Genomic DNA, 288358 nt, shown 5'->3' with positions numbered 1-288358 from the left:
TAACCCCTTTACCTTCATCTTCCTATTTTATTTTACAGGGTGAGAATGTAATCTTACATAAATGCATTGTACTTGATTTAATTTTCAAAATTTCAAGATACTTTCCCTCCTATCTTGTCTTCTCACGCCCTTTCTTTCCTTTGTCTCCCCTGCCCCTCTTTTTCTGTCCTCCCTTTGTGATGCTCACTTGCCCTCTCTGGACCTTGTTCTCCTACTTGTTCACTCTGTCTTCTGTACTAAGATGACACAGAGGATGGGAGATAGGCCATGACAAATGTGGTATCAAGGGAGTGGCGGATTTCTGTTTTCACGATGCTGCCTTTTTCAAGAGGAGGCACAAGCTTGTGTACGTGAAGCGAGGGCAGCAGGCTTGAGGAGTGTGGGCAAACACTGCGCACCCGACACACAGAGGAAAGGGCTGGGGTGAGGAGCCAGGCGTAGTCCAGTTCGTCAGCCTTTCCCATTCCCCATTGTAACTTCTAGAGCCACACAATTTCCTGGACTAACTCCCATCCCATCAAGAGTCTTCTTTGCATTTTCTGTGGTGGTAATGAGCTAATATGATGGACCAATCTGAACGCTCACAGCTGCTCAACTTTCCTGAAGGATGGTTAGCTCCTTCGCTTTCCTTCACTTCCCAGGAAACACCCACAAACATGCACACACACAGGTATTAACAATGAGCCTCTGGAAACAGCCCCACCTTTGTGGACTAGTGACTAGACCTCTAATGCTGGGAATTTGAAGTGAAAGAATGAAACAAAGGCAGTGTGTGGGCAGGACTGAGGAGAGCCCTGCCCCTTGGCTTCAGCGTAGTTTACATCTGGCCCCAAGGCCACAGTGTATTTCTCTCTCCCGGGCCTGGGGCCAGTCTAGCCAGTTTACTCTTCCTTCCCTTTATGTGACCAAAATGGCAGTCACTTCTAAAAGAGGATCTAAAAGGCGACCATGACATGGAACTCAAAAATTACATCGGTCTTTTATAACAGCTTTATTGAGATATAATTCACATACTGTGCAATTCACCTACTTAAAGTGTATAATTCAATGGTTTTAGTATTGAATTGTTTAGTATTCACAGTTGTGCCACCATCACCATGAGTTTAGAACCTTTTCATTACTCCCAAAAGAAACCCCATACCCATTAGCAGCTCCCCTCTCCCCTCAGCCCTAAACGACCACTTTCTATCTCTGGACCTTTCATAAAAATGGAATTCTACAATATGCGGTCTTTTATGACTGGCTTCTTTCCCCTAGAATGATGTTTTCAAGGTCCATCGTGTTGAAGCATGTGTCAGTCCTTCATTCCTTCTCATGGCCGAGTAATATTCCGTTGTGTGGGTGTGCCAGCTTTTATTTATCCACTCATTGGTTGATGGGCATTTGGCTTTTTCCTACTTTTGGGCAATTATAAGTAATGCTGTTATGAATATTATATACACATTGTTGCATGGGAATTAAACTGACTTTAGAATGAAATTTCACTTTAAAATAAGCCAGGACTCCCTCTCATCCTAGGCCCAAAGTTGTAGAGGGGAAAACTGCCCTTGGCTTCCTCCTTGAGTTTTCCCAAGCAGTGGTGAAGAGGACCCTGTCCCTCCCTGGGGACTGGTGGCTGGCATGCTGCCCATGAGCAGCAGAGCCCGGAGGCCCACCTGCTCTTCCCCTTCCTCATTCCCATCATTGCCCTCTGTACCTCGGAATCAGCATTCATAGTCACGTCTGGGAAACACCAGCTCGCAGGCAAGTGAATCAGAATTTTGAAAAACTTCCAGGGAAAACAGACTATTCAGAAGTGGAACTAAACAAATGGGAGTGACAAAAAGGCCAAAGGACTGACCTCATTTGAGTACAACTGCAACCACCAATTCTAGCATTTTTTGCCATGAAATGGGTATATATTTATGTTCTCCAAAGGCACATAAAAAAATGTCTATAGAAACTTTCTTCATAATATTGAGAAACTGGAAACCACCCAACTATCCAGTGACAATAGAATGAAGAAAAGAAACTATGACACAGTTGTGCAATGGAACATTTAACATCAATAACCATTTTTATTATTTTGATAGGCAAAATATGGATGACTCCCATAAATATAATATTGAGTGAAAAAAAGCCAGATACATTCTCTATGATTCCAATGGTATGAAGATAAAAATGGGAAAATTAATCCATAGTGAACAGAGGTCAGAAAAAGCAGTTACTTTCATGATGAGGGAGGGGATGAGGGCAGTGCAGAAGGAAGCCACCTGGGGTGATGGCCAAGTTCTGTATTTTTACCTGGATTGTGGTCACATGGGTGTACACATATGTAAAAATTAAGCTGTACACCTAATATTTTAATACTTTGCTCTGTGTAAGTTATACAATTAAAACAGGAAAGGACAGGAGATGAGAAGGGAAGGAAGAGAGGAAGAAAGAGGGGAGAAGAGAGGAAGGAAAGATCAGATCTGCTATATCATGCCACTACTTTAGACACTGTGATTTAATAAGGAGGCACCAAAGAACATGGGGTAATTTCTAGAATAGTTCCTGCTTTGTTACCAAGTCCCTAAAACCCATCATTTCCAAAGAGTAAAAGAATTGTTCTTTGATAGGTCCAATCAGAAGAGTTTTCTTTATAGGTCCACCTTACAAATGATTTACCTGAATGCTATCGGTACTTGAACAATAACAAACTTCATGGATAAAATTAATAAAACTGTTTACCTAGATTTGGGAATTATTTTTAATTAAAATCAACTCACAGAAATAAGAACGTAATTTCTTCAAAGATTTACTTAAAAATATATAGTCTGCAAAAAGAGTGAGCACCTAAATTATTTTCATAGCTATTATGAAATAGTCAATTTTACTATTAATAACAAGTTATGGCAGCTGAAAGAAAAGCTAAAATATCACAGTACAACAGAAACCTACCCCTCCTTATAGAAGTCAGTTAGACAAGAAAATTATGTAAAAATATAAAAAGCGATAAAACTATGCTTTAACATTTTGTGTGTGCGTGTATTCCTAAAAGTAAATACCAAAAAGATGCAACAACCTCTCTTTCACAAAAATAATCCAGCTAACATATGTTGCATTAGTTATTTCAAATTCCTGTCCAAGAAAGAAAACTAACACTTCAATTCTGAAGAAGAGGTAATTAATAGTTTTTTTTTTTTCCCCCCTGCAATTTTCCCATAAAAAAAACCCCTTTTTCCTTGGGGTTTTTTCCCCGGTTGACAGAAGTTTTCTTAAACATGAGTTAAGAAGATAAATGAAAAAAAATATGAGATAACTGCTTTATCAGAATGCCAAGAATTTGGAAGTAACTGATTTATTTTATACTATAGTTTTGAAAGAATAAATTAATTTTGACAAAATTTGAAACATTACTATAATTGGTAAAAACAACAACAACAACGCTAAGTTGGAGATACAGAATTTAATCTTGTAAAAGAAAGGTAGTTACACTCATCATCTCAAGAAAAAGCGTATCTATCACACTGGCTGGTGTGGCTCAAACTCTTGGTCCCGGGCTGGGATGGAGGGCAAGTACAACATGGAAAAGGGGATCAAGTCTCCCCCTCCTTTCTCACACTTAAATGGTGGCAAAAACACTCAGAGTTCTTGCATTAGCCCCAACATAGTTTAGGACCCTGGAATATTTGGAGGCGCAAAGATAGAGTGAGAATATCTATCATGTGATTTTCAGACTTCTGGGGAAGTTTTTCAGTGAACACAGAGAAAAACATATTTGATTTACTGCTCTGCCAATATAGCAGCAGGCGCTTGAGCTTCACTTAGAAACAGTAGTCATGGTGAATGGTCAGGTTCACGGTAGAAAGATCTTACAACTTATCATCCAAATGAGGATATTTTCAGAGTGAAAACAGTGCTAGCAATAATTATGCTGGGACAACAGGCATAAACCAGGGCACACGGCTGTCCCACTAATGCCCAGTCCGTGCCTGGCACACCGAGACCCCAATAAACATCTCCAGGGGTTCAGAGCAGGGAAGATGCCTGTAGGGTCGGCTGCGAGTATAGACGGAGGTATGGTCGCCTTAAGCGCCAGGCCCCGTAAGGGAAGTGAAGCGCTTTCATCTCTCTTGCACTTGCAAGGCAGGTTTATCCTCCTCTTTTCCCTTCTTCTCTTTCTATATTTATATCAAAATGTTTCTTTCTATTTAGAGTTCAAAGTATTTTGCAATTCTAATAATAATTAATCTCACTGTGAAATTTTGGTAACTCCACACATTCTGTTAAATCCCTGCAACTTCATATTGCCATTTTATTAATTTGCACATCAATTCTTAGATTGTTTTGTACTGGCCTCCTGCAGAATTGACTTAGCTGAATTATGCTCCAAGTCAATATTAGGGGCCATCAGATACATCCTCAAGAAAACTATTGTTAAATCTATTTTAAGAAATTGTTAATAACATTATTCCTGAGCTCACAGAATTCTCTTTGTAAGGATGCCCCAGAGAGAATTCTGATCTTAACAGAAAGAAGTGTTGTAATTCTCTTGATGAGTCTGTTTATCTTCAGGACAGAACTGTGTAACTTGGACCATTTGTCGTGTTCCTGAGAGTGCTAGAAAATTTAGTGCTATGTCTGAGACCCTGTCACAGTAGTGGCTAGGTCATTATGATCAGCAAGGTTAGTCTTATTTCTTATTAACTTGGGTCCCACCTTTGTTTTTTCTTTGTGGTTTTACTGTATTTGTGAATCATGCTACTTTGTAATATTTTACGTTCCCTGGTGAGCACCCTGAAATCCTTACTAGATTAAGATACAGTCATGAGAATAAGAAGGAAAGGGAAGCAGGAAGAAAACAAGTAGAGCTATTGTCTCCAAATTCTATTGTTACTTTAATCAATGTTGATATCAACCTTCTTTCAAAATCTGCCCTGTCTCAACTCCATCTCCTCTAAAGAAGAGGAGAGGGCCCAGGTGTCCTGGGAGAGTCTGCTGGAGTGGGTCACATAGGAACCTCTGAAGTCTTGTTTTGGGTCAGAGTTTAAGCTCATGCTATTTCCCATCCTGAACAAAGGTGACACTAACCACCCACCATCAGCTGGAAGGACCCTGCAAGTTGTTTCCTCCCAGAGGGGATGTGCTGAGCTGAGCTATGCACTTGCGCTCACCTGGCACAGGCATGGCGAACACTGCACACCTTTAGCAAGACTCACCTTGTTAGAAATGCAGTTTATGAATGAGGAAGCATTTTTTCTCTCTGTGCAAGGCTGACTGACCACATACAGGAATGAGAACCACAATTACAGCTTCCCCAACCCCATGTACTAATCACAAAAACTCACCAGCCCAGCAGTCATCAACTGTCGAGCTCTAGGCAGTGGTTGGAACACGTAGGAGACTGACTATGAAAAACTGCAGGAGGAAGTTTTCTGTGGCAAACTTGCCAAATACGAATAATAGATGTGGAAATGGCGAAGGTATCCAAGGAAAAATATGTGGGACAAACTACATAATACATTCATGTCTGAGCCTTGGCAGAAATCTATTCATTCCAGAACTTCTCATTTGTTGTGTTTTGTGGGGGGTTTTTAGGATATAAAGCCCAGCCTTTCAAAACTGTTATTATTATCCTAGTCTGCATACACTTTTTAAAAAGATTTTATTTATTTATTTTTAGAGGGAGGGGAAGGATAGGAGAAAGAGAGGGAGAGAAACATCTACCTGTGGTTGCCTCTTGCGCGCCCCCTACTGGGGACCTGGCCTGCAACTGAGGCATGTGCCCTGACTGGAATCAAACTGGCGACCCTTTGGTTCGAAGGCTTGCACTCAATCCACTGAGCCACACCAGCCAGGGCAGTCTGCATACATTTTATTTACATACTGATATATATAAAAGGATCAAGACTTTACACATCTGATTCTGTAGTAAATTATTACTTATCACTACTTATGCAAAGAATAAGTTTGGGGTATGGGTTTAAATATTTATGAAAATTATAAACAATGTAAAAAATAAAGACCTTTAAACTCAAAAGACCTGGGTTTGACCCCAGCTCTTCCACCAGGCAATGGGGTGCCCTTGGTAAGACCCTCTTGAAATTTCTGTATTCTACTTTCCATTGGATTAGATCTGTGGTTTTCAAATTTTAATGACTTTAATAAGAGGCTGGTTAAAGTGTGGACTCTTCGGCCCTACTCCAAACCTACCAGATTTGAATTTCTAGGAGTAGGGACAGAAATCAGCTTTCTTTTCCAGGTGATTTTGATTTGGATATTTAAACAATACATTTTGAGAATCACTAGACTAACAGGCCTATTCACATACCTTTTAAAAATCCATAAAATTCTGGTTCCATGGTTAAGTCAAGTTGAATTTTCAACATCCTTTCCCAAAAAGCTACCTAGATAATCCAACTGTCCTCTTGATTTCTTATCTGCCTTGCATGGACATGGAGATATAAGAAAATAAATGCAGGATTTCCCATTAGCCCTATTTTGATATCAATAATTTAAGCAGGTTACTTAATAGCAATATAGTCATGGTGACTTAATTATAATTTTCTTTTGCAATGTGGCTAACTCAAGGACAATGATTCACCAGGTCATATTATTGTTAATAACACCTTTTTAAAAAAAATAACTACAAGTACATGGATTACCAAAGCTCTTCAGCTAGCTTCTGCATACCACTAGTACAGAAACCATTTCTAAACACCTAACTTTTAATTCTGGCCTACATATTAAAAGTAAAATCTAAATTATTATCAAAATATGAAATATAAAGTTATACTTCTAATACATACTTTTCCATTGTATAAATAGCAATACATAGAAAGTCTGATTTTTAAAAGACAAATTACCTAGAGAGCAATAGAGTCTTTACAATACTTTGGGTGATGCTGAAGGAACAAAAAATTAATGCTCATGCTAAACATTCTATTTCATATCCCATGTATTTCAAAACCAATCAATGACAGCTGGCTTGATTCTCCACAGAAATTGATAGAAAATTTTGCATCTCCTAACATGCTTCAATAGGACATCAGAGAATTTGCTTTCTCCATCAAATGAAGGGTTTCACCCTTTGCATCACAAAGTCCTGAAGGATGCTGCTCCCTTTAGAGTACCTGTCCTAGGTGTGGCCCGCAATTAGACCTTGCAACTTTGACAACACTGACTGCACGGGTACTGTCAGCATGTCCTTGTGCAACGTCCCTGATCTACTTCCTAGGTCTAAGGCTAATAGGCACTCAGGAGCCTGCCCCTCCCTGGCTGCTACAAGTCATTGTGTTTAGAGATAGACAGGAAATTGCTACAGCCCAGGAGAACTGCTCGTTGCTTCCTGATGGACAGCTTTGGTGTCCTTAGCGGTGTTTCCTTCTAAAAGCAAATGCGTATTTCCCTTCAGTTGTGCCCTACAGTGCAGTAGTTTGGATGCACTGCTCTGGTTGGACCTCTAACAAGGTTAAGTCAGGCACCAGAACTGTCCATACCCCTCAGGATATTGTAGTCTGGGACCAGTGGACTTCCAACCACCCGGGGGCTTTCTGCCCAGCAGGAGTCCACACTGCCCCCAGAGAAACAGTGCCCTGCAGGAGCAGCCCTCACCCAGTGACTGGCAGAACTCGGAGTTCTCAGGCCCCAATATCTCTCCCTCAGGGATGCCATAGCTCTGACTCTTACACTGACATTCGGAATTTCCCAGGGGATTAACTTCCGTTTACCAACAGTGGAAACAAGCATGATAATTCCCCCCTTGTTGGCTGATTTCCCTTTCTGTCTCGCCCCATCACTCCTGATGTGTATTTCCTGAATTCCGTCTGTATTTGAATCCTTGTCATGGGGGCTGCTTCTGTGAGAACCCACCTAAGACACCATCTTCTCGAGAACCTCCCTTCAGTAACATTGTCTTTCACTGTATATGGTTTTCAACAGTTAGAATGGGCTGGCATGTAAATGTAGGGGTTGACGTTTGTCTTAGTCGGTTAACATTTTTCAACCTTCTCAATAGCAAGCTGAAATCTCTAGATGAATGGAATACAACATCTGGAAAGAGATTACAAAGATAACTTTATCTTTCCACTGGTTCTTTTTCCTACTTAAGGAAACTGAGCTGACTAGAGGTGACGTGATTTACCTAAGAAGGTAACACAGCCAGCCAACGGCTGAACCAGGAGCACACTTAAACAGTTTGGCCACAAGCTCAAGACTAAGGACACTATGCTTCAAACCTATAGAGAAAGCAATAGCAACATGCTATTTTATTAAATCAAAAGATACAGTATGACTACATAGAAACCAGAGAGAAAATTTGTCTTTATTTTTTTTTCCAAATAGTTATCGTTAGTAAGGTCTTCTAGGCTACAAATAGGAGTGTCTTCAAATACCTCACTTTAAAGTTTATGATTCTATGCTGAATTAACAAAATGATGACCAAACATAAAGACACAGATGTATACATCTTAAGAGAATCCTCAAAATAGCATTCATACGATTCACCCTTCATGCTGTATCTAAACTAAATGAGTAACTCTTGCCATTTTCCTTTTTCCCTAATGCAATTGTTCCAGGTGTACAACGTTTTTACTCAGAGGGGTTTAGAAACTCTATCCCTGCCAACCCACCTCATGATTTTGATGGCTCTCTGCTTTTCAACAAGGGACTTACACGCCCCCTGAAAAGGGTGGACATAATTACTCATTAGACCCAATTCAGTTTCCATATGTATTAGACATTGTTGTTTATTGTATTTACACCTTGACCAACTTTTGTGAAAAAACATTTTGAACTCAAATAGGTGATTCAGATGATTTAGCCAAGACGACCAAACCTTATGAAGGAAGACCAGCTTCACTCCTCCTACTACAAATGAGAAATCTAACTAAACTCCAGAAAAGTCAAGTGGTTTTACTGAAAAACATAGCTAATAAGTAGAGAGAGGTCCAAGTCTTCAGATTTCTTGTTTAGTTCTCTCCCTAAATTGTGATTATTCTCCTTCTTTTCCAAGTTCATCTACATTATTGGTAGAAACATCCAAAGGCTGTGATGGAACCAGCCACATCGCCTGAGCAGTCTCCTCCATGCTAATCAATCCTCAGACCAAGTAAGTGACAGTCCATTAGCCCTCTGACCCACCATCAAGCTTTGATGCCTCCCTGTAGCCACCCTGTTTCCTGACCCAGCCCAAGCGCTGGCTTTGGGGCTCCAGAATCTCTTGAGATTTCATTCATAGATCTCTTCAAATCACATGTTCCCAAATGGAATTACTCTAAGGATATTTTAAGTTGTTCAATACTTGAATTTCCTAAATACATTGTGTTTAATGCTATTCAAATTTCCACTTAAGAAAAAAACTGAAGGCGCGTGTTAGGACCTGAACAGGAGGAGCTCTGTGTGGTGCGGTAACGACTTCTGGGGATTTGCTCCACTGAAGTCGTGCAAGTCAGAACGGTGCCTTTGGTTATCAAACTCCAAACAGTGAAATGCCCTAGAGACAACTGTCTTTCAAAACAATGTAAAGTAGGTTAAGAGATAAAATTCAGGATTCAATAGACAACCATTTGTTACTATCAAAATTACGTTCTTTCCTTTTTTTTTTAAAGTATATTTTATTGATCATGCTGTTACAGTCATCCCATTTTTTCTTCCCTTTATTCCCCTCTGCCTTGCACCTCCCTCCCTCCAGTACTCCCCGCCGCCCCAACTTAGTTCATGTCCATGGGATGTACATATAAGTTGTTTGGCTTCTCTATTTCCTGTGCTATTCTTAACCACTTCCCCCTGCCCTGTCGGTTATGTGCACACCAATTATGCTTTTTATTCCCTGTACCTTTTCCCCCCATTCTCTCCCTCCCCCTCCCCACTGATAGCCCTCCATGTGATCTCTACTTCTGTGATTCTGTTTCTGTTCTAGTTGTTTGTTTAGTTTTAGTTTTTGTTTTTTAGGTTCAGTTGTTGATAGTTGTGAGTTTGTTGTCATTTTACTGTTCTTAGTTTTTATCTGCTTCTTTTTCTTAGATAAGTCCCTTTAACATTTCATCTAATAAGGGCTTGGTGATGATGAACTCCTTTAACTTGACCTTATCTGGGAAGCACTCTATCTGCCCTTCCATTCTAAATGATAGCTTTGCTGGAGAGAGTAACCTCAGATGTAGGGCCTTGTCTTTCCATCACTTTGAACACTTCTTTCCAGTCCCTTCTTGCCTGTAAGGTTTCTTTTGAGAAATCAGCTGATAGTCTTATGGGAACTCCTTTGTAGGTAACTGTCTCCTTTTCTCTTGCTGCTCTTAAGATCCTCTCCTTATCTTTAATCTTGTGTAACTTAATTATGATGTGCCTTGGTGTGTTTCTTCTTGGGTCCAAATTCTTTGGGACTCTCTGAGCTTCCTGGATGTGCATGTCTAGTTCTTTCACCAAATTGGGGAAATTTCCCTTCGTTATTTGCTCAGATAAGTTTTCAATTTCTTGATTTTCCTCTTCTCCTTCTGGCACTGCTATGATTTGAATATTGGAACGTTTAAAGTTGTCCAAGAGGTTCCCTAGCCTCTCTTCATTTTTTTGAATTCTTGTTTCTTCATACCATTCTGGTTGGATGTTTATTTTTTCCTTTTGTTCCAAATTGTTGATTTGAGTCCCAGTTTCCTTCCCTTCACTGTTGGTTCCCTGTATATGTATTTTCCTTTATTTTACTTTGCATAGCCTTCATTTCTTCCTTTATTTTCCAACCATAATCAATTATTTTGTGAGCATCCTGATTACCAGTGTTTTGAACTCTGCATCTGATAGGTTGGTTATCTCTTTGTTCCTTAGTTTTTTTCTGGATTTTTTATCTGTTCTTTCATTTGGGCCATATTTCTTTGTCTTGGTGCACCTGATAGGTTGTAAGGGACAGAGCCTCAGGTATTCATTCACCAGGGCAGGGCAACCCACTTTGCTGGGTTGTGGCGCTGTCTGTGGGGGAGGGGTCAGAGAGGGAACAATGCTGCTTGCTCAGGTCTCACCCCACTTTCAGTCACTTCCCTTCCTTCCCACAACAGATTGTGCCCTTTCATGTGCTGATTCCCAGGTGCGTGGGCTTCTGTATTTTGTAGGATCCTGTGACTCTCTCCAACGGGGACTGTCCTGTGAGACTGGGAGTTTGACAGGTTTTTACACTGCAAGCCCCACAGGTTTTTCCAGCCAGAGGTTTTGAGGCTTTCTTTTCCCGCGCTGGAACCCTTGGTTGCACAGTTTGTCTCATCCTCCCTCCCCCATTGTTCCTCCCCAGTTATCCAAGCACAAATGTGGGATAGTCCAGTCTGCCAGCCGCTACCTCATCCCATTATTTTCTACATGTAGAATTTTCCTAGAAATGTTTCATTAAAAAGTTAATATTGGTTAATAAATATCAGTGTGATTTTTAACTAGAATGTAAAGTATGTTAACTAATCGAATAAATATTTTTCAGTTTTCTCATCTACTTCAATATCATTTTGCTCCATGAACTTTACCTATGTTAAATTTTTTTAAAAAAAGGAAACAAGAAAGGACATTGCAATAAACCAGTAAAGCTACGAAATGGTTTTTTTTCCCCTCTGTTTACTCTGCTGGGATATTTGTGGTGCTAGAGTGGAGAGAGCATTAGCTAAATTCCAGAGTCCAGGGATATAATTCTAACTCCCATTAAATAACTTCATGCCCCAATTGCTGAATCTTCATAATGGAGAAGACCAAACCTAACTACCTCTCTGAATTATTTGGGAAGGCCATATGAGCTTCCTCTGTGTAATACATTGTTTATAAGAGAAAGGCAACCTGGTAGTAGCAGTTGAGAAGGAAATATGGGCACGTCTGTCCAGCTGCAACAATTCCCACAGGCATCTAGGTAGCGAAAGACTGAGATGAGTGGGGAAGAACACTGAGAAGGCTGGGGCCACGCACGGTAGCAGCAACAGGATCCACAGAGCCCTCCATTTATACCCGGTCCCCTGGCAGAGGGACATGGAGGGGAGTGCCCCACACCAGCTTCTGCACAGAATTCCAGAGATGGGGAGAAACAGAGAAGAGACTAGGACGGACTAAAGATGGGGAAAAGGAAATACTACCGTATGGCCACCCATTTCTGAAAAGATGACAGGGCAAGAGAGGAGAACTTACAAGGCTCCCAGAAAAGAAGTGGTGAGAACCAGGGGATGAGTCATGGAGAGACGGTGCTTCCTCTGCCTAAGGCATCGTGGTTTTCATGGTTCTCATGGCACTTTCGCACACTGTTTCAAAAGAGTCTCTCAACTGCCTGGTTAGGGGCCAGGCAGATTGGCATCATCCTCATTTTATTGATGAGTAAATTCCCTGAGGAACAAAGACTTTGGGTGATTTTCCTGAAGTTACCTAATTCACAACTGAGACGTCTAGGCTTAAAACCCAAGCCCTCTCATTTCTATTTCAGTGGGTTTTTGTTTTTTGTTTCTTCTTTTCTGTCATCATGGGTCTTCGGTAAATGGTAAAAAGTTTATATATTGGATTTTAAGTGCATTGTCTTTATTTTATACCTATGGTAAAATAAACCCATAGTAATTAAAAATCTGAGTATTAGATCAACAAAGACACATCCTAAAATAGATAAATATTTAAAAGAAAAAAGAAAACAAGGACCACGATGCTTTAGCAACACAGTGAGTCCTTGGATAAGTCTCAGTACTCTCTGTCAGCCATGGATCCTGGGGGTGATGGCCCAGTAGCCATGGAGTACATTATCATGTGATTTAAAAGATCCGAGAAGTATTTACAGTGCCTGGTAAGTTTGCTGACTGCTTTGGCATTTATTCTGAAAATGTATATAAACTCTGGGATTTAGAACTGAAGCAAAAGCAGATGAGGTTAACTGTTTGCTATATGTGTTGTTTTTCATTTAAAAACTAAAAAAGCACTCATATATCGAGGAATGCCAAAAACATGGTATCCATTTAGCTCACAAAATCCTGAGTGTGCTTTCTATAAGGCTGAGGTCATGAGCACACATGTGGATGAAGAAGGAATATATAAGTGGATTTCAGAGCACTGTATATATGAATATGCAAATTGCCAAAAATAGGAGAAAAGATAAAAATGGTGAATCATGAAAATCCCAGAACGCAAAGAGAAATGAAATAATTGAGCCAATAATATCCAAATGAAAAAAGAGAACTAGAAACACTTAAGGTATCCTCCCTATCTTTTAAGTAGAGGTGTCAAACACAGTACATGGAAGAATTTATTGCTTCCTTTTCTCTGTTCCAATAGCAATTTACTTATATCTCTATGAAGAGTACTTTAATTTAATCTTTCTTTATTTTCCATTAATACCAGCTCAGACCCAACCTAATTTAACTCCTCTACACAATTCTGCAGTACTCAAACATAAAATATAACGAAAAGGGCATCCCACTTAGATTTAGTTGATGTCAGTCAGAATCCCAGCAGGAAACATGGCACACACAAAAGGGATGATTGAAAAGTGTTTAAAGAACTGACTACTATTTACAAGATGTGAGCAGGTGAGGGGAAGTTGATAAGGAATGGTAGAATAGCCCAGGGCTCTTAATAGCAAGAAGACACAGAGACAAGGGGAGGGAGTATTGGAATGAGCAAAGATTGAGCTGCAGAAGATGTTCACCTATCAGAGGTTGCAGCGTTCAAGGGAGTAACAAAACCACTGCCACATTTCAGCATGATCTGCCACTCCTGTCCTCTCCTCTAATATCTCCCATTGGGTGAACCTAACTAGAAACTAGAGGGCGGAGAGCTTGGTCCATGCAGTCTGTAAATACAGCTCCTAGAGTATAGAGGAAGGTGGGGAGTGGATCTGGAAGGGCAAGGAGAGAATATCCAGAAACTGAGGATTCACACAGAGATGTTCACTGCAGCATTATTTATAATAATGAAAAATTAGAAAGAACCTAAATGTCTAGCACAAAGAAAATTATTTTATATATTTTAATGAAGTGAGAAAATGTTTGTGATATAATGTTAAGTGAAACAGGATATAAAAGGCTCTAAATTGCTGCCTTTGTAATTTCATCTTTGGTGCTAAGATATATGAAAGTATACACAGAATGTTACTAGTGCTATTCCTAGATATTGAGATTATATATTATTATAACTTTATGGCAAATCTGCCAAGGTAGCTAAGGCAAGTGTAAACTACATCAATAAATAAAGTTAGATCCTCATGCATAAAAAAAAACAGTCCCCTGCAAAGTTCACTGCCCTGATCACTTCCATAGAACTGGACAGTACATTTAAAAAGTGGCATCAACCAATTAAGCTTCTTCAAAGGTAAAGTGACACTTTCAAGCCTGGAGTCCCACTTATGTGAAGAACATAAAAACAAATTGGACATATTTCTCTTCTCCATAGTTCTCCTTTCCACAGTTCACATCACTCTGTCTCATTTTCCCCCAGCAGCTCTTTAAAGAAGGTTTATGTAAAGGTCTGTGTTATGACCCTTCTAACCACTCAAAAGACTATGCCTCTCCCATCCTAATAGATCATTAAAAATAAAAACAATTCTAAACCCTAAAACAAAGTCTTAATATATTGAAATAACATAAAATTCCAAGTATATTCTGGATTTTTTTTCTCCCTCATTCCTGCTTTGCTGATATTGTAAATGCATGTTTAATTTACCAATAAGTGATTTAGCACTGAGTACATAGGCAAATAAAGTACCTAGTCCTGGAATGTATGTGTTTGTGTATACATACATACAAACAAGACATAACTTTAGATACAGATATAAATATGACCATCAATTTAGAGACTTTATACACATATAACTGGATTGCATGTATATACACATACACAAATATCATTGAGTGTTCTTCGGAATTCCTCATCAGTAACAGTGTTGAAAGCTCTCAAGGCTTACCAACCCTCAAAAAATAAAATAAAATAACAAAAAGCCAAAAAAAATCAATAAAAATAAATGAATTATCAATCCTCCATCCCCTGTACCTCTCAGCCTCTGTCTTGTACAAGCTTGAATATTTTCTCTTCTCCCTGATTAGAAGAGTAAGTATGGAAACTTTTCAATATTTTAATAGTGAATATCGGGCTTTTCCAGAAGACAGGATAGTGAGACACAGTTTCCCAATGATTGCACAGGAGCTGGTTTGCCAGCCCACAGCTCAGGGGCTCACAGACAGCGGATGTCCATAAAGTTTGTTTAATAAATGCCTTACGCTAGAGCCCTTGCTTACCTTCCTGAGTGTGACCAACACAGTCACGGGAGACCACAGATCAAGACCACTTTTGAGAGAGGTAACGTTTGTGCAGCCACTGGAGTCGCAAACGAAAGAGGCAAACCTGATGCTTCAATTACCATCATCACTCAATAGTTGTTTTTAAAATTAGAGGATGCCAACAAATAAAAATAAATAAATAAAAGTAGAGAAAGTCAATAATAAGCAGAATTGAGCAGAAAGTGTGGTTTGAGATAAAGTAGCAAAATTTTAGTTGTACTCTGAGTGGCACTAATGACTATAATGTATGCTTTAAAGTAATACATTAAATCTAAACACAAGAGCATGTACATTTGTAGGCTAGTATAATGGAAAAAGGCATTTACTCTCTTCTATGACCTGCTGTGAGTTAGTTCTGTGCATATAATACTCATAGAAATTTATGAGTATTCTGAAGCGTACTTTATTGAATCCCTTATGTAAAAGTGAAAATAAAATTCAGTTCTGAGAGAAATGGGCACTAAAAACATTTACTAGCTCCTATAAAGATAAAATTATTTAAAAGCGTTTTCATAATTCTTTTACATCCAACTCTCTAGATCCACGCCTTTCAAGCCAGCAGTACCTCCTATAAACTTGAAATGCTGATCACCAGCATTTTCTTTCCTCGATTAGGGCTGCGATTAATCTTTATGCAGAGTGAAAACCCTCATATTTTTCACCTTAGGCTCCTTTGTATACTCTGTGAATCATCCCACCAGCAGGTAATAAGACTTTGTGAGTTTGAGAGTAGATTGGAAATCAGGTGTAACAAGGTTAGTTGACACTTCACAGACTGAGTCACTGATTCTCAGCAGAATGACCTCAAGTCAAAGATTCCCCTGGAAAGCAAGGTGTCCCATGGACTTCCCAATGCACACACATTCTTCGTTCCTGCATATTCTCTTTCTCTGCAGTGGACCAAGATAGGGTGCAGATAATCTTTCCCTCTGGGTTTTTGAGAGGGTGATTGTTCTGAGAGTAAATGGATGACTACATTTCTATTGGGTGTGTCCAATCTTTAGCAGGTTACCTCCTTGAACATACACCCTCTACCACTAGCTCATTCAATGACCTTCAGTTTTTCATGGTGCAGTGAAAATATGAACTTTGGGGTCAAAAAGACATGGGTTCAAATACTCTTCTGTCATCTATTTGTTAAACTAGCTTGGACAAGGTACTTTCAGGTTGTGTTTTCTCAAATGTAAATATGGGGACAGCAGAGCTCTATGCAGATTAGCTCTAGCAAAGCTATTGTGAAGAATAGATGAAACACACTGAATATGAAAGCAACTGTCACATACTAGATAGTGCATAATTGTTCATTCCCTTTATCCTATTTATTCTCAATAAAAATTTCTTATGTTAACTTATAGGAGAGGTTGGGGATTGTTTCCCTGAAAAGATCCCTCCTCCTCCATTCCCCTGTGCCACACCCATTTTCCTCAGAAAATGTGCTCAAACCCAACTAACTGGCTGTCACTTTTGCTGACTGATCAGTTATCAAGTGCCATAAAAATAAAAATTGGTGCTGTTCTTTGTTTAACATCACTGGCTTTGTAAATGTGTGTAATTGTAACACATACAGACAAGCAGCCAGGAATCCAGTAGCGAGCAAGGAAGTTGATGTATTAACTCCTGAGGAGTTTCTCTGCAGAAAGAAGGTACCTGATGATGAAGGAGACAAAGTCTCCCTGCATCTTCAACAATTATCACCTAGACCCAAGACTGTTGTCCCCTTATGAGCATGAAAAATAACTTTTAATAAAAGTGGAATCACAGGGAAGGGTACAATTAAATGCCAACAATGCACTAGCTACTAACACTTCTAGGTCAGAGTATTTGAAACTTCTTACAGGGTGAGATTAGACAATCACAAAATGCAAATTGGAAAAAGTCAAAACTTTGAACAAATGCCAGACATTCAGTCGTACCTTGCTTTTTCTCTTGAAACAAATCCAAAATCTAGTTATAGATTAGCTTGTTTAAACATGTTTACTGACTCATCAGGGAATACCAAGGCTCTTGTTTCTGTCTAAAATATGCTCCAATGAAGAATTTCTGATTGATAACTGAGTCTACTCCAGAAAAAATTGTTTGGGGTAGACTAAGAACTAAAAGAGAATAGTTTTGTAATCCTACCTTGGAGCAACTATATTTCCTTATTTTGCAAATAATAACAATCACTTAGCCCATGGGAACCAACCAGCGGAGAAACAAGCAGATGTTTGCCAGGCAGTAGAGCCAAGAATGGCTGGCAAGGCCTGGGGGAGCCTCCCCTGTGCGGGCTTGGAAAGGGTTTGCACATGGCATTCACGATAAGGGAGACACTGAATTTCAACCTGAATTTCAAGAGTTTGCTTCAACTGTTGCATCTTCTTCAAACAGCAGATGCAAACATAGTCAAGCTGTGCTTTCAGAGGATACTTATGAATCCATCAGTATTATCAAAACATTTAAATCATAGATAAAATACATTACATGTCATAGCACCAGCAATACTTGAAGCCCCATTAAGAGAGTTTTTACATGTGTACAACATGGATATATGCTACAATTATAAATGACGTTTTGTTGTTACGAAATAGGGCATGTGCAAGCTTTAAATTTTTTGAAAACATGAATTAAGTTAGTTTAAGGTTTTTTGTTTGTTTGTTTGCTTGTTTTTAGTTAGTATGTGAACTACTAATTAAGCAGGAACCCTGAAAGTATTCACTATGTCGTAACCAGAGTACAGTGTATTCACCGGCTGAATAACTAGTAACTCAATAGAGGGATCAGACAGTTTCATAGTTGTTGGTTTATGAAACTAGAGGGAGATTTCCAAAGGAATAGTCATGAGGAAGCTGGATGAGTCAACTGGGCTTCTGTCAAATGTTGGTATAGACCAGGAATGCAGAGATACAGTCTACAATGCAAGAGAACCCAATAGAACAGCTGACCAGAAACCAGAAAACCTGAGTTTTGTTCCTGCTTCCTCCATCTTCAGTGCCTTCTTGAACTTCAGTTTCCTTATCTACAAAATGAGGGTGTGGGCTGACTGCACAGAGCTTGCGGAGTCTCAGGTGGGATAAAATATCAGCAATGGTTTATAATCCTTGAAGTGTAAAATCAACATAAGGTGAAACTTCTATTCATCTCCAGGGAATTGTCAATGATAAATCAGGAGGTAAAACCAAAAGATTCATGCAGCGAGAGCTCTAGAGACTTGAAGTTAAAGCTTCTCCTAGCCCGCGCAGAAGCTGTGACTTTTCAGGACCATCTGTCGGGCCACTTCTCTCTGACCTTGCATTCTGCTGCGGATGCCAAGGCTGCGGGAGAGGACGGAAGCGGTGCGAACCAGGACCGCCTGTTGTTATGCTCTTTCCCGACAAAGCTCAAGCGGAAGCCCCAAACTTGAGATTTAGACACAATACTTTTTCTGTATATAACATACACTTTAGAATTTCTGCTTTACAATTGCTTTTTTCTTCTCAGATTTTGATGTTCTTATATTTCTATGGAGTTACATATTTTCTCTTTACTACTTAACATAGAAATTGTCCAGTACCAAAAATTAACTTGATTTTCTTCTTATGTCATAATTTCTGCTTGTCAAATCTAGACCCTAAATATACTTAATGTGGGAATATAAAGAAGGCAGATTAACCACAGTGATGTCAATTTGCAGTGATTAACTGCGGGACTCAAGACCAAGGCGGGGCGGGGGAAGCGCGTGCAGAGGCGGGCGGGGGAACCCAGCCCCAGCCCTTAATGAGCTTTATGGTCAAATTACCGTACCTCTCTGTGTCTCATTTCCCTCAAAACTAGGATAACAATAGTATTTATTTCTCAGGGATGTTATGAATTAACTATAGTGAATTAATATTTGTAAAGCACTCAGAACAGTGTCTGATACATACAGTGTATGCTAAATAAAACAGCATCTTTCAATCAAATCTTGATGGAAAACAATGTTTTCATAGACATGGTTTGAAGTTCTTATTATAAGCTAAGTTGCGTCCTGTATTTTCTTATTCATAGCACATATTATTTTGTCTCTTGGTACCAATTATAAGATAAAGCACTATCCAACTAGAAAATACACCCCGCCAAATATAGGAGCTCATACTACTGCATGTTAACTACTTTGAAAAAATAAAGAAGTAAATTATGTGTGGTATCTTTATGTAACTGTTGGCCAAATCTTTTATTTGAGCTGTTGAGATTACCTTCAGGATGCCATAACCCTACCTTCAAATAAACGAGACTCAGATAGTGTCACTGGCTTGAAAAGGCACACGGCAAGGATAAATACAGCCAGCAGCCAACTCTTTTCACCGCAGAATATAAAGCCAAGCCTAACAGCAACTTACTTTTACTCATTTCATTGCCATCTATGGGAAGGTTAAAAACAAAAAGCACTTGTTCATTCTGTTTCATTTTTCTGTGTTAGCTACAGGTTCAACCTGCACTCGCTCTGTAATTGTTGATGAGAGAAGCTGAGGACATGGTGAGTGAACATTAAATTCTCTGCACCACCTGTATATCCCTGGGGCCTCTTGGCACTCTGTCAAAAGGATCTCCTGTTTTGACGGGTCTCTGTCCTTGGTTCACTTCCACTGAACAGGCATCACTAAGCAAGTGCTCGTTCTCTAAAATAAAGACTTCTCTTAAGTCTGAATCCATAGAATTATTTTGATGAGGAATCTGGGTTAGCCCAATGGAGCTGTGTTTTAAGGGAGTTATAAATGACCTAATGAGACTTCTAAACAATTGACTGGCTTTTCTGGCCAAACTCCCCACAAGAGTCAGACATTCATACATACCTTATCATGAAAACCCACCTCAGGGAAAGATACCGAATTCACATTCAGAATTCATTTTTCTAAAGTGAATATATGAGAAGACACCTGTTGGATGTGCCATGCAACTTGGTATAATGGCAATATGTTGTTTTAAAGAAAGTCTTGCTTTGAGATCATAGGCAATGCTGGACTCTCCTTGGCACAGACTCCAAACCCATTTTGACAAATAATGATTATACACCAAACTAGCCACACACACAAAAGTCCTCTTTGGACCTTTACATCTATCTAAAGAATGTCAAGAATCCCTCTTTTTCTGTTTATAATTTTAGAGTGTCAGATCATGTTTACCTATAATTTCAGCCAAGGTTTTCAAACCAGTATGTCACATTCCAAGCAGTCTCTATTCCTAGGTGCCAAAATATGACAAAAGAATTAAAGTAATACAATCTCAAGCTTTAGATTTTAAGATCTGGAGAAAATGATTTATGCATAATCCTGAGTAAATGACTCTTTTTAATCTGTTTTAAACACCATTGTGAAAATAAAAGTTTTCATGACTTTCCTTTTGTTCCAGCATTGGATATAGTCTAAGATGATCAAAACCTCAAGAGATCTGGAACTTTGATGATCTCCATATCAGAGAATAAAATTTCTCATTAATTTTTCAACATGCATGAAACTTCTTCATGAGAGAAAACATTTTCTGCTTCTTCAGGATAATCCTTCTAATCTCAGTGTATTTGATTAAATCTTCTATTTCTGCACTTAATGCACCCTATGCTACTTCATTCACTGTGCCCTATCCTCCCCTGGACTGCAAGCTTCCTAGGGATTACCTCGGATTTCTTTGTTCTATTTCTTAGTGTCTGACACAGAATAAGTGCTCCGTAAGTGTTTGTCAAACATAAAAAACTTCTCTTATAAATTTGATGGATAATCATTTCAATAAGACACAAAGAGAAATTTGTGCCATAGAATGATCTATCATGAATTCTAAGAAAGCTTTTCTACAGGTGAGATTGTATTGCTTTTCATGAACAGGAACTCTAAACCTTCTAAATAGTAAGTATAACATGAAATATAGGTTAAGCAATTATTTGATAAACTGTTTCAAAGTAGGCAGAAATGCACACTTCAAATAATGTTCTCATCAGGCACATTTTTTTAAAATTAAATAATCACTCTTTTCTACATGGTTATTCCCGAAACACAACTGATCCCTTAAACTCAAATTTTAAGACACATATATGTGTGTATACATATATATGTATATATATATATTTACTTTTTTGAGAGAGAGAGAGAGGAAGCAGGGGATGGGGCAGAGAGAGAGTGAAAGAGGGAAACATCAATTTGTTGTTCCACTTATTTATGCATTCATTGGTTGATCCTTCTATGTGCCCTGACCCAGGATCAAACCTACAACCTTGGTGTATCATCAGGACAACACTCTAACCAACTGAGCTACCCAGCCAGGGGACATATATGTGTTTTTAATGCTCATAGTAAATGGATATTTTGAATGAATATTAGGAGTTAGAAAATGAATTTCAGCAGTCAATATCTTTGCTACATTGCATTAATCATTGATGAATAGTAAAGCAGTGATCACTGTCACCTTTTGAAATAAGATTTATAATTAAAAGATAAAGAAGGAAAAAGTGAACCCAAGCTTAGAAGTTCCAGTTAAGGTCTCTGAAAGCATTTACATCATTTGCATGTAGACTACATGGATAATGACTAAGAACATGAAACAGAGGGTGGATAAGTGATACGATGACAGAGATAAGAGGCAAAGAATTATCTTACTCTAAACTTAGACTTCAAAATCACTTCAGGAGAAACTTTTCTAACTTGAAGTATGAAGTTTTTCTTTGGCTTCCTAAGTCAGATATATTAAGATTTTTAAGTCCTTCAATGCATATGGGGCCACGCTTTATAGACTAACATGCACATCCAGATACTCAAAGGTACTTCAAGGTTGGACAGTCCTGATGACAACAACTACAATTACGGCTATCACTGCCACTATCACTCTGTTTCCACCTGCTTTGGGCTGGGCCCTGTGCCAGGTGTTTTACATATATAACATCAAATCCTCATAGAGCCCTGTAAGAAAAAAAGCGATTATTTCCATTATTACAGGTGAGAAAGCTAAGCTAAAGGCTGAGGCTTAACAAAGCTCATCCAAATGGCAGAGGCAGATCTGGAACTGAGTTTGTCCGACACCGCAGTGTACGCGTTTTTCACTGCAACATGCTCTCAGAGCTACTATTTACTGAGCATCTGTTATCTTCCAGCCACTGTGCTAGTCATTTTAAACACATATTTATAACCCTCAAAAACAATGCAACGAGGTAGATCAACAGATCATGAAACTGAGGTTAGAGCTGTAAAGAAACTTCCTGGGAGAGGAAAGCTAGTAAGTGGCAGAGCTAAAATTTAAATTCCTGATGTATCAGTGGTGAAACAAAATAAACCTTAAATTTCAAATTCTTGCCTTTGGCATAGAATTTGCCAAATAAGAGAAATTCTCTAAATAAGAGAAATAACCCAGTATTAACCTGTTTAGATGTAACATTAAATAAAACAAATAAAGACTTAACAACTCTGTCCTTTATGTTAGAAATAATTAAGCCTGTTAAGAGTATAAATGATGCTCTTTTTCTGAGGATAAAACAGCAGTTAATCTCATAACACTGTAGTGCAGCAATCTTCAACTTTTTTCATTTCATGGCGCACAGAAACTAATGACTAAATTTCTGTGGCACACCAAAAAACAGATTGCATTTTTTGCCCATCTGACCAAAAAGCAGTTATAACTTTAATTCATTCATACCATATGACTATTGTTACATTGGCTGATGTCATTATGTATTTGACAATCTAAGGGAAAAGAGGCCAGTGCCCCTGAATAAAGTCATGTTTTAAAAATTCTTGAGGCACAACAGCTGAAAATTGCTGCTCTAGTGATGTAAACAGGTAATAAGGTGTTTTCCCTTTATAAAAGGGAAAGGTCCAGTTCAAATACAGAAAAACTAAGGGAGGGATTACAATCCTGACCTTTGAGCCTGCACCTCCTGACTTGGAAGTAGGTCTCTGGATGCCAAACGAGGATGCTCTGCCCTCTGGTACTAGCAGCATTTTTTCTCCAAATGAAACTTGGTGTGCTGATTTTCAGAGGACTGTCAGGCTCACCCACCACTTGAATTTGGCTTTCCTACAGAATGCATTAGTGCTCACTTCGGGGTTCAATTCCGTTCCAGGGCAATCATGTTTAGTTTATTGCATTGACCTTTGGCTAAGTGCCCATTTCTAATCAAAACAACACGAGGTGCCCTAATTAGGGAAGGTGAAAAGAAAGTACTGTTTTCATCAGATAGCAGAAAATATACACAAAATTACTGCTCAAAAGGAGTTTTGGCTAGATACTAACAGGGAAAAGGAGAAACAATTCCCGTTTATTGAGTGCTTACAATATGCCAGTCATGGTTTTGAGCATTTGACATGCATTAACATGTTTATTTTCTTTTTTTAGGTATATTTCATTGATTATGTTATTACAGTTGTCCCAATTTTTCCCCCTTTACCCTCCTCTGCCTGGTATGTCCCTTCCCTCCAGCAATCCTCCCCTTAGTTCATGTCCTTGGGTCGTGCATGTAACTTCTTTGGCTTCTCTATTTCCGATACTATTCTTAACCATTCCCCCCTACCGTGTCTATTTTGTATCTACCAATTATGTTTTTTAACACCTGCACCTTTTCCCTCTTCCTCCCCCTTCTCTCTCTCAGCTGATAATCCTCCAGATGACCTCTATTTCTATTATTCTGTTCCTGTTCTGGTTTTTTGTTTGTTTTAGATTCAGTTGTTGATAGTTGTGAATTTGTTGCCATTTTAATGTTCATAGCATTGATCTTCTTTTTTGTAAATAACTCCTTTTAACATTTCATGTAACAAGGGCTTGGTGATGATAAATCCTTTACCTTTATCTTGTCTGGGAATTACTTTATCTGTCCTTCCAAATGATGTTCTAAATGATAGCTTTGCTGGATAAGAATAATCTAGGTTGTAGAGCCTTGTTTTTCATCACTTCGAATACTTCTTGCCAGTCCGTTCTTGCCTGCAAAGTTTCTTTTCAGAAATCAGCTAATAGTTTTATGGGTACTCCTTTGTAGGTAACTCTCTACTTCTCTCTTGACGCTTTTAAGATTCTCTCTTTATCTTTTACCTTTGGCATATTAATTATGATGTGTCTTGGTATGGTTGTCTTTGGGTCCAACTTGTTTGGGATTCTCTGGGCTTTCTGGACTTGTATGTCTATTTCCTTCACCAAATTAAGGAAGTTTTCTTTCATTATATTTTCAAATAAGTTTTCAGTTTCATGCTCTTCCTTTTCTCCCTCTGGCATCCCTATGATTGGGATGTCGGCACATGTGGAGATATCCCAGAGTCTTCTTATACTATCCTCACTGTTTTGAATTCCTGTTTCTTCTTTCTGTTCTGGTTGAATGTTTATTTCTTCCTTATGCTCCAAATCATTGATTTGAATCCCAGCTTACCTCCTTTCACTGTTGGTTTCCTGTGTATTTTTCTTTATTTCACTTAATATAAACTTCATTTCTTTCTTTATGTTGTTGTGATACTCAGTGAGTTCTCTGAGCATCCGGATCACCAGTGTTTTGAACTCTGCATCTGATAGGTTGGCTATCTCCATATTATTTAGTTCTTTTTCTGGAGGTTTGTTCTGTTCTTTCATTTGGGCCATATTTCTTTGTCTCCTCAATTTGGCAGCCTCCCTGTATTTGCTTCTGTGTATTAGGTGGAGCTGCTTTGACTCCCTGTAAAAGGTACCTGTCTGGATCAATGTGGCTTCTTTAAATCTTTGGTCATAGGACCTCATACAGTTCAATTTTCTGACAGTTATGGGCAGTTATGGGTGTTATTTGTTTTGAGATTTAGTTGTAATTCCTTTTGGTGGGTGTGTAAAGAGGTGAAGTGTGTCTGCCTACGCCTCCATCTTGACTGGAAGTCAACCTGTTTATTTTCACAACCACCTCTTATTATGCCCCTTTTGTGGATAAGAAAACTAAGGCACAGAAAGGTTAATAACTTGCTCAGGATAACACAGCTTTGTGTCACAGTAGATAGAAGACCAGAGACTTAAACCCAGATAGAGAACCCGTGCTCTGAATAACTGTTTACAAAATAAAGCATAATTCAAAACCCAGTAAATGATAGTACTATTAATGGTTGCTAAGGAAAGTCTGGCCAGAGCTCACCATGCCCTCTCCACACACACCGCTGGGCCCTCTGACGTCAGGAGACCAAGACAAGATGTGGGGGCGACCCAGGAGGCCAATGGTTCGATTCCCATGAAAAACAACATTAACACATTTGCCAAAACCAAGCTGAAGGAAACCTTTAAGGGTATATTTTAGGAAGAGAGGGAGCCATGTTCAAATTATTTTATGCAAAGAAAGCAAGCGACCACCATTGATTTTTAGAACATCTACACTAAAAGCCATAAATATTTGCAGACAACAAAAATCTGTCATCAATAAACCTTGAACTATCATTGGAGTGGTAAGTTCTTTAGGAAGAAAAGCATTTCCCACCCAACTAACCCTATTTTTCCATTTCTTCCATTAGATCTTTGCATTTATAGTATTGACAATGATGGTGGTTTTACATTTACTGAGTTTCTGCTTTGTGCCCAGAACTGTGGCAAAAGTTTTACATTCAATGCCATAAACACTCATTTGATATTCACTACAGCCCTACAGAGTCAGTATTACTATTTTTTCCTTTTTCCAAATGCAAAAACTCAGAAAGATGAAGATACTTGCCCAAGGTAATACAACCAGTTCATTTTTGTTTGCTCCAAAGGCCCATAATATTAATTGTATATGTTCAGAAAATATGAGTGGCCACCTGACCGTCCCGTCCTTACATAGAGACAAAGACCCTAGTAAGCTCTGCACCTTCTAGCCAAGCTCCACTACCTCCAAGTCCTGGGAAGAAATGAATGGAACCACAATGGCCAATGACTGGCCAAAAACCTCAGTGCACTTTGGCTACTCTCTTTGGACTTGAAATAGGTACACTCTCAGAAATAAATAAAATATTTATAAATATGATCTAACTAGAAAAACATCCTCCAAAATCAGACCAGTATGTTTAGTTCTCAGAACATTTCTTAGTACACAGTCCATCGTAGTTCCAAAGGAAAGAATAGAATGTTTCAACACAGAACTAAAATACAAGCAGCTCAAGGACAGGAGCAAAAGCTCCTAATTTGTTTTATTCTAATATGCACTTGTATTTGAACAAATTGTCCATAGCTGTGAATGACTACATTTTGATAGCCAGGAAATAATGAGACTAGGTGAGATAAGAACAACCACTATGGAAATCTTTAAAACATTTACCGAAGTTGTAGGAAAAATACGTCAATGTTGAGTACATCATTATTAAGTAACATATTTTGTTAGAAATTGCGGTTCATAATTAAACACAGTAAGTCTTCAAATAAATAAAAATATGATAAAATATTAGAAAAAATAAAATGCCTTCTCTCTGAGCACTCCTCTGCCTACCCTCTCACACATAGACCTTCCTGAACCACTTGTGCTTCTCAGTAAGTGCCATGCTATTCCAAGGCTTAGTGATGCTCGCAGTGCGATCTCTGCCTGGAACTCCTTGCTTCCCCCCTTTTCCCATCTGACTAAGCCACTTCAGCCATCCTCCTCCAGGAAGCCTCCCTGGGTCCCCTCCTCTGTGCTAATATCTATCAAAGCATTTGTCCCACTCTTTAGTTTTTGGCCTTCACAAGAGACCAAGAATTCTTTGATGACAGAGACCATTCTTACTGTTTGTTTGTTTGTTTGTTTTTTTATATCTCAGCGCTTAGTTAAGGCACTCCATAAAATTTATACTAAATGAATAAAATTGTATTGCAAAATTAAGACTTTTTTAGAAATAAAAGGAAATTTGCCTAAAATGCAGGTCTTGCACAATTTTATTCTGGTCCTCATTGTTCATAACTCTGTGTCTTTAAAACACCCACAGAAGGATTTACTTAACTGTCCTTCATTTAAAATATTTTATACTTCCAAACCACACATAGATATACTGTTGCTTCAAACTGATTTTTGTTTAATAATGTATCAGTTCAGATAGTATAACTGAATAATCACACATAGAATAAAGCCACCCCAATACAAGATAATAATAAACATTTAAAAAGCTCAATGGCAATCACATTTTGAATAATTAGATGCTTAGTTCTGCCACTGATTCCAATAGGGACAAACCCTTTGGTCTCAGGTTCTCTACCCATAAAATGGGAGTAGCCATCCCTGCCACTTCCCTATTCAAATCTTGTAAGCACAGTGTAGATACATCTTAAGAGGGGTGGTCTTCACAATGAAGGCACCATGATGGAACACCTTACATAATCCCAAGGTAGAGTACCTACCATCATTATGATAGCAACCCTTCAACTATCCTTCTGCTCTTGTTAGCAGGTTGATAGTGTAGCCTTTTGCATAATTTCGTTGACAGTTAAAATAAAGGCCACGTCGGTGGGGACAAGTTTCCCTCGCTGGTCCTTGGTATGAGCCAGAAACCGCGAGGGACCCACCCGCAGGGGCCAGACTGCGCCCCTCTGCACCCTGTTACACTCATGCCAGGTGAAAGAGATCCCGGGCTTTTGCCCTCCTCCAAGTGGGGTCGAGTGAGGTTGACGGTGGAGAAGACTCAGGGTCAGCGCAGCCAGAGAAGAGAGGAGGAAGCGGAGGTGAGGCTGCAGAGCTTGGGAGGGAAACTTACCTGGCCTCGCCGAGAGGAGCCGGGGGCGGGTGCGGAATGAACACCCCACAATCAGACGGCAGAGGCTGCTGCTTCTTCTTGGAGCGCCAGATATGGAAAGGGGTGTGCTTCTTGGAGGTCCTGGACCGGCTGGGCTCTCCGGGGTCGCCCTGAGGCGGCAGCGAGAGTGGCATCTTCTCCTCTGCCTCCTCCACCCGCTGGTCTGACGCTGCTCGCTCCGCCGCCCGGCCCTTGTGGAAGAACATACCTGGCCTCCAGCTCGCCTGTCTATCCCAGCGCGCCGTCCGTCCCCGCCCCCTGGGCAGGGAGTTGCAGGACGCAGACAGAGTTGAGCAGGAGCAGCAGAACAGCGTGTGCCCTCCGAGAGGAGGCGACGGCCCGGACCCTGCACAGCGCCTCTGCGTGGCGAAGGCAGCACAAGGCGCCAGCCCAGGTGAGGCGCGAGCTTCGGGAGCCCCAGGTAAGGCAGACACAGTCCTCGGCCACCCCGCGTGCGGCAAATGCTGGGTAGCGTCATCTACTGGGATCCTTGAGAACTGCGTCTCCTGGTACCGCATCCCCTTCTCTGGGTTGAGAACCAGAACTGGGTCTGATTTCGACAACGCCACCGTTGCATCTGCCGTCGGTCGCCTGCGGAGTCGTTGGCCGCTCGCGACCTGTACAGGCTGGCAGGATAAGTGGCTTAACCAAGAGCCCCACCTGAAAAAGGATGGGAGAGGCGCATCCCATGGTCGGGCCACCCGGCAATTAGGACTATTCCACTCAGGCCTTTGGGTGGCTTGGGCAATATCATATGCTGGGTGGCTTCCGTTTCTGTTTGTAAACAAGGGTGCCAACTTCTCATCTCTCCCTTCAAGTCTAAATAATGAATTTGTATTTGCATCTCATAAAGCACAAAAGGATAAAAACCAGAAGGTAATTAGGCATATTCCCTGGTTCCCAAAAGACTTAATAGGTCCCTCACAGTGAATTAAATGCCAGTCCCACAAGGTTCTCTTCGTCTGCTTTACTGTTAATGATTTTCTTTATTAACTTCACAATTGTGATTAAGTAGCAAAAGCAACTAGTATTTAAGCAAAGGAAGTACATGAACAATTATTTTGGGCATTATGAAAGTATAAAGAGATCAAGAACAAACTTAAAAATTCAGTGCAAAACAGAGTCCCTCTTACCCTATTATACCTTCTTTATTTTCTCTTGAAAGACACAGTTCATTGGTTCATTGACTCATTCATTCAAGGAACGTTTACTTGTTTGTTTGTTTATTTTTATCCTCAGCCGAGAATATGTGTTTATTGATAGGAGAGAGGGAGGGAGAGAGAAAGAAACATCAATGTGAAAAACATCGATGGGTTGCCTCCCAAACACCCTTCACCAGGGATGGAACCTGCAACCTAGGTACAAAACCCACAGCCTTTCTGCGTGCAGGATGACACTCCAGCCAAATGAGCCAGGGCAAGGAACATTTATATGTATTAATTATTTTTACATTTACACTTTTATCAAGGTATAACCTACATACAGTAAAAAATGCACAGATCATCAGTATAAAACTGAAATTTTTACATATTTATGTGGTTGTGGTGTAAAATAATTTTAATGAAGGGTAGTTGACATGTCCCAGAAAATCCTTCGTATGTGGCTTTTAAATATACCATTTTAAAAATAAAGAGTATTTCCAAACTTCAGAAGTCTCTCTCCTGTCCCAGTTTAGTGCCCCCACCCCACACACCCATGCTGTAAAAGTTAACTGTTATTTCAGCCTCTATCACCAATACCTAATTTTGCCTCTTCCGGAAGTTCATTTAAGTGTAATCACAATATGTAACTTTTTGCCTTTGGTTTCTTTTGTTCAGTGTTAGCCTATGAGAATCATCCATATTGTTACAAGTAGTAGCTATTCATTTTTAAGAAAAACTATTGTGCATTATTCCACGATATAAATATATCGCAATTCATCCATCCATTTTACTGTGGGTGGACATTTTAGGTTGTTTCCATTTGGGGGCTGTTATAAATAAAGTTGTTACAATTAACCTCCTTAGACATAGCATTCATTTCTTTTAGATATATACCCAGGAGTTCAGTCTCTGGGTATTAGAATGTGCATATGTTTAGCTTTAGTAAATTTTGCCAAACAGTTTTCTAAAATGGTTGTATCAGCCCTGGCCAGGAAACTCAGATGGTTAAAGTGTTGTCTTGATATGCCAAGTGTGGGTTTGATCCCCAGTCAGGGCACACACAAAAATCAACCAATGAAGCATAAATAAGTAGAACGACAAATTAATATTTCTCTTTCTCTCTTCTCTCTCTCACTGTCTATCCCTATCCCTTCCTTTCTCTCTCTAAAAATCAATAAAAAAATAAATAAAATGGTTGTATCAATTTATGCTCCTTTCAACGATGTTTGAAATTTCCAGTTTTCTACATCTTCATCAACATTGGATGTTATCAATCCTTAATCATTTTACTCATTCTGATGGGAGTCTAGTGGTATCTCATTGCAATTTTAATTTATTGTTCCCTCTAGAAATAGTTATTGAAAAAAAGCACAAAAAGAAAAAACGGTAAAAACAAAAAGGACCAAAAAAGTAAAAATACAAGAGAAACGAGGCGTATTTATTGAGTGCTGCTTATTTGCCAGGTCCTGACTTGAGGGAGGAGGATGATTGTCAGGTATATAGGTGATATACATCAAGGGGAAAGAGAATTCATAGAGGTATGTACACGGCATTATGGGAGTTTGGAAACATTACTAACAGAGCCTGGGAATTTGGGGAGGAAGAGGTGGAGTGGTCAATAAGGGTTTATTAAAAAACTGGCCCTCAATTTGAACCTTAAAGGGCAAGGGAACAGCAAGAAAAGGAGAAGAGAAGGGATGAGGGAAGAAGAGAAAACAGAAGCAAAGCGGGCACAGGGAAGAGGGGAAAAAAGGAAATCTTATATACGCTTGCTCAAATATTTACAAGTTCAGTAATTTAGTCTTCCATTCCTGATTCCTCCAAGCAGAAATCTTCATGACACCCCTTATTATGCAACCAGTGAATCAGGAACATATTTCAGTTATCACTCTGTTCCCATTGCATGGACATTATTTATTTACATATATGTATCTCTTATTAGCCTGAGAGAAACTTAAGGACAGTTTTCATTTATTTTTATATTTTCAGGGCATGAATGTCCATCACGAGAAATAATTGATCAAGTGAACTGGTAGACTAATTTAATTGAATACCTAGAATGTTTCAGGCACAGAGATCTTTTACACTGTACAGCAAAGATTGCATGTGTCTTTTTCACTACTATATCCCAATGAGTAATGATGCATGGCACTCAATACGTATTTTATATAAATTATGTAAAAAATTAGAATTAAGCAGATTACAGTGCTTGTGATTAATCTAGTGAGCAAAACAGACACCCCAATATAATAGAACTTGATACAATAAAATACAACTTGTATGATAAAACTTGTAAGTGTTCTAACCAAGTGTTTGTTTTCTTTTGTCCCAGTCATTGCAGAAACAGATCCACTCAGGCTTGTTTAAGCAATAAATTAACTTATCACAACATATTAGGTGTCTCATAGAATATCCCAAGAGCCGGAGAGGCAGATTTGAAGCCCAAACATGTCCAGCCACCCCAGGGAGCTGACCTAGCAAACACCACTCTCACTGCCTCTCTGCACTAGAAGCTACACACCAGCAGCTCTGATGTGTAGCATCACCCCAATGGGCCACCCCAAGGACCAAAGGCCTATTCCAGAAAGTTCCATGCAGGTACATCTTATTGGGGGAGCCTGGATTATTTAACAGCTTCCTAGCTGCAAGGGAAATTTAAGTTTTCTGGGTTCTATCTTAGAGAGATAAAATAAATGTAGCAAAAAATTTGCCACACAACACGGGTCTAGGTAGCCAAAGAATGAAAGGTGGTCACTGCTAAAGGAAGAACAAAAGGCTATAGGAACACAGAAGTGATTAACTCTGGATGGCTCAGGGATGTCATCAGCAGGGAGGTGACAGGTTCATGAGCTGTGCTTATGAATAAGCATATACCAGATGGAAACAAGAGGACCGGCAATCCAGGAAGAGTAAACAACATGGCCCAACCTCAGTGAGGCTGGGGGAAAAGGGGATGGGGTGAGGCAGAGTGGCAGGAGATGACGTTGGTAAAATCAGGTGGGGCCAGATTGCTAAATACTTAGTAAGCCATGCTTTTAAGGACCTGGGACTAAGCTTTGTAGGCAATAGAGGTGGGCCTCAGTTTACATTTTTAAGTAGAGGAGTGACATGAACACAACTTGGATTTTATAAAGTGTACCCTGAATGGAGTGGAGTCAGGAAAAACTAATAAGGTGAAACTGTCTGAGTAAGGCTGCTCAAGAGGCTGCTACAAGAAGTCAGGTGAGAGGCGATGGGAGCCCACACCAAGGCAGTGGGGTAGGAATGGAGAGGAGAGTAGGGATACAAAATACACGTAGGAAGTGGAGTCACCAGGAATTGAAGTGAATGAGGAGAAGCAGTCTAGGATAACTGAGGTTAGGTTTCCAGCTTAGGTAAATAGTTGGAGGTGAAAACATTAACTGAAAATGGGAAAACAAAAAAAAGATCTGGGTCTCTGGGCATGGAAATAAATTTGGTTTTGAACATATTGTATCTGAAGTGCTTGGAGGTTACATAGGCAGAGATGTTTAATTCATTGAAAAATATGGTTCTACAGGTCTCAGGTCATGGCTACCTATGTACATTAGGACATTTTCACTGGATGAGATCGCCCAGGGGAAATGTGTAGAATGAGGATAAAAGAGGAGGAAGGACAAAACTCTGAGTAACACTAACATTCACACATTTTGCTGGTAAGGGAGAGCCTACATAAAACAGAGTTGAGACATAGCAGCTGAATACATAAGAGGAAATCTAGGGCAGAGTGTAGCCCTTGGGCAATGGCATGTAATTTCTATCTTTGAGATTTTGATAGATAGAGGTGGGGTCCTCTATCCTATAATGCACTTTGCACTCCCCACTTTCTGTCCAGCAATTTGAGGTCCATTTCAAATCCCTACTCACCCTCCAGGAGGCCAGTTCCCTTCAACCTACACTGATTTTTTTGCTCTTCCTGGTCTTCCATTACACTTTCTGTTTGAATTTAAGTTGACATTGTGGTAGACTGTAAAAATGCACAAATTCTCCCCTCTTCCCATAAAGAAGCAGAGTCTATTTTCTCACAGAGTAAGACCACCTTGGCAAATGAAACATTAGCACATGTGATATGAGCTGTACTTGAAAAGAACTTGTACAGTGGGCTTATCTCCTTGCTTTTCTTGAAATTTTGTTGTTCTATGAACATGCCTAAACTAGCCTTCTGAATGACAGAGATTCATGGCCAAGCCATCCACATCACTCCCAACAACAGGTAGCCAACTGTCACAAATTTGAATGAGACCATCTGGGACCAGCCAGTCCTCAGTTAAACCACCAACTTGTCCCTGACACATTTTGAAAGAGGTCATAGAGATCAACTGGGCCTGTTCCAAAATCATGAGCCAACTAAATAGTGCTGTTTTAAGCCCCTAGTTTGTTTGTTAGTTTTTTGTCTAAAAATGTTTATTTTTTAAAAAGCAGTAAGCTGGTATAAGGTCAATAAATAGAGAACTCCATTTGTATCTGAACTTCAGAGATGTTTAATAAATGGAGGCAATGGAAAACCCTGAACTACCACATAAAGATTTAATTACACTCAAACTACTTAATGAGAAATTGCGTCTTAGCCAAAATCAGTTGCAAAGTGTTTACTTGGATTAAATAAATTAAAATGCACTCTAAAATAATTTTAATAGATGAAACAGGGATCCTTGAGCTGGTCTTAATATCATAACCATTTTTATAGTACACTTGTACTATATTAGAATGATAAAATTCAATTAAGCCACTAAATTTTGGTGTGGTTTATTATGCAGCAAAGGACAATAGAAACTGAGATAGGTAATGGAGGATTAAAGTCTGCCCTCTTCAACTATGGTTACACTCAACTCTTATTCTTGAATCCCCAAAGTACAAATTAGTTGTATTTTTTAAGTCAATTGTTTGGAATTTGAAATACACTGCCTCATAGAAACGGACTTATTTAGAGGTCCCTTTATAGACTAGCCCAGAAGATATAATGGAGCTCAAATACTTTATTTTCAATGAGAGCCATAGAACAAAATTCTCTTATTAACACTGCTGACTTTGTGGCCTTGCCTGAGGGCCTGCCACCACCATTTGTAAAACTCTTTCTATGAGATAATATATCAAGTGGTAAGAAAAAGAATGCAGTAAGGCAGGACTCAATTCTGCTACCCTCTTCCCATCATGCAGGATCAGAAGGACCGAGGTGACCGTGGAAATTGGGATCCTGAAGGGCCTGAGTTTACATTTAGTCCCCTTTTCCTTGAACCTAGGGTCTCTTCTGCAGCACAAAATCTTCAAACATGGGGACCAAACAAACTCCAAGATCGCCAGGCTTAGAATTTCAGCTGTATGGATCCTCTATCCTTGGCTGCATACTTTATCCCCCAAAATATTTTATTTTGAAAAATATCCAACATACAGAAGAGTTCTTTTTTTAAATTATATTTTATTTATTATGCTATTACAGTCATCCCAATTTTTCCCCCCTTGCTCACCTCCACCCAGCACCCCTCACTCCCTCAGGCAACCCCCACACCATTGTTCATGTCCATGGGTCATGCATATAAGTCCTTTGGTTACTCCCTTTGCTGTACTTTACATCCCCATGGCTTTCTGTAACTACCAATTTGTACTTCTTAATCCCTTCACCTTTTTATCCATTTCCCCAGACCCCTTCTTCTCTGGAAACCATCCAAACATCATCCTTATCGATGCTTCTGTTTCTGTCCCACTTGTTTGCTTAGTGCGTTTTTTAGATTCCATTGTTGATAGATATGCATTTATTGCCATTTTATTGTTCATAGCTTTGATCTTCTTCTTTTTCTTAAATAAGGCCCTTTAACATTTCACATAATAATGGTTTGGTGATGATGAACTCCTTTAGCTTTTTCTTGTCCGGGAAGCTCTTTATCTGCCCTTCAATTCAATATGATAGCTTTGCTGGATAGAGTCATCTTGGCTGTAGGTCCTTGCTTTTCATCACTTTGAATACTTCTTGCCAATCCCTTCTAGCCTGTAAAATTTCTTTTGAGAAATCAGCTGGCAATCTTATGGTAACTCCCTTGTAAGCAACTAACTGCTTTTCTCTTGCTGCTTTTAAGATTCTTTCTTTGTCTTTAGACTTTGGCATTTTAAAAATGATGTGTCTTGGTATGGGCCTCTTTGCATCTATCTTGTTTGGGACTTTCTGTGCTTCCTGGACTTGTATGTCTATTTTATTTGCCAAATTAAGGGAGTTTTCTTTTGTTATATTTTTCAAATTAGTTTCCAATTTATTGCTCTTTCTCTTCTCCTTCTGGCACCCCATATGACACAATTGTTGGTACACTTGAATTTGTCCCAGAGGCTCTTTACACTATCTTTGTGGGGTTTTTTTGTTGAGGGAGGATTTTTTTCTTCTTCTTGCTGTTCTGATTGGTTGTTTTTTGCTTCCTTATGTTCCACACCATTAATTTGATCCTCAGCTTCTTCCACTCTACTGTTGATTCCCTGTAAATTGATCTTTTTTTCAATTAGTGTATCCTTCATTTCTGACTGGATCTTTTTATGCTTTTGACATCCTCATTAACTACCTTGAGCATCCTTATAACTGATGTTTTGAATTCTACATCTGATAGGTTGCTTATCTCCATTTTGTTTAGCTCTTTTTCTGGAGTTTTGACCTGTTCTTTCATTTGGGCCACGTTTCTTTGTCTCCTCATTTCAGCAGCCTCTTTGTGTTTGTTTTTACATATTAGGTAGAGCTGCTATGACTCCTTGTCTTGGCAGCATGGCATAATATAGTATGTGTCCTGTAGGGTCCAGTATCATGGCCTCCCCTATCACCCAAGCTGGGTATTTGAGGTGTGCCCTCTGTGTGGGCTGAGTACACCCTTCTCTTGTAGTTGAGCCTTGATTGCTGTTGGTGGGTCAATGGATTTACCCAGGCCAGGATTACAAGGACTGGCTGTGACCACTGACCACCAACCTCTGCCCTCTGTGGAAGATTAGCTGTGTCAGGGCCTACTCCACAGAGCAGAACTTACTTCAGCAGGGTTCTGGTGTCCCCTGAGTCCACCCCTTGAGTGTGTTGCTTGTGAAGGTGGTTGGGTGGTGGTGTTCCGACGTGGTCTGTAGGTATCCACTGGTTGTGCAGGCTCTGGGGTTTCCCAGGAGGTGCAGCCAAGGTCAGCCACTACCTGTGTTTTATCTGGGGCCACTTAGCATAAGCTATAAAGCAGCCTGCAGCTAGGCTCTACTTTTGCTGGGCTTGGAGGTACCCAAGCCTGGCCGTGCTGTGTACCAAGGCCAGCTGCTGCTAGTTCTGGGCCTGGGGTCACTTAGCAAGAGATACAGGGGCTCACTGAGGCAAGCTGCTGCTTGTTTGAGACAATATAGGAAGATCTGAAGCAAATGCCAAGACGAGCTGTTCGGATGGATAAGACACTGTTAACAGCTGGGTGGGCCCATAAGTTGGGTAGGGTAGAGCATAAGAGAATAACCAGGGAGGGGTAAATAGTGTTAGCCAGGTTAATGAAGTTCTCAGATATGGCACCTGCCTTCTGGCTCTGTGGCTCTCTGGAGTTGGAGGGCGTTGTCAGAAAAGGAACAATGGCCTCTGCCTGCAGTTCTTTCGTGGAGGAAGCTGTCCCCCAGCTCTCACCTTGATGCCAGACACTTCAGTGTCTCCACGTATGCCACTGGTGCCTTTCAAGCTCCTGTCCTCTTGCTGGAGCTCAGAGGGGGTGAGTCTGAGTAAGTCCATGATTGGGCCCTTTAAAAAGAACTGCTTGGGAATTCAGCAGTTTCTTGACCAGCTCAACCCCCACTGTTGTTTTCTGCCAGAAGTTATGGGGACTTATTTTCCTGGTACAAGCACCCTGGGATGGAGGGCTTGGTATGGGGCTGAGACCCCTCACTCCTGAGATAACCTTCCCCGTTTTTATTCACGACAATGGGTGTGAGACTAGCCCATTCCATGTCTCTCCACCTCCTACCAGTCTGGATGGATGTGGTTTCTTCTTTAATTCTGTAGTTGGCACCCACATGGTCTCCAACATTTTTGGCACCATGGACCCATTTCATTGAAGACAGTGGTGCAGGGGAAACAGGAGGCGGTGCTCAGGCAAGCTTTTCTTGCGACCTGGTTCCTAACAGGCCACAGACCAGTACTGGTCCATGGCTCAGGGGTTGGGCACCCTGGTTGTAGGATTCCCATTCAGCTTGATTTCAGACAGTTCTGAGTTATGGATGTTACATAAGTTAGTTGTAATTTTGATGTGGTTGTGTGAGATGGTAAAGCATGTTTACCTAGGCCACCATCGTGGATGATCTCAATAAAGAGAGTTTCAAGAATAGAACAATGGAGGAAAGTCTGCTTCTGGCCATAATGAAGTAATTGGAATGGGATTGACCCTTCATGATAAACAACTAACAACTAGAACAAAAATAAATGGAAAACTAACTATTTACAGATATTGGAGTGATGGGTAGTGCAGGACTATGAGTCAGGAAGAATAGAAAACAAACGTGGTAAGCACTGCCGTTGCACTTGCTTTTTGCCTTGAGATACTTTCTGGAAGGCATCAGAATGTGGGTGATCCTAAGAGGAACTAAGCAGCCTTGCTTAGCTGAGGGGACAGAAATTGGATTTTGAGGAGGCTGAAATGGGTTGATATCTAGGGCAGGGAAGTTGCTGCACAGAAAAAAAATAATTGTGTGTGTATACACACACACACACATGCACACACATATGTGTCTGTGTCTCTGTGTGTGAATATATGCATGGGAGGGTCCCTTGAGTATGTTGGTGAATACAAATCTATGCATGTGTGAGGTGAAATTCCCTAAGAAAGAACCAATATCAAATAGCAACCAGTTAGCTAAATAATTTCCATAGCTCACACACATCTGAGAGATGTTGAGATTCTGACCAGCCAGAATGATGAGCCCTCATTAAATACTCAGACATTCATTAGAGATCGAAGAAAGGCCACATCTTAATACATGGGCTAAACTAATCCAGAGCAAAGTGTACTGAAAATCCACTCTAAAAAAGAGAAGCTAATAAGTAAGTTTAAAAGCATTACACTGGTCCTCAAGTAATTTACCAAGACAAAGTCCAATACTCCTTGTGGAAATACTAACCTATAAGTGACTGTATTACAACCCCAAAAAACAATCTAAAACTTTTTGGAGGAAGAAAACAAAATTCGTCGCTCAACAAACTACAATTTATAATGCCTCACATCCAATAAAAATTACTACACAGATTAAAAAAGCAGAAAAATAAGACCCATAAGCAGGGGGAAATCAGTCAATAGAAAATGCATCCAGAGATGACAGAGACAATGGGAATAACAGACAAGGACTTGAAACAATTGTTATAAATATACCCAATGACTTAAAGGAAAACATAAACAAAGTGAGAAAGAGAATCAAATAAAATGTCTAAGGGTGAAAAATATAATAACTAAAGTGAAAAAAATTTACAGAACGGAATTAACAGTAGATCATTCACTCAGAAGAAATAATCAATGAGCCTGAAAAGACAGCAATAGAAATTCTCCAGATAGTTTCTGAATAAAAGAAAAATAAAAGAAGGAAGGAAGTATGGGAGGGAGTGAGAAGAGGGAGGGAGGAAGGTAGGGAGGAGAGAAGGTGTAATTGTAGTCCCAGAAGGAGAAAGAGAGAGAGAGAGAGATTTAGGAAAAACATTTGAAGAAACAATGGCAAAATTTTTCCTAATTTAATAAATACTATAAATTCACAGATCCAGGAAGCTCAGTGAATCCCAAGCAGAATAAACACAAACAAAACTACATCATAATGAAGTTTCCAAAAACCAGCAATAAACAGGAAATTTTCAAAGCGGTCAGAAAAATAAAAACACCCCACAACACTTTGTACGTGGGGAATAGAGACTGAGTAACACTTAGTGTTGAAATGCTATGCTAAATACTTCACATGCATTTAAAATTTTATTGTTTTATTTTTTAAAGTCAGATTTATTGAGGTATACTTGAGATTCTATAAAATTCATACTTTGTGTGTACAATTCTATGAATTATGACAAATGCACAGTCATCTAATTACGATCATAATCATGATGTGGAATATTTTCATTGCCCCCTCCAATCTTCTTATGTTCCTTTGCATACACTATTCAATCCTTTGGACTATTTTAGTAGGTATTCACATTTATCAATATTATTCCAATATTTTTTGGAGAAGAAAAATTGAGGGTAAGAGCAGTTGAGTAATTTGCTCAGGTTTCCATAGTAAGCTGCAGAACTTGGACTCTAGCCAAGGTCTATCAGACTCTAAATCCCACGATTTACGTATTCCACCATACCATTATTACTTCGTTTTATTTCATTTTTTTCCTTACTTTGTGACACAATGACATGGTCATAGAGCTCTCAAAATGAGAGACATAAAAATGAATTCTTCAAAAACACTAGGAATAGGATAAATCAATTACAAGTAAATTCATGTCAAATTATGAGTATACACTTCTTTTAATGCACAAGATTAAAAACCAGTAATTTCTTAGTTCATTGACATGGTAGTAAATACTTAAGTAATTGTGAGTTTTAACTTTACTTCATAATTGAGGAATTGATTAGTCCTTGAATCTAGAAATATCCTAGGATAAAATTAGGGAGTTGGTGGCTGCCAGACATGTTAGGCCCAGATGGTTCCTACTCTCAAGTAGTTTACCTTTGAGTGTCCAGATAAAATCATTGTCTGCATTATGGTTTTATTTAGAGTTCTGATGTGATGGCAGCCATAGCTGGACATTGGTTCTGCGCTGGTCTCCCTGATTTCCAAAACCTCTCTACCAACTGTTGGAGAACTGAAAAAGGTGCAAAAGCCAGGGAGTCAGCCGTATAGAGCCACTTTTATCACACTCTTGCATGAAGTCGGCCTCGAGCTGTAGAAAATTAGTTATTTAACAGCTAAAACTTGGTCTGTTTTAGAGATATGTGTTATAACCCTTAAAACATGTATTTTATCAAGGAATCTTTTAACACTAGGAGTGGACAAACATTACCATTGCATAGTCTGAAGCCAAATACACTGCTTTGAGCTAATTACATATTCATATTCAACATATATCTTTGTACCTAGATATTTACTTATAGTCACAAAATTTAGTTGTTCTCCTATGTACATTCAATCAAACTTCTATGGCACTTGATGATGCTGTTACTACAAAAAATTGTTATTAACCAACTTTGAGTCCTAGGAGACACCTGCTAAAAATGATCTGCTTTGTTGGTGCAAGAACGCCTAGGGAGAAAAGCAAATGAGGAAAAAAAAAAAGAGAGAATGTCTAGAATGTCTTTAAGGGTTAATTATTGATTATCCTCACTACATAAAGCCTGTGCACACAGTTTTGGATTTCTTCATGGGGAGATTTAATGTATTAGAATGATCCTATGTCATGTTTATTTCAGTACATTTAATTGATGAAAATTTCTTTTTCAAGGAGAATTTTTTTAACACAGCCAAGAGTTATCTAAAGCCAAATATGGTGAGTAAAGTATATGGTCCAAATTAGGTGTATTTTTCAGGAGGGGAAATATAAAAATTAGCTTTATTTATAAAATAATGTGAATTGTTTTTCTTGTGTTTCTTTAACTGGATTCAAGTTTGTTGACGCTTTGATTAACTGCATTGCTGTTCAATGAGTGTGTAGCCTTCTAGCAGTTCAAGAAGGACAACATATTTTTTATTGCATTGTTTGTTTTAAAAAGTCACCCACTTTATAGTTATACCTTTATGCTGCTGGCCTTAATTCAAGTAATTCTTCTTAGCTATAAAGAAAATTTACTGGCGATTGGGAGTTAACACTGGAATTTTTCATAAATGCATTCTTCAGTCAATCAGTAAGCATGGCTCTGAACACTGCTAGGTGTGACATAAGACTGAAGCATTCTTTAGTTTTACGTCAGTTTAACACATATGACTAACAAATACTAGATGATTAGAGGACATAATAAAGAATTTGCTGCTTTACAGTATTTTAATCATTATTTTATCATTATGTTACTAATCTAATATATAAAAATTAATACATTTTATTTTTATCTTTATCTTTGGCTGCACTTTAGATCACTATTACTTCTCCACTCTTCCTTGCTTGTCCTAAATAACAATTAGGACAACACCCATACTTGATCTGCTGAAACATTCAAATTGCTTGGATGAGGTCCCATCTTGCAACTAAGACATGAGAAATTTACATACCACCCAGGCAAAGCATTGCCCTTTCATAGTCAATTGAGAGAACATTATATAATTATTTTAGATGAGTGAGGACTCTGCAAGAGATGACATGATTATAATATGAATAAATAGAAATAACAATATTTTCTCTAATTTTCAATGCTTAAGTTGTATAAATTATTGAATTTTTTATTCATACTTGCCTCTTTCTGAAAAAGGATTTAAAGCAGGTGAATAAAATATAAATTGTATATAAGCAATGAGATGTGTAGGTTGATTTTCCTACTCAAAGCAAAGGATATAATTTCATACACTGTAGTAATAGCATAAAAAAGTAGCTTAAATGTTTAAGTAACCAGATTGAAACACTGCTTAACTTGCTAGATATGGATCATTTGTACATGGGAAAATCTAGCGTATTAGTTACTATGTTTGATATCCGGAGCAATCCATGCCAATGTGGACTAATTGCTCTGACTAAATGGATCAATGTAAAGCAAGAGTTAGTATAACTGCTTTTCATCCCACTGAATTAACAATGACTATTATATATTCCATTACCTAAGTTATTATATTCTAGATTCAAGCTCATAGTATCAGATCTTAAACAGAGTGCCATATTAAAAAGGAGAATTAAGTGAGATGTCCGTGTAACAGACATGGCTAGCTGTCCACCCAAATATCTATTTCCCCTTCAAAACATTACCCTGATTATATTTGAGGTGAGGAATGTACCCAAATAAAAATACTTGATATCCCAGTCTGTCTACCAGCTGGGGGTGGCCCTAGGACACTGTTTCGTCCATTGAGATACAGGGGGATGTCCCTGGGGAAGGTTTGCCTTCTTAATTAAAATAGTAAACCTTTTAAAGAAAAAAAAGCCTTGACTTCCATCCTTCCCATCTTCTTTCCTCCTGGGACATAGATGTTATGCCAGAGCAGCCAAATCCATCTTGTGGCCAAAGGATGGTGGGGCAGGAAGATAGAAGCATCCTGGGATAATAACGCCATCACGGAGTCACTACCCCAGCCCTGATACATAGAAAATACTTTAGGAAAGTCTTACTTAATTAATAAATTAACATGCAAATAGGTGAGGGAATCCAATCACAAGGGAACAAAAGCAAGGATAATAATTATATTGTTGAACACCCCGCAGAGGGTGTTAAAAGCCACACTTGCTCTTTCAGGCCAGGATTTCCAAATCTGCACCAAGGATCTCAAGGGCTTGGGGTCTGCCGGGAGAGGCAAAATGAAGGTCAAGCGGGCAAGGCTCTCCTGACCCTCTTTGACCCAGGCAGCAGTGGCACAATACTGGCATTCTCATAAGTGTGTTCTCGGGGGGGAGTGTGGCAGATGGATTAGGGAAGGGGCAGTAGGCAGATGCTCCAAACTAGGGGAGTGGAAGTAAGAGAGTAAGAGGAGAGAGGGGGGAAGAATTTAGAGTCAGGAGAAAGAAAAGACAGCACTGGTGATTGAATTCTTGAACAAGTCCTCATATTTTATACTTGCTCTGTATTCTGTTCCCTTTACCTAGAACAGGGGTTCTTGATTTTATTTATTTATTCCTTTTTTAGCATTGGACCCATTAGTTTGGTCATGTCTACAGAGGCTTTCTCAGAATAAAGGACTCAAATGCATAAACAGACATAATCTGACAAAGAGATCCAATTATATTTATATGTAATTATAAAAATATTAGGGAAAAAGTTTGAGTTATAGCATGTTATGTTTTCTATTGATGCAATGAATAATAAGGTCTCACAGTGGGTCTAATACCTAATTTCAAAGTAATGATGAGTATAAATGATATTTTAAGAATCTCCATCAACTGCAATGTGAATTGAATATATATGTGTTTCCATTGGAGACAAGGTACAAGTATTGCTAATACTACTCCAGTTTTGGACCTATGTTTATAATTTAAAAAATGCTAAATTTCACTAACTGAATGTTAGTGGAGATAAAGATGTAATTGTTTTCCTATTTAAATTCTTTAAACCCTTGAATTTGATCCATGTACCCCTTGATAAAGACCCCTTGGCTTAACAGCCCTTTCCTTCCTTGTCTATTTATTGTATCCTATTTATCCTTTAAGATCTCTTTTAAACATTGTTACTAGTTGCTCTATTTTTTTAAATTTTTAATTACAGTTGTATTCAATATAATATTAATTTCAGGTGTACAGCATAGTGGTTAGACATCTATATAACCTAAAAAGTGTTCACCCCATTAAGTCTAGCACCACCTGGCACCATACATAATTATTATGGTATTATTGACTGTATTCCCTATGCTGTACTTTACATCCTTGTGACTATTTTGTGCAATAACTACCAATTTGTACTTTGTAATCCCTTCACCTTTTTCACCCAGGCCTCAACCCCCTTTCCATCTGGCAACAATCAAAATGTTCTCTCCGCTAGTTGTTCTTGAAGCTAGGTTCCCCTGACAGCTGTATGTGGCTCTATGACAGCCTGCAAGGGATTGTGCAGTGATTTGTTTACTTATCAGTCCTCTGCCACACTGGAATGTGAGTTCCTTGAAGGAAGGAATAATCTCTGATGCATCTTGGTATCTTGAGTACCTTGCACAGCCTTGCACATAAAAGCCTATTAAGGAAATGAGCACGCTGTTCTCTGAGAACACTGATCATTTTATGGATTGCTGGGAAAGGGAAGAAAGAGAGGAGAAAATGATACTTCATTGTATCTGTCTTTCAAGAATACAGAAATGTCATATTATGGCTAGTAGATAAAAAGACTATTAGACAGTCTGCCAAGAAAAGGCAGTAAATAAAATAAGGGCGCATAAATGGTAAATAGTAATGCATGGCTGGCAAAACATGAAATCTTCCTACTTAATTATGCCCTTTGCTCTAATGGCAATACAACTGAGATGAACTGTTTTCCATGGAGAAGATTAGATCTTGGGCCAGAAGCAGTCTTGGAACCTGAGGCAGGTGAAGAGTCAGGCTGCCTGAAGGTTACTTCTTGATTTCAGTCTCTCAATGGTTAGAAACAGAGGTGAGTTTACTGTGAAGGTAGACTTTCAAGGCCTGTCACTAGTATGGGACCTCTCTAAGATCACCTAATTTTTCTATTTGTACGTTATCTGTGAGTATGTGCACTTTCTAAAGAAGACCTCCCAAATTGTATGAGCATGGAGACTCCGGTTAGGATGTTAGAAAAATGTTACAGAATTACACCCAGGACACAGTATGCTGTGCATGTGTTAACTATGTAAATAAATTGTGTGCACGTGGTGAACATAGTAACTTCCTGACACACAGTATCTGAATAAAATCCACATCACAACATGAACATGTGTTTCGTCCTTGCTTTTGATTATTGTTTATTCCTTTCCTAAAATGTCTGTAACTTTCCTTTCTCCCTCAGCCTCTTACATCATGCTAGGCCTTCAAAGCCCAAGATAATGAATGTACTTAGAAACACAGTTTACAGTTTCACTTGTAGTGTTTAGAAAAACAGGAAGAATAAACAATGTCATGTTTGTAGCAGTGATAACATTAAAGGAGAGAGATATGGGCTCACTGTGCCATCAGATTGGGAGGTGAGTGTGAAAAGCTAAGGATCATAAAATAGGCTTTTCGAAAATTCAGCAGTTATTCTATGACAGATTTTTTTTTATTAGATAAACTGAATACCTTAATTTAAAAAAGTTCAGGTATTTTTAAACCCTTTGCTTGTTCCTAAAATTCTGAGGGCTCTTAGGAACGTACCATCCCTGGGATAGCAATTCTGACAATTAATATATGTAGGCAAATTACCCACAGAAAGTTCCCCAACACAGAGTTGTTGATAAAAGTCTGTATGAAATTTCAATTAGTATATTGCTTAGTAAAAAACAGAGAGAGAAATAATGTAAACATTTAGCTCTGTGTAATTAAATGTTTCATGTAAAATTTTAAAATTTTATTTAAAAATACATTGCACCCTGAGAGACGTAACAGAAACTTAAATGCGTGTTTCTAGGTGAAAGAAGCCACTCTGCAAAGGCTACATACTTTATGATTTCAATTGTATGATTCTGGAAAAGACAAAATTATGAAGACATAAAAGGATCAGTGGTTGCCAAGGCTTTGGAGGCAGAAAGGGATGAATAGGCAGTGCCCAGAGGATTTTTCAGGATGGTAAGTACTCTGTGTGATTCTGTAGTAGTGGATACATGTCATTACATATTTGGCTGAACCCATGGAATGTGAATCCTAATGTAAACTATGGACTTTAGGTGATTATGATGTGTCATTGTAGGTTCACTGATTGTAACAAATGTACCGATGCAGTTCAGGATATGATAGTGAAGAAACTGTGTGTGGAAGACAGGCTGTATGGGAACTCTCTGGAATTTTGTTGTAAACCTAAAACTGCTCTGAAAAATAAAATTAATTAAAAATATACATTGCCCCTCTTTTAAGTTTAGCATTTAATAACTTAAAAGTATGAATTTCATTTTTGAAAAAGAATCCATGGAGCTATGGGGTTTTGGTACATGCATGGTCTATGCATAATATAGTAACCATTAATAAACTATGAAATGAAATGTCCTACAAAAGTGCCCTTTCAGTCATGACTTCTACTTCTTGATCACTCTTTTTGTCCTGTCTTGCATGGTTGCTCAATCTTTGTGTAAATTCTGTTTCCCAGTCTAGATTGTAAGCAAGTCTAAGGCAGAACTGTGACTATGATTCCTGTGTTTTCCCTACAGCCCTGGGGAAGAGCACATTTCCAACAGAAGGAACAAGGTAAGCAGAAGTACAGGATATGGGAGAGGTCAGACAGAGACCAGGGAGCCAGGCAGGTGAAGGGCGATGAAGCTGGTAAACTAGGTTAGGATTAGACCAATAAATTTGGATAATTTTCTGGAGGCAGTGAGGATTGGATCTTGTAAAACCAGGGCAGAGGCATATTTAGAACTGTGCTGAAGAAGATTGCTCTGGCATAAATACAACAGCTCCCATTTACTGAGAGCTCACTGTGTGCTAAGCACTGTGATAAATGCTTTATGAGCATTATCCCAATTAATCTTCACAAGAAGTCTATAAAGCAGGTGCTATCATTATCCTCATTTTACCTCAAGAAAAATGGAGACTTGGAGAAGTTACATAACAGTCAGGTTCTTGGACAAGTGACCTGTTCAGCTGCACAATGCTTGATATAACACTGTGCTGTCGCCACCTTGAAATTCTTTTTCTTAACAAAGGGCCCTCATTTTTGTTTTGCACTGGCCATGGTGAATTGCATAGCCAATCCTGGTTGAATAATTTTGCCTGTGGCCACACAGGTAATAGATGTCTGATAAGGAATTTAAGAGCCCATGCCCTCAGCTATGCTATGCTGTACTATCTTATGATTCAAGAACAGAGTATGAAGGGGAAGAAAATGAATTTGAAAGAGATTTTATCAGTATTGAAAAGGTTTAGAAAGTGGGTTTTATTTTCCAAACGAAATAGTTTTGTTTTGATATTTCTTCAGGCTCTCTTGAGGTAACCAGAGTTTTCCTATTGGGAAACATTGTTACTTCATTGAGGGTGCTGGTAACTGGCCTTATTGGCTGGGAGAGCTAAGCTTTGCATCAGGTCTTTTGTGACATCTGGTGACAACAACATGTTATTGCAAGGATTTATTTTGGTGTTTCAAGATTCATGCTGTTGGGTTTTGTGGGATTTTTTTTAAAGACTTCGGGGGACTTCAGTCAAGATGGAGGCATTGTTAGCTGATTTCTCAAAATAAACTTTTCAGGCTAGAAGGGACTGGCAAGAAGTATTCAAAGTGATGAAAAGCAAGGACCTACAGCCAAGATGACTCTATCCAGGAAAGCTATCATTTAGAATGGAGGGGCAGAGACAGTGCTTCCCAAAGGAAAGCTAAAGGAGTTCATCATCACCAAAACATTATTATGTGAAATGTTAAAGGGATTTATTTAAGAAAAAAAATCAAAACTATGAATATTAAAATGACAATAAATTCACAACTATCAACAACTGAATCTAAAAACAAACTAAGCAAATAACCAGAACAGGAACAGAATCATAGATATGGAAATCATTTGAGGGGGGGAGGTTATCAGCTGGGAGGAGGAAAGGGAAAAATGGGGGGAAAGGTGTAGGGATTAAGAAGCATAAATTAGTAGGTACAAGATAGATGGGGGAGGTTAAGAATAGTATAGGAAATGGAGAAGCCAAAGAAGTTATATGCAGGACCCATGGACATGAACTGAGGCGGGGAGGGGGTTGCTGGAGAGGATGGGGGTGCTGGGTGCGGGGGGAAAGGGAGAAAAATTGGGACAATGGTAATAGCATAATCAATAAAATATATTTAAAATAAAATAAAAAGACTTTGTCTTAATTTTTATGCTTCCCAGACTATTTTTCTTCCTGACTGATTTGTCCCAGTTTTTAATAAGAGCTCTTTGTACAAAAATATTCATATGGGAAGAGTAAAATCATCAAATTCAAAAAATTTTAGAATTATATTTATGGAATCAAAAATTGAAACACAGAGGCATAAGAGTTATGAATATATATATTTCCAAAGGATATTTGGTATATTGTTTTAATCCGCTCTGAGAGAATCCATCTGTGTAGACAAGAAGATAAAAAGTTCTGAGTAACTGAACACAATTTTTCAATAGAAACACACATTTTATTGGTAGCAGTGATAGAATTACATAAAGTACAATGCATGATTGTCGTAGGGAAAGTGTTTCAAATTGTGATTTTAAAATACTTATTTAAGCCCTGGCCGGGTAGCTCAGTCAGTTAGAATGTCCTCCCGATACACCAAATTTACATCCCTGGACAGGGCACTTGCAAGAGTCAACCAAAAATGCATAAATAAATAAATGGGACAAGAAATCTCTCTCTCTCCTACACACACACAAATCAATAAATAAAAAAAAGGAATTACTGTTATGAAAAATAAAACGTCTATTTAAATTTTGGGGTTTCTTTCCTGTTGTATAAGAGCTATTTTCACTTTATGATAGACATAATATTTGAACTCAAGAAATAATTAAATGAATGAATAACAAAGTGAATAAAAGGCTAACATTGAAGCTAAAAGAATCTATCTACCCAGCTTCTGGATTGACTTTAGAATGCCAATTAAATAGATACAAATGGAATTCTTATGACTGTTAAGCATGGAAAGTCTCAATATAATATTTGGATCCTCTAAATGTTCTATTACTTCAAGGAGAAAACACTAATGATGATACCATATATAATGATACTTTCTCAACTTTCAAGCATGTGTTCTTAGACTTCCTTAAAAGTAAAATCTTAGGACCATAAATATATCATAATCACAATCAAATGTGCATTAAACTCCTCAGAATAATGCCCTCTGGACTGGTTGTTTTGATCTTTTGTTCACCATTAATATCTATGTGCAAAGAACATAGGCAGTACATTAGAAATATGAAGAGCTATACAGGAGTGTTAAGCTCCAATACCTCTTGTGTCCAGGTAGGTAATTTTATGTCCAAATAAGTGATACTGTGGGGACAGTAGTAAACTGTAGAGGGCATGCCGAGCCTAAAAGGGGGCAGCTGCTTCTCTACTCCACACGGCACATAGTTGCTGTGTGGTCATGTGGGCCCAGGATTGTCAGATTCCAAGGGAAGCCAGAAATCTGAATTTTGTGAAATGTTACCATTTAAATTTTTTTAGAATTTTAATTTGCATCTCTCTGATGGTTAGTGATGCCTAAAAATCCTAAAACACCATTTCAAAAGGACCTATGCACTTCAGTGTTCATAGCAACACAATTTACAACAGCCAAGTGTTAGAAGCAACCTAAATGCCCATCAGTAAAGGAGTGGATCAAAAACTATAGCACATTGGTACATCTACGGAATGGAATACTACGCAACAGAAAGGAAGAAAGAAAGGACTCCTAACCTTTGTGAAAGCACGGATGGAACTGGAGAGCATTATGCTAAATGAAATAAGCCAGGGGTGAAAGTCAAATACCATATGATCTCACCCATAAGTGGAATCTAATCAACAAAACAAACAAGCAAGCAACATATAACCAGAGACATTGAAATAAAGAACAAACTGACAGTAACCGGAGGGGAGCGGGGAGGAGGATAATGGGGGAAAGAAGGGGAAGGGTCGTCAAGGAACATGTATAAAGGACCCATGGACAAAGCCAAAGCGGGGTAGGATTGAGGGGGGGAGGTGGGGATGGGTGGGGCAGAAAAAAGTGGTGGGGTGGGGAAATGGAGACAACTGTACTCGAACAACAATTAAAACACTTTTTTTTTAGAATTTTAAAAATATTTTAAGGGGCAAAGAGAATACAACTTTGAACAATACAACTTTGAACTGTGGTAGGTCCACTTGTACAAGGATTTTTTTCAATAAATATGGTAAGTGTATTTTCTCTTTGTTATGATTTTCTTAACATTTTCTTTTCTCGAGCTTACTTTATTGTAAGAATACAGCATATTATATATGTAACATACAAAACATGTGTTAGTGAATTATTTGTCTTATCTGTAAAGCTTCCAGTAAATGGTAGGCAATTAGTAGTTAATATTTTTTGGGGTGGGGGAGTCAAAAGTTTTATGCAGGTTTTAGACTGCCCAGGGGTTGGCACCCCTAACCCTTCTGTTGTTCAAGGATCAACTGTTTATCTGCCAATTTTGCTAACTGACCAAGACTAATTTCATCATGTATAACTCTCAATTCTTTTCAATAGATTACCACAGCCGCAAAGAAATTGAGGTGAAGATTAGTTACTTCTCCGTAATCGGGATATGAGATTATAATGGAAGCCAATCTTAAACCAAATTCTGATACACATAGATATTTATCAAACAAAACAGTTCATACAACATTGTCTATAAGCTTAATGAGAACCCCCCCACCCCCAACTCTGCCATTTAAGGTGCTTTCACTGTCTCCGTGAAAGAAAGGTTCTTTTAAGGCAGAAGAAACATCATTCCTGAGGCTGAATTCTGTAACATCTCTAAAGGACAAGAAAATTCAGGGATTGAGCTGCAGGCTTCATAAATTCCTCTACTCTATCGTCAAGGGTGGCAAGAATCTCTAAAATATTATAGTCAATCCACACATCTTAAATACTTCTAATTTAGTAAATGAAATCCCATTTCTAACATTTATCATACTTTTGAGCAAGCCAAAATTAAAACCCTATCTCTGACATTCACTATGCTAATCAGCAAACCGTGAGATAGGGATCAAGGTAGTGGTATCAGAGGACCTTGTGATAGCTGCTTCTGGAGTGTGGTCTTTCTGATGTTTATCACCTCTGGAGCATGGAATTCTCAGTTAGGGTAACTAGAATTGAAGCTGAAATTAGTATGTGCATAATATCACAACGCGTATGCCACAGGAGGTCTGAGTGTATTACAGTGTCATACCAGTAGCCTAGTTCTGGCCTGTAGAGCTCCAATCTGCAGCCTTTTATATCTAGAAATTCATGCCTGATTTTTAGGAATTTCCATTCTAGCATCATTTGAGAGGAGTCATTTGAGTAAGGATAAAAGAATAGAACAGGAATGTGATTTTGTCCTGGGAATATAATGTGGAGTGTACGGGCAGTTGGAAACAATGCCTTCCTCACCCAGAGCACAGTACTGGCTTCGAGACAGAACGCAGTAGTGTTGGAGGCTCTTGACTGCCGGGCGACTGCAGGACTCCCACCTGGTTAATAGCGATGTACCTCAATCACGTTCAACTTTCCTTGGTGATAATTTTGAAACTGACGAAATAGGAAAGGAAACCACTATTTTCTGCTTAAACTCTAAGCTCTGAGGAAGAATTTGATCCCTAAGGTTAAAGTTATAGGAATCATGGAAGAAAGCTCATGTTCAGCTTAGTTTATTTCAACATTTACTGCATGCTGGCGTGGAGGATTCAAAAAATGTTTGGGGAAACTATGAAGAGAACCTAACTCAAATGGCGTGGGTGGATCAGGGAAACTGTTCCAACATCTGAACTGAGTCATGAGGAATGAGTGGTGTATACAAAATGAGGAAGAAGGATGTATCGATAGCTTAAAAAAACACACTTTAAAAACAAACATTTTATTAAAATTATTCTGCAAAGGCAGGAGAGGGATGCTGCAATAAGCTCCAGTGCAGCAGTGTCTGAGTATTTTTAAAACTATCTGCTTTTATAAAACCGTTACATTACCCTCCTCAAACACCGATGACTACGCGAAAGACACCAGAATTTCTTAAAAGGTGTTGTGAACTTGCCAAGTGTTGGATCCCACACTCAAAAGAGGCGGCTCCGCTCGTCTGCGCATGCTCAAGAGTGGCTCCGGCCTCCTCGCGAGGTTGGATCGTTCTCGGAAGGTGGAGTACAGACCACGTGGGGTCCCCTGACGTCATCTCCGGGCGCCGAGGGTGACTGGACTTGGGGTGGGCTTCCAGGGTTCCGCGGCGGCGCTCCGGGTTGTATTTGCTGGATACCGGCGGGCGGAAGTGCAGCAGGGTTTGGCTCCCACCACCGCGCCGGTACGGTCTGCGGCTGCGCGGGCTTTGGAGACTTCTGGCTCACGCGTCTCTGCGGGACAGTGTGTCAAGCCCTGCGCCGCTGTCCGTCTAGAGCCGGGGACTCGATCCTCTTCAACAGTCTGGGAAGCCGAAGGAGGAGCCGGTGTTTCTGGTAGGGTATTCGTGTGTGTGTGTTCCCAACGGAGTGAGGAAATGAACGAAGGAGGAGGGTTGGGGAGGTGCCAGGCAGGTGTGGTAAGAAGGAGGGGCGAGTGTTGGGCTGGAAGAGCGCTCCCCCGGGCGGTGGTGGCAGGTGAAGGTGGTTCTCTGGGGGAGGTGGGGCTGGCTAGACGTCGCCCCCGGATCCCGTGGGCTGGCCGGAGGGTGTAGTCTGTGCGGTTTCTTTCGGGGAATATGTCTGTTCATAACTAAGAAAGGAAGCCCAGGCTCTAGAGTATAGTTCAGAACGTGCGTTTTTTTGTGGAACATTTATTTAAATCATTTTTTTCTCAGGCTGTTCAATTCTATCTGAATTTGGTGGATATGTTCTCCAGTTTGTCTTCTCAACGGTATTCATTCAGTATCATTTTAATAACATTTAGTGTTATTTTTACGTACTTTAATTATACTTTGGGTTATTTTCAAATCATACGTGAAATTGAGGAACCTAGGAAAACTGGATTGGTTCTAGATTTTTCTGAAGAGTGGGGAGGCACAGCAGGTCTTCAGCAAGAATCAGAGTCCAGCGATTATAGTATAGCAAGAAACTTAAAGGCCTTTCAGAAGTCACTTGGAAAATCACAAAGTTTTGGGGACTGGGGGTACTTTGATCTGAACTGAATTATTTGTGATTTTTATAGAAGGGGTTATTGGTTGAATTTTGAATTTGACAGTAAAGATGTTGGGCTGAGGGTAGTAGTTGAGGAGTATTTTAGAATTTTGCACTAGATTTCAGCATGTGCATTGATCCTTAAAGTTATACTGGTTAAAATTGGGGAAAATGAACAGAATGGTATTTATTACATGGATATAAGTTTTTAGAATAACATAGAAAACATATACAATTAAAATGTTGGTTAGCTTTATTAAGTTAACAAATACCGTGTGCCTGTTATGTACCAGGCACTGAGCAAAAAATAAACAAAACAACAATGAACAGAACAATAAAAACCCCTGCCATCATGAAGTTCACCTTGGGGGTAGGGGAAGAAGATAGTAGGTGGTGAGAAGTGCTAGAGAGAAAAAAATACAGCAATGAAGGGCATGGTAGTGGAGTGTATAGGAAAATGCAGTAGTAGCCTTAGAAGAGATGATATTTGAGCAAAGACCTAAAAGTGGTAAAGAAGGGTGCAAAATGGATGTAGTGGAAAGAGCCATTAAAGCAACCACAAAGTCCCTGAGGTAGGAGTATACCAGTTAGTTTGGCTGGAACTGAGTGAGCCAGGGGGGAGAGAAATGAGTACCCTGGTACCTTGGTACTTAATCCTTAGTTCCAGGTATCAAAAACAAGTACTAAACTCTGAAGTATTTTCTCTTGTGGGGTATTATGTCTTGTGGGGCAGTGTGGTGACTCATACAAGTTCTGGCAACTTGTGACGAGTCCGAGCAAGTGCTGAGTGCTGAACATTTTTTTGTCATCAAAATGTGACGAATAAAGGGTTTGACAAGTTCTGAACCTCACGAGTACTGAAATATGACTGACTGTCATCAGGTCAGAAGGGGGCCAAGTCATTTATGGCCTTGTAGGACTCTGCAAGAACTTTTCACTTTGAATGAGAATAAACTGATCTGATTTTTGTTTTAAAGGATCTTTCTGATTGCTATGTTGTCTGTCTGCAGCAAGGGCAGAAATCACACCTATTAGTAGGCTTTTGCATTTATCCAGGTTAAAGGTCATGGTGACTTGGATTGGTTCTAACAGTGGAGGTTGTGAGAAATGGCAGATGTTTTTGACTTGTGTCTAGCTTAGAGCCATCAGATGTGAACAGGGTGTCAACGATGACTCCAAAGATCAGAGCCTGATCCACCAAAGAAACAGAATTAGCACTTAGTGATTTGAAGAAGACCACAGAGTAATAGAGGAGAAAGGCCATCTGAAATTTTTCAGTTTTGCAACATGCTAAATTTTTTAATGAAATGTCAATACACAGTAGTATATATGAAACTGTAATTCAGAAGAGAAGTCTGAGCTGAAGAAATAAATGTGGAAATTGTTAATGGGTAAGTGATATTTAAAGCCATGGCGTGGTTCCAAAGGCGTGGTTCAAGGGCTGAGCCCTGGGACCTTCAACATTTGGCTGTAGGTGAAATTTTTTTGAACTATGTATTCCCCAGGGTAGGGTGGAGCTGTTCAGTAAAATCCTGTTGAGAACCACTGACTTGTAGTGATAAGGTAGAAGAAAACAGGCCCAGTCCTTAGCTAGGAGAGAGTGAGGAAGGAGATGTGAAAATTTGAGGAGAGAAGATATGTAGCGGTGATCTAGGACAGTGGGAGAATAAATGGACTAGGGAAATGTAGGAACCCTGGCAGTACTCAGGGCCCCCTTTTAAAAAAAAAAAGATTTTATGTATTTACTTTGAGAGAGAAGGGAAGGGAGGGAGAAGGAGGAACATCGATCAGTTGCCTCCTGCATGCACCCCAATTGGGAACTGGGCCACAGCCCAGGCATGTGCCCTGACAGGGAATCGAACTGCTTGTGGGACGATGCTAAACCAAATGAGAACCACACTGGTCAGGGCGAGGTCCCACTTTTGAGGTTAGTACTCATGAATTTAAAGGGAGATTAGCCAGCATACATTACTATTTTTAGATGTTTATAGGTTTACTACTAGTAGGCATTTGATATTTTAAGTAATTTCTAGGTAGTTAGGGATTTTGTCAGCAAAATAGCTTCGGGCAATAGTTGGTTAGCCTTTCTTGGTTTGTAGTGTGAAATGGGCTGTTAATTGTGCATTCTATTTTTATCATATTCTCTATGCTATTTGTTGTTGGGTGAGCACCTGCTCTGTTTCATGCCCTGAATTAGATGTAGAGAATACAGCAATCAAGAAGTAGCCCCTGGAGAGCCTTACTTGTAGTAGACTGCGTCATGGATTGGGATTTCTGTGCTTCTAGAACATTGCCTTCAAATTGGATTCATGATGATGACAGTGTAGTGTATGTATAAGAGGGGAAAGTGTTTTTCCAAAATTAGGAAATAAGGTGAATTTAAAGTGTGATTAGGTAGAAAAGTTTCTTAAGTAGCTAGTATAACTTGGATTTGTGGATTTATATATATTTTCCAGTTCAACAAAAATACCAGGGCCTGCTGTGTGCCAATTATGCTAATTGCCACAGAGCTGGGAATACAAAGGTATCTAGTTTCTGCTGTCAAGGAACTCTCACTCCAGTGTGGGGAGAGGCAAGAGACAGATAAGATAAACATAACTGCAATGCATGGTTATAACATGCTATTAAAGAAGTAATTAGATTGGCGGTTGCTTAGTGGAAAGCTTCTCAGGGAGCTGATGTTAAGCTGACTCTTAAAAGAGGATTAAGAGTTTGGCAAAAGAAGAGGGAAAGGATGTTCAAGCAGACGGTCCATGGAAGTACAAAGAAATGATATATTAAATACATATACCATTTATTGAGTGGTAACCAGGTTCTAAACCCCCCAAAGCCCTCTGAAATTAAAATTATCTTCAGTTTACAGATATGAGGTTCAGATATGTCAGATTTGTTGTCCAAGGGCACACCGCTTATAGGACGAAGTCAGAGTTTAACGCATGTCAATCTGATCTCAAAGCCCCTTAACTACCTACCTTGCTCTGTTGCCTGCTGTCAGCATTGAAATCTTCCCTGTCCTGTTCTTGGTCCCGCAGCCAGTTTTCACCATCTTCTATTCATTCTTGCCTGGAAAGACCTCTTATCTGTCTCTCATTCCACTGCAACCAGTGTAGGTCAGGCACTCATTGTTATATGCCTTAGTTGCTGAAATTGCTTCCTGGCTATATTATGTATGACTTGGGATCTCCTTTTGTGCACTGCTACCAGTTGCTTTTACTTCATTATAAAACTTCATAGGCTCTCAGACTTATTGGATGAAGTTGAGAACCCACAATACTCCATTTAGTATGTTTCATGATCTAGTCTCAGTTTACATTTACACATTTGACATTAAAAGAATAGTTTCTCTTATTTCTTATCACTTAGTATGTGTCCAGTACCACATCAAACACCTTTTTACATCTTTTTTCCCCAGAATAGCTTGGTGAATTTTACAGATAAGGAAATTGAGGCTTAGTGAAATGATTTACCTAGGATCTCCGTGTGATATTAAGACTTTTCACAATGTCGGCTCTTTCATTGTCTACTTCTCCCAACTCAGAACTTCCTAAAATGTCTGCACACATATTGCTTCTGCTCATTTCCTGTCTTTGTCAATGTTAGTTTGCCCTGAGTGGAATATTTGTCATCTTCTCTTTTTGCCTGTCTGTATTCTACCCATTCTTCCGTTTCCATATCTTTTAAAATACTTCCCTGAACACTATAGGATATATTAATATTTTACTTCTTCCCATCTCTCCTTTCCTTATGAAAGCATTCTAAAAGTAACATTTCATTATAACCATGGACATTTTGGGGTTGGAAAGTATGTTGACTATTATTATGGTATGATGGAGAGAATATGACATTGGAAATCAGATGAAAAATCTTTACTGTAAGATTACAAGTGCTATAGTAGAGGAAAGTAAAGGTGCAGTGAGGAAACAGATCCTGCTTGAGTCATGCATTGAAGAAAGGGTATTTGTGCTGGTCTTGAAGTATGTCTAAGTTTGAAAGATACAGTGGAAAAGGCTACTTTAGGGTAAAGAACCTCCAGTATGAGCATAGCTATGGAAAGGACATGAGCATGCATGGTTTGTTTAGTAGAGTTAGATATATTGCCTTCTGAGCAACGTTTAAGCTTTTTAAAAAGTTGTTATCACCATTATTATCATCGTATGTGCCCTCAGCATCTGCCACAGAGTTGGGCATATCAAATGATCAAATATTTATTAACTTTATGTTGATTATTTATGCAGTGTTCCGTTAAGAAAAGTAAAAGTAATTTTCCGTTACTTTCCTTTACTTTTATAATTCCTGCTTACATTATACAATGCTTTTGATTATTTTCAGTTCTCGAAGTCTTCATGAATTTTAAACATTTTTTGAGACATACTCTTCCTGTTCTGTAAATTTTGTGATCGATATGCTTTATAGTACTATATTATAGAAATTGCTCTAAGTACTTTACATGTATTAATTTTATATGTTTTATGTGGTAAGTGCTGTTATTCTCCTTTTACAGATGAGAAAACTGAGATAAGTTAAGTGACTTATTTGAGGTGACATAGTAAATGGTGGAGCTAGGTTTTGAGTCCCAGTGATCCGTATTCATATTCTACATTTTGAACCCCCACATCATAGCGCCTCTCCTGAGTTCAGTTTTGTTTATGGATATATTTTAAAGAAGTTGAAACACTGGTGTGCTGGAAAGAGCACTGGACTCAGTTCAAGTGACCAGAGCTCTTATCATGGTTTGACTTAATTAGTGCTCTTCTTGGGCAGATTTTTTCACCTCTTTCCATTTATTTACCTATAGATGACATTGTATCCAGTTGACCTCAGAGGTGCATTTAAGTATAGTGGTGCAAATTTAGAACTTGAGTTTTTCTCTCTTGGGTTAATTAACTTATGGCAGGTTTGATGTATTTGGTGTTGGTCACTGGAAGAGAAAAGCTCCTTGAATAATTCAGTGTTCATAGTTCATATTTGGCTAAACTAATGTGATTATTTAAATTGTTTCTACAGGATATGGTATGATAAATTATGAATTAATTAGCCTATGAAAGATAGGAAATATACACACACACACAAATACATGTGTGTAGAAGGCTATTGAATCCCAGTACTCGGAACCAGCAATATTTATTTCAGCATTTACTCATACAGTATATTGTGGTATTATCTAGTTATAGAATATTGGTACTGAAAGTCACTTGGATATTACAGAGGTCAAAAGCCATGTCCTTCTACCATATCCAGAATACTTCAGTTGGCAGATTTAGTGCTATTTTTGTGGTATAGGGAATATTCTGCATTCACAGTATGACTTTTACTATTTCAGTTGGGTCAGAGGATTGTGAGCGAGGTTTGCAGTCTAGGTAGGATTTGAACAGATGAGAGAAAAGCATACTAGTCATGAGAGGGTGGTAGGACAGAACAAGGCTTTAAGGGGCCAGTTTTACTACAGGGTTTCAAAAGAAATGTAGTAAACAAGATTGGAAATATTGGTGGAATCAAATCATGGGCACAATAAAATTTAGAATGAGAATAGGTTCGCACAAAGATTCCACCCTCCCTGCCCCCATAAGGTGTATGTGTGTGTTTTCCTGGAAAAGAGTCTGAACTATTTGAACTAGTAGAGTGTATACTCTGGGGCAGGGATAATTGTGGGGATGATTACTTTGTAGTTGGACTTTAAGGGACCATAGGGCATAAATGAAAAATTCACTTTAGAGAAGGCTTGAGAGAATGATGCATCTCCAGTTTCACTTTGGCTGTGGTTCATTATTTAGCATGCATAATTTTGAATTGGTTACTTCTATGATCCCTTCAAATAAATAATAGCCCTGCATTTAGAATTTGTTGTACTGATTTTGGCATTTTTTAAATATAATCTTTGTTGTGGAGCAGGTGAATTCCTCATTGCAAGGATTTGATTAATGCTCTTCATTTTATTTTCAGTTTGGCTTTGGTTGAAAAAAGAATTTAGCCTATATGTACTGCTTTAACCACTGGAAGAATGACAGATGACAAAGATGTGCTTCGAGATGTGTGGTTTGGACGAATTCCGACTTGCTTCACCCTGTATCAGGATGAGATAACTGAACGGGAGGCAGAACCATATTATGTAAGTGTGTTGATGGTGGCAAATGGGATATCTAACTTTGTTCCTTTTTGTAAATAAAGCTCTAAGAACTTAGAGGCTGTTATCCCACATTTTATATGCAATTAGTACATGCTTATTATGGAAAATTAGAAAACGCAGATCATCAAAAAAAAATGAAATTAAAATACCTATATTCTTATCACCCAGAGGGAAAAAGCACTTTTGACAGATTGAGACTTCCTTGGTCATTCTTGATATTCTTTTTCTTAGGCACATAAATATATATTTTTAAAAATCCCCCTATATATATATATGATAGAATCATAAGTTATGTTCTGTTTTTTAACAGGAAGCTATTTTAAAAATAATAAGTTCAGATTTGATTCTTTTGTCTTTAGGTGCTTCCAAGCAACTATTTGACAAATTCTTTATTGTAGCTCAGTGAACATATGAACATATATATGTTTTCATATGTCAGTAAGCTAATATGTATTATATAAAATATATTATTTAATAACAAATTGCTGTATATAGACTCATAGGTTTGAGTTAGTATATTACCATTTCTAAAAAAGAATACCAAATACCTTCTCAATTTAGTTTCTTTTTTTCTTTATTCTTTTTCTGAGTGCACATACAATCCAAACTTAAGCATCTGTCAGAAATAATAGTATCCTGCCTGTTTATTGAACAGCCCCTAATAGACAAAGGCATTCTTGTTTGTCATTGGAGTTTTTTTGATGTGTGTGTGTCTCAGGTATACATAATACCATTTACCCATGATAATCTGGAAAAGTGGGAAATGTATTTGTGCTGCTGGACTCTTTCTTGCTTCACCTCAATAAAGCTTGCCCTTTGCGTTCTCCCTTGCCTCTTTGGGAGCAGCAAGGCTCTTGAACCTGCGTGAGCTGTGGGAAGTCAGGTTTCTAGAAATCTCAACAGTTTTCTTTCTTGCTTTTAGAAAAACTTCTGTAGTTGAAAACAAAATGTGGCCATAGTTTATTTTTAGAAGAATTTTATTTGTTAAATGTATTTTTTTCTCTACTTCTCTAGGAGGGGTTTCAGGATATCATTTATATTTTGTTTCCATGCTAGGCTTTTCTATTTTAATTAAAACTTTTAACCTTGGGTAGCTTTCTAATAGTATCTAAACAAAGAAATGTATGTTTCTAATTGGTCAAAGTGGCAAAAACTGAGAAATGTATAATTTAAGTGTGTTTACTTTTGAATCAGAATATGGTGTTTGACACACTTCCTGCAGTTAAAAATTCAAGTAAAGAATACAATATTTTTTTCTTTATATATAAATATGTTTAAGTATGAAAAGACTTGTGAGAACTAGAATGTAAGTTGCTTTCTAGCTGTTTCTAGCTATTTCTGATTGAATTGAAAGTTGCAGAAGGTAGGAGGGAGAGGGCTGTTTTATCTAATAAGTAGTTGTTTTTTACTTGAATTCTTCCTAACTTTTCACCCAAAAGAAACTTAAAGTGATTATGATTAAGTTTTTGAAGAACATGGGATAATGGGCATTCAGTAAATATTAAACAAAAACTAGGGTTTAACATCATGTAGCATACTCCAGATTTTGCTGAATGCACATACACTACACTTGGTGTAAGTTAATATGTACAGGAGGAAAATATACAAAAACATTAGCTTTGGTTAGTCTTAGAATTATAGGTGATCATTTTAATGTCCATGTGGTTTTAGTTCACATATGTCTTGGTTGTAAAGCTTGAAAACATATCTAATTGCTTGGTTTATAGTAATGTTTTAAAGATTCTGGATGAAATGAGGTATAAATGTCATGGCCTGAGAGCCAGTATACCTCTTCCCCAGACATTCTCAAAGCTCAGGGTTGTCACTGTGGTGTGAAAAGTTTGTTTGTGTTGAGGTGCAATAAGGGTAGGTGAGTGGGGATGTAGTTTACTTTTATAATGCTTGTAGCTTATTTCTTAGGAACTAGATTTTAAAGTGTCTACTCATATAAAACTTATACATTTAGTAATTATTCATAGAGTCTTCTGGAATTTTGTTTCCATTTTTTTAAATCCTCACGTGAGTGTGATTTTTAGAGAAGTGGGAGGGGGTGAGGAAGGAGGGAGGTGGGAGGGGGAGAGAGAGAGAGAGAAAGAAACATCGCTGTGAGAAACATAGATCAGTTGCCTTCTGTATGCACCCTGACCTCCCTGACCAGGGATTGAAACCACAACCTAGGCATGTGCCCTGATGGGGTATCAAACCCACAATCTTTTGGTCTATGGGATGATGCTCCAATCAACTGAGCCACCTGGCTAGGGCTGTAAAAGCCTATTAATGTTAATTTTGTTTATTTCTGCATTTTAATTTATTGTCTTGGCATAAATCTTTCAGCCTACATCCTTTCATTAAGTATTATATCCTGTTGGGCAGGGAATGTTAGGAAGGAAATTTGTTAGAAACTAGGCAGCTTTTCAGTTTTTGGTCTGTTGTATTCATTTAAACTGTTGCTTTTCATTTAGATTATCCAATGTAAAAACATACTTACTCATTTAGAGACTTGTTACCAGAGGAAATCACACAATCAGACACAGGGCTATCAATCCGAGTGGACCCTGAACATTACCCAGCAGTCCTTTTATGTTTCCTTAGTCAGGTGTCTCTGTTCTTCTTTATATCTATTCTTTGAGCCCTGATACCATCTTTCAGTCTTAACAGGTGACCTCACTCCCTGCTTCACAAAGAAAATAGAAAGCCTATGATAGGACCTCCCTTAATTTTCTGCCACCAAGTCTGCAAATCCTGTTTGCACTCACATGTTTTCTTCTCCTCTCCTGTTTTAGCGGCAAAGGTATCCTCCCTCCTAGGCAAGGCCCAGTCTTCCATCTGTGTTCTGGATCCCCTCTCTTGCCTTCTCAGGAAGTTGGTGGTGCTGATGGTCTCACATTCCCACTGCGGCCTTCTCTGCTTATTTTACTCTCAACTTCTAACTAAAAGCTGACTGCTGTTTTTCAGCATTTATATTGTTTTAAATCTTTCCTATTCTAAAACACCCCCCTGTTGACCCATCTCTTTCAACTTCTTGCTTTCCCTTCACAGCCAGACTTCTTAAAGGTAGTCTGTATTCATTGTCTCATCCTCGCCTCCCACAGCTTACTTCGCTGTGATTACATTTTGACTACTGCAACAGAATGTTCCTGCCATAGTCACTAATGACATCTTTTTTGCCAAACCAAGAGTCTCTTTTTGAATTTTCATTTGCTTGAATGAATTATTGACAGTATTATCCATTTTGTGGTTCTGTTCTCTCTTGATCCACAGTGTCTAATATTCTGGTTTTGCTTCTGCCTTTATGGACTGTTTGTGTGTATGTGTGGTCCTCTTTGCCATGTTCCCTTCCTTTGCTTGTTCTTCAGTGTTGGCATTCTTCAGAGCTTTGCCTTTATTATTTTTCATTTCACTTTTTCCCCATAGACCTCTCACCCACTTTTATGTCTTGAGAGTTTTTGTCTTGACAGATCCCAAGATTTTACTTCTAGCTCTAGCTCTATGTGTCTGTCTGGTGGATACCCTCACTTAGGTGTCTTCAAGGAATTGGAGCTGAGCGTGTTTGATACTGGTCTCGTCATTTTTACTCCCAGACAACCCAGTCATCTTCTCTTATTTCCTTCCTGTTTTAGCAAGTAGACCTATCATCTGGCTAATTAATTACTCCTACTAGTAATTAATGTGGGACTCGCCCTTTGATGCTTCCTTTTCCCATATCCCTGTTATTTGATCATTGACTTAGTCCATCTGATTTTTTTTTTTTATCTGAAATATCTCTCAAACTTACCCAATTCCTTTCATTCCCACTGCTACCAGCCTGCCTCAAACCACCATTTAAAAACTGATGGGTGGCATAAGTACTGACTAATTTTCCTGGTTTCAGTCTGTCTTCTTTCCATTTTCTAGCCTGCAGTTGGTATATACTTTCAAAACACATGTCTTATCATGTCACCTGCCTGCTTGAAACTGTTAGTGGCTTTTCATCATCTTTAGGATCCTTAATGTAGTTTACAAGGTTCTTCCTAATTTGGTCTTTTGCTTCTTTAATACTCTTCTGTCCCAGCCCTTTACACTCCTGTCCTATTCAACTTCGTAGGGTTCCTCAAATGTGCTTGTCTTTTTATATTCACTCCATGCCTTTTTGCAGTTTTCTCTGTCTGGAATGAGTGAGTAGCAGTATTTCTCACTCTGCTTATTCCCAGACACCCATACTGCCCATGTTTGGTTTACCCTTGGTTGCCTTTTTGACCGTTGCCTCAAAATAGACTTCCTATCAAGGCCTTTCCTGAGGCCATAGGTTAGGTTAAGTTCCTTTGCTACTTGTTCTTATAACATTCTTTACTTCCTCCTTGAATTCATCACATTTTTAATTTTGCTTTACTATCTTCCTTCCAGCCTATAACCTCCATGAGAGGAAGAACTTTCTGTTTCATTCAGTGCTCTATCCTTAATGCTTGGTGTGATGCCTCACACATTGAAACGAAACAGAATTCTAGTATATTTTAATTCCATTTTTGTTCTAAATAACTAAATCTCCAATTTTATAATTGAAAATTGTTAAAAATAATATTTAGTATGAACAAATAATATTGCAGGCATCTTTTTCAGAAACATAAGTAACTTATACAACTATGTAAAACTTATATTCTCTTTACAAGCTCTATAGAAGAAAATGAGTCACTTATGCCATACTGAGTATTTGTCAAGTGCTAAGTGAGGAATAAGAGAACTCTAGATTCCATATAATTGACAGTATCCCCAGAGGGGGTTAATCCTTTTTATAGGAAAAGAACTTAAAGAACCTTGAAGACTTTTGTAGAAATGAAATAAGCCAGGAACAAAAGGACAGATACTTTACGATCCATTTATATGAGCTACCTGGGATCGTCTAAGTCAAGTAGAAAAGTGATGACTAAGGGCCAGGGGGAAGATAAAAATGGGGGAATTATTGTTTAATATGTACAGAATTTGAGTTTGAGATGATGAAAAGTTCTGGAGATGGATAGTGGTAATGGTTGCACAACAGAGTGAATGTATTTGATGCCACTGAACTGTACACTTAAAAATGGTTAAAATGGTAAATTTTGTGCTAGGTATACCAGGATTAAAAATAAGAACTTAAAGTAAACCAATGAGCTACAACTAAGAAAAACAAGTGGTACAATCTGGATGTATAAGGCAGGATGGTGCCTTTTTGCTGTTATTTTCTTTTCATTTTTACCTGTTTAAATATTTACTAGATACTTTATTTAAAATTTACTAAATTGTACCTAACATTCTTAATTCTTGGAGTTATTTCTTAGAGCTACTATAGGTATTTATATCAGTTACAGACTAATCCGACAGGCTAATTTGGAACAGAAAGTTTCAACCACAGAATATTAAGGAGGGGCATTCTTTATTAATTATTTTTAGCCTTTTGTTGCAGTTTCTTTGGCATCTCTCATGCATTCAGCAAATATTTATTATATGTGTATTATAATTTGAGGGGCACTGGGAAAGCAGCAGTGAACAAAACAAATGTTTCTGTCTTAATGGAGTATTCATTCTAATATTCCTCATTTCCTTATTATAAAGAAGTTTTTGTTTCATGAAAATCATTTGTAAATTTTTCAGCAACTTTGATGAAACCCTGGACATGTAGTACAACACCCTCCGAAATCAGGAGCTGATGTTCATACTTCTTAGTCCTAATGTGTCTTCCTTCTGTAATCTCTGTAGGTTAATATCATTCTCTACAGATTATTGTTATTAAATGTCCAACAGACGCTTTTAAGTTCTAGACTTACAGAACTTAACTCAGCTGGTAGAATGATTGTATGTATGTATGTATGTATTTTTTTAATGGCCAATTTACCATGCTGTTTTAATTTCGTAGAGACTGTCCATGTTACATCTGTATCTGATGCTGTTGTTTTCTGACTCTAATGAATCTTTTCTTTGCCATTTATGTAATAGAATATGATCTTGGAAAGTTATTTAAACTGTATATAAAATAGTGATGATAATACTTCCTGTAAAACAGCTAGTGCTTTTTCTTATACTAGTGTTAGTTCCCTTTTTCTTTTCTTTCTAATCATGTTCTGGTTGTTTTTAAAAGGGAACTTCTGTTTTGTTGAATCCATAATACTACCCAACAGCTTGTTTGTAGTTTTAGTCTCATCTGTTCCATACTGAAGCACGCCTCCTACACCCTTATCTTCTCTAGTCCTTTGGGTCAGTCCTGTTCTCTTACCTACTTGAGGCCTGTTATCTTGAGCTTTAGTGATTATATAACGCTTCTTTTAACCGGAATATTTCTCTTTGTATATATTCCCCAGGCCAGTAGTTGTCCTTGATTTATTGATCAAAAGACATAACCTTGAATAAGCAGCATGAAAAATGAGGCAAAGTTAGATTCACAAAAGCACCTGAAAAAGAGTGTCAGGACAATTTTACCAGCAAAAGAAAACAGAAGCTTAGAAATGGCCTCAGTGACTATTGCCAAGGAGGAAAATTCATGAATTCTTGCCAGATTTCTCCTTTTATCTCCTAACCAACTTTCAAAAATGCTCTCCTGTGTTTTCTTTCTAAGTACCTTTCCTGGGGGAGAAAAACAGTGACAGTCTTTACAGTAATCCGATTGAGGCTTTACCTAGCCCAGCGTTCCCTCTCAGACTTTTTTCTCCAAATTCCAAGGCCCGACCTCCGTGAGGACAGGATTGAGGAGCTAATTGACAGTGGCAGGATCACCAGGCTACCAGCATTATACCTTGAGCTTTTACTTTATTGCGCTTTAAAGATTTACATGTGTAGCTCAAAAGTCAATTTAAACATCTTTTATTTCTTCATTAATGATCATGAAAATCTATTCTGATTTCCTAACCTTCCCCACTTTTCCATCTCCTCATGTAATATTTTCTTAACAGATATATTGTCTATAATTTTCATTCAGTCTTTTATGTAAAACTGCTAGAATATTCTTCAAATGCTGTTTTTTAACATGCCATTCTTTTATTCATGGTATCATCATGGGCCCCTGTTGTTCATCAAATGAAAATTTCTATTTGACTTTTAAAGAATTTTTGCTTCCATTAATATTTTTGTAAGAACTTAAACAATACTTTTTTTTTTAACCTCTGTTTTACCTCTATATAGGGAAGGGCAAATTATGTCTTTAAATTGCTATTCTTTATTGCAACTAATGTAATACATGGTAGATTACCAAAACATAGGATACCAGTTGAGAAGTCCTGATTGATCAAATAAAGGTGTACATTAGGACTGAGTTGATTATCTTCTCAGAACAGTTTAATTAACTCAGGTGACTTATATTTTTAAGTTAAATTTAGAAGAAATAGTGAATCCTAAATAGTATGACATCAGGTTACATTGTTCTTTTACTTGGAGAAAATTATTATGGAAAGTATGTACTTAGATTTGTGTTGTTTATTCTAGGCATTTATGCTATAATCTGTACTTAAAGTAATGATCTCATAAGAAATTTTAAAACATCTTAAAACCTTTAGCCTTTGATTTATTATAGAAAGCAGTGACTTTGTACAGAATATTCAGAATAATGCAAAGAACATGGTTGTTTTTCCTTAAAATTCAAAAACCTATTTAGTATGTATATATTTTTAAATAGTAAATAAATATGGTTTTACAAATTTTCATTTCAGTTGCTTTTGCCAAGAGTAAGTTATTTGACGTTGGTAACTGACAAAGTGAAAAAGCACTTTCAGAAGGTTATGAGACAAGAAGACATTAGTGAGATATGGTTTGAATATGAAGGCACACCACTGAAATGGTGAGTGAATTCTTCTGCATTATTAAGCATTGCGTATATGCTAACCTTAAGAAGGTATAGTGCCCTAAAACAATTTTTTAAAAGTTCTGTAAAGAAGCCACTGGTCTAGCTCATATAATACGGTAAATTTTAAACTTTTTTTCTTTATCTTTTTTTTCCAGTAGATTTTAAACTACTGTTAGATTATTTTATTGAAAACATTTCTGACTTCTATTTGGACGCATGGGAGACTGGACAGATTTGTATATTTTCAATAGAATTTTATATAGCATAATAATATATTTGTTTATGGGTTTTTAAAAAATATATATAAAATCCCTTTATGAAAAAACCAGTCTGTGACACTCTTCAATTTTGTTTCTATCTCCAAAATCTTTACAGATTTTTATATACACATGATTACCTTCAATGGCATCTTTCAAACAGACAGCCACATTGAGTTGGTATGGAAGATGGGTATGGGAATGAAGTATGAAGAGTAGAAATAGGTTAACGTTGGACTTGCTCTCTGAATGTGAGAGTATTACAATGAGTTTTAAAAGAGACTTAAATAAGAGGAAGCTAGTAGATGTTTAGTCAGTACAGCTGAATCCAAAGATTATTTAGAAACAAGGAGTGAACTTTTAGAACTCATCTTATGCTGATGAGTAAACATTTTTCATAATGGTTTAGAAATATACAGGATGATATTTTGTATTGAGTTATGGGTCACGTCTCTACCCTTCTGAGGTAGTTCTAGAAAGAGATGACAAGTTTCTTTTTAAATTTTTAAATCAAAACAATGCCGAGTTTCATGATCATATATTAGACTCGACTCTAGCCATCAGGCAAGATAATTAAGTTAGTGTTTTCTGTGTCTATTTTTCAAAAGAACTGGAGGTTTTGGAATGGGAAGGTGGTATCAAAGAAGTGTAAGAGGAGTAAGGATCAGAAGAGTAGTAGGGAAGGAAGGAGGGGAAGGGTGGGAGTGGGTAGCAATTGGACATGGCTGTATTCTTGACAGATCTAACTATATCATAGTTGGATATTGTAATTGTTGATGTATGTGTATTAGTTATAGATTATTGTAAGAATCTGTGCAACCTACACCAGGCTTTGTTATTGGAAAGCAGGGTTTCGTAACAAGAGCCCTATGGACATTTTGACCTGGATAATTCTTGTTGTGGGAGAGCTACCCTGTTTATTGTAGGATTTTTAGCAGCCTCCACCCACTAGCGCCAGTAAACGTTCCTTCTAGTCATGATAGTAAGTGTTTTGTGTGGGGTACAAAACCACCCCCAATTGAGAAAATCTAGAAAAGATGGGAAACCTCAATTTAACTTCATAGTAAACGATTGTTAAGCTATCATCCTTTGGCTGCGATTTTAATCTGTCCTGTGTGGGGGCTGTTTTTTGTATTTGATATGATTTGTATTCTACCTATGATACCAATAAATAATATTTGGACACACGTACCCCTCTTTCTACAGAGTAATATTTTTGACTTACATATACCATGTTCCTACTTTGTCAGTATGTATCCCTTTGAATGTCTTTTATTAACGAGTGAAATTATTTTCCCTTTTAGAGAGCTTATATGGAAGTAATTGTGTTCAGATCTTTCTTCATTTTAGGGGTGTTAACTTTATGCATGATATCACTTGCATAGTTATAATTTGTTACAAGCGCATTGTATTTAATGGCTTTGGATACAACTTTCCTTTAGTATTGTTAGGTACTCCATATATTTAAGGAATGAATAATTTAATAGGCATGAATGTAATCCAGGACCTCTGGGCTAAGTCTTGATCTTCCTCTTTTTGCTCCCAACAACAGTAATTTTCTCCTATGTTAAAAGAATTTTCTTCCTGGAAATAGACTATCAGTATCTACCTGTCATTTAATTAAGCAGTAGGCCTCATAGGATAGGATAATCGTGGAGCAGCTACTATTGAAGCTTTGTAGGACTTGGGCTTTGAGACCATATAAGTACTTAAATAAGTTAAGGAGCAATTATTTGAATAGGATGATAGCATCTTTCTTACACTTGATTCTTTGGAGTTTTAAATAAATTAAAATGAGAAAGGAAATCAAACACCAGTTTAGACAATTCCTTAAAAAAAAAAAGAAGGAAGAAAGCAGGTATTGATACTCCTTTTCACTCTGTAACTCCTTTTCTTATTTGTATTTATTGTTATTATAATTTATTTAAATATCTGTGTGAGATGCCTAAGCTGGGGCTTTGTACCTTAAGTAGTAGCATGTAAAAGATGCTAAGTCAATATTTATTCAAGGAGTGAATTAATCTAAATTAGTCTCTTTTATTGAGAAAACTGAGGCTAAAATAAATAAAATAACTTGTCTAAATAAATAAGTAGGACCAGATTTTGAGAGTCTTAGTTCAGCGCTCTTCCCACCATGCCTGCTGATACTCTATTTGTGAGTTGTTTTCTTCCCCAATTCTGTTTCTTTTCTTTCTATTGCTTATGTTAATTTTCTGTATTAGAATAGAAAAACATTTAAGAGCAGTGTCATACTTGTAATTAATACTTAGTATATTGTTGATTTGTAGAGAAAGTCCAAGGAGGTTTTATCTAATTAGTGCTTTATCTTCTACAATCTTTTGTCTATTTAACTTTTTAAAATTACCTGGGAAATGGAAAGTGCTCATCTAACTCACGTGTAAGGATCTCTTTTTTTTTTTTTTTTTTAGAGTGATGTGAGTTGATTAGTCAGCAGAGGGTGCTCTAACATTGCCTTTTTAAGGAGTGCAGTTTTTTTGTTAACCGTAACACATGTGTTCCAAGTTTATATTTGTTACTTTTATGTTAGACTTATTTTAAGAGAACAGTTGTTGGTCCTTCTAAAGAATACTTTGGGTAGTATACCCTGGTAATTGGTTTAGATCTTAGGCCTTCAGGTACACAACTTAGAAAAGCTGCTTTTTGTCAACTATAAAAGAAGTTATCTCTAATGGGATTTTACTTGTGTAAATTGACTTATTTTCAGGACTTGTTGAAAGTGAGAAGTTGAAACTACTTTTTAATTGAATTAAAAAACCCAAATATTTATTGTTATTTGCACAGACAGTAGAGTGACCCAGAATTTAACACTGTACTATGTGATATCAAAAGTAAATTTTAATAAAATTAAAACTTTAACATCTTAATCATAAATACTGTGCAGGCTCTTTTTTCACTCTAACTTTTTCTAAAGTAAATTTCTAGAATTTTAAAAATTACTCTGTAAACTAGATTTTTGAAATGTGGTTTATTTAGCACTTTTCACATGTAGCAGTCCCTTGGTTACTGATTATTTTGATACTTTTTTGTACATAAGAATAGGCTTAGAAAGATGTAAAACTGCCCTGACTGGTGTGGCTCAGTGGGTTGGGAGTCATCCCACAAACTGAAAGGTATCTGGCTTGATTCCCAGTCAGGACACATGCCTGGGTTGTGGGCCAGGTCCCCAGTTGGAGGCATGCGAGAGGCAACCGATCGAGTTTCTCTCATACATCGATGTTTCTCTTCCTCCCTTTCTCCCTCCCTTCCTCTCTCTCTAAAAATAAATAAAGTCTTTTTTAAAAAAGAGAAAGGTGCAAAACACAGTGCTAGACTATAGTTGTTTGTACCATAGGTGGGTAAGGAAAAACTAATTGAATTATTAAATTATTTGAGTAGCAAACTTATGAATAGGATGCATTTATTTCAGTGAAATGGAGTGGAACAATAGCGTGGAGACAATTCCTTTCAATGTTGGACTTGGCATACTGGTTTGCTGTCTGACTGCCGCTGTTTAGAATGAATACCCTTAGCTGTCCTCAGAGCATATCCATTATTGCTGTGCTGTGTGCCACTTGTACATATATACAGGGTCCAGCACAGATAATGCCCCCTTTTTATTATAAAACCATAAGCATGTAATACTGTAACATAACAATATCACATTCAAGCACACCATATGACATTTTAGGTGAAATGTTGAAATTGCTGTCCATCTTGTGCGAGTTTTTCACGTACCCTACCAACTACACTCAAGTAAGCCTTACTTCTACCTTACCCTGTATTTTAGCACTAACGAAAGGGTAAAAAAGAAACAACATTATGCAAAGAAAAATGAAAATACTCATTTTTAGAATTGAATTTAGAAAAGACTAGAGCAATTTAAGGAAGAGAAAGAAAAGGGACAAAATGTGAAAATAGACATAACACTGAGTATTCTGGTGCAATCAATTTTTTAGAGCAGGAGATTGAACCCTAGCTAGTTGGAGCCTCTTCTGGGATATATTCCAGGTTCAGATCCTCACCACTTCATTTGCTATTAAATTTAAGTTATGTTGGTAGGAGTAACAGCATAACAGCCAAATGGCTACATTATTATTTACTTACAGTTACAGTTTATGTGGTTTCTATGTTGTCGGTTAGGAATCTCCTGACAAAACTCTGTAGAATATCTGTTTAGAGGAGCTGTGCAATTAGTAAGTTTGAAATCTTTTATATAAATCAGATTATATAGTATAAGAGAAATTCAGTATCTTTAATTTTTTCTACTTTTCTTTTAGAGATTTTCTTCCATGTTAATAGGTTCTTTAGAAACAAGCAATCTTAGAACTAGTTAAGATAGTGTATTTCTTTGGAGTTAGTGCCTTTGCATCAAAATCATTCTGACATAAACATCTGCATTGAGCCATATAATATGACAGTAGAAATAAATAAATATTTTACTCCTAAGTTTTTATATTTTTAGAATGCTTTTTTAATATTAATACTTTATATGTATTTAATATGTTTTAGAAACCATAATATTTAAATTTCCACCCTAATCCTTGGTATATATTTGTCATTTTGTAAGTAACTTAGAGCAGTACAAATAAAGAAATAGTGTATAAAAACTTTATTAGAAATTTTAATAAGCATTTAAATAAAACACATTTATATTTTCACTTCATATTTTCCTGGTTTTGAATTTATATACACCTGAAGTGGGCAACATCCTCTGAATGTGACTAACTTGCTCATTCGTTGTTGTACATTCAAGTAGACCTTTCTGTTGAATGACTAAGTGGATAAGAATGTCATATGTCCTTAGAAATATATTATTTATTTATTTTTATTAGTTCCTGAGTTCCATAAAATTTATCTAGTATATCATCTAAAGACTCATAGTCTGAGATTTCACTGAATTGATCAGTGTTACCATTGTCATTAAAATCTAAGGTATTGCTGTCTCTGCAAAAACCTTCTTATTCGTCTAGTAATTGTGTAACATCTCAGTTTACTTCTCTTTCCTATTATAGGTGGAAAATATAACATTTTGAATTTTCAGCTGTATTAATGATAGCTAAAAGCAGACTCCAAAGATGGATTCTGCATCCTTTTAAAAAATTTTTATATTTTTATAATATTTTAGGTGACACAGTAAGAAAATGGAAAAAGGATGCATTATTATATCATCCTTCTAGGCATGTCATTTATCTTCCAAATTCTTACTGTGTTAGTCTTTTTTAGCGTAGTTGGGAGTAATTGCTAAGTAATGATGAAATAATTCCAAGACTGATGAAATAGCGAAATGTTTCAAGACAGAGGGAGAGAATGAGATCACCAAGATCCCATAATATATTATAGATTTATAAGAGGGTCCAGTGGATCCATATGGAAATTACTAGATGGACTGAGTGTTCATCTTTTTTTTTTTTTTTTCTTAATTTGAATGAGTGTTCTCTGTGGCTTTTGGAAGATCTTTTAAGAAAGAATCAAAGTTACAAAGTGTCAAACCTAAAATAAATCTCAGAAAAAAAAATTTGGAACCTGAAATTGGGTCCGTTAGATCTTCACGGTATATGAAGTGTTCACTATTTTGTGACTTTTTGATTTATGCATTCACAACTATTTATAATCTACTTTGTTCAAGATTCTGTGCACTTATAGTCATATTTTTAAATGTTGTGGGTAAAAATAATAATGATTATGAATCTTCTTGTGGTTAACTTGTATTCTGACCCAAGTACTTACTGTTTATTTAAAAAGTTATGTTTTATTTTATATGACATCAGTTGCTTTAGGATAATATTTAACTTTAGAATTTGCATACAGTTTCATTGTGAATGGCAGAGAAAGTGCACAACATTGGATTGTTAGCCATTTTAGGGGATCACTGGTGAATCTATCCAATAGGTCAATTGCTTATTTTGCTAAAGGGATGGTATAATTATTATGCGCGGGACTGTGTAGAATTTGGAAAGCACTATATTCTGTTAGCTTAAACAGCCATATTCTTTCTTAACTTAGTTGTAGACACCTAAGAGGAACAGTCTTTGGAAAAAAAAAGAATAAAAAAGGTCTCTTTTGTAAAGGTACAAGGCATTATGTGGAGTGTATACAATTTAAGAATTCAGAGTGAAGAACCAGAATAGGATAGAATCTGTAACTTGTCTCTAGTGCAGTATTTTTGTTTTTTTAATTGTTTTTATTTTAGGTTTTGATTGAGGCCAGTTTTTTCTGGCATCAGAATATCCTGAAAGGAACCATCCTATTACTATTTACGTAGTCCAGGATTTCCTTCAGTATTCATCTCTATATATGAAAGATTTGCAGTAGATGCTGACTTTCAAACAGAAAGTTTAGAAGTTATTACTAAGAAATACAACCCATGTGACTAAAGCTACCCACTGTTTTGTTTTACTAGCAGGGCATTCATCCCAAATTCATTTTAAGTAAATATATAATCTCTAAAGACTTTTCCACAACTATATTATGTAGACATAAACAAACAAGTAGTATCAGCTAACGATTGAATCTTGGTGAGATAATGTATTGGGTCACTCATTTTGAGGGAAATAAGATGTATTTTCAAATTTTTTAGCTCTTAAATCTAGGGGCAATTCACTAATATATGGGAAACAGTGGGACTGACTACACAACACCAAGCAGTCCTCCCTTTTGCCTTTGTCAGGAGTATAATTTAAGTATGATTTACTGATTAAGCTACTTCAGATTCTTTAAAAGGGTGATTAAAAAAATAAGGTTTGTCCATTGAAATTTGCGAAGTTTGTATTATTTTTCTTATTGCTAAATAATTTGCTTCACTGTGAATAAGGGTTATTTTACAAAACCTTCTCTTATTTAGGTAGTTCAATTTATTTATTTATTTTAGAGAGAAGGGAAGAGAGGGAGAATGAGAAGGAGAAAAACATCGATGTGCGATTGCACATCCAGTGTCATTGGCTGCCTTGCACATGCCCCCTGCTAGGGACTTGTCCCGCAACCCAGGCATGTACCCTGACCAGGAATTGAATCAGCAACCTGGTGTGCGGGATGATGCCCAACCCACTGAGCCATGCCAGTCAGGGCCCAAAATTTACTTATTTATTTATGCAATTTTGGAATTAGGTTGCAAAAGACTAGTCAGTGATTTTAGAAAATTTTGACATATTGTCATATGAGAAAAAGGAGAATGTAGCAGTTTGGAAACGAAAAGCCTAATCTATATTTAGATATGTATGCTAAGTAAAAGACTGGAAATTTATATGCTATAATGTTAATATTATAGTAATAACCACAAAATAGGCAATTGCATGTTCTTTCTGCTGCTCTTTTCAGTTCCTAAAATTTTGTTTTAAAAATTGAAAATATATTTAAATAAGTTTTAAGACACCGATTGGCCAACATAAATACTAGGATGATAATTAGGTAGTGCAGTAGCATAACATAATAGTGCTCATGGCTGATAAAAGATGCCTTAGCACACTCTCTTGATATACATTGAGGAATGAAATGATCAGAAGACAAACCACCTGATGGCCTGAAAATTATACCATATCAGCCCAGGCAAGAAACAGTGTAAAATGTCACCTTTCTGTGATAACGTGGTTCAAGTCCCCTGATACTGATGTTAAAACATGCTGGAAATTTATTTTTGAGTTGTAGTTATAACTTTAAGTATTTATTCTTTCTTAAAATATACTCTTTCATTTTTAGGCATTATCCAATTGGTTTGCTATTTGATCTTCTTGCATCAAGTTCAGCTCTTCCTTGGAACATCACAGTACATTTTAAGGTATAGTTTAAATAGCATTTCCCATTTGTCCCACTCATGGTACTTAGTAAATAGACTTAGGATAGAATATTTTTTAAGTGCTCTTTATTGCTTTTCCTATGGCACTTATTAATTGCTAAGTTGCCATTAGTGTTTATCTATAAAATACCTTTCCATTTCTTCCTAACGCTTGGCAGAACCATTTAAACATTTAATGTATAAATACCTATTCTTGTTGGAGCCAAACACCCTTTAAAATTTATAATATTTTGGGATATTTACATTCATTTAAAAAAAATCTCAAAAATTGGAAGGAAAAAGTCCTCATTGTAGATGTGGGCATGGGAGTAGGGAAAGAAAAAAACTTAAAACTGGGTAACTATAAGGCCTCCTTGATTGAATTAAGAGAAGGGTAAGGACATAGAAGTCTAAAGAATTAATCTAATTCTGTTTTGAGAAATATTAATTCCTCTAGTTTTAAAGAGACCAGACTAGATTTATTGTAATCTCATTTTGGCTCTTTTATAAAGTGCTGGTCCCTCTTTCCTCCTAACAACCCTAATTCTCCATCTTCATCTACCCCCAACCCTTCCAGAACTCAAAAACACCCCTGCAGGATTGAACCGCCTCCATTATTTGATTAGTAGGCACTAATTCTGAAATGGCAGTGGATAATGGGAAGGAAGCATGTTGAGTTTGAAAATTCATTTAGGTGTTTGATTTGCTTTCCCATAAGGGACACATTCAAAGTTGCTGTCCAAAGGAGGCTATCTCATTCTTTTTAAGATGTTTTCCTTCCTGTCTTCTGAAATTGAATTCATGAGTCATTGGAATTTATTTCTCTTTTATTTGCACTAATGTGCTTTGCATAGTACCATGTTACCAAAGAATTTAATTGCCACAGAACCATACAGAATGACGACATGGTTCTCATATACATGAGTTTTGTTTTCCATGGTACCATGCAAAGTGAAACTCACGTCTATGTACAGAACAAATAAACTTTATTATGCTTGAATGATAAAGCTATTCCTAGCATAGTGAGTAGAAGTCCCGTATTTCCTAACAAGTCATGCCCACTATGCCAAAAATAATGTCAGTGGTGTGTGTGTGTGTATGTATGTGTAGAATACACTCTAAAAGACTTTGAAATTTATGTTAAAATATATCATGGCTACTTGTTTATTCATTCATTCAATGAATATTGAGAGTCTGCTGTGTGCCCTCCAGGACTGTTCCAGGAGCTTGGTATGTATGAGTGAATGGTACAGAGACACTCAGACATTTCATGGTACCTGCCTGGCACTGCATACTAAGCCCTATGTAATTATTGATTGAATGATAGGAATCATTGGTTGCAGTAATGATAGGAAAGGCTCAGAATTGTTAGGATTGGTATAGTATAATGCTTCTGAAAGGGTATTGCGAACCCATGGCAGTTTCCAAAATCCCGTCAAGGTATTCATGAGGTCAAATCTATTTCCTTAATAATATTAAAATGTTGTTTGACCTTTCCACTGTGTTTTCATTCATACGGATCAGTAAAAGTGTTACTGGGTAAAACTGTTGGCACCTTAGCACAAAGCAAGGCAGTACACAAACCACTAGTATTCTCCACTGCCACACACTGACTGTTCTGGCTGAAGCAGTACAAATTATTAACTATTATTAATCTTGACTTTTAAGTACATTTTTTAAAAGTCTTCTGTGTGCTGAAATAGGAAGTATACATAAAACTTTCACTGTATGCCAAATATTACGGTTGTTCTAAGGAAAAGCACTTGGCCCTTATTTGAGTTGCAAGCTGAACAAGCCACTTTTTCATGAAACACCAATTTTTATTTAAAAGAGTGACTGATAGACAAATGGTGGTTATTTAGACTTGGGTATTTATCAGACAGTTTCTTGACAATAAACAAAATGAGCCTCGCATTGCCAGTAAAATAACGGGTAGTATTTGTTGCCAGTCACAAAATTTGAACTTTCAAGTGAAAATTAGAATTTTGGAAAACTTGTATCTGCTACCATGAGCTTGACAGTTTTATTATTCTTAAAAGAGTTTTTTGATGAGATTTGTGGTCTGAGGTAGTGTCCCTTGTTCTGAGTACATTTCATAGTCTTCCCCTGTGATTCTGGTACCTGTACTTCCCAGTTCTAAATATTGGTGGCTGTTTTATAGTATCTGTCAGTAGTGTGTGATATTAGTTATCTCTTGCTGTGTGACAGATCACCACACAAGTAGCAGCTTAAGACAACAAACATTAAGACAGAAACTGTGCGTCAGGCTTGCCTGGATCTTGTGCTTAGCATCTCACAACACTACAGGGTGTTGGCTGGGCTACTTTCTTGCCTGGAGATTTGAGGATCTGTTTCCAAGCTCACTCAGGTAGCTGGCAGAATTCATTGTGATTGTAGGAATGAGGGACAGATCTTGCTGACTGTCAGTTAGAGGCTGCACTCAGCACCTAAAGGCTGCTTACAGTTCCTTGCCATGTGGACTTTCTAACATTTCAGCTTATTTCATGGGTCAACAAAAAGAGCCTCTAGAGTTAGTCTGTTAGCAAGACTGGAGTTTTATATAATGTGAGCAAGACTGGAGTTTTATATAATGTGAGTTAGTCACAGAAGTAATATATGACTTTTACCACATTCTTTTGGTGAATGCAAGTTGCAGGTCCTGCCCACAATCTAGGAGGCAGAGATTATGGATAGTCACATGTACTTAGAGTTTTATGAAATATGGTTTGTTTAGTCATTAATTTATTCATCAAATATTTGTTGAGGTTAATGTCTACTTTCAGCTATGAGAGAGTAACTGGATTGGATTTTTTTCCAGCCATAAACAGCTGTAAGACTGGACAAAATATATGCAGTAGAACCTTTTCAGGTACTGGACATTAGGGAGAAATAGAACAAACAAGCTGAACCCCACATCCAGCCCAGTTGTACTGCAGGGCAGTTCCTGTGTCATGGGGAGGCGGATTCAACCAGAGCCTGGAAATTCTATTGAGCTAAGGATGTGGAGATGGGGTTCTGAACTGCTGAAGCCACTAGAACTTGCTAAACAGGGTACTGCAGAGGGATCAGATGTATAAGTGTGAGTTGCCCAAGGGTACTTGGCTGAGAGCAGGGCTACACATGCATAAGTGATACTCCTCAAGGACTAGTACTGAGTACATGTTAGGGGATTAAGAGTGGACAAATCCCATGATTCCTGCACATGTTGGATCCCAGCCCATCCACAGGAGAGAGAGAGAGTTAACATATTGGGAATTTATCTGAGACACCAGAACGGGCAAGTTGTAGGAGTAAGGAGCATACTTCAGAGCAGTGTTCAGAGCAATGGGATTTAAGATCTGGCCCACTGGCTGTTTTTGTATGGCCTGTGATCTAAGGATGGTTTTTATCCTTTTTAATGGCTGAAAAAAATCAAAAGAAAAATAATATTTTGTGACACATGAGAATTATATGGACTATAAATTCTAGTGACCATAAGTATAAGTTGTATAAAGTTCAGCCATCCATGCTAAATTGTATATATATTGCTTTTGGGCTACAACTGCAGAGTTGAACACTTAGTATAGACACTCTGTGTCCCACATGTCTAGTACAGTTACTGTCTAGCCCTTTACTGAAAAAGTTGGCCAACTCCTATTATAGAATAAAGGTTGCTCAGGATCTTCGCTAAGATAGTCTAAAATTAAGCCTTTTAGGATCATGGAGAGGCACCAGGCACAATAAAACTCAACAAGAAAGACAGTATTCACAATATCTATCACATAATCAACTATTACTAGAATGTAAATAAGCAGGAAAACTTGAACCATATCAGGAGGAAGAAATGCTGCTGATAGAAACTGACCCTGAGATAACCCACATTTGGAATTAGCAAAAAATGAATTAAAGCAACTGTTAAAAACTCAATGACTTAAAATACGATCACAAAATTGTAGAACTGAAAAGAACGATATCTGAAATGAAAAATTCACTTGATGGGCTTACCAGTGAATTAGAGATGGCACAGGAAAGGCTCTGTGAACTTGAAGACAGATCCATAGAAATGATCTAATGTGAAGAACTGAGAGAAGAAAATGGAGGGGTAGGGTGGGAGGGACATGGTCCCAGTGACCTTTAGGATAATATCAAGCAGTCTATATACGTACATGTAATTGGAGTCCTAGAAGGAGAAAAAAGAGAATGAGCAAAAAAAATATTATTAAGAAACAATGATTAGACTCATGTTTCTTGGTTTCAAAGCTACAGTAAACAAAACTGTGTGATACTGGCATAACAGTAGACATACAGATTAAGAATATAGGTAAGAGTCCAGATAACAACACATATATTTATGGGCAGTTGACTTTTTTTGTGTGTGTATGGGTGTCAAGACAGTTTAGTGAGGAGAACAGTTTTTTTAAAAGATGGTGCTAGGCCAAGTTGGATATCCCCATGTAAGAGAATGAAATTGACTCATACAGAAAAATAAGTAGGAATGAATCAGAGACCTAAATGTCAGCACTAAAGTTAAAGACAATAGGAATAAACTTTGTAGGCAGTGATTTCTCCAAAGAAGGAATTTATAATTCACCAATGAAACTAGACAAGTTTTACTTTGTGAGAAAATTGTTTTAAAGTAGAAATCTCTATTATTTATACATTATGGGGCTATTCATATCTGTTACTTCTTATGTCAGTTTTAGGAAGTTGCATTTTCATTGCATTTATCCATTTCTCAAACTTAGACATGAAGTTATTCATAACATTTCCTACTATCCTTTAATTGGTGGTAGGATCTGTAGCAATATCCCATTTTTCATTCCTGGTATCAGTAAAAAATGGGATTTAAGTAGATATTTCTCCAAAGAAGACACAGAAATGACCAGTAGGCACATGAAAAGATGCTCAGCATCATTAGTCATTAGGAAAATGCAAAGAGTGACTCCAGTAAGTTACTCTTACACACCTACTAAGATGGCTATAATCAAAAAGTTGGACAATTGGTATGGACTAATTGGTACTCTCCTATTACATGTTACTATGGGGAATGTAATGATGCAGCCACTTTGAAGAACAGTCTGGCAGTTCTTCAAATGATTAAACATAGACTTGCCATATGACCCACTAATTGTACTCATAGTTATATACCCAAGGGAATTGAAAACATGTCCATCTCAAACAGGTACATGATGTTCAGAGTGACATTAGTCATAATAGCCAAAAAGTGGAAGCAACTCAAATGTTCAGTAACTGATGAATATATAAATAAAATGTGTATTCATACAATGAATACAAATATAATTTGATCATGAAAAGGAATGAAGCACTGATACGTGTCATAGTATAGATGAACCGTGAAACATTATGCTGAGAGAAAGAAAGCAGACACAAAATGCTGCATATTATATGATCTATATATGAAATGTTCAGAATATGCAAATCTGGAGAAACAAAGTATATTTATGGTTTCCAGGGCTGGAGAGAGGGTAGAATGGGAGCGAATGCTTACAGAAAATAGTTTTCTAGAGTGAAGAAAGCATGTCATTAGATAGCGATGGTTGCACAACATTGTAAATATATTAAAAACCACTGAATTATACTCTTTAAAATGGTGAATTTTAGGTGAACTGTATATGAAATATATCTCAATTATAAAATAATGGTTACTAATTTTCCAAATTTGGGAGAAGAAAGTCTGTGTGTGTCAAAGAAGCTCAGCAAATCCCAAACAAGTAAATATATAAAAACTAGCCAGCCTGAGAACTGGAAGGTTACCTGTTCGATTCCTGCCTGGGGCACATGCCTGGTCTGTGGGCCAGGTCTCTGGTTGGGGGCATGCAAGAGGCAACCAGTGGATGTTTCTCTCCCTCTCAATCTCCCTCCTTTCCCTTCTCTCTAAAAATAAATAATAAATACATAAATACATAAATAAAAACTACACCCAGATACATCATAATTAAACTGCTGAGAACTAGTTTTAAAAAGAACATTTTGAAAGCATCCACCAAAAAAAAAAAGACCTAAGAGAACAGTATGGTAAATGATGGCTGGCTTCTCATCAAACAGTGGGGATCAAAAGACAATGGAATGATATCTTAAAGGACTGAAAGAAACTACAAATAGGAATGAAGAGCAATGGTAAATATTGAAAAGGTTATCCTCTGTTAACTTTAAAAGAGAAGTGACTTTAAAACAAGAATAATACAGTTTTAAGGAAGGGTTTATAATGTTGGTATCAATAAAATATAGGACCACAATTGTCTAAAGGATAGGGCCGCTAAATAGTTAGCCATGGGTCAGAGGAGAAATCACAAGTGGAATTTTAAAATATTTCAAACTAAATGATAATAGAAACACAACATACTAAAGTTTGTTGTGTTGTGACTCACTAAAAGATGCTTAGAGGGAATTTAAAACTTTCTGTAGTAGGAAAACACATGGGATATTGCTACAGATCCTACAGCCACTAAAAGGATAGTAGGAGATTATGAACAACTTTATACCAGCAAGTTTGAGAAATGGACAACTTCAATGAAAATACAATTTACTAAGACTGACATAAGAAGTAGCAGATATAGATAGTCCCATAACATATAAAGAGGGTGAATTTCTAATTAAAAACAACTTTATCACAACATAAAATTTCTTGTCTAGTTTCATTGGTGAATTACAATTTTTAAGGAATAAATAATATCAATCTTTGCAGACTTTTTTCAGTAAATAGGATATTTTCCAACTTGCTTTACGGGTCAGAATAACTATGTTACCAAAATCTGTTAAAGATGTAAAAAGAAAAAAAAATTGCTGACCAGTATCCCTCATGAATATAGATGCCAACACTCTCAAGAGAATACTAGCAAATCAAGTCCAACAATATATAAAAGGACAATACACCATGGCCATGTTGAGATTGTCCCAGGAATATAGAGTAATTCAACTTTTCAAATTCAGTGATGTGATTCAGCACATCGACAGGAAAAAAATAGAAAAATTATATGATCAGATTAAATAGATGCAGAAAAAGCTTTTGACAAAATTCAGTACCCATTTGTTATGAAAACATTTTAGCAAGCTTTTGAATAGAAGGGAATTTCCTCAATTTGATACAGAGTAAATATGAAAAGCCTTCAGCTGAAAATCACAGTAAATGATACTTTAATGAATGTTTTATTCTAAGATTGGGAAAAAGGCAAAGATGTGTTACCCCACCACTTGCAGTTTTGCTCTACTGTAAAATATGTATTCCTAAAAGGGACTGTGCTGTTAAAAACAATCACAGGCCTTACGGGGAAAATGTGTTAGGAGCAAAAAACCCCAAAACTTCTTTAGTAACAAATGAAAAAGGTAGAAACCTAATAAAAGCAGTTTTATGCATGTTAATTGGTTAAGAAATACATAAATACTATATAAATACTATAAGTATATGGCAGTTTATGTTAATAAAGACTAGAAATTTGCTTGTGGAAATGAATATTAGAAGGGTTAGCTGCTTGTCAGTTATTGTGAAGTAATGAAAAGAAGGTTATCTGAAATCAGACAGTTGGAATATTGGCTGTGGATAGCTCACAATGTGAATTGAGGTAGCAGATCCATTTCCGAGGTGTGTCTGTTTTATGTATTCGTATGTGGCTTGGTTTAGCGAAGTGCAGTTTTCTGTGTTTACCTAGTATTTCTTGTGGATGATATTTACAAAAGATGAAATCCACATTGCTGTAATTGTCTCCTAATATATCTTTCACTTGAACAGTTTATATTTATGAACATATAATATGCATAATAACACTGTATATGTTCATATGGGAGTAACCCATTAGCCCATGAAAATGTGCTCAACATCTTGAGTCACCAGGAAAATGTATAGTATATTAAAATCATAGTGAGGTGTTGCTTCACACTCTAGTGTAACCAGGATTAAAAAACTGACTACCAATTTTCAGGACATGGAGTAACTCTATCATACATTGCTGTTGGGAGTGTAAATTATGTTACCACCTTCGAAAACAGTTTGATAGTTTTCAAATAAAGTTAAACATACTCTATGACCCAACATTTTTGTTTCAAGGTATATGCCAAGAAAAACGAAAACATGTTCACAAAAGGTTTAAATACTAATGTCTTAGCAGCTATCTAATAGCCAAAATCTGGATATAATCTTAATGTCTAACAGGTTTTTGGATTAACAGATTGTGGTGTGTTCATTCCGTGGTATACTACTCAGCAACTAAAAGAATCTAACTGCTGATACATGGAGTAACAGATGAATTTCAAAAGTGTTATTTTAAATGGAAGATGCTAGATTATATAGTACTACGTATTATGTGATTCTATTTATATGTGATTATATTTTGGGCAAAACAAGTCTCTGGTAATAAAAACTAGGTATTGGGTCAGTGATTAGCTGGGATTGAAGTGAAGGACCTGGTTGCAAAGGGCACCAAGGAACTTTTGGGGGGTGATGGTAATATTCTATACCTTGTTTGGTCTGACAGTTAGGCAGCGTCAAAATTCATCTAACTGTACACTTAAAATTTCTGCATTTCACTGTGAATCATATTTCAGTAAGTTTGACTTTGTAAAAAGTTTATTGGGAGAAGACAGAGAGGTGAGAACAGTCATGATCTCTGCCTTGTGGGGATTTAAGGGTAGTGTGACATAAGAATATAAATGATATTATAGAGTCAAGTATAAGGACTCTGTGAACTTAACTTAGACTTGGGGAGTAAAATTCCTTGGAGAAAATGATGTCAAAACAGAACTTGAAGACTGAGGAGGATTTTTAGGGGTAGACGAGTAAGTGGTCAAGAGATGGGCAAGGACAAAGACTTCCAGCCCGAGGAAGTAGTTTGTGCAAAGGCACAGAGATGAGAGAGTATGGCTGAAAGAATGTTTGAGCAGCAGCTGTTCGAGATCATTGGAGTGGAGAAGTGTGTTTAAGGGAGTCAGGAAAGAATGAAGCATGTGAAATGGGAGTGAGAGATTATGCTGGAGAAGTTAATAGAGATGTAAGTCATTCAGGAAACTGGAGGGTTTAAGAAGAAGTTTGATTATGTCCTAAAAGTAGAGTCGAATAGCTGAGTGAGAAGACCAGATTTGCACTTTAGGAAGATCACTGTGACTCCAAATGTGAAAAATGAATTAAAGGGTGTAAGACTATGTGTGGGATCCAGTTAGGTTTTCAGAAAGGTCAGATAGTTGTTAGTTTGTACTGGAAAAGTGGCCCTGGGAATGTTTAAAGTGAATGGCTTCAGATCTTAGGACGGAGACTCAACAGAACTTGAAGTGGATGTGGGAGACAGGGAGAAGAAGAGTCAAGGGGGAAAATATTTTTTTACTTTTGGACTTGTTTGGTTTCATATGCCTACCAAATGTGTATCTACTTGATTAATGGGTTATGGGTTCTAGGGTAATGAGAAGGATCTTGGTTGGAGACAGAGACTGAGACTCATTAATTCATGGCATGGAAGTAGGTAGACTTAATTCAAGGTGAGTATATAGAATGAAAAAATGAAGAGATCCAGAACAGAAAAATATCAACATTTTTAATGCATGGCCCAGAATAGACTCTTGCAAATGAGAGTGAGAAAAAGATAAGAGGAAATGAGAAGTGTGGTAACAGATTTGAGGATGACTGCTTCGAGGAGAATTGTCAGAGATGTTATTAGAGGATTGGCAAGGGATTTAAACAATTAAGGACTGAAAGGTATCTTTTTGACCTTGAAGAGAGCTATTTCAGTGGAGTTGATAAGGGTAGCAGCCAGGTTGCATGGTTAGGTAAGAGCTGAATGCCAGCTGCTTGAGTTTCAGGGTTGGCTCTGAAGGGAAGAGAGAGGACTCTAGCCAGAGGGATGTTGAGGTTGAGGGAAGGGTTTGGTTTTTTACTTTCGCTGTTGGATTTGTTTTTAAGAACAACAAATAGGAAATGGTAATTGCAGGAAAAAAAGTGGTAAAAGATAATGTTATAGAAAGAGGGTAATAATTAACTGAGCTGGGTTTCAAAGGTACAAAAAACAGGGTGGAAGATATACCTTAGATTGAATCAGGAAAGGAGTGATTGGTTGCAGGTAAGTTTATAGATTGGATCTTGGTAATATTAGGAGATATAAGAAAATCAAGAAAGTTTTTAAAAATTTTAGTGCTGATTTTAGCATTGATAGAGTTAACGTCTATTAGCATCTTTTTCGTAGTATATTATTTTTTTCATCCTGAAAATGATATTTCAGAGGACATTTGAAAATTCTTCTCTCTTTCCATTTCCACATACATACACAACAAAGTGATTTTGGAAATAACATTTTTAGATTTTATAAAAGTAAGCCTTTAAACTATGGCCTCATATTTTCCCTGTCAGAATGCTGAGTCCACTGTTAAAGGCAGATTAACAATAAAATCACATTGCTCTATATATGTTAGGTTGCTCGGATTGCCATAACAAAATATTGGTTGGTTTAAACAACAGAAATTTATATTCTTGTAATTCAGAATGCTGGAAAGTCCAAGATCAAGTCAAGTCCCAGCAGGGTTTGGTTTCTGGTAAGGACTCTCTTCCTGGCGTTTGTATGATTACCTTCTCACTGTGTTCTCACATGGCCATTTCTCCTTGGGTATGCAGAAAGAGAGACTGAGCGCTCTGCTGTTTTCTTTTAAGGACACTAGTCCTGTTGGATCAGGGCCTCACCCTTACAACCTCATTTAAACTAAATTGCTTCCTTAAAGGTCCCATCTCCAAATACAGCCACACTTTTATGAGGGTTGAGACTTCAATATGTGACTATTGGGAGGACACAAATACTGAGTCCGCAACACTTATTTATTGGCAACTTTTGTATTTTCATTGTGAAGTTAGATACTTTATTAATAATATGGAAAATGCATTTCTGCTGTTGTTTTGCTCCATTGTCTTAATAGAGCTAGCAGCATTATTAGTAGACTGAAAGGCTTTTTTTCCTCCCCAGTTACCTTATAAATAGTTTTAGATGAGTGTTGTTTAGTGTTATTTGGTGGTCTCTAATGTATCTGGACATATTCCAGACTGTGTGGATTAATATTTTAATTAAAGGACACAGGTAATATCTAAGTAAATGGAACCTTTCTGATCATTTCTGTAAAAGTAAAATTAGATTTAGATTATCAGGCATTCTGACATGGAAGATTAATGAAAGCAAGTAAACATGGTGTCAAACTCATCTTTATTTACAAGAATTTGTTTGGACTGAAAAAGATAAATCACTAATACACAACTGCTAATATATGTAAGAAGAGATTAAACATGTAATGAATTAGGAGTCTGCTTGTAATTTTATTGTGAAGTTTTAGGGAAAAAAGATTTTCCATCCCCATCCCAAGCTAATCATGGAAAAGAGAAGCATTTCATGAGTAGGAGCCGAGGGGGCTTTGACTGAGACATCTGTCACTTTATTCATTGTCACAATTCAACTTCTATGGCTGCTTAATCAGATATCTCCTTTTTGTGTTACTGCTCTTGTGTTTCCCCTGAGTTTATTTCATGAAAGAGTTCATCCCCTTCCTATATAGAGTCAGAACATTCTCTGTTGAAGGGTAGGTTTGCAAATATCTGCACTTTTTGATCTCCCTTTTTTGCTATAAAAACTAGTCATTTGTAATTGTTAGCTGTGAATTATAGGTGTCAGCATTGGTTCAGTTGAGAAATCTTTAAAGCAAAGGAAATCTAGGAAAAGCAAAACTGTTGTACTTTATCTGGTTACAGGAGCCATTGAGGGGCTTAGCCTACTTTGAAGTGATACTACAAATGGTGGGATTCCACCTCACCCCCACTCAACTTCCCAAGCAACTCTTTTGAGAGATCCTAACTCCTTTTTTCCATAATAAGCTGTACACAGTTTTAACAAATTGTAACAGTACTTAAGCTTAATAGGTCATAAATTCATACCATATTAAAATAATATTTTCTTTGGAATATGAACTTTTCATATTTTCCGTCACTCATTCATAATCAATGTGCATAATTAGCACAGAGAACTGTACAATATCTGAGCTAATTCTAAATTTGTAGATCAAGTATAGCAAAGTCAGAATTTTCTTAAATATCTGTCATAATATTAATTAATTTGAATAGAATTGATACGATACACAAGGTCTGTCCAGAAAAAGTCCGACCATTGTTAATATAATGAGAACGGTTTGTGCAACATTGGTGTAACCTGGCAGCCAAGGAGAGTGGACTGGAATGTGCGCGTATGAACGACGACGACTTCACTGTACTGGGCAGTGGGGGTGGTGGATGCTGTTGAGTGAGCCTGTGTGCTGTGTGGCCATCTCATTCAAAATGACTGCGTGAGTAGAGCCAACAAATCTGCATCAGATTTTGCTTTAAGCTTGAACACTCCTCTGCAGGAACTATTTAGATGATTCGAAAGACCACAGCTATGGGCAACTGGTTTTTGGCAGCTTCATCCCAACAAGCCTGCTCATGTATCACATCTCCTGCACAGTTTTTTTTAGTAAAACAAAGTCATCTAGGTGACTCATCCCGCTACAGCCCAGATTTGGCACCCTGCAACTTCTGGCTTTTCCCAAAACTAAAATCACCTTTGAAAGGGCAGAGATTTCAGAACTTCATTGAGATTCAGGAAAATATGGAGGAGCAGCTGATAGTGATTGGGAGAACTGAGTGAGGTCCCCAAGGTACCTACTTTGAAGGGGACTGAGGCATCATTGTCCTCTGTACAATGTTTCCTGTATCTTCTTCAAACATGGCTGGATACTTTCTGGACAGACCTCGCTCATTTAATTCTTTGTTTTGATGAGGAAGCCAGGACAAATCCCCTTAATCTATCTGAAGCAAAAGAAATACATCTGATTGTAAAGTCGATTACAGCAGGGACCTTCTCTCCATACCACCCATATCCTCTCCTGTTTTTCACTTTTGCCTTTCTACCTCTCATATTCTCCTTTTGCCTTTACATTTTTAGGAAATTTTTATTTTCTCGTGTTTTTTGCCTTTGTGTTCCTGTGTCTGAAAGCATCCACCTTAGCTCTTTATGGACCTGTAGTGCAAGAGCACCATGAACCTGGGACCCCTTTGTACCTAGAGAAACAATTCAGTTGTCTCATCTCTTTCCTTCTGCTCCAGGCAACTGTGACCAGTGGGTAGTTTATATAGTGGCTTACCTTGTCCTCAGCAGAAACTATGAGATCAGACTCTATGAGAATAAATGAAGATAGGGCTATTTGCATTTAAAGATTATAATAGGAAATTGCTATAGGTAGTCAAGTGCCTTTTCACTTGGTGGGAGGGCCATTTATTGTAAGTTTCTAAATTATTTAGGAGCTTTCCATGGCTTAAAAATTGAATGTTTCCTATTAATAAAGTAACAGAGTAGGCTATGACTAAATGTGATTTTCTGCCATTATTGTCTCTTTTTATTGAAGGACTTACAGAACGTCTTTTTCTGTAAAATAACTTTTGAATATAATCATTAAGTATTTAAGTGTTATGGAGGAAGTGGAATTGCATGGTGGTTAAGAGCTTGGAATCTTAGTTGGACTATCCTAGCTCCACTACTTGGAAGCTATATGACTATCTACTTCCTGAGCTTTTTAAAAAATCTGTGAAATAGCAATAACAGTCATGCACATATCATATAAAGATTATTTGGAAAAGGTATAAAATATGCCATATAGCTAAATATGTTTAAGTTCATTTAAAAAGTATTTGGAATTGTACTAAAAATCTCTTTGTTGGGAAGGTAAGAGATGGTTTACTAAAAATATTGGAAAGTCTGGGGAGATACAGCTCTTTAAGAAGCTAATTTTATACTGTCTTATATGTGTATATATATTTTTTTCCCTTCGATAGGGTTTTCCAGAAAAGGACCTTCTGCACTGTCCATCTAAGGATGCAGTTGAAGCTCATTTTATGTCTTGTGTGAAAGAAGCTGATGCTTTAAAGCACAAAAGTCAAGTAATCAATGAAATGCAGAAAAAAGATCACAAGCAGCTCTGGATGGGATTACATAATGGTAAATACAGCAATGCGGGGTTTCCGACTACCCCTTTATAAAGTATGAAGTAACGAATTCTGTAATTGGCTGTATTTTAGGATTGGTGGTGCAAGTTTAGATTCCAGTCTCTAGACACAAAATTTTACGAAGAAGCTACCTTCAATCATCCCATACGTTGTGCCCTTCCAACATCTCTCTTCCTGGATTCTTCAGCATTAGACTGATTGCTTTGCCCATAACAGGGCAGTACAAACTTCCTGTGTTTAGCTGTTGGAAAAAGTACCCTTACCCCTCCTAATCATGATCCTTCTGGAATTGCAATTGAATGCTCTGTTTGCATACTAAAGTACCCCCATTTGGGTAGGGTATGAACTTCAGCTTCTGTTTAGTCAGAACAGTAAGACTTGCTTTGTGCTTGGGTTCTCTCTCCTGGCTGGGACCTAGGAAATACACTCAAGGAAAAACTGAGGGCAATCTGCAATTCACTACTCTTCTTCTTTTAAGCAATCATAGCTCCTTAATCTTGCCTGCACTGATTGCCCTCCAGTGCCTTCAAACAGTTCTGTGTACAAGGAATTCCTTGCTTTGCAGAAGTCCAATATGCATGATTTTAGTTAACATGATTTAGTAAAATAATACCATTCCCAGTTGCCAAGAGAGTAAATCTTAAAAGTTCTCATCAGAAGGAAGAAAAATCTTTTTGTAACTTTGTATGATGACTGGTGATAACTAGACTTTTTGTGGTTATCATTTTGTAGCATATACAAATATTGAATTATTGTGTTGTACACCTGAAATTAATATAATGTTATTTGGTAATTATAACCCAACTTAAAAAAGAAAAATATACCAGTTTCCCAAAAATATGGTTCAAATTTCATTTACCATGGTATATATTAACTGAATAATTGCATAAAGCACAAACTTTATTGCTAGCTCTTCAGTCTGTAAGTCATTACGTAATAGTACATATGCATCATGATCAGTCACTTTACGTTTTCAATACCTGTCAGTGAATCATCAGTACGCATCTGTTATTTTCATTCACAGACAGCAAAGCATTTAATGTTACCTCCTTGTCTCCAGTGATAAACCCACAGAACATTTTATAACACTGGATAATTGAAAGAGGGAATTGGCCCAAAAAAGGTGAAAATGAAGTAAAGAAAGAAAAAGTGATAATTCTGAAAGCGAAATTTGAATAGAATGTAATAGAATTAGAGAAGACATAGCTGACTGTGAGAATGTGGACACCACTGCCATTTGAAAGAGTTTAGATCACAGCCGCAGGAGAGGAGTGCAGGTGAACTTTTCCCCATACATGTAGAAAGTGGTTGTCACGGAAACGATGATTTTATCCCAGAGGAACTGATGCTGGCAAAGAACTCAGTAAAGGGACAGAGATATTTCATGACTCTCAAAGTGTAAATGATAGCGTCTTAGATATTGATCCAAACTCTTTTGACAGTTCATTATGGTTTTTGAAAGATGCTTGCTTGTAAGTTAAACATCAAGGAAGTAAGCCCTATTCAAACATGCTTAAGTTTTATGGTGTTTTGTTTTTTTTTTACAAAGAAATAAAACACTTAAATTCTTTGTGCTTGTAATGTTTTAAATTACTGTGTACTAAATAAATATTAGCCTTAATCCTTTCATTTTCCTATAAATTTATGGTCATCAGAGATTTTTATGTTTTGACTTTTTTTTTAAAGATCACAATAATCATAATTTTTCCCATTAACTCTTAAGATCGCTTTGTATATTTATATCTTGCACGGTCACCTTTCCAGTCCCCTGATACTGTGCAAAGCAAGGACTGCCTCTGTTTTCTCCATCTTTCATAATTGTTTTTGGACAGGGCGTTAGTCCAATGTAAGATTCTCTTTCTTGGCAATAATTAGAATAAAAGAGAAGCTCCCCCCCCCCCAAAAGAACTGTTAATTTGAAAAATGTGACCTAATAATTGTCTTTTGGACTATATTATTACCATGTCAAAGAGGTGCTTTTAGTTATTTACTGTTTATTACACTTTCGTTATACAAAATAGAGTATTATATGACTTCAGTATACAAAAGACACATATTTGATGACCCTGTGAACTGTAAATTAAATTTTCTCATTTTTAAGTTTCTTAGATGTGACCCAAGTTACATGGAGTTCCTCCTTAGTTTTATATTTGTACTTCTGGTATTTATCAGCTAGATCATTGCAGAGGCAGGCACCAGGCCTTTCATCTCATTTATATTACTGAATACACAAATTTTTACTAAATGGTTAAAAGAGTTTACAGTCCCTTAAGGTATACTTTTCCATTTTCCTTGCTGGCTATTTGAAGATGAAGTGATATTTTAAGAGCCTTGTGAATCAGAAGATTGCCTAAATGGAAGAAGGGAATCTTCTAAAGAGAAAAGGGATCTGAGAATAATTTGGCTTTGGTATTGAAGTAAATAATATAAATGGACATTTAAGCAGATGTTCTTGAACTCTATTTTGAATGTGATGAGTCAGCTATAGATTTCTTGGGAATTCAGCAGAGGATTCTAAAAAAGATTGAAATGTTTCATTTGAGGCACTAGAGGATTGGGCATAGAGAGTGATGGTAAAGGGTTGTGAAAACAAAGGCCTGGTTTTTAAGTATCAGCTGTACTAGTAGCTTTTTAGGGCAAGTCACTCAGTTCTTTTGGTTTCAGTTTCTTTATCTGTGAAATAAGAGAATATCTATTTCTCTTATAGGTGTCTTCAGAAGCTTTAATGAAACGCTAATACAGTTTATGTGAAAGTGTTTGAAAGGAAGCATAGCTGTCTTGATAAAAAGAATTGCTGAGAAGTCACTTTGAGACGCTGGAACTGGGGTTGGCAAAAAATGGTCATGGGCCAGCCACCTGTTTATATAAATAAAGATTTAGTAGAACCCTGCAACACCCATTCATTCATGTATTGTTTATGTCTGCTTTCATGCTACAACAGATGAGATAAACAGTTGTGGCAGAGAGCATGTGGCCCACAGCCTAAAATGTTTGCTATCTCTGACCCTTTAAGAAAATATTTGTTAGCCCATAGAAGGTTGAGCAAACCAACAGCTCATATTTATTATTGACCTAAGGCATGACTCAAAATGTCACACATTCAGAACTTGGTATAATATAATGTATCAGACTTAGTTTAATACTGCCTTTGTGATATTTCTTTTTTTATTTAAATATTTTATTTATTTATTTTTTAGACAGATGGGAAGGGAAGGGCGAAAGAGAGGGAGAGAAACATTGGTGTGTGAGAGATACACTGAGCTGTTTCCTCTGGCATGCCCCCACATGGGGACCTGGCCCACAACCCAGGCATGTGCTCTGACTGGGAATTAAACCGGCAACCCTTTTATTCACAGGCCGGCACTCAGTCCACTGAGGCACGCCAGCCAGGGCCAGGGATATTTTTTTGGAATAAAATTTTTTTTCCCCTGTTTTTAGCTCATATAGTTTATTAAGTTAAATCTTATAAATTACTTTTCAAATTGAGTTTTATTAAATTTGACGTAAGCTGGTATGTGGTTAAAATATGTTTTATTCCATTTTTATATTTAGCTATAAATTATTTTTGCAGCTATTATGTTTGGTGTTATTCGTACTGATAATCAGGGCTTACATACTCAAAACCTTATTTATGGTGTCCTGTGGATACTGGAGACACCTTGATATTTATTCATTTAGGAAATTTTTAGCTAGGTAAAGGTTGTTTATAGAAAACGTTATCTGCATTAAGGTCAATTGGTGAAAGGTGGGTGTATAGTAGTAGTTAATTTGTTCCTTCTGCATGTAATGCTCTTTCCCATCTTTTTTGTCTGTGTCACTTCTACGTAACGGTTTTTTGCTCATCTCTTTTGTCACCTCCTGTGTGAAGCCTTCCCTCTATTTTTAGCCAACAAATGTTGAACATCTAACATGTGCCTGACAGTATATTATGAGCTAGTAATAACCCACCAGTGATAGAACAAACATGAACCCTGTCTTCGTGGAGCCTACAGCCAAGTGGAGGCAGAACTGTTGTTTTCATACTGTCATGACTCCTTGTCCATTTATGTCCACTTTTGCTCTCGCATTTCATCATACTCTGGAGTAGTTATACTTTATGTGTTCTGCTAGGATATAAATTTCTCCTGGTTGGAATGTATTACACATTTGGCTATCCCCAACACCTATTCTCGTCATTCACATACTGAAGACAAATATTGACTGAATGACTTTTATTTTATTCCTTTCTAATACTGTAAGTCCCATTAATAGCTTTTTATAAATAGTTTAATATTAGTATAAAATAGTGAGTGACCTGTTTGAGTTTGTTTACCAAAATAGATTTTATGTTTAAAAGTTTTTCCATCCAAAAGAAAGTCCTATTAATTTGTGAAGTCAAAGGTATTTCATTTTTTGGTTAGTATAATTGCAAATTGGTCAAGATTGAGACATAGCAGGTGGTAAGTTTATTTATTCAGAACTGCACCTGTAGAACACAACAACTAAACAACAATTTAAACAATTTTTGAATACTTTCAAATGCTAATTTTAATTTTTCAGATCTCTGTGAAAGAGAAATAAGAAAAGCTTTTGAAACCAAGAAAAGCTTTTGAAACCAACTCATTTAAGACATACTCTGCCTTTCAGTGTTTTTTTATGGATTTTCATTTTAGATATAAAAGTATGTAACTTCCTGTGCAACAGAGTTAGTGACCACACACACAAAAAGAAAGTAGCATATTTATTATTTATGAGGCAGTTGCCACATGTGCAGGCTATATTCTGTTAAAATGTCAAGCTGTTTTTCTTACAAGCTAGAGATTTTGAGGAAATCTCTGAAGAATATTTTTAAGGTAGGAGTTAGTTTTCAGCCTTTATTTTCTGTATACTAAAAAGAAACAAAGGCATTAAATAAATTCCATAGACCTTCAAGTAAATGCAAATTTTGACTGCTAAATATGTTGAATATATACATTGTTTCTAAAGGGTGGTTAATCTCTTTAAGCTAAGTTATGTTTTAAAGAAATTATTTGTTAGTGCACCATTCTAACTTAAAACTGATTTTTAAAAGGACACAGTGATTAAAGATGATTTTTATAACAAGTCATAACATTTTGAAAGTTTTGTTTGATAAGTGATATAAAAGATAAATGTAGTAGTTCTAGGTTTTTGGAGGTTTCTATGACAAGAGAGAGTTGGGTTGTAATCACATTGCTTTGTGTTCATCAGTTGCATTTGGTAGAATAGATATTTGAGCATTCGTTGCTCAGAGAAGAGTATTGGACCTGGTCTTCACTTGCTAGCTCTTACCAGTTGTGTGGCCATGGCAAGTCACTTTTCTCTGCAGCCTGGAGTTTCCTTATAAATGTGAAGATTTTAAAACGTCACTGGACTCAAATTCAAGGACTGTGAAGTGGTAATCACATACACCTGAATTCTGATGATGATTCTCAGTTGACTCCAGAAAGACCTCTTGGAAGAATAATTCGTGTTCATAATTTCTCTCTTTCCCTTTCTCCTTCTCTTTTCCCTCCCCCTCCCACCCCGTTTCCTTTCCCCTCTATCCCCTTTGCTGCCCCTTTCTCCCTGGCCCTTTTAAGTAGGACTTAGGAGGGAGGTAATTGGTAACTTGCCAGAAATGTATGGTGTTATAGTAGAAAGACAACTAAAAGAGACACGAAATTTTGTGACTCAGCTCTTCAAGAGTGGTGATGTAGAATGTGATGTAAGAACATCTTGTCTGCTGAGTGGAGAATGAAAGAGCGAGTGGAGACTGGAAATGATCAGGCTTTAGTGGTAGGTCCAGGAATAAGATGATGGTGGCCTTTAGGATGAGGATAGTGTACCAGAATGAAATGCTTGGCCTCTCTGACTCCACCTTGTTCAAGCCTGCTTTATTCCCATGCCCTTCAGGCTCAGAGCATCTGCTTAGTCTTGCGTATAGACATGCAAATCATTAGAGGAATTCTGCTGGGGGCTTGAGTTCTACAAAAATAGTCTCTTATCAGAAGGTGCCTCTACCGAGGAGATGAGGGAAGTATATACAAAAAATAATGAATGTTTATCAAAGATTTGCCGGAACCTCCTGCAAAATCTTCCTTGGACCCCAGGTGACACCAAGGTATCTGTGGTTGTCAGTCACCTCCTGCCTCTCTCACTTCCCCTTCCCTTGACATAAAAGAAGCCTAAACTCTATTTTCAGATGATGGATTGGAGGATTAGGTCTCCCATCTTCTCAGTTCTTGCCTTCTTGATCATTAAACCTTTCCTTATTCCAAACTCTGATATTTTGAGTTTTGGCCTTTTGATGCAGTGGGGCGCAAGGGACTTTGTACCAGTAACGTAAAAGTAAGTGAATAAAAGTAAGTGAATCTTGTTTTTTTTTCCCCCAGTGTTAGAATTGATGGAACCTATTGTTAGATTCCGTGTCAGTTTAGGGTGAAAAAAAGAGTCATTCTTGGGTTCTGACTTGGGCAGCTAGATGGATAGTGGTGCTTTATGCTGTGACATGAAATAACTAGGTAGACCATAGATTTGGGATGGGGAATGAAGCTTAATAGAGAACATGAACTTTGGGGTCAAGAGTTTGAAATGTCTCTGAGACGTTCATGTGGAGATGTATTGAGTTAAATGTTAAGTATTGTGTGTGCCAGTAGATGCAGAAAGCTTAGTAGATTTGAATCAAATGCTACAGCTTCTAATTTCATACTTGTTTACTTTCACAGTAAGTGCCATCTTTATTTTATCTTTAATCTTCCTAGTGATACAAGGCAATGAAACATGGAGCAGCCCCTTATATCCTAAATGTTTGGCAATTCCTTATATCCACCAATTATCATGTGCTTTTCTTTCTCCATACAGCAGTTAGCCATTTCTGTTATTCTTTTGCTTGCAGTACAACAGGTTAATAGGTTGAGTCCGAAGCTGTGTGTGTGGCATTCCGGAATCTACAACTTTGAGATACTTGCTTAAAGCAAATTTGTAACCTGCTTGAGCATTCAGTTAAGTTTTACTGTGGAACAAACAAGCATTTTACTATTTTACATGTTTTAAATCAATCTCTCGGTATTTCACTTTCTGTAATTAAAAATAATGATGGAAATCTAAAAAGTTTATGCATTGGCATTTTAATATAAAGCCATAAAGGTACTTTACTAGGCTTCTGGAGAAATACTGCTCTTGGAAGTTATATGATTTAAGTGAATAAATTTGGAATTATTTGGATCATAGCCTCTTCTTGCAGTGCTTTGGGTATAATTGGCAGTGAACATCATGGATAATAAAACTTGATGAAAACATTTAGACAGTTAATTTCATAATACACTACAGATTATACTAACGTAAGTTTATTGGGAAGAGTCTATTAATAGCAGTGAATGGTCATGTGTCCCAGAGTCCATCAGGGGTAGGCGATAACATTTTGTAGATGAGATTCAGTTGATACATGTGTAAATCTATAGGACTAAATTGATACTTCAGTCTACAGTCTGATGAATAATTGAAAATATTTTTAGTGAACTTGTGTTGCAGGAATATAAAAGTTTAGTTTGTAATGTCCTTTTAAATAAAATTCCAAATAATCTACAGTAAAAAAGACTACCATATCTTTTATATGATTCAGTTAAAAAAATTTATGTTAACATGCTATCTTTTTTTTAAGTTTGGGAAGGTTCAGGATACTTTTATTATGAATTTGGTATGTCTGATCAACGATTTTCTCTCTTGGGAGTCACGAACTTCATTACTGTTTGAATTTATACAGACATCCTTACATGTGCCTATGTAGCCTAACATTTTGTTTTTAATTTTTAAAAATTTTTTAATTTTTTTAAGATTTAGGTAAAACTGACATTTAATATCTTAATTTCAGATGTACAACATAATGATTCAATATGTGTATATATTGCAGAAATGATCACTACAATGTCTAGTTAACATCCATTACCCTACATAGTTAGAAACACTTTTTTTCTTGTAATGAGAACTTTTAAGATCTAGTGACTTTCAGATACACAATACAGTATTATTAACTATAGTTACCATGTGTTACATTACGTTCCCCAGGACTTATTTGTTTTATAACTGGAAATTTGTACTGTTGACCCCCTTTGCTCATTTTTTTGACCCCCTCCATCCCTGCCTCTGACAACCACGATCTGTTTTCTACCTGTGAACCTGTTTTTTGTTTGTTTCATAGATTCCACATATTAGATCATAGAGTATTTGTCTTTGATTCATTTCACTGAGCATAATGCCCTGAGATCCATTTATGTTGTTGCAAATGGCTGAATAATACACCACTGTATAAATGTACTACGTTTTCTTTATTTGTTTATCAGGGGACACTTAGGTTGTTTCCATATCTTGGCTATTGTAAATAAGACTGCAGTGAACATACATTTTTTCAACTTAGTGTTTTCATTTTCTATTTCCAGTAAATACCCAAAAGTAAAATTGCTGAATCATTTGATAGTTAGCTATTTTTAATTTTTAGAGGCACCTCCATACTGATTTCCGTAGTATCTGCACTAATTTACATTTCCACCAACAGTGCACAGGGATTCCCTTTTCTCCACATCCTCTTGAACACTTTTTATTTCTTATCTTTTTGATAATATCTATTCTATCAGGTATGAGGTCATATCTTGCTGTGGTTTTGATTGCATTTCCTTAATGATTAGTGGTGTTGAGCATCTTTTCATCTACCTGCTGGTCATCTGTATGCCCTCTTTGGGAAAATGTCTTTTTAGGTCTGCTCATTTTAATCAGATTGGAATGGGGATTTTTTTCTTTTTCTTCTTTTTTTTCCTTTTTTTCCTTTTTCTTTTTTTTTTCTTTTTGCTGTTAAGTTATATGAGTTCTTTGTATATTTTGAATAATAACCCCTTATCAGGAATATCATTTGCAAAATATCTTCTCCCATTTGATTATTTTTTTGTTTTGTTGATGGTTTCCTTTGTTGTGTAGCTTTTTAGTTTGATGTAATCCCACTTGTTTATTTTTTGCTTTTGTGACTGATTTAAAAAATCATTGCCAAGACCTGTGCTGATGTATATATGTGTATATAGTTTAACTTATTTTGTTTTTGAATGAATGTTGTGGTTCAAAACTTAATTTCATGATTCTCGTTAAGAGAGAGAATAGCCAAGATGTATTTACTTTCCTAATATTTTTTTGTTTTGTCAGTTAGCTCCTCCTCATTTTTCTCTAGACCAGTTTTCTCAGAGTGTAGACAGTGGGCCAGAAGCATCAGCATTACCTAGGAGCTGATTAGAAATGCGCACTCGGCTACCTGAATCAGCCTCTGGGTGCATCCCAGCAGCCTGTGGTTCAGCAAGCCCCCCTCCAGGTGATTACGATGCACTACACTCAGTTTGAGAATACTGCTCTGGAGCTGTATTTCTCAGCTTTGGCATTATAGAGATTTTGGACTGGATAACCCTTTGATGTTGGGGAAGAGAAGGGGCTGTACTCTGCTCTGTAGGATGTTTGGCAGCATTCCTATCCTCCACCCACTTGCTAGAGGCCAGTAGGACACTACTCCCCACTCTTGATCATGACATTAAAAATGTCTCTAGACATTGCCAAATATCCCCATAGTGGTAGAATCATCCCATTGGAGAACCACTGCTCTGAAGAGAGGTGATGTAGAGTTAATGGATTAAACTGCTTCTCCTTTAGAGTAGCACTGACCACTTACTGGATCCCCAAATTCTATGCTAGGCATTTTACCTGAATTATTACTGTTAACCACAACAGCCTTGCAAGATATTTTTAAAAGTGTTAAGCTTGGGTCAACCCATTTATGAAGTTTCTCAATCTGTTTCACCAGCTCAGCCCTTGAGAACGAGTATGTTTAGTTGTTATAATGATTGATTTAGACTATTTTGGAACTATATTGTTTAAAAAAAAGAAATTCGGCATATAACCAAATAGTTATTTTAACCAGTTAACTCTTATATGTAAACCTAGTCATAATTGTTTCTGGATGATGGGGACTATTTTATTTTTACTGAGGTGACTGCTAAATGACAAATGAATGAATAATAGCATGCTATCACTTCGGTAAGACTAATTGTGTTTACATTTTTGAAGAACAGGTGTCTTGGTTTCTTTTCCTTGCTTCCTTTCCTCTTCCTCTTTAGCTTTCGTTGTGGCACTTGATCTAGTTTTGCATGAGTTAATAACACTTCTTCTGTCTCCTTTACCTCTCATTTAAATTTACCTAGTCTCTGATCCATTCATTCCTTCATTATTTTTCTGGGGTCTGGATGGCCAGGTAAACATTTTAGATCAACAGTCTGTAATTAATGCTACCAGTGTGTGACCTGTTCCCAGATATCTATTTCACCCACTTTTTAACAAAGACATGGCAATTACTTTATTGATAATTTCAAGCCTCTCCTTCCCCATTCTCCCACCCTATCTCTGTGACATTCTTTTCACTCCATCTCTGCCTAGGCAGACCAGTCCTGATTTAGTGGCTGTGAAAATGAGTTCTGCATGTAAGAATTCTATGTATTAGTGATGTCTTTACCTGAACCAAAGAAGTAAGTGCAGTTTGATAATAGTGCTAATTTCTTATTATTCATTGCATGTTTCTTACTGCTTTAAAAACTACAGAAAATTCAGAAAGTCTTTTATGTGAAAATCATATTTGAATATTAAACTATGCCAGTGTTTTAATTAGCATTCTGAGAGCTGCAGGGTTTCAACCCAAACACTAAAAAGTAGCCCATTTTAAAAAAAGCAGTACAAAATAAGTACATTTGTTCATCTAAGATACAGCATGTTCAGTCAAGTTCTGATTTTTATCTTCAAAGTGACTTTCTACTTAAGCATTTCTTCCCACAGGGTCCATTTAGGATTCAGACTATTCTTGATTACCTGGCTTTTTTTTTTTTTTTTTAACCTAACATTTCTTTCGTTAACAGTAGATGGAAATATCTCAAAGTATTTTTAATTGGAGTTAATTTCCATAAAAGATTTGATCAACAAGTTTTCGCTTTATTTCAGATTACCATAAGCTACACTTAGAACTAAACTTCAAGATTCTGTGGCTGTTTTTCTTGATCTGTCTTCTTGTTTTTGTTAATTCATGTCTTAGATTTTCTCATAGGCTTGTTAAGGGGAAAAGCTTTACATTTAGAAGTTTTCCTCCCAATATTTTTATCTGTCAAATTAATGATGTTACACTCAAAGAATGTTATATACTCAAAAGAATACTGTGTAAGATTCAGATATTTGAGTTGTAAGTGAATATGGGTAGAGTTGAGAAATACGGGTAGAATAATTTCAAATATTAATAACTGTATTTTTGTTTTTACTGTTAGAATTCTTGGAAATCCTGAATAACTTTTTGTGCCTTATAGAATACATTATGTATATCACGTATCACTAAAAGCTGCTGGATATGTTTAAAATAATATTTAACCCAGAATAAATTTATTATGAGAAGTAATAAACTATAGTTTATAAAATACTCAGTGGGCCCTATTTTTTGAGGTATATGTATTAATCTTAAGAATCAACTTTGGCAATGAATGAGTTAAAATAATTTAACACCTCAATAATCCTACTGGCTAAAATTCAAACTATGATTTTTCAATTTCACTCATCATTGTCCTTGTCTTCTTTTAAGAGGTAGTTCCTAATTAAGTGATGTTTTCAATTGATTATCACAGTGCATTTTCCCTGGTTCTCATCGAAAAATTATGACTTAGTGAACATGTTGAAGCAAATATTATTTCTGCAGCAGTGACTGCTGACTTTTCAGTTTTGTCATGTGTAACTGCCAAAGAGTATGAAACTGTTGTGGTTACTAAAAAATTACTTTTCTTCCCACTTTCTAAGTTCTTCTCACTGGGCTAGCAATCAAATCAACAGGGACAGAATAACAGGAGGAGAAGTACAAAATGTATTCTATGAATGCACAGTTTAGATGGGGGTGCCATCTAAAAATGAGGCCCCCAAATGCATCAGGCAGTGTGAAATTTGTATGCCATTATGGATGAAGGAGAAAGTGGGACAGGGTTCTGAGATTTCAAAGGAATAGGCAATTTATAGGTAGCTGCGGATGAGCAGAACACAAGTGGCAGGCAAATTCTTGCTAGCCACCCAGAAGCCGTGGGACATGGGGCCATCCAGCTACTAGGCAACTGCCTGGAGCCTGCCTATCTAAAGGTTTAAGGTGAATATGCTAAGTTTCCCTTCCTGGACCTGGCCTTCCCATCTAAATCTCTTGGGCAGGAAAGGGAAGGGAGTCAGGAGTTCTTTATGCGTCTTTTGTTTCTTAAAAACCAGTTTAAAATTGATATCCCAAAAGGCAGAGTTTTGGGGTGGTAAAACTTTGTTTCCCTTCACTGTTTTACCTGACACTACCATGAATTTTGAAGTATAAAACTATGGAATTTTTGATAATATGAACATTCCATTTATTAATGGTTTCCCAGATTCTTGTTAATCATAGTTTATTGAATTGACTGAACTTGGAGTTTTGCCAAGCAAGTAGTGTTTTTATTTGTAGAAATGTAACTGAAAGCTTTCTGTGATATAGTTGCATACCTTAGAGTCTACTGGCTCAATGAGCTCAGACAAATATTTACTGTATTTTGCCACATATAATGCATATTTTTTGCCCAAATTTTTGAGGGAAAAATAGAGGTGCGCAATATACATGGGTAGTACTAATTCCATATCTATATACGTGTTTTTAATTGATTTATTTATGCTAATACATTAAAAGTGTAACTCTAAAAAGCAATAACAATATCCGTATGTAAAATAATTCCCTGGAATATGATAACCAGCTTTGTTTCTAAATATAAATAAAAATTGAATTAAAAAATTGAAATGAAAGATTTTTTTCCTGAAAGTTTGGGCCAAAAATGTGGGCATGTAATATACATGGGAACACATGATACATGGTGAAATATGAGTACCTGCTTTGAACTGCAGTGTCCTCCTATGTAAAATGTTGTGAAAATCAACATAAAATCCATACTGGGTTTTAAAAACACCTAAATTCTGTTCAGGTATGTCATTATTAATAAAAGTGATCTCTGAGGTCCTATTACAATCAGAATCCACAACTTTTTAATCTAGCATATTTTGTTCAGTACCATTTCTTTACCAGCCCAAATTTTAACATGCTTTTAAGCATCTGTCATTTAGTTATCTGCATTTGAAGAGATGGGGGAAGGTTGGGGAGGGCTTGAACTATCAAGCACTACTAATTTGAAGATTAAGAACCAATTAGACCTGCTAAAACTTGTGATAATTTTATGTATGTCAATTTGGCTTCCCTAACTACATATTAGGAGAAGGAAAAGGCCTGCTGTGTACATGTTATATTTTGCTTGCTTTTGTTTTTTAATTCTTCAGATCTCTCAGTACTCAGTTAGGTACATAATAAGAGCATATTGTTTGATAGATTTACCTTTGTGCAGATCCTACAAAGTAAAAACTTGTTTGAGCACACTTTTCTTTCTATCAGTTCTTTTACTCCTCCTTTTTAAATCCTTGCCCAGAATTAAACTGGATATTCATAATATGAACTGTTTGCAAATTAGGAACTTTTTAAAAAGATGTATTTTTCTTATAGCCACCACAGACAGGTTAGGTGAAATAGAACATAATTTACCTGGAATTATATTACACTTAATAAATTTCTGTGGTGTCCCAGGCCTGTATACTTTTGTATGCATTATCTCAGTGATTCCTCAGAATTAGATAAACATTATCAACTTTGAAAATGAGGAAATGAACTCACAGAGCTGGTAAAAGGTGGAGCCGGGATTTGAACCTAGATCTCTGATTTAAAAATGAGTGTATTTTTAATTATATCTCCAGGTTGTTAACTCTGGCTACATACTAGAATCATGTTGGAGCTTCCCGAAGTACAGCTGCCGGGAAGTCTGAAATAATTGGTCTAGAGTGGGAGCCTGACATTAGTATTTTTTTAAAGCTCCTCAGGGAGACCCAAGTGAGCACCTAATGCTGAGAAATGTTGCATTACTTACTGCATCTCCAGTGACCAGTGAGCAGTGCCCCCTGTCTTTTTAAAAGGATTTTGTTGTTTGTCAATGAGTAATTATTAATAGGATTTTCTCATTTACATTTTCTCATCAGAAGCATGAGGGATTGGTATTAGAAAAGATAATATCCTGCATACTAAACTGCAGAGAGACAGTGAATATAATGGAATATCTATTTCTTTGTCAGTCTTTCAAAAATTAAAATAGATTTTTGTTTTTGTCTTATGACTTCGGAATGCTCTCTGGGTGAATGAAAAATGAGCTTTATTATTCCTTAAATTTGTTTCTGGCTGACTGAATTAAGAGGGTGATAAACTGTAATTTAGCCTAAGAGGAAAAACATTTTCTCAATTTACAGTAGTTTTAAAAGGTACTAAATCAGATTATTGGTTATAAATCTATAGGTGATTTATACTGGAATACATTTAGTTAATTAATCTTGTCCTGCCACTCTACTATATCTCTGTAAATCTTTTTGGCAAACAAGATACTTTTTACAGAATTGTCTTTTAGAGTAAGTGAAGACTGCAGTATAATTTTAAATTCTTTTATTTTTAAGATGAGTACACAGAATAAGCTGGGTTTGTTTTTTGTTTTTTTTTACATTGTGAAATTTTTGAATTCTGAATCTCTTATGTTGTTACTGGCCCAATTTCAAAATAAATTTGAGATAAACTTTTCTTAATTGGTTGGAATACAGTACTTGAATTCTGTCTACTTAAAAATAAAGTCAATTACTGGATTGACTTGGAATACATAAAGATGTTACAGTAATGGTTTATTGGCTTGTGATATTGAAATTAAAATTTACAGCTTGCTTTTTTCAATACTTCATGACATTAGTTTTAAGTTTCCAGCAGTATTTTTTTAACCATTTATAAAGGACCTAATTTTGACTGGCTCCATTTGTAGACTGATGCTATAAAGGTATAACAACTGTGAGCTTCTTCCCAGATTAACAAGAAACATTTTTATTTTTACTCTGCTGTTTCCTAATATTTTAAGACATGTTAGGAGAGTAAGGGGTTGAGAAGGAATGGTTATTAGATCTTAAAGGTAGTAGAAGTAGAACTCAGATCAGCCTGCCAAGACTGAAGGACACCCAGATGTTGACTTAAATCTTCTTGGAACACTGTTCCTGGCCCCACCAGTATTTCATGATATGGCTGGAGATTAATGCAGTTGAAATTGATGAAAGGTAAATGGTAACTAAATTGTTTCCACAGAGTGAAAAAATAGGGCCTTGTATGGCAGTTGAAAGGATTGGAGGAAGCAAAATAGGACCTAAAGGGGATTTGGTGCTGTTTGTAAAGTGTTGGAACTAGATTGTGTTATGGCTCTTACTCTCCCCACCATGTCTGGCAAAGGTTACTCAATTGCATTACTCCGGGAGGCAGGATTCACACAGAATATGATGTGAATGGTACAGACTTCCTGGCCCTGAGCCAGACTATACACTCCAGCAATCCTGTGATGATGGGGTTTAGGCAGAAACACTTTTCCATACTTGTTTTTACTCTTCGTTTACCTTGTTGCTGAATCTAGAAGCTTAGTACCTTTGTCAGCCTGAGAGACAAAACACCTACGTAGTGCTTACTTTGTTCCAGGTACTACTGTAAGTATTTTGCATATATTAACTCATTTATTCCTTCCATTTTACAAATGAGGAAATTGATACATAAAGTTTAAAAGTATCCTGCTTAAATTTACCCAGATATTAATCCCTGAGGAGGTCACTGCTGATCTGAGAGATGCAAACTCTTTTCTTAAATATTGTTACATATATTGGATGCGTAAGTTCAGAGTCATGACTAGCTACATGTTTGTACTTGACTAATGTTAACCCATAACGTTTAAGCCATCAATTTGGTTATAACACATGTCATGTTATAACCAAAAAATGTATTAGGTGTTACGTGCATCCAAAAGGAGTCCCTTATCAAAATAGTTTTGCAAGTGTTACAAAAAATATTTATGCCTTGAGCATAGCAATATTGTTTGCAATAACTGTTACAAACGTTTTGCAAAGCCAGCTATTGAAGATTCTGATTAATTAATGTTAAAGACATTTTTTGGTTGTATTTCTTCTTCTTTTTTTTTTTTTTTTTAGCAAATCCATGTTTCCATTATTTGAAAAGAAAATTTTTATTCTTTATGTTTTTATATTTCTTTAATAATTTCTAGGTTGTAACTGAAAATTAATAAAAAATCATGTACTTTAAGATATAATACAAATTTGCAGGGGGGGTTTTGTTTTTTGTGGGGTTTTGGGGGGATTTTTTTTGCATTTCAGCATATACTAGTAATGAATGTATCTCTCAGATACATGCGACCTACGCTGTAAGTTTTTTGAGTGTGACCTCCCTAGGGTAAATGGCAAAGTTAGGCAGCAAACCTGGACAGTGGCGCTCCAGAGTGTCTGCTTCTTCTACTCTGCTATGCTGCATTTGGTGTTCCTTCTTTTTGTTTTTCCTATTTGCCTAAATCAGTCATTCATTTAGTTATGTAGTCATTTAACAAAAGTTTATTGAGCATGTACTTTACGCCAGGAACTTTATAGGACTGAAAACAAATACCTTGCCCTCGTGGAACTTATATTTTAGTTTGGAGAGAGAGACAGTTAATAATTAAGTGATTGGATAATTTTAAATAATGGTTAAGTGTTTAGAAGAAAACAGAATAATGCTTTAGCTGAACTTAGGGAAATCTCTGAAGCAGTGACACCTTTTTTTGAGACTTAAATAATGGCAAAGAAGCTGCTGTAAAAAGATTAGAAAAGTGGGAGGACTTAAAGCTACTAAAATTGTGGTAGGACAATGAGCTTGATATTTTCTAGGGACAGAAAAGTAAAGTAGAGTGACTTGGAGCTTAGTAAGTAGGAAGATTGGTAGGCAGTGAGATCTGAGATGGATGTAGGGAACTCTGCATTCCAGGAAGATGAGAGGCAGCTGAAAAGAACCTGCTTCCTGGGACAGAAATATGGTATTACTGACATTGTGGTTGCTTGTGTGCAGAGTTTGGGCAGGGAACAATCTACCCCAGCTGCAGGCAATAAGGAGGTACAGGAGATTGTTTTTTAAAATAATGATTCTAGTACTAAACTTCATATAACCATATTATTAAAGTACATCATAAAGCGTTATTCCTTATGACCCATTAGAAAAGTGTTTGGAAATATATTCATTAATGATATGATTCAGTTTGTGTTTTAAAAGCACATTCAATGCTATGTAGCAGAGAATAATTAGGAGGCTGTACAGTGGTTCAGTTGAGAGATGAAAGTTGTAGCAATGAATACAGAGAGAATTAATTGCACTCTAAATATATATATATTGATTATTCTTCTTGACGCCCATTTTCCAGACTTGTAGCACTACTTCTGTAGGGCAAAGTAGTAAATAAATATCCTATTCTGAGACAGTGGTAGTCCAGGTCAAAATTTGCTTAGGATGCAGGTTTTATTGCTCTTCTGATTCACTCAACCAACCAGTTCTCCAGGGTGCAGTCTTTCTCCAAGGTGAGTGTTTATGAACAGGATGTAAGGATTAGCCTTCAGGATTGGCGTTTCTCTCGGCCTTAATGTGGAGACCCTCACGCTGACCCTGCCTACTTCTGTCTTCATGATGAATTTTGAGGGGGCCTTGAAGTCTTTCAAGGCTTCTTTGCTTTGGTTAGAGTCTCCCCACAGACCTACCTCTATATCTTTATACCTCAAACAGGAGGGGTCATAGAAATATGTGATTAGTTCTGTAGAGCAGCATCTAAGCACCAGTGGATGTGCTGTCATAAAGAGACTGCTTCTTGCCACGGTTCAGCCTCACTGTCCTATTAACATAAGGTTCCCTTAATTTGATTTGACTCAGAAGACAAATGAGTTTCAAGAAACAGGTCACCTTTTTAACACACCTGCATTAGGCACCCTACCAGTAATTGCTGTTTCTTCTTTTCCTTCCTATTTTGCTTTTCAAAGATACTTAGCATATTACATAAGAAGAAACTTAATTCAAATAGGTCTGTAGCTGAATGTGCTGTCTGTTACATATTTTAAAAGCTTCAGGTCAAAATACTACATATATTACATGACTGTTTTTGGTGATTTGAATAATGTTGATAAATGCAAATTTTGTGAAGAGTGGGTTCCTTTCATTGTGGTTTTCAACCATTTGCTTTTCTCTTCACAGAAACACCTAAAGCTTGTTTTTTATGAGCCATCATTATCTGATACTTATTTGGGGTGTTATAAATCTGTTCTTTTTGACATCACAGACATTAAAGGCAGGAAGTGGATATTGTGTGCATGTGGAGGCCATTTTATTCCTTTTCAGTAGTTCGAGGGTTTCAGCCAGCGACAACACATGACTGAATGTGGCTGAGTAGCAGTCCCATTGATGTCTTCCATGTCACCTATACGTTATTTGTAGTGTGAGAATGTTAAAAATTATTTTACCTTCAGTTCTTAACTCTCATGAAGCTCAAGTGAAAGAATAGAGGCATCCTTTAAAATTGTCACTTTTTTATTCAGTTTTTTCCAAGTGAGGAACAAAGAATAACATGTAATATACCTTATTTCTTATATTCTTCTTAGGGAGATCTTTGATTAAAAAATTTTTTTCTGGATTTGTTTTTTTTTTTTAACTTCCAAAACCAATATGAAAGCTTAATCAGCAGAGAGTGAGGAAAATTAGGTGTCCACCAGGGTTTTTGAAGACCTCCCCTTTTAATATCTTTTTACTTTAAATCATTGACTTTGTATAGTACAGTCCTTCAATTTTGTGATCCTTGATCTGGTAGCCTTCTTCAATGAATGTTAAGTTTGTAAAACAGAAACCAACTCATTACTTATGTTGTTAGTATCTCTGGCAAGAGGTGCGTAAGTGCTCTTCCATCCTTTGAATGAGTTAGGTTCCTTATAGTTTTCATTTTCTCCTCCTTGGTTTTTTGTTTATTGTTTTAGAATTAGATCTAAATTAATTTGAAAGTTGTTGAAATTGATGTACATTTACCTACATTTACAGTTTAAAAAATTAACAGCTAAAACCATCATGTTTCTTTTACTTGTCAATACTGTCAATACTGTTTTATGGCTAATAAAACAGATAACCAATTTTACTACTTATAACTAACAGCATGGTTTTAATTTTTAAAGTATTGCACAGTAACAAGTCACTGTGTTCTTGATTCACTAATTAGTAGGAAAGTAGCAGTGCATCCTTACTCTAGTTTTAATTACTGACTAGAAGATAGAAGAGATACTTTTATTACAAAATCCAGTGTGGAAGACATTTGGTTATACACTCATTCGATACTGATTTTCTTTTAATTCCTTCTATTTATGTCTGTCTTGTTATGTCTCCAACCAAGAATAATCTTTTAAAAGTCAAAGTTTTTTGTACTATTGAGGAAATTCCTAATTTTATATAAGAACATGACATTTTATAAGAAGATTAAAAGCTAATATTAATTAATACAGATCTTTTATTATGTCTTTATTTCTTTTAAACATAGTTGTATCAGAGTGGGTTCAGTCTAGAGATAGAAACCACACAGAGGGTTAACAGCATAAGATTTTATGTAATGAATTATTAAATTCTGATAAAAGAATCACAAAAGTATGACTATATATGGTAGGTACCTATGACCAAGAGAAGGAGGTCACACTTACAAGGAACCCTTTTCCAAGGCTGGGTTTAGAAATTGTTGGAGAAGGTCAAGTTCACCTCAGCGGATTAGTTGGAAAATTTACTTCTTTGCCCTGATTAGAGCTGGCCTGTCGTCACTGCACAATCAGGGCAACGTGGAGTGCAGGCCACCAGTAACAGGTGTCATGGGTGTGCAGAGGGAGTGGTAGCTCTGTGGGAAAGCGCAGTCAAGCCACTCCTGTGGGTCTCCATAGGAAATCAGGTTGCTGGAAAGGGCAGGGGGACTGCAGTCGGGAACTGCTTCTCCTGTGGTGTCCTTTCAGAAACAGACTGAAAGCTTAATGTGCTTGTCACAATAGAGGTGCTTAAAGAAATTGTGGCAGTGCCTATATATTGAAGGGTGACTTTGGAACTGAGTCATTAAATTGATAATGGGCACAATATATTTTCCCAGGTTTTTTGGAGGGTTTTTTGTGGGTTTTTTTGGCCATATAGGTGTGTGAAAACTATTAATAACCTTCCTGTACTTTTTATTGTATGTTTGTATTTGCTTTCCTTTCTTTAGTCCTCTTGACATTTAGAGTCAGATAATTCTTGGTTGTGGGAAGCTGTCCTGTGCACTGTATGGTGTTCAGCAACATCCCTGACCTGTACCCACTAGATGCTAGGAACATACACGTATATAATTGTGACAGCCAAAAATGTCTCCAGACCTGCTGGAGAACAGAATCTTACCTGGTTAAGAATCACTGCTTTAGCCCATGTCTTCTTATTTTTTTTTCCCTCCCTGTTAGAAAAAGTATAAATCTTTCATCTTACAGTTTTTCTTGTGGTTTTTAACAAGTTCTATTTTAACAAAAGAGAGTGTCTTAAATAATTACAAACTTTTGTTTTTAGAAGAGACATTAGAAGCTATTTAATCTAACACCTTGGTTTCATCTATAAGTGAATTAGGGTAGACTTTTTGATCGATTTGTTTCTGAACACGTAGCTATGTAGTTGCAGACCTAAGATTAGGACCCAGAACTTTCAATGAAAAGTTCTATACATAAATTTCTGTTACTCATTCCTTGACTCAAGACCATATAGTATGCATGCATTGTAGGTAGGTGCTTGAGATCATTAATGGTGAGGCAGTGAGTAAAAAAGTGTTGAAAGAATAATTGATTCATATATGAAAGAACTGTGGTCAGAGGGGCTCCTCTGAGATGCAGTTTTGTGGTTCTAACTGTTGAAACGGTTGTGGACTTTGAATCAGAAGACCAAGAGTCTGGTCCTGGTTCTGAATTAACTTCATAACAACCTGGACCTTAGTTGTCATTTTTGAAATTTTACTAAACTAACTATTCTAAATTCCCTGTGACACCAGTTTTAGCGTAGTATCAGCCTTTCTCCATTGGAGTTGAGGATGAGAGTAGAGAAGGCCTAGAGCCTGTCACAGTATTCTAGGACAGGGGTATAAGGAGAAACAGTTAGTCCTGGCTGGTGTGGCTCAGTGGATTGAGCACAGGCCTGTGAACCAAAGGGTCACTGGTTCGATAACCAGTGAGGGCACATGCCTGGATTGCAGGCCAAGTCCCCAGTAGGGGTCACGTGAGAGGCAACCACACACTGATATTTCTCTCCCTCTTTCCCCTCCCCTCTCTCTAAAAATGAATAAATAAAATCTTTAAAAATAAAATGTTTCTTAAAAAAAAAAAACAATTAAACTTTCTTTTATATAGTTTTGATGGCCTAAACAGAATGGATAGATTGCCAGGTAATTGGACTGAGGCAAATCTAGTATTATAGTAGTGAATATGCTTTAATACCAAACTGCTCTGAAATTCTGGAGCTGTTAGTGTTTTACAGAGATTTGATTCTGAGAAAAAAATTATTTTAAGGTAGAATTCTGGGTGAGTTAAGGAGTTAAAAAACAATGCACAGAATTGGGGAAAATATTTGCTTATCCTATATCAGATAAAGGATTTGTATCCAGAATACGTAAGGAACTCTTATAATATACAGCAATAAAAAAATTAAAAAGGGGAAAAAGATTTGATGGACACTGCTCCAAAGAAGGTATATAAATGGCCAGTAACCAAATGAAAAGATGCTCAGTATAACTAATCCTTAGGGAAATGAAGTTGAAACCATAAGGAGATACCACATCACACCCACTAGGGATGACTGTAATAGAAAAGATGGACAAAAACAAGTGTTGGCATGGATGTGGACAAATTGGAACATTTATACATTTCTGATGGGAATGTAAATTGGTGCTCCCGCTTTGAAAAACAGTTTGGCAATTCCTCAAGACTTAATTACCATATGGCAGTTAAAGAGTTACCATATAACTCAGCAATTCCACTGCTGGGGGGGGCAGGCCGGAGGAGGAGGTGTGTAAAAGAAAATTGAAAATGTGTATCAAGTATCCAAGTTCAAGAATTTGTACATGAATATTCATAGTAGCTAACAAGTAGACACAATTTAAATGTGGCGTCTCCATACAATTAAATATTATTTGGCCATAAATACTAATGAAGTTGTGATACATGGTACAGCATGAATGAACCTTGAAAGCATAGTCTGAAAAAGAGAGAGAGCGAACAGATGCTAAAGGCCACATATTGTATGATTCCATTTATATGAAATTTCTGGAAGAGAGTTGAGATTAGTGATTTCCAGGGGGTGGAGGAGGGAGAAAGGAAGTAATTATTAAAGGGTACAGATTTCGTTTGAGGATGACGAAAATTTTCTGAAATTAGATGTTGGCAATGGATGTACTAAAAAAACACTCTGAATGTACTAAAAAAACACTCAGTTGTACACTTTAAAAGGATGAATTTTATGGTATGTAAACTACATCTTAGTAAAGTGGGTTTTTTAAAAAATTGAACCTGAAAATTTTAAAAAGGTGTTGTTTAGTCAGTTCATATTTGTTCACATTTCTTCCAAAGCATTTCCTATAATTTCACTGTGTTTTTTTCCTGTTTAATGTTTACTCTGTTTGATATTTTTGACTTTGTTTCTTTAAGCAAGTTTTGGTTAAAATTTAGCTCACCTGAAGCTATTGCCTTTATAGGTTAAACAGTAGGAATAGGACAAAGGATATCAAGACATTCATCCCTGTCTGATGTTTTTTGCATTGATAACACATGTAGTCATAATCTGTTTAGGGTTTCTCTTATGAGAAAAAATGTTTATGTGAATTATCCAGGAAGAAGAAACAATAATGTAAAAATTAATTTTCTATCTTGTTTTATATTTAGTTAAAGAGGCATAAGCTTAATGAAAAAATAGCATACAAATGATGCCCTTTTAAAAACTTTGAAGAGGTAGATGTTTAACAATTTTCAACTCTTCATGTGAAGAATTAAAATTATAATGTTCATTTTTAATAATTTATCATTACAGACAGATTTGACCAGTTTTGGGCCATCAATCGGAAACTCATGGAATATCCTGCAGAAGAAAATGGATTTCGTTACATCCCTTTTAGAATATATCAGGTAGGAAGTGACATTTTTAACAACAACTTATGAAAGCCACAGACATCTTCCTTCTTGAAGTACTCTAATCTAAAACTCTTTTTAAGTTTGAACAGTAACAGAATGGTATTTCTTAGGGCTTTCCAGACTTGTTTCTTTTGGCAAACAAAAGACTGCACTGAAATATTTGTCTCCTATACAGTTGATCTTCATTATTTGCAGGATCTGCATTTGCAGATCTGCCTGCTTGCTAAAATTCATTTGGAGCCCCACAGCCAGTGCTCATGAGCAGTGCTATCACGGACTTGTGCTGAGGGACGAAAAATTTGATTTGCCCAGTGCACATTCTCAGCATTGCTGTTGCCTTCTTGTTCCCTCTCTCACACTGTGAACAAGTGACTTTTCCGCATCTATGTAGGGCCACATTTTTCACATTTTTTGCTTTTTGGGTACCAAAAAACGCCCAAGCATAGTGCTGAAGTGCTGTCTTTACACAAAAACACACATAAAACAAAGTTATATGTTGATCAATTGAAGAACATGTGACCAGAGGTTCTAGTAACCCAACTGTATATTGCCCCTAGGAACAGTGGTTCAGTATTGCTAATTCATTGTTTGTGGTGACTATATATAAGTACTGCAGATAGGAAGAATCAACAGTCTTCATTGTCATGCAGTAAAATAGATAATAAGTACCTTCACTACACCCTTTTATGGGATAAAGAAACTCCATGTTTCTGTAGAGTACTTTAAAATTCCTATGTGTTTTTCATATAGCAAATAGTAAATAGTTGTTGAATGAACGGTATTACAGAAAGCAAGTTACCTATTATGGAAAAAAAAAGTTAATAGGAATTGGAAACATAATACTAAAAATATAAACTCTAATCCAGCAGAACTTCCATTCAAACTCAAAGAGATAGTGTTTTAACTTGTCCTTGCAGACATTTTCACTGTTCCACAGTCTTTATTCTTAGTTACTTTGATAGTTATTTTTAAATTTTTTTTGGTAGAGCTATCATGTAGAGAAAACAAATTGTCTAATTGAAAATAAGTAAACAAAAATCCCAGTATACTCAAAGAATGAAAAATATTTCTGACTTATGGTTGCTTTTCATTGATTTCATTAACATAATGACAGATTATTTTTAGTTTGTAGATTCATAAATGAGAAAAATGCCCAGTGGAATAACACCAGATTATCTAATTAGCCACACTCCCCTGCTTCCTTTTTAAATAGGAAAATAAAATTTTAATTCTACAAGTCTTTGTTAAACACAGTTATTACACAGTGGGTTTGAAAATACCACAGTTTATTTATAGTTTATCTTGTATTCATGAAGAATCTGAGACATTTTACAAAAAACAAAATGGAAACTCAGCATGAAATTACATAAGCTATGAATAAGTAAAACCCTCAGATTTATTAAATTGACCCACAAATTTGACTACGAGCTTTTTGTAACCTACTAGGTTGTCAGGGAAAGCTAAACTTTCTTGGGCATTACATAGGAAAGAAATTTCATTTAGAGGGGGCAAGGCAATACCATATCTACAGTAAAAAAATAATTGTTTCCATAAAGCTTCTTTCTAAAGTGTCACTCATTGATAACACAAAGTGTATCACAAGCCATGGATTATCCACAGTATAATAAAACAATCAGTGAAGTATTCGGACGGCTAAGACAGAAAAGATTTTTAGGTTATTTTATGGAAGAACATGTCTATCAAATAAGGAAAATAATTGATGGAACATGATAGTTGAGGATTGGAATTAACCAGTAAAGGTTAAGCTAGCAGAGGAGAGGAGAGATCAAGGAATGGAAGGGGAAATTTGTTCCTGCTCATATGGGAAAGTGTGAGTCTTCTCTGTATAGCAAGGAATAAAGCCATCTTCTGAGAACAGAAGTCTAGGAGTTTTGGCACCTATTATGTTCCACAGTGGCCAAGTAGAACAGTTCCTATATTTGCATTTAAAAAAATATTAGAGAAAGACTACAGGAAGCTTAGTTATTTCTACTGAGAAAGAAATATTTCACATTAGATGAGTCGGTACTCGCCACTTAGGTATTCCTTAAAAGAAGCTTTAGGATAGTTTTACAAAACTGGATTCAGTAATGATATGCTTTAGTTATTCCACAGAGAAAAGCCAAAATAGAGTCAGAGTTTATGGACTGAGTATAACATTTATAGTGGGTAAGATTTTTTATGTAGTCTGTAAATCTTGTAGCACTTTCTTCACCGTCACTGACATAAACATGCTGATTAAAATACAGGTTAAAAACAACAGGTTATCATAGAATTTTAGAGTAGTTTCCTAAGTTTTCTGAGTGGATTTCAAATTTGTTTAAGCCACAGCCCACTTTGGTTCTGAGTTTAGAAGGGGAGGGTGGATCGGGGCCAGTGGGATTGACTCGGGTGACTTGACTCTCTCCTCTTGGGGCCAGTAGCTGTAGCATTGACTATTTATGGAAAATATGAAGCACAGTTTTAAAATTACCTCTTTGTCTAGGCCTATACAGGTTCAGTGCTTTTCCCAAGTTTGGTAGTTCTTGATCTAGTTAGCACCCTGGATACACTGATAGCCTCAACATGCTAGTAACATATCTGAGGTAAGGTTAGATGTTTTTTAAAAAATCTGTGTAGTAGGATTTAGCATTGGGTTTTGTACACTGTAAGTGCTCCATGAGTACTTAGTTAATTGAATCCTGGGGTATTGAAAGGGTCAAGGATAACATAATTTTAAAGCTGAAAAAAGACCTTATAGTTCAAGTAATTCAAAACTGAGAAACTAGCAGATTTTCCTTAACTTTTAGATACATGATGGTTTTAACAAGAACAGTGCTATTGTAGCAGCTGAAGAACAAAAAAATACTTCTAAAATTAACTAAAATGATGGGAGAAGAGTAGGAACAAGTGAAAAAGAGCTATTGGAAGGGTAACTTAAAAATACAGTGCATGGCCAAGATCACAGTTTTGCCTTATTCACCTAATTTTGACCTCTTTTTGCTTCAGTGTCCTAGTTTGACAGTTCATAACTACATGTAAACCTCACTGAGGTCAGAAAGTTGTAAAATATTGGGAGACAAAAAGGATAAAGCAGTTGCTCTTAGAAAAGGAAGTTGTTTCCTAGAAGAGCACGGGAGGAGGAGAGGAGGAGTCCGGAGCCTGCCGCCCGGCTGTTCACGGGAGGCGGTCTGGCTGGGCCTGTTTCCGCATCCATGAAGTGAGAGGCGTGTGGCCGAGTGAGATTATACCTCTGGCTGCTGTTGTTCTTTACAGAAGCCATGTGACCAATTTATATCATTGTATCAGTGATGTTCTTATTTTTTAAAACATTTAAACTCCTGTTTTCAGAGCAGATTCATCATTTTCACAAGAGTCGTTTTCCTTTATGGTGCTGTTTGACTCAAGTCCTTAACAGTGCCATATGACTTACTACTAAAAATGAAATTTATACTTTTCTGGTGGTTCATCTTTTTATGAAGGCAGAATAATTGTTTTGTTCATGCGGTGTGTCCAAGGTCTAAAAGGTGCCTGGCATGTAGTAGGCATTTGTGAGTATTTGTTAATTCATTATATTATTCCTCGATAATTGATAGTTAATTGGGGGCTATTCTTCTATACCACGACCTCTATAGTAATGTGCCATAATGAATTCTCAGAGGTTAGCAAAGTATCTTATTTGTGGAATAGTTGAATAAAATATATCACAGACATCCCCAAGAGTTCCAGAACTGATTCGAGATATATACCTCCCAGCACTTACATGGATGGCTGGGTTCTGGCATGTGTATTTAACTACACTGTAATTTCCATATTGTAAATACTTTAAGCTCCTATAGGAAAAGTGTCTTATACTATTGCTTAACATGGGGATTATTGTCAGAATAATAGAGCAGATGTACAGAAAGGACATCTTCCTTTTCACATTTACATTCTTTTCTGGGGAAAATTGTCAGCTGTATCCATACCTCTTACTGTGGTGTCATAACACAGAAGGATTTAGAGAGAGGGGGAGGGGAGAGAGAAAGAATGTGTATGAGAGAGAGAATGGTTTTTATAAAGTTCTATAATTAGATAGAAAGTGGGAAGCTAGAGAATTCTCAAAATTTGCTTGATGAAATGTGGCTGCCAGGTGAGCCTCTGTCAGAGCAGACTGCTGCCTGATCTTTCCTGTGTCAAGATGAATGTGCGTTTTTTTCCTTAAATAGGAGGAGACAGAGCCTGAGGTTTTCAATTGACTTATATAACTTTTGTGTTGGCTTCACCCCTTTCCAGTTTGGTTCTTACATGAATTTGTTAAAATTTTAGAGGTGAGATATGTAAGTGAATATAAAGTTTAGGAGCCTTAGTTTTTCCCAATTGTTCATTTCCTGGCTTTTTCCATTTCCTATTTTGTATTTGCAGCTCTTCATTCTTTCCTTAACCAAAAGGAAGGTGGGCTCTGCTTTCCATTTTCCTAATTGTATGATCCGATGGTAATACAGGCTTCTCTTGCTGACTCCTTTACAGCTGATTTGTTTGAATGGTCGATATATTCCATTGATTTATGTAGCTTTTACTTATGCTGCATTTTGATTAATGTGGGTACTTTTTCTTTAACATGCTAGACATAAATCCCTGTACTATATGAAACCTTAAGTTAATAAGTTAATTTAAAGAAAACCTGAAAATCCAGGTTTTAATAAGATAAATGAAGGTCAGAATTTTGCTGAAGTTGTTTGTTTGTTTGTTTGTTTGTTTTGTAGAATCCTAATAGAATTCCTCTGTAGCAGGGGATAAAAAGGAAGGGCACTGAGTGTGCTTGAGTTAAGCCCATTTTATCTTTTGAAGCCTCGAAACCATCTTATGATGATGTAGGGATCATTATCTGATACCAAATAAAGGACACTGAAGCTGAGAGACTTTAAAGTCAATTCCTCAGTAGCACACACATGAAAAGTGGAAGTGCTAGAATTCAGACCTAGATGAGACTGAAAAAATATGATTTTATTTATAAAAATTAAGATTATGGAATTTTTAGGACATAATTATCACATAAAGTGAAGTTCTTCTTGACCAAATAAAGGTGATAGAAACCTAGAAAATCTCTTAACTGGTGATACTATTTAAAGGCTGACTTTTTTACATATTGTTGGAAAACTTTAGTTCTTTTTCATCTGCAATTTGATTATCATGGGTTGAAAATGACTATAGTCTAGTGACAGAGTTTTATTGGTAAAAGTAAAATAAATCCAAAAGTAGTCTAGATACCCATTACAGACCAAAATGTGTCATTTCTTGTCATTTACATAACAGTTTAGTTCGGTGTGTGAGTTTCGAGTCTGTGTGCCTGAAATCCAGGTGGTTCATATTAGCCAGTATTCTAGAGATGAGGTTAATGGCAGGAAGTGTTACAGAAATGTAACTAAAATGTTATTTAGAATAGCACATGTAAACAGATGGTGATTAATGAAGATATCTGTTAAAACGATTCTACAATGACTGTGAGGTCCTCAGCCATTGGTATTTAGCTTGCAGAGTGAATATTTGGCACATTATTTTTGTTTTCCAAAACAAGCAGTGGATTTATAAATGTTAACCTGCCAATGTCCTTTGTGTAAGAAAAGTTTGTCTTATCCATTCATTAACTCAGTAAGTTCATTTGCTCAAAAATAGTTGCATGCTCTGTCCTGTGCTGTGCGCAGGGATGCAGGTAGTGATTAATATCATATATCATCCATGTAAGTATACAAACAAATGTAAAATCACAGCTGTGATTGGTAGTGGGAAGGCAAGGGAGATAGTGCAATAAAAGTCTGATTCCTCTGAGGAGTTTGATCTAGTTTGAGAGGGCAGAGAGGGCTTTCTTGATGAAGTGTTACATCTCTTGAGATGTGACAAATGGGTGGAATTAAGGTTGTCAGAGTGATGAGAAGACCTTTGTAGGCAGAGGGCACATTGTATGGATGAGTACAACCTGTTGGTCTGAGCACAGAGTTGGGGGGTGGGAATAAGGCTGCGGAGTTAAAGGTCAGACCATAATTTGAATACTTATTTGTATTTATTCAAAAAAGAGTATTTAATTACCTACTTTTTTCTATATGTTATTCTAGTGGTTAAAATAAATCCAGAGAATGCTTTTAGTTTTAAACAAAAACATGAAGCTGATAAGATTTGTTTTCTTGTTCTTTTTAAGTTTAAATTAATTTTTTTAAAGATTTTATTTATCTATTTTTAGAGAGAGGAGGAATGGAGAAGGAAGAGAAGGAGAGAAACATTGATGTGTGAGAGATACATCGATGGGTTACCTCTTGCATACTTCCCATCTGGGGATCTGGCCTGCGACCCAGGCGTGTGCCCTGACTAGGAATCTAACCAGCAAGTTTTCAGTCCACAGGCCAGCACTCAACCCGCTGAGCCACACCAGCCAGGGCAGGACTTGGTTTCTGATAAAGTTAAAGTGAGGACAGTAGAAATGTGTGGTGAATTATGGTACTGTTTGTTAGGATTCCTCCTCCTCCAGGGTTGTGGCAGTTTGGGGTAAGAAATTATAATTCTGTTCTTTCATTGTTTTCCACTTCAGTAACGACAATATCTTGCGATAACATCTAACATAAAGGATGACTTTTTTTCATATTGTTGGAAGGCCAGATGACAAGAGGAGGGACTTAAATTGGGCAGTAAACTGAATATTGTTGCTTTTAACTTTACTTTTTGGTTATTTCAAAAAGAAACATTGAGTAATTTATAATACATTTTGAACTGTGCAGAGATACTTAATATCTTTAGCAGGATAGAATGTAAAACATTCTCAGTTCCACAGCTGATTGCTGATCATATGTTACTTAATTTTTTTTGAGAGTTACTTATAATACTTTTTGTTAAATTGTTTTAAAATTTTTTAATTGTGACTACATATAACATGAAATTTACCATCTTTAACCATTTATAAGTGTATACTTCAGTAATGTTAAGTACATTCACATTCTTGTGCATTCAGTCTCTAAAACACTTCTCATCTTGGAAACTGAAACTATACCCTATAACAACAGCTATGAATTTGAGTGCTCTAGTTAGTTCATATAAGTGGACTCATAAAGGTTTTTGTGTGTGACTTGATTATTTCATTTAACATATTGTCAGAGTTTATTCATGTTGTAGCATGTATGTATATATACCAAATTTTATTTATCATAAATGAACAAGACACTGAGGTTGCTTGTACCTTTTAGTTATTGTGACTAATAGTGCTGTCAACATGGGTAGATTAGTCAAGGTTGTCCAAAGAAACAGAACCAAAAGAATGTGGAGATTTATTTTAAGGCCTTCAACTGATTGGATGAGGCTCACCCACATTATGGAGGATAATTTGCTGTACTCAGAGTTAACCAATTTAAATATTAATCTCATCCAAAAAAACACATTCACAGAAACATCCAGAAAAATGTTTGACCAAATCTCTCTGGGTACCTTGGCCCAACCATGTTGATATAAAATTAGTTGTTAGAATGGGTGTACAAATATTTTTTTTGAAAGCCTGCTTTCATGTGGTAATTCTATTTTTAAATTTTTAAGGAACTGCCATACTATTCTCTGTAGCAGCTGCACCATTTTACATTTCTACTAACAGTGCATAAGGGTTCCATTTTCTCCACATCTTCACCAACACTTGTTATTTACTGGTGGTTGTTTTTTTTTATAGTAACCATCCTAATAGGTGGGAAGAAGTATGTCATTGTGGTTTTGATTTGCATTTCCTTGCTTATTAGCAATGTTGAGTATTTTTTATGTGCTTTTAGAATATTTGTGTAATCTTTGGAGAAATATATACAAAGACTTTTATATGTAAGTCTTTGATTCATCTGGAACGTGTTCAAATGTTCTGCCCATTTTAAAAATCAGATTGGGATTTTTTTGTTATTGGATTGTAGGTCTCAGTTTCTTGTTTTTAATGTCTATATTATGTTCAGTCTCTATTCATACTATAATAAGTTTAGTATTCCCTATTGATAAGTTAATTTTTACTTATTTTAACCAGTTTGCTGTTTTCCAGTTTTTATCACCACAAAAGTACTGCAGTAAACAGGATTATATATGTATTCTTTTAGGCCTGTGGAATAGATACCCAAGAATGGATTTCTGAGTCAAAAGGTAGAGCGTATATAAATTTTTTAAAAATGTTGCCAGGTTACTTTCCAAAAATGTATGAATTCAGACTTCTACCAACAAGATACAAAAGTATGCTTCTCTCCTTATATCCTCACCCACAATAAGCTTAATAACTCCTTGACATATAAAGAGACAATCTCATTTTTAGTTAGTATTTCTCTCATACTTAGTAAGTTTACGCATCCATTCACCTTTGTTGGGCATGTGGATTTGTTTTTCTGTAAATTGCCTCATGTTTTGTATTCTTTTAGGTTATTTATATTGTTTTATAAAAAGTTATTTTTTAAATATATTAACCATTTTTTTGTAAAACGGTTTATAAAAATAATCAAAACTATAAGATCTGTCTTGATTTTGATAGTATCTTTATATAAAAAAGGTTTTTAATTTTTTAGCCAGTTATATCTTTTTCTTAGTAGTATATGGATTTCTTTCTTTGTTGAGAAGGCCTCTCCCCATATATCTGCAGGTTATACATAGTTTTCTTACGTAGCTTTTGTCGTAAGATTGATTTTTGTAAATATGTAAGTCTTTAATTCATCTGGAACTTATTTTTAAATATTGTGTGAGATATAAGGGTAGAGCTTTATTTTCTTCCAGGTGATAGCTGGCTGTAATAGGATCATTTATTATATAAACTAAAGGTTGGCAAACTTTTTCCTTAAAGAGCCAGATAGTAAATATTTTCAGCTTTGCAGACCAGATGGTCTCTGTCGCAACTGCATAACTCTGTAGCTTGAAAGCAGCCATAGACAATTTGCAGATGATGGGCATGGCTGTGTTCCAGTAAAACTTGATTTACAAAAACAGGCAAAGGGCACAATTTGGCTTTCAGGCCATAGTGTATTAACTCCTGATATAAACTATCCTTTTTCTATGGATAAAAATCCCACCTCTGTTTTACATTAAAATAGTTTGACTACTGGGATCTATTTTTGGATTTTGTGTTTCTTCTCATGCCAGCATTATTTTTATGTTATTTTAGTCTTCTGATATATAATGGGGAAATTCACTCCCTTTTTCATCCTTTTCATGGTTATTCTTCATCATTAATTTTTCCATTTGACTTTTTAAATCATGTAATTCCCCACAGCATCTTACTCAATAATATTAAGTGCAACTCTTACTACATTTCTGTTTTAATTGTGGTAGAGTTCACCTTCTAATGTTACTAAATCTTCCCACATAAGAACATTAAACTTTCTTATTCAGATTTTATTGTATGTTCTTCTTTTCAAGTATATTTTATTGATTATGCTATTAGAGTTGTCCCATTTTTTTCTCCCTTTTATACCCCTCCATCCTGTACCCCTCTTCGCTCCAGCATTCTCTTCCTTAATTCATGTCCATAGGTCTCACATACAAGTTCTTCTCTATTTCATATACTATTCTTAACCTCCCCACCTATTTTGTACTTACAATTATGTTTCTTACTCCCTGTACCTTTTCCCCCATTCTCCCTCCTCCTCCTCCCCACTGCTATCCTTCCCCGTGATCTCCATTTCTGTGATTCTGTTCCTGTTCTAGTTGTTTGCTTAGTTTGTTTTTGTTTTTGTTTTTAGGTTCAGTTGTTGATAGTTGTGAGTTTGTTGTCATTTTACTGTTCATACTTTTTGATCTTCTTTTTCTTAGAAAAGTCCCTTTTAACGTTTCACATAAGGGCTTGGTGATGATGAACTCCTTTAACTAGACCTTATCTGGGAAGCACTTTATCTGCCCTTCCATTCTAAATGATAGCTTTGCTGGACAGAGTAATCTTGGATGTAGGTCCTTGACTTTCATGACTCTGAACACTTCCTTCCAATCCCTTCTTGCCTGCAAGGTTTCTTTTGAGAAATCAGCTGACAGTCTTATGGGAACTCCTTTGTAGGTAACTGTCTCCGTTTCTCTTGCTGCTTTTCAGATTCTCTCCTTATCTTTAATCTTGGGCAATGTAATTATGATGTGCCTTAGCATGTGCTTCCTTGGGTCCAACTTCTTTGGGACCCTCTGAGCTACCTGGACTTGTATGTCTATTTCCCTCACCAGATTGGGGAAGTTTTCTTTCATTTTTTTTTTTTTTTAATAAGTTTTCAATTTCTTGCTCTTTCTCTTCTCCTTCTGGCACCCGTATGATTTGGATTGTTGGAGCATTTAAAGTTGTCCCAGAGGTTCCTAAGCCTCTCCTCATTTTTTTGAATTCTTGTTTCTTCATTCTCTTCTGGTTGAATCTTTATTTCTTCTTTCTGTTTCAAATCATTGATGTCAGTCCTGATTTCCTTCTCTTCAGTATTGGTTCCCTTTATATTTTTCTCTATCTCACTTTGTATAGCTTTTATGTCTTTCTCCACTTTGTGACCATACTCAACTATTTCTGTGAGCATCCTGATTACCACTGTTTTGAACTGTGCATCTGATAGATTGTCTGTCTCCTTGTCGCTCAGTTCTTTTTCTGGAGTTTTGATCTGTTTTTTTCATTTGGGTCACATGTTTGTCTTAGTACACCTCTTCCATTGTAAGGGACAGAGCCTTAGATAGTCACCAGAGCGGAGCAAGCGGCAGAGAGGGAACATTACCTCTTGCTCAGCTCTCTCCCACTTTCCATCACTTCCCCCACTACCCACAAACAAATTGTGCTCTTCTGGTGCTGATTCCAAGGTGGGTGGGTTTGTGTATATTCTAAGACCCTGTGGGCCCCTCCATTGGACTCCCATGTGAGACTGGCAATGTCTTCTGCTACCACAACCCCCACAGGTTTTTACAGCTAGACATCTTGAAGCTTTCTTTTTCCACACTGGAATCCTGGGTTGTCTGGTCCTTCTCGCTCCCCAGTTCCTCCCAGTTTATCTGTATGCGAATGTGGGACCACCCGGTCTGCTAGCTGCCACTTTGTTACTTGTGCTCTCCATCCAGGCTTCCGGTCTCCGCCCCTCCTACCACCCCAGTCTGGGTGAATGTTTGGTTGTTGGACTTCCATACAGTTTGGTTTTATGGCAGTTCTGGTTGTTTTTTGTTTTTAAATTGGTTGTTACTCTTTTGGTTGTGCAAGGAAGTGATGCATATCTACCTACACCTCCATCTTAGCCTTTTGTTGTATGTTCTTATAGATTTTAAGATTTCCTCAAACGCAGAGGTTTATAGCTCCCTCCATGTAGTCCCTGCCTGTCTGCTCACCCAGCAGCTACCTTAGCTCAGGAGAGCTGCTGTGTTGGATAAGACAACAATTTTCAACCTTTTTTTTAATCTCATGGCACATGTAATTATATAGTAAATTTTGCAGCACACCAAAAAATAAAATTTTTGCTGATCTGACCAAAAAGTAGGTATAATTTTGATTCATTCACACGGGAAGGCTATTGCTGTATTGGCTATTGTCATTTTCCTTATTTGACAATCTGAGGGCAAAGAGATCAGTGCTCCTGACCAAATAGTCAGGTATTACCTTTTATTTTAAAAATTTGTGCAGCACACCAGTTCAAAATCATTGGGGTAGGAGGAAGAATTAGAATTGGGAGTAGAGGGGAAAGGGGGAGGCATTAAGCTCCCATGCTCCCAGAACCCCCTCCATGTATAGTTCTTAATATTTTTTATAAATAGAGAATTATATAATAGTAATCCTTGAGGAAAGATGTCTGATTCTTCACTTAAATGTTGAGACGTCTGTGCTTAAAAATAGGATTTGTATCTCATGTTTAAAGAAAGACAAAGTATGGATAACATGGATGCTCAGTTCTTAAAATAACTTCATTTTTGATCTAAGTGAAGATAACAATTTTAAAATGATAAATAACTTGCAAGTTGTCGACATCACATTCATTTTCATCTTTTTGATTAGACATTAATCTAAGGTCAGTTTATGAAGTTGTTAATTTCTTCCCAGAGTATTTTAAACATTTACTAAACAGCTGTGGAGAAATCATCTATAATAAACACAGAGAAGCTGAGCCTCTGTACTATGCCTCTATCCTTGTGCTTCTCGCAATGCCTTACACTTAATAGGTGCTCAGTAAATACACAAACTAGATGAACAAACTAAGGACATCCTAATCACCTTTGAAAGCTGTGGTCATTCTGGGTTTATAATAAATTGTAATGGTCATAACCATACATTTTTTACTATAGAATTCTGGTCTGGATATTCTGTTGGTCAATAACTACCGTCCTCTACTGCTGCTGTAAAGTTGTAGAACAAAGTAGTATGAGATGTATAAAAATAAAAAGCCATCTTACATTTGCATAGCACTTTATGTTTTGTAAAATACTTTCATACTACCTCATTTGATTTTTACAACATTCTTGTATGGACAGGACAGATATTCTTTTTTAAAAGACGGAAATTAATGACAAGATAAAGGACACACAGCCGGTGAGCAGTGGAACAGGGACTAAGTACAAATCTGTCTCAAAATAGTATATACACATGTGTATAGTATAAAATAATATCTTTTTTGCAAGAAAATGAATGTTTATTGAGGCTTCAGCAGTTGCATGTGAGATTAATGCTCTGTGGGCCTAGGTTGATTCAATTAATGAAGACTTCTTTTGGAGCATTATGATTTGAATTTTAAAGGAATAAAGAAAGAGTTCAGACTTCCGGCCAAAATGGAGGCGTAGGTACACTTTGCCTCCTCACACAAACGAAGGAAGGACAACAAATTTAAAAACAAAAAATAACTAGAACTGCCAGAAAATCTAACTGTATGGAAGTCTGACAGCCAAGAAGTTAAAGAACATTAATCCAGACCAGTAGTAGGGGTGGAGACGTGCAGCTGGGGCGGAGAGGACACGTGGCAAGGCGGCAGCTGGAGGACCAGGTAGGCAAGGCAGTGGCTGGCTGACCAGACTGTCCCACATTTGCACGCGGATACAAATGGAGGAACAGCTGGGGAGCAAGACAGACCATGCAATCCAGGGTTCCAGTGCAGAAAAAAAAGAGCCTCACAACCTCTGGCTATAAAAAATCTGTGGGAGTTTCAGCAGTGAGAGAAACTCCCAGCTTCACGGGAGAGTTCATTGGAGAAACCCACAAGGTGCCAGAACATACACAGACCCACTCACCTGGGAGTCAGCACTGGAATGGCCCAGTTTGCTTGTGCGTAGCAGGGGAAGTGACTGAAAGACGGTCAAGAGCCGAACAAGCAGCATTGTTCACTCTTGGACCCCTCCCCCACATACACCATCACAACCTGGGTTGCCCCACCCTGGTGAATACCTAAGGCTTCACCCCTTCCAACGTTAGAGGCATGCTGAGACAAAGAAATGTGGCCCAAATGAAAGAACAGATCAAAGCTCCAAAAATAGAACTAAGTGATGAAGAGGTAGCCAACCTGTCAAATGCATAGTTCAAAATATTGGTAATCAGGATGCTCACAGAAATGGTTGGGTATGGTCGCAAAGTGGAGGAAGACATGAAGGCTATTCAAAGTGAAATACAGAAAGATATACAGGGAACCAACAGTATAAGGAAGGAAACTAGGACTCAAATCAATGATTTGGAGAAGGAAGAAATAAAAATTCAACCAGAAGAGAATGAAGAAACAAGAATTCAAAAAAATGAGGAGAGGCTTAGGAACCTCTGGGACAACTTTAAATGTTCCAACATCCAAATCATACGGTTGCCAGATGGAGAAGAGAAAGAGCAAGAAATTGAAAACTTATCTGAAAAAATAATGAAGGGGAACTTCTTCAATCTGGTGAAGGAAATAGATTTCCAGGACATCCATGAAGCTCAGAGAGTTCCAAAGAAGTTGGACCCAAGGAAGCACATGCTAAGGCACATCATAATTACATTGCCCAAGATTAAAGATAAGGAGAGAATCTGAAAAGCAGCAAGAGAAACGGAGACAGTTACCTACAAAGGAGTTCCCATAAGACTGTCAGCTGATTTCTCAAAAGAAACCTTGCAGGCAAGAAGGGATTGGAAGGAAGTGTTCAGAGTCATGAAAGTCAAGGACCTACATCCAAGATTACTCTGTCCAGCAAAGCTATCATTTAGAATGGAAGGGCAGATAAAGTGCTTCCCAGATAAGGTCTAGTTAAAGGAGTTCATCATCACCAAGCCCTTATGTGAAACGTTAAAAGGGACTTTTCTAAGAAAAAGAAGATCAAAAAGTATGAACAGTAAAATGACAACAAACTCACAACTATCAACAACTGAACCTAAAAACAAAAACAAAAACAAACTAAGCAAACAACTAGAACAGGAACAGAATCACAGAAATGGAGATCACATGGAGGGTTATCAGCAAGGAGGGGGAGGGGAGAAAACGGGGGTGGGGGGAGGTACAGGAAAGGGAGTAAGAAGCATAAGCAGTAGGTGCAAAATAGACAGGGAGAGATTAAGGATAGTGTAGGGAATAGAGAAGCCAAAGAACTTACATATATGACCCATGGACTTGAATTTAGAGGGGAGAATGTTGGTGGGAGTGGAGGGTGCAGGGAGGAGGGGAATAAAGGGGAGGAAAAAAAATGGGACAACTGTAATAGCGTAATCAATAATACACTATATTAAAAGAATCCTCTTAAAAAACACCTCTCTCTTCTTCCTCCTCTTTCTCTTCACTAAACTTGAGACATATAAGTTAACGAAGCATTGGAAGCTCATTACATAACCCTCACTCCCTACCAGGACAACCATTATTACCCTGATTTTCTTTTTTGAGATTTTAAAAAATATTTTTGTAGGCCTTTCGACTTAAAAGTATGACTTACAGCCCCACCTGGTGTGGCTCAGTGGATGGAGCACTAGCCTGTGAAGCAAAGGGTCTCAGGTTTGATTCCCAGTCAGGGCACATGCCTGGGTTGCAGGCCAGGTTCCCAGTAGGGGTGCACAAGAGGCAACCACACATTAATGCTTCTCTCCCTCTCTCTTCCTTCCCCTCTTCTAAAAATATATAAATAGATAAAATTTAGAAAAACAAACCATAAGAAAGAATAAAAGTCAGCATTCCTTTTATTTGGTTTCATTTTGCTTTAATTTAGCATTTCCTTTTTCTTCACTGTATTTCAATACTAATTTTCAAAATTTTCTGAAATTAGTTGAAATCATAATTTCTTAAAAATTGAATTATTGAAGTTATAGAATAGAGAAACTTAACCTGTAGAGACAGAAAGTAAGACCAAGTTGGAGGGTAGAGTGGGGATGGACTAATAAGAAGCAAGAGGGAACTATGGGGGTTGATGGAAATGTCCTGTATCTTAGTGGGGCAGTGGGGCCCCACTAAGTCAAATCAATGACTAATGATTTGAGCATCTTTTCATGTGCTTATTGGCCACTTGTATATTTTAGGAGAAATGTCTTTTTAAAAACCTTTGCCCATTGGTAAATTGGGTTGGCTTTTCATTGTTGAGTTGTAAAAGTTTTTAAAAAATATATTCTGGATACTAAACCTTTACTTATATATGCTTTGCAAATATTTTCTTCAATTTTTTGGGCTGACTTTACTTCCTTGGTGGTGTCCTTTGAAACACAAAAATTTTCAATTTTGATGAAGTCCAGTTCATTTTATCTTTGGCTACTTATGTTTTTATGTTATCATAGCTAAGAAACTGTTACCTAATGCAAGGTAATGAAAAATTTCTCCTGTGTTCTTCTAAAATTTTAGCTTTAGTTTTCATTTAGGTCTTTGATTCATTTTGTGTTAACTTTGGTATGTGATGCAAAGCAGGATATCCGACTTCATTCTTTTGTACGTGGGTATGTATTCCACTCCTCCCAGCATGATGTGTTGAAAAGACTTCTCTTTCCCTTGTTGGATTGTCTTGACACTCCTGTTGAAAATGAGTTGTCCACAAATGTATGAGTTTATATCTAGAGTCTCAATTTTACTCCATTGATTATATGTCTATCCTATACCATTACCACACTCTTGAATTCCATAACTGTGTAGTAAGTTTGGAAATCAAGAAGTATGTTCTCTTTTTCAAGGTTATTCTGGATTTTTTTCATTTTCATACAAATTCTAGGACTGGCTTGTTTATGCAAAAAAGGCAAGTGGGATTTTTATAGAAATTGTATTGAATGTGTAGATCAATTTATGCAGTATTGCCAATTTAACAATATTAGGCCTTCTGATCCATGAACACACACAGGGTTTCTTTTTTTAAGATTTTATTTATTTATTTTTAGAGAGAGAGGAAGGGAAGGAGAGAGGGAAAGAAACATTAGTTGGTTGGCTCCTGCACACCCCCAACAGGGGACCTGACCCCCAATCCAGGTGTTCCCCAACTGGAAATTGAACCAGCAACCTTTCAGTCCACAGGGTGATGTCCAAACCACTGAGCTACACCAGACAGGGTCAGATGGGGTTTCTTTCTATTTATTAAGGTATTCAGTTTCTTTCAGTGATGTTTTATTATGTAGTGGTACCTCAGTACTCATTGTTCATTCATTCCAGAATTTGTGACAAGTGCCAAAACCAGTGAGTACTGAACGTCGAGTACATTTTCACTTCCCAGGGCTTATTGTGACTCATACAAGTTCTAGCAAGTGCAACAAGTCACAAGCAAGTGCCAAGTGCTGAAACATTTTTTCTCCTCAAAAAGCAATGAGTACAGGGTTTAATAAGTTCTCAAACTGACAAGTACCAAGATATAACTGTATTTGGATTGTTCATTGCTAGTGTATATAAATAATATTTTCATATATTGATCTTGTAATATGCATTATTGAGCTTATTTATTACCGCTAATATTTTGTCTTACTGGTTCCTTAGAATCTTATATATAGATCATGTCACTACAAATAGAGTTTTACTACCTTCTTTCCAATGATCTTCTTTTCCATTTTTTAATGCCTTTTCTTTCTCTTTTTTGCCTCATTTTCCAGACAGAATCCCTAGTTACAATGTCAAAGAAGTGGAAAAGCAGACATCTTTGTCTTTTTTTGTCTTAGGGGGAAGCTTATAATCTTTTACTATTGACTATGATGTTAGCCAGTATATTTCCCATAGGTGCCTTTTATAAGATTGAGTTCCCTATTACTCCTTTTTCTGAGAGTTTGTGAAGATTTAACACTTCTGTTGGTGTTAAATCTTTAAATAATTGATAGAATTCACCTATGAAGCCATCTGGTCATGGCCGTTTCTTTGTGGGCAGTTTTTTAAATTACTAATTCAACTTCTTATTTGTCATAGATAAGTTCAGATTTTTGACAGTTTTTGCCAGTGTTCTTGTTGCTCTTACGGAAAAATGGATATTTAAGGTTTTTACCCCACCATTACTGATGACATCACCACTTCTGATGATTCTTAATCTTCAAATTTAGATAGTTGGATTTTGTAGAAAGTCGGGTAAGAAAATACTAAGGAATTTTCCAAGGTTTCTGAAAATAAATGTGTTCTTCCTAATTATTCCTAATTAAATATCAAAAATCAAAATTTTTGATATTTAAGCAACTCAGTATATTGCTTAAGGACATGAATATTATTGTAAATGACAGATGATTACTTTTTTAAAAGTCATACATTCTTGATTATTTTGGAATTTTCATCTACATAGTTTCTCTAATAAATTGAAAATCTGAAAAATTGGGAAGATTTGAATCTATAACATTCACTGATACAGCAAGTGGTTAAGCTAGAGAGATTTTTGTTTAGACATTTTAAGTTTATATCACACTTAGCTGTGTGATTTGGGGCATTCACCTCACATCTCTGGACCTCAATTTTACCATCTGTTAGAGATAATATTTTATGTGGTTGTTATGAAGACTAATGTAAATCTTTTATTTTTAAAAAAGATTTTATTTATTTTTAGAGAGAAGGAAAGGGAAGGAGAAAGAGAGGGAGAGGAACATTCGTTGCCTTTGTATGAGTCCCAACTTGGGACCAGATGCACAACCCAGGCCTCTGCCCTGATCAGGAATTGAACTGGTGACCTTTCTGCTTTGCTGGGTGATGCCCAGCAAACTTAAGCCACACTGCTCAGAACTGCACTTCTTTTAATACACTGTTGTGCCTCATACATAGTAAATAATTTGTAAATTATTTACTGAATATTATTATTAGGTGTTATTGACATAAATCATTTCAATTTTGCTATGAATTACTTTATCAGCAACAATGATGGCTTGTCATGCCTCCTATAGGCTTTTATTTTTATGACTAATAAAAATAAAACATAGCTAACAAATAGCTCCCTACATCTGGTCTTTGCATAGTCTTCTCTGTGAGGCTCTATTTGGGTCCCAAAATCTGTTCCTTGTCACTACCAAACATTGTATTTTGCTGTATATAATGTGCACCCACATTTTGTGCACATTATACATGGGGTTATTATACCCATGGTATGTAATCATTATACCAAAGTATAATGTGCATCCTTATTTTTCCCTCAAAAATTTGGGGAAAAAAGTTCATATTACACATGGCAAAATACGGTACTCACATAACCTACTCTTTCTGTTTCAGTTCCCTATTTCTTTACCACCTTCCTTCAAGTTCCTAGACTTAATACCTTGGAATCACTTTTGATCGTTTCCTAGAATTGTACATTGTAATGTACCAGAACTATTTTTATTTATCTCCTTCTTAACCATTTGTTCTTTTAGTTCCTATTAGTTTGATTTTTATAAAACACAACTATACTCCAACTAGATAACATCACTTGTTTTTCCCCCAAACATGCTTGATGATTCATTTTCTTACAGTTCTCACTCCCTCTAGGAATAGCCTCCACTCCCAGAATGGTTCTAAATTCACCTCCAATGTCACCGACCCCAAGAAGTCTTTCTTGGTTTCGTCATAGAAGCTCCAACTCTTCATACTATGTAGAAATTATTTCTTCTTTCTCTTAACTTTATTTTAAAAGTATTTTCATCTAGCTTTTATTGTGGGAAATGTAATTATAGACTATTAAAACCAAAAGAAACCTTTAGGAATCGTCTAATTTACCCTCCTAATTTTAGATTAAGACAACTTGCACAGAACTCTTATCCAGGGTTCAGCTGGACATTTGGTGGCAAAGATGGGAGAAGAACTTGGGTCTTGTATTTCCAGCCTAGTTACTGTTTTATGTGCAGCATTACAATATAATATAGATATTTCTGGAGCTATTTTTGCAGTATTTTACCATTGATCTGTTGAAATATATGTAGTTTCTCTGTAAGCTTTTACCTATGGATTCTTGGAGAACAAGGAGTTGTTTCACTTCTCTCTGTATCTTTATAGGTATTTCTTAGAGACTGTTCCTGGCTTGAATGAATGAATGAACATAGGAATGAGTAAAACTTTGCATTAATATTAATATTATTAATATAAAACTCAAGTAATACTCATACATAGGCATCTTTTAAAAGGTATATTGAGACCTGTAGGGGGCAGCACAACACAGCAAGTTTTGATTGTCCTTGCTAAATAAAAATAAGCTAACCACTACTTCGTGAGATGGTTTTAGATTTAAATTGCTTCCCATGTGAATTTTTGAAAAATGAAAGCAACTATTAATTATTAGCTTATTTGGTAGGTATATTTCTAAACAATTGTCATGTATAGGAATGGGGACTTTTTGATTGAGATCATTTGATGTTTTTAAAGTGTTGGATGAAAACAAATATTTATTAGAGCTTTTTAAAATTTTGCTTTATTAATTTCAAAATAACACAGATAATATAGTTACTGTTTTCCTTAACTTATTGCTAGAAAAATGAAAATAATGCAAAATTATTTCAGACTACTAAAAATGTTGTACAATGAAATCGGTATTTTCACCTCACTAATTTGTTGCACCAAGTTAGATCAGCAGCTTTCAGCCAGTGTGTGCAAGAATTTTTAAAATATGTAATGCCTGACTGTTTAGTCAGGGGCACAGACCTCTTTTCCTTTAGAAGAAAAAATGTTAACAGCCAATACAACAGTAGCCATCTGGTGTAAATGAATCAAAATTTATACCTATTTTTTTGTGTCAGATTGGCAAAAATATATTTTTTGGTATGCCGCAGAATTTGAGTAATTAGTTTGTGCCATGAGATGAAAAAAGGTGAAAATCGTTGAGCCCGGATCATTGTTTCGTTCAGTATTTCCAAGATAAAAAATATTGCTAGTAATTCTAGATAAATAACAATAGGAGCACATTTATTGAGTACTTTACTGTGTTCCAGATACTATTTTAAGTATGTTGCGTGTATTCATTTATTTAATCCTTACTGTAGTTTTCTGTAATATATGATAGCACTATCCCCATTTTACACATGTGGTAATTGAGATAAAGATTGGTTATTGAAATTTGCCCTGGGTCACTCAGTATAGGAAGTGGAAGAGCTGGGATTTGAACCTAGTTGGTATGGCTCCAAAGCCCACAGTCTTAGTCACTATTCCCTTTGATATATTGTTAAGGTTATTACTTTTAATTTTTAACCCCTTTGTAGCTTAACTTTCCATTTGAAACCATTTCTACCTACATCAGGCTCCTTATTACTCCACCCTTTTGGTTGCTTTCTGCCGTTAGTGCTTTTTTTTATTCTAATAGAGAAAATGCATGGACAGAAAGTAAAAACATAACATCCTGCCTTTAGTGTGAAGAGATTGAAACAGATAGCTAAAATTATGTGGTTTTGTTTCTCTTCTATTCACAGAATGTTCTTTTTCTAATTACCAATTAAGCGGTTTTTAGTTATCACATTGAAACATGAACTCTCAAACTTAGAGACAGAACGAACTTAATTCCCCATGTTTAAGCATGTAGTACTGTGGGGTAATATTAGAAGCCAGATTAACTTTCCCAACACAGAAATTCTTGATTGTAGTAAAATGCTTAAGTGTTTTTTATAGTATTCTAACATACGTAAGAGTTTACCTAACAGTTATTGGTATGTATTTTCTTTCTCATTCTCTGCTTTTGATTATTTCACGTCTCCTTCATACATCTTTGAGACCATGAGTAGATACAGTATAAAGGAGTTACACTCCAGTTGGTCAGTTTGATACTTCACAAAAGTTCAAGATAATTTATGTGATGGCTTAAAAAGTTCTCTTGACTAAAATGAAAATAGATCTAGCTTGTTCATACCTAAGTACCCAAGAGTATTTGTATTACAAAATAAGATCTTAGTATATACCTGTTTTTCAGAAAACATTTTTCAGTTCTTGGTTTTTTTATTTACTGAAGCACCTCACATTACAGTTAATGTTTAATTTTCTTGGAGGAATTGTCAACCTGTAATACAATATATGCTAGAGGTAACCTGTACCTTAGGACAGTCAACCAGACTCTTCCTCCTGCTTTAGTGACTGACTCACAATCCTGCCATCTTTCCCTAACTTTACCTGATGTAGATTTTAGCTTCTTGATTTACTCCTGTCCTAATAAGGTCTTGGCACTTGCAAGCTTAAGTTTGGTTCCTATATAAAGAATGTTCACGCCTTCAACCCAAATTGGTTTCTTTGTGTTACTATCACACTTTTTTTTTCTCAGCCCCTTTTCATCTCAGAGAATGCCAGCATTCAGAAATGGTGCCCCTGAGGGTGGTCGTCTAATGTACTGACAATTTCATGATGTTAGAAAATTTGCTTAATCATTTATCTATTCCAATAGTGAAAACTGCCTTCTGATTTTTTTTTTCTGTCCTTCTCATAAATGATTTTCATATAACATGCCAGAACACACAACACCTGTCAAGAACAGAATTACTAGGCTTTGATTCTTAGTAGTGGTTCCTTCTTTTGGGTAAATATGAGAGTTGCTTTTGGTCTAATTACTCATACTTTTAAAATAACTACTTGGTAATAATTTCAAGTAGGTAATATATAGGATGATTATTTAGGAATATTAGAAGGAAAAACCAATTAAAAATACAAAGGCCAATAATGCTCTATTCTTTATTTCTGGCCCAATCCCAGAAAATTTTATTTGACATTTCATATTCTGGTATCATACTCTTTGATGAAGTATGTCCTAGTTGTTGGGTCATACTTGGTTTGTTTTTAATTTTAAGTTTTTGTGGGGGGTTGTATGATACTTCTGTTTTGCGATCCATATAGATTGCTTATAATAGTAAGGCAATATAAAGAGATGATATAAATACAGATATATATGTATTGATATATTGATGTGTGTATTACAATTATATAGATATCACATATAGATAGAGATACTAATATACATATCTGAAACTCCTCAAATCTTTAGTCAGGGTGCTTCTTCGCAGACTGTGATTTATTAAAATGTTAATTCTCTGTTAAAAAATACAGCCTAGTTTAAACATTCAGTTGTATTATCTTACTTTGATGCCTTGGGAGCATTTTACAGAGTACTGTATATCTTGTCTTAAACAGGATGTATCTCTCAAAGGTCTGCTTCAAAAAAGGCTATAAATTTAAAGGAGGGTCAGTGCTGGTTCAAAGAGCCACTGTTGGAGTGTATTGCTGAGGGGGTGTAGGGATAAAGAGAGGTCTCTATTAATGGAATGATGAGTCTGATCATAATTAAGTTCAACAGAATTGGATCTACATTTGGAAACCATATTTGAGAAGACCATATGTCTACCTTGGGTGTGATCTTTTCATGAACGTCACCTGTCTGTATGCATATGTTGTGACACAATTATGTACAAAACATAAATTAATTAAAATTGTATTAGCTGTGAAATTATGAATTAGTAACCTGAAGATTTCAAATGATTGAGTTCACTGATGAATGATTTGTGTATTAGATATGTGGCTGAGTTAACGTGCACAAAACTTTGAGAAATCAAACTAAAGTATGTTACTATTGAATTTCATTTAACCATGTTTTACATCATATTAAACTTGGCCTCAAAACATTATGTGGAAATTTCACTTGAAATGTAGAAAATTAACATATATTTAAAGAAACAGCATGTTTTCAAAGCTAAAGACTCAGAAATTCAAGGTAATGCTTATTGACATTTTGTGTAAATTTCTCAAAGCATAGATAAAAGATACATTGGCTATCTATTGCTAAAGGAAAGGATTTCTCCTGTTAGTATAAAATGTGAAGGAAATATTATATTTCAGTATCCTTTTAGTCTTCCTGCTTTTCCCTTTTTTCTTTTCCCTTCCTCTTTTTTTTCATCTTTCTGTCCCACCTTTCCCCCTTTACAGAGTCCTTCCTTTTCTCTGCCTCCATAATCTGAAGAGTGTTTTTACTACATAATAAAGCATTTCCTATTTTAATTAAAGTTTTGAAGTTTACTTTTAAAAGCAGAACTTTGCTGAAGGAAAAATACCTCTATTAGCTTACATTTAAAATCCTTTTCATCATGATGAGGGTAATTATCTGTTACTTCTAAGAAGTAAGCCATAGCTAATTTCTGACTCTGTGAATGTACATGTTTAAAGTAACTTAGGATCAGCTTGGGACAGTTCTGACGTCTGCTTATGTAATGTAACATTCATACTCTTCACTAGGTGTTCGTTTTAGCTACAGATGCTTCATATAAAACAGGGTAGAGTAGCTTTCAAAAGGATCTGCACATCAAAGTGTAACTTGAACTCTGGTTTCTACATTGAGGAATCCTTAATGGAAAAGAACTAACAAATTTGCTTTTGTCCCTACCACATTATCATTTTAAATTTTTTAAAACTGTACTTCCATAACCTTCCTAAGCCATAACACATGCTAATGAAGAGTTTATTACTTTGGAATGTTTTAACAGTGTTCACACTAAATACTATTGTAATCATTCTGTGTAATAAGGAAAGTTTCCTTTAATTGTAATTAATTCTGGGAAATAATGATGCTGTTTTTGGAACAATGACAAGTAAAATTACTTAAGGAACTTTATTGTTCTTTAAATAAAGCACTATCTTTTAAATCAGAATACTATACTCTTTCACTTATTTTGTAGTTTGGCTGATAACTATTCATGAGGCCAAGTTTATCATCCTTTAAGACCTGGTTCCTAAGAGGACTTTAAGATAAGTGCAGTGATTATAGCTTTTAGCCACACTGTATCCTCTTTTACTAATGAACTCTTTGGAGCAGAATGCCTCTTGTTGAGCCCCTCACCACAGTCTTCTTTTTCTCTGATGGATAAACTGTCACTTAAATTACACAAGAATTAATCTTTGATGTATACAATCCTCTTAAAACCCTATTTAAAAGTCACCACTTCAGTGTGCTAAATAACATATTTATGCTATTCTAAGACTTCTATTATGAAAAAGAAACTGTAACTTAACTTGTTGTATTGGTGATGTTAGATTATCTTGAAATAAAATGCTGTTGGGAGACATCAGCCTCCTTTGAATTCTGTAGACAGCCCTCTCTTCATACACTGTGTTCCAAAAATTTGATTTTTTAAATGGAGATAGGGATTTGTATTATAAATAATGAAATTCCTAGGACAGGCCATGTAATTAATAATAAAATTGAACTATGATATCAGTACCATAAACCCTGACTGCATTTATAGTACTGTTTCTGTATCATTCCAGATTCTAACTCATGAATCTGCAAGAGGAAGAGCTCCTCTTACTGCAGAGTCTGCCCTCCTCGTTTTGTTCACAGCAGTGTGGGTGGGAATCAGAACTTCCAAGCTGGTAAGGAAGAAGTAGGGCGATGGGGAGTTCCCTTGCTATCCTGACGGTAAAGAGGGTTCTGGGAAAGCTCAGAAACAGTAGACATAATGAGCCTACAATATGGGCAGCAGTTTATCAATAAAGACATTTTTTAATGACCTGGACACTGTATTTGGTAAGATAGATTACTTTTTTTTGATAGATTACTTCTTATTATTAAATTCTGAATCTCTTTTAGTAAACCTTCCCTCTTTTAGACTAGCATTTTATAATTTCAAAGCTTTTTGGCTTCATTTTAAGTATCAGAACATGAATTTTAAATGTATTTTGCTGAACAATTAAGTTACTTAAATTCTCACAGACAACTTTAAAATTGCCATGATGCTATACAACTTCTTAAAGCAAAACCTGTGATATTTTAAATTGATAAGGACAGGAATATTTCTCTGATCCTTATTATTTGGGAGCTCTCTCGACTTCCTTCAAAAAAGTTTTAAAACATTAAAAAAGTTTTTTTGAAAATGATCATTAGTTTTTTGGGCAGTTCTCAGGCCAGCACTCAAGTCCACTGAGCCACACCAGTCAGGGCTGAAATACCATTATTTTTTTAAAAAACTTACAAAATAGACATATATGATGAATAGTTACAAATCAAACTAATGAATCTGGATGATCAACCCAGAGGTGCTCCCTCCCTCTACTACCCACATGAGGACTTATTATTTACATTTACTTTTTAATAATGGCTTTATTGATGTATAAGTTTGATACCATAAAGTTCACCCTTTTAAACTGTATTCTTCATTGATATTTTGAAAATATTCACTGAATTGGTGCAACCATCATTACTGTATATAGTAGGTCCTCATTTAATGCATTTGATAGGTTCTGTACCTCTAAGCAAAACAACAAATAACAAAACCAATTTTATCATAGGCCAATTGATACAAAGAGTTAAGTTCCTCAGCATCTCATTATACTATAATGAAACAATGTTCCAGAATGTTTTTCATTACTCCAAAAAGAAACCCCATACCTTCTTAGGTTGTCACTCCTTAGTCTCCCTTTCCTGCAGCCCACAGCAACCACTAATCCACTAATCTACCTTCTGTCTCAGTGGATTTGCCCATTCTGAACGTTCTGTGTAAGGGGAACCTTATAATACATGGCCTTCTATGTCTAGCTTCTTTCACTTGTATTACAGTTCCATGGTTCATCAATATTGTAGCATATTTCAATACATTCATTTTTTTGGCCAAGTAATATTCCATTGTATGGAGACATCACATTTGTTTTTCTATTTACCAACTGATGGACATCTGAATTTTTTCTGCGTTTTGGCTATTATGAATAAGTGCTGCTATGGACATTAATATAAAAATTTTTGTGTGGACATAGATTTTTAATTCTCTTGGGTAGATACTTAGGATTGGAATTACTAGGTTATTCTAGAAAAGAATTACTATGGTAATTCTTTCCTTAACCTTTTGAGGATCTGCTAGACTGTTTTCCAAAGTTTCTGAACCATTTTAAATTCTTATGAGCAATGTATGTGGGTTCCGATTTGCCCACGTTCTTGACAATACTTACTTTCTATCATTTTAAAAATTTATTTATCCATTTTTAGAGAAGAGGGAAGGGACAGAGAAAGAGAAGGAGAAAAACATCAATGTGTTGTTGCCTCTCACGCGCCCCCAACTCGATACCTGGCCCGAAACCCAGGCATGTGCCCTGGCTGGGAATCGAACCAGCGACCCTTCAGTTCGCAAGCTGGCACCCAGCTCACTGAGCCACACCAGCCAGGGCCATTTTTAGTCATTTTAATTATAGACATCTTAGTGGGTATGGAGGGGCATATCATTTTGGGTTTGATTTGTACTTCCCTAAGTACTAATTAAACATCTTTTTATGTACTTACTAGCCATTTTTACTTCATCTTAGGAGAAATATCTTTAATTCCTGTGCTGGTTTTTTAATTGTGTTGTCTTTTTATTGTTGAGATGTAAAAGTTCTTTATATATTCTGGATACTAATCTCTTATTAGGTATATGATTTGCAAATATTTTCTCCCATACTGGAGATTTTCAGCTTTCTTTGATGGTGTCCTTTGAAGTACAGAAATTTTTAGTTTTTATGAAGTCCAGCTTTTGTTGTTGTTGTTGCTTGTGCTTTTGGGTTTTCATATCTAAGAAACCACTGTCAAATCCAGGGTCGTTTATTTGTGCCAGAAACAGTTATCAACATTCCCATATTATACACTTTATTTAGCATTCACTGTGAAACCCACAGGCCGTGCTCAGAGGGCTGGGAATCTTTGTAGGACTTCTTTATATCCTAACCCAGGTTTTAAACCATTTTTCTGGTGGATAAGCCTGTGCATCAAGGGAACAGAATTTGAATTCTGAGGTCACCACTACCTCTTTAACGCAAATGTTTCCTCTTGCTATTTGATTTATTTGTACATTTTTAAAGTACTGCTTTATTATTTTATACAAGTATACTATGAAGATAAAAATTGCCCATATATAAAAGTGTCATTTGATTCTTCAGTAGAGGTTTATTAATTACATTACTCTTGTATTAGCCTGCCTTTTTAGTGTGGCTTTGGAAAAATTAGCAAAGATATTTTAAAGCTCTCATGGACAGTGAAATTTAAACTGATTCCCTTGGTATGATTTTGAAATCTTTTTGAAGAAACCTTAGAAGAAGTTAGATAATTATTACTAAAAACATCAGTCTAGCACTTATATAGGAAGCTTCTCATTTGACCACACTACTAATAATTTCATATAAAGAATTTAAGTGATATAACTGGTTTTTTAATTTGCTTTATAAACAGCACCAAGTTGATCTCAGCCTTGACCAAAAGCAAAATGGTGATTCCCGGTAACACATTTTATTCAATGAAAGGATATGGAGAAGACACAAACTGTTGTTGCCTGTATTTGAAGAAAATTTGCCTTAACTATTTAAGTGACAAAATACATTTGGCATTGTCTAGACAGAATTATAATAAATATAACAATTTAAATAAGACAAAACATAAACTTCAAACCAGATGTGTGGATATAATTCTGGTGGGTGCTTTCATTTAATCATAGTTTCAATTAAAACACTACTGCTTTGAGGATTAAGTGTCCCTGACTATAATAATGACAGCTTTTCAAATGTTAATTATTATTTTTTAGAGTTGTCGGGAATATTAAAAGTGGACTTCAGACTCTGGTAGTGTAACTACAGAAAGTGCTTATTTTCAAGCCTCCTATTTCCCTACATAAAGGATAAAAGTCGTCTGATTAAGTGGCACAGACTCCCCACCCTGCTCCCCTCTTGTTTCCCCACTTCCCACAACCAAAAGGACTGTTTACTGTAAAGGCCTAAAAGCATTCATTTGAAAATGGTCTGTTCTTTTTACTTAATGAGGTATTGTAATTGTGTATATTCTTAAGCTAATTTTAATATGAGGCTTCTTTTGAATAGCATGTGGTGCAGAATTTGACATGCATGAATATATCTTAGACCAAATGTGCATGTGACAGTTTGAAGCACGTATCATGTGTCTGTTGGTAAAGTCTGGGAGCATATCCTGTGTAAACCCCTGTTTTTTTATTTGTGCCACTTATTTATTCTAATTAGCAAGACTTCAAAGGGAACTGATGGTTGAATACCAATTATTTTTCATTCTCTTTGTTAGTGGTTCCACACTTAACTGGTTTAAAAGGGAAAAATGGAAAGAACTAATCATTGTTAAGCACCTGTTGCATAAGATGTTTTATGGATCTCATCTTACGTAGTGATCAGAGCAGTCATTGAAAGATACACATTATTCCCATTTTTCAAATTCAGAAACAGACTCCCAAAGATTGATGTAATTTGCCATAGGTACACAGTCAGTTGTGTTATGAGTTGGGATTCCAAGCGAACCTTTCTTAATCCCCCACTACATTTGACATTACAAGGTCTACATGCTACACTCTCAGCCCACTTTTCTTCCCTTATCCCCTAATTTCTCACAGGCACCATTGTATTCCAGCTGCCCTCTGAATACTCTAGTGGGGAGGGGGCTTGTGAAAGGGAAGGATTGGTGCTGAACTATGCCTGAAAGGCCTTATCGCTTTCTCTATTTTAAAAAATATTATCTATTTTAAGTTGAAATCTTGAAGACCTTCTGTATTCCCTCCTTTGTTTTCATCCTCTTTTTGAAACTCCCTACTGTTTTCATACATTATACTCTACCACACTTAACATGTTTTACTTTGTACCTACTGGTACATCTTCCTCTCTTAGAAAATGAAACTATGTAAACAGTTAAGATTTTGGCAGATTTATTTTTGTTTCTGCTCTAGCTGCCAAAAAGTCCAGAATTAAATTTTGTGCTTGAGATTCTAGCAAAAAAAATTATTATTTTTTTATTTTTTTGCTTGGGCTTTTAAAGTTTCTCTCAGCGCTTTGTACATATTTCTGTTATAACTGAGCACTGTATTACAATTATTTATGTGTACTTTTTTCATCTTTGTATCCCCTAAACATAGTGATAACTTAGAAAGTGCTCAGTCAGTGTTTAGTGAGTGATTTATGATATAATGTACCCCTGCCTCTCTGGTCAGAGGCTCTGAACCAGGATACTACTATTGGAATAATTCTTTCTGTTGTTTTTTAATGGCTGGACTCTGAGTGCTGGGCTGTTTGGGGGATGGAAGGCACCATAAAGACTGTGCCTAGTTGCAAAGACCACAGCGCTTGGCTAGACTCGGTGAGAATTTATGAAATCAGCCCTAACACAAAATAGGAAGTAGGAAGTGAATCTAAGAAGTGAAGCCAGAGATGAGAGCTGGAGTGCTGCCAATGGAGTGGGGGAGGCACTACAGTCAAGAAAGTAGGATGTGATCAGACACTGGGAGGTTTGGGAACAGGCTGGGAAGCAGAACGGACGTGAAAGGACGTGGTTCTGGATGGCGACTGAACACTCAGGGAGCAGGACTAATTTTTAAGTTTCTAGATTAAAGGAGCTACTTAGTGTTGGTCAGAGAGCTTTGTGAGGGCAGAAACTCTCATTTTTTGCTGAGTACCTCTAACAAGTACTTGATACAATGAAAGACATGGATTAAAGAATGAATAAATGTATAAGTCAATGACACAAATCTATTTCCAGGTCACATCATTTATTCATGTCCCTTATATCTGTTCTCTCCATTTTCTTTGCTACCATGCAAGTTCATATCCTCATTATTTCTCAAGCAAACTAAAGGGACTCCCCCGTTCTCCAGTCTCTCACTAACTCCAATTCATTTTATAGACTGTGCAGTAGGATAAGTCCTTTTTAAATTTTTTTGAATTTGTTGAAACAAAAAAACAGTTCACCTATCCCTCCCCAACCACCATTCTGTTGTCTGTATCTGTGAGCTTGGTTGTTTGTTTTATTTTTAACACAAGCTACATATGTGTTAATAGTTTTTGTTCTTATATGCATGCTTTTGTTACAAGAAACCTCAAATATTTTTTTTAGCGTAAGAAGTAAATAAAACACTCTTCATTGCAATTTATTTTATATCACTGTAATGCCTGTTGCCACTATTAATGGAATATCAGCAACTATGTTATTCTCAAAAGTAAAGTATTGTGGTTTTGTTTTCTTTAATAAGAATCTATAAGAAATGTTTTATGAGTATTCATGATGGTCACCAGTTTGGTATTAATGAGGCTTTTACTGCTTATTATATAAAGCTTTTCAAATATAATAAATTTCATTATTTTAAAACTGTGTGTCAAGTGAAAATACACTGATTTTTGATAGCCCCAGTAATTGGTAGAGTTTTAATATTGGAGGTAGCTTTTGTGCATGGACGGTGTGCTACAGTTATTTACATTTTATTTTATTAGACTTGTACATTGTAAAATCCAGTTTTTCTAATGCCTTTCAATTCAATTTATGCTAGTTATAAATATAGTAATTTTTGTGTAAAAGTAAGAGCAGTCTTTTTCACTTCTTGATATTTCTTAATTCATTCCTTTTCCAGATTTAATTCTTCTAAAACACATAGTACTACTTATATAATTGAAATGAATCTATAAATCTAATTACTTTCTTTAATGATAGACATTGATAATTCCAGTTACAGTTCAGTATAGCTGATTTAAAAAAAAAAAGAAAGAAAGAAAGAAAAAAGGTAACCCTGGCAGGTTGGTTTAGTTGGTTAGAGTGTCTTTCCAAACAACAAAAGTCACGGGTCCGATTCCTGGTCAGGGCACATACCCAGGTTGTAGGTTCATCCCTGGTCAGGGTGCATAATGGAAGGCAATTGATCGTTGTTTCTCTCTCACATACTGATATTTCTCTCTCTCCCTCTCCCTCCCTTTCCCTCTTCGCTAAAATCAAGAAACATCCTCAGGTGAGGATTTTTAAAAATTAAAAACACCTACAAATCTAACAAGTGAATTCTTTGATATACTTAAACAACTCTTGGGAATTAAATAACTTTACTTATAAAAGTAGTAAATCATCCTGACTATTTCAGAGGACTTGAAAAGCAAAGCATACACACAAAGTAGCTAATGATATCAAAACTTACTGCTACACCTAGAAAAATACAACATACATAGAATATCAGTATAATTGGTTCTTCAGTCCAACCAAGAATAGGATGCCCATCTGAGGCTCACTGGAGTGAATATTATGGGGTCAGTTTACAGCGATTCAGGTCATTGGTTGGAGCTCTTGAACTAGTATTAGGATGATTCCATGCAAGCCGTTTAACACACCGGGCTCCTTATCACCACCCGGTTTTGCCTGCCCTGTCAATTGGTGACACCGCCACCACCATACATACACACACAACCTTCCCCCGCCTTTAAATTAAGGGCATTTGTAAGTTTCACAACCCAGTGAATCCTTTTGCATCTTTGGACATCTTTAAGGTTGTATCCTTTCTGAATTTTTATGTTTTTATTTTACCAAATTTATGTTCAACGATTAGACTTGCAACATCAAAGCACTACAAATGTGTGTGATGTTTAGTGACACAGGGCTGAGAAATGCCAATATAAATACCATATATCAAATTATCATTGTTTAGCACCAGGATAAAAAGAGGATGTTGGTGGTGGTCATGGAGTGGGGAGAATTGTAGTGGAAGGAAATGAAGAGAGCAGAACCAGTCTCACACAGCCATGTGGTGAATTTGAAGGTGTGGGATCCCGTGATCTCTCCCAGGTAGGCTGCCACATGACCGACCGCTGTGGGTCTTGGCAAAGGAAATGGGGACCGAGTGCAGTGGCTGGCATATGTATGTGACAATGCGTTGATGTTAGCGGCAGACTGGGAACAACTGGTTTCTGTTGAGCTTGAGGTCTCATGTGTTCCAGTTCTCCAGAGTAAAAGTGCCTGCACAAAATGGAAGTGTCAGAATTGCCAAGACAGGTCGGTAGTCTTCCTGCTGCTTGGGCTGCTGTTTGTGGACTTGTTCCTCTGCTTGGGGCTCTTCTGGGTGGCCCTCGTGCTTGTCTGAGGCATTAGAGGACTTCCACTAGTCACTGTGTGAGGTCGTCATTTTCCTCCGCCTGCTCTTGGCAGAGAACCTTAATTTTTCTCTGCTTTCCAAAGTAGAAATTCCTTTCCTTCTCCACACCTTTAAGGATGAGTTTTAATGAATGTACTTGTTCATTAAGCTGTATGACCAGTGTTCCCAAATCTTTATCATATTTGGATGTTGAGCTGCTGGATGAAGCCCTTTTGGCTGATGAGGGATGAGAAGGTGTGGATCCTGGTTTAGATCATGGACTTGATTTAGCTGCTCCTGCTGTTGGGGAGTTCACACTGTGGGCAGCTTGCATGGAGAGTGTTTTTTTTGGCAGGTTGAAGACCTGTTTGCCAGGGTTCTTGGGGAGGAATTGCATCTTGCCCTTGTGCTTCTACAGTATCATACTCCTTCCATCTTAGCATCATAAAATTTCTTAAACCACTGAATGAAATACAAGTTATACTAGAAACATCCTTTCTCTGGCTTCTCCACTAGAATTACCTTATCAACATTCATTCTCTTAAATGATGCTTGCAGAAGTTTAAATTTGAGAATATACTCATGCTGCACCTTTGCTTGAAATTTTACTTTGTTCAAACTAATGAAGCCTGAAAAGAGCATGCCCTGGCAATAGGCCGCTCCTGAAAAAGCTTTTCTACTTTTGTGTAATTTAAAAATACTATGCCATTAACCTATGCAATAATGTCATGTATGCTCATAGTCTCTTGGGTTATCAAGGTAGAATACACATTGTTTGCCATTCCCCTACTGTAGGAATGCCTCCCGTGCACCTTGTGCTTCCAGAAAAGAACTATGGTCCCCTTATCCTGGACGATGTCATTGTTCTGGCCATTTGGGGACAGGGTTTGGGTCAGACCAGGCACTGGCACGCTCCTGAGGAAGGGAACAAACCACAGTTGGCTAGCTGGTGAGGAAGATGGCTATGTCTTGCCTTCCCTCTCGCCTGCCCCTCACACAGACCTTGCCTGCCGCCTGCTTGTGAGCTCCCTTCTCCCATCTCAGGCTCCCACCCCGCCCTCCTCTTTCATAATTTTTAATCGCTTTGTTTCAGTGAGTAGAATCCCCCTTTAGTTTCTTATGTGATTCTTCCTCCTCTTTATGGTCGTTGACTCTGTGGTCAGTGAGCAGGATATAGTCCCTTCTAGCTAAAAATTGTTATTTTGAACATAAACCACATTTCTAATTCATAATTATATGTTGATAGACTATATTTGACCAAAACAAAAGAATTAGTACTGATACTGTGTAGTGACAGGATGACTCCAAAATGAGTATAGTATCTTCTTAAAAGCTTCCACGTTTTGTATTACAACTCAATACAAAATACATACTAGTATTTAATAAATTTTTATTGAGTGTCAAGTCACATTTATTGAGAACAGTAACAACACTTACTGAGCATTTATTGCGTGCTAGACATTGTTCTAAATGCTTTACATGAATTAATGTATAACCTTTATATACAGTTATAACAAATAATGCAGGAAGATCTGTATACTCTTCACTCAAGATTCCCTCATTGGTGATACCATCTATAACGGTAATACAGTATCATGCCCAGGAAATTGACAGTACAGTCCACAAACCCTTCTTACTCATGTTTCATTAGTTTTGTTTCATCCCAAAGGCTACTCTTTTATAGCCACAGCTACCTATCTTGCCTACCTCATTTCCCCATCACCCTAACCTACGACAACCATTAACTTCTTCATTTCTAAAATGTTATCATTTTACTAAGATTATATAAATAAAATCATACAATGTGTAACCCTGAGTTCAGCTTTTTTTATGCAATGTAATTCCCTTGAGCTCCATACAAGTTGTTGCATGTATTAGTAAGTTTTAAAATTATTATTGCTGAGTAGTATTTCATGGTATGAATACACCGCAGATAGCTTAACCATTCACCTGTTGAATGACATTGGGATTGTTTCCAGTTTTTGGATATTACAAAAGTAAAGCTGATAAGAACATACATGTACAGTTTGGGGGGGTTTTGCTGGGATTCTTTTTGAGAACATAAACTTGCAGGTCTCTGGGAATAGTCAGGAGTACAGTTGCTAGGTCATACAGTAAATTCATGTTTAGTTTAAGAAACTACTATACTCTTTAGAGGGACTGTACCATTTTACATTTATACCAGCTATATCACTAAACCACCTCCTCCAGCTGTGGCTGATGTGACTGAATGGGTAAGCACCAGCCTGTGAACCAAAAGGTCTCCAGTTTGATTCCTGTTCAGGACACATGCCTGGGTTGTGTGCCAGGTCCCCAGTTGGGGGCATGTAAGAGGCAACCAATTGAGTTTCTCTCCCTCTCTTTCTCCCTCTCTTGCCCTCTCTCTTAAAATCAATCAGTCTTTAAAAAAATTAATGTAAACTACTTTTTACATATGTTCACCACCATTTGGTGTTGCTGCAATTATTTAATTTTAGACATACTGGTAGGTGTGTAGTGCTATGGCATTGTGGTTTTAATTTGTATTTTCTTAATGGCTAACGATATGTCAGTTAATTTTTTTATGTTCTTATTTGCCATCTGTCTATCCTCTTTGGTGAAATGTCTGTTATTTGCGCATTTTTTTAAATTTAAATCATTTTTTTTAGTTTCAATTAGAGTTAAAATATGGGATTGGCCAAAAAGTTGTGTATGGGGTTTTGGGTTTTTTTGTAAAATAAAAGACACATTTCTCATTTTCACCAATAACTCTGTTGATTTGGATATTTTGATTATGTCTACTATATCCCTCATGGTAGAATGTTGATTGTTCTCAGTTATTGTCTCAATTTGATCGCTATCAACTTCACCTTGTCTACCCAACTATGGAGCATTGTCCATCAAGAAATCTCCAGCACAAAATTTCACAAACCACTTTTGACACATTTGATCAGTCACAGCACCTTCTCCATACACTGCACAAATCTTTTTTGCATTTCAGTTGCACTTTTACCTTTCTTGAAATAAGCATAATATGCTGAAAATGTCTGTTTTCTTCCATCTTTAATATTAAAAATGGCTATACAAAAATTTACTAATTTTAATGTCTTTTTAAGATGCACACTGATATGACAGCTGTCACAATACAATCTAACAAAAGTGTTTCGAATCAAGTTAACTACAGCTAAGCATGGCTAAAGCCATATTACAGGAAAAGCCAAACGGACTTTTTGGCCGACCCGATACAATATTAAATTAGTTTCAGGTGTACATGCCAATGATTAGACATTATATAATTCGCTCAGTGATCATGCGTATAAATCTCATACCCATGTAACACCATACGTAGTTATTAGAATATTATTGACTATATTCTATATGCTGTACTTTACATCCACATGACTATTCTGTAACAACCAATCTGTACTTCTTAATCCCTTTACCTTTTTCACCCATTCTCCTAACACCCCTCCCACCTGACAACAGTCAGAATGTTCTCTGTATCTATGAGTCTTCTGCCCATTTTGGAATTGAATTCTTTGTTTTGTGGGCGTTTTTTTACTGTTGCATTTTTAGAATTTTTTATATGTGTATGTGGTTTACGGATAATCTCTCCCAGGCTGTGGCTTATCTATTCATCATCTTCACAGGATCTTTTGCAGAGCAGAAGTTTTTTTTTATTTTGATCAGGTCCAGTTTATCAATATTTCCTCTTACAAATTTTGCTCTGGCTATTAATTTCTAGACTAGTTTTAAATTTAGTCCTAAAATGACTGCCTTATTTCTCTTGCCATATAAAAATACATTAGCAACGTAAGCTGAATTGCATACAGACAAATGACCTTCAAGAAAATAGAATGAAACCAAAAGAAAATAAAATGTCTGCTATATTGGAATGGTATTAAATTGAAACATCCATTACGGTGTTAAAACTGTTGATCATGGCAATGGTGATCTGTGTTTTAGGACAAGCGTTTAAGTCATGTATAGCATGATTTTTCTGTGCATGTATTTCATCTCAAAAAATCTGCGATGTAGACATTACTTCCATTTACACTAATGCATATATGTGTGTGTGTGTGTGTGTGTGTGTGTGTATATATATATATATATATATATATATATACACCATTTTATTTTGCAGTTGAGGAAACAGAGGTTCAGGAAAGTTAGGTGATTGTGCCTCTGTCATTTAACGTGATCCTATGTTAAATGACCATGTTAAATGACAGAACCTGGACTTAAAGTCAGTTCTTTGTATGCAAAGCCTGTGCTCTTTAATAACTGCCTTGTATTTTTTGTTACAGGATGTCTCTCATGGAACTCATAAGAATTGAACTTGATCTTAGTGACATGGTTGTGCTTGTTACTCTTAAAGTTCATATATTGTGTGCTATAAGAAGTCAGCGTATTTTGTTTTATCTACTTTGGCTAACCTAGGTGACTGTACTGGAAATAGACCTTTTCTCTTTATTTCTTAGATATAAAATTGATAATATCATGATTAGCCTGCATTGATTTGTACTTGTAACACACATCATCTATAAGAATTTGTGTCACTCTTGAATGATCAGTTTAAGAAAGTATGTGTAAGGTTTACTGAGTGTTACAAATTTAACTTAAAACTTTTGTACATTTGGTTCTGCTTCTGTTTAATGTAGTTCCTATATCAACATAACTTTTCTCTATAGGAAAAAGTTATTATTTCATTGGTGACGGTGCATGACTAAAGGAGAGATGAGGAACAGCCAGCCAGTAGCACCCCAATTTTATATTCCATTTGGCATATTTAAGAAGTAACTAACATTTTTTAAAAGTAACAAGGGCAGCCTCAAAGATGACTTTACCAAGTCACATAATTTCTCATGAGAGATTAATACTGTTTCTAAGTCACTGAAGTAGTTTGCATATTTACAAATAAATGGCTAGATTAAGTAAGTATTGGCTATATGCCTGTTAGTGGCTTTCTTGTCTGTCAGATTAAGATTCACATTAGTATGGATCCTGTTAGTATTGTCTAGTTTCATGTATACTAAATCAAAGTTTAAAGAATTTATTTTTTTGTATTTTTAAAATTCTTGCTATATTCAAAAGGAAGATATCTTTTAAATACTTCCTAGCATAATTTAGTCTTCTATGCTAACTCCAATTTAAGTTTGATGAGAAGAAATTTAAGTTAAGAAATTTGTGTGAATTTACCCTCCATTCCCATTGCCCTTCAGAACCTCTGTACTTGAATGTAAGATCTGTCTGTGGAGGGCTTTTGTTTTAGGGATAACTCCCCAAATTGAGTGTTTTCTATATTTGATGTGAATTACTCAAATGCTAAATTGCTGTTTTCTAACAATAAATTTTTTAAAATCAGAATATAAGTTTTTAAAGGCATGCTAATCAGTATTAAACAAAATGCTTATTAGGTGTTTGATTGGGATATTTGGATCTTCATCTTCTAAAACAAGGTTTTTGTTACATGAGAAACAGCACTTTCCTTTCCTGAGAGTTTTCTTGGTTACCACCACACAGAGTTTACTTAGAATATGTTACTGGTACTGGGGATTCCCAGCTCCCCTCAAGCAAATAGCATCATAAAAAAATTGCTATACCTTTATTGTAACTTCTCAGGTTTGGGAGAGAGTAGAAAAACAAGTACAGAAAAACTACAGGCCATTTTTCTAGGAATGGGAGTAGAGAATTTCTGGATTTCAATAATGTAGCCAAGACTTGTTGATTTTTCCTGTTTGGCATATTGTTTTATTATATATTTTAATATTATAGTTACTATATATTATCATTATAGTCACTATATCTAACAATTTTGTCACTAAGGGATCGCTTGACTCTTGAAAAGATTTCTTTGTCTTTGCTAAAAACCTTAGTATTTTCAGATCAGACTAGGGATGATACATTTTAGCTTTTTTTTTTTTTAACTGGGGGTACAGTCCTGCCCCTCCTTTTCCACTGACACAGTCCCTGTTGTCATCACATCGGCTTGCACTATTCTAACAACCTCTCACCGGTCATCCTGGTGTTACCTCTTAACCAAGTCATTGTAGAAAGTGCTGCTTTCCATTAGCCTTCAGGAAAAAAGCCTCTTTCATCACGTCACTTCCTTTGCTAAAAAGTCTTAAAAGCCTCTTCATTGCTTGGAAGATAGAAAGCTCTAAGTGGATGGTGGCTATTTTAAATTATTACTTCAGGCCCCTATTCATATCCTTCTTCCCTGAAGTCCCCTAACCTTTATTGTCTTCACATAGTCCTTGATTGTGCAATGATACTGTTCCCAGTTTCATCTGTGTGAAAAGTATGAGCTTCCTAAATTGAAGTATATCAAGCATACTTTTAACAAATAGAGTTCAGTTATGACAGTGAATTGCATTATATTCAATACCTATTAATGATCAAGGTTTTCGTTTTCTAATTTTTTTTCGTACTTGCCACAACACTCAACTGTATTATTGAAATATCATGTTTAACCTTATGTACCCACTGAATGCATAATGTAGAGCTGGGAAAGATGGCTCCCGTGCATACACCATGTCTCTTTTGTTTTACATTTTAGTTTATGCCTGCACTTAAAACCAGATTGTTGTGTTTTTTTGTTTTTTACCAAATCTCCTATCAGAAGTTGAGGTATATATCTCTGTGACAAAAATAAAACAAAATTTTCTGTAATAGCTAGACAGCTGAGATCATTTTCCTGTAAAATAGGAGGCATCACTCTGTACTTACAGGTTTCCATAATTTTTCACTCCAGGAAGTGTAAAATAATAACTACCACCTTAAAATAACAGTTATGGGGAAGAGTGTATTTTTATTCTGTTTACAGTTTGTTTGTCCACTCTGTGCTCAGCACAGTTCTTTAGTTATTCCCACAACAAACTTAAGAGATAGGGAATGTCCCAGATCCCCAAAGAAGCTGGGTGCAAGATCATACAACTCATAAACAATACGTCTGTTCACAGACTGGCTAATTCCAGAGCTTTGCTACCCTGTGTCCTGAGGAGGCCTCCTTCATCGTTGACAGGCTCCTGTAGAGGAGTTTAGGAAAGTGAAACTTAATTTTAAAAGTAGGTAAAACATTGAAATTATTAGCAATAAGTTGTGACACAGTGCTAGTAACAATTATCAGTAGAAATGCTGTATCTGCTATTTTGAAATATTTTAAACATATAGAGAAGTTAAAATAAACAACTCGGACCATACATACCCTTCAACACCTAGATTCACCAGTAGTTTACATTTTTCTAGATTTGCCTTCCACCCTCCCCTTCCCTCTTTCCATTTGAAGGTAAGTTTCAGACATGGCATCTCACCCCTAAGTACTTGAATGTAAGTTTTTAACAATAAGGCTGTTGTCTCTATAAATAGTATCACACCTAAAAAATTTGACATTAATTCAGTAAAATTACCTAATGTTCACTCCTCATTTCCCATTATTCCAAAAAGGTCTTTTATGGCTGATTTTTAAAATTTTCTTCTCCAATTCAGTATTTAGTCAAGGGTTTTTTTTTTAATTATTTAATTGTTATACCGTCTCAATCTCTTTTAATGTGTGTTTTTTTTTTTTTTTTTTTTAAACCTTTGGAAATCTTTTTGAAGAGTCCAGGCCAGCTATCTTTAGAGTGTTGCACATTCTGGATTTGTCTAATTGTTTCCTCATTGCTAGGTTTATTTGACTTTATGTTAAGAGTTTTGGGTAATAATACCACATTTGTGATATATACTTCTCATTTGAAGGCATCTAATGCGAACTTTAATTTTCTTATGTATTAATTTGTAATTCATAGCAACAAAGACTTAATTGCTTGAATTCTTTTCTCATTTTTCAAATAGACAACGACCGAACGACCTTTCATTCAGAAGCTTTTTCGTCCTGTGGCTACAGATGGACAATTGCATACATTAGGAGATCTCCTCAAAGAAGTTTGTCCTGCTGCAGTAGCTCCTGAAGGTAATATAATCAAGCAGCAGTAAAGCATTTCTCTCATTTCGCTTTGCTACTGAGGTAATGTAGGCATTCAGCATTTATAAATAACTTGTACTACTTCAGGAACATGTCTTCATTATCTTGTAGGAAAAAATCTTTGGAAACAAATACTTAAATGTAGTATTTTATAAATTATTCATGCTAACAAACCAGTTAAGGAATTGACTCTCTTTGGCAAAATAAAATACACTGCTCTTAAATTATCCTTTTATCATCTCTCTGGTGTCCTGGGTCTCTTATTTGTGAATTCAGTTCTGGTAAATGTTATTTTTAATCTTCCATTATTTTTCTTCATTCTAAAGAATGAGAGATAGTAAAGTAAACTTTGTAAGAAGCTGCTAAACTTTTCCAAAGTGTCCGCACCATTCGACAGTCCCGCCAGCAGTGTACGGAGGTCCCAGTTTGGGCATGTTCTCGCCAACTTACGCTTCTTGCATTATAGCCATGCTAGTGGTTGTGCAGTGGTGTATCATGGTGGCTCTAGTGTTTATTTCTGTAATGACTGAGGATGTTGAGTGTGTTTTTATAGATTATTTGTTTTATTACAAGTCCTTTATCAGACATAATTTGCAATCATTTTCTCCTAGTCTCAGTCTTGTTTTTTCATTTTATTTTAAAGAATAAAGTATTTAAATTTGATGAAGTAATATTTATCCAGGTTTTTATGTATTGTATTCAGTTACTAGTTTAAAAATCATTTTCTGATAGATAATATGTTTATATAGTTCTAAAAATCAAATGTGTTTAAAGGAGTTGAGAGAGAAAGTTTTTTTCCTAACTTTTATTTACCAAACCCTAACCCAGTTCCCCTGTATGGAGATAACCAATATTGCCATTTTCTTGTATATCCTTACAGAGATAATTAAATAGACTTTATTTTTGAAGTCGAGTTTCAGAAATTTTGATTGGGATATTCTCAGTAACTTTTATTGATTTAGGAATAGTGACCGTTCCAGTTTATTTTCTCCATGCTGTGTGTAAGGATTTGTTTGTGTGTTCGGTTGGTTGGTTGGTTGTTTTTTTAAACCTATTTGTCTGTTTTGCTACTTTCCTGAAGATTTGAGAATATAGACTAGTTTTTTTCCATTTGAAGTATAACTAAGAGATTAATCATTTTTACTGCTAACAGTGGGACCCATAAGCCCACTGTTAGCACTGGCTCTCAGTTATATCTCTTCTGAAAAGTTATATATCTACTGAAAAGTAGATGTGCATGTAGGGCACATTTCTCTGCACTGTATTTTTCTCTCTTTTTGAGTACTTTGTAGTATTTTAAAGAACATTGAAAAAAATGCCTTTATCAGTCAAGAGTAATTGAAATTTAAGCTATAACTTAATATTCAAATGACTACCTTATTTTTCTTAGATGTTTTTTGAAAATCTGCTTTCAAAACACTATGTCATTTAAAATATGCTTCTTTATAAGATCCTTTACTGTTGAGTGAGAACATAACAGTGAAACTCAAAACCTTGGGGAAAAACTGCTCTACGGTAATGACTATCCCCCAACCAGCAGCACAGTTGTCCACAAAGAGAACGATGTAAGATAACTCACTAGAGAAGAGCAGGAAGAAATATGTTGGGTGTTAATTTTGTGTTTGATATCTTTAAAGAATCCTAGAGTTATTTGTTCATTCTCCTAATTTATTCTAGATGATTTGTAAAGGTCTCTTAGCTGCCTAATTGCAGAACTAGGTTTAGACCTCAAGGGTCCATCTCCTGGTCCATTATTTTTTCCACTTTACTGTGCTGCCGTTTATTTTTGTTCTCACTTTTTCAGCCTTTTAACTTTTTTGTTTACTTCAAAATAACATTCTGAGCCCTGGCTGGTGTGGCTCAGTGGATTAAGTGCCAGCCTGCAAACCAAAGGGTTGACGGTTTGATTCCCGGTCAGGGCACAGGCCTGGGTTATGGGCCAGGTCCCCGGCAGGGATGTGCGAGAGGCAAGTACCCATTGATGTTTCTCTCCCTCTCTTTCTCCCTCCTTTCCCCTCGCTCTAAAAGTAAATAAAATCTTCTAAAAAAATAAAATAACACTCTGAAATGTTTTCCTTTTCCTAACTCTTCATTTTATGTTTTGTGTCCAGTACCTAATCTTACCTACTTACATTTCTCTCTTACAATATTTCCTGGCATGATCTTAGGAACCTGACTTTCTGCTTTATTTATTTTGTTCATTTTATTTTAGAACCTCTGTATATGATTCTGACCACTCTTGTTGAATTTATTAAAATGGTGGCTGTGACTTTCAGGCATTTAAATGAAAAGCAGTCTTGTACTCTGGACTCACAGAATGCACTTTTGTGCTTCTTTTGCCTTCCTACACCCAGATCACAATATGTGCAAAATTAACATGGCCCTGCACAAGAAAGGCACACAAATGTGTGAGGCTTTTTATTCTTTTAAAAGATTCTTTATTCTCTTCTAGATTTTTAGCATGCCCTATGTATATACCTATTCCTGAAGAATACACAATAGGACTTCCCTCCCCCCTTCTTTTTTATGATCATATCTGCTTCTTAGGTGTTACCAGATGCTATAGAGGATACCTTTGTGTGACAGGCTTCTTTCCACCCAAATTGGCACATGCTCATATTTATGGGGGAACGCATATACACGCACGCACCATACGCGCACATTATTGAAATGCTATAAATAGCACTTATACTTTTGAAGTACTTTTGATTGTACCTTTTTTACCAGGAGGAGGCCACATTTCTAATACCAGTATTTTATCTTTGGAAAAACTTTTATTTTTCTCTTCCTCTTGTCACCTCATGTTGGAAAATAACTGTCATTTCAGGATCTGTGGGGAATATCCAAAACAAGTCATCATTTCAGTAAAGAACTGTTCCCTGACTGGTTCGGTACACCTGTGGCATTGTTAAGTGTGAAGAAGCATTTTGAAAGATCTGCACCCAACTTAGGTAGAAAGCAAAAGAATTTGAGATTGGGTGTGTTTGGATAAGAATTGGCTGTCATCACATGATAAAGAGAGAAAGTACTTTATAGAAGTTACGTGGCACCATTGTCTACTATTCCTTAAAAGAATGATTCATGCATGAAGGAATTTTGCCTTTATTTCATCACATGAAGGTAGAATGTACTAATAATTAATGAAGATGTGCTTTAGGTCATTGTTCTTGTGGAGTAACTAAGGGTGCTTTGTGTGTTTCTTTTCTTACTGGTTTAGAAGTGGCTAAAGGAGTTACCCAAGTTAGAGGTAACAGGAAATAGCCAAAGGTGAGCTCAGGTAAATTTTTTCTGTGGTGTCAGCTTTAGTTAAAATGACTCAGAGAGCTAAGCCTCTATACCAGACCCGAAGTGGAATATTTTCTTTGTTTATTAAAAACAATATACCAGAAAAAAACTAACAAAAGTTAAAATCCTTAGTTTTGTTTTGTTTTTTTACTTGGAAGAATACAAAACACCTATAAGTTTTGCCCAATGATAGTTCATTTCCCACTTTTCTATTGTAATGTAGAAAAACCTAGTAGGTTAGGTTTATGAGAATAAAAATGTCTCTTCATGCTTTTATAAGTTTATTTCAAAGTTCCAGTTGATCAGTCCTCTGTAACAGTTGGGCTGCTTTAAACCTGAGTTCATATTGATATTTAAGAATGGAGCATATGTGTAAGGAGAGGCTTATATTCCATGGCAAATTAGTAAAGATTCCCTACATCTCTTTTAGCAACTACACAATCCTTGCTTTTTTTCTTTTCCATTTCTGCCTTGCTTCGTGGGAACTTAACTCACTTTGAGACTCTTCCCAAACACCACTTAATTTTTGGGTTCCAAATGATGTAGATTTTTTTATTCATTATTAAATTTACTTGTATTATTCATCAAATTTCTGGCACTGGGGATATTAAGATGTGTTAAGACAGAGTCCCTGCTTTTAAGAAACTTGATCCAGTTGGAGTGGGCAGAAAGATGTACAGATGTGGTGTGTATAGGAATAGAGATATGCAAAGAATAGTAGGAAGCACCTAGAATTGCTGTTTTATCCATTCTGGAATAGATAGTGAAGACTGAGCTATAAAAGGCAAGCACAAATTAGACCGATGAAAAGGAGGGGCCAGCTCGTATACCATATGACCACAGTAGAGGTAGAATCCTTCACCAGCTACCAGGGGCTCCTTGTTAAGGTCTAAAATGACCCTACTCCATTTACTAGAGGGACAAGCCATATTTTTGTATGTATCTCTTATAATCATTGAGGTCAGAAATGTGGGGAAAGTACTGAGGAACTTAGTGACTTAAGTTTGATCTGTTTTTTGCTTGCTTAGTACATTGGAAGATAATCTTAACAACTTTAGGCTAGGGGAGCCATAACACTCCATTTAGGCATTCTAACTTGTAATTTATATTGCTTCATTTTTATAAGCTTTATAAGAAATCATAGAATAGTTTTTACAAAAAGTAAAAAAAGACAATGTAATCACATTTTTCCTCCTTTGTTCTATAACTTGATTAGATTGTGTTTATAAAGTGAATTAACTGTTTGGCATTAAAATAACTTTTTTCAGGCATAAAGCAATTACAGCAAAGAAATACCTAAATCTCATGTTATTCATCCAAGGCAGACCCTTCTATTTGAGGTTTGAACCAGCGGCAGTCGCTTTTGTGGGCATGGTTGTGCTGTCTCCCAAAGAGGTGGCATTTCAATTTGCAGACTCCTACCACCAAAACATACAACCTACAATCTCTGCAAACTTCACCAGAATTAGGGTTTAGGAGTGAGAATAATACTGGTTTTACAATTTCAATAATTCTTTTTTTTCCACTCATTTAGAATTTGTTTTCGTTCATGTATCCCTTTGTACCTTCACACTTTGATTTAGAAGATCATTTCAGTAGGGTTGTTTTTTTTTTTCCTTTCATCCAGGTTTCTTATTCTAAAAAATAAGGATATTTCCCAATACTTGCCTCATAGGATGGGGGATGGTTGTAAGGTTTAAATGAATGAAAAGTTTGTTTAAATGAGATTTTATAATCATTATTTCAAGGTTTTACAGTTAACTTTTTTTTTCTTTTATTATGGCTTTGGTAGTATTTTTTCACAAATAAATTTTTTTATTGTAGTTTTTTTGATGAACACACAGAGGTGTAAAGGTATGGTGAACTCTGAATGTAAACTGATACTGTAGTTGCTTATACCTTAGATCATGGCAAGAGTACCATGCCACTAATAATTACAGGGATTTTTTTGTTTGTTTTTGTTTTGTTTTGTTTTAGAGATTAACTTCTGGACATAGTTAGAAATGCCAGAAGTATGGCTCTGTTAAGGAAGAAATAAGCTAAGGCATCTTCATAGTTACTGTGGTCAGCTCTGTTATTATTTACTTGTTAAAATATATTAAAGGTAAAAGTTTTAAGGCTAGAGGTCCGAAATTGTTGCTGCTAGTGAAAGTTTTTCATTGAAGACTAAGCAACAGAATGCACGTGTATTTGAAGTTTCCAGCTAGTCACAGGAAGGTCCCTGGAAAAAGGCCCTTTTGTAATTTTGCTGAGATAGTGGGTCATTGGAATCCGTTGGGAGCCTCACCCTTACAGTCTCATCCTAACACTCTGCTCTTCATTGTTTTTCTTCGTCATGAGACGCATATTTTCTGTTTACAAAAATGATAATAGTATTATTCACAGTGGGAATTCAAAAAGTTCTTCAAATGTAGCCCTCAGGAGCAAAGATCTTCTGTACTGAAGTTTGGACAAAAGCAATTGGTTAGGCTCAATTTTAACCCAATAATCATATTTTCTTTTCTTGAATTTATCATATGCCACAAAATTCTGAAACTAAAATGAATCAAATTCTTTGTCTTGATTGCTTTATTTCCTCTTCACCTCTGTGCTTTGTCCCAGCACATGGGTAACAGGGACTAATTAATATTGGTGATCCAGAATTTGTTAATGAGTTAATCCATTGACATGTGTCTTCTGAAATCAAAGAAAAAATAAAGTGATTATTTTAGTTATTCTCTATTAAGACGAAATTACTGGACCTGTGAGAGGATGCTTCTGATTTCCTTCCATTACTGTTTCTTACCTAAACCTCAAGAAGTTAAATGAATTAACATGACTTTTTAAAAGTAGGAACAGTTGCACAATTAGTATTTCATCCTTAGCACTAGAAAACAAAATTCCCCTAACAAAATAACACATGCAGGCGATTAAAAGCTGGTCATCTCTTCATTAAAGTAAGTCCTGTGTGACCTCAGTCTGGCCGTATATGAACAGTTTAATTATCACCTGTATTTTAAATGAAACTCCTCTGTTATTCATACTTGGCAAATATTAATAGGCCCTATTATACCCGACTAGAATTATTTGGCAGGGAGGATAGTAAATGAACTTCAAGTTTTAATTTCTAACTTTTAATCACATTTTTATTTTGTCAGGAGGCTTTTAGTTTATTTATGTGGTCTTAAAATCACTTAATACAGTATTTATAATTATAGCTAGTTATATGGGATTGTTTTTTATTTTAAATTTTGGGTTTTTTGGCTTATGTTCTCATTAAGAAATACAGAGTTTATAAGCAAAAGTCAAAGAATTAACATGGCCATGTTTTGAAAGTCTTGTATAAAATACTAAGAGTCAAGGCTCGGGGGATATTGTAGGCAGAAATAATAAAATGTGTGTGTGTGTGTGTGTGTGTGTGTGTGTGTGTGTGTGTAAAATGTATGCATTGTAAGAGATATGTGGCATATATTAACTGTGATATTATATGTTCATTAAGACCTATACTGGTAAGTGAGTATAGATCCGGAAGAAGTTAATGTAAGTATTTTTAAATGGGTTTGTATTTCTCTGATAAACAGCACTCTCCTTCTGTTTGTGATCATAGGATAAAAGCTCTGTAAGCTTGTATATGTTCATTTTTACTGCTACATCATGTAGTGTGCTCTTAAGATTGAGATCTCATTCCCCAGGAAGCATTTCTGTCTAAGATTAATTGCCCTTTTAAAATCAGCGTTTGATGTATTCCTTTGGCTATATCCTGGCTTGGTTTAACCCTCTTTGACCTGACCTCACTGACTATTACCGCTGAGACTGAGTCAGAATCCTTCAACATGATGTATGCACTTCAGATTTCAGCCTGTGGTTTTTCATGTCGATGGATTCAATTAGTTGGCGTTTTACTAATGAATGTATCAGAGGTTAAAGAATTTGTCAGACAGAACAAAATTGTTCAGACCAGTGGTAACCAAAGGCTCATCTCTCTATTTGTTTAAAACTTTTTCAGAAGTATTCAGTATTATTTAGAAGTTTTACCTTCAGCATTACACATTCCAAAAGAGCAAGTCAAGTAATTTTCTGCTGAATAATATAAAGTGTAAATGTGAAGCCACAAAGCTAAAAACAATGGTTTTTGGCCTTAGATCTCTGTTACTGCATATTCACGAGTGTGAACTAAAAAAGAAAGTTATTTATTTAAACTGAAATTTTCTGATTAAAAGCATTTTCCCATGAACATATACCAACCATTACTTGAGCTTCCTTGAAATAGAGATTTCACATATTTAGTGTACTTGAAACTTATGCATCTCTCTAGACTCTCAAGTGACCTGTTTTTAAAGATATGTAGGTCATATTCCTTGTTGAAAGTTAGCTTTAGAATAAGGATTGAGATGTATTGTAGATTGGGTTGGGGGGACTGAGCCATTGCTAATAGAAATCTCTCAAAGATAGATTCATCATACACTGTGAGTTCTCAAATAATGGTGTTTTCGAAATGTATAGCAGAGATTTTGGAAGTCATTACCACCTCTTCTCCCAGTTTTCAATTAAGAGGAAAAAAAAAAACCTTACGTAAGGCCTGTTAAGCAACATAATCATAGCATAGTAGGGCTCATTTGGCTTGTCATGATGTGCTCTACTGAATATACCTGTTGAGAGCACTGCTAGCTTAATTAATCCAGAGGGTTTACAGTGCTCAAGGAATTTTTGAAAATGTCAGTCATTTTGTTGTTTGCATAATGTTTGAGTCTGTGGATTTTTGTTGTTATTCTTTTTTTTCTTAACACATTCATAAAGTTTATATGCCACACTGGATAATAATATGCAGAGTATGTGAATATGTTAACATGAGGCCAAATTCTCACAGCCTTTTGCATGTTAGTAGTAAAAACTATTATTCTCATAACTTTATATTCAGGAACAGAATTGCAATGAGGGTTTACTTTTTGTTTACTAAACCCTGACCTTTTAAAAACTAATCTTCTGTCTTCACTATTAGTAATGTATTTGACACTTATTTCTTCAGGGAGTAAGCAAGAAAGAGGAATGAGGAAGAGAGTCACTCACTGTTTTGGAATACCTAATATGTCTAAATCCTGTGCTGAGTTTTTTATTTGGATATTCCATTTATTCCTCCATCCCACTCTGAAGATGAGAATTCTTTATCCGCACTTTCAGAGGAGGAAACAGACTCAGGGTTAAGTGATTTGCCTATTAATTCAAAACTAGTGAATTCTGCTGATTGGAATTCTAACAGAAATATGTTGCTGTCTAGGCACAAAAGACTCGTAAGTAGAACTAGACAGCATGTTAGTGATCCTCTACTAGACCAGTGGTTTACAAACTAACCCATGGAGTTCAATCAGAAATTACCATAGGTTGGAAGTCAGTGCACAGCAGGTCTGGGGAGATAGGCTCAGTCCCGCAGCAACCCAAGCTGCCCCACCTTTGCCTGTGCTGTATATTGGGTTTCTGCTGATACTGTGAAGAAAAATTCTACATCCGGGTTATCATAAAATTCAAGTGACCGTTGAAAAACAAAGTTGACCCCAGAGATTGATTTAGATGTGGAGAGGGGTCCATTTTACTTATTTTTAAAATTTTTCCACATTATTTTGATCATCAGCCAGATTTGCAAACCGAGAATCTAGACAGGCACCTTCATTTTATTATAGAGAAAAACCCTCAAAGAGCTGTGAGGCCTGCCCAGAGCTCCTCATTACCAGGAGCGGAATTCAGGTTGCCTACCTTCCAGTTCATTTGTCTCAGTAGCACCTAGTTAGTTATCAGTGCATAACTGGCCCTTTCTCCCTTATGTCTCATTTATATTATTGTATATTATTATATTCATTGTGTGTATGAGCGTGTGTGTGTGTGTGTGTGTATACACACACATATATATGTATGTATACACATACAGCAGATTAACAGGAGAAACCAAAATTTAATACATGCACATGGTGAATTCACATAAGCGTGAAAATTCCAAAGACAGCAAGGCACATTTGGGTATATATGTCATTTTGGAGAAAAGAGGGAGCGGTGGTCTTAGATTTTAAAAATGAAAATGGGCAATTAACCGGTAGCAAGAGAGTGGCAAATACATTACTGCCAGGCAGCTCAGAAGATACCAGGACCACAGGGTAGAGGGCAGTCTCCTCTTGGAGTCTTCCTGTCTCTCATCCTTACATCAAATTAGGCTCAGGTGCCTGTACTAAGATTTCTTTCCTGGAGCAGGTCTTTCCGTCTGAATCTCTTGGGCTGGAAAGGGGAGGGTCAGATATTCCTTCTGAGTCTTGTTTTTTAATAACTAACTTAAAATCAGTATACAAAAAGGGCAGTTTTAGGGTGGCAAAAGCTTTTGGTCCCTCCAATATCAGTGTAAAATTTTTTAATTTGCCCTGGCCAAGTGGCTCGCTTGGTTGGAGTATCATCCCATACACCAAAAGGTTATGGCTTTGGTCATCAGTCAGAAGACATACCTAGGTTGCAGGTTTGATCCTGGCCGGGGGAGCATACAGGAGGCAACTGAACAATGTTTCTCCCTCACATCAATATTTCTCTCTCCCCCTGCCTCTCTCTCCCCCTCCCTGCCATCCTCTCTTTAAGTGTCATTGGTGGAAAACAACTTCTTGCAATTTCCCAAGAAACAGAACCTCCTGAGACCTACATGGGAGGATGGGGTTCTGTGGTAACCTTTATTGATGATGTAAAATTAAGGGAGTTCCCCTCCTGACTTCCCAGTGTCCATCTCTGTCCACCTCACCATGGAAAAGGTCTAACCTTGTTTTCAGTAGGGCCAGAATGAAGGTCACTGCCTTCATTGTTAAAGTGCAGTACAGTCTTGCATCCAGCCAGCCTAGCGTGTTTCCAGCTGCAGTCTGCCGCTGTGCGGCAGTACTTAGGCTTCCTGCCGGAGCCTGTATGTAAGTGGAGTCTGCATGGCCGTCGGCCACATGACTGCTAAGGCCACATGGCTATGGAGAGGCGAAGTGGGAGTGCACAGGGCTAGTGCAGGTCACCTGGGCAAGAGAAAGAGAGAGAGCGCGCTTCTCTGTATCCCTGGGTTTATATCAGCCTGGGCTTAGAAAAGACTAGAAGCTTTTCCAGATTGGTCGGTGAACTTCCCAAGTTTTTATGGGCTTTGATGGGTTTACATCCCCTAGGTAGATTGACAGGCCTCTTTAGTCAAGCTTCTCCCCTGTGCCCCCTGAAAATCCAGTACTGGAAGGGGGAAGGGAGGAGTGTTAATCCCCTCGGTGGAGCAGTGCTGTAATCCCTGGGAGTGTGAAGCAGTAGCGTCCTGGCTACACAAGTAGGCTTATGCTTCCCAGGTTATTACGCTCAATATCTCTAAGCCCCTTTGCTCCCCTTTCCTTATTAATAATTAGTTAAATACCAGTGGTAACATAAGCATATCCTCGGGTGAGGATTAAAAATAAAAATAAATTTTTTTATTCTGATAATAGAAAGTACATACTAAAATATTTAGTAATAAAGGGCTCAGTGTTTCTACCTTACTCTGAAATGATTCAGAAAATAATTTATAATGATAAAATAAACAGGGCAAAGTATAACTATTGATGGGTGAAGAGGAATTTCTTAGGCTATTTTTGCAACTTTTCTTTAAATTTGAAAATATATCAAAATCAGAGGTACCCCAAAAAGTGCCCTGTGTGAGAGGATTTTATATAGAGAATAGTTCACGTACTGTCTCAGTGCTTGCCTACTTTAAACCACCAAACTGACTTTGAAAAAAAATCTGAGTGGGTGAAGTGTGGAGTATCATTTTTCTCCTGAGTCATTTGCTTTGTAGTGACATATTTCTAATTCCCAAGTATTAAATTCTAGACTCACGTTTTGAAACACAAAGACGTATTTACCAAAAACATGATTTACTTTAGCAATATCATCAAGTGTTTCCTTTCTACTGTCAGGGAAAAAGGAAACATCTACTAATTTTGCACTGCTCCATTTTGTCCTTTCTGATATTGCCAGAATATACTGTGGGGGTAGGGAGCAAGCATCCCCAAAATGTGCCACCCTGGCATGTGGATCGTTTCAAACTGAAGTCAGCTAAAGCCCAACAAATTCAGGAAGAGTTTTCTACTTCCCCTTTTTTCTTAGATTACTGCTTTAGGGAGTCTTGACTTAATCACCTTAAGCATTTACACCCTAGCATTAGTCAGGAACACCAAGCAAGTCAGACTAGATACCCACCCCCCCACCCCACCCCCCAACTGTGTCCCATTGTTTCTGAGTTGCCTAGCAAGAATTGGCGACCGTGTGCTTCCTCAGCTACCCATAAATCACCCATTCTCACTTCTGAAATCTAATACTGTCCCTCCTTTTCTCTTTGATCCAAAAATGTTATATATACTCAATGTTACCTCATTGTCTTTGGAGTTTTCATGCTTATGTGAATTCCTCTTGTTTACATATTACATTTTTTATTTCCTCCTGTTAATCTGCTCTACGTTGTTTGAGTTATTTAACCAGCCAGGAGAACTAAAGAGGTTAGGGGAACTTATCCCTGCCCCAATAGTACAGGTATGCTTTACTATTTATGGTAGTATGAACTTAGGTGATAGCATATGTACTTGATAACATTTGGACTTTCTATTATTTTAATAACCAAAACAGTCCATACATAGGGCTCTTCTACATAGTCGTACTAGCCATCAAAAGCTAGTCTTAAAAAATTAACTTTGGCAGTGTATTTTAGCAGCAGCAAAGTTACAAAAGCGGTGAAATCATTTATTAAGTAATTGCCAAGTGTCGGGCACTGTGCTAGGCACTGGAGATACAATAATGAATAAGAGAGAAACTGTAGTTACTATTAAACGGTGGTGTTGAGTGAGGTGTTGAGTGATACGATGGTCTTAAATCCACTTCCTTCGTTGACTAAATTTAGCAACACTCTTATGTTACAGATTTAAAGTGGCCCCAATTTAAAGCAGAGAATCAATGCTGTCTCTTCAGGTTTGTGACAGATAATGTGATTTCTTGAGTTTGTTACACAGAGTATTTGGTCATTGTTATGTTCTCCAGCTTATGTTATACAACTTAAACTCCAAACATCCTTTTGTGTAACAAGGTTGGTATTTTGCCTTTCAAGTAAATACACTATGCCCAAGTGTGCCAGATTATATTTGCTTCCACATTTAAATACTTTAGGCACAGTATTTTGGATACTGAGTTGTGACTTGTTTCTTCTACTTAGTTTCAGAATATCCAAAAGTGATTCTGGCTTAAGGAAAAACTTTACAAAGAAGGAACTTTTACTCTTACACCACTGCTCTTTCATTTTTGACTCAGTGCTAAGTAGGAGGAAGATTCTGAGAATATTAAAATATTTCAAAGAAATAGGTAATAAGAATATAAAGAGAACTACACCGGAAATGTTTTCAAATATTCTAAGAAAGATTTAATACAGTAAAATTTGGCAATCTAGAAATTACGAAGAATGAATCATTTGAATCATTCCAGATAGTGGAAGGTGTATCCATTTGAATACCAACATTTTAAAATCTTCTCAAAGTACTAAACCCTGCTTTCTCTAGTATTCTGTACATGGCCTAATCTTTATTTATATAGATGATACTCATCATTACGGAAACCAGTCATTGTATTAACCCTGATCACAACTGTGTAAAAAGCATGCATAGATGCAAAAAAGGTTGGTAAACAAAACAATGGAAGCGTTTTTTAGGGTAGTATGATTATGAGGTGATGTTGTTTTTTCCAAAATTGTTTTAAACTATGATACAGTGATTCAGAGGTTTGGAACTTTTATTTGGCTGTTTTGAGGATTGATAGTATGTTACATTTTTATTTTTGGCATTCTTTTAGAAATTTCCTGTAGTGTTTTAGTGTCCTCTCTTATTGTCAATCTGTTGACTGTCACCTCCCAGGACTAGGCTGCCTCTAACAGGAAGTTTAAATATATCTTTAAAAGGGTCTCTTGTTTCAGGTGCTATCACCATACATCATCAGTCCATCTTGCCTAGACATTAGAGCACTAAGGATGCGAAAGTCATTTTGAATGGAGCAAAAAGGGGAAAAAGTAGGGTTTTTCCCTCTCATGTGGTTCCATGAATTCCCTGTTTCCTTCTTGTCTTCTGTCTCCAGGAAGCTGAGAGATTTAGACAGTGTATTTTAAAGAGACTAAAAGAGACAAACCAAGAGTTGTGCTAAAGAAATGACAAAAAGTTGTTCTTGAAGGTTCTCCGCGCGGCCACCCCCCCGCCCCCACCCGCCAAAAGGGGAGTTTGGTTTTCCTTTCTTTGTTTTCCTGGGTGGTTCTGTTTACATTAAAGATTGTCAGCACATCAAACCAAAATCATAAAAGATGTAAAATTAACCTTAAATTTTAATTTGTAATGAAGTTTTAATTTAAAAGAGAAGTATGAATTTTGCAGCACCCTTTTAATTAGGGAATGGGTGTTAACAAAAATCAATCAGGTTTCATGACTCTTAACACAGATATCCCTGAGTCAGACTCTTAGTTCTTTCTCATTAAAACTTTTCACTGTTATTCAATAATGTCTCTAAAACCTGACTGAAAATTCACCTACAGCTCCCATCTGTTTTATTAAACATTTACCTGAATCCAGATCTTATTCTAGATGATTTCTACTCACATATCTATTTTATTCTAAATATGTGTTGACCTATTTCATGTGCCTGTCATTTTAAATTGCCATATAGTACAGTTTTTAATGTATAACTAAAATAAATTTTGGTCAGTGGGTACAATGGGCTGTTTTCTCCACTATAGTTTCATTAACGTCAATCTTAGGTAAGCACAGTAATTGAGAAAGAATGAATACTTTCACATATAGCAACAGAATTTTTATCAGAATTCATTGTAACCCTCAGGTTTCTGTTTTGTGTGATACATATTGCAACATTTGAACTTTCTCCATGCATGTCCACATTTCCTGCTTAGGAGACAGACCAGATTTAACCTGTTGAAACAGTAAAATCTAATTTACTAAGGATTCTCAAAAGGCAGATTATTTTTTTCTTCAACTCTTTGAGTCATATTGATGATTATTGGATTTTTTTCTTGGAATAGATGGGGAAAAAAAGAATCAAGTGTTGATTCATGGAATTGAGCCAATGTTGGAAACACCTCTACAGTGGCTGAGTGAACATCTGAGCTACCCGGATAATTTTCTTCATATCAGTATCATCCCACAACCAACAGATTGAAGGATCACCTGCTGGCTTGAACGGAATCACCCTTGAACAGGATTTACCAGAGCATGTCACCCTCCTGCTTCACTCAGTTTTGGTGGAGGCAGCCTGACCAGAAACGCCGCTGCGAGCCACACAGGAAAAAGATTCCCTGGCTGATAAGGGCGCTCGGGCTGGTCTTACTGTGCATCACCGCTGCTTCCCTCCACTGCCGTCAGTAAACCTCAGCCGCGGCATGAAAGACTTCACAGGACCACTGCGAGTCTTCTGTTTTCTTGTAAAATATAATGAAGCTGAAACCTTTGGCCTAAGAAGAAAATGGAAATATGTGCCACTCAATTTGTATTTCTCATTAACAAATAAACAGGGGTATTTCCTAAGGTGACCATGGTTGAACTTTAGCTCGAGTGAGTGGAAACATTGGTTTAATTTTCAAGAGAATTAGACTTAAGAAAGTAAAAGAGAAATTCTGTTATCAATAACTTGCAGCAATTTTTGTAAAAGATCAAATTACAGTAAACCCATCTTTCCTTAATGAAAATTTCCTATGTTTACAGTCTGTCTATTGGTATGCAATCTTGTAACTTTGATAATGAACAGTGAGACATTTTTAAATAAAGCTTCGAAATATGTTTTGTCATTTAATAACATACAATTTTGTCACTTTTTCAGTGTTTTCTGACTCGCATACAGAAGATCTCTGTTTTTACTCATGTGTTACTGTTCAGACTGGTCGTCATTGGCATGGAATGAATGTAAGGCATAGAATGACTTGTCTCAGGAGCTGTCATAGAATTTCTAGCTGCCGATTTCTAAATAAGTGTTCTTTACAGGCTAAAGGTGTAAGTAATGTTATCATTTACCTTTGCTGTTGTTTTACTGCTGTACACCTGTCAGATCATAGCATACTCAGCATCTGTGTAGGATAATTTCACATTTTTGGAAAAACTGATCCCTTTCCAGGCTAGTGTTTTTCATTGGATTCAGGCCTAATATTTCACTGTGGCCGCTGGCAGCCAGTTTAAAAAAGTCTAAAGATTACCTGACTGCAGTAGCTTTTCCTTTATTCTACCAAAAATAATTCGGAAGTTAACTGGATTTTTCCTTACTCAATATGAAGAAATTTTTGCTGCACTTTATTCCCACACTGCTGGAATCCTACCAGCAAAAGTGTTTGTACATTACACTTTATTTCTTGTAAGCTAGCTTGCTGTCCGTATTGAATGTCGGCCCATTTGGGTATGCTAAAAGACATAATATCATATAATAATGGTGTTAGATTGCACAATAAAAATGAATGTTTTTCTTATAAAAATTATGCATATTGAAGTGAGATCCTGCTGGTGCTCACTGCTTCCTTTTTTCCTTCATTAATTCATAGCAAACTTGTTCACAAAATGAGATAAAGTTTATCAAAGATCGGATATTCTGGAATGGAAGGTATAAGGCTCAATCAGATAGAAAAATGGGGTACCAATGTGATCAGCAAAATGTGGAAGCAAGTAGCAAATAACTGGCTAATGTCAATAAAATGAAAAGTGCCATTTTAGTACAGGCAAAAAAAAACTGTATTTGAGTTACTTAAGGATAAAAAACCCACTGACTGGTATTTTTTTCAAGAAGTTGATCTGAATATGATTGTTCACCTTAAAAGTGTTTATTCGTCTATTCAGTTTGGGGATTTTCCCCTTGATGTTTTGACAGACTGAAGTGAGCTTCAGTGAGCAAAAGGATCGAAGTGCCAGGGAGTGCTAAGCTGTGAAGAAGAAAGTGTGGTGAGAACAGTACGAAGTACTTTTCCACAGACAAGACCCTTGCAAGGTCCCTGCAGTGGATTCACATGAGCTACTAATGATCTTTACTTCCAGGTTTGAAAGTAAATTTTATCAAGCCGTTGCCCATTTTCACTTACTTGTTCATTATTATACCAGTTTCATAACTCTATTACTCTAGTCCCAGGTAAGTCAAGCCTCTGATACCGAGAGGCACAAAAGAAACAGAAATTAGTGCTGGCTTAAATATCTATTTTTGTTTCTTTTTATTTGAATATTTAAATTTTATGGTTTATTAAAAAATTAAACAAATTTTCTGTTTGTCTTTATTCATAGAAGTTAGAAATGAAATTTATATAGAGTTACCTTTAAGAGAACTCAGTGAAATTTCCTTAGTCTTATACCAGTCATAAAAGTTTCTCTAAGAAATAAAAGTTATGGCCCTGGCTGGCATGGCTCAGTTGGTTAGGGTGTCATCCCCTGAACCAGAAGAACATGGGTTCAGTTCCTGGTCAGGGCACGAGCCTAGTTTGTGGGTTTGGTCCACAGTCAGGGCACCTTGGGGAAACAGCTGATCAATGTTTCTTTCACAGCGATGTTTTTCTCTTTCCCTTCCCCTCTTCCTGGAATCAATAAATATATCCTCAGATGAGGATTAAAAAAGGAAAAAAAGAAAAGGCCTGGCCAGTGTGACTCAGTTGGTTGGAGTGTGGCCCCTAAACCGAAGGGCTGCAGGCTCGAGTCTTAATCGGCATATGTCTAGCTAGGTTGCGGGTTTGGCCTGGTCAGGGTGCATGCGAGATGTTGCTCTCTCACATCGATGTTTCCCTCTCTCCCTCTCTCCCTTCCCCTCCCTCTGAAATCAGTAAGCATGTCCCCTGGTGAGGATGAGAGAGAGGAAACTATGAAGGATAAAAGGGAACAAAGGAAAGAAAATTGGAGATGGCCACAAATCTCTGTGTGCTTGTTTAACTCATCCTTGGTAATGACCCTCTCTAGGAAGCGAAAATATGTTTTAAAACTTATTGGCATTGTTAACCAGGCAAGAATAAGTTTGGCATAAATAAAATAAGTAATTGCTTGTTTTTCATAATGTTGTTTTGCACTCAGGTGATCTTAGTTCTTACCATGGATAGAGTTTAATTGATAAACTATTTATCTAGTGACCCAAAGTAGCCTCATCCTAATTGATTAAAACTGACCTACCAATCCTTACAGCATGGTGGTATATAGATATATTCCACTCAGTCTGAAGTGAACCCATGAATGGACTAGTCCTGTTACGTTTATTTCCAACCTACCCCATTCACTGGAAAATAGAGCGGAATTGGTAAAACAATATACAAGATTTGATACTGAGTGACAGCAACTTTTAGTGGTTATTTTTCTGGAGTATGTTTATTTTTTATAGGCTGTAATATGAGGTAAATTTTTCTTTAAAGTTTCAAAAAATGTAAAGGGTTACGTTGGGTTGTGCCAAAGAATGAGTCTCACTTTTTACTTATCGTACCATTGATATTTAGGTCTGAGGTAAATTAGGTTTCCTGTTAAATGTGCCAACATAGTTGAAGCAAAAGTGTAGAATCTTGAGGTAGGATAGGGAAAAAAATCAAGTGTGACAATATTTATAGTGTGGGGGCTAAAAAGATAATGCTTTTCCTTCCACCTTCTAAGTTCTACTAGTTGGACTATTCAAAGTAACACAGACTGATTAACAGAAGGAAATCAAAATTTTAACACACGTGCACAGGGAATTCACATAAGCATGAAAACTCCAAAGACAGTGAGGCAGAATAGGGTATATATGTTACTTTGGACAAAGGAGAAGGGGTGGGGTAAGGGTCTGTGGTTTTGAAGGGAGAAGGTAGTTGACAGGTAGTGGGGTGGAGGGGATCGCACTTGGCGACAGGTTTTTGCTTGGCCACCCAGAAACAATGGGACACAGCGGGGCACCTGGAAAACCGGTCCCTGCTTGGACCCTTGCTGTCTAATGCTTGAGGTGATTATGCTACGGTTCCCTTCCTGAAGCAGGTTTTTCTACCTGAATCTTTCAGGCGGGAACGTGGGCAGGGTCAAAGGGTCTTTCTGAGACTTGTTTTGTAGTAACCAGCTTAAAATCAGTATCCCAGAAGGCAGCTTTAGGGATGCAAAACTTGGGTCCCCTTCAAAAGTCAACCCGATTCATAATTACTAGGATAGAATTAGTCAAAATACTTACCTTTTTTGAGTTCTTATATCCTCTTAAGTGTTTTCTAAATATAATCATCTGGTCTAAAAATATTAAAAATTACCCACGGGAGTGTTGGGAAAGAGAGAAGAGAGACATGTCTTTTCTCAGACAATCTGATATTAAATGATGCTTTGTAATGACAGAATTTTATTTGCAGTATAACTATTTGACAAAAGAATCCTTTAAATTCTCTCAAACGTGAATTACGAATTTGATTCTTCACACTTACTAGCAAATGTAATATTGTGGAATCTAGTATGTATAACACACAGTGGAGCAAAAGTAGATTTACAGTTGAGTATGTGAAGCAGCTATCTCTGTATTACTATTATTATTATTATTATTAACTATTGTTAGTTTCCATATGAACAACCTGTAAACCCAGTTTTGCCCCACCCTGTATAATAACCATACAGTGAAAAAGGACTCAATCTTTAGGTTATTTGGAGGTTCATTAAGTACTTAGGTCTTTAAATACTTAATTTTTGTTAACTGATAATGTGCTGGAATGGCCAGTGAGGTAAAGACAAACCTGAAGATTTGGAAATGTCAGCATACTTTGACATACTAGTTGATCTCTTTTGAAGGTGATTAATTTGTCTTTCCCTCTAGCTTCCCTATTACCCCCACTCCCACCCCACCCCACCCCCATCACAAGGGTAAATAAAACACAGCCAGACTGTTTCCTCTGATTCTTTGTGGCACGTCTAGCACTTGGTGTTTTGCAAATGGGCATAAAAGGGGAAAAAATTAACTCAAATATATAATGACATTTTAACATCATTGTATCTTCCTGTTAAAAATATATCTATAAAAATAAGAGCCTTGTCATTTAGAAATCAATATACAAAGTGCAGTTGGTTTGGGTTTGCATTACTGATGAAGACTTGCTTACTCAAATCTGGTACTTTCAGTAGGAACCACTGTGGATTGGATCCTTGCATCAGTCCATATTCATTTTAGTTGCAGCGTAGACCACAATACATTTCTTATGTCTCAACATCACTGTAATTTCAGCAGTCCCTAAAGCTGGAGCTATTCTCATCAAGCATCTGGAGGCATTTATTACTTCTGACGTTTTCATAAATGAGTGGTTTGTCTTTCGCCTCTAGACTTTGCTTCTGAAACTGTGATGCATTTTTAGCAAGGGAATATATTAGGCCTCGGAGCAGGGTTCTTCAAACTAAGGTAGACTATTAGAACCTAGCTCATGAAAAGCTTTAAGGGAACTATTTGGGTTTCAATCTTTTATATTGAGTGGAAGAGGTATCTCTTTCATGTTGACACTTGGAAAATGCTGATGAACTTTTTGTTTGTATCATTTACTGTGTTTATAATAAATATTTGTGTGATATTTGTTGCTCACACTGAGCATCAACTCCCTAAGGGTGGACAGCGGTCCTGTTTGGCTTAATATTGTATCCCCATGACCTAGCACTGTGCCTAGAACATAGTGGACTGTACTAAACAGTAGTTGAATAAAAATTTGGAAAAAGCTGTGTAGTATATCTCCCTTTTAGAGTGCAAAGCACATTGACATGTTAAAGGCTCTGAGAAGTTCTAAAGTTAAACTGAAACACACTTGATCCAGCGTTTTGCCAACTTTCTTGATTGTAGGAATTTTTTTCTCCCTAGTACTACATCGTACTGAATTCTGGGGAACGCTACATTAAATCATGAGATCCTGATGACCTCGAACATATGGTATAAAGCATAATCCCTCCTTTCCTGACAACTGTATTTGAAAGAAGCTCTCAAGTCTGTGACCCCAAACAAAATATCTCTAGCTTGTCCATCCCATTCTCTAGATCTGTCCCATTTTGTCAGTGTCACTCTTGTAATTCATTCATCAAGTGTGTCGTAAGTAGGCATCTAATACAATGCCAGGCTATGTGCAGAGCTTGCAGTAGTTTAAGTTTCATAATGCCAGTTCCAGGTAGAGAATCTGGCTGTCCAGCAGTGCTGTCACTTGACAAGGGCACATTCAGAGTAAGGGTTAATGAAAGGACTGGGAACCATAAATTCTTACAAAATATCTAAGTAGGAAAACTAAGGCAAGTGGTCAGTGGATTGGAGAAAACCCCTTCTCAGTCCTTAGGTAGGAGAATAAATAGGAATCAAAATTGAGTAATAGTTCTCGGGGATCCACCATAAACAATGCTCTCCCAAAGAGCCCTGAAGCTGAAATGTGCCGTTCTAGGACAACAATCCCCAGGAGCCCGACACGAGTGCCTGAGCCAAGCCGAGCGGCTGGCTTCGCAGACGGGCGGTTTTCTGTGGCACTGGCCACATGGCAGGCATTTCTGATCTCTAGGCAGATGCTGTACTTGTTTTGGATGTGATTTCTTTGTCTTTTTCTGTTGTATAGTGCACATTTCCAAATAATGAGTTATGTTGCTGAAAGCTTACATCTGTAACTTGGATGCTGATATTCTTGTTACTCAAAACTGTTGGATTTTAGCTTTCTTTTCCAGAGACAGTAATTCTGGTCTAATTAACTATATCCAATCCATTTTATGCAGGCTCAGGGAGAAAGACATGCCCTGTCTTTTCCTGGGTATGGCATCTCAACCACACCTCCCCTATGAGTTTTGCCATTCCCAGTACCTGTATTTCTATAATTCCTTTTGTCATAGTTTTGAAATTAATTACCATGTAATATGAAATACCAGCTTAGCCTGATGTACCATAATGATGCTAATATTCAAGTGTGATAAAAAGTTACTGATGACATCTGAATTTTTCCACTGGAGCCAACTTTAGATGAGGGGTGACCAAGTTGGGGGTTGGGGGGACTATATATAAATGCAAAGCAGATAAAAGTTACTTTTGGACTGTACCATGCATGAAACAGTAAATAGTAGAAATGCCAGATTGTGATTAGCAATATTCTGAGATGTACAGTGGATATCGTTCATTCTAGGCAGAACAAAGCCCACACATTAGTATTAAAGGAAAACATTTAGGACATCTCAGCCTAACTGGCCCTCATCACCAATTGTGTTAAGCACATTCTCCCAGGTTTTATAGCATTCTACGTGATTCATCTGTTCAAACATTTACTGAGCATGTAGGGTAGTGGATGTTCTGAGAGGAACAACACATGTTCTCTGATCTTAAGGAACCTCTGTAAGAGGAGGGGAGACAAAAATAACTATACGATGTACTAGTTGAAAACTACTATGAGAAAGGTACAAATAAAGCACTATGAGGAAATAGAGCTGAGAGGATGATTTACTTGGAACTAACTAAATGGTATCTTGCTTGACCTCTCAGAAACATTGAACAGTTGATCACACCTTCATTCATGAAACACTTTCATCTCCAGAGACCACACCCTCATAGTTTTCCTCCTACCTCAACCCCTTTCTCAGTTTCCGGTGATCATTCTCCTCTCCTTAACTCCTAAATGGTGAACTGTCCAGGGCTCAGGCTTTAGTCCTTTTCTCTACCTACACTCAATATGCTCATTTCATGGTTTTTAACATGATCTATGCATTATCTCCAATATTAACTTCTCCCCTGAGCTCCAGACTTAAACCCAGCCACCTGCTTGCCACCCACCTTAGTTCAAATTTTATTCGGTCAAAGCAGACCTTGATTTTCTGTTCAAATCCATACCTCTCCCACTGTTTCCTGTCTTAATAAATTCTACCTAGCCCCACAGCCTACTTTTTTTTTTTTTTTTTAAATTTCTAACCTACTTACCTTTAATTGCTCTTTCATATTCACTCTGGCTGATGTGGCTCAGTGGATTGAGTGCCAGCCTGCAAACCAGTGAGTCATTGGTTCAATTCCCAGTCAGGGCACATGCCAGGGTTGTGGGCCCAGTCCCCAGTAGGGGGTGTGCAGGAGACAACCACACATTGATGTTTCTCTCCCTCTCTTTCTCCCTTCTCTTTAAAAACAAATAAATGAAATTTTTTTTTTAAATTTCTCTTTCCAGATCCATATACAATCCACCTGCAAATCCTAATGATTCTACCTTAAACTATATCCTGAACATACTTCTTACCTCTTCCACCTAAGTCTAAGCAACCATGACCTAGAACAGTAGCCTCTCCTCTGGTCTCCCTGCTTCCATTTTTGTTCTCCCTAAGTCTTTTCTTCAAAATATAGTGCCTCTTAAAGCATAAATGGCACACCAGCGGTACGTTTTTTTCAAAACGTTCTAGTGTCTTTCCGTCCCACCCAAAATAGATCTAAAATCCTTCCTAATTCCTGCTCCATCTGGTTCCTGCTTCTGGCCTCATCACTCTCTGCCTTCGCTGTTTTACTATGTCCACACAAGCCGCCTTGCCCATGTTGTCCCTTGAATGTGCCAAAACCATTCTCCCTTCAGGGACTCTGCACTGTATGAGTATGTAATTAACAGTCACTGAATGTTTACAATGTCCCAGGCTCTGTTCTCTGTGGTTCTCAAGTATTAACTTGTTATAGGCATTAGGGTTCTTGGGTTCACAAGATAGATAGAAATTGAGAGGAAACCCCAGAGAAATTTCCAAACAGATTTTATTAAGCTTATCCTCAAGCACAAGGGAGACAGCGCAGGGGTAGGAAAGGTCCTTTGACTTGGGGACCGGCTCTGCTTGGCTGCTTTTATAAGCTGTGGACAAAGCGGCCTTGCAAGAAAAGATAGGCTTTTGGAAAAGGAGGGCTTGTGGAATTTTCCATGTCAGGGTAATAAAAATTACCATATTTTGCCTTGTATTATGCACTCATGTATAATACGCACCCACATTGTTGGCCCATATGTTCAGGGGAAAAAAATCTTTAATTTTTTAAATCAATTTTTTATTTATATTTAGAAACAAGCCTGGTTATCATATTCCAGGGTAATTATTTTGTATACAGATATCATTATTGCTTTCTAGAGTTAACACTTTTAACACATAAGCATAAGTAAAAATTAAAAATACTTACACAGATAATGGGATTGGTACTACCCATGTATAATGCCCATCCTTATTTTTCCCTCAAATATTTGGTCAAAAAAGTGTGCCTTATACATGGCAAAATATGGTAGCAGTTAGAAGGAAGATAAAATCCTGCGGTTTGGTGGGGCGGGGAGTGGACGGGTGGTGGCATTCTTGCAATCAGCTTATCGGGCCTGCCTCCTAGCCACCTGGCCTTGGCTTGGCTTTCTGACCAACTAGTTAGTATTTTTCCACTCCCGGACCCAAACCCCTATACTGTCTCATTTTATCCCCTGAGAGATTTTATAATACTTATTTGTTGTTGTCGTTGTTTTCTGATCTGATTTGTTACTTTTAGAAAATCTCATTTTTGACTGTACTCAGACTCGGCTGTGGAAGCTGTCAGACAGGACAACCTGTGGTCTCTTGGCAATTGGTTCCTCGCGTTTTTCTTTCTTTCATTGTCTTAGACAAGAGTCTAGCACATTCTGTAGACTTACTTTTTTTAGTTCTTTGTTTCTTCAGAGCAATACACTGACATTTGTGTTGTAGGGCCTGTGGGATAACGAGACACTCCATCTTGGGTGCTTCGGTCCTAGGTTTCTTACCTCTTTTGTTTAGGAGCTTCCTTGCAACATATTGGCAGACATCATCTTTAGAGAGATTGAAAAGTTTGCAGGTTCTGCTAGCTTTTGGTCCGAGGTGACAAGGCACAGTAGCATCGGTGAAACCAGAAGTATCTCCTCCCAACCCCTTTTTTCCCCCACAATGACCAAGTTAAGAGCACTCACTGAGATTGGCATCCACGGAGCAACCCCAGACCGATTTGCTCTTGCTTTCCCCAGTTTGCCTTGGTCTGTCACCAAGGAATACTCAGCAGGAGGCTGACACCCTGCTTCATGGGGAAACCTTGGCTGTCATTCCCACCACTATTGAAACCACATAACCCTCCCACTTTTCACCCAGAGCATCAGCAGCAATTTCTGTGGCCATATGCTTCCCATAAAAGATACTAAATTTACGTTCATCCACTTCAATGAGTTTCTGGCAGCCAGTGGCTGGAAAAGAGATGCTTGGCTTCATCCTGAAACACACAGTCTCTCCAAGGTACCACAAAAACAAAGCTTATCCTACTTATTAAGTGATATGGGTTAGAGGTCTCTTCTTCTGTAACTGCTTCCTGCTGAATAACTACTTCCTGCTGAATAAGATGCTCTCTCAATACTTGGGAGGAATAAAATTCTCTCACTGCCTGATCTAAAGAGCAGGATGGGCATGGCTCTTCCTTGTCCGGGATGGGCTGCAAGCCTCGCGTGACCATCAACTGGACATTCCTGCAATATGGAAGAAACAAACTTTAGAAGAAAGAAAGAAGCAAGGACCAAAAAGTCATAAAAATAAAATAGTTACCAGGGTTCCCAGGTGGGGAAGGAGACAAGTGATATTCAGTAAGCACTCCTTGATGGAGTTCCATATAACATGAGCAGTGGGGTTATTAAGATTGGGTAGCCATTTGGCCTGGTTTAGACCCTTCGTGTTCTTTAGTCTGTCCACTGGTATTTGCATACGTGCAACAGGAAGTATTTGCTATAGCACAAACCCCTCCCTGTTTGACCAATAAATAATCTAGGGCTTCTCTGTTGTCTAGTACAAATTTGGCCAGGGAGTCTGAGGATTTTGGAGGAGCTGGAAACTGTCCAGCCTCCTCGGCTACTATCGCAAGAGAAGCAGGACGGTTGTGGGCGGTTGTGCTATTATAGACGACCCTTCCCTGCCAGTCTGAGAAGCAAGCCAGCCAGAGCAACTACCCCTATTACTTTTAATCCAATTCCTTTTTTCCTGTGGTGATGGTTTAAAGATGATTCCATTCATAAAGGCTTAATTGAAGAGTGTTCTTTTCAGGTTCTGTATATCATACAACCCAGACCCCTGTAATTTTGGTCCAACTGAGACATTGTAAGGCCATCCCTCCTTTTTAAAGGTTCCCAGGAACATCATTCCTGGAGGTAAGCAGATTAATTCATCATCTGGCTGGGGATTCAAGACATTTAAGTAACTGTCTAGAACCTGTTTTCTGAGTTGAGGCTGGATCTGGTGAGGGCAGGGTGGGGAAATGGTGAAACGGCAACCACCTGGGTAGTTACGTAGAAGGCTCCTATGTGTCCTCTGTGGTCTAGCCTTAATTATTTGGGTGAAATTATTCCATGGCTCTATAAATCAATCATGTTGCACTGATTAATCCCCAGTTGTATGGACAGTTGAGGGCATGAACTCCTTTCTGAATTCCTAGGTCCTGTGATTTTCCTGTACATGTTACATTAAAAAGTTCAGTGCTGGCTGGTGTGGCTCAGTGGATTGAATGCCAGCCTGCTAACCAAAAGGTTACCAGTTTGAATCCCAATCAGGGCACATGCCAGTGGGCCAGGTCCCTAGCTGGGGGCGTGCAAGAGGCAACGGATCTATGTTTCTCTCCCTCTCTCTCCCCCTCCCTTTCCCTTTCTATAAAAATAAATAATAAAAAAAATATTTTTTAAGAAAAACGTTCACCAGTTGTGGTGTTTTTACATGTTATATGGGTGCACTTGAGGCTTGGCCCAAGGGGGTTACCTGGCGGTTTGGATCTCGTGGGTAGTTTTTTTACTACAACGGGTGTCCAACCTGGGGCCCATGGGCCACATGCAGCCTAGGATGGCTGTGAGTGTGGGCCAACACACAATTGTAAATTTACTTAAAACACTCTGAGATTTTTTTTGTGTGATTACATGGTGCAATGTATTTAATGTGTACCCCAAGACAACTCCTCTTCTTCCAGTGTGGCCCAGAGACGCCAAAAGGACACCCCTGGAAAATGAGGTTGTCAGGGTCAAAGCACCACTGATTAGTAACTAGCCTGCGTTCCATCTTTATGCTGGGATTGGGAAAGTCTGGGCCTTCTCTATAAGGCTTATACTTGAGAATCTCTTTCTAGGAGGCTCGGTGCCCACAAAGGAAGAACTGTTCACCAGAGGTTGAATGTTGCTGACGTACCCAACAATCTTGATAGGTTGTCCCTCCAACCTATGTCTTGAGAGAGCCTGTACATGGAGTTGCTCCGTAGCAAGGGAATTGCTGGTATCAACACAGGGTGGGAGGCTATGGGGAATGTTGACTGGGAGAGCCACCCAGACAAGGCTGGTCAACGGAGGAAGCCAAGAAAGCGTTACGGTATAGAGCTGGGTCAGGAGTGGTAGCCCCTTATTCCCTTCCTTTCTGTCCCGCAGAAACCCAGGGACAGAAACCCAGCAGGGACAAAAGATGTCCTTTCCAAGGGATGGAAATGTGTGAAGCAGCAGAACCAAGTAAGATGAGGACAGTTACAAATGCGAAGATTGGGCCTCCACCCCATTACTATCTGGACTTACGGTGTCTCTCTTGACTAGATATCGAAGGTCTTCCAGGGCGCACAGGTGTCTGGGAAGTCCTTTGGTCGAACCTGTGGGTCTGGCAGAGGAAAAGGTTTTAGTCTAGAGAGATGGGGATTCCTTTGAACTTTACTGCAGTGGGATTTGCTAAAATTACTTGGTATGAGCCCTCCCATTTTTCTGTCAAGTGGTCCTGGGGGCGCCTTTGTTCCAAGTTTTGAGGAGGACCTGACCTCCTGGATTAACAGGGGCATCACACCTCTTCTCCCACATCTGGTTTAGATAAGATTTTTTTGTCACATTCATCTATCGCCTTTCGTACCTAAATTTGTCATGTATCGTAAAATGCGGTGTAGTCCTGTATCGGATATTGAAGCTAGCGGTGAGAAACGGCCTTCCATAGATCATCTCAAGTGGGCTAAATTTTGGGTCCCCCTTAGGTGCAGCTCTGACCCTGAGGAGTGCAATAGGGAGCCTCTGAATCCACAGTTCTTGGATTCCCTGGCACAGCCCTGCCTCAGAGTCTGGTTCATTCTCTCGAGTTCGCCTGAGGGCTGGGGATGCCAGGAGGCACGTGGCTTGTAATACGTCCTAGGCTAATCAAGAGGGTTTCGGCAATTTTGGCAGTGAAGAAAGGCCGAGTATCACTCTGTAGGGCACTTGGGAAGTCCGAATCTGGAAATGATTTCCTTTAGTAGCCATTTGCATAGCTCAGTGGCCTGACCTGTACGGGTGGGAAGTGATTCTGCCCATCTAGTAAATGTGTCCACAAAGACAGAGAGAGATTCATGTCCCCCTTTAAAGGGCATCTGGGTAAAGTCCAATTGCCAGTCCTCCCGGGGGAAGGTGCCTGCGTGTTGTATAGGGGTGTCTAGCAATGGAATCAAGGCGTGGGAGCAGGCATTATTTCAGATGCATATTTCACAAGCTGCTGTAACTTGGCCTGTGATTTCCCTGAGCCCTTTGCAGATAACACCTTATGAATAAGGTCCCATAATGCCTCACCCATAATGGGTAGCCTCATGAAGGGTCCTTACGCCTTTCCATTGGTTAGCTTTTAGTGTGAGAATGTCTCCCTTTTCATCTGTTAGCCGCCCTGATTCATTTAGGCCCTATGCCCCTGTCTCAGCTTCTTCCCTCTCTGTGGGAGTATATTTAGGGTAAGAGGGAAGGTCTAGCTGTCCAGCTGTTAGGGTGACCTTGGGCGTAAAGGATCGTGCAGCCAGTTTAGCTGTCCCACCTGCTAAATTACTGCCCTCACGAATTGAAGAATTGTCCCTCTCGCAGCCCCTGCAGTGTTTAACCACAATTTGGGAAGGAAGCTGGACTGCTTCTAGGAGAAGGCATATTAGCAGCTGAAGTCGAATGGGAGAGTTTTTGGTGGTTAGCATCCCTTGCTCTCTCCAGATGGCTGCCTGGCCATGTAGCATGGAAAACCCATATTTGGAGTTGACGTAAATGCTGAGTCTTTGATTCTTTCCTGACTGCAGCGCCCTGACTCAAGCTATGAGTCCTGCCTTTTCTGTGCGGAGGTGTTAGGGGAAGGTGCCCTGGCCTCTGTTAACTTTATCTAGGCTGACAATGGCATATCCTGCTTTCCAGGTGCCATTTTCTATAAAGCTGCCCCTATCGCTGAACCATTCTTCCTGTGCATCTTCCAAGGGGACATCCTATCCGTCCGGCCTGCCAGAAGAAACCTGGTCTAGAGTCTCCACGCAGACATGCTCTGAACTCCCTCTCTTCTGCAATGGGTAGAAGTAGGGTTGCAGGATTGCTAGTCTGGCAAGTCCTCAGAGCGAGGTCAGGGGTGATGGCCCTTGACCTCTGGTCTGTCCGTACCTGATGGGGAGTGAAAACTTCAGGCCATTGTCCTAAGGTCAATTATAAGGCTTCTTTTACTAAAACAGCAGTGGTTACCACAGCTCTTAGGCAGCTGGGCCGCCAAATCAGATTGTTCAGAGAAGTAAGCCGCGGGCTGCTGGAGTGGCTCTGGCATTGGAGTCAAGGCTCCCAAGGCTATTCCTGTTTCTTCAGGGATGCAAAGGAGCAACAACTGCCTCAGTTCTCGCAAGTCTGGTGTTGTAGGGACTTGGCCTAATTTAGTCTTAAGGGCCTCAATTGCCTGCTGACAAATCTTATCCCAGAGTAGGGATTCTCTTCTTTCTTTCTTCAAGGCCTCATATTAGGGTTTTGCTATTAGCCCAAAATTTGGGATCCATACTCAACAACCCCCCTGCCCCATTCCTAGGACCTGTGTAGCCTTCTTCTACCGGTGGGGACTGGCAAGGATGTACTGTATTTTGCTGTGTATAATGCATACTCTTTCCCCAAAATTTTTGAGTGAAAAATAAGGATGTCCATCATACCTGGGTAGTACTAATTCCATATCTATATAAATGTTTTTAATTCTTTTACTTATGTTTATGCATTAAAAGTGTAACTCTAGAAAGCAATAATGATAACCATATGCAAAATAATACCCTGGAATATGGTAATCGGTTTTGTTTCTAAATATAAATAAATAATTGAATTTAAAAATTAAAACAAAAGTTTTTTTTCCCTGAAAGTTTGGGTCAAAAATGTGGGTGTGCACTATACATGGGAATGCATTATACATGACAAAGTACAGTAGTTGCCATTGTGCAGTCTGGGGCCAGCAACCAGGATTCCAGGGTGAGGATAAATCCAGGTACTGGAATTTCTATAGTGAGATCTGGGTTTATATCCCTGCTCAGTTAAAAAAAATTTAGAGCCCTTATAGTATTGTGTTGGGAAGCTTGGTAGTTCCTACAGGCAATGAGCAAATCATCTACATATTGTAACAATGTTACTCGTTAAGGTTAAGCCCCCTGGGCTCCTTAGCAAGAGCATTTCCCAGGAGCCAGGGGCTATCCCTAAACCCCTGGGGCCCCTTGGGGCAATACCGTCAAGGTGTACTGTGTAGCCTGGTGAGTCTCAGGGCTTTTTCATTCAAAAGCAAACAAATATTGAGAGTCTGGGTGGAAGGGGATGCACAAGGAAGCATCTTTTAAGTCCAGGGTATGTTGCTAGGTTTTCCCGGGGGTCTGCGAGGGGCAAGTTGCAGGGGCTGGGGACTGCTGGGTGAATAGGGAGGACCGCCTCCTTCACGGCTGCAGATCTTGGGTGAAGTGGTATTCCCTGTGGGCTTCCTCACTGGGAAGAGTGGGGTCTTTCAGGGAGATGAGCAAGGTCTAATTAATCCATGTTTAAGGCATTTCTGCAGAAGGGGCTGAATGCCCCCCAGGGCTTCAGCTCTTAAGGGGTATTGGTGCTGTTATTAGTGTTTTACTCCTGGTTTCAATTTTATTTTAAAGGGTTCTGCATTTATGGCACTCCTGCCCGGGAGTATTGCTTTCACACACAGTAGCCTTAGCTTGGGCTCTAACATCCTCCGGACAGGAGGAAGGCTGAGCTTTGGGGAAAGTCAGGAGGGGCAGTAAATGGATTCCCTGGTCTGGCTCTACCGAGACTCGGACATTTCCTCCCTGAGGAAATACCGAGGCTCCTAATTTGATTAGTTAACCTTGACCGGTGAGGGGAATTGGACTCTCAGGGATGTAGGGAAAAAAAATGGTCTGTAGTTTTAGATTCAGTGTCACAGGTGAGAGGGAAAGTAAGTTGTCTCGCTGTAGGCTTCCCGTCTGTCCCCCCAGTCCCGAGCAGTCACGACTGGAGAGGGGGCCAGCCAGCAAGCCGGGGAGAGTAGGCGGCTCCAGTAAGTAGTAAAAATTCCATGTTCCTGCCATGTTCCGTGGGGAGAGTGGCCCAAGGTTCTCAAGCGTGATGGCGATGGAGTTCCCCAGAGTGAGAGCCAGGCGCGCGGGTGTCCTCAATCAAAGAAGGTCGTCCCCTCATCCAAGAGGCTGGCGAGGAGAGAGGGTGGATTAGGGCTGCCCACCAGCTGCAGCTTCCTAGGGGGCCTAGGCAGTCCCTGTTTCCTGGGCACTTAGGCCGTGGCGTCCTTCCCGCTGGCGCTAACTGCACCCGTCCTGCCCCAGCCCTGACCCCCCTTGGCAGTTGTTTTCTGTGGCCTCCTGGGCCTGGGTCATCGTCAGGGGGCCGTCTGATTAGGGTAGCCAAGAGCTGTGTTTTCTTTTCCAGCCTCCTATCTTTCTTGGCCTCCTCTGTCTGGTCTCAGTTGTTACACACTTCGAAGTCCTCCTCTACAAAGGTGACTATGGAGCCTGGAGCCCCATTTCTAACGTTCGGCGTTTTCTGCAGATAGCCAGCGCGACCTGGGGCATGGGGTGCACGGCTAATAGCATCTTTCTTCTTGCCGACTCAGGGTTAGTGTTGGCCTGCTTTCTAAAGGCTTCCCAAAAATCTAAAACTGTGAGGTTTTCCCCCTTCTCTTTGGTGATTCCCTTAACTTTATCTTAATTCAATGGCTTAACTCGGCCCCTCTTCATGCCCGCTGATACAAAGGTGATAAAATGTTTTATCCTAGCCCTACCAAGGTGATCCCCATAGTCCCTTGAGGCTTTGGGCCTGGAACCCACCTCCCCCATGCCCCGACCACTTCCTGTTGGGGGGTAGGGACCACCAGGCTATCTGCGTGCTCTTGGGCCTTCCCCAAAATATAGGCCTTCTCATGCAGGGAGCGGCAGTGGGTTAGAACCTCCAGGACATCCTGCCAAGTCAGGGTAAAAGTCAAATTAAGTTTAAGAAATTCATCCCAAAACCTATCAAGACCCTCTGAGAAGTTTCCCAATTTTTCCTTGCATTGGCTCATGTTGGTGAAGGAAAAAGGAACGTGAAGCGATTCCCTGTTTCCATCAGCAACTTCTCCAGAGGAAATAGCCTTTTGCAGGAGGAGAGGGACGACCCCTAGGAGGAGGGGAGGCGGGGAGGAAGGGGAGTCCCTCCTCCCGCAGGAGGCCCACTGAGTCCAGTTCTAGCGCTGGATGGAGCTAGGGGGAGGCAGTGTTTGGAGCTGAGGGGGCAGGGAGGTTAGGAGCAAGGAGGTTTGGGGGACGCTTGGCAAATGGGACAGGGTGAACTGGAGGCACTGGGTCGAAGAAGCCCCCAGAGGCAAATTAGGAGGGGGCCAAAAAAATAGGGTCAAAGGCAGACGCATGGGGTCAGGCTTTTATGAGAATGAGGCCACGCAGACACAGCAAGAGTCTCAGAGCTTTGGGTCCTGGTACAGTTTCACAAAAGCCTGAACATCGGGATTCCCAACCATTTGCTGGAGCATTTACAGAAGTGGCCTAGCTGGAGGATGGTATTAAAATTCAAAGAACCATTCTCAGGCCATTTCTCTTGGTCCCCAAGAGAATATCGGGGCCAGGCCTCATTACAGAAGAAAACTTATTTCTTCCTTTGTATATGGTCCGACTTAAATTGGTTCCAATTAGTGAGGATATCCTAGGTGAGAATCTCCAGCGGCACCACCGGGAGTGTTTGCCGTGACAGGGGCCAACCACCCGGGGGCTGGTAGCTGGGTAGGAAGGTCGTTAAGGTCCCAGTCAGACTGACCCAGAAGGCAGCTGTGAGAGCTGGAGAGGAGAGGGAAGGGAGAGAAGGAGAGGGTCAGAGCAAGGACAACTAGGGAACCGAGGCCTTTGTAGGCAATATCCAGTTTCTAGACCCTGTAGAGGTCCACGCTTGGCTAACCTGCACTCTGCCTCCGATCTGGGTATAGTGACAGCGAACCAGATGCCTAAGGAGGCAGACAAAGAGAAGTAAAAAGCCTTCCTGGTTAAGCCAGATGTTTTGAGTCCAGGTTGAGGGGAACTCAGACTCACAGATACAGCAGTGAGAATTCATAGGGGAGAGTCGACAGAAAAGGTCACAGACTTTGGGGCCCCAAGTCAAGGAGAGAAGATGGGAGAAATATTGAGAAGTAAAGAGAAATACCCAACGACTAACCAGGCTGGCGCCAAAGTAGAAAGGACTGGTGTGAAGAAGATGGACAAAGGCTAGTCAGAGAGCAGGACAGAGGTCTTTCAGAAGGTTGAAAACCTGAATAGGGGTGCCGCGGGGAAAGGTGGTGAGTGATGGGTTTACAGAGTTCCTTGTTTCACGGGCATTTGCTCCAGGGAGGCGCGAAGAGGGCGTGCTAATGCCAGCCTACCCCGTTTTATGACTGACTTACCTTTCATGGGAGTCTTCAAGTGGCCAGCACCCTACAGGCTTTTAACTGCTCCACCCGTTAAAATTGCGGCAAAGTTCCTCTGAGAGACTCACCAAACGCAAAACGACGTCTGCAGTGGAGCTCAAACCCACTTTCAGGGACTTTAACCCCAGATACTCAGGGCGGGACAGAGGGAAGCGATCCATCTGCCCACTGGTCAGCCTCTCTGGGCCAATATAGCTGCAGTGGGACTCGAACCCACTTTCAGAGACACAAGGGCAAGACAGAGACAAACAGAATGTGACAGAGAACAGAATCTGTCCGGACAGGAGGAGGCGACGGGAGGGTCAGAGGCCGACTCACCAGCCAGTTGCACAGATGCTGACCTGCAGGCTCAGGTACCGCCCCTCAGACAGGATGAGCCCAGCTTCTCCCTGTAGTGTCTCTGCTGCAGGAACACAAAGGGGCCCAGCTGGGGTGCCCGCCACGGAATGTTACCAGTGTTGGGTTCCTTGGGTTCCCCAAGATAGAAATCGAGAGGAAACCCCAGAGAAATTTCCAGACAGGTTTTATTAAGTTTATGCTCAAGGTCAAGGGAGACGGCGCGGAGGAAAGGAGGCCCTCTGAACCGACGGGGGCTGGCGCTGCCTGGCTGCTTGGGCAAGGTGGGGGCACATCGGGCTTGCGCGAAAAAACGGTTTTTTCCAATTTTCCATGTCAGGGTAGGAAAAGTAAGCAGAAAGAAGGGAGATAAACTTCCGCCATTTTTTGGAGCAGAAGTGGAGGGGTGGAGGCATTCTTGCAGTGAGCTTATCCGGCATACCTTCTGGCCCCCTGGTCTTAACTTGGCTTTCTGGCCACACAGTATTTTTTTCAGTTCTGGGCCCAAGACCCTATATGATCTCAAACTCATTTTGTTTCAGAGCTATATGAGATGGTTACTCACCTAGTATCCCCAAGGGGTAACTGAGGCACAGGACTGTTAAGTAACTTTACTAGGATCATAAGGTGAGTGACAGAGCCAGGATTTAAACGCAGGCACCTGCAGTTGCCGTGACTTGCTCTGGTCTCAGTAGAACGTAAGCCCCATGAGAGGGCAGGGACAGCCTTCTCTTTTTCCCTGTACTTCTAACAGTGCCTGACACGTAACAGGACCTTATTAAATATCTGTTGAATGTGTATGGTTCTGTTAACTTCCGAACAGGCTTGGAAAAGCGTCTTTGAAGAGGCTTTTGAACTAGAGCCTGAGGAAAGGGGGAATTCTTCACGGAACTGGGAAAAGAAGAAAGGAAGTAAGTGACGGTGAGCCAAGTAGAGCCGCAAGAATAAGAGCTCAGAGAAAATGATGTCCAATTTGGGCGAACGTAAGTCACTGCCAGAGAGAGGAAGGGAAAACGCAGTGAGGGTATGTTGTGTTCCGACAAGATGATAGAAAGCCTTGAGTACCCAGCTAAGGAGATGAGCTTTTATTTGGTGTGCAACAAGCGCCGCTGAGCATTCTTAGTAGTTAGAGCATATGTTCAGAGCAGCCCTTTGAGATGATGACTCTGGTGGCAGCAAAGGGAGGTTCAGAACAACAGGCTGAGCCCAGGAGACTAGCACCTCTTGCGTTGTCACGGTAGCCTCAGAGCGGAGCCCCTACGTGCACTCCTGCCCCTTCAGTTCCTTCCTCCATCTGGCCGCCAGAAAGATGAAAAGTTAAGCTCCGATCCTGTGATACTGTGATTTATAATAAGGAATATGTATCTTTGCCCTCTTCCAGGCACAGAGCTCCTAAAAGCCTTGGAATTTCCCAGTGATGAGAGCAATCAAGGTGTCTTTTGTTATGTGAATGAGGTGGCTTTTCGAAAGCACTGGGGCTGTTTGCCTGGAGAGCCAACCAAGTGATTAGAGGGTTGGAACAGATAGCCCCCCATCCCCACCTCTGGGGAGAGGGGACTGGACATTGAATCAGTCACCAATGGCCAATGATTTAATCAGTCATGCCTCAGTTGAAGCCTCAGTAAAAGGCCAAAAGGAGGGGTTCAGAGAGCTTCCGGGTGAGTGATTTCATGGCAAGTGGGGGAGAGTGGTGCCCCTTCCCGCACACCTTGCGTCTCTTCCATCCGGCTGTTGCTGAGCTACATCCCGTTACAATAAACTGGTGATCTAGTAAGTAAATTGTTTTCCTAAGCCCTGTGAGCTGCTCCAACAAAGTAATTGAACCCAAGAAGGAGGGCTTTGTGGGAACTCCTGATCTATAGCTGGTTGGGTCAAAAGCACAGGTAACATTCTGGGCTTGCAGTTGGCATCTGAAGTGGGCTGGGCGGGGGCAGGGGTGGGGGGTAGTCCATGGGACTAAACTTTTAACCTCCAGAGAACTGCTTGGTGGTGGTGTGTGCAATCACCCCTCTGCGTTTGAAATTGTTACCAGAATTATTTGAGGTCCATTTTCTCCTCTGCTTGAAATTTATAAATGTTTCCCAGTCGGCTTTGTGGTACTCCAGATCCTTACCATAATACAAACTTTGCAAGATCTGATGCTCCCCCATTAGGTTTAGTCCCTAATACTCTTCCTCTTCTTTATCATCTCTGGCTCTACTATACCTTTCAGATTCAGAAAAGTGTGAAGCCCTCATTAAACATTCCTGACTCTACTATTCTGTCTCCCCAAATCCTCCCTTCTGCCACCCGCTTTGGCTTGCTAATTCCTACTCATCCTTTCTTTTTCTCAGGACTTTGCTTTCTATCTGCCAGATGTAGGAGATAAAAATATAAGACTCCCAGTTAAAGTTGAATTTCAGATAAATAAGGGTTTTTGTTTTAGTATATCTCATGCAGTATTTGGGGCATACTTATACTAAAAAGAATTTATTATATATCTGAAATTCAACTTTGTATGCCTCGTATTTTATCTGGAAACCCTGCTTCCTGCATTAGATTCAGTTCTGCCCTCCCCTAGCTCCCTCGGTCCCTTTCCTCAGTGTTTACCTCAGTCACACTAACGGCTTCCTATCTGTTACCTGGTGGGCCGTCCGTCAGTTCCAGGAGGGCCGGGATGGGTCCAGTCCTGCCCGCTTTGTTCACCAAGGCAGAGTACAGTGTGATAGCTTGTCATGGGCTCTCTCTAAACATTAAAGATATGCAAAAAAAAAAAAACCAAACAAACAAAAAAACCAAACAACAAAAAACTACAGAAGCTCTAGAAAGGCTAGCGCTGAAGATACTGTCTGGGTGGTTTTCTGCGTGGAGGTGACCTTTGAAGCAGGAGAGGGTGGAGGAGGGGAAGCAAAAGTAGAGAGTGGCGAAGGGACCAAAGTTGAGCCACCCTGACGTTCCCTTCTGGGATACTGATTTTAAACTGGTTATTAAGAAACAAAAGACTCAGAAAGAAACTTTGTCTTTCCCCCCTTTTCTGTCCTAGAGATTCAGACAGAAAAACCTGCTTCAGGAAGGAGATCTAAGGAAGGATGCAGCCTTAGCCTAATTTGAATTAAGTATGGTAAATAAGGGCTGCAGGCTGGCGCCTGTAGCTAGATACCCACTGTGTCCCTTTGTTTCTAAGTTGCTTAGCAAGAATTTCCCTTCCACTATTCTTCAACTACCTGTAAATCACCCATTCTCACTTCTGAAATCTAATACCCTGGCCCCTCCCCCTTCTCCTTTGTCCAAAACTATCATATATACCCAGTGTTGTTGCCTCATTGTCCTTGGAATTTTCATGCTTATGTGAATCTATGTGCATGTATTAGAAATTTTATTTTTTCCTGTTACTCTATCTCTGTTAATTTAATTATTAGCCCAGCCAAAAGAACTCAGAAGGTGGGAAAAGGAGTATTATTATTATTATTACTACTATTATTTTAGCTCCCACAGTACAAAGAAACATCTTGGGCTAAGCTGAGGGGAATGTCCGTGCTTGGGGACAGAAAGAGGAAGAAGAGCAAATGCCGGAGACAGGAGTGTTACAGAAAGGATTCATCTGCTCTGGGATTCTAGGGAAGCAACAGGGACCAGGCCTTTGGATTTGGCAGTTAAGTGCTTGAGACCTTCACGAGAGCTGGTTTGGGCAATAGCTGTCAGGTTGCACGCAGACTACTCTGGAGAAATTTAGTAAAATTTAGGAAAAAGAGAGACCTCCGTGGAGCCTCTAGCATGGTGGAGAGAAAAGGTGTGTATGTGCCTGTGTTATGCATAAGGGAGACCTCTGTGTGCTCATTGGCGAAAGGGAAGGAACCAGTGGGGAAAGAGGTCTAATCGCCCCTGGGGGAGGGGTAACAGATGATCTAGGACGAAGCGGAGGGATGGATTCAGAAAAGAGGAAGGATATTTCACAAGGGGTGCAGGGTGGGAACAAGGATTGTCATAGTCATTTCTGATAAGTGTGACTTGGTTGGTCTCCAAAAGAGTGACATTGTTTTCATTATGTAAGGATTACATACAGTGTTCACTAAGTAGTGTATCCTAAATTTGAACATAATTAAGGTTTCTTAGCCCAGATGCTTCTTGAATGTTTTCAGGCGTAGGAATCACCACCTGGACTCTCGTTTAAATACAGATTTGTCATGAGTGAGTAGGACTGGGCCTGAAATTGTACATTTACACCAAACACCCAGAGGATGCCGTTGCAGCCAGTCTTAGGTCTTAGGTTTTCCATCCTTGCTCCTGTGAAGCTTTTTTTGTTGTTTTAATGGCAGCTGAATGTGAATGTTTTACATTTGGCACAAGTTTGTAGTGAAATCTTATGTGTAGCTCAGACATTTAATTTGCTGAGAACTAAGGAGTTTTCTCTGAAATTTGAAACCATATTGCTTTGGAATGTAAGAAAACAGAAAACTGCTTAAAAGCAGAATATGATCTTGAAATATTTATAGTGAATTGATTGGTTATTTGAGGGATCTATTGAGTGTTAATTCAAAGGGACTTGAGAAGTGTTTTCAACAAATGTTTTTAGGGTATTACTATGATTCATTATTAATGGTCTGGAGATAATTTTTTTTTAAAGACTTTATTTATTTATTTTTAGAGAGAGGGGAAGGGAGGGAGAAATCTGTGGGGGAGAGAAACATCAGTAGGTTGCCTCTCCCATGCCCCCAACCAGGAACCTGGTCTGCAACTGAGGCATGTGCCCTGACTGGGAATCGAACTGACAACCTTTCTGTCTGTGGAACGACACCCAACCCACTGAACCACACCAGTCAGGGCTGGAGATAACTTTTAAATGTTTACATGCAAAAAGTAATGCTTTTTAACAAAACCATAGTGTGATACAAATGTATAGCATTTATTTTAAAAATTGATTCCTAGTTTAGCATATATAAACTGATGGATTCCTTCCTTTCTGTTCCAACCCCATCATGTACTCCCATCAATCCTCATTTGAGGATGCTGTTAAAAGCAAGGACTTGACAGGTGGAATTGCCTGCCTGTTATGGATCTTGCGGAAAGCACAAGTCTCGAAGGTAATCCAAGTAAAAATCAGAAAAAAAGATTATTGCAAACTTTCCTTCCTCTGGAATCAGTTTTAAAAGTTATTTTATTTTTTTAGTTTCAAATACATTGTAAATGTACAAAATCCAAAAGGTTCTAAGAGTGCACGGTGAAAGTCTCCTCCCTCCTGTGCATCTGTCCTGGAACCCTGTCTGTTCAGAAGTTTCTGTGTGTGCTTTGGAGAGCAGCTGGGCATGTGTAAACCCGTGCTCTATACGCAGTGGAGTGTCATACTATGTGCTGTTCTGCAATTCCCTTTTCATTTTATATATTTTGGGGATTATTTCGTATTCATAGCACATATTAATACACATAGCCCATCCTATTTTTGTTCATAGGTACATAATTGGGTATGATTTTCCTGAAATTTGAATCTGTTTCATAAACAAGATTATATGCAAACATACATAGGGGCTAAAAAAAAAATGAATACTTTTTCTCCCACTTTTTTTAAGTCCTTCTAGCTAAGCTAATAATCAAATTAACAGAGACAGATTAACAGGAGAAAATCAAATTTTAATACATATGCATGGGGAATTCCCATAAGTATGAAAATTCCAAAGACAATGAGGCAACACTAGGTATGTATGACATTATGGGACAAAAGAGAAAAGGGGGAGGGGACTGGGTTTAGATTTCAGAAGTGAGAATGGGCCATTTACAGGTAGTTGAGGAAGAGCGGGGACAGACATGGCAATAAAATTCTTGCCAGGCAACTCAGAAGCAGTAGGACATAGGTATCTACCGAACAGGCCCCTGCCTGAGGCCCTCCCTTTTCCTGTACTTAATTCAAACTAGGCTAAGGTGACCAACCTAAGATCTCCTTCCTGAAGCAGGTTTTTTGGACTGAAACTCTTGGGTAGGGAAGAAGGGAGGTTTTCTCTGAGTCTTGTTTCTTAATGAAAAGCTTAAAATCACTATCCCAAAAGGCAGGGCGGCAAAATTTCGGTTCCCTTTAAAATGAATATATTGACTGTTGAGGAGAATTAAGGAGGAGTGTCAATAGATGCCCACAGGGAAATCCAGTACCCTCTACACTATCTCTTTACACTCTGGAGATGGTATTGAGACAATAGGGAAAACTTGAAGCCCCTTCTCACTATCCGGTCCCAAAGTGCTATGAGCTCCTGCTGGGTTTAACAGGGACAGGTGCCATTCACTCCTGCTTGTTGGCAGATCTGCCTGTTAATAACATCAAGAAATGCTTCAAGGAACTATACCTGTGTCCTAGTATTACTTTAGTGCCTGTGGATGAACATTAGGGCCGTTCAAAGCCAATGCTAACATGTACATGCTTTCCAGAAGACCTCGGATGATTCAAACATCGTCATCACCATGTACAAAAGTGCAAATCCAGTGAGCGCCTGGGAGGCCTCGCGGTTCTGGAGTTCAGGCAGAGTTCCAGCAGAACCTTGTCCATTTCCACAGTCACTCATCAATCCATCACACGTTTTTGAACATTTACAATGTTCCAGGCCAGGTATTAGGGATATAGTGGAAAGACAGGCAAGGTTCCTGCCTTCAGGGAGCTCACATTCCAGTGGGGAATATCTGACTCCACCTTATAAAGCCAGCCAGGCCTTGTCTTACTTTCTTATTCTTATCAGTTTCTTTCCTCAGAGGGGTGGGGTGACATGCAGACAGTTAAGCGCCACTTCCTGGAGGGTAGTATTTGCATAAATTATTTGAAATTCTATGAGGAAGATTTATCTCTTCTCCCCCATGTATTTTTTTAGACAGCCATTTATTTATATGTTTGGACTTTCATGGATATTTATTTAATCCTTTGGTTATAATCTGATAGTAAGTTATTTATTTTGTTGTTCAAATCGTTCCGGCTTTGCACATTGGAAGCTCTTTCAGATTGGGTCCTGTGTCCCTTTGGCATGCCCCGTCCTTTGGTTTTTGAGGATTTCTTTACGTTCTGCCAATACTTGTATATTCCCTAATCTAGCCCTACAACCAGCCATTTCTCCAAACAGCCCCGGTTCCTTTCATTGGAGAGGCTTACTTTAAAACCCAAACCTCATCATCACTTAGTCAGCCAGTCAGTGAATGTTTATGTATATTCTGCTCTGATGCTAATCACTGAACCAGATGCTGTACGTGCAATGGGGAACAAAGCAGACCAAGTACCTGCCTTCAAAAGCTCGCCATGTGATGTGCCAGACAATGAGCAGGTCTCATGGGAAAAACAGGTAATTATAACTGTGATAAGTGCTGTGAAGGGAAGTGACAGGGGACTCAGATGAAGTCACCTAAACCAGGGGCCTAGTTTAAATCAGGGGCCAGAAAAACTCCCCGTGAGTGGCTAACATTTAGGTTGAAATTTGAAGAAAAATTCATTCATTTAAAGAGAAGAGGGAGAAATGTTTTCAAACTGCAGGTTAATTAGACCTTGAGTAACTTTAAAAAAAACGGCATAAAAAATACCAGAAGTATTTTTTGTGTATAGGTTGTTGTATTTACTGGCTTGTGATATAAAATGCGTTTCTGACTGGGGATTATTGTCCACAAAAGTTTGAAAGCCACTGTTTTTGGAAGAGATAAGATGCACATCGAAAGCTCTTTGGAGAGAAAAGGCCATAATATACTTGAGGGTCTGAAAGGCGGCCAGTGTGACGGTGAGGAACAAACAAGATGTGAGAAGAGGCCTGAGGCGTGAGGCGGGCAGCCACCTGGCCGCACCTCGGAGGTCTCAGAGGTCTCGGTAGTGTAACTCAGCAGTGATGGGAAGCCATTGGAGGGTTTTAAACGGGGAACTATTGATGTTTTTAAAATATCCTTTAGGCCTTTTCACAAAGATGTCACTGAAAGCAAAAAAAAAAAAAAAAGGCAGTGCTGACTGGTGTCCACAGCCACCTTCCCTCAGCCAGTCAAGACCCTGCGGCTCCGAAGGCAGCCCAGATATCCCCAGAAGAGTGCCCCCGGGAGAAACAAGCTTGACCACCTTGTTCCCCTTGACTCCGGAGTCAGCCATGAAGAAGATGGACACCAGCAACACACTCATGCTCACTGTGGATGTCAAAGCCAACAAGCACCAGCTCAAATAGGCTGTGAAGAAGCTCTATGACATTGATGTGGCCAAGGTCACCCCCCGCTCAGGCCTGAGGGAGAGAAGGCGGCACAGGCTCCACTGGCTCCTGACTATGAAGCTTTGGATGTTGCCAACAAAACTGTGATCATCTAAATAGTAAAAATAAAAATTTTTTACTGTTACAAAAAAAAAAGATCCTTTAGGCTACTGTGCAGAGACCAGAGGGAAAGAGCCAAAGAGAAAGCAGGGGGCAGTTAGTGAGAAGGTTCTTTCTTACAAGTGGGCAAAGCAAGAGTCACTAGAATGCGTGGCACAAAGTTCATGGGCTTGTTCTCCCAACCACTAGAGTTGTGACTGGACCACACAGCACACCTTCAAGGTCTATTTGTTGAATGAATGAATTACACAATTGTGTAACAATGGAGAGAAATGGATGAGTCAGTCACAACATGTATGGAAATGGCAAGTCTTGCTGATAAATGGGGTGCAAGGGAGAGGGAGAGCCCCCCCCCGCCACTAACCCCACCAACGCTTGCTTATTCTTTCTTTCTCTACACAGGGTAGTTGCAGGATTCTTTTAACTGTTTAGCCTGAGTTTCTACCTCTGTGCTTAGTCATATTGACCAGAAGTGGAAATGACAGAATTTTTTAAGAGAAACTGAGATTGAGTAGAATTGCAAAAACCAGTTATCACAGATTTTTGCACCCATGGGATTTTATAATCTTTGATGCCAAATCTTTTAACATCCATGAGACTCAACCACTAGCAAATAAAGATCCTCAGAGGGGTGCCAAAGGTCCATGGGACTCCACGTCCTGACAGGGAACTGGTGACGTAATCATTTATATAGCTGGCTGTTCAAAGAACCTTCTCCCACCCAATTTTACACTATATTAAAAATATATGGTGGCAAATCTTTTCTTGACATACTTTTCTTGACAGTGGTGATGCCCCAGAGCCGCAGCTGCAGCCCGCTCCCTGCTGGTTTCCCCAGCAGAATGCAGCTGCCTCTTGTCACTGTGGAGGGACTTGGAAGGAGATGGGCCTAGGACCGGTTCAACATGGAACAGAAAAATAGGGGTCCTCTCTAGGAAGTCGGGCACCAGAGGTGGGTGTGCTCCAGAAATGCTGATTAATTTTGAAGGATTGGTCATTTTGGTCAAATGGATTTTTTTGCCATTGACTGAGAAGCCAAAGCAACAATCAGATGTTCCTGGCAGTGAGGCCCGTGGTTGACATTGGTAAGAATTCTCATAGGACAGATAGCAAACTCATGCTGACTTAAGCCAATGGAGAGATTACGTTGTCTCACAGCATGAAAACTCCAGAGCACCATCTAGAATTGACACCCGCCTCAGCGTGCCTGCTCTGTGTCTGTTTCGTTCGTAGCGCTGCCTCCTCTGTGTGCTGCCTTCATCCTCACACCGGCACTTCTCTTGGTAACACAAAAGCTGAGGGAATTTTGGACTCTGTATTCTCCAGGACACCACTCAGGAAAAGAGGGATTTTTTTCCCCTCTGGTAACCCAACAGAGGACTGAGGAAGCTTTTTCCCAGCGGTTCTAGCAAACATTTCCTCAAACCTCGTTGTCCTGAATCTGATCATAAGCCCACCCTGAGCCAGTCCCCAGGGCCAGGTGATGGGTGTTCTGATTGGCTTAAGCATGGCAGGCACCCCCTGGAAGCTGGATACATCCCCACCTCTTAGAGAGAGGGGCAGATCCCAGAGGGGGCATTCCCTCAAGGCAAAATGTGGGTGCTCTGGCAGGAGAAGCAGAAAGCCGATGCTGGGGAGGCAAATCTATGTATGTTTACGACATCAACATCATTATTATGGAGATAAAAGCCAAATTGGAACAATGCACATACAGATAAAGACAACCTTGGTTCAGAACCCCAGTCTGCTGCTTCTAGGTAAGTCACTTAACCTCTCTTCAAGTCTCACTCTCTTTATCCAAAAATATGGGGATGACAGTATTTCAGGAAAGTCAAATTCATATACCTACGTATGTCATTTGTATATATCAAAATATATAAGGTTACATAGCTGAAAAAAATAAAAACCAAATATGAGATACTTTTTGTGTTTTCTTAAAGTGCCACGTAGCCAGTCCTGTCAAAACCAAGACTGAGCTGACGTTGCCGCCTGGCAGGACAGCAGATGCGAGGACTTCCCTGGCCACCGTGAGCACTGGGCGAGCCAGGGCCCGTGTTATGTCTTCATCACAAGAAGTTTCACTGGTTCAGAACCAAACTTAACAGCAGGTGTTCGGGGCCGGGGTGTTGAAGTTTCAGCTTTGATTTTTCTATGAAATTGTTCAAGTTATTAAAATGTCGACCCTATTCTCTTGTATAAGAACCGGTTTCATTTCTAATGACACAGCACCATCATGCCATTCCTTGATTTAGTCACGAGAACCAAAACTAATGTGTGGCTAGTTTCATGTCATTTTTATAGCAGTTAGTACAGAGAACAACAGTCTCTTGTGAAAACAGATGTATTTGCTATCTATTTTTCTATCTGTGGCTTCTCAGACTCCAAACCTGATTTCTGAGGTGGCTGGTTCTCTGGTTTGATCCATGTGAGAGAGGCCCCAGGGCGACAAGCACCTGGCTGTCCTTCTCTGGGGGGGCACCTTCTTATAAGAAAGAAGGGTGCCATTCCCTCAACCTTGGGAGGATTTTAAAGGGACACCAGACCTTGCTTCCCTGAGACAAGAGTCCCTTGGCTTTATCTGTTGAGAACACAGAAGAGGGTTCTGTACTTGATGAGCCTTCGTTAAAATCTTGAGGGCCTTGTGGTATTGCACGAGAGAGGAAGCAGTATGTAGTATTTCTGGAAAAAGGCTGCCTTAATAATGCTAATACTCTCATAATGACAACACAGCCAGTCTCCTCACAAAGGCTCTATCATTTATAATGTCTCTATAAACAGGTTAAAGGTTAATAGCGAATGTTTACAGATGAAGAAACAGAGACGTTGAATTTTCCCTGGCTTCAGAGAATGTTGTAGAATTTAATTAGTGTCCTGGGCTAACCTCTGCTGTGTAATTGCTTGATCTCTGTGTCTGAGTTTCCTCATGTATAAAATGCAAATGGTAATAATAAATGTTAAATAGAGTGGTAGTGAGGATTAAGTAAACTCATGTATGTAAAGTGCTTAGAACAGCACCTGGCACACAGTTTGCAGTCAATAAATGTTAGTTGTTATAATTATTATCACGTTCACTCTCCATTTTTCTCAACTGCAAGTTGGATGCCCTTGGCTCTTTGACTCACATGTATATAAGCAACCTCTTTCCCTACCTGGCCTCGCTCCAACATCAGTTATTCATCTGATCTTTGATCTCAAGTTGTCTTCCAACTCCTGCCTCAGACTACAGCAAGTCTTGCTTCTGTGCTAGCAAACTGGTCTCCTTTAGGGCCGTCAGCCAGTCTTTCCTTTTAATGCTAAACATGACTCCTTGGGGCACCAATTGAAAAAAAAATGTCGAATTGAATATCAGGTCTAGGTAGATCCAACTCCCTGGAAGGCTGGATTGGACAGGTATGCCCCCTGTACTATGTATACTCAAGCCCAAGTAAGCTTATGGACCCAGCCTAAAATGTTGCATCCAATTCAACCGGTATCATTGTTAAATTCCTGCATGGTTTTTTTTTTCCCCACTGGTGGACATTGTCATGGAAGCCTCTCTGTATTTCATTTCTTTTATTATTTTATTCATTCATTTGTTCAGCCAGCATTCTCTTACTGTGTTCGCCTGAACAATCCCAATAATATCACTGCTATGTATTGCTTTGTGTATGTACGTCCTGTCCCTTCTCCTAGGTTGTGAATTTCCTGAGGCCAGAAGCCATGGCTTCTTTTCTTTGCAACAACCACAGAACCAGGGGCAGGCCTGCTTGAGGATTAGCTCATGGAAGGGCCGTGCCTACGTAGATATATCTTCCTGATCTTTTCCCTCAGTTTATATCTGCTTTCTTTTCTCCTGAGCCTCTCACAGGCCCTTTCTGCCTAATGTAGTTAGGCCTTGAGCAAGCAGAGACACAGATTTCATTGTCAGGGGAGGATCTGCCCCGTATTTGGGGCTTTAAAGGTGCTGCACCCAGGGGTATTCTTGGATCTGGCCTCCAACACTCCATCGGTGTTGGCAGAATACCCGCCATTTCATCAAACAAATGATCCTGTGTCCTCTTGGTGTCGCGTTGTGTTTTCCTAGTCTCATTTCTCTTTCCCTCCCACAGTCTCGCTCACCTGCCTCTCCCTGACTCTCTCCCAGGCCCATCTCGTCCCCAGCCTCTATTAATGAGTTAGCCATTGCTGTTGCCTGATCTTACTATATGTCTCACGTCGGTTTCTGTTCCCCCTATTCTTTTTCTTTCACTTTCCTCCGCCCACCAGCCATTTTTAACAGTGTCATCATGGCTTACAGTGTGGGAACATGGCACTCGCCGTCTCCCACATCACACAGTCGCCCGTGGCTTTCTTGTGACCAGCACTCCTTTCCTGAACCATCAGGCAGCACGGAAGCTCCACCAGCGCCCAATACCAGAGCTCAGCCCTCACAGTGAGTCCTGCCTCCTGCCACCTCACGGAGCAAGGCCAGGTCAGAAGGTGGAGGACACAGAGAAGGACCCCAGACCTTGTCTCAGCTTCCGCTGGGCAGTGGGAGCTGCTTGTGACCCAAGACACCACTCAGAACAGCTTCACTCCGAAAGCACGAAACAGGGAGGGTTCTCTTAAAGGAATAGTATGTGCTGCGGGGAAGAGGTGGGGTGGCACATATGACTGAGACGAGAGAGGTTTCTAGTGCTGACATGACTTGGCCTCCCAATCCACAAAACTCAGCTGAAACACCCAAGCCGATGAATAACAGGGTGCCAGTCATAAGCAGAAAACGCTCTTCCCTTTTTCTTCCCTCAGCCTCACACATGTAGGCTTGTACAATTTGTTCTTATGCAAAGATTTCCAAAATTGTCCAAGTAGAGGACAGGTCCGGGGTTTCCCGGCCATACCTCCCTCCGCCGACACAGGAGTCAGCCGGCACAGCTGGAACAACCCGGACTGCGAGAGCAGGAGGGAAAGGGCAGAGGAGGAGGGAAAGGGTTGTCAAGGCTGTTGGGAATGGGGCCTTCTAGGACTCAGTTTCAGAGATCAAAAATGGTCTTATCTCAAACATGCAAACCAGATTTGGTCAAACACTCTCCCTGTGAGGCAGCTGCCCTTTGAAGCTGCGGACCAGGGTGGAAATAAAGCTCCTGTATGAGAAAGAACAGGTTTCTTTCTTACCCTTTCTGCCTGACCATTCTATTTCCTGCTGGTTTGCTACACTGACCCAGGGTAGCAACATGGGGGGCCTGCAGGGAGCAGCAGCAGCAGCAGCAGCAGCAGCAGCAGCAGCAGCAGCAGCACAGTGAAAGTGATTAACACCCTGAGCTCCCCCTCCTGCCTGGGCTCCGCAGCACATTTCTCCAGCCTGATCTCCCCTCACTGTCTTTCTGCTGCTGCTTTGTGAGCCAAGCTCGGGGACCAGGTGGAACAGCTGGTTGAGAAAAAGAGAGAGCCAGGTCCCTTGGCATCTTCTCAAGTCTCAGAAAGGAAATGCAGGCCCAATCCTGGTGCCCAATTCCTGTTCTTCAGGTGCAAGTGGTTAAAGCCCACCCACGGGTGCATCTCACCCAAGGCACAGGCAGGATGCAAATCTAGCTAAACTCAAGATGGGCATTGGTATTCAAAGATCTTTTGCATCCACCCACATTACCTAATATAGTGCTGAGAATGCATTTAATACTGAGGGAGCTTTTCGATACATAACTAAGGACTGACCAAGGTAAAGAGAAAAGATAATGGGAGTTTTCCCACATGGGATGAAATGTTTTCGATCTCTATTTTTGAAGAGCTATTTCTATAGAACCTTAGCTTTAGTTTGTATTGGCCAAAGTGTGTCACTCTCCTATTTCTGACTGTCTTATCTGAGAACTGAATGTATAATGTTACCCATAGCAAGTATCTTGTATAGCTTTTTCCATTTTTTAGAGAGTTCACGGAGCTGGACTTCTGAGGCCTTCTACTGTGGACCCGTGGTGTACACAAGTGATCCAATGCAGAGCAAGGAGAAAATACTTTGACTTCTGTTTATACCTGTTTTAATCTACAAATGAAGGATATTAAGCTTTACTATTACTGGTAGTACCAGTAATAAACATGACTGATATTTACTGTATATATTCACAAGTATGTGTGCATATAATTTACAAATAAATATAAGTATGAGGATGCCAGTTCTAATTTTTGGTTGGATTATAGGGTCAAAAAACTTTGGTGGGCTTTGGCTGGTGTGGTCCAGTGGATTGAGTGCTGGCCTGTGAACCAGAGGGTCACCAGTTTGATTCCCAGTCAGGGCACATGCCAGTTGGGGACGTGTGAGAGGCAAAACCCATCAATGTATCTCTCGCACATTGGTGGGTCCGTCCCTTTCTCCCTCCCTTCCCCTCTCTCTAAAAGTAAATAAATAAAATCTTTGAAAGAAATTTCCTTATTAAAGAAAAAAAAGCTTTGGCGGGACTTCTGTCTCTGACCAATATGGAATAATAGAGACCAAATTTACTCTCTGCTCTTAAACAATCCCCATCAAACGAAACAGACAAATGAAACAATGGTTTTCAAGACACTGGACGTCAGGCAATGAAGCGATCCTTGAGGGTGAGAAAAGTAACGAGGTGAGCGCCAAGATTGTGCCAACGTCTGGTGAGTTTTCACAGGACTATAATAAGCCCCTTGAGGACAGTGGTCATATCTTGTTCACTGTATGTCCCCAGGACCTAGCATGCTGTAGTCCCATGACTGGCTGAATAAAGTATGCCGAATAACTAACTTTTCAAGAACTCCTCTAAGTTTTCCCTTACTTGCAAGTCTCTCCTTATACTTATTGAAGAAACACGTGATCTCTCCAGCCATCATTTGCCCACAAAATCAGTTTGGCCCAGCTCTCCCGCAGTGCCTCAAACAGGCACTAACGGTGGTACGGTAGGCAGAAACCTAACATGGGCCCAAGGCTTCCTGCTTTCCTTGTTGTGTGCACACCCTATGAATACAACATGTGGGGGTTCAGAACGAGCCACCCCAGGACGCACCTCAGTGGTGTGTATTATTTTGTGCTAAAGGCAGCAGAGACTCTGTGGGCTCAAGAGAAACTTCTGTACCTCCCCCGTCCCCACTCTTAACTCTAGAGGAATTTGAATTAGAAGCCTTGATCATAATACAAGATCTCAGAGATAACCTTTTTTGACCCATCCATTCAGCAGGGCAAATTAATGATTAAACACAGGGCTCTCTCTGCAATGGCTTTCTGACGTCCTGAGGTGCCTCACCTCATCCCTCGCTCAGAATGTCATACATACCCATTTCTCCTTTCTGTCTTGGAACCTCTGATGTGTGCAGGGTCCCATGCACACAAAATTCAGTTTGATTTTCTCTTTTTGGTCTCTTGTTGATCTGATTATGTGATCAACCAAAAGAACCAAGGGAGCGAAAGGGGACTTTTTCCCCTTTTCTGCAGATCTATTTTACTCCCATGATTACATCATGACTGTAAGAAAGCTGTTACCGTGGTGGGCCCCATCTAACCGTAAGAGGACCCCAGGCCTAGGTCCACAGGGCGCTAATAAGAGCTACATGCGGACAGTTTCCCCAGGGCCCCCAGACAAGGACTCAGTGGAGCCAACACCTTTTGTGTCACCCCGAGCAGAGAACCTGGCCACCTGGCACTGGACTTCTGATTTATAGGACTGTGAGATAATAAACGGGCATTGTTTTAAGCCATGAAATTGGTAGTGATTTCTTATGCAGCAGTGGAAAAATAATAGCGATGAGTATCAAATTGGGAGTTGGGGATTTCCCTTGTCATCCTGGCACCTGTCAGGCTGAGACTGCAGACTCCCAGCCGGAGGACAGCCTGGCTCCCTGGCTCCCTTTGAATGTGATTCAGCAGCAGGTGGGATTGCACGGCACTGTGGACTCTTGAGGCAAAAATGAACTCGACCTTCCTGCTCTCAGACGCTTCTAATCTAGAAATTAGACCAGCAGGTAAAGAGTCTAATGCAAAGGGAGGAGAAGGCTTGGAGCAGAATGCTGGGTAAAGAGAAGGAAAGTCACATCCACTAAGTGAAGTCAAAACTGCATGGAGAAAGTGGCATTTGACCTGAGCCCTGAAGGCTGAGTGGGGTTTTCCCTTAGGGAGGGAAATAGGAAGTCCAGGGTGAATTCTTAGAGAAATAGCGTGTTGGATATTTGACACCTTGGGTACTATGAGTTAGGATGGAAACAGTATTCTGGGTCCACAGAGTGAAGGATCTGGAGTTGTTGGGAGTAATGTGCTCAGGGTATCTGGTGAGGAATGAAGGGTCACGGGAAGTTGGGAGGCTGGAGCAGGAGAGAATCAAGGTGGACTGAGTGTGTAGGATGGATTCAGGTAGAAGCAGGTAGGAGACAGGGATTACTTGCATACCGTGAGAGGAGAACAGGCAAAAATTAATCAGAGCCTGTATGATGATTCTGAGAGCATGGACAGATGTATCATGCTCGCTGGGGAAGACGGAACTTCCATGGTGGAGCCCTAGAATGAACAGAGCAACCGGCAGCAGAACCATCCAGCAGTTGCACCTTCCTGTGTTACATGGCTCCTCCAGCAAGTAATCTGTGCCAGGTGCCGCCAGAGAAAGAAAAGATCACAACATTGGAGGCGCTAGGAGTCACTGTCGTAAGTCCTAGAAAGGGAAGCATGGCTAAAGAACTCCAGGCTCGGGTGGGAAAAAGGGGGCACCCAGCTGCAGCCGTGGAGCCTTCAAGAAAGAATGGCATTGAGTCATGGCTTTGCTTATAGGCGGTAGATTTAAAAAGGAGAAGGGTCTGTGCATTTTTCCTTTAAACTACTAATAAAACTTCACCTCATCCCAGTACACACTCACTCAGCTGGAACCCGCTGACTCACGCTTCTATGACTTTCACAGTGATGAACACGGAGAAACAGTTATTCCTGCAAATGCTTAGTTGGGTTGTTCTAGAAGGAAACTTGGAAGCCGTAAGAGTCTTCTGGGCCCATTCCTTAGGCACTGGCTCCCTTTACCTTCCGCCCTAACCGACCGCCCAAGCTTTGGTTGCAGTCATGAGTTTATAGGGTAAGGGACATACAACGTCGTTTTTGTTCAGCCACCAGCAGACCAGTCAAGGGCAGACTAGGCCAAAACAGGGCTCTTCCTCCTTCCCCCTCGGTTCTGGGGAAGCACACATCTTCCACCCTTACTTTAAAGGCAGACAATTTGTTTTTATCATTTGCCAACACAGCTGAGGATGATTATTAATTAATCAAAAACACTGACTTTTAACTTCCCACGCTCTCTCCAGAGATGCCCCAGTGACAGCTTGCATCTGGACTTCAGAACTGTTTAGATCGAAGTGGGCACCATGCAGCAGAGGCTTGTTTCTGGTTTATTCTTTTTAAAACACAACTCTAGCTAAATCCCATTTAGTCAGTAAACTTGATTTTGAGGTGGTCTCATGTTGTGGGGTGTCTGTCGGTCTTTTTATATATCTTCCTTTGAAAGCAGAAGTGCTGTGTCAGGATTTCACAAAAGGGAAAATAAGTTCAGAGTACATTTTCTCTTCATCAAAAGCTCAACCCGAAGCACCCAGCAGCATGTTTCCATGAATAATGAAGCACCGCTCTCCTCCTCTGCTTGCAATCTTATGTTCTGGGATTAGCTGCCAAATGCAGGGTCTGGGCAGTGGATACCTGACAGTTTCTGAGAGCAAGTTTGAAATGTTACATTTGAAATATCACAACAAAGGATTATCTGATTCAGTTGGCCGAGGTTTAAGCAACTGAATCCATCCCCACCCCTTTCTAAGATGGCGCTGCTGAGCAGCCAGCTCTCTGTCCTTTGTGGCTATACAGTGGTTTCTGATGAAAAAAGAAAAGAGAGGCAGAAGATAGCTTGCCTCAAATTACACATCAAAGCCCACGGCTGCCTCTAAAGTGAGATGGGGCGCGGCCTGGCTTCACCGCTAGGCAGAGGGCTAGAGTGAACACTCCAATGCTTTTAGGGGCTGCTCAGAGTGATTAAAAAAAAGAATTAAGCAAAACCAAACTTAGAAGGGAAGCCTGCTTCACTTCCATTTAATGAGGGCCACATCTTCAGGATCTCAAATACCAGGAAGGAAGTATGTTGTCCTGTAAACGCAGTGATCCAAGCTTGGGAAGTGTTTGCGGAACGCTGTGGAGCCGGGCGCCCAGGCCTGATCAGGCTCCGCTCCCCCACCTCCCAGTTTCTCCTCTCCACCTTCAGTGATAGTGCTTCTGCCAGGCCTACAACTTCAAGTCAACTCCTGCCTTGCTAGTGCTTTAACTGCCCAAGCCTGTGTTTCTTCTCTTTGTCCTCCTGCCACCTGTGTTTTTTTCCAGTGTCATTGTTCATTAGCATCACCAGTGGAGGTGTGTGAGGGAAATAAAAGGAGATAAACTCCGTTCTCACAGTCCATTTGTTTCCAATCAGCAGCTGTGGTAAAGGGCAGAGAGGAGGCTACTGGCCAAGACTTTAGATTAGGTTCAAGGATTATCTGTAAAATTCACTTATTCATGGTTACCTTCCCAATCATATACGGATAATGCGGGGAGGGAGGGGGATGACAGAGGAGCGGGGTGGGTGTGGATATCTTTATTATGTACCTTTTTTTTTAGGAAGTTAAGAGCAAATTCATTCAGACATTTCTAAAAACTAACTAGTATAGCTACTTTATACCCTGGTGACATAAAACTAACATAGCAGGTAAAAATCTCAGCTAAAAAGCCACTCCATTGTTTAACTCTCCAGAGCCAAGTGCTTCTGGAAGTGAAGAATTGCCTACCTTTAGGCCGGGAAAGAATTTAACTTATTGTCGTGTTAATAGGGGTCTCTGGACAGCCAGCCCTGCAGTGCCTTTGAATGGCTGGGAAGAAGCAAATTGAATAGATAAGTTAAGGTCTTTGATTGCAAGTCGTAGAAAACAACTGAAACTAATTTGAACCAAAAAAGGTCAATTTATCATAGAGCTGCAACAGGAGGATCTCACGGGACCCAAGGGCCAGTCTTCTGGCAAGGGCTGGGGCTGAGGCTTGGAAGGCTTTACGGCTCTAGGCCTAACCACCCTTCCCCCGCTTTAAATCTATCCATAGTCTCAGTCCTCATTTATATGTTAGCCTGCCCTGCCCCCTTTCCGCCATGTACAGGGGCGGGAAAAGAGCTGACTCAGGCTCCAAAATTTCCACTTTTACCCGGCCAACCACAAAGAAACAGAAGCAACTCTCTTTTGACACTAAAATTCTCAAGAGGCCATCTGGTTGGCCCAGTGTGACTCCAGTATCTGCCCCTGGCTCAGTCAGCTCTGATGGGAGGGTGGGGGTCATGTGCATACATTTTGCTGCTGGGTCAGAGAGAGCTAGTGCTCAGGAAAAAGTACAGGTGATGGTGTAGGAACACTCAATGTTTACTAATGGAACCAAAGAAAAGGGACGTGGTACCTGACCTCATACTCACAATCTGGAGACAACCTACAGATGTAGGAAGACAGACAATAAAAATCATTTAGTGCCAATAACCATGAGGATAAAAACCTTGATTAGAATAAACTCGTAAGAAATATCCAAAACGGCCCATCTTCAATAGAATAGATAAATGCATTAAGGATATGTATAAAATAAAATGCACAATACAGCGGTGCAAATTAATGAACTACAGCTACATATTTATTTCAGTACGGATGAGTCTCAAAAGTATAATGACGCATGAAAAAAGCAAGTCACCGAAAAATACATACCAGATGATTTTACTTATGGGAGCTTCAAAAACACATGCAAAATTGGATAATATATTATGTAGGATTATATGTGTATATGGTAAACTAGAAAGAAACAAATGATAGACTAAACTGTGAGCTGGAGAATGAAAATGTGCTTAGGAGGAGAGAAACAGACTTTCAAGCAGGTCAGTCATGTTCTGTTTCTTAATCTGAGTGGTAGATTTGATGGCGTTGATTTTCTGATTATTTAATCTCAACTTATATACTCTTTGTCTATATATTTTGTAATTTTAAGAATATATAAATGAATGCCATTTGGCAAGGCTTCCGGCTAAGCAAGCCATTTCCCTGTCCTGGGTGCTGGCCAACCGTGTTGTGCTCACCTGGTCAAAGGATGGTAGTGTGAGTAATTCTGTTTGTCAAGTGATTTTCTGGTTCCTATCCATGTGACAGCCACCCTGACTAGGAAGGTGCCTGGGGTGGCCTGTCAACACTGCAGCCTGGAGATCCCCTGAGGTTCAGCCGTGCTTTTCTCTGGACCTTTGGCCTGATGACAAGTGCTGCGGTTATTCATCTCTATTCCTCACTCAAAGGTGCCAACCGGTGCTACTCAGGGAGGCTGTTTAATGCTGAGCGCTCCCAAACACAATAACAAACTGTTTGGCAGTTTCTTTAAAAGTTAGACATAGAACTGCCCTGTGGCCCAACAATTCTACTGGTATATATCCAAAATAATTAAAATCAGGGACTCAAACAGATTCTTGCACATCAATGTTGACAGCAGCATTTTTCACAATAGCAAAAAGTGAAAACAATCAAGTATCAACAGATGAACAGAGACACAATATATGGAATATTCAGCCATAAAAAGGAATGAAGCTCTGACACATGCAACACATGAATGAACCCTGAAAAACCATGCTTAATGAAATAAGTCAGAAGGATAAATATATGATGCCACTTATATAAGATACCTAAAATAGGCAGCTTCATAGCTACAGAAGGTAGAATTGTGGTTTCCAAGAGCAGGGAGGAGAGGGAGAAAGGAGTTAGTGTTTAATGGGCACAGAGTTTTTGTGGGGACTGATGAAAATGTTTTGGGTATAAAAGTGTGGTAGTTTGACTACGCTGTATGTATTTAATAGCACTGAACTGTATACTAACAAATGGTTAAAATAATAAATATGTATATTTAACCACAATTAAAAAGAAACACAATTACAGAGCACTGGGAAGGACACTGATCAGGTTCGACGTAGATGAGTGCATGGCATCTTTTTTCCTCTCTGAGATATCTTCCTAAGTTACCCTTACGAATTCCCTGCTGAGTATCTAACGTCAGTTCACTTTCAATCCAGTCCTGAGTCCTAGGCCGTCATTTCCAGCACTATTTTCAATGCAACAAAATGAGACCCAGCAGTTGCCTCTTAAATGGAGACTGTCCTTTGTTTAAATAGACAAAGATCGTGTCCAGATCTGCAGAATGGTGGGAGGAAAGGCTCATGACTGGCTGGGTCAGGAGTTGGGCTCTGAGTAGCTGTGTACAGCTGGAGTCACCCTAAGCCTGAGCCAGAAAGGGACTCTCCGGGAGTGAGGGCTTGGCCGCACCCCGGCCTTATGCCGAAGCCAGGGCCGTATCGTGGTGTTCAAGGACCCTGGACACTATTGCTTGGTGCACCCCCCCTCCCCCAGCTATAGTATCAACATAAAGATTATGTTTAATATAACTTTGAATACATCAACATTTTTGTCTCTTTTAGACAAAATTTAATTGCTTTTGTATAGGCCCTACATTTTTTTTTTCTGGTATGAGAAAAAAATGAAAACTGCTTCCTAGGCCCTGCATTTCTGCCCTAGCACTGGGCCTACTGTGTGTAACCTGAGGACTGGCATGTGCCTTCTCATATTTGTTCCTCTAGAACTTACTGTCCTGGGACAGGAGGGGGCTTTGAGGTCATCGGTGCCACCTCCCAGGTAGGCAGGAATCTCACAAGCCACCCGCTGCCTCAGCTGGGATCCAAGCAGCCCCTTTAAGTACAAGCAAGTTCTTGATATTGAGCTTTTGAGCAATAATCTGCATCCCTGTAACTTTCACCAGCTGCTCCTAATTTTACCCAACTGGGAACAACACAGAGCAAGTTTTAAGTCTTTCAAATACTTGGAAACAACTCCTATACGTCATCCGTCCCTACCCCTCAACCCAAGTAAAGCACCCTGAGACCTGTGACAGGATTTGTACATCCCTCGTCTGCCAAGGGCCCTCCCCCAGACAAGGGCCAATGATCTGACAACACCCGCTCCCTCTGCTACATCACCCTCTACTGCTGTCAGTGGTAGGTCACAGGTTGGCTCACACTAACCCTGTAATTAGACCCCATAGTTCTTTGTTTCCCTCCCAAACTGCGGTTAAGCCCATCTCTCCCAATATTTACTCAAGTTGCTGAGCTTTTCAGCCTGGAGACAGTTTCTCTCTTGGTTCATGATAATCCTATCAAGATCTTCATTCTGTCTTCCTGGACAGAGGTTGTCTTTTCCCAGTTTTGCTATCTACAGATTTGACAAACACACTTGTTTTTGGTCTTCATCCTAATGTGATGGAGACCAAAAAGTCTATTTTCAAATTTGCCAACATTTTTTTCCTGTTACTGAGGTGAAGTCTGCACCCTGACGTGGTTGAAACAAAGAAACTTCCATTTTTGATTTGTGAGTGATTTTTTGCATTCTAGGGGGAAAAAAAGAATTATCTCTTGGAGTTAATGTGTCCTTTTGTTATTTAATAAATCCTGTTGATCAGGGTTTTCATTTTTCTAAGTCATCAGGTGTAAGGCTAGAGGTTATGGGACAAGCTTCTGGGAGAGATATCCATCCTCGCCACATGGTGGTGGACCAGTGCTTCGGTGAGAGGTAGCTGGGGAAAGACAGAGGTGCTAGGGAAGGCCTGTGGGGCAGCTGTACACCTGAAGGGCTTTTTTTTCTGCTCTGTAATTCCCTTATGTTATACTGGTGCCTTGGGAGAGCAGGCAGCTTGTGATGACCAGGAGGAGCAAAAGTGAAAACAATAAGAAAAAACCAGGGTAATTTGGAGAATAAAGACATACTCCCAGGGAGTCTCCAGAAAGTGAGAGGGGGCATGGGGGCAGAGATGGACTTCCTGACATGCGGCACTCAGGCAAGGCTGGCCTGCGAGGGTTGGAGAACATGGGGTGTCCAGGTTCCACAAGACATTGCTAACAGTGACAAGGCAGGAATCCAGGAGCTCCGCCGCAAGAGGATGTCTTTCAGACACTGTCGATATAACATTCACTTTTATGTAACTTGCTTTGGGTGTACATTCATACCTGGGGTATTCCATCAGCCCAACACCCCTCTAGCTATAGTCTTATCATCCTACCCACTTGCCTACATCTTTATTTTCTGTGGCTTGTTTTGGTTTCTTTTTAATTACAAAAGAAGCTGGGCTCCTCAGGAAAATCCCAATGATGCAGAAGTATATTGGAAAACATTTCCTTAAATATTACGTTAAAATCAGGGCTTGCGGCATTTGCCCGGTTCTTTTCACAGCGAGGCTCTGGTTGAGCCCGCGTGCTGCCTGCCCGCTCATCTGACCTGGCGCCCTCTCCCAGCCCCAGAGTGCAGTTCGGAGGTCCGTGACCATAGTATCCTGAATAGCTGGAGACACTCAAACTAGTAGGAGAAGCACATCTGCTTTTAAGTTCCTTAAAGAGGTGTTGTCACTTAGCAATAAATGGCATTTGAGGGCCAAGCTCAGGTTTTGTAGGTGGGACTAGAAATAGCATTCAAAAAAATATTCTGTTAGTGTATGTGGTAAAATGTGGACTTTCCATTTCTACACATAAGGCAGTAGAGATCAATTGCTTTTACGTGCATACATCCTTTCCCTCATTTGCAAGTAGCACCCCAATTTCCTTTTGGGAAAACACTCCTCCCCCATACTTGACCCCAGCGGTCTGTGAGGGGCTATCTCTGTACCCCGGCTTCATGGACAAACATGTGACCTAGGTCTAGACAACAAGAGGAACGCATCCACTTGTCGCAGTGACCTCAGAGAGAGAGAGGGGTCCAAAGGGCCCACCACGGCCAATCCCAGGGCTTTGCGCCTGCGCTGTCAGGAAGGAAGGGCTCCCCACACGCAGGGGTTGCTCCACTGCCGCGCGTCAACATGAACGTAAGCAGCTCCTTTGCCCTCACACAGGGCCCTGACTGAGGACAATGCCTAGCAGGGAGAGAGGGGGACACTCAGGGGCAATGACACCGTTTGCTCACAGGAGTCTAGGGCCACCTGAAGCTGTCCCTGGAATTCTCTGTCAAAGCCAGTGTGAATGGAGGTCCTGTCACTGATAACTGAAAGGCCGGTATCCATGTAGCAAATGCAGTGAAAATGATCTTCCTGGAAAACATAATTGGCGTGGCAGTTGTTTTTTGTTTATTCTGTGTTGACTTTATCAACATACATTAGTATATGAGTGGGATAGTTCGAACAAGTCTAAACGATTGACTGTACAAGCAATATTTGGAATTCTGAAGCAACAATCGGGCAAGGTAAATAGGAGGGGCAATTTCCATGTAGTGTCTAAGTCATCAGGAGAACATCTTCAGTTCCTCAGACAATTAACTAACTCTATCAACTCTCTAGACCAAAGTACAAAGATTAAAGGTGGCCAGGAAGAAAAATCGAACAGACCGATGACACTTACATGAAACCGCAGTTGGTAGGGATGCCGCCTTTCCTCACGAAGGGCAGATGAGCACCGCCAGTCCTTGTCTGGCTTAGGGGCTGCCCGCCAGCCGCAGGCGATGGCTTGGCTTGGTCTGGCCTGGCAGGCCAGTGCCGCACGTCAGCTACCTTTTTTCCTGAACTCTTGGAGGAATGTCATTTCTGGTGTGTGTGTGTCAGTTTTTTGTTGTTCTTAAGTCTTTGTTAATGGACAAGTGTGACCCAAGCCTCACACCAGGACACAGGGAAGCCCAAATTTTAATTTCAGGCGTGATACTGATTCCCTGTGTGGCTTTGAAAGGGCCATTTAACCTTCTGGCCTCAGTTTCCCTGTCTGCAAACTAAGGCTCATAATCCAAACTTAGATGCCTCACCAGGCTGCTGTGTGCATTAATTATTGTTTATCATGCAAGTGGAGTTGAGCTGTGTTAATTATTATTATCATTTCTGGGTCTTTCAGCCAAGTTCAAGCCAAGCCCTTGTCTTGCTTTCAGTTCCTGAGATCTGACAAGACACAGCCCCAGGCTGTGCGGAGGGCCATAAATCCAGGCTAATCAGCAGATTATGCATATCTCACCACAAGGGACTGGCCCCTGAAGACTCTGCCAGCCACAGGCCGTCACTTCTGGAGTCCCTGGGCAGCCCAGTGACCCCAAGCTGTATTAGAACCTCATCCTGACAGCTGGAGTTACGAGGCTGCTGCCACACTCCTGTCCCTTGCCTCTTTGTGTACCTGCCATTTAATTTACTAAGAAGTCTGGAGATCAATAAGAGGAGCTCACCCTGTCATTAGACAAGGCCCTAAATTGCAAGTTATACGTGGAGAAGCTTCAGAAGTATTGTGATCACTCATGAAGAAAGATGACTAATCGCTTTCTTCTGGTCACTTCTTTGGCTTATGACTTTGGTTTCTACTCTCTAAGTACAACAGTTATCAGATTTCCGTGTAAGTGGGAGCTGACAATGGGTACGTCAGCTTCATTGAAAACACTTGTGGGTTCTGCCACTTTACCTCGTCCAAACTGCTTAGTTGTATTTCCCCACCATCACGTAAAGTTCTGGAGACACGTGAAGGAGAGACAGCTCACCTCTCCCGCTGCCGTCTCCATCTCCATCAGCATCACTGTGGTGCATCCGGGAGACACCGTGTGTTTAACCCTTTGCAGGGAGGTTAATCTCCAAGTAGCCAGTGCAAGTTGGTAAACAGCTGTAGCAAGCTTAGATCTTGACTGTGTGCATAACCCTGGAGTTTAGGAACAATGCCCAGAGGCACGAACATTCTGGAGAGCAAAAACATCCATGTATTTTTAAAAATTTTATTAATTGACTTGAGAGGGAGAGAGAGAGAAACATCCATTTTGTTGTTCCATGTATTTATACATTCATGGTTGTGTCCTGACCAGGGATCAAACCCACAACCTTGGTGTATCAGGATAGCGCTCTCACCAGCTGACCTACCCAACCAGAGCAATAACCTGTATTTTGTGGCAGGTTTCAAGTGGACTGTCCAGGGCACAGAGACGACCTATTTCCTGTATTGGCTTACATGACAGGAGCTGGAGCAATTCAATTTTGGGGGAATTCTAAGCCGCCTGTGAGGCACTATCCTTACCCACTCAGGCCTGAAGCCAGTGGCTGAAGGGCAGATCGTGTCCTTGCCTGTGTGCCTGACGTCCTTGTCAGGGAATAGACGTGCATCTATTTGCACTGATTCATCACTGTCTCCTTCCAGATTTAGTCCTTGACATTAATATCCCCCACTGACACACACACACACACACACACACACACACACACACACACACACACACAGCCTTCACCCCACATGCCCTAGCCCTCACTTTCCCTGGCTCTGTAATCCCCTGGCAAACAGTCAGGCCCCGCCTGGCTCTTTTGTCTGCTCAGCACAGCAGGCAGACGGCAGCCGGGGTGTTGGTGAGTGCTAGTTAACTAATTAATGATTGTAAAGCACTTTGAAAACATAAAGAACTAGATAAATGCCAAGTATTATTGTTATTAATGATGAGGAGACTGTTTAGTCATCCTTTGCTGTGAAGTCAGCTCCCTGCCTCCACTGTGGCCGCAGGCTGCTCTGTGAACCAGGAGGAGAGCTCTCCTCCTCCCTGCAGGCGCTGTTTCACACTGAGTCAGTGACCAAGGTGAAGGCCAGGGGCCAGGAAACCTCTCCTCATCTCCCACCTGCTCTCGAAGCACGGCCTGCTTTGTGGCTGTAATGCTAACATTTACCGAAAGCCAAGCTCTGAAACTGCCTATTTCCCATTCACCTGTTTAGTAAGTTCGCTGATGTTTGAGTTCTTGATTTTGGTGACAAGACTCCGTATCTGAGCACAGGATGAAGCCCGTGGTGAAGCCCTATTTTCATTTAGCAGATAAACTCACGTATGCACATGATCATTATCTCTTTGACATGTTTTAGGGTTCCCCTCCCCAAGTGCATCTACTCACGTTTGCTCACTTGAGAGAGTAACTTGGTTGGCTTACAGAAGGCAGCTGTATTTTCCCCATTTGACAGATGGGAAACCTGAGGCTGAGGGACACTAGAGGCCTTGCCTAAGTCTCCAGGGCACCTAGAATCTAAGGACAGGGCCCCAGACTACCCCAGCTCTCCTGAGCCCAGACTGAGGGGTGCCCTTTGACACATGAGGTTATTGCAGCAGACTCCAGACACCTGGCAAGACGTGCAAGGGGATGTTAAAGAGGCCCCTCGATGTACTCAGGTGAAGCAAATGTCCTCAGGAGCAGGGCGTCTGCAGAGCCGCGGGGCCTGAAGCCCCAGCCACTGGCTAGCGTCAGGAACCTCTCCTGTCCTGCTTGCAGCTTGCCCTCCTAGCATCCAGCATCCTCTCAGAGCCAGAAAGACCTCAGAATCCCCCTGTGTAGCTTGTTCCCATCACAGATGTTGAAACTTTGGTCCAGAGATGTCAATTTACTCACTTAAGACAACAGAGCCAGTTAAGGAATGAGGCTTGAGGCACGCTTTCCCCATCCTACTGCAGCACGGACCCTCCTCAGTGGCCATCCGCAGTTCAGCGCCTGGGTCTCTGTTGCCGCGTGGTGAGGCTTCAGGTGGTTTCCTGCTGTGTGAACTTCTCTGTATTTTCCAAAATTTCTTCTGAAAAACGGTAAATGATAGAAGTAATCAGAAAACTAATGATTGCTATACATGTATAGAGTATGCATGCAAGTGTGGAATACTGTATTTCTTTTCCCAAAGTGTATAACTCATCCTTGTATCAATATTCTTTCAATGGAGGCTCGATTTAGGATTCATCATTGCTGCTCGTCATCGCTGTTGGAACAGCTCTTACAAAATGCCACAAACTGCATGGCTCACAAACAACAGAAGTTTTTTTGCTCTCAGTTCTGGAGGCTGGAAGTCCCAGATCAGGGCGCCAGCGTGATCGCGTGAGGGCCCCCTCCAGTGTGCAGACTCCTCGCTCCTCACTGTAGTGGAAGGGACTAGGGGGCTCAGTGGGGTCTCTTATAAGAACACTGACTGCATTCATGAGGACTCCACCGAAGCACCTCCCCATTCCACCCTAACATCGTGCGTTGGGTATCAGGATTTCAAAATATGAATTTTGTAGAGGGCGGGATCACAGACATTCAGTCCATACCACTGGTTATCTTCTCTCATTTTAGTTCCTAAAAAGGAGACATTTCAAAAAACCTCCAACTTGGTTCTAGGTCTAAGCCACCCAAGGTGGGGCCATGGGCCCCTGAGCGGGGAGGGATGGTTGTCCTGGACCAGCAGCTTGGAGGGAGCAGCCTCTCTGCCTCAAAACATTTAGAGGGCTCTTCAATGACCATGGGGCCTAGCTAACAACACCGCAGGCTGTGCACTCTTGACCAAGATCTGGGGCCTACTGCTGGGGCCAAAGATGCTGTGGGCTTTCTTTTTTTAAGTAGTGAGTTTATTATGTGGCTACATTTTTAAAAATTACAGCTTCAAAATACACTGAAGTTCAAATGTGCATCAAGAATGCAGCCTGGAGCGCAGTTAGAACGCTGAGCAGAGCTGGGGGAAGCCGCAGGTTCCGCCCTCTCCTGCCCCTTCTCGGTTGAGAGCAGCCCCTTGAGCTGCCGCCGCCGCTGCCGCCACCCAGTGGGTCCACGGCCCTGCCAGGGGTGTGAATGGGGCGGCAGATTTGATTCTCTCCCTGCAACTTTATCCTGAAGAATTCTGGATTGTTTAGAGAAAACAAGCGAGAAACACAATCCAGGGGAGAACCACCACCAGGGAGGCTGAGCCCATAAGAGGCATCGGACCCACTAGTTAAGTGAACAGTAAGGCAAGCATGTCCCAGAAAAATCAGTGTCCCCTTTGGGGTTTTCTTGCATGAGTATAGTATAATTCATGTGGCAAAGTGATTAAAAGAAAATTAGCTTCTCAAAGTTAGAATCGTCACCCATCGCAGCCGTCCCTCTCTTCCTTTCTCGGCATCGCTAACATGCATTGCGCAGTTTCTCTTTTAAACCTCATGTCCGCCTAGGAGCTCAGTTTTACAGATGAAGAAACAAAGGCACAGAGAGGTTGAGAGGCCTGCCCAAAGACACACAGCTAGTATGTGGTAGAACTGGAATTTAAATTGTGTCATCCTGTCTCCAAAGCCTACGCTCTTCATCTCTTTGGTAGACACCATAATCCCATCACAGTCTCTCTAATCCAGCAGCCCTCTCAGTCTGAAAGCCAAATCATAGAGGAAAATCTTCCAGGATCTCTTATAATTCTGAAAAAAAATTGCCCAAGCGATGCTGGGAAGGTAAAGGTGCTGACTGAGTCACCTGATGGGAGTTTTCTTCCCAGGGTTAGTGCTCTTGGTGGAAGGAGGAAGCGCACAGAAGAGCTTTGCCGGGAATCGAGCCGGACCTCGAGGGTGTCTGTGTGCGCGCCCCAGGCGCAGGAGGGAGGAGGCCGGGCTTTCTCCATAGGCAGGGGTACTAGTTTTCAATGACTTTAGCTGTCCACGATTTGAGCACTGCACTACGATTTCCATTCCCATCTAAATCTACTTTATGGGTACTGGTTTAATAAGTCTAACTTTATAAGCCTAAAGGCACAGGGGCTGGGTAAAAAGGATTTCTGAAACACTACCCACACCTCAGAAAAGCTTGTGTGTGGGCTATCGCACTAACAAGGATATTCTAGCAGCAGAAACTGCAGCCCTACAGAACCTATGTTAAGACTTATGGACTCTGCCCTGAATATTGTTTCTATTTCCCGTGTAGCTCAGCAACATGATAGATAATATTCCTCTTCCCTGAAGAGTGACTTTTTCGGTGGAGTGGGGTTAGCAGGGAAGCTGAGAGCCACAGAGAAGAACCGCACTCAAAGCAATGCTTAGCTATAGAAAGCCTTTCGTCTGCTGCTCTCAAGGCACCTATGGACAGTAATTAGTCCTCACACCGCTTGCTTTGGGGGAGCATGAGTACTGCTGTCTTTTTGATAGATCGGGACCTGGAGGCACATGGTGCTATTAAACGACTGCCTTCAGGCAGCCCCTCCCCCAGAGAGCTGGGACTGGCTGAAGGGGCACTCCTCCCCCTGCCATGGGGGAGCAGCAGAAAGAGCAACCCCGGGTTCTGGGAGTAGAAGTCAGGCCCTTGTCACCTGGCCACCTTCCCCTTCCCATTGCACACTGGCCCCACTAGGCACTAAATGTGGCTACAAGCAGGGAGGGGTTTTAAGAAGAGTCTCAAGGACTCGAGAAACCAAAGTGGGGGTGAGGAGTAGAAGAGAAAGAATGAAAAGCAATAAATAGCGCAGAAGGAGGTTAGAGGTTCTCTCCGACTTCCTGTAAGTATAATCCTACCAGCCACATGTGAGGGAAACCAAATGTCATGCAAAGTAGTGAAATTGTCACCCTCGAGAGGTGGGCCTTGTAGGCGAAAAGGTCAGTATAATCCCTTCTCAAGCAGAGCAGAAATCCCAATGCTATTTTTAGAAACTCCTAGAATTTGCCACCTATTTTTAGAAACTCCTAGAATTTGCCACCTCAACATGATCTGAGAACAGCCATAGAATTACTCTTCACCACCCTGGGGTGCAGGGTCACGCTTCTCTCCACTGCGGCTGATGGTCTTCTGAGAAGTGAATAGGACAGATGTTCGTAAAGTGAATCACACTTTGAACACGCTGGAGTTCCTAATGGTTAGGAACTTGGGTGGAGGATCAGGGCAAACAGTCATCACCCCACCTGTGCAGCTTAAGTTGAACCTAGTGGTTAGGAGTGCGGGCTTTGAAGTCCTGCACAGCCAAGCCCCGGTCTCAGCCCCACCTCCCGCCGAAGCTGGGTTTCCTGGGTAATCCTCAGTTTCCTCATCTATTAATTAGGTCTAGTTATTCCCTCCCTCCTGCAGTGGTTGTAAGAGTTATGTGAGAGAATACTAGCTCCTAATAAACTTCAATGAACAGCAGCTGTTATTACATTGTTAAGTTTTACACACTGGTTTTTCTTTTTAAAAAGACATCCCTTCCTAAGGACAGGAGGGATGATGGGAGCATTTGGTTTCCTTAGGGTCCCGAAACATACCATTTCTCCAGGCTGGTTCGGTGACCTCTAAATCCAAGCCTGTGGAACACAGCTGATTTTTCTTGGCCTAAAAAGCCTCCCCCCATCTTTTTTAAATTTCCTGAGAAGAAGCGTAGATCAAGATGGAAGCCAGTGAGGTCTTGGGGCTGATCCATCCAGTCATTGAGCTACTCCCATGGTTTTTCAAGAGGATTAGCATTATTTTTCTTTTCTTTCTTTCCTTTTTTTCCCTAAGAAAACAAATCCACTTTTATTTATTTACTTTCCAATAAGTTCACATTTATGAGGGGTGCGGCATTACATGGGTTCTGTGCCCAGTGGCCTCCGCAGGAACGCTGCTTGGGGATTTGGCACGAACCAAGCCACTGTGGAGCTGCCTTTCCCAGGTAGCTCTGGTTTTGTTCGGTTTGCCACCAGGCATCACCGTGTTGTTCTCTGGTTTGTACACACAAGCATGTCTCTTGCCCAGACAGAGTTGTTGCATCTTGAGCATAAACACCTTCAGTTCTAAGAAGAGCTGTGTGCTCCCTCTGGTTCTGGAGACCCCACTTAGAGCCAGAAAGAAAATGGTTGTTCTAAACATCCTCTCCCCAGCAGCCCCCCAGGCTCCATGATGGTGGAAAAAGGAAGGTGAGGACTGTTATTTTCCCGATAATAGAGGTTTAAAGCAATAATAGAAACATTTTCAATGTCCTTCTTAAAAAAAATGCACATTCATGCAAAGTTTTTACAGTCAATTCTTGCTATTTGTGGGAGTGATGTTTTATAAAATCTCTGGGGACACCGAATTCACAAATACTGAACCAAAGCTCCTAGGGGAAATACAGAATTAGGTTCCTGTGAGCTTCTGGTCCCAGCATTTTCATCAACTGATCAACACAGAACTTTGTGTTATGTGTGTTTCTGTTTTAAGACACCTTATTTAATATATAGTTGGTTCATTAACATTGACCTCACAGCCAACATCACTGTAATTTATGCCTGAACAAATCTTATCTAACACATGTATTTTCTCTGTGAGGTATCATAGCCCTCTTGCACTTGGACCAGACAGCACTTCAGCAGTATGCTTGGGGCCATTTTAAACAGTGGAATCACTAAGAAAAGTACAAAGAGGTAAATAACATGGGATTAAGTAGATGACAACAAGTCACTTGTTTATAGCACAAGAACTGCAGAGCATTGCACCATTCAGCCTCAGCCGGGCATATGCATATCGGGTGACTCAAACTTTTCACTGCTTTGCACATGTGCCTGTCCACAAATGGCTGCAAAAGTGCCATGAGTATTGACTGCAGGATTACAAATAAATTTAGCAAGTGCATGTATTTGCAAATATGGAATCTGAAAATAATGAGGATTGGCTGCATTCAAAGCCTGTGGAAGCTGCTCCTATGGGAGTTAGGCAGAAGGAAGTGGTTTATCTTTTGTGATCCTTTGGAACTTGTCTAAAACAGGAACAAGTAAAATGTCTTTCTGTAAAGGTATGGGTATCCTTTACTGGGCATGTCCATTCTTTTTTTCCTTAATATTTTATACTTCTGGCTTAAGGCCAAGCAATTTAAAAACTAGGCATTTGGAAAAAGTGAGCCTATTATTATAAAAATGAAGAATTTTGGTGCTTTCTTACATGTATTATTACTGGCCTCAGCAGTAAAATGTTTATCTTTCTCAAACAAGCCTGATTATAACTATTTGAAAGAATCTGCATATGCAGGAGGATTGGCAGGAAACTTGAAAAAAAAAAATGAAAACAGTTGTTGGAGCTGCAGAATATGAAAATATTTTTCCTTCATAATGTGTTCTTCAGTGTTGGTGTTATGTGATCTCAGACGTAAATAAACTTAAGAAAAAACTTCAATTCAAACAATATGTGGGGGAGTAGAAAAATGGCCAATAAAAAATATATTTAAACACAGGGAACACATTGGCAAAAAAGATGGAGTGTCCCAACTTAGCCATCATTTCTGTTCTGCAGGATCCTCCGAGAGCCATGTCATTTCTCTGAGGCATAAATTTTAGCACTTTCTAAGTCCTTTATATACTTTCATTTCTGCTGACACATGATGCTTAAACAGAAAACAGAAAAGCATTGTGTCAAGATGTAAATAGCACAGGGAGCTAGCACATCATCGGTGTTTCTGGGAAACAGGAAACTCAGCAACAGGTGACTTTGTAAAAACTACTGAGGAGAAGTGCCAGAGAGAAATTGCAGGCAGGAGCACAGGCGAAGTGGACATAGGTGGGACCTATAGCCATGGGGCACAGAATCTGATGCAATTCATGGGCCTAAATGTCTTAGTAAGATCCCCTCTTGAAGACCATAGAAATCAGCCAATCCAACTTTTGTCGAGCACATTTTATATGTCAGGCTGGGTTACATGTGGCAGATACCAAAAACAATCAGACCCAATCCTTGGCCTCAAGCCATGGTCTGCTTGGGAAGACAGTATTCAGTCATCAAAGAAAGCTCTGCTCTCCATGGGTACACGATGCTGAGCCCCTGCTGGCACTAAGCCACTGTCTAGGCTCTTGGGACATGCAGGTGAGTGAGAGAAAGTACCTGTCTTCATGCATTCAGTTTCTTTGAGGGAGACAGACAATAAACATGGAAACCAATAAGTAAAGAGGACCACGTCACACAGAGATGCATTTCTATGAAGAAAACAAACGGCAATGTGGCAAGTTGTGCTTGGCCTCTTTGGGGAGATGGCATTCAAGTATTGGGTCAGAACATAAGCCAAGTGAGGCAACGTCTGGGGGGAGGTTTCTATGGTGTGTGGGGCAGATCAGGAGACTGGTCCAGAGGGAGAGAAAGACACCTGTATGGAGCAAGTCCTACAAGGGGCTAGAGAACATGAATACTTGATGTGATTCTGTAGGTCAGGGATGCAGAGACTCCCGCCTGTGCTCCCATAGCAGGCATTGCTAATCTAACCTGGTCCTGTTTCCCACCAGGCCCAGGGCAACCTCTCAAGCAGACACTACCAATCAACTGGAGTTGATGTGTGAGTTAAAGACTATTTACCTCCTATAAACAATGGGGAGCCTTTTAAATGTTTTGAGCAAGAGACTATCAAAATAGAAGGAGTGCCTGAAAAAGGCTAACCGAACCATGTTTTTTCCTTTATTTTTATGGACATTATTGCAGATATATCCACTTCCTCTCTTCGCCCCCCTCCTCCCAGCTCCCTCTTTCTCTTCCCTCTGGCCATCACCACGCTCTTATCTGTGTCCGTAGGTAATACACGTATGTTCTTTGGCTAATCCTTTCACGTTTTTCCATCTAGTCCTCCTCTCCCCACTCCCCTTAACCATGGTTTTAATACATGAAATAACTTTACAACTTTACTCATTTTCATAAACTTCAAAAGGGAAGTGTTAGTATCTCATTTGAGCAGATAGAGGCTCAAAGAAGGTAAGCAGTCACTTTCAAAGCCCTTGCTCATTTCACTATGGCACACTGATATTTTAAGTGTAAGGCAATGGGAATTGGGATGGAAAGATTGGACAAATGTGAAAAATTAGTGGGAGTTGATGACTAATAGTGTATTGAAAGGCAAGGGTAGGGTCAGAAATAATAATCACAAGGAAAGAAAATATGCCTTGGTTGCACAGAAAAAGTCTAGAATGCTATACACTAGCCTGCTAACAGAGTTACTTTTTTAAAAAAGATTTTATTTCTTTATATTTAGAGAGAGGGGAAGGGAGGGAGAAAGGGAGGGAGAGAAACATCAATGTGCAAGAGATACATTGATCGGTTGCCTCTCACACACCTCCAGTTGGGGACCTGGCCCACAGCCCAGGCGTGTCTTGCACACCCCCAACTGGGGCCTTGGCCTGCTACCCAGGCCTGTGCCCTGACTGGGAACCGAGCCGGGAACTTTTCAGTTCACAAGCTGGCACTCAGTCCACTGAGCCACACCAGCCAGGGCTGACAGTGTTACTTCTGAAGAGTGGGATGGAGAGTAGGGGTCAGGGGGCCGGGGGGGGCACATTTTTGTTTGTTACTTTATAAGCTTCTGCATTTTATTTGGGAATAAGCATATAATTTTTTAATTAAAAAACAATTTTAAGTTTTTATTTATTTTTTTTGTCCTGGGTGACTGAGAGATGTCACTGACAGAATTCAGCAGATGCTAGGCTTTGGTTTAGGAGTAAAGATTACACATGTTGACAGCCATGTTGAGTGAGCCGCCAGTGGGAGAGCCATGTGGCAATGGCTCACAGTGTTTAGTTGAAGAACAAATTCAGGTACATTTGTACTTCCAAGCTCTGACTCTTGATTTGGGGATGCAACCAATCCATACCATCCCGTCTGCCATAAGACTGTCACTGTGAGGCAGGTCACTCATACCAGGAGCACCAGGGACCCATGTACTAGCTTGACCCAGTGCAAGGGAACAGGGCTGGACCCGGACGAGAAGCTGACGGCACTCTGGACGTATTGTGTTTCTTCATTTGCTTACAGTTCCCAAGATTGGTCCTGGCAAGATGGCTGCGGAAAGGGGAGGGATGAACGCCTCTGGCAGTGTCCCTGGCCCTGGCGAAATGCTTGTGCCCTCGTCTAGGAAGTGAGCCCTTGCTAGGAGAGGCCTTTCAGGGGTGCCTGACCTCTCTGTGTCCTGTGTGGGCATCACCCCATACTATGTACCTCAGAGCAATGGGGTCGTGAGCAATGGCTAATAAAAAGAGCCACTTGTCAACTAGCAGGTAACATAATCACAACCATAACAGGAACGAAAATAATAATATGTCCAGGAAAAACAACAGTTCACTAAAAACTTGCGAGTAGATTCCTGAGGTGTGAATGAGATGCCCCCACAATCATCTTACTCAAGATGCTTTTTAATAGAAGGTAATAACCAGAAATGAAGCCATCACCATAATGCATGCCATGTCATAAGAAATAATTGTCGGCTCGGTCAGGCTCCCTGGAGCAAGACTTCCTCCGGCCTGCTTCTTTGTTGTCAGCTGCAGACTTCATTTTCACCATTGCTCAGGAGCGATGTGGGCTTTCAGAGTTGAAGCAGAGGGAGCCCACTAAGCCGATGCATATTGTCCCAGCTTCCGAGCTGCCGGGAAGCTTTGAACTCCAGGAGCGGGCCATTTCCTCTGTGGGAGAGAAATGAGTGGGGCAGGCCCAGGGGGAACACATTTCCCTCCTGTTTGTTTACCACATGTGTGGCTTCTAAGCAATCTGGCCTGGAATGGGTACAGGGCTAACACCGCCCCTGGGGGCCTCTTGGTGGGACCCCCAGCACTGCAAGATTGCAACGAGTCTCTTTGGCAGTTGGTCACCTGGCCATTTTCCAAGCTCAAAGCCTAGACATGTGTCATTTCTATAGAAATTGACCTGAAAATAGACAGGTATTTAAATGAATCAGCTATTCAAAAGTGCTCATGGTCCCACTGGCACCGGGGTGGGGGTGGGTGAGACCAAATGGGTCATGCCCTGCCAGTCCTGCATGGTGTGTCCTCTTAACAGTTTATGGGTTGACATTTGACCCAAAATCCCTCTTTCCCCGGGGTCAATACCTCGTGACCCTGGAACTCTACCTTCATCTTTAAAGGCCTGAATCTAAAGCGTCACTTCACACTTGTGGCCTTTGGCAGGGAAATTCCTCCCCAGCAGCAGAAGGCAAATCTTGTGGTTGTGGTGCATGATGCAGCACTTTTACCTGCCTCGGATCCCAGGCTAAAGCTGCCAGATTTGGGAAAGATCCCAGTTCTGTTTAGGAAACAGCGGCCCGCGTGTGGCGGCCCGGCCCTGCATTACTCAGAGTCTCCGCGCTGATTCATTTCAGTGATACAGAGACTGGGGGAATCCGGCAGGCACTCTCTGTTACACACCTCCGTCGCATTTACTCACCTAGAATCATCTGACATCATTTGGATTGTCTGACAATGTGCTGTTTCCAATTTTACTTACAGAAGCTGGAGGGGAGGCCAGACTCCCTCCTGCCTGCCCCCTGCCCAACCACCAAGGCCTTGTGGCCACAGGCTGCCTGGCTTCGCCTGCGCCTTTGTGTGTAAGCAAGCCCCCGGGGTTGCTCGGTGGCGTCCCTTTTATCCCTCCTGTGAGTCTCTGTGCGGTGCAGTTGGGGGCTCCTTCCTTCCTTCCTTGGCAAGCTCTGTGAGCCCAGGGTAGACAGGATCCTCTCTAAGGAGGCCTCTGGAGTCGGTAATCCCTCTCCGCCTTATTTCCTCTTCCTCTCCCGGCTCTGCCTGGGCCTGCCGCCCCATCCCTGACTGCCCGGAGTGCTGCTGGCAGGACTTGGGTTCGCCAGACCTCTGAGCCCATGAAAGGCTGTTAGCCCCCTTCTTTCCTCCCTCTGTCCCAACACTTTTTTCATTGTTGACCCTTCTCTACTCAAAGAGAGTCTATTCTGCTCAGCTGGAGCAAGTGCTGGACATTTTCCCTGCTTTTCCTGCCCAGTACTAAATTCCTGTGGTTAGCGCCAGAAAGCGTGGCCGGCCTGCGGTGTTTCCAGCCAAGGGACCCACCAGCCTCTTCCCAGAGAACTCGACCTGCGCTGTCTGCCAGTGGCAGCCCGTAGCCACACTTGCAGTGTGGCTGGTTCAAAGAGAAACGTGCTGTATGTGTATAATATATACCGGATTTCTATAACTTAGAGGGAAACAGCAGAAGGATCCAAATATTTTATTAATCACTTTTATGTTGATTATATGGTGAAATTATATTTTGCATATACTAGAAAATTTAAAATTTCCCATGTGGCGTGCTCACAGCTCCGTCGGACAGCACCCGTCTAGGGTGAGACGCTCGTCATTGCTTCCCGGGGCTCCGGCGGCAACACTGCGGCCGAGCCTTTCTGACAGAGCCCCAGAACGTGGTCTCAAGGCCGAGCCTTCAAGTGGCAATTCCACCCGCACGATGAAGATGGGATTAAGGGGAAAGAGTTTAAAAACAAATTCTTCCTCATTACCTGAATGGCTTATGTTATATGTTACATTATTGTTATCAATTAGTGGACCCCAGGAAGCACGCGTGTTACTGTGGCTATTGTTAGACCTAATGTGTGTAATAGCCATAATAATCATCTACTGGGCCGGAGCGAGCAAATACTCCACGAGTTGGAAATGTGCCCCCGTGGCCTCGGCACTAGAGTACGCGTTTGGAGAAGGAGCTCTTCTAGGGACCACTTGGCACTCTGCAGTCCTGAAAGAGGTCGTGGGGAGGGAACGCACTGCCAGGTGGGGGTGGATGTGCCGGGGCCCACACACGTGGATATAAACATTCCTAGCAATGTATCTATGCAACCTTCTTTGGAGTATCAAAAACAGCTTCAGGAGTGTTACTCCTCTGACGCAGAAGTGCCTGCACACACCCGTGTGGCTCACAGCGCTGTGACGGTGCTGGGCAGGGGCCGGCAGGGGTCCGGGTTAAGGTCCCCCTTCTGGAGGAGCCTCCCGCTGGCCACTCTGCAGCCCATCCTTCCATCCATCAGCCTCGCTGCCTCTTCATCTTCCTGAAAGGAGGGGGGCTCCATGTGCTTCCCTCTCTCAGAAGCATTCGGTGAGTTGGTTGTCTGCAGGATGAATCCCAAACTCTACAGGACTGAAGGCCCTTAGCCCTCCGGCCCCTGATTCTTTCTCACTTTCTTTCCCACCATTTCTACCCCTTGGGGCCTACTGTGTAGTGAGAAAATAATTACACAAACAGTTGTTTTCTGGGAAGCTGCTTTGAAGGAGAAGCACAGGGGGCTGGAGAAGTATAACTTGCTTTCCTTCAGGCTCTGCTCTCCACCTGGGGTGGACGCTCCTTAATCAGGGTCACATCTTTACCTCCCAGGAGGACGCCCGTGGTGGCAGGCGCCCAGGGAATTCTAGGCAGAGGTTACTGGTGACACAATATTGGAACTGGGTGGGCTCCTCCAAGCCCTGCAGTCAGTCATTTCCTGTGTCTGTGCCGCAGTTCAGGCCTCAGAAGCGCCCGGCTGAGCAGCGGGAGAGAGCCCGGGTATGGGCGGTGGCCCCCTGCTAGGCTTTGGGCGAGGTGTTCAGCTGGCAGTGCCCTTCCTGTGAATTTTACCCAATAGTTAGAGAGGATTTGCTCTCTACACTTCGACTGAGGAGCGACATGTTTAAAAAAATATTTTTCATTTCCTGCAAGACCCTTCCAGCAAAGGGAGGACACTGAAGAGGAAATGATGACGCCTTCCCTGTGCGTGGCTCAGACCCCACCAGGAAGGTGTCCTGACAGAGGGCATATGGCCGGGGGAGTCTGGTGGGTGACACGCATCAAAGTCACGGTGTCCCACCCTCAGGTTGTCAGCCACAGAGCATGTAGAGCAGGAACCAATGTGACACCATCGCCCATCGAGACGCAGCATGATGTCATCCAAGTTCACAAGAGGTTTCTGTGGAACCAGAAGGAGTGAGTTTCCTGCTGTGAGGCGTTTCACCACTGGAAGTGAATATGATCTTATGAAATCATAACTTGCATTTTCTTCCTCATGTGGACTCACCAGGCCCTGCAGAAGTTTCTAAAGCGACGGCCTCAGGCTGCTTTCAGGCTAGAATCATCTGAGGATTCCTGTGCCTCACCCCAAATCTCCCAAAGCAGGGCCGGGATGAAGCTGCCCGAGGGGCGTTTGTGCGCACTCCCCCACGTTTGAGAGCCGCTGCCAAGTGTGACCAGCCCTGGCTCTGCCCTCAGTTCCTGCCTCTCGCTTCCCTCGCTGTCAATCTTGCCTCCTGATCTGCCCTGGACAAGGGGTTTTGCGTTCTCTGCTCCCTAAAACATTTTGCCTGCCACCAAAGCTGCCTACTCTGCCATCACCCCAAACTTTCTGGGGTTGTTAAGGATGACTGCAAGTGCCTATCCAGGGGAGGCTCATCTGTGGTGTGGACCTGGAGAAAGAAAAGAGGTACAGGTGCTGTGAGGAAAGAAGTGGATTCCACTATAGCAGGACACTTGGATTAAAAAAATAAAGCTCCTGCCCTGACCGATGTGGCTCAGTTGGGCGGGTGTTGTTCCACAAACCAAGAGGTTGCCAGTTCGATATGCAGCCAGAGCAAGTGTCTGGGTTGTGGGTTCGATCCCTGGCCGGGGAGTGAACAAGAAGCAACCAACTGATGTTTCTCTTTCACATTGATGTTTCTCTCCCTCTCTTTCTTCCTCCCTTCCCCTCTCTCTAAAAATAAATAAATAAAATCTTCAAAAATGATATTTCCCCCCCTTGTCCTTATATTTCTTAAATAGAAAAGATGCATTTTTATTATAGAAAAGGTGAACTTAAAAAAGGACAGGGAAGAAAACAAAAATTTACCACAAACTCACACTATGGATATAATAATTAACATATGAATAAACTTCCCTAGAATCTCTTTTCTTTTCATATATTTGTGGCCATTATGTTTTGCTTTACCAGTGTAAGCTACAAAATGATTACAGATCTTTTAACACTAAAGTTAGTGAGATTTGAGCCATCATCCTGCCAATAAATCTGTCTCTTTCTGTCATAATTTTAAGAACCAAGATGCTTCCTTTGTCCAAATGCTCTGGTTTTCTTGCTTGACCCAGAGCTGTTGGGATGTGTTGTTGCTGCTTGCAGTCCCCTTCATTTTAAAAGGTGGTTTCTCCTCTGACTAGTATGTCTCGGTGGTTTGGACATTGTCCCACAAACCAAAAGGTCACCGGTTTGATTCCCAGTCAGGGCACAGGCCTGGGTTGCAGATCAGGTCCCCAGTTGCGTGCCTGTGAAAGGCAACCAATTGATGCTTCTCTCACACATCAATGTTTCTCTCTCTCCCTCTGTCTCCTTTCCTTCTCCTCTCTGTAAAAATAAATAAAGTCTTTAAAAAGAAAAAAGAGTGGCCTCTGGTGTCCTGATGGAACTAGAGCTCAGACATGCCCTTTGAGGTTGGAAGGTCCCATGATTCCTCTGGGAAGCTAGTTACTGCACAGCCGCATGGGATGTTACCAACGATGGAATGCTCCCAGCTCCCTCTCTCTTTCTCACACACACATACACACATAGAGACACGCGCAGACACAGACACACAAAGCACACAGAGACACACACATACACTCACACAGAACCATACACTGTCATTCCCCCTCAAGTTGTGATACCAGTTACAGGTTCTGTCTAGATCCATTTTTCTTCACGTAAGCCAGACCCAAGTCTGGGTCACTGGTTCTTTTTAAATTGAATTTATTGGGGTGACATTGTTTCGCAAAACCATACAGGTTTCAAGTGTACAACTCAAAAAAAGTCACCTGCACACTGTATCACGCACCCCCTACCCCAAGCAAAGTCTCTTTTTTCCCCATCCCCCCACCTCCCCCGCATGGGAGTTTTTATGCCCAAGGGTAAGGTGGGCATGGGGCGGAATCCCAGGATCCTTTTTTAACAGCTGACCGCAGTCAGGCCTACACCAATCCATCAGAGATATTCTTATATTATTGAACCTTAAAGAATAACAGCCAAGAACTCAGCTTTTTTCCTCTTTGGCACGTCTGACAAAGCACCCACTTCCTGCTGCTGCTACGTCCTAAAATATGTGGAGAGGGGCCATCTTTGTCAACCAAAAAAAAAAAAACACCCCCCCCCCAAAAACCAATCCCACTAACTAATTTGTCCCCACAGAATATGTGAAAAGAACCGCTGAAATGAACCTTCCTCAGGTGGCTGACCAGTTGTCACAGCTGCCTACAGCAGAGGCAGTTGGAAACTTTTGAATATCATCTTAAGTAAAACATATTAAAAATGGCATGGCTTTAAACTAATCTTTAAAAATGATTAAAACGACTCTATCTTTTTCACCACTCCGAAATTCTGAATATCGGTAATAAAAACATTTCAACCATCATTTTCTTTTCCAAGGCAGCCTCTTGAAGGAAATACTGCAAAAGCTAATCCTGGCTGGCATTGTGGGTTGGGCTCTCTCACCTCACACTGTCTTAGCTCCTTCCTCTGCTTCAGGGCTCTGCTGGTCTCTAGGCTGTGAGGATGTAGTCCGTCCCTCCCAAGTCTTCCGCTCTAGAAGAAAATATTTGATAAAAACCAACTTACTCTGATAAAAACCAACTATTAACAAGATTTTATGAATATCCTAGCAGAAGAGCATTTTGAGAGAGAGAAAGAGAAAGAGAGAGAACTGGTTCACACCATGAATGACTCACTCCTGGTGGCGTTCACCATCTGCGGGGTAAGCAGCTTTGACATCCTTCCAATCACACCTCAGCGGTGGCTGCCCGGCTGTGCTGCTCCGCTGGAGGCCGGCCCTGCGTATTTCCAGGCTGCTGGGAAATTAAAGCAGGAGTTTCGTGGGGATGCGCTAAGGTGTGCTATTTAAAACTGACAAAAGATTCATGAACTTTGAAGCTGGGTGACAGGTACATGAAGGTTCATTAGACGTATTGCCTCTACTTTTGTGGATGCTTGAAAATTTCTATAATAGAAAGTTTTAAAATGCTCTTTAACCAAAAACAGGGGGTACGGTGGGGTGGGGATTGTGTCAGGCTTTTGACTGTGTATAAATTGGAAGAGTGAATAAAAAGATTCTGTTGTTTAGATATATATCATTTTATTTAGTCAGCTCAAAGCTGACAGGTTCACTTTGAACATGGGGAATTAAGTTAAATAAATCATTGCACAAAAATATCCCAAAAATCAAGTTTCTTCCTCTTTAGTAATATAATATTTTTATAATCCAGGAAGTAAAGTATCATTATGCAAAAAGGGAGGGATTTTTGTACACAGTCCAGGCTCTCCAAAAAGATTGTGAGAGTCATTGTGTATGCAAAATAACCACAGTGCTGTGCTGACTCCTGACCTCGCCAGAATCGTTCATGAAACCTGTACTAGCAGAAATGCAGGGTCTCCTGAAACAGTCCTACGTGTGCTAAAGATTCATGAAGTTAAGACTAATTTATGTGTCATAACCTGAGACCTTGTCACTGAATGATATAAAATTATGGTTAGCAGAAACTAGTTTAATAGTGACAGTGTGATTTATCTCTTGGATAACTTGTATGCCAATACACAAAGTAAAACTTAGCCACCTAGAAACCTTGGGGGATGAGTCACTTCTGTTATGCTGGTGTTACTGATATCCTTCAGGCAATAAAACTTTAACTATTATTTACAGGGATTTCCTTGGAAAAGTTGTAGGCTTCTTCACCTTGTTACAGCTGGTCATGGCCTGGCCTTGTCTTGGTGACTTAGGGACACGGTGATGAACAAGTTACTGTCTTGCTCGATGTCAGGGAGGCTGTGGACGTGGCTGTCACCTCCTGCACTAACTGGTCTCACATTCACACCCGTGTAAAGCTCTTCTCCCTTTGGTCCCATTCTCAGCTGCCTGTTACCCACTCCAGGGCGGCTCCAGCTTCTTCTCCCCTGGCTCTGCCTTTTGATGTGTTGTCTCCAGCCTTCTATGGACTGGAAAGAAGATCCCAGGCCCTTTTTGAATTGTGTAGAAAGTAAGACTGAATAGAACTGAAGTGACTCTGAATGAGGGGCTCAACTAATAAGCCAAAAACTGGGTTTTAGGACTGAACTTTTATGAAATCCTTTCTGGTGGATCAGAGGCCAGTATTCTGAATGGATAAGGTCTTCATCAAAATAACTTGTATGGTTTTGGTAAGCATAGTATTTCTGTGTTATATTTTGAGGTCTATGTCAGTTTATTAAAGGGAATTAATATTCATGGATCCAAATTATATCAGATGAACTCTTTTTTAACTTAAGTGTGTGTGTGTGTGTCTCTGTGTGTGTGTGTGTCTGTGTGTGTTTTAATTGGCCAAGAAGGGACTAGGCCGCGCGTAGGCAGTGAGAGGCGGAGCGCCACGGGTATATTTGGTGACTATTTGTGTCTATTCATAAAATGACCATTACCTGAAACAGAACTATAATGTAAGTATTTGTGGCAACTCAACAGTCTGCTCCTTTATGGCAAATATAAACATAGAAAAGACAAATGTAGAGTGAGAACATGGTGAAATAGTTATGGGGACGAGTCAATGAGGAAAGCCCTCTAAAGGTAACAGATGCATCAGTGAGAACTCACTGCCCCTTCTGGGATACCTTGTTTATAAGGAAGTCCTGGAGAGAAGGAGTCAGAAATGATGCCCTGGCTGGTGTACCTCAGTGGATTGAGAGCCGGTCTGCAAAGCAAGGGGTTGCTGGTTCAATTCCCAGTCAGGGCACATGCCTGGGTTGTGGACCATGTCCCCAGTGGACCTGTGATATACAAGAGACAATCACACATCGATGTTTCTCTCCCTCTCTTCCTCTCTTCCCCTCCAAAAAATGAATAAAGAAAAATTTTTTTAAAAGGAAAAGAAAAGAAAGTCATGATGGTCAGGCCAGGAGCAAGGACTGGTAGGCAGTGAGCTTGGCAGGCCTCTTTAATTTTATAATCTCATGAAACACAAACTCATCTGCAAGGAAGTATAGTTTTGAATTGTTAATTAAGCACTGATTCAATCAATGCAAGGACAAAGCCTGAAGATGTGGCATAATTTAGTTGCTCAGTTTTTCTTCCCCTCTGTTATTTGAGTCATTTCCAAAAACAGACAAGCAAAACCCTGGAGCTGTGGCTGGAAATGAAGAATGAAGATTAGCTTATACGCTGACAGGTTTTTTTATTCCTCAAGACCTGGGACACTGGACATAGAGTAGAACTTTCAAAGCTTTCAATAAAATCCAAACGATAGTCAAGAAAAGTCTCTTCTCAATAGGAGCAGAGAGGCGCTCTCCCTGCTGCTCAGTTTCTGGGATGTCAAAACATGAAAAAACAAAGATGGTTGGTGGTTTTCATTGTAAACATTCAGCTCCAAACAAATACCTTAATTCATCAAGCAGTCGCATGAGGGGGATGATCCATTTTGACTCATGCTGCCGAGGTGGCGGAAGTCCCACTGAAAACAGCAGGAGGAATTAGATGAGACTAAATTAACTCAGGTGTCTGTCAAAATGGGTGGGAAGAGGCAGTGATTCATGGCCCAGACAAAGATAAGCTGGTTCTTCTGCTCATAAACTCTAAGTCCAGAGTTCATTTTCTAGGCATTATAAAAGGAGAAATTCATTTTCGGAAATGGAAAGTCAATGGCGTCAGAGCTGTGGAGCTGAGACGGTAAGCTGGGTTAGAGGTCAGCAGCCGGGAGTGATGACCTCCTTTGCCAACCTGACCCAGTGAACTCTGTTGCCCAGCGAACTCTACTGCCCAGTGAACTCTGGTCCCATAGACAAAGGGGACTCGCATACACAGCAAAAAAGAGAAATGGTATTGACCTGAGGAGGATCATTTGGCTCTTAAATTTTTTTAAAGTTAGTATAATTACTGAGGTTTTATTATTATTTTTTCTCCTACAGGAAAGAGACAAAAGCTGTCTATCCTCCTTACTGCTTTAGTTCTGAAGCATGGTTTCCAGATCTGAGACTGTAGGTTTTATATAACCCATCACTTATACAAATTGATAGAAGATACATTTTGGGGTGGAATTTTTGATTCTAAAACTTCTCAGTTGGACTTGCTCTGTGGTGGCGGTGGTGTGGGGCTTGGTATCCTGAAGAGCACTGGTCCTGCCTGCTGGCTGGGAGGTCTGTGTGCTCACCTACCTTCTCTCTAGCAGGAGGAGAAACCACCTGGCTGCCCTGCTTCCATCCCAAAACCTGTGTCAGTAGCCTGCACCCAGGGAACCCCGGAGCCCGACTTGTTAACTTTGCTCTCAGTATTTAGTCATTTTTGGAGGAGTAACTGTCACGGCCTTAGCCATTGCCCCTACTGAACATCCAAGACGACAATGACTATATGCAGTATCATAAAAAGAGCACTGGACTCAGAAGACCAAGGGTGGGGTCCCAGCTTCGTGCGTGATGCCTGATGCGGGCGGGTCACTCTTGCCTATGGCCTGACCATAACGTGATATTACTGGGGTAATTTCCAGAGTCCTTTCTACTGCTAAGATCCTATTAGTCTATGAAGAGGTATCATCGATGGTAACAAAGATCTGATAAGCTGCCTTACTCTCCGGGAATGTACCAGGAAGAACTTAGAACCAAAAAAACATAACCTACCTTATGACAGGAGCCAGGGCTGCCAGTCCCCCTTGTTGGCCATGTGTGTCCTTGTGACAGAGGACACTCATGAGTGAGACAGAGTCAGCAAGGGTTCTCCAGGAAGAAAGAATCTTCTACCCACAGTACTTCTGACTTGCTCTCCTGTGTTCCCCAAATCCTCTCCCTCAATGCTGTCCCATATCCTTTTGAATAATCATGTTGAAACAGTGACTTAAAACTCCAAGCCCAAGGTAGTGTGAGCTTATACAAATGGCATTTTTTGCCCTGCTCCATGTATCAGAAGCATCAGGTTGGAACTGACTTGAAAGGGACAGACAGTACTTCCAGTAAAACATTTCAAAACCTCTTGCAGAGAACTCTCCCTGTGTTTCAGGTCTCTATGAAAAAGTTACCTATTTTTCTCTCATTTAATGTTTACCAGCCATCACTGTGGAGAGCTGACCGGAGGATTAGGACACATTTTAAATATTATATTTATTTAAACTGTTGATAATGTATGTACCTGGTGCAAAATTGAAAGGAGACTAGAGAATATTAAAGGTAAAGTAAGTCTTTCTCCTACTCCATTCTTTAGCCTTCCATCTCTTCCCTAAAGACATTCACTTCTTCCAGATTCTTGTGTATCTGTTCAAAGATATTCAACGCATATGTCAGACTTTGCATACATACTTCTACATTGTCTTTCTACAAATGGTAACACAATACTCACTTGCTTTTTTCTCTGAAGGCTGTATTTTGGAGCTCTTCCAGTTTAGGGCATGTATGGCCACCCCATTCTTTTTTTAAATAGTAGAATGGTATTCTGTTATATAAATGATCATAATGTGTTTAATCAATCTCCTATTAATAGACTTTCAGATGGTTTCCAAAATGTTGTTATAACAAACAATGCTGCAGTGAATATCCTTGTACATATAACATTGTCTTTTTGGCATCATCATAGGTCGACATGTGCTGTTAGTTTTATTTTCATGTATAAATATCTATCTTTTCAATAAGAGTGTAAGAATCTAGAGAACAGGAGCAGATATTGTGCTGTCTTGTGACTCTAGCAACACAAAATGACCATCATTTGGGTTTCATAAATATTGGATGAATGAATGAAAGATCCTAATTGTGCCAATCATACTTTAGAAAAAAAGTAAATGGTAATTCAAAAGGTAAATGACTTCCCTAAAATCGCAGGAACCAATCAGTCATCAGAAACACCAATAACATAAAATAGATGAAAATAAAAGCAGATGTTTAGAATACTTTCCAAAAGCAGAATATTTTTCTGTTTACATGTACACATAGAAGAGAGAACTCCATGGGCTAGCTCTGCAAGGTGAGTAAACAACTCCTTTGAAAATATTGGTCATCTTGGGAGGCAAATAGATGTCTCTAGCTCTTGGAATTCCACCGGTTAAGTGTTGACTCCAGTTCACCAAACGGTGTCCCAGTGACCTGGAAAGTACAGTATCGCCCAAAGTGCCTGACTGGTCAGCGAGGAGACATTTCCTCAATGAAGAAATCTAGTTCAGCCCAGAAGATGAAAATAAAAGAGAAGGAAGAGAGGGAGGAGGAAAACTCAGGAGGAAAAAAAAATGTTCTCTGACCCTATGACAGCTCTGGAATAAATCAGGAAAAAAGTGGATGACTTCAATTGTGCTGTATCAGCTGTCACCAGTGATACACGAAGAGAATGCCCCTTTGTTAGCAAACAAGGAGGGCGTTGTTATCGTGATGTTTAATGAGCACTCATTATAACCTGCAAGTATGAAATGTGTGGTCTGATTGGTTGATCTCAAAACAATTATGTCGACATCTCATAGCTTAAAGATTATATAGCTTTGCAATTTCACAACTTATTACCCCCTAAAAACAAAAGAGTTTTCCATACAAATAAGTGTTGCATTAACCTTTACAGAAGTTTTCCAAGATTTCCAAGACCCTTATCTACCTACAGTGCCTCTAGTATTGGCACTAATGTTTTTGAGGTAGTTAATTTTACTTGCCCTCAAATTGGGAAGAATGTTGGATTGCTTGTTTCCCTTTTCTCTTTAGTGACCTGAGAGAGCAGACCCATTGGGTCTAGGGAGACTACCCCATTTCACTCTTATCTCTGCCCCCAGCCAATAAAAGCTTTGTCATCAGATTCATGGGTTGGAAGACAACAAGCAAACTACACAACACCGGGGAATAGGAAGTGTGGATGCCACAGAGCGCTAAAATGCAGGGATAATTTGAGGAGCATAATTATCCAAGGTGGCAGTTGATGAAGGGATGGAAGTTGACACTCCTAAGCTTGAGTAAAGAGTCTTGGAATCTGAGTGGTGTTAAATGGTCCACATTTCACGTTCCTGCCTCACCCTAAAGTGCTGGCAGCTCCCTCATAGCACGGCTCCCCGAGCACCTGCAGCCCTGGCCATCCGTCCGTCTGGGGATGGGGCCGCACGCTGAGCCGTCGGCACCTCCCCCAGCTCTGAGCCAAGAGCTACAGGGCAAGGCCGCCCTGTTTTCCTTCGCCGCCCTGACCAAAACGTGTGTTGGTCAGAGAGGCTAGAAGGGGATGCCACCAGCTGAGCCTTCAACCAGACCTTCTCATGTTCACAGTGCAGCTTTATTAAGGGAGCAACAAGCTTTTACACTCCTTGATTTGTAGAAATGGACGTAGAGGTCCTCTGGTTTAATGCTGCATTTTATAGATGTGGAAACAGACCTAGAGAGGTTATATCTCCTCCTAAAGCCACTCGTCTGGCTAAACCAGGGATAATCCTGGGAGTCTCCACCACCTGTCCCCCCCCAGCCCCCCCAGGAGAGTGCTCTTTCCCTGTCATGACACCAACATCCCCCACCATTATTGCTATTGTTCTGGGGGTGCATTCTTTTGAAATAAAATAATGGCATGATTTTTTAGAAAGATTTTATTTCTTTATTTTTAGAGAGAGGGGAAGGGAGGGACAAAGAGAAGGCAAGATACATCTATTGGTCGCCTCTTGCACACTCCCAACAGGAGACCTGGGCCCACAACCCAAGCCTGTGCCCTGACCGGGAATCACACCAGCGACCCTTCGGTTTGTAAGTCGGCACTCGGTCCACTGAACCACACCAGCCAGGGCTGGCACGATTTTATGAATCCTTATGAGATACTTGGATGGTTAAAGGTAAAAGCTAGGACATCTTAGCATAGAGTGTTTTATATAACGTTAAAAAATACTCATGAGTTCTTTTTGTTTATTATACATTTGTGCAGAAATTCACATTTCTGAAGATCTAGAGAGAAATAATTCTGTAGTCCTGTTTCAAGGAATCAACCACCTACTCCTAAATTATCACTGATTTATAACAAAAATTTAAAAATTTTCCTTGCAGGTGTACCCAGACTTAACAATGTGTTTTGCTGATATTATCTTCGAGCCAATAAAACAAATGTAAAAGCGAACATGGAATTCTCTGTTGGACATCTAGATCCAAAAATAGTCAGAATGTACACCACTCTTAATTAAATAATTTTTTTGAGCCAAAGGCAAAAGAAACCCAAAATACCTGTAAAATTAAATGCTGCAAAATGCAAGCTAGGTATTAGTGTTTCTAATTCAGCTTGATCCCTCTTAGCAGATCATAATAGAAGTAATTTCTTTAAAAGGAGCCAATAACATAAATCAAATGGTACATAGCTCTCTCTCTCTCTCTCCACAGGCAAGTAACTCTTGGAAGTCAGGGTCTTGGTCCTGTTCACCTCTGAGCCTCACCCCTAGCCTGAGCCAATGTGTGACATACACGAGGCAGCCCTCACATGCTGGATGAACAAAAGTATGAATACATAAATAAAAATGCTAATTCCATCTTTCACTATTAGCAAAAAGCCCCACAATTTGAGACATACAGTCCCCTCACACACAAATCTCAGGACTCATAAATTGGACCAGGCAATCTGATTAAAGAGTTAAAAGTAAGAGAAACAATAGAGAGAACTTTCTAAGCATTTTTTCCCCCGGGGGGAAAGGGGTCAAAACACTGCAAGGCCCTGTGGATGACATTTAGTCAACCTTCAACAAACTCTCTAATTCTATAGCTAATACATAATAAAGTGGAGCTTCCAGAGTGTAGTTAAAACTATAGCTCTTGTATTTTGTGGACTAAGGCTGCTATTCCAGGGTGGAGAGAGAGGCTATCAGACATGGTTTGGGAAGGTCCTGGTCAGAGTTACTAGTTGGGTGACATTAAGCACATTACTTAAGAACAGTCACTGTTTTGGAGTACTTTCTATACACTCGGGGTGATGGTTCTTTTCCTGCATCATCTAATTTATTTGATCTCCCTGGGTCTCTGTTTCCTGGTTTGTAAAATGGGGTAACCGAACCTACCTCAAAGGGTATTTGTGAAGATAAAATGAAAAAACGGCCAGGACAGGTCATAGTAACTTACTTAAACAGCGTGAATTAAATGGAAGGCATTCTTTTCCTAATGTTGATTGTATTACAGAAGCATCCAAATCAGTATTGAAGGTAGATTTTTACTTTCTGTTTCTTCTACTGGAACAATGCCATTTCAAATGAATACTATAGAGCAAAAAATAGACATGACTCATGAATCATCTGTTCTTTGGACCTTTATCTGTTGCCCTCTTCATTAATCTCATGAAGGAAATGTACCAAAGAAGGAAAAAGTCAAGGTAAGAGAGAGAGAAAGGGGAAGGCTACTCTAAGAAGGGCCCACCTAATTTCTAGAAAGCTTGTCCATAAGCAGTCCAGTCAAATTGTTCAGTGTGTTTGAAAGTGTCTCACGACTGTTGGCGTGTGCTTTGTAAGCTGTTCCTGTATTGTCTCCCTCCTGTACTTCTGTTCTCTTAGAAGCCTCAGAGTAAGAAGTGCGTTGTGCAAGCAGCGCATTGTAAAAGCCTGGAAGCTTTGTTCTGGGTGGGAGAGAATGGTCTCTTGAAAAACAAGGCAACCTCCTTCTGGGCCTTGAAGCTTGACAGTGTCATTTATGGAGTGACACAGTCACGCTGTAAATGACCAGAGACATTCCAGAATTCATGACTGTTGTGTAACAACAGCACTTGAAGGGTGGCTGCAGGCACGAGGCACCCCGCCCTCCCAGTGCGAGCCTTGCAGAAGGACCACGCCCTCTGGAATGTGGCTTGGAGAAAAGCCTGACCTTCCTCCTGTCCCCACACCAAGCGCTAGGGGCGGGAACTGGACAGACTGGAGGGACGACTCTATTTTCAGGGAATGACAGGTCGACTGTGCTCATTGGGTGAGAGTTCTACCTGCCTCCTGCTCGGAGGACAACCTGCAGGGAGGGTTTGTTTAGGACCGACTTGTATGAGGAAGTGTCGCAGCGCAACAGAATCCAAACAGCCTGCCCCCGAAGAGGATTGCGTCTCAGGCTCCATTAGAAAATTGGAGGTGAAGGGCCTTCTCCTCCTCCTCATAGTCCTACAGTCACCAAGTTGCTAGAGAGGACATTCCATTCCACTGAGAGAGAGAAGGAGACAAGATGGCAGCTTTAAATTACATGTGCAACAGGCCAGGAGGCTTGTAAACATTCAAGGGGTTGATTGTTATTTTCATTCCTCACTGGTTTGGTGGTGCAAATAACAACTCCATAAACTGCTGAAGCCCAGCTGGAGTGCTGAGGACAGGCATTTGTAAACCAGATCATAGCAAGTGATGAATATGCATGGCAGAGTGAATCTGAGCTGCTCCCCAAACAGGTCAGCTGGTGCGTGAACTCGAAAGAGGCCTTGGTATGGAAATTAGGTTTATAGGTTTAACCAAAGAAAAGCACTCAGGGTTAGTGGCGTGATTAAGAAATGGCACTACGCAGAGGCTGAGGAGGGGAGCCGGAAAAAGTAGTTATTCAACGGGTATAGAGCGTCAGCTTTGCCAGATAAAAATGTTCTAGAGATCCATGGCCCAACAGTGTGCATGCGGTTCATGCCCCTGAACTCAGCAGCATTAACTTAACACTTAAGAATGGTTAGGAGAGGGTAAATTTTGTTGTTTCTTAAAAATCAAAGTTAAAAAAGAAAAGTACAGAAATGTTACTTCAGAGACTGCCCCAAAGCTGCTCAAACCAACTACGTGGCTCTGCCCTGACCCCTCTCCTTGTCCTTCTAACCCCCGGGAGCAGATGCTAAGGAGTCAGGGACAAGCTAGTCTCAGGCTGCACAGAGGTAGCTGTGGTGGTCACTCCTCAGGCTTCCCAGAAACACAGAGCTCTTGAACTAAAAGTTCTTTCCTTTGTCTCATGATCTCTTCTCTCATCACCTCAAAAGGGTCAGGGGCATAAAAAGACACGCTTTGCTGTCCCGAGGGTGGGAGAGTTGCCCAGGGTAGGTGCACTGCCTCGGCCAGAAAGGACCCCTTAACGATGCCTCCCTCACTCCCCTCTCCCAGCACCCCCCTGCCAGGCCCCCAACACCTTCTACCCCCACAGGCACCATCAAAAGGGACTTTCCCTCTCTAACCACCAGGGTCTCCAGTGGTGAGCAAAGACGATGACAAAAGACGTGATGTGGTTTCTGCTCAGTTAGAAGAACAGGAAAAACTTTCAAACACTCCCTTAGAAGGGAGAAAAACCCAAGTACGGAAGGAAGTCTGTGCACCCTCAGTCCTTTTTTTTTTTTTTTTTTTGGTCTTGCAGAAACATATGCCTCTCTTTTGGAGAAGCCCCCCAAATGCCTGATGGACCTCAGCACACCTCGCGGAGAGCCGGGTCCAGAGCGCCTGCTAGCAAACGCTCCTCTCAATCCTCCCACTTTCAAACTCTCGCTTCTCTGGTGTGAACAAGATTTGGAGCTTCCTTTGAGACACTTCTCCCATTTCTAAGTTATACAGTTAGTGTTTTAAGATTTCTTCCTTCTTTTTTTTTTTTAAGCCAATCCTCTTAAGAGCATATAATTCTTCAGGCTTTATATAGATGAGCAATAATATATTAGGTTATTATACTAACGTTGGAGGGAGGATTGAAACAGCTGTAACCTATCTAAGATGGGCTGAATGGTTTGCTTCAGATAATGTAAGTTTCAGTCTGGAATCCACCTGTAGTTCAAAACCAGAGAAGACAAAATCTACCAATTTGAAGCAATCCGACTATAAATCTTGCAGGGTCTCTGTTGGTTGCAAAAGCTGTACAGCAGGTGGGCATACTGAAAGTCTTCAGATAATTCTTAGAGGAATCGTGCCTTTAGGGATTACATTGCCCTGGAACAAAAAGGTAGAACAGACTGCTCTTTCTCAACTTTCATCTCTGCCTCCAGGTACATTGGTTAACTACGGGCAATATGTAAAACAGAGAACATACCTTCTTAAACTCAGAAGCAACAAAATTTTATTTTTTAAATGTGTACTTGAAGCAGAAAATATTTCCATTCATACATTTCCTCTCCTTTGTAGAAAACACAGACGCTCCACGCTTTAAAGTGGAATGAACTTAAAGATATTTTATCTAAAATAGCATCTGAAATTCTGCCGTTGCTCAATGCCTTCTTTCCGAGGATCGCTGTGCCCTTCAGCTGCGGCTGCCAGGCCTCTGAGGCTTGCTCTGACAGGGCAGGGTTATCTCTGTGCCTCGGTTTCCTTTCTGGGACACCGTTGACCTGCGGCTGACACAGAACCACTGAAGCCTGACACCCACCCCTTTGCTAACGCACACAAAAATACTCAGCCTGGCACTTTGAGGAGGAACTGGCTACCCCCAGAATGATAAAAAGAATCTTCCAATAAAGGGTCATCTGGAAGCAGCTCAGCCTCAGAGGCCTGTGAGTGTGTGTGGAGGTCTAGGCGGGATGGATTCAGAGCAATGGGCCAGAGCGGGCTCTGCAGAACTAGGTAAGAGTCAAGCTCCTGATGAGCAAAGACAGTAATTTAACACTATAAAACCCTGCTGTTTCGGCAGGCCTGCCTGGAACACAAACACCACCAGTGACTCCTGTGGGCCCTGCCCCGCTCGGCAACAGCAGCATTGTTTGATCCGCTCGTGCAGGACGTGTAGTTGGGAAGCTGGGGTTCGGTTCCCAGGTCCAGCGGGAGCCCATCAGGTGGCCTGGGCATCTGGGCAGCTCTCCTGACCTTCCAGGCTTTATGTCCCCATTTCTAGATGGAGATACTCAACACCCAGCCCCACCTACCTCCTTCAAGAAAAAAACTCAAGGAGGAAGGCACATTGCCTTAAACCTCCCGCTGGCACAAGGCCGGGTACCCTCTACAGGAACAGCTAGAGCAGGTGCCAGGATCTGTTTTGAGGAAAAGCTCAGCCCATTGGCCAGATGTACAGAACTACGGTCTTACCCTGGTTATTAAAAACGAAACAGATTAATTAAAATTGTACCTCTTTCTTTGTACAGCCAGACGTATGCACGGGGGCTAGCTGCTTCACGGGCCACTTGGGGCAAACGTTCCCCTGCTGGGCCACCTGCTCCCTGGAGCCTGCCAGAGACAAGGGCGCGCTCAGGGAGGGCGAGTGCTGACCCACAAAGCACCCCCACGGCAACGGTCTTGGAATTGGTGACCACCCATTTCCCACCTTCTTTCTGTTGGAGCAGACAATCAAAAACTAGGTGCACGCCAGCAGTTCTGACGCAGAAGTATGTTCTACACTTGGCACGAGGAGCGTAGCCGCCCTGCCGCTTTGGAAATAGCTTGTACCGTTGGTCCCAGCCATCTCTCAGGACGCTCGACCTGCTTCTGGTGGGGCCCGAGCGCTCCCGTGCCTCACTCCGCTTCCTGGAGGCTGGGCGGGCAAGGTCACACTGCGAGAGCTGATTCCCTTCCCAGCACCCCCGGGGCTTCCTCAAGCGCGCAGGGGGCCGCGGCAGTGCGGCTGTGATTGGCCTGCCGTTTCCTAGCCCTGAGCCCACATGCGTTCCCGAAAAGGGTGTTCTGTCGGCTTTTGGCACAGAAGACCCTGTGTCCTTGTGGGAACATCCACCAAGAATGACAAGGAGCACTGAGCATGAAATCACGTTCTCAGTTTTAGAAAAAGGCAGAGACAGGCCGGGGCTTCAGGCCTCATTAACTCCCCGCTTCTCCTTTCCTCAGAAGGGTGGCTTGCCTTCTCCCGGCCCTCGCTCCTTGGTTTGTCTGTGTCCTCTATGTTCTCAGGAGGATGTCACCTGCCTTGTAGTGTCAGCAGGTTGGAGAAATGGCCAAGTCACGGTTTTTTGTGTGCCAGGCGGCAAAATGGCCCACATGCGTCCGTGAGGGAGGGTAATCACAATGAAACTGACACTCAAGTAGAAAGCCGTGTCCGCCCACGGGAACGGCCCTGCACCAGCTGCTGCAATGTAGGTTAAGCCTGGAGTTGCTGCTCAGGTCAGCCTCTGGCTTCCACGAGCTTGTGATTCAGTAATAACTGGAAGCACAATTGCTTTTTCACTCACTATTTTTTAACGGTTTATTCATAAAGCAATTTTTCACTTTTCACTTATTTTCAGCCCCTTTCACATCTATCTACTCACAGTTTCTGTCTTGGTTTAACCTTTCCCTCTCTCCTCCTCCCTCGCTCTGCTTCATTTTTCTTTATTCCTTTTTTTAAAACTTGAACCGTTAAAACAGTATCGAGGCCTTGATTGCTTTGCTAACCAAAATGTTTCCTTTCAACGTCTTCTTGGGCTCTCTCTGTTGGGTTCTCATTCTTTTCTTTAGCTACCAGTAATTTTGTACCCACCGCCCCCTCCTGTTTTTGTGGGTGGCAACACAGTTAAATCTTTCCCAGTCTTCCTATAAGTGTGCCTTTGCTTAAAAAAAAAAAAAAGAAAAGAAAAAAGAAAGAAAGAAAAAGAAAGAAAAAAGAAAAATCCGGAACCCAGTAAACTAAACATCTTAGAATTCATGCAGAACTCCAGCAGAGGTTGACTTCAGCACAACCTGTTATTTCCATTAAAAGGATCTTGATTCCTTTCAGATGAGCATATTAATTCCCGGGTCAAGTTCATGGTTCTCACAAATTAGCAGGACATTTGTGAACCCAATTTCTTATGCCAAAAAGAAGCCATAATAGTTCTTTCCATACAATCCTGTTCTTCATTTCCATTTTCTCTGACATCTGCTCTCTACATGATAAATACCTGCCCATAGCAACACTCAGAGCTCCAAGGAAAACAAACCCAAAGGCAATAAGAGAAAATGATGGGATCTTAGCATCTGAAGAGATGTGATACTTCTGAAAGAGCGGAAAGACAACCTAGGACCAACTTCTTCATTTTATGGATCAGGAAACTGAGGCCCAGGGAAGTTCCAGGACTTTCTTGAGAGCACCCAATTATCTAGGGGCTGAACCAGGACTAGAACTAGGTGTCTAAACCCCTGGTTCACTGCTCTTTCCATCACAGTGAGAGCTCATGATCTCTGTTCCCACCTTGGGCCAGGTGTCTTTTCAGACTCTGGCCCCGGGGAACTGTATAAGGAATTAAATCACCCCATCAATGATCCTTCGTTGGTTGATCTCACAACAACTCACTATCTGTTATTTGTGCTAAAACTGGGGAGGCAACGAAGGGTTTCATGGGAGGGGTCCAGGGTTTCCCTTGGTCTGTGTGGGTGGGAAGCAGCACTCAAGGGAAGCCATGCTGACAGGAGGAGGCAAGGTGAGGAGGACCCCTTCTCTCCCCGCGGAACAGCTGCACTGGAAGGCCTCTAGCCCGGAGGTGGCTCTGCAGCGTGCCAGGTGCTAGGTGAGAGGGGAACCGTGCCTTATTTTCCACCCCTTTTTGGGATCCCTGGGAAGAACTCAACGTGGGATATATTTTAAAGTATTTTATGAAATATACAGCACAGTTCACTTCGTGGTATCATGGACTCTTCCTCAGAATTAGACACGCTCTCTAGAGCAGCCTTTCATATACGTGAGGTCTGTCCATAAAAAATCCAGCCATTGTTAATCTAATGAGAACAGATTGTGTAACATTTATGTAACTTGGCAGCCAAAGAGAGTGGACTGGAATGTGCATATGTGAACAATGACAACTTCACTGTACTAGTCAGTAGGGGCGGTAGATGCCATTGAAGGAGCATGTGTACTGTGTGGCTGTCACATTCAAAATTACTGAGCGAGTAGAGCAACGTATCTACATCAAATTTGCGTTAAGCTTGAACATTCCTCCATGGAAACTATTTGCATGATTCAGAAGGCCACAGTGTGGGCATCTGGTGCTTGGCAGCTTCATCACGACAGTGCACCCACTCATGAGTCATGTCTTGTGCAGATATTTTTTGTGAAACATCAAATCACCTGGTGACCCAACAGCCCAGATTTGGTGCCCTGCAACTCCTGGCTTTTCCCAAAACTCAAATCACCTTTGAAAGGGAAGAAATTTCAGACCATCAGTGAAACTGACGGAAATACGACGGGCAGCTGATGGAGACTGGGAGAACTGTGTGAGGTCCCAAGGTGCCTACTTTGAAGGGGCCTGGGGTGTCATTGTCCTATGTATAGTGCTTCTTATATTTTGTATCTTCTTCAATAAATGTCTCTATTTTTTCATAGTACATGGCTGGATACCTTCTGGACAGAGCTTGTATATACCATACACGCACACATACACAATACATATAGTTATATATAGTTTCTTGGAGGCCTCAAAAACATTAAGGAAACCTCTCCACCAAAGCCTTATATCTGTCTTGTCCCCAGGTGCACGATCATTGATAAGTTGATAAAAATTATTGAATTAAAGACCTAGGAAGGGCTTGCCAGAATATCTTGTACATCCCATGCTTCCAAACAACCTGACTGCTCTCTAAAGCTTCCCAGGAAGAAGATCCTACTCCCTCCCTCCCATGGAAATGAGCCCGTTGTGTTACAAACCCTAAAGGTCAGTGTTAGTCTTTGTAATTTAAACCAAAGTCCCTTCTGCTATGGTTTCATTTCATTTCTTTTGCTCTGCCTCTCACCACAATGTAGGACAGCTGGTTGCCACCATCCATAGGTGCTTCCTCCAGATACTTAAAGATGGGAAGTTCTGCCACATTTCCATGAGAACCACCTCTTATTAACGCACTGAAGAACTTCTTACCAAAATCACTCGTTGGCACTTACCTGTCACTTGTTTCTTTCTGGTTGGCATAGGAAGAAACTACCAGGTGACTGCATTCACGTTTATGCTACTAAAAGCTTCTGTCTTAAATTCAGAGAGGAAGAAATGTGCGCCTGGCCAATGTTGGTTCATTACTTTTAAATCTGGAGGAAAGAGTGAACTAGGAGAGAGTTTGTTAATTTATAGTGAAGCTGGGCATGGAGAGTAGTTGCATGAATCAGGTTAAAAATAACTTTTTGAAATCTTGCTAAATTGAGGTTTTTTTTTTTTTTTTTTTGGCCTAAATTACATGATTAAAGCTGTATTGAGATTAAAATTACATCTCATTTATCAAGCAGCCCTCAGCAGCACTTGAGGCTTGAGAAAGGACCGCAGAAGGCTTATCCCTGGGTCCCCTCTCTTTCCAGTTGTTATGCACCCACACAGGGACCCCACAGAGGTGGCCAGTGTTCAGAATAATCTGATTTCTTCTGGCCAGAAGTTGATAATGGACATGTTATGGACAAAGAACACTATGGTCTCCTAAAGGGAGGAGAAGTTGTCTTCTGCATTGATTCAGTGATCACGTTCTATGTAATTTCTCTGCTATTCATTCATTATTTTAGCTGCCATCCACTGTGGTATAGCTTTCCTTTCTAGACTAGATTACCCTACAGGCCTGGTTTTACATTACTTTCATTTCTCTGCTCTGCCTTTTTCCCATTATCTCCTTTATAAAAAGGCCACACACCCACACACACACAGGATTAAATAAATGGATGGGTCCTAAATTGGTTTCCTAATCATACCCTCCCCCCCAAATCTAGGAATATGTCCATGAACTCCCATGGAACCATATATTCTATATATTCCATTATGGTGGGGAGTTGAGTTGGGAACTGAACAGTATTTAAGGAAAGATTCAAAAAAAGATGATTTTTTCATTCTTGTTTTTGCCCTACAAACAGCTGCAGGAAGCCTTGATCCAACTGTGTGGACGCCGGCTGGGCAGACCTGTACTCCTAGTGAATGTTATCTTTTCATGTAACGTTTCATTAAACAGCCAAGTCCTCAAGTGTTCCCAAGATATATAACTCTCAAGAAAAAAAAGACATGCTTTGCCAAGTAAAGAACTATGATTTATGATAGTACTGTTACTCCCTGGATCTTATTGGTCTTTGTTTTTAAAAATTATTACCACAATGGTTCTGTAGAATTTAGTAGTTCAACCAGCACCATTTGGCACGTTTATGACAATAGGGTTCTGGTTTTCTTAACTCCACAGTTACGTGTTGGCAGCATTTCAAGTTCTTGGCACAGATGTTTAAGTGAATATAAAGAAGAAACGTTAAAAAATTGGGCAGTTTCGAGTGTCCACATGTAAGAAGGAGCATTATTTTCTGAGCATGCTGTTAGCATGGGCATGGAACCATGAACGCAGTAATGGATGACGTGGCAAGCATGAGAACCATTTGCAAAGGGCTTTTTAATTTTTTTTTTTCATTGAGAACACTAACACTTTTTTAGAAGCATCTCCTGTTCGCATCTATCAAGTGAGACTCACATTTATTTGTGCCTAGAAACAGGCTTGTTTCTAGAGCATCAGTGCACAAGCAAGTGGACTCCCTCCTGCCACATGACCTTTGGGGCCGCGTGGCCACGCTGCCATGAACCCCGGGGTTCACACTGACGATGTCCAGCTCCTGGGAAAACAGCAGCTTTCTTGAATTTAAAATGCACAAGTGGCAAACCTGCCTCCCAAGTTAAGATGTGAAGAAGAAAAAAATACCAGAGGCTATAGGGCAGGAGGACTATGTGGAGGCACAGACGATCTTATTTTCTGGGGTGTGCTCAGTGCTAGCTACTGAAGCAAGTGACATTACCAGTGGGCAAAGTGTTCCTGGACTCAGCGCCTCAGGGTTTCCCCAGGGCCCCTCACCCGTGAGTGGGCTGGGCCTACACACACACACACACACACACACACACACACACACACTGGTGCAAGGCTAGGAAGACATTTCTGGAATTAATCCTTAAGTCTGCCTTACCTTCCTACCATGCCATGCACACCAGCAGGGTAAAACAAAGAAGTCCAATAAAAGTAAACAAGTCTCCCCTACTTACTGGCCAATGTTTGCAATGCTTTCCATAGAGAACACTTTTATAGCTCGTAATTAAAGAAAAATCTTACACTGCTGAGCTATGGGAGAGATAACAGATCAGCTCTTCAGATGACTCCCCCCGCCGTCTCTGATGGAGGGAATCATGGCTGGGGGCGGTCAGGAGACAAGCTGTGTCACGTTCAAAATCCGTTCTGGGGCCACCTTTGCAGTATGATGAAGACGTCGCTCACCGGCCCCTCACTCAAGACACTAGACGAGTGTTGGTAAAGCATGAACATTTATATTTAATTTACATTTTGACAATTTGCATATAAATAACAATGTAAACTGTACGTAAACATAAGAGAGTTTGTTGTTCTAGCAAAGGGAAAAAGCCCGTAACTTTGGTCAGTTTTAACTTTGAGGAAAAACAAATAAAACCACTGTTGACTGTGGGCTCAACATTTCACATGTAAGAGGCCTGGGAGGGAAAGTCAGATGGTGCTGAGAAGCAGGGAGTCTCAAGCCACTGTGCAGGTCTGGGTGAAAATCCTACACATGACAAAGCACAGAAGCGGGGAAGGGGAACAAGTGAGTGGTTGGGAACAGAAAGTGTCTGGTGGCACTGTCAGTGTGATGCTTTGGTTTACCTCTGATTAAGGGCTGTGTTTGTCAAACACTGATACATAAATTGTCAGTTTTGCTACTTATAGGAACAAACCAGTAAGGCTCTAGGTTTCCCTGGATTATCCTAAATTTGTTGTTCTCTTCTGCAGTTTGACATTAGTTGCCATGAACAAAATGTTGAATATATATATATAAGCCAGATTGATTAGTGAAACATTAGCTCCTTAGGAAGGAGGGAGAGAAAAAGAGAAAAAACTTACAATGGTAAAGGGGCAGTAAGGAATTTTTATTTCCATGACTTTGGAGTAACCACATAATCAGAATGTGGCACAACAAAAATAAAGCCATCTTAGATTGTCCTTAACAATGAAAAAAGAAGTCTCTCTCCCTGGTTGTTACGCAATCCCTCCTTTTGCACCAAGATTTCAGGGTCTCTTACAAGAGTGAGGGGCGCCCAAACTCATCAATATGATTGTGAGGTCATCGAGTGTGAAACAAAGTTTCAGAAAGGGTTTTGCTTTTTTTTTTTCTTTTTTTTGCCCTTAGGAAAAGTGGGTTTTTTTAAAACATGGATTGGTTCACAATTTAAGTGGTTATAAATATATTATATATACACATGGTACAGTGGTATAAATAGATTTATAAATATACATCATTCTTCGCTACACCTTGAATGCCAATATGGAATCTTTGGGCTGAGCAGAGGAAAAGATAGAATGGCACTGGTTCTATCCTTCTGGAGCACACTTCGTTTCATCTAGAGTAGCAAATCATTAGATGAAACATCATTTCCTGCTCTACTGGACACACTCAATGAGGTAATTGTTGTTCAACAACTTTGCAATGCCCTTTCATCTTCAATTAAATTAACCATAAAATGTAAAAACACAAATACTGAGGACAATCTGAGTTTTACAGAAAGAATACAATTGATGTGTTGGGGACAGGAATGCTCATTACCCGCTTTTACCCCAAAACAACGAGGATACCCGTTTTTGTTTTTGGTTTTTGGTTTTAAAATGTGGCCTGAGCCTTTCTACCTCAAATCCTTCCTGGTAGAGCACCGTGTTTGTACAATTTTGACATAACAATAAAACCCCAACAATAAAAACATCACCCAGACTCAAGCCCCCAAACCTCATACACACAAAACCATCTGTGCTTTAGGAAGGTTTTGCAGTGGTTTTAAATATGGCATTTTGTCTTCTTCACATTTTCTGATAATAAGGTGGGATGCAAAAGTCACGTGGCCACTCTGAACGGTAACATGACTTTGGGGGTAGGGTGACCCTGCTTTTCAGAGAGGGAGACAGGTTGGCAAAGTCTTGTCACCTTTCTAGTAAATCTGTGGCTAGGGGAAAGTAACTGAACTATCTACAGAAACATACATGATTCCCTTTCTTGTTTATTCTACTGAAGTTATTACTGGGTAATTCTGCACACATACCCCCAAGTTATACAAATGCTGTTCAAATAATATGATCCTATGAAATAACACATCAACTGTATAACTTTGGCAATACCAAAACCTCATTTTCAAACCATTATTACAGAGAGAGGTTGACTAAAATAACATATTTGTTTACTGAATCTTAGGTACTTAAACAGATGTGCAGAAAAATTGTCTACAAAGAATGGCCACAAGACAAAAATATAACATTTATACTCAAATTACAAGGAATTGTTTCCAGTCATTGTAAACGTTTTTAATTATTGCTTTTTGAATGATAAATTGTATAATAAATTACGAAGGATTATCATTGAAAAAATAATTATGGCTAGGCAATAGTCTTAGCAATGGGAAGGCTATGCAAACATATTCACAACACAGGTTCAAATATATAGATGGGGGTATATATAATATGTATACATACTGTCTTTGCCTCATTTATGCCCTGAGATTTCAGTAACTTTGGAGTTCCTTCTTTAATTCCAGAGAGATGCAGGGAAACCACCTGCTGTCAGGAGAGCTTTGCAGAACTGGATATATGTACAAATAATTTGCTACAGGCACCCTGACTTGCCAAGTCATAAGTTAAGAAACAAAAACAAAACACTTATTGCTTTCTGAAAATCTTAAGGATCCACTGGTTCAACTGTTTCTTGTTTGACCTTGACAGGTCCCAGAGGTAGTGGGTTGCTGTGAGGCAACTTCATGAGGGACGGGTCTGATGACTCATAAAGGTTACACCCTGAGAGGAGTCCATTCCCCAGGTTTCTTTGCAAAGACACTTTCAGGCCAGTTTCTTCTTTCTCCTTCCTGACCACGGCCAGAATTTCCTTCTCTACCACAGAGGTCACATCGATGTTGTCCTCCATGTCCTCCAGCCGGTCAGCATTGTCACTGATGTCAAACTTCTCGATTTCTTCGTTGATTCGGGTCAGGTCCTCCAAAGGCAGCCCTGTGGTTGGGGCCACGGGACAGTTCCCCTTCAGGTGGACCTTGAGGCTGCAGAGATGGATGTAGCTCTTGTGGCAATGGGCACACTTGTGGGGCCGCTCCCGGGTGTGTAGGCGCTTGTGGAGTTTCAGGTGCACAAACTGGGTGAACTTGGCAGGGCACACCTTGCACTGGTAAGGTTTCTCTCCTGAGTGGAGTCTCAGGTGGGTCTTGAGATTGCTGGTGCTGCTGAATCGCTTGTGGCAAACCTGCAGGGTGGGGAAGCGGGCAGGGAGGGAGAGGGGGAGACCAGGAGGTTAAGAGTTGCTGGTGGGAAGGGCACGCTTACAAGCCGACGCCTGGCAACCTGGGAGGTGAGCAGCCTCCCTGTGGCACCTATGGTGTGGCATTAGGCAAACAGGGCGATGTGGCCACCCTGCGCACGAGGTGGTGTTTATTTCCCCTACCATTTTCCACCCACTGAAGCCGGCTGAGCCATCGCCTTAGCTCACAGCAGGGACAGGGCCAGCAGCCCGGGGCCAGGCAGAGTTCTCGTGAAGTCTAATCTCTCTGGACTAGAGGCCTCAGGGAGAGCAGCCCTCAGACATTTCCTACAAAGGTCAAAAGTTCTACCCCCAAACACTGCCCACCTGGCATTCATGTGGCTTTTCTCCCGTGTGTACCAGGTAGTGTTTCTGCAGGTGGGCGAGCTGAGTAAAGCCTTTGTTGCAAGTCTGGCATTTGAAAGGCCGTTCTCCACTGTGCACTCTCAGGTGGACCTGGGAAGAAGCCACATGTGTTAGCTCTGTTCTCAGTTGTCTGGAAGACCTAACATTTCTGCTCAAGGACTCGGGCGTTTATGATGCAAAGATCTTAAGAGAAGCATCAAGATAAAGTCTTAAACAGAACAAATAAAGCCCTGAGGTTTTCAGAACACTTTGTTTTGTTTGCACTGAAGAAAAAAAGTCACAGGCCAGCAGGGACTTTCAACTGATCTTCCAGCCCAAACCCCATGTTCATATTACTCAGAAGAAGCTCAGGCGAGGGGAAGTAACTTGTCCAAAGCCACACGGCCAGAGAGGCAAAAGCAAAGTCAAACCCACATCAACTATTCCCAGCCCGGATCACACACTATTGAAAATGAAATTTATAACCCGTGGAAAGCGAGCTGCACACAAACATGCATGTGCGCTCAGGGGGACAGACACTAGCAGACTTTTGGGCTGCTCTGCTTCGTGGCTTACCTTCAGATTTGAGAGCTGGCCAAAAGTCTTGGAGCAGACGTTGCATTCATACTTAATCTTGCCATTCTGCTTCTTCAGGGGGTAGGGAAGTGTCTTGTAGCCAGTCATGTTTCTCTTGTTTTTTATGAGACTCATGGCTTCGTCACTGCCGGGGGCTGCTGTCACTGCTGAGGTAGCTTTGGGCTGCACCACGTGTTCTGCGGTGGCAGCCGTGCCCGCAGTGGGCGACCCGCTGGTGGGGCTGCACACCTTGTCCTTCATGCTGGGGGCGACCCCGGTGAGGGAGAAGGCACTGTGGGGTGCTGGGACCAGCACCTCTCTGGGATGTTCGGGCTGAAGCAACCTGCGAGCTCCTTCCGAGGGCAGCGAGCTCGGGAGAGTGGCCGGGTTGAGCATGGGGTGAGGCAGGTTGCCCCCGCTGAGGAGGTTACCGTAGACAGGGTATAACCGGGGGAAGAGGCCGAAGTTGTTGATGCCGTTGATGCTGCCCATGGTGCTCAGGCCGTTACAATTCATGCCATAGGGGGGTAGAAGGAACTTGGGGTAGTGAGCATTGTAGGAGGGGATGAAGGCTGGTGGCAGGTGGTGGGGAGGCGCATATCCAGGGTAAGAACCCAGACCTTCGGTGCCATAGGGCGCATTCAAGTAGGGGTAAGAGTCTCGATGTTCTTGAGAGCCAGGAGCCAGAGGCGACATGGTGTTCCCTGGGCTGCTGTGAGGGCTGGCGCTTTTGAGGCTTTGGTCGGGGCTGCTTCTCGCAGAGGGACTGGGCGTTGTGGAGGAGGGAAGAGGGGAGTGAGTGATGTACGTCGGCCTCTCCATCCCATAGGCCAGGGAAGCTTTCAAAAAGTCTTCTGGTAGAGGGGCCCGGATCGGGTACACAACCCGAGGGTAGAAGGGCATGTCAGGGCTCCCATTTTTTCTGAAGTTGTCAGCATCCTTTTCTGAAGTGAGGGGTGAAATGTTCGAACGGTAGAAGTCCTTTCCTTTGGAGGGGTTGGAGTCCAATTTTAGGATTTCTTTCACGGTGTACTTGGGACCATTCTTTGGGCAAAGGTCATTTTTCTCGGTGCTCTGCTGCTTTGGATGGCTCTGTGTTTGTGCTGAAAGCAAGAAGAAAGGACGATTACTCAGAGGGGTACAGAGAACTGAAGTGAAATTGCCAAAGCGTCCTCTCCTTGACAAAACCTGAGCAGCAGCTGGCCACAAGCGAGAGACACCTGCTTTCTCAACGCCTTCTCAATTGAGAGGGCTCGGGGCCACTCACTCAAAACTGCTCCATTTCCTTCTCAGCAAAACAGGCCAGGGCCGCATTGATTGAGTGAACAGTATGGTTTGGATTATTTTGTTTCCACTAGCAAAAAAAAAAAAAACCAAAAAAACACAAAAACACAAAAAACGAAAAAAACCAAAACCGTGTGATGGAAAAGTGCTGTTCAAGCTAGAACAGGAGAGCTTCCATTAAAATGGGGTGGAAAAACACGGGGTGGGGTGGGGTGTCATAGCTTAAAAAATGTCATTCTGAGGAAATCAGCACACCCTGCAAACTAGATGTGAAAGATTAAGATTCATTTCAAGTAATAAGCAGTCATCATTTTTTGCCTTCATTCCTGTTTAATGCGAATTTGATAAAACCCTGTTTAAACTGCCTATGCCTAATAGACAGATTAGAAACGTAGATGCCGCCCCTTTCCCTCAATTTGCTGACAACACAAGTATTTCATCAAGGCTTTGCTGGTCTAACCAGGCTCCCAGCAATGCTGTCCTTGGAATCACAAGGCATGACCCAGTCTCTCTGCCAAACCACAACAGGCCCTTCTCGAGCCAGTTCAATTACTTAAAGCACCAAAGAAAACAGACAGCTAAGATGAAAGCATTTATTCCAAAAGACGGCATATTATTACTTGGTAAATATACTATTCAGGAACAGCAGCAGCGAGGACATTTCCAGACGCTCCGGGCCATCGCCAGCCCTGCCCCTCCAAACACACAGAACAAACGATGCCTTCAGAAAAACACCAGTCAGAGGAGGGAAAACCAAAAACTCCCTGCTCAGCCTTCCTTGGAATCAAAAGGAAAACATACACTGTGCTTAGTCGGAGCTCAGGCTATTGGAGAGCAATCACTCGGACGTGAACACCTGCCCTAGCAGTAGGCGTCGGTGGAAGGCAGCAGCCGTTGTTGCGAATGTGGACACCAGCAGAGGCAGGACAGCCTCGGCATTAGGAGAGGTTCGGGGGGGATGAGGCTGAAGCCTCTGTAATACTATCATTTGTCATCTTAAAAAAAAAAACACAAAACAACAAAACTCCCTGTTTGATTTAACTGAGAAAGAACTCCAGACTTGATATCCGATAGGTCTAGAAATGAACCCTGTGGAGCTCCAGATCCTGAGCTCTTCAAATCCATTCTCTAGGCTGACAGGCTGGAGGGATTCGATTCCAGTTTGAGAGCCCCTCGGAGAATGTTATCTGCTGCCAGCTGTTATCAGTTCCTCTGGCTGAGCCGGCAGCCCCAGAATAAACACAGCGGAGACACTATCAGGGAAGATGCTGATGGGGGCAGTGATGGAAAGCTTGTTGAGGGAGAAGGATTTCTGAAGCCACTAAACCAAAATAAATATCCCCTTATCAGGCCAATATCAGTCTTTCAGTGAGTCCCAGGAGGCAGGAAGTTCAAATTGTCACTTTTGTTTTTTAAAGCTGAAATGGTAAAGGAAGAGAGACAAGTAAGGTGGAAAACTGACAGGCAAGACATCCATTTCCCAGCCACAGGAAGGAATTTTATGGAGGGTGAGAAAGAAGGATTCAGAAGCGTCCACATCGGCCCACATTAAAAAAGAAAAGATGTTACCCTAATAAAATGAAAATAGAGACCCTTCACCATCATAACTCTCTGCCATTTTTACCCGGCAAATTACATCTACGTCTCTTAATTTTTCCAGTGGCTTTCATACTTCCTTAATCTAAAATTCAACAAATTAAAGCCGTCAGCAAGAAGTTTCAGACCATTCATAGCACTGTTCCTCCTAGTTAGTTAGGTGTTCTTACTAAGGGCCCCAATAATTCGATTACTGAACTGAAATAAAGCTAAAGATTGGGCGGACAAACAAGAAAGTCAGAATTCATCATTTTCTATGCAAAATACTTAGCACAGTGGCCAGCACAAAGTAAATCCACAATGAGTATTTGTTATCTCTTATGACTTTGCAAAAACAAATTTACATTTTATTCCAACACACTATCTAGAGGAAAGTGTGAGCCCCTCCTAAGATGTTCTAAGGGAGAAATCATGCAGTCCACATGAAGGTACATTTTAGAAAATCATCCTTGAGCAGCTGAGTAATCAGTGGAGCTGGTGTCATTTCTGACTCTCCCACTCAGCAGCAGTTTGAGTTAACATGAAAAAGAAAATCAAGATCTGTTTTTGTTCTTAAATCTTAAATGGCTGTAGGCGGACAGAGTCATTTCAAGAGTGAACTGCTTCTGAAGGCTCTGAATGGCTTAATTATGCCGACTCACATTTTCGATCTATAATAAGAATCCTCACGACTACAAGAAAGAACCTAGAAGTTCTGCAGTAGGCAAAACAAAGTCTGTTTTCAACTGAAACTGAGAAAGCAGATTAACATTTAGAAGTCTATACTTTGGTCAACTGTTTTCTAGATGGATTAGTTAGGTAGATAGAGAAAAATACCAGAAAAACCTTGGGAGAGGTAGGAGTTAATACTTTTCGTTTTTTAAAAAATGCCCATTTGTGATTTCTGGCTACTTATGTTCCTTTTGTTTTTAAAAAATGCCCACTTGTGATTTCTAGCTACTTATGTTCCTTTACCTCAGTTTGCTTCAAATCTCTCAACACTCTACCGGCTGAACCATCAGCGCCGCTGAGAGCCCTCATGGAGGTTCTGGCTCAGAGCTTTACTGTGCTTGAAGCATGGAAACCCAGCACAGCTCACTTGCCAACACAATCTACCTGTTAGGCCTGATGAAATAGTGGAAATTTTCCTGATCAGAGTCTCAATCATCAGTTACCACACCTAAGACAACTGGTTTCACAATTGGCAGTAGGAGTCTTGGCTTAATGTGACTCGTATTGTTAACCCTCATTCTTTACTATGATTACTGGACAATGAAAGGGTACTTGGAAATGTTAAACCACCATTTAGAAAAAAATTCTGCATAAACAAAAAGGGATATTTGCGGGAAGAAAGGTGTCCTTTCATAGTATACAAGAATGTTGCTTCTGAACACAAAGGATAAGCACTTGAATCTGAAAACATTGTCCAAAGCTTCTCATTGGGGAATAAAAACACAAGACCATTAAAGTCTCTCTTTGACTGGAAGAGACTGAGGGACATATACAGAAAAGCTTTTTTCTTGTTGGTGCAAAGTCACTGGGGTGCATCATCTTAAATGGAGTTACTGTTTAAAAGAAGAAATCAGAGTCTTTCTCTGAATTCATGAATGATTAAGCTCAAGGACTGGAAGGAGACCCTCCAGAGGAAGGGACCTGCCATGCTGAGAAACTTAGGAGAAGCAGCTTCTCTCCCTATGAGACACCTGCCGGAATGTAAGTTGTCTTTTGCCACCAGGCCCTGAGCACTAGACTCGGCACAAACAGGTGGTGAAACAGCCAAATGGTTCTTGGGATGCTTGGCACCAGGGACATGACAGAGATTCCTGGAAGCAGTGAAGAGAGATAAGGGAAAAGGCTGTCCAGGACCTGACTACACCCATCATGCTCATGTTGGAAGCCAGTTTATTTCCGCACATGTTAAGCCTTCTTCATGAAGCTCATGGGTGCACTGTGTATACATGTGTGGGCATGTGTGTGTGTGGACCACAAACACAAATCTAAAATGTGATCGTATAGGGGAGATCCTTAATCTTGTATAGTCCTTGGTTTTCAGAAAACTACTAATATAGTCTTGAGATCATAGGGAGATCAGTAGACACTGTGGGATGAACACCGAATAGCTGTAGAGCTGAATTATACCTGACTAAGATAAATTACTAGTTTGTTGACTGGTCCTAGAGTTGAAGTCAAAATTCTAATTCATGTTAATATTAACATTCATTCCAAAAGTCTCAAAGACAAAAGTGTTAACTAAAACACTTTGGCCTTCAGATAAAGAAAATGGGAAAACAAGTTGATGAACCTGAGTAAAGGTCACCTAGGAATTCTTTGTACTATTCTTGCAACTTCTCCTTAAGTTTGAAATGATTTCAAAACCAAAAGTTACAAAAATGTCAGCATTTAGATGCTGAAACTTTTAAACCAAAAGTTTTAAAATTTTACTTTAAAAATTTAAGTTTAATTTTTAAAAAATGCTTTATTCCTTAGCAGTGTAACTGAGAACATACATCCATAGTTGCAACAGGTTGGAATTTTACAGTAATTTTTAAATCATTCGTAGAGGTCACCTCAGAGTGACCAAAATGAAGTAGCTCTTTGCAGAGACATAATGACAGCAACTTGAACCACATAAGAAAGTAAAAGCTTATAAACTTCAGGAATTAAGAATTTGTTAAGATAAACTGATAGGTGGCTACTATGATACTGATCAGGTGACAAAGGAAGGAAGCCAAGATATAAAATCTTGTCATTCATTTAGAATAACATTTGAAAAATTACAGCTGCAAGTTTTTCTAGAATCAGCCTCATATGTTCCACATCAGACCATAACTTAGTAACCAAATGTGCATCTCTACAAGATTTCAGTGCACCATTTTAAGCACCAACAAATATCACTAACAAGGGGTGCAGGACCTTGCAAACTCAGTGTGTCAGGACCAACCTCTACTTTACTCCTACCTGCCCCTTTTTGGATAGATTGGAATTGGACATATATTTCTTCTTGGCTTTCTGAGTTGAACTCTCAAAATAGCTCTTACTATTTTTTAAATGATTAAGTTTTATACTAGGAAGTAGGCACTAAAATTTTTCCCCTATTTCTTAGTGCCTAGTTTAAGCCACCTACTTGGCCCAACAGGTGAAGCCATATAATTAAACAACATGTTATTAGCTCATAGGGGCAGAACTGACACGACTGGCATTTATAATTTTTTTGTTCTGTAATCCACTTACTGAGATTCACCATTGTCAGCTCTCCAGGGTAAGGGTAGTGAAGCCTTTCTGCAAAGTCCCGACAATACCACACAAGAAGCTCCTGGTTGGCAGGAATGGGCTTAATGGTATAGAAGTAGATGTTCATCCCGTTCTGACACGCAGCCAGGTTTTGCTCCCGGGCAGAGTGCGCCGGATTCACATAGCGCATCCAGTTGCTCTTCTCCTCATTAAAGCCATCAATGAAGTGGTGAAGCTCCCCTCTGGAATAGATCTGTTCAAAAGAGAAGACAGGCAGGTTGAAGAAAGTCAGCCACCAGCACCTCTACACAGCAAGCACCATGTGTGATCTCAGGCCCCCTATTGCTAGCCAGAAAAAGAATCAAATCGGTCTGGCCAGAGTAGTCCTGAATCAGCAGAAATAAGGGCGGAAACAGGTAAGGCACACTTTGTCAGTTACCTTTCCATTTCAGTTTTTATCATCTTTTCATGTGGGAAAGATAACAGAAGAATGAAACACAAAATTTCGTTTACGGAGCTAGCTGCCTCAGACGAATCAAACCACCAGGGCTCTACTTTTGCTACAGCAGCGAATGGCAAAGGCGTGATGCTTACTAACTTGAGTTCTGATTATGCTGACTTTTAATGCTTTGAGTCACTTGAGTAGAAGACCAAGCCGAGTGAATACGTCAAACTGAGTCTCTCAACTTTTTCTATGGCCTCTGTACTTGCCATTTCCTACACCCCCGCCCAAGGCTTAAGCTATGCAAACATCCTCCACCCCCAAGCCTCTGAGTCCAGAAGTAACACTTGTTCATATGAATACTTGGAACCTTGCCTTTTGGTGGAAGCACTGGGTGGGGCAAAGGTGAACTTCACCTGCCATAACAAAGTGAACACCGGGACAGAAGCCAGAATTTGACAATCTACTGAGGAGTCACTTTTCCTCTTGATAAACATGTTCAGCCTTGCCAAAGGAGGGGAGAGGGAACCCTCTTATCTGGGAAGAGATTGGCTGAAACACTGCTCTCAGAGCCATAGGCATGTGTTTTTGGAAAAAGAACAGGAAGACACTATGTGGTCCTTTAAAGGCAACACATAATGAAGAATTCAAAGTTTGCCTTACAGTAACACTACTTCTGGTTAACAGATGCACTCAGTCCACTTGGGAGAAAAGGCAGAGGTAAGAACAGGAACAAATTAAAATTTACATTCTTACTGAAACTACTTCATAAACAATCTCCTTGCCCTTCCACGGGAAGTTTCTCTCTCTGCCTCTTTTTAAGATGTGCCACCTTTTCTTCAGACCTAAGAAAGTTCCTAATACGTATACTATCAATACCTGGCAATCTGCAACTTGTATTCTCCATGCAGTGAGGCATGGCTCGGAGCAGAAGTTTTGCTGTAACCGGAGAGCAGCTTATTGCTTTGTTCTTAGTCCCATACTATGCTAGACTATAAATTGATTCTGTATTTCAATCAAATGTTATCAGAGACAAAAAGGAACTCTGTCCCTTTAACACAGGCAGTAAACACCAGAATCACTTTCTTTTAAGAGTAACTTCCTGTAAATTGTGAAGGGGGAAATACATGTGGCTTCATCAAAGCAGCATGTGAGAGCTTTTGCGGTGTGTTTTGTTAAGAGAAAATGGAACAAGGCTGGGTGAATTTGCTATGAAGAGGGGTTTTCAAGTTTGTTTACTCTGATGTGCAAACTTCCAGGAACATGGGGTTCCATCGCTCTTGCACTCTTCGTTGGGCGGAAACTGCTTTCTAAAGCTACGGGGATGTTGATTCCAGTCAGCCTTCCTCAGACTACAATTTACTGTATCCTCATTTAAAAACAGAAATATCGATGCCATGAAGTCACACACTCTCTCTCTCACACACACACCCACAAGAAAATAAAATAATGCATACGTCAAATGAACACTGCTCCCTCTCACCTTGCTACATTTCCATATATTATCAAGAAGATTAAAAACGTGCTGACTCATAGTAGTTACAAGAAATGTCACTGGTTTCTCAACTTGAACATCCCTTCTCTTCTTTGACTGTGTAATTTGCATGAAACTTTTTCTTTACTCACAACAGATGTTCATATTCCTGCCAGCAAAATCAGGATGCTTTTAACAACATGTGGGAAGTTATCTCCTACAATGTCCTTTGCATGTAAAAGACTGATTCAAATAAATCCTCCCAAAGACAGCGTTTCAGTTACTTATGGTGAATCTTTCATGAATCAGGGAACTGGGATAGAGATAGGTGGTTCTTAGGTACTTCTTGCCTTTGTCAAAATGACCAGGCATTAAAGGGACTTATACGAGAGTGACTTAATTCAGACCTGCGACTCCAAGAACACACACCTCTATGGGCACTCACTTCTGAGATTTTATGGCAATAAAGGCAAAAATGCACTCACATTTTTCCCATTATAAGTCATGTATTTTAAGCCTGAGAAAGTTATTAAATAAAAATTGTTGTGCACACAATTCTCAGAGCTGACTTTTGCTTGCAAAATAGAACACATTTCTAAAAACAAAAACCTTCTTGGCTTTGAAAAAAAACCTTATTTCTTAGGAAGAGCTTCTGAATGACCCCCAGGTATGTCTTTTATCAAGATACTTGTTCAAAAGTTATAAGCATTCTAGGTAAATACTGGCCAAAGTAAGTATTACCCAATTTTTTTGTTACCATGCAGCTGTTTCTGAAAAGAACTCAAACGATGATTCCCCAATCGTTGTGTACTTTTCATAAAAGTATGTGTAAAAAAATTACTGTTGAATTTTGTAAGTGTATCTTTATTATCTAATTGAGGAAACTAAATATGCCAGGAGAGCTGAGGGAAGAGGGAAAGCAGTCTGATTTTCTTTTCTCTGTTGATTTCTAATTCAGGGTTTTTTGCTCAAGGATTCCACCTAATTAGTTCAACTCTGAGGTCTTCTCTAACCCTGATATTCCAAAGGAAATTGTATTAGCCGGGCTCTTTGACTGGATGTTATAGGACACTTTATCATCGTGCATGACTGTAAGCATTTTGCTGATGTTTTGGATGGAATCTACATGCTGTCACACCCTATAGTTTTACGCTGCAAATTTCAGGAGCACTGGGCCTGAGGTCCATTTCCATCCCCCGAGTGCTACCTTCTACCTACCCTTCTTGAGTGGCACTTATTTTCGAGATAATTCATTTATGATTTTTCTTCCATTCAATTAAAGTTAACTCAGCTAAAAATCAAGATGAGGCGAAATCTAAGGCTTGGTGACTCATTACTACTTCCTTGCAGAGAAATGCAAATGAGCCTACCCTTGAGGCAAGTAACAAACTGTTTCCTTTCATCACAAAGCCCAATGAATTGCAAAAATTAAGATTCACATATAGTCCCTATCTCCATCCCTAACCACATACAGGTTGTGTTTCCAGGGCCAAAGGTCTAGCTAGTTTCATCATACTTGCTTGGAATCTGCTGTGTCCATGGGGACCCCGAATACTTGTGGTGAGGCCCAGTACAAGTTGAAAAAGGAAGTGACCCAACAATTCTAGCTCCATTTTTTTTCTTAATGAATCTGGAAAAATCTTCCATACTTACCCGCCAAAAATATTTCCTGTTGGCATTCTTGGGAACGGTATCATTTGTGTAGATTTCACCTATTAGAGGTCCAAAACGTGTTCCCTTTGGTATGTATTCTTTACTCACCACTCCAATAACCTAAAGGAGGTAAAAACATATGAAACAATTACTTCAACTGCAAAATATTAACCAACAGTTTGATGTCAATGAATTGATTTGTCAAGTGGTAATGCAACTAACAATGATGAAATTATGATACAGTGCCTAGGTAATTTACGATAGGCTTCACCTTAGGGAAAGACCATTTAAAAACTCCGAGATCTTTACCAAATACTCAACCAAGCATTGAAATAGTCTAGAGGCTTATCCTCCAGTGACTGAGGGTCCTTTATATTTATAATTGCTTTTTATGCTAAAAGAATAGAGGGTAACCATTCTGTTTTAGAATAAGGAATTAGAAACTGCAGAATTAAATGGCCAAGGTTAAACCGTTTCAGCCTCCTCCTAGTTTCCTATTTCTCATTCTCCCTCAAACCATAAACACAGTGTACTTGAGGGAAATAAAATAATTTTAACCTCAGAAACCAAAATAATGCTCTTTGGTTTTTCCACAAAGGCCTAAGGAACCAAAAACCAAACACATTCTATTTTTTTCAACCCAGATGAGTTTTTTTCTTCTTCATAGCTTGTAAGTTCTCTTTATAACTCACAAGCTCTTTATAAGAGGCATGATCTTTCAGTTGACTTTGTTCTTCTCTAGCATCTTCTACTTAACAGTGGTCAAAAGTCTTCCTTTGAAATGGAATTTATACTGAAGAAAGTTGTGGGTTCTGAGACCTGTGGGTTCTAAGATCTAAGGAAATGACCTTCTCACACTGGATGTATCACACATTCTGACTTTGGAGGGCCTTACTTAAGAAACATGTTAAGCATGCCAGTTCCTCCTTGATCGTAAATTTCTTTAACAGGGGGTGAAAAAAAAAATCACCAACCACGAATCAGGAAGTAATTCATCACTATTCAAAAAACTCTTCTGTAAGTAGTCCAGTATATTTTGCCAGTTACAGTTTTGTTTTGTTTTTTATTCACTCACTTTTCCATTTTTTATTTTCTTCTCATGCAAAAGAGCCTACAAATTAGTTACTAAATGCCATATTGAAATGGACCAAAACAGTAGATAAAGACAATATTTATTTCCAATTTTTATCTGGTGGTTCTATGTAATTGTGTACCTGAAATGGTAGGCCTAAATATATAAATCAATAAGTGTTCACAGTGGAATATATAATTTTGGTTATGATATGCACTGACATTTCATTAAATTACATCAAGAATTCAAACCTGTTTAAATGCATATAGAATAAGCATACCTATAAGGTAGGGATAGACTAGTCTTTCTCATATATGTTTCTTAACAGCCAATAATTTTTAAAAAACAATTTATTACTCAATATACAAGCCAGTGGAACATATCCATACTGAAAAGACAAAAAAAATTTCTCTTCTACATCTAACACAAGTTGAAACAAAGTTGGTGAACTAGAGTGTTATTTTTGGTCTTTTATGAATTTCTGGCAGACAGGTGAAAAAAGCAGATGTTCATTTCATCCTCTTCCTCTGCCTTCATTTACATCTATCTGCCCTTTCAATAACACTTTGTCATTATTGGTATTTGTTGGCAGTACAGTTAGTGGGACAGCAGTACCTCAGAACAGTCCAGAGATAAAAATACATACTAAAGCTTAAGTAGACTTATTCAGAGGCTCATTGTTTATGATACGTTACTGAACCTCACTAATTTGAAAAATTCATGGAATTGACTTCTATGGCACGCAAATCATTTGGCATTCATATTTGAGTGATTATTCTATAATATTAAAATGACAAACAGGAAAAACAAATAATGACATTTGTTGGTGAGCCAATAATTAGCAGTTGATATTTTCAACATATCCACTTTAAAGCAGTAATTTTAGGAAAGGTACTCAACTGGTTCATCAACTTTTGTTTTAAATTATAGTGTCTTGCAGACAGTGTCTTAGGAGTCAGAGCCTGACTACCAACAGGTAGCATTACATTGAGGTCAGGTTTTTTTCTTCCGATTCCCATTCTTTTAACCACAGGTCTCTTGGTTTTCAGCTACCAATCTTACATTAGAAGAACACACAACATTTTATTACGGCCAAAAGTCAGCTAGAAATTTGCAGGAGGCATAAGTCACCAAACACCTATTTGAGCAACATGGGCAAATCACTGGGGAAGCTCTAGGGCACTATTGGATGTAACCCTTCCCATTGATAATCTTACAAATGCAATACAGTGGGCAAGAGAGAACAACTAGCAAGAGGAGTGTGGTCAAAGAGAGATCAATGAAAATCCTTAAGCCCCAAATAAAAGAACCTCAATATTAGATTATCTTTAGAAGTGGAGCGGAACCTTAATATTTTAATTTCTTATTATACACAAAGCTATAGGATACATATAAACTCATACATATGGAAAAATAGACACAAAATCATAGAATTTTGCAGTGGGAAGAAATCATGTATCTAAGATGATCTATATCCATTTCCAGTCCAGTACTCTAATGCACAATAAACACCTTCATCTCAAATCCATGTCTGAGACATTATTCAGGAGGACAGAAGAGCTGCAACTCTAAGGTGACGGTGCTCATCCAGGTAGCTGTGAAGGGAAGTAGGAACCAGAGTTTTTTTAAAAATGGGAGGTGGAAGACCAGGTCACACTTTTCCCTCTGGCCCTAGGGAGATGCAGTCAGATGTGAATCTTAGCCAACAATGATCTATCCTAGGAGCAAGCTCACAATACAGAGGAACCTAGTGTGTGCCTTGGATTTCACAGCACTAAAAAGACTAAGAACGTGTTCACCTAGCTCAGGGAGGAAACTTCACTGGAACTGACCAGGGTCCTAAAGAATTTCTGCTGGGGACAGGCTGCTGTGTGCCTTCTATAAACTTATCAGCAAGAGGACGGTGGCCTCCACACTTCTTATCCCCCAGAAGCTCTTAAATGTCATGGTTATGTGCAGAGCCGACCCCTCCACCACATGGGCAGATCTGTCTCTGTCAGTGGTCTCATTTACAAAATATGCCTTGAGGTCTGTGGTTTCTAGAAACAATGAAGATTTTACAACTTGGGATCAATGGGGGGGGGGTGCAAAATAAAAATCTAATAGCAAAGAGAATATAAGTTCTTTGTTCATTTGTTTATTAAAGAAAATTCCTCCTTTAGGGAGTATTCAGACACCCACAAAGAGGTGAGTTTGAACCAGGAACATCATTCAGGTCTAAATGTGACTATGAGCACCCTCGCCCCAGATTACATTAATATCATTTTAATTACTAGCTATCTCTTTCTGCCCCCCCCCCCCCATAAAATGCCTCATTCGATTACAATTATAAGGATTATCTGCACTGAGATGACTAGAACTCTGTCATGGACCAAGACTTTAGCTTGTAATGCACCCCATTTTTTAAAAAGGGGTGGAGTGAATGGAGATGTTTTTGGAAGGTTTCCTCCTTAATTATCTTTATATTAAAGGAAATGTGGTAATTCCTCAGTGCATTGTCTCACAAATAAAAGGGAGCAGAAAGAAAAGGGAACAACATATTGTAGCAAGATACTTTTTACAGATGGCTTGAGTTAATAATGGACTTCCATCAAAGTGGACCCTGAGCGAGTCCCCCCCATCCGCCTGAGGTTTGTCATCCCACAACTTCGGGAGGCCAGGCTCAGAGCCGCGGCGCAGCTCGAGTGCAAGCGACCGCAGTTCAGGCTCCCGCTTCTAGAGTATAAATGTTGAAAAGGATCTTTCTGTATTCAAATATTCATAGAAAATTATTTCAGGAGGACAAGGGGAAAATCCCCCTAAAAGAATAATGCATCAGTTTAAAAGTTTTAAAAGTTTTGAATAGTACATCTATATTTGGTTTGAGCTCTGGAAATAGGAAGTAAGAACAGTCTCATTAAAGGTGCAGAATGATTCTAAACCAAATCTAAAAATGAGGGTCAAGATCAGAAATATGGTTTGTATGTTTTGTTTTTAAACCAAAAGAAAAAAAAAAGGTGCTGACACATAGCACAAATTCATAATGAAAAATGGTCTTGTTAAAAAAATCCCCAAGTATGTCAGCACAACAGTACAGAATGTAACATCTTCTGCTACTTAAATGAAAACATTTAAAGAAGGACAAGTTAAATCAGTCAGATAAAAACTACATGTAGAAAAGCTTTTTTTTTTCCCCCCCTGTTTCCACAGCGTGTGGGACTAACTGAATACTGATAATGTAAACAGCTCATCAACCCTAAAGGCCTCTGCGTGAGCGCCGGGTCGCAGCAATCGCATCCTCAGGGGCCCAAGTCCACAGCCCTCTTTCACCACCTCAAGGGCGCACTTGCTCCCAGAGTTTGGAAAGGAAGGGAGAGACAGAAAAACGGGTACCAATTCCAGAATAAGCCTCAGACAGGTACTACATTTAGGTCGGTTTCCTGGTTACATTTAAGATTAGGAACTGAAGATGTACTGTTTTAGTCAAGTGTTTCAGTTGAATAAAACATGGGAAAATAGAACAAGAGAACCCTGATCTCTTTCTTAGTTTAGTTCTGAAGGACCCTCTTAAGGAAGCCAGGCACCGCATGTTTTTTGTGTGCTGAATATACTGAAATAGGGAGTTACATGTTCAGAGAAAAAAAGAACTAAACAAGCTTGAGAGAGGATCGGTCTGAAGTATGTTCAGACTATAAATAAAACCACAGTGACACCAAGAGGGGCCAGTGTAGCATAATCAAGAAGCACCGGCTGGGGAAGTCAGCAGGACTTTGCTCCCTGCGAGTCTCGGCTCTGGTTTTAACTCACCCCTTGGATAAGTGACCATCTTTCTGAACCTTGGACTGCACGACTTAAGGGCAGTACTAAATTTAGCTATATGATTTTAAGTCAAATGAGGAAAATGGAAAAACTTAAGCTCTGTGCTGAACTGAGGATAAGAGCACTTATAGAATTAAAAGACAGAGATGACCCACGGAACGGAGATTTACTGCAGTCCCAATGGGCTGCATAGGACAATACAGCACAAATGAACACAGGAACAGATCAATATTTGGTCAAATTTGATATGGGAGAAAACATACTGCACCTTTTAAAGCCACAGCCAAACCTTAAACACCCAAACAAATCCTACATTGATTCCAGGGGCCACATCTTAAGAGACTTTCTATTGAGAAGAGTGTTATTTGAAGACAGAGGTATAATTAAGGTTGACCTCTGGGGTTACAGTTTTAGTAATGTTCGCATGCAGCTACAATTTGAATTTTGCTTTTTATAAAATCTGCCTCCATTCTCCCTGGGGAAATACCTCCATTTTCCTAGGGGGTAAAATACAGTGGTTTTTTAGTGAAACTCAAAGTAGTGTTGCTCTATTTAATTTTAGACAGCTGTGTCTCCCCCTTACCAAAGGCACTGGACTCAGACACAAACAGGAAAGAGTCAAAGTATTTCCCAAACAGGCTCCCTGGATCCTTCAAATGCTTTTCCTTCGAAAAGGAAGAGAGTGATTTGTCATGGCTATAGTGAATAGTCCCAGTATCAAAGTATGGATCCCTACAGCAAAGGATCCCTTTTTCACCACTCTCTGAAGGCAGTAATAGCACTGACAGTGACTTGTGGTCATGTTGGTGGTGGGAAGTCTGTTGAGCTCTCGATTCCTACAACTCAGCCCAGCACACTAGTGAGATCAACTGTGGTAGCTGAACGCTCAAAACAAGAGGCGGTTCTGCAAGTCGTTTCATAGCTGAACATCACGCCTAGCTATAATCGTTATATAAAAGGGTAAACACAAATCCTTTGCTCATTCCAACTTGGGGTTTTCGGCCCCTTTGAAACAACAAAGAGTGTACCCACTTCAGAGGCCAGTAGGAATCAGCCTGCCAGCCCAGCCAGAGCCAAGGAGCTGCCTCAGATAAACAGTGGGGAGCTCTGAAGTCATCCAGACAGAGGACACTTTTACATGACCCTCTTCTTGGTTTATGCCATCACTTCAAGTTCATAAACACCTCAGGGTTTTGAGAATAATTTTAGAAACCCAGCCAATAAAGCTGGCTCATTAAAAAGAATAAAGCCATCTAATGACCCAAAGAAGACAAAAGAAACATGAAAACTCTTTTCTAAGAAAGAATTTTCTCCCTCAAAAGCTATTGTACACCTGGGGGACTAGGGCCAGTAAACCGAGTGGCCAGCAGCTTTCGCCAAGCTCGCTGACAATTCCGTCTTCCCCATGCTGCAGCTGGGCTTTGCCAAGACATGTCAACTTGCCAAAAGGTTTAACTGTTTGCTAATTACTGTGGAACAGTGGAGGGCTGAGGATGTGGGCCAGGACTGACTTGGGGAAAGAGAAAGCAATGAAAGAAGTGAAGTCAGTGATCAATTATTGACCGGTACTTACAGATCCTCACAGACATAGGCGGCCTCAGGGACAAGGAGAGAGATTTGGCCTCAGAGGCCCATCTTCCTCAGCAATAAACCAACGACTTACCTCTTTGTTATTTGTGGCATATTTGAAAAGCAGATTCCTCGGTAAGGATGCCTCTGCCTGCACCGAAGTCCCTCCGTCAGCTCCAGAATCCCAGGGGTGATCATTCACAATGTACGTACACTTCTCTTCAAACTCAGCCTCTGTCCACAGAGTCATATCCGCGTCCTCCATGTCCATTTTCATGGTCCCCTCGGTCCCCTCTGCCAACCCGTGAAACCTCACAGCGCTGGAGCTACACTTCGGGGCAGCCTAGAAGAGAAGGGCAAGGCCTTTAATCCCCATTGTCCTGTGGCTCCCTCTGAGAGGCTATGACTAATACAGTAGTCTGAAGAGTTTAAAAGCAGATGCGGAGTGCTTGGTACAGTTGAGTAAGAGCCAAAAAGCAGTATAAAAAAGATTGCCTGGAAGAAGCAGGGTTTTAGAATGCTACTCGAAGTTTTAAAAAAAAAAAAAAAAAAATGAAGAATGTGGCAACTTGATTGGGGGGGTAGGGGGGATAAGAATCACCTCTGAACAATCCCTGGCTTTACCTCTCATGGCAGAAAAATGTTGTGGGCGCTCAGTCCTGTGTCCCAGAACGCCTGGGGTCATGGCTGCCAGACCCTCCGTGCTGTGGAAAAGCTGCCTCAGAAAAGTGTCACAAACAAGGAGAGGAAGAGGAAGGAGCTCTGTCTGCCTGTGAATGAAGCTAAAAATGGAAAGCGCGTGTGGTGCAGGAACGGAACCCAGCCTGCCTTTTCCAAATGGGGAAGACTGAACTTTCCCACCAGCTCCCGGTGCAAAACAACTTTCAAAACAACTTGCCCCCCCCCCGCCCCCACCCTTTGCTGCACGCTCTCTTTCATCCTCTCAAGTCTGGAAAGGATTGCATCCTGCCAGCATCATCGAGGTGCAGCTTTCAAAATTGTCTGGACCACAGGAAAAGAGAAGGAAAAATGGGTGAGGGGGCAAATCACTACACAGTGTCTTTTGACTTGTGGGCATCTCACGCCAAATTGAAAGAGCAAAAGCAAAACATAAAACTGTTCAATAGAATTCCCAAAAGAGAATTCCTTCAGGAGCCCTCAGCTACAAATAGCACTTTCCATTTAAATCTGAAAGTGTATAAATTCCCAGAAGTCACTGATATGAGACAGTTTACTGTAACTAAAGTTATAACAAATAGAGAAGACTGAGAGGACTCGCTCTGCTTCCACTTGTAAGTGGGTAAGGACATTCCCGCAAGCCTCCCCTCACCGGTAGGTAAAGGGTTTTTCAAAGAGAGAAAAAAAGGTAAACAACTTCTGCGATGTTTTCCCATATAAACGTGTTTGAAGAAAAGTAGGAACATGGGTCATTTCCATGTCAGAGCGGGTCCCCCTTGGAGTGTATACATAACACTGTGTAAGTCCTTCAGGCTGGCTTCCACATTCTTCTAATCTCTTCCTTAAACATGATGCTTTTTTAAAAAAAGAAAGAAGCGAAGTTGTCTTTCCCTCAGTTACGATTTAAATACTCTGCTTATTTTTATTTAGTTGCAAGATGTACAGTCATGCTGCCAAATAAATATTAAGATAAAATTTAAAACTTAAGCCAGCCCGGTATAGTTACTTTGTTTGATGGGAGCGGGCAGAAACCACTACTGAAATTTCAGTGAATTGACAATTATGCCTAGAACTGAAAGGGTTAATGATTCATAAGGAAAAAGTCTTATAAATGTTTGACAGTCCTAAGTGCCATAAAGCAGAAGCCTTTCTGGTTTCTACTGTGACTACGCGAGCCCCCCCCCCAAAAAGTTTTCAGATCAATTTCAGATTTACAAAGATCAAGTTCCTTACCAAGGTCGTACCCACACGTTTTTCCAAGCAAATATCCAACATCGGAGATAAATATCGCTCATATCTCTACACAGTCCACATTTCCTCCGCGTCCCCTCGCGGGCTGGGGACTGACGCGCACCTCGGCGGTTCCCTGCTGATCTTCGGCCGCCCGGCGCCCGCGTCCCGTCTCTCGGCGGCGGCGGACAGGTGCTACGCGCTGCTCTGCCTCTCCGCAGCACTGGAGGGCCGAGTGTCACAGCAGCACTTTCAGTCCGTGTAAACCAGCGCCGCGGCTGCTCTCCCCTCCCAGCTGCAGATTTCCTCTGATTGACTCAACACCAGCGCCTGAAGTGGGGGCGTGGCCTCACCTGGACCAGCGCAGCCCAGCCCAGCCCAGTGCTTTCCCCGATCCCGAGCCTCCGACAGCTTCCTCTCTTTGCGTGTGAATTTCAACGTTCACTTTAAATCTTCCTGCTTCCCTTTGAAAGCACTTAACCTCAACGTTTACTGGGGCTGTATTGTATTCTAAATACTCCAGACCATCCTCCTTCCTGCTGCGGTTTTTTCAGGGGGCGCACATTCCTTAAATTCAGGGAAACCTAAAAATTACCTAAAATGTTTGTAGTCTCTCAGTTCAACTCCACAGTTACAGATTACACAAAATTTATTTGAAAAGATCAAGTGAAGTTATTTTTGCATCTCATGTAACAAAATGTAGCCATCTAGTCCTCAAGCTATCACCTATGAAATACACGTTTACACACACCCACCCACACACACACACACACACACACACACACACCCACACACACAGACACACACGCAGAGCCCTGTAAGCTTCCATTTCTCCTGCTACAATGTGTTCACATTTGGGAGAACTAACTTCCCTCTTTCATCTAGTAAATAGGGAAATAGGAAAAAGTTACCATTCTACAGATTAATATTTCTTTGCCTTTTCTCCCCCCCCCCCCCAACCCCCCAACCCACAGCCAGACTTCCGAGAAGTGTGTAAGTGTGTAGTGCATTAATCGCTTTCCAGTTAAAGGGAACGCTGAACTGGTCACTCCAAGTGGAGGGCAGACAGAGGCAGTAATTAGTGGGGCTCGTTCTGAGCCCTGTCATTCTGAGCCCTGTCCGGCTTTTCCTCCAGCCCCAGTCAGTCCTTTGTTGAAGGAAGGACATCCTGTGATGATGGCATACAATGTCCTGTTTGTTTATTATTAAGAGCGTAGACCTTGCATTCCTGCTTCTCATTACAAAACAAACCAGATGCTTTACTTCCTTCAATGGTCTTGTGCCTTCAGCAAGGAATCCTCTAATTCACAGAAACAATGATGCAAAGGGTCCATTTACAGCAGGCACCCCTTTGCAGTTACTGTTTAGATCACTGACACAAAGTCTCCCACTTTTCCTGCTTGCCTCATAGAGGTGGTTGTTTTTAATCCCGTCTCTCCTTCCACCTTAGGCTGCAATGTCTTTTCTAACATTTCAAATACACGTGTGCATACACACCCACGTCCCAACACACACACACACACACACCCACGTACACACGCCCAGTCTCAACATAATAATACCAACTTAGTCATACAATGAAGTGGACATCTGAGTATTTGTTTACAGGAAGAAACAAAACCAAGTGAAACAAAATCCCAACTCAATTATAAAAACATGTCTGTTTATCTTTAAAATTTCTTTTCTCTTTTTCAGGATGCTTTTCTAGAATTTTGGGGAGGAGGTGGGTGGGAGGCAAAAGGTTCTGTGCCAGGAAATGGTTTCTGTGTCTCAAGTCCTTCCACAATCTCTGTAGTACAGAACAATTAAATTCCCACTAGGGGACATAAGTAACACACTCTCTGCTTACAGCCTGGTGACCTGTTATTGCATATTATGCCAGAGGGGACGCCAACACCAAGAGGAAACAGGGCTTTTAGTTGGCAGATGTGTAAAACAATGAACAATTCCTAAGAGTTCTCAGAAAGCTCTAAGATGATAATTAAACAAGAGAAATCCAGCCTTCTTGAGAGGATTTACTAACTGATGCTGAGTCAGCACCACAATGGACAGAAAAACAATGTAGTCATACCGAAGGCCACACTGCTGTTTAAACAGCCTTGCCGGCAGATGTTAAAGAGCATCTCACTTCCCTTTTAGAATCAAACTCAGTTCTTAGGCCACATATACCATGCAAGCACTGGTGATTCAACCATGATGGAGTAAGGGAATACCAAAAATTGGATATTTGAGGTGGGAAGAGGCTATTTTAAGCCAAATATTTACTTTAATGACTGGAAGATGCCAGAGAATCAACTCACTGTTAATTAATATCAGCCTGCACTCACCTTCAGAGGTGGTGAAATGGGCTTGAGTCTAGGGAGGATGCAAACTTCAAATACCAGTGTGGGGCTTAGCCAGGCAACCCTAAAATTAGTTCCAGGTGCTCCAGCTGAGCTGGAGAAGGCCACGAGTGGAACCTTCAGGAAAGTAAATTTTGAGACACGGAGTGTTGGATTATAAAATTCTTCAAGTGTTTGCTTCTTGTCTAAAATAATACAAACCCTCCTCCTGCCAAACAAAACCATTTTTTTTTTCATTGCAATTATAGCAGTGAAGGATAGGCATGAATATAAATTAAAGTGAAAAACACAAAAAAGGAAGAAGGAATATAGGAAAGGAAGTCTGCCCCATAGTAAGAAAAGGCCTGTTCATATAGTCACGTTTAGGTATTGTTCGGCACAAAAATGTTAAAGGGGAAGGAGGGGGTGACCTTCTGAACTTCACTCACCCCTCCTAGAAGGCCCAAGCACCGCACTTAGAATGCTGACTGAAGCAGGGAGATGCTGGCGCTGTTACAGCTAGCTGTGCACGCAGAGCTCTCCGGGGCTGCCACTGTCTGGAATCTGAAGTCTCAAAATGTTTGTTTTCAAGTAATAATTTGGTGCACTTTTAGTCACTATAGTACTTCCCTCCCTGTTAGAACACCAGAGGGGGGAAAAACCCCCACCTCAGTTACCTTTATTAATCAGCATTTCTCAGGCAGATTTCTCTCATGAAGAGTGTTCGTAAGAGCGGCAAATCATGAATGATCCAACTAGCCAGGCTCTCAGAACCCTCACGGGTCTGTTCCCTGCGATGGTACCATCAGAACGGCTCAACAAGCCCTCGTTACTCAGTGTCAGCCACCGGTCCTGGCCGGCCCGGCCGGCGGGTGGATTGGGAGTTGCAAAGTAGGGGCCAGATGACTGTAGGGGAAGACGACTGTGGGTGAAAGGAGAACGAGTACCAAATCTGGAGATCTGACTTCACTTGGAGGAGAAAAAGATTATTTTTTCCCTAAGGAAAGTAAAAAATGGGATGAAATGAGTGCAAGATGAAACGTGTTTTCATTTTCTAATTCAACTCCTGCTATACCCAAACAAGGTCAATGACAGACTAACCACATCAAGAGAACACCCCCCACCCTCTTCTCCCCACTCCCTACCCACCCACCCACCCTCACCCCCCACACCCATTTCCCACTTCCTGTAAGTTCGGCATCTTCATGCTGGTAAACATTTGGGGACCAACTGCAAGCCTGAGCTCTAAAAGAGGGGCACCAGGGCTTTGAAGCCCTCCCACATGTCTCAAAGCCAGGCTGAGAACGAGAGGGACACTTGGTGTTTGAACTTTAACAGCCTTTTGAACTCAAATCATTGGGCTCTGCTTCCTGGCTGCCTTCCTTTTCTAAAGCCGGACAAGAAGAGCGAGTATGTGTGAGTGAGGGAGAATGTATGTATGACACATGCTATGTTACAATGCAGCGTGTGTGTCATTAGTATGATATGTGTATGATATGTTTCAATGTGTTGCATCAATTTAAAAATAGCACACGGCTTCCTTCTGGTGACACAGCTCTCCACCCCCACACTTTTGACATACGCGTCCAGGGCCTAAACATCGGGATGGTGACCCGAGGGGACTGTGGATGTTTTGAAATGAGGTCAGTGTTTTGGCTTCCTAAATAAGGGAAATAAAAACGAAGTAAATTAAAGAACCTCTCCATAGGAATCAAGATCTCGTAAGTGCCATCCAGAGGACTTTACAAACCCCTACAATGTCTGGGGTCTCAGTATTTACCAGGCCACCTGCTATCATCACACCTAAGTGTCTTTTTTTTTTTAGCAATAACCTTCAGACAGGCAATTGTACTTTAATCGAATCATTTATATCTTTTTAAATTTCAGAGTTTGACATCCACCAACTTAATAATTAACAACAAAAATTATAACCACTTTCGTATGAAATGTGGGGAAACCAGGATAGGTTTCCAATACTTCTCCCTAATTATGTTTTTATTTTAGTGAATGTTCAGAGAAGAGAAGATTTACATTTCTGAAAAAGGTTGTGGGGAAGGACATGAGAAGGCAGATCATTTCTGAATTTCCTAGTTGTACATCGGTGGGAAAAGGGAACAAAACCAAACTAACTGACTGCAGGCAAAATAGGGACTGTAAATAATCAGGAAAGGGAGCAACAGGAAAAGTGTACGTTCTGGAACCCAGCTTTCTCGTCCCTCCTCACTTAGGGAAGAGGGAGGGGAGCTTCCACACAACAGAAGGAAGACGGGGCAAGTGTGTTGTTTCTCTCATCTCTCAGTGGGAGGACAGGCCACACCGAAAGAGAGGGGTCTCCAGGTGGAAGTAAAGAGGGAGGTTGGAGCTAGGAGCACTTTGCCAGAGTCAGATGAAAGAAGGGCACTTTGGCTTGAAAATGAAGGTGGAACGAAGAAGCGCTGTGAGACCGTGAGGCCGAAAAAGCCAGTGCGGGGCGGAGCAGGACCAAGTGCCCCCCGCCGGCCCTGCGTGCGCGTCCCCGAAACCACGGAATGTTAAACAAAAGACCAGGGAAGGAATTGTTCTTAAACATGGGATTGACCATTTCTTCTCATGCTTTCTAAGGCAAGAGTCAAGATTGCAGCGGCTTGATTTTTTATGTGCCAGGATGAGGTTGGGGAGGAGAGCAAATAAAGGTTAGCAGTTGAAATCATCTGAACTCCTCACCAAAGAGAGGGACAGTTGAAAAAAGGACCATCGTAATTTGTCTAAAGCCAGAGAGACGCCCCAGGCCCCGCCCGCCCAGTCCAGTTCCAAGGACAATTCATGTGAGTCGAAGACCATAGATGCAGCCTAGCACCTCATTTTCCTCCTTTGAAACGGAAACTGAAACAGAGGGCCCAACAGGAAGCAGGAAGGGCACCTCTCCTGGCCCTCCTTTTTATATTTGGATCTTTGGACAACTGTGACCCTGTCAGGTGCCAGCCCACAGACATGCCACTGCTTAGGCAGAGGGCAAAACCAGAATTTGGCTCTCTGGATTTCCAGCTGAGAGGCCAGAGTTCTACACTGAATCCTCCTGTATTATTAAGCAAGCACCTGCTGGGCCTAAGGTACAGGTAAGCTAAGAAAGGGGGGGAGGTTACATGCCTATTGTAGAATCTTTTAAATGCTAAACTGGTGGTGACGTGAATAACATTAAGCCAACCTAATTCAGTGCCAGACAGTGACTGGTCCTTTAAATGCCGCCTTTTCCACCTGAGGAGTTGAGAGGTGAGAAGAGAAGAGAAGGGAGCAGTAATACAATGACAAACCTCATTTAATAGACACCTTATCTTTTGACAAACTCTCTCATGTTGACTAAGAATAAGCCAGGAAACCTTTTAACGTGAAGATAGTGTGAGATTCTGAAGCCGTCAGCCCTGGCTTATCCGGTCTCCATCTACAGCCCATTGTTTCCTACAAGTACTCACCAGGGAAGCTGGGGCAGAGGGGTTAATGTTCAATAGGCATCTTCCCCCTTAAGGGGCACCCCTGGGGACAGAAGGGGAACACCGCATTACCCTAGAATGGAACCAATCTCAGAGAAAACCACAGCTCAGTGTTTTTTAGGCTGCCTTCCCAATAGCTGCTTTTTAAAAGAACAGGCAAAAATAAGAGAGAGAGAGAGAGAGAGAGAGAGAGAGATAACAAATGAACAGGCACTGGCTTTAGGAGAGATAATCCCACAGTGGACGTCCATTAGAAGCATTAAGAGGCAGGCTGCTACCATCATCCTCGGGAGGAGGGCTGTGTCCTGACAATAGACAATTAAAGCTGATAAATCCAAGCTACTTGTTGCTGTTCTAATTCCTCCTAATTGTATGCCACTTGTCCCATGCTCCCGCATTCAGGGATGAAGCACGCTACTCTAATCTCCAAAATACCTGACCTACTTCCTCCTGGATCTTATCAACACTTTTTTCTTCCCATCTGGACACCCTTTTCTCTTCTACTCTTCCCTTCTTCCTCCAAGTTTGAGGGGAGAAGACAGAGGGATGTTGGCAGAGAGGGGAGTGGTGGAACAGAAGGCTGCGTCCAAATCAATATCTCTGGGGCCTTAGAAGGTTTACTAATCACAAGAGCTAATCATGTTCACGGGCACACTAGCGACTAAATTGCACTTTGCATTAAGCTCAACAAGTAACACAGGGCACACTTAGCATCCAACTGTTAATTCATTGCTAGCTGCCAAATCTGCATGTGCTTATGTGTGCGGAGTATATGCCTCAGTGATTCTCTTTGCAGCTCACTAATTACACTGCCACCGCCAGCCAGCGACTGAGCAAAGCGTTCATTCTCACCCAGCACCCCAAACCATGTGATTCTATCTGAACGACAGAGCTTTAAATGCCAGTGTGGTGCCAGCCTGCATGTGTATGCTCTCCTTCCAGAACTGACCAAAAGTGCAAAATTATCTTTGCAATTCAATTTGGGCCAAGAGGCTATATTTTTTAAAGCTGAAAAATCTGTACAGAGCCATCTTTTCCAAGCCTTCCCAACTCAGTGGCCTAAAAAATGTGTCCTTAAAAAAAAAAAGCTTTAGAGTTAATATTAATTCCAACCATCAACAAGAATGTGTCGTTGGTTGTGTTGGAAAGAAATCCTGTATTTCAGATATATACACTGAAATATTTATGGATAAAATTATATGCTTTCTGGGATTCGCTTCAAAATCAGAGGCAGGGTTGGGTATAGACACAACCACCAGGTCTTAAGGTGATAATTGTTGAACTGGGTAATAGAGCGTGTCTCACCATTCTCTTTAGCTTTTTAAAAATATTTTATAATAAAAAGTTATAAAAAAACAAACTTTAAACCTGCCTGCTGACTTACTCCCATCGAAAGAAAGGAGTCTCTCAGATCACGATCATTTTAGGGGACAGTTTTTTCATTGTTTGGCAAATGTAAGGCATTTTCAGTGCCCTTCAGTGTCAGAAGTATGGTAACAGCCACCAAATAGGTTTAATGTTGCCTCTTTGATAAAATTGAAAACTGTGTCTCATTTGATGCAATTTTATAGTGACCCTACCAGGAAATAATAAGGAGCCTGTCTGAGAATGTATGTGCTGCAGGATGTAAAGCTCCTCACAGCCATCTGAATTCTGTACCTGAGTGATGCACTCTTCTCTAGACAGAAGGACTAGGGACAAAGTAATGCACATAACACTTTTTCTTTGCAGTGGTCTGAGCAAGCGTGGGCAACACCCAGCAGGTACTTAACTGATAAACTGTGTCAAACTCAAACCATTTGTCAGCTCCAAACAGCGGAGAGAATAAGCTGAAAGATGGACTCAGGAAGTTAATTTATCTGGTGCAACACATTTACTAGTATAAATACCAGTGGAAAAAAGTAAACACATTTACCTAGCACAAAAGGCCTACTCACAGGTACCTCGCTGCTTAACTCAATGTTCTCGCAAAGCTTTTCATTTATCAAACAAGTGACAGCAATTTGTCTTGATGTCATACCCAGAATATATTTAAAACAAATCAAAGGTTTATTTCCTTATTGACCTCTATTTCATTGACAACTAATTTACACTAATACAAAAAAGTGCATTTCATGTGCATTAAACGTGCACATTCATTCATGTGGCTCTGGACATTCTTTGAAACATTTTAAATTTCAGAAGTCTCCAACAGCAAAGATCAGCACCACAGTCAATACACAATACTGGGTTATTGAAATACATGCTTTGTTAAAAAGTTGCCCAGAAATGGCCACAGTGCCAGGCATGGCCATGGACACCTGGCTTTTAGTTCACACTGTGTCCCAGGTCCCATTGCTTTGTGCGTACCACTTTTCTGCTTGTGCGCTACAAATGAACCCATTGCACTGAACGAGGACTTATCTCTGGTCTACACCCACCCGGCTGTGGGCAATCACAGGCGCCTTTGAAAGTATAGCACTCAACACAGTGCACTCAACACAGTGTACTAGATGGCTGATTAATGTGCTCCTAATGGATTAAATGTATTAAAAATGGTTCTGAAGTCCTGCCTGTGAGTGAGGCCTTGCAGTATACTCGAGATACTTTTTTGTAAAGATTTTGTTTATTTTTTATTTTTAGACAGAGGGGAAGTTGCGCGAGAAAGAAAGAGAGAAACATCAATGTGTGGTTGCCTCTCGCATGCCCCTTACCGGGGTCCTAGCCCACAACCCAGGCATATGCCCTGACTGGGAATCGAACCAATGACCATTGGGTTCACAGGCTGGTGCTCAATCCACTGAGCCACACCAGCCAGGGCTGGAGATACTTTGTTTTCTTTTCTTGAGAAAGTATATACTGCTGCTCAACCCTTGTTCATGGAAGAGAAGAAAATGTTTTAGGTGCTAAGCTGCAGACATAAAAACGTGCATATTTAGGGAAGAAGGAAGAACCTACCTCTGACGATAGACCTTGAAAATATATTCACCCAGTAAAAAACAAATGGAACAATTTTCCATGCAAAAGTGATTAACGTAGTTCTTGTGGGGCCTGCCTGGTCCACTCTTGCACATGTGCACGTTCCAGTACCAGACCTCTTCCTAAAATTTTCCCGTGTCAGTCTTGGGCCTTCCTCCCCTTCCTAGTCACTCCACCCAACAGTAATTAAGTTTAACAAGAGCAATTAACAAAACAAACTCCTTGCTGCTTAGTGGACTGATAATTCTGATTGCAAAATTGTTTTAGGATGTGCAAAGCAGTTTAAAATAAAGATAAATAAGTTATGCAACCACTTTGCATATAATCCATTTGTTTGTGTGTAGGAAACAGAGTTCTATATCTTAAATAATGCAGTCTAAAATTACCATACACTACAGGTACATTTTTACTAGCATATGGCTTCCTAATATATTAATTCAGATTTAATGAATCTAATTTGGATTACTTTTTCCAGTGTTAGAGAGTTTTAAATGAGTCAGAGACAAATGTCTCATTTTTTTCTACTAATAAAGTAATAGCTCTTCTGTGTTTTTTTAATGGAAGATTGATGTGAACATAATCAACACTAATCAAGTCTAATTTTTTCAGTTGCTATTAGTGTAAATATTTTTTTCTGTTCACCCCCAAAAATGTAGTCCAGTGTGTTGCATATTACTCAATATTAGTACCACATAAGATTTCAAGCATAGATTTGGAGTTTTATATACTTTAATTTGATTTTACCTGTAGTTATTTTTATATCATCTCCCTTGACTTTTGAAGTAACAGCATGGTGATGAAGAAAAAAGCTGGTTTCTGCAATATACCTGAAAAGGAAGAGTCTATATTCAATTAAAAGTACCATCTCTGTTCCACCAGAAGTCCTGATGAGCACCTGACAGTAATATAAACTTCTCTGTGTGTTAAAACTGGATAATCTTACAGGAGAACAAACACAATAGCCTCTGAGGGCTGGGGAAGAGACTTATCAGAACCAGGAATATTTTGTGGTTAATATAGCGCTATGCAAAGGCTTTTTGTCTTCTGGATTTCCCAAGATGCCATTGTTGCTAAGTATTGTCTTTATTCTGAAAGACAGATCACTGGAAATAAAAACCCAATTGTCTCAAAATACATAGAACTGGCGGAGAGACAGAGCTTAAAACCTGTCTAAAACCATGGCTAGAATATTACTTTAGCTTCTAGAAATCTAAATTAGTATAGGAAATGAGGACTTCTGAAAACTATTTGCTTTAGAAATGAAGCCACTGGAGGGTCCCTTTTAATAGCAAACTGTCTTTGCTATAAAAATTTGGTTTTAGAGAATATTTCCAAAAATTCTCTAAAATAAATTCTCTAAAAATAAATGTTGATATATTAAAGGGATTTTGATAATACAGATCAAGTTCTGTTATGATGGTCATAAAATTATTATTTTTTTCCTATTTGGTCACTAGTCAATGTTGTTGACGCTTTCTTATTCAATGCAATTGGGACCAAGAGTTTTTTAGCTCTACAAACAGTTAAGTTGGAGACTCATAAAAAAATGAAAAATGCTAACCTTAAACACTGTGTTTGAAGCTTACAGTATATCAAAAATCAATTTCTCTTTCTCTGATACAGGGCGAAGACCTCTGTTTGGGAACAAGCCTCTTCCTTCTGCACTCCTCAATGTCTTTCCCGAATAAACCCTCCCATAATGCATCAACTTTCAGTCCAAAGAACCTGATTGCAAAATCCTGCTGGATTTATATCATCCCCCCCACCCCACAATATTTCAGACTTGTTTCACTCACATCTGTTTCCATTACAGGATTTTTCCAAATAGTATTTATCAAGTATTTTGAGTTTTAATGAAAAAAATCTTTTAATATTTGTGTTTCATTGGTTTGCATAATATTCCATTGAATTATATAATTACAACTGGCATTATCAAGCTTGGGAACAAATACAGACAACTCTCGGTGAGCATACACATGAGAATATACACAGGAGAAATGTCGCGAACGCTGGTGGGGAGCTGACTGCAGAGGCGTGGGGACAAAAGGTCGGTGTGCTCCCCAGAGGGCAGGGAGAATGGAAAGACACACAGCAAGCTGGTGAAGCAGAATTAGTTACAGGCACTTCCAGGTTATCAGCCAACAACTGAGAATGTAAGGAACCAAGAAGGAGTCGCTCTTTTAAAATATTATTCCATTTTTTCTTATTCACATTTCTTCTGGACTATGAAAAATGATTTTTATAATTAGATTATAATTATAATTTTTATAGTCTTTTATAATTAAAAGATTGACTCTGTAAAGGTAGCCATTCTGATCTAAAAGGTAAAAGGACACATACAAAACTATAAAACCTGAGCTTAGTTAAGAGGGCATAACACAAAAGTACATACTTTTTTCATATGTAGAGTTATCTGAGACTCATCCATTAAATTTAACAGCAAATGATTCCTAAAAGAATTCAAACCAGTAACAAGATATTTCTTAAATTTCTACTTAGAAATTGAATTAATGATGATGCTGATAAAGGAGATATTAAGCTAGAAGTTTTTAAAAACTTAACATTTAAAAATAAATTACTCTTTTATTTTAATACATAAGTAATCAGTGCTCATGGTAAAATTTCTGTATACATTGAAGAGATAAGTATTCCCTAAAATATCACAGCAGCTCTATTACATTCAGTTTTAGACGCCCATGAGACCCCCTGGCATGCCCTGTTCATAAGTCTTCAGCAAAAGGCTTTCTACCTCAGATGGTTTAAGTGGGTTTATTTTTCCTTGTCACCAAGTGAACTGCAAGAAAACAATCATTGTTAATCATTTTGTTTACATGGAGTGTATCCAAGTATCATTTTAAAAATGAAATGACACTATAAATAGTGTCTTACAATCCATTTTTTCCAGGTACTACTATAGAGTATTCCATAGTACATGTCATGTTATGCTTTCTTTAGCCAATGATCAAACACACATCACTAATATACTTTTAAACTACTGTACAGAATGCCATGAGCAATGGGCAAGTGGAGTCTGAAGTTGAGGAGTGTTCAGTCCATGCAAAGTTACAATCCCGAGAAATCTTAACTTCTTCATCTCACAGGGGAAGAAACTGACTCCCAGATAGAGAGAGTCATTGTCTTTTGGTCGCCTAGTTACTAGTCTCAGCTCACAGTATTTTAGCTGCAATGTCCAAGTCCAAAATGCTCAGAAAACTGAAAGTTTTTTCACTTTTTAGTGCCAGTTACCATAGACCAACTCTCATCACTAAGCTACTACAATGGTCTTCTAATTGCTTTCTCCCTTTCCAGGCCTTTGCAACTTTCGCCAACAGCACTGCCACCGGAATTACCACTGTGAATCATACACAGCCTTCCCTCCCCCAGACCTCGCAGGCTCCCGCCGCTGCTGACCAGAGACTGTCCTCTTTGCCGCAATTAGTGTGAACCTTTGTGCCTTTTTCTGCTGCAGAATCACTCATGTTTGAATAAGAATACCTCCCTAAGTGTATATGTGTCAATATTACCTCTCCGAAATTTGTAATATTCCAAATCCCGAGTCACACCTGGACCTAAAGAACGCAGACAGGAAGGGGGACCCTCTTGGGCTCAGTGTGAGAGCCAGGTCTCCTTCCTCATACGGTCGCTGGGCCTACAGTCCTGTGTGGAGCGGTGCATTGTGGCCCCTCAAATCCACTTGTTAAAATCAGTTACTGAGTTTTAACTCTTTCTCTTCTTGCACAATCTTAAAAGTCACAAATAATTTTTAAACTGTGATAAGATATTTAGCCACATATTATCTGGCAAAACAAAAAATGAAAGTAATAGTTCCCTAATACTGTTCAGCTGACTAGAAGACAGGGACAATAAAATGGCTAAATCATTTTTTAGATTGAATATATATTACAATATACTGTGATATAATATTGCCCTTAACGTAGGCAATCAAATGGTAGTTGAGAGATACTACGGATTTAGAATGAAATATATGCATACAGGCACACCAATTCATTTATCATTGGGATTTTGGATGTCTACTCCTGTTGGTTGCCTCATGGTGAAGAGAACAGCCAGCAGCCAGATTTCATGTTTCCATTACGCCTTTACAGCATTGCTACTTCCTCTTCCCCGGCCCACCAGAGTAAAATCTACACTCAGCACAGGCCACATCTTCCGGGGAAGCTCAAAAGCTTGCTGGCATGAGGCTTCCTTCAAAGCATCCGTGGAAGTCTGTGTGGGATGAGGAGTATTGAAACCATCCCCCTTCCAGGGAAGAGCCAAATCCTCCCCACCATGTTTCTGTTCTCATTTACTCAGGGCTCAGGACGTGAATGGTTAGGAGGTTATTCTGCAGCCCCCCCATGCAGACAGCACCACAGACGGCAGGAGAAGCCACACACACATCTGGGCAGAGGCTCCTGAATGGGACACGCTGAAATCTGGTTATCTGGTCCTGGGTTTTATTAGAGCTGGGCTACAGAGAAAAGCCCAACAGTGGGGCTAATTGTTGGGAAGAAGCGGGAATTGTTCATCTCTTTGCTTCCCCGCTTCTCTCCCTCCCCGAACAGGGCCGATCTCAAACTCTGTAACAGAGATCAGGGGGAATGTCAAATACCTCCTTTGCAGGTGGGGCACACCCAACTGTGTGCTGCACTTTAATGCAGAGGAGACAAAGGTCACAGTTCCCAAAACTACCTCATTTATAACCTGAAATCCTTCTCAAGACCCATATACTGCTCTCCAAAATATACCTGCAGAGTAATTTCCGGTTAGTTATTGCAATCTTTCAGAATGCAAATTTATTCCTCACTTCTGTCTTCTTTACCTGTCCCCAAAGAAATAGCTAAGAAGTATGAAGGAGGGCTTTTCCTCACAGTAGTTAAAGAAAGTTGATGTCTATGGCTTGGTGTGAACGTAACTGCAAAAGGTCAGGCAAGAGCATCAGCGAATGGAACACATGGATAGTAGGTCATACAACTATGCCCCACAGAAGTCTCCAGTGGCCCCCAAACTTTTCAGCGTACTAGAATGGCCGGGGGAGTTTTAAATGGTCCTGATGCTCAGGTCACACCTCACACCAACGAAATCAGGATGCTGGTGTAGGAACTGCACCACTACGTGATAGCAAGGTGCTTCCAAGTTTGGGAACCAACTACTTTACTGAATCAGATGCCCACATTGTAGATTATATTTACGCCTAAAATATTGTCTTCCCCAATCCTCCTGTGGCAAAGGAAGTACAGTGTGATTGTGGAGCATCCATGGGAATGCGTCTGAATGTCTGGCTGCGGTAGACCAACAGGTAATAGACAGTCGGCCTCTGAGATTAGCAGAGCACTGGGGCAATGAAGCTGTGAACATGAGTTCTATACTCACAGGGGCCACTTAAACTCATTTGGGTCTGTGGATGAATGCATTGCAGCTGGGAAAGGAAACAACCACCAAGAGTGTGGATGGGTATAGACTGTGCAACACCTGAGCCCAGAAAATCAACTTAGAATTCTATGTTCTTCTGAGAGTAGATCCGTCCATACAGTCAACTTTGTGTATTCAGTTTTTGTTGACCTTTATATTACTACGCTTCTCAAACTGGATTCTGATCATTCTTTGAATTAGAACATGAACGAATGGTCATAGCAAGATGCGTTCTTGATGTAGATGGTTCAAACCTATCATTATAAATCATGATTGTTCAAAGAAACAGTCTGGAATATTGTCTTAAGAAAAATTATTTGAAAGTAGCAAAAGTTACTCTTTGGAGTGTGGCAGGACTAAGCCACTGGCAATTTTTCAAACACTAGTAATGCCACCAATATTGACATACAGAAAATAATAAAAACATGAAAATTCTTGAAATGTTTACATTAAATCTATATATCCAGATATTTACAGACTATACTTTGTTGGTATAACTTTTTCTGGAAGGAAATTTAGCAATATAACAGAGCCTTAAAGGTTCATAACCTTTGACCAAATTATTGTATTACAGGAATATATTGAGAAGAAAATAATCTGAGCAAATTTACATAACCATATTAATTGTAATGTCATGTCCAATTATGACAAAATGAAAATAGCCTGAATAGTCAAATTGACAGAAATTGCTAAGTAGAATATGACCCAGCCACATGACATGAGTATGTGGTATGAGAATGCTCATGATATATCACTGGATGAAAAGAGCAGGCTGCAACACTGTACTATGACATAATTCCACTTACATTCTTCCTAGAACTACTAAAAATGTCCTGTCGCGTATGTAAAAGAAAAACATCTAAAACAAAAAAGGGGATATCCGAATGCTGATTCCCAATTCTATTCCTCTAATTAGTCTTAATGAAGCCAGCAATTCTGTCATAAATTACAATGAACTATAATCCCCATCTGACACACACCCGCTGGTCCATATGTTGGGCCTCTTAGTGGACCAAATGTAACAGCCTTTGAAAATTGATTTAGCTAAAAATCATGCAACGGACACAAAACGATAGCCACCTAGGAAATCTAAAAAGATAATCATTAAAAACAAACTGAGGGAGGAGGTGGTGGGAGGGAAGAGGGAAGAATTGCATTAAATCTATTTTCCAATTTTTCTCCTTCCTTCCAGCATAAGTTAATCCAATCACAGCCCTTAAATAGCTTAGAGAAAATTTTTAAGGTGAAAAAACATACACAGGGCGTTGGAAGCCAATTCCTAATTTCCCAGTTTTCCTCACTAAGGCAACCGCTTCCGCTGAAGTCAGGCAACCAGTTAAGAGTATAGCACACAAGAGCGCATTTTTTTATCCAGCAGAAATATTTAGCTTGGCTGTCGGCCAGGGAATGCTGGAAGAAAGGACTAAATTAGAGGATTTACCTTCCACGTGTTTGGCACGCGTCATTTAGAGTCTCCGAGAAGCTCCTCTCCCTTTCCCCATGGCACCCGGGCAGTGCAGAGGCTGCCAGACTAAGGAAGAGTAATGTAGTAAGACACGCCGTGATCTAATTTCACAAATGGGGCACTTTACTCAGGTTCCAATTTGCTTTCTTTCCATGCTTGATGCAACTATTAAAGGGCATACCAAACAACTATCACTGTTGGAAGAAAAAATCTATATTATTTCCCCCAAATTCTAAAGATGCTTCCATTTTTTTTTTCCTAACTCCACTTTGGAACTGCATCAGCCTATAAACAATTGTTGACAGCCTTGATTTTTAAAAAATTCACATCATAAGGCAGTTTTTGCATCTTCATTTATGCACCATGAAGAAATGTTACTTTATTTCAAAAATAGACATATAAAATCAAATTACATCTCAAGTCACTGAATTTGGTTCAAGCTATATACTCATACGTTTTAAGATTTTAAATTGGTTGGACCTTGTGATAAGCTATTAACATGCAGTAGACTATAGGTGCTGGAAGAGACTCCACAGATCACCTCTTCCTTCCTGTTATGAGAGACTGAGTGACGTGCCAAAGGTGGCAGCCACTGGAGGCGGAGCAGGTGCCAGATCTAAAGTCTTTATCTCCACGTGCCCATGTGCACCAGCCCTTTGGGCACCAAGGTCAGTGAATAATGGGAAGTCACAGGTGAGGAAGGTTCTGTCCATGCAGACATAGCAATGGCCAAAGATGGTGGACGTATCACAACTACCTAAAGAAATTGCCTATTTCCATCAGAAAACAAACTAGAGAAGATGAGGTTAAATCTTTATGCAGGGAGAGAAAATGCTTGTTTGTCTTCTCTTTGCAGGAGGTGATACGAGGCTATTATCATATCTACAGTTGGGAAGGTTATCCCAAGGCTCCACTGTTTTCAGACAAGAGTGTCTATCTCTTGGTTCAAACCCCAGCTCAGCACAGACTGTTTAATAAGTGTTGAGTAGTTTCTACGGATGAGAGAGGGAAAATGTAATCAGCCTTTAAAAAAAGAGCATGAGTTGAAGTGGGAGAAGTCCCTATAAATACAAAATTTAAATGTAAACGAATGGTTTATGAGATACAATGTATGTGAGAAGGAAGGAAGGCGACTCTACAGACTACATACATACATACCCAAGAAGCTGAGAACAGTTGTTACCTCTGGGGAAGAGAACTGGGTGGCTGGGTGTGTGTGTAGAGTTTTCATCATATGCCTTTGGCATCTTCTGAATTTTGAAACATATGAATAAACTATTTACCCATGCAAAATAAATCAAATACAATTTAGGTAAATTATATATAAATTGCTTTAAATTTCAAAAAATAATGTTGTTGAAGATATGGCACATCTTGATTCAGGGCAATTAGACAAACATCATACATTATGTTATTGTAAAATACATATATTATGTAAAATTTGCCATTTTTAAGGGCATAATTCAGTGGCATTAATTTTATTGACACTGTTATACAACCATCACCACTATCCATTTCCAAAACATTTTCATCCCTTGAAATAGAAATTCTGTCCCTATTAAACAATATATCCCAAATCTTCCCCGAGTCCCCAACAGCCCCTAGTAACCTCTGTCCTATTTTCTGCCTCTAAGAGTTTGTTTATTCTAGGTTCCTTATATAAGTGGAAACATATAGTATTTGTCCTTCTGTGTCTAGCTTATTTTACTTACTATAATGTTTTGGGGTTCAGAACCTCCTTCCTTTCCGTGGCTGACTAACATTCCATTGCATGGCCATACCACATCTGGCTTATCCATCTGTATACACCATTTTGTTGATTCGTCTGTTGATGACACTTGGGTTGTTTCCACCTTTGGTTTATTGGGCATGGCGCTGCTATGAACATTGGCATACAAATATCTGAGTCCCTGTTTTCAATTCTTTTGAAAAATCTTGCAGTAGAGTAGCTGTTTCATATCCTAATTCTCTCTTTAGCTTTTTGAGGAACCAAACTACTGTACATTTTAACACAGAAGTTACACCTGCAGGAATTTTTTTCTAGAGAAGTAATTATGGATGCACCCAGAGAATTTCTACTAAGTTGTTGACCATAAGCACTGTTCATAATATTGAAAGATTAGAAATAAGCCAAATGATCAATAACATAGAATAGGTTAAATGTATTATTTATACAAGCTCATCCTCTGAGGTCATTTGGGAGAGTGGTTAAGAGAACTGGCTCTGAGGTCATCTTGTTTCTACTATTTTTGAGTTGCCTAACTTTAGGCAAGTGAATTACCTTCTCTACTTCTCACATGTTTCATCAGCAACATGAAGATCACAACTGCACTAAAGTCATCAGGAAACTGTAAACATTAACCAGTTAATACACATGAAACATCCAGAAAAGGGCCTGGCACATAGAATGTGCTTAATAAATGTCTACCTGAATGGTTCAAATACTTTAAAATAAACATGCTCATCACTTCTCGGCCTTTTGGCTAAGCTCAGGTGTGAAATAAGCATGCCCTATATATTAGTGTTGCCAAAGATATCTAATAATGGAGAAAATACTTGGATTCATAGCTCGCTTTACTAGAAGGACTTTTGGTGGAAATGTACATATATACAAAGAAAAAGGATTAGAAATATATACATAAATATTAATAATTAATGATAATAGGTAGCAGAAATACTATTCATTTTCATCTTTTCTGCATTTTCTTCAAATCTTTAAGAATAAATGTTATTTTTATAATCAGAAAAGAAGTTAAAAATTAGATATGGGAGGGGCAGAAGAATGCTATTTTCTGAACACCCATTACATTTTTAATTTGGATTTCTAAAATTAAACAGATTTTGGTGTCCTAACTTCAGAACTGCTGGATTCTAGAATCCAACATGCTCCGAGGGAGAATCATGAAGTAGAAAATTCTCCTTCACAAAACCACCTACTTGGTTAAAATTATTTAAAAACCTTTATTAAAATCTGGTAATCATCTTTATGGTAAAGTTCTAAGACTGACTTGACCGAGTCCTGACTCCCCGAAGCTCCCTCCTGCCTTTCGACATGACCAGCTAGCTTCTGTCTACCAGTGTGATGAATTAAATGTATTACAGATATGACAGGTGAGGGGTGCCTGGAGGGGTTTAACCAGCAGGGATAAGATAAAGCCCCCATTTAAGAACAAAGCCCCCACCAAAGCTTGTCCATTAACAACCATGGGCAGAATCTCTTCATTTGTCCCATTTGGAAGGCACAGGTGGAAACCCTAGACAATGTGTGGTTAGGCAGAGTGGCTGTTTATCCAAGCGCCTCTCAACCAATTCACTGCAAATCCTTGATTTTTGCTAAACATACCTGAAAGGCAGGCTCTGCTTCCACAGACATGAGTGAGGATGTCTTTCAATGTTATATTAATAGAAGAGACTTAAATTTACAGCTGGACTAAATGGAATTACTGTATACGAACCATAATATCTATCTGCAGGGATCCAGCTAAGTCCCAGAGAGACAAGTCCAGTGGGGCAAATCCAAGGAATTTTGGAAGTCAATCCATTAGGATTACCAGGCAGCCCCCGATTTTGGAAGTCATAGGCTCAATCTATAGAAACAATGAGGTCTCAATCTTATTTTATCCTAACCTTTTATCTAAAGGCCTGTTGACCCAGTTTTTATTTAAAATAAACTGATAAACTACAAATGACATAATCACTTGCTACAATACTGACAGGATACCAGTGGGTAGGCAGCCTAGTCACAGATGAACTTCCGTGCATTATTTTAAAACATACTTTTAAAAACTATTTGCATAGCAAGTGTAGCCCTGTTGATACATAATTACAATAACCTGAACATTAGTAATGATACGTGATGCTAACAATACACAAAAGAAAAATTGAGCTGTTGGTGACAATGTCCTTTTTCCTGACTTTTAGCCACCACTTGTTTCAGCTTATTAATAATGCAAGGCATTGTAAAAGGACCTAAATTATAGAATTTCCTCTGAAAAAGGTTCTGTCACCCAGGGTCTAGCTCTTGTGGATTGATCTGTGTGGGAATAGGTCTATACACAGTAGATACTCAAGAAATAATTGTTGTATAAATAATATATAAGGTCTACAAAAAAAGACTTTAAAGATAGACATCCCCAGGTACTGCTGATGAGAATAAATCTGGCGGGCCACCTTGACCTGCAGGCCAGGCCAGGCTAGTCACACTAACAGCAGCTATGGCTGGCTGAGGTGCTCCCGAGGGACAGGAACATCGTATCTCCACTACAGATGAGGAAATGGTGGCTCAGTTAAGCAACTCTTCCAAGTTCAAAGAGCAATTCAGTGACCAGCTGAAAACCCCACTCGTCTGTGTGGGACACCAGTGGCTTTTTCCCTCTACTGCCCCTGTCTTCCCACTGCAGAGGAAAGTTTCCTGATCAATGCTAGTTTTAATTCAGCATCTGTGAAAACTTTGGCTAAGCATGCATTCTTTCCTTCTCACTAAGGAGAACCAGCTCTGGGAACATCTGAAACATCAAGACCCAACTTAAGCTTACATTGCCAAGAACACTAAAGAGAGAATTTTCCTGCTAATAGAGGTCAAGATAAATTGGCACTGCCTGCTTGCTCTCAGAAGACAAGCACTCAATCTCACATTGCTTTCTTTCTCCAGTTTTGTGCAGAAAGAGAATTATTCACATGTTCTTCAAAACATCACATTCAATCAAGTCACTTGGCGAGTACTCTTCAAGGCTCTGTACTTGGACGCATCACAAAACCATCCACCTGTGTTTTAACAGCCCTACAGCTTTCCTGCTAGCTAAGCATCTTACCAAGACCCCATGAAAGCAATCACCATTGGGGCCCAGTGAACAGGCCTGGCTTTTGTCTGTCTGCAGCTCAACACCCAGACAGGACATTTTGCAGAAGAGCCAAATAGACATTGAGGCAAACTTCTTTTAGGCCTTATCTGAATGACAATACTTAACTTTCACCACCTGCGCTGGCCTTGCAGAAGAAATAGTCACACTCAATTATTGTCTCTTTCTCCTAAACAACTACTGTTTAATCCTACCTCCAGCTGATGTTAACTGGTAGAAAACACAATGCTATTTTTAGACAGGACAGCGATTTCTCCCTTTCATCTAGGAGAATGCACTTCCTCTCTTGCAGTCAGACCCATCCCAGATGGCAAATTTGGG

The 288358-nt window shown here is 39.7% G+C and overlaps 2 protein-coding genes and 1 pseudogene across 2 annotated transcripts; 1 reads left to right on the top strand and 2 right to left on the bottom strand.

Annotated features, from left to right (window-relative positions):
• The first annotated feature begins 51592 nt into the window (after positions 1 to 51592).
• Positions 51593 to 168110, top strand: ATG5 (autophagy related 5). The gene is made up of 8 exons (XM_054569776.1): positions 51593 to 51874; positions 58472 to 58637; positions 66305 to 66432; positions 74388 to 74466; positions 88280 to 88442; positions 111501 to 111595; positions 151494 to 151611; positions 165968 to 168110. Exons 2-8 carry the CDS (start codon positions 58530 to 58532, stop codon positions 166102 to 166104), a joined length of 828 nt encoding a protein of 275 aa, XP_054425751.1. The 5' UTR covers positions 51593 to 51874; positions 58472 to 58529; the 3' UTR covers positions 166105 to 168110.
• LOC129067641 (microtubule-associated protein RP/EB family member 2-like) lies at positions 143535 to 144600 on the bottom strand (annotated as a pseudogene).
• A 79712-nt stretch (positions 168111 to 247822) lies between the features above and the next one.
• On the bottom strand, positions 247823 to 267719 carry PRDM1 (PR/SET domain 1). The gene is made up of 7 exons (XM_054568879.1): positions 267559 to 267719; positions 265742 to 265990; positions 259209 to 259328; positions 255640 to 255892; positions 249550 to 250652; positions 248956 to 249084; positions 247823 to 248574 (listed from the first exon to the last, which is right to left on the bottom strand). Exons 1-7 carry the CDS (start codon positions 267598 to 267600, stop codon positions 248002 to 248004), a joined length of 2469 nt encoding a protein of 822 aa, XP_054424854.1. The 5' UTR covers positions 267601 to 267719; the 3' UTR covers positions 247823 to 248001.
• Positions 267720 to 288358: the final 20639 nt, after the last annotated feature.

This window comes from Pteronotus mesoamericanus, unplaced genomic scaffold (assembly GCF_021234165.1).
Source record: "Pteronotus mesoamericanus isolate MK-2021 breed Mesoamerican mustached bat unplaced genomic scaffold, CSHL_Meso_final contig_20, whole genome shotgun sequence".
In the NCBI taxonomy this organism is placed as follows: Eukaryota; Metazoa; Chordata; class Mammalia; order Chiroptera; family Mormoopidae; genus Pteronotus; species Pteronotus mesoamericanus.
Note: the sequence above shows the minus strand (reverse complement) of the source record. Positions and strands in the feature narration are given on the sequence as shown.

Coding starts and splice junctions, on each gene's coding strand:
- ATG5 (XM_054569776.1), top strand. CDS start 58,530: ATGACAGATGACAAAGATGTGCTTCGAGATGTGTGGTTTGGACGAATT. Junction 66,433..74,387: donor GAAGGCACACCACTGAAATG/GTGAGTGAATTC, acceptor TTTCATTTTTAG/GCATTATCCAATTGGTTTGC. Junction 111,596..151,493: donor TCCCTTTTAGAATATATCAG/GTAGGAAGTGAC, acceptor TTTTTCAAATAG/ACAACGACCGAACGACCTTT.
- PRDM1 (XM_054568879.1), bottom strand. CDS start 267,600: ATGTTGGATATTTGCTTGGAAAAACGTGTGGGTACGACCTTG. Junction 259,329..265,741: donor ATGCCACAAATAACAAAGAG/GTAAGTCGTTGG, acceptor TACCTCCTTTAG/GTTATTGGAGTGGTGAGTAA. Junction 248,575..248,955: donor AAAAGCCACATGAATGCCAG/GTGGGCAGTGTT, acceptor CCCACCCTGCAG/GTTTGCCACAAGCGATTCAG.